Source organism: Drosophila innubila, chromosome X (genome assembly GCF_004354385.1).
Source record: "Drosophila innubila isolate TH190305 chromosome X, UK_Dinn_1.0, whole genome shotgun sequence".
Lineage (NCBI taxonomy): Eukaryota > Metazoa > Arthropoda > Insecta > Diptera > Drosophilidae > Drosophila > Drosophila innubila.
In genome coordinates, this window is record NC_047626.1 from 26201268 (window position 1) to 26444560 (window position 243293).

At 36.7% G+C, this 243293-nt stretch overlaps 18 protein-coding genes and 1 long non-coding RNA gene across 31 annotated transcripts; 6 read left to right on the forward strand and 13 right to left on the reverse strand.

Annotated features, from left to right (window-relative positions):
* Positions 1 to 964: 964 nt before the first annotated feature.
* On the forward strand, positions 965 to 9899 carry LOC117793965. The gene is made up of 8 exons (XM_034634431.1): positions 965 to 1085; positions 1150 to 1709; positions 2089 to 2221; positions 2286 to 2766; positions 3387 to 3764; positions 5024 to 5494; positions 6209 to 6474; positions 6527 to 9899. Exons 1-8 carry the CDS (start codon positions 1014 to 1016, stop codon positions 9683 to 9685), a joined length of 5520 nt encoding a protein of 1839 aa, XP_034490322.1. The 5' UTR covers positions 965 to 1013; the 3' UTR covers positions 9686 to 9899.
* Positions 9900 to 10497: 598 nt separating this feature from the next.
* Positions 10498 to 13459, reverse strand: LOC117793775. The gene is made up of 3 exons (XM_034634168.1): positions 13248 to 13459; positions 11555 to 11756; positions 10498 to 11480 (listed from the first exon to the last, which is right to left on the reverse strand). The coding sequence occupies exons 1-3, from the start codon at positions 13321 to 13323 to the stop codon at positions 10859 to 10861; spliced, it is 900 nt and encodes a 299-aa protein (XP_034490059.1). The 5' UTR covers positions 13324 to 13459; the 3' UTR covers positions 10498 to 10858.
* Positions 13460 to 15036: 1577 nt separating this feature from the next.
* LOC117790684 (trypsin II-P29-like) lies at positions 15037 to 16268 on the reverse strand. Its single transcript, XM_034630209.1, has 2 exons — positions 15914 to 16268; positions 15037 to 15854 (listed from the first exon to the last, which is right to left on the reverse strand). Exons 1-2 carry the CDS (start codon positions 16189 to 16191, stop codon positions 15122 to 15124), a joined length of 1011 nt encoding a protein of 336 aa, XP_034486100.1. The 5' UTR covers positions 16192 to 16268; the 3' UTR covers positions 15037 to 15121.
* Positions 16269 to 16331: 63 nt separating this feature from the next.
* On the reverse strand, positions 16332 to 18209 carry LOC117794347 (trypsin-1-like). Its single transcript, XM_034634983.1, has 3 exons — positions 18051 to 18209; positions 17781 to 17982; positions 16332 to 17168 (listed from the first exon to the last, which is right to left on the reverse strand). The coding sequence occupies exons 1-3, from the start codon at positions 18109 to 18111 to the stop codon at positions 16364 to 16366; spliced, it is 1068 nt and encodes a 355-aa protein (XP_034490874.1). The 5' UTR covers positions 18112 to 18209; the 3' UTR covers positions 16332 to 16363.
* A 1062-nt stretch (positions 18210 to 19271) lies between these two features.
* Positions 19272 to 22428, reverse strand: LOC117794349 (trypsin I-P1). 2 transcript variants are annotated; one of them, XM_034634985.1, is made up of 4 exons: positions 22113 to 22424; positions 21034 to 21214; positions 20180 to 20459; positions 19272 to 19962 (listed from the first exon to the last, which is right to left on the reverse strand). In XM_034634985.1, the coding sequence occupies exons 1-4, from the start codon at positions 22183 to 22185 to the stop codon at positions 19567 to 19569; spliced, it is 930 nt and encodes a 309-aa protein (XP_034490876.1). In that variant the 5' UTR covers positions 22186 to 22424; the 3' UTR covers positions 19272 to 19566. The 2 variants fall into 2 exon arrangements, with proteins under 2 accessions (XP_034490876.1, XP_034490877.1); XM_034634986.1 differs by lacking the exon at positions 19272 to 19962 and adding an exon at positions 19983 to 20023 and having other exon boundaries at positions 20113 to 20459; positions 22113 to 22428.
* A 345-nt stretch (positions 22429 to 22773) lies between these two features.
* On the reverse strand, positions 22774 to 25033 carry LOC117794348. 2 transcript variants are annotated; one of them, XR_004618410.1, is made up of 6 exons: positions 24785 to 25033; positions 24466 to 24714; positions 24262 to 24400; positions 23648 to 23873; positions 23188 to 23586; positions 22774 to 23156 (listed from the first exon to the last, which is right to left on the reverse strand). XR_004618410.1 is itself a non-coding variant. In XM_034634984.1 (5 exons), the coding sequence occupies exons 1-5, from the start codon at positions 24938 to 24940 to the stop codon at positions 23301 to 23303; spliced, it is 1056 nt and encodes a 351-aa protein (XP_034490875.1). In that variant the 5' UTR covers positions 24941 to 25033; the 3' UTR covers positions 22774 to 23300. The 2 variants fall into 2 exon arrangements, 1 of the variants encoding a protein (XP_034490875.1); XM_034634984.1 differs by having other exon boundaries at positions 22774 to 23586.
* Positions 25034 to 26320: 1287 nt separating this feature from the next.
* Positions 26321 to 49204, reverse strand: LOC117794346 (longitudinals lacking protein, isoforms J/P/Q/S/Z). The gene is made up of 7 exons (XM_034634981.1): positions 48895 to 49204; positions 30006 to 30337; positions 29238 to 29644; positions 27278 to 28385; positions 26911 to 27035; positions 26730 to 26848; positions 26321 to 26652 (listed from the first exon to the last, which is right to left on the reverse strand). The coding sequence occupies exons 2-7, from the start codon at positions 30294 to 30296 to the stop codon at positions 26594 to 26596; spliced, it is 2109 nt and encodes a 702-aa protein (XP_034490872.1). The 5' UTR covers positions 30297 to 30337; positions 48895 to 49204; the 3' UTR covers positions 26321 to 26593.
* Positions 49205 to 49823: 619 nt separating this feature from the next.
* LOC117794445 (serine hydroxymethyltransferase, cytosolic) lies at positions 49824 to 54133 on the forward strand. The gene is made up of 3 exons (XM_034635034.1): positions 49824 to 49974; positions 52423 to 52622; positions 52737 to 54133. The coding sequence occupies exons 2-3, from the start codon at positions 52426 to 52428 to the stop codon at positions 53941 to 53943; spliced, it is 1404 nt and encodes a 467-aa protein (XP_034490925.1). The 5' UTR covers positions 49824 to 49974; positions 52423 to 52425; the 3' UTR covers positions 53944 to 54133.
* Positions 54134 to 54915: 782 nt separating this feature from the next.
* LOC117794455 (modifier of mdg4) lies at positions 54916 to 60728 on the reverse strand. Of its 3 annotated transcripts, XM_034635065.1 has the most exons (6): positions 60195 to 60728; positions 59889 to 60134; positions 59429 to 59729; positions 59087 to 59323; positions 58860 to 59006; positions 54916 to 55407 (listed from the first exon to the last, which is right to left on the reverse strand). In XM_034635065.1, exons 1-6 carry the CDS (start codon positions 60462 to 60464, stop codon positions 55115 to 55117), a joined length of 1494 nt encoding a protein of 497 aa, XP_034490956.1. In that variant the 5' UTR covers positions 60465 to 60728; the 3' UTR covers positions 54916 to 55114. The 3 variants fall into 3 exon arrangements, with proteins under 3 accessions (XP_034490956.1, XP_034490937.1, XP_034490946.1); XM_034635046.1 differs by having other exon boundaries at positions 59429 to 60134; XM_034635055.1 differs by lacking the exon at positions 54916 to 55407 and adding an exon at positions 55497 to 57819 and having other exon boundaries at positions 59429 to 60134.
* A 920-nt stretch (positions 60729 to 61648) lies between these two features.
* Positions 61649 to 64825, reverse strand: LOC117794469 (putative fatty acyl-CoA reductase CG5065). The gene is made up of 8 exons (XM_034635078.1): positions 64757 to 64825; positions 64413 to 64698; positions 63973 to 64209; positions 63798 to 63907; positions 62851 to 63221; positions 62241 to 62311; positions 62054 to 62179; positions 61649 to 61984 (listed from the first exon to the last, which is right to left on the reverse strand). The coding sequence occupies exons 1-8, from the start codon at positions 64809 to 64811 to the stop codon at positions 61756 to 61758; spliced, it is 1485 nt and encodes a 494-aa protein (XP_034490969.1). The 5' UTR covers positions 64812 to 64825; the 3' UTR covers positions 61649 to 61755.
* A 2417-nt stretch (positions 64826 to 67242) lies between these two features.
* On the reverse strand, positions 67243 to 70974 carry LOC117794475 (actin-5C). Of its 3 annotated transcripts, none has more exons than XM_034635091.1 (2): positions 70818 to 70974; positions 67243 to 68734 (listed from the first exon to the last, which is right to left on the reverse strand). In XM_034635091.1, exon 2 carries the CDS (start codon positions 68724 to 68726, stop codon positions 67596 to 67598), a length of 1131 nt encoding a protein of 376 aa, XP_034490982.1. In that variant the 5' UTR covers positions 68727 to 68734; positions 70818 to 70974; the 3' UTR covers positions 67243 to 67595. The 3 variants fall into 3 exon arrangements, with proteins under 3 accessions (XP_034490982.1, XP_034490991.1, XP_034490999.1); XM_034635100.1 differs by lacking the exon at positions 70818 to 70974 and adding an exon at positions 69333 to 69506 and having other exon boundaries at positions 67243 to 68736; XM_034635108.1 differs by lacking the exon at positions 70818 to 70974 and adding an exon at positions 69330 to 69506.
* A 23069-nt stretch (positions 70975 to 94043) lies between these two features.
* On the forward strand, positions 94044 to 95303 carry LOC117782990 (transmembrane emp24 domain-containing protein 5). Of its 2 annotated transcripts, none has more exons than XM_034620124.1 (2): positions 94044 to 94165; positions 94242 to 95303. In XM_034620124.1, the coding sequence occupies exons 1-2, from the start codon at positions 94163 to 94165 to the stop codon at positions 94962 to 94964; spliced, it is 726 nt and encodes a 241-aa protein (XP_034476015.1). In that variant the 5' UTR covers positions 94044 to 94162; the 3' UTR covers positions 94965 to 95303. The 2 variants fall into 2 exon arrangements, with proteins under 2 accessions (XP_034476015.1, XP_034476006.1); XM_034620115.1 differs by having other exon boundaries at positions 94096 to 94165; positions 94225 to 95303.
* An 871-nt stretch (positions 95304 to 96174) lies between these two features.
* LOC117793578 (NADH dehydrogenase [ubiquinone] 1 beta subcomplex subunit 7) lies at positions 96175 to 96956 on the reverse strand. Its single transcript, XM_034633932.1, has 2 exons — positions 96821 to 96956; positions 96175 to 96755 (listed from the first exon to the last, which is right to left on the reverse strand). The coding sequence occupies exon 2, from the start codon at positions 96750 to 96752 to the stop codon at positions 96399 to 96401; it is 354 nt and encodes a 117-aa protein (XP_034489823.1). The 5' UTR covers positions 96753 to 96755; positions 96821 to 96956; the 3' UTR covers positions 96175 to 96398.
* A 1087-nt stretch (positions 96957 to 98043) lies between these two features.
* LOC117793437 (E3 ubiquitin-protein ligase highwire) lies at positions 98044 to 159065 on the forward strand. Its single transcript, XM_034633752.1, has 20 exons — positions 98044 to 98141; positions 98730 to 99858; positions 100409 to 100792; positions 101554 to 102658; positions 103852 to 105188; positions 106612 to 107656; positions 108337 to 108555; positions 109614 to 112203; positions 112459 to 112606; positions 112699 to 112801; positions 112866 to 113001; positions 145161 to 145274; positions 146741 to 149475; positions 150595 to 151082; positions 152569 to 153912; positions 155293 to 156735; positions 156810 to 157151; positions 157221 to 157685; positions 157753 to 157946; positions 158032 to 159065. Exons 1-20 carry the CDS (start codon positions 98071 to 98073, stop codon positions 158513 to 158515), a joined length of 15876 nt encoding a protein of 5291 aa, XP_034489643.1. The 5' UTR covers positions 98044 to 98070; the 3' UTR covers positions 158516 to 159065.
* LOC117793436 lies at positions 113883 to 121956 on the reverse strand. 2 transcript variants are annotated; one of them, XM_034633750.1, is made up of 5 exons: positions 121855 to 121956; positions 116511 to 116902; positions 116063 to 116440; positions 114909 to 115068; positions 113883 to 114846 (listed from the first exon to the last, which is right to left on the reverse strand). In XM_034633750.1, exons 2-5 carry the CDS (start codon positions 116685 to 116687, stop codon positions 114146 to 114148), a joined length of 1416 nt encoding a protein of 471 aa, XP_034489641.1. In that variant the 5' UTR covers positions 116688 to 116902; positions 121855 to 121956; the 3' UTR covers positions 113883 to 114145. The 2 variants fall into 2 exon arrangements, with proteins under 2 accessions (XP_034489641.1, XP_034489642.1); XM_034633751.1 differs by having other exon boundaries at positions 116511 to 116899; positions 121855 to 121925.
* LOC117793438 lies at positions 120548 to 121773 on the forward strand. The gene is made up of 2 exons (XR_004618270.1): positions 120548 to 121425; positions 121458 to 121773. It is a non-coding gene; the product is annotated as an uncharacterized LOC117793438 (long non-coding RNA).
* On the reverse strand, positions 123995 to 138983 carry LOC117793435. 2 transcript variants are annotated; one of them, XM_034633748.1, is made up of 6 exons: positions 138156 to 138983; positions 129075 to 129345; positions 128333 to 128499; positions 127984 to 128273; positions 126348 to 127396; positions 123995 to 125261 (listed from the first exon to the last, which is right to left on the reverse strand). In XM_034633748.1, exons 1-6 carry the CDS (start codon positions 138333 to 138335, stop codon positions 124501 to 124503), a joined length of 2718 nt encoding a protein of 905 aa, XP_034489639.1. In that variant the 5' UTR covers positions 138336 to 138983; the 3' UTR covers positions 123995 to 124500. The 2 variants fall into 2 exon arrangements, with proteins under 2 accessions (XP_034489639.1, XP_034489640.1); XM_034633749.1 differs by lacking the exon at positions 123995 to 125261 and adding an exon at positions 126108 to 126169.
* Positions 159066 to 167052: 7987 nt separating the features above from the next.
* Positions 167053 to 221152, reverse strand: LOC117793524 (potassium voltage-gated channel protein eag). 4 transcript variants are annotated; one of them, XM_034633848.1, is made up of 17 exons: positions 221074 to 221152; positions 195660 to 195780; positions 190121 to 190233; positions 189413 to 189463; positions 185730 to 185861; positions 184847 to 184959; positions 184617 to 184760; positions 182053 to 182149; positions 181624 to 181970; positions 180445 to 180600; positions 180290 to 180362; positions 179018 to 179217; positions 175479 to 175731; positions 173891 to 174303; positions 170453 to 170740; positions 167536 to 168427; positions 167053 to 167496 (listed from the first exon to the last, which is right to left on the reverse strand). In XM_034633848.1, the coding sequence occupies exons 1-17, from the start codon at positions 221150 to 221152 to the stop codon at positions 167237 to 167239; spliced, it is 3732 nt and encodes a 1243-aa protein (XP_034489739.1). In that variant the 3' UTR covers positions 167053 to 167236. The 4 variants fall into 4 exon arrangements, with proteins under 4 accessions (XP_034489739.1, XP_034489738.1, XP_034489740.1 ...); XM_034633847.1 differs by having other exon boundaries at positions 195654 to 195780; XM_034633849.1 differs by lacking the exon at positions 189413 to 189463 and having other exon boundaries at positions 170453 to 170743; positions 195654 to 195780.
* On the forward strand, positions 217153 to 218392 carry LOC117793525 (histone acetyltransferase GCN5-like). Its single transcript, XM_034633852.1, has 2 exons — positions 217153 to 217227; positions 217657 to 218392. Exon 2 carries the CDS (start codon positions 217670 to 217672, stop codon positions 218354 to 218356), a length of 687 nt encoding a protein of 228 aa, XP_034489743.1. The 5' UTR covers positions 217153 to 217227; positions 217657 to 217669; the 3' UTR covers positions 218357 to 218392.
* Positions 221153 to 243293: the final 22141 nt, after the last annotated feature.

A 243293-nucleotide genomic window follows, 5' to 3' on the forward strand; every position in this document is an offset into this window, starting at 1 on the left:
CCCAATTAATCAGGAATTCATAAATTTTACATTGCATACTTTTTGTCAAATTTTAAAATTGATTACTTAATTATCTTGGATTTTAATTTTTTAAATGTTGTGTTTACTAAAGTCTGCTTTTAATTTAATTTAATTTTTGTTTTTAATTTACTTAATTGGACTTCTTTATCTGGCTAAGGAATAATATGTCTGTAATAACAACGTAGTTCTAAATTCTTTAAAGTGCATTTCGTGCTGCATAAGCTTAGGCTGTTATTTCAGGAAAACCTTCAAATGTTCAAATAGAGAGGTGTTCTACAAATCTATAACAGCGCCAAAGCAACCCAAAAGCAATTGTTGGGGTTCATGAAAACAAGCAAGCATTGCTTTCAAATGCTTTCAAAATTAAATATTTATTGAGTTAAATTAAATTAATTTTTAAATTGAATAAAAATGCATAAAATACATTTTTTATATTTTTGTAAATTATGTAAAATATTTCTCAACATAAAAATTTTGTTAAAACAGAAAGAAAGCCGATTCTTTTGACTTCAAAAATATGTTCGAAAAAACGAAATCTCTGACATTTGAGAAACACCGACGTTTCGAACGGTTGTTTTCCAAAGCAATTCTCATCAAAAACTCTAGAGATTTCTGGAGCACACCTGATCAAAAAATGTTAATATTTAAAGCAATTTAATTAAGTTTTATTTGTTTTTTAATTAACTTAAAATAATACGCTGTGCACTTTTCTCTTTATTGTTTTTTTTTATACATTTCATACATTTCAAACAATTTGATTTTCATGCATTTGCAATGGCTTACGCACCACTGTGCAACCTTGAAGTTGCCATGCACAAACTTCACTCGCTGTCTCACTCTTACGCTTACTATCTGGCGTACGATCACAGTCACAAAATAGACAAACCGTTATGAGGAAAACGAGAATGAAAGATGAATGCAATTTTTTCAGAAAACTTTTACGCGTGTGCTTAATGTGAATGTTCTAATGCGACGAGATCCATAGAATCTCGATGGATCTCTATGTGATATTGATGGAATTCCGAATTCTGCTAGTTTCTTTGTTGATAAGTTTGCTGCAAAAGGTAAGTGCCAAATTCCACATTGAAAATGAATGTGTTTTTTTCTGATCTTTGCTTGATGACACAGTGTGATGCACAAGGTGCTGTAGCTGCACCTATGCCTGGCGGTGGCAAGGGACAAGGCGGTGGAGCTGAAGGTGGAGGTGCGTCCCTTGTGCCCAGTGTATGCCGCAAGGATGCTAACGGTACAAGTTTAAGTGTTGAAATCCGTTTGCCCTTCATGGACATGGAGTTGAATCATGAGAGTCGTGTGCACGTGCTGCAGGATCAACAGTTGTTATTGGTGTTGCACGGTCACGAGCTGTTCCAGTGGCACATTGGCAGCCAGGACAAGCGGCTCGTGCGTCTGGGGCAACTGGAGGGACGCGTGCGTCAACAGTTATCCGTGGCAGCCGCAGTTGTGCTGTGGCACGAGGATCTCTTACTCGCGGTGGCACTCAAGGATACACTGGAGTTCTATCAGCTGCCTCAGGAGCAACTCTTGAATAGCTCGCAGTGGCACTTGCATCCCATACAAGAGTTCAGTCTGCCAGGCCCGTTGCAACAGCTGCATTTACTCAAGACGAAACTGGACCAGGTGGTGCTCCTCCTCGCACTCAACTCCACGCAGACTCAGAGCAAGGTCATGTAAGTATACCCTTGACACAGCGCCCCAAAAATATATATTCCTGTTCACGAAGATGCGCTGAGTTGATATACTCAAGTCAATCTGTTCCTTTGTGAATTAGTCTCTCAGTTTTAAAGCTATCTTAATGATACTTGGTACAGGCTCGTTTTTTGCTAGGTAAAACGGAACCAGTCGGATCGGTTCATAGGAACAATCGCTCGCAGATCAATCTTCAGTATGAAAAGCATTGTAATTTTTCGATATATTTCAATCAATCTCACAGAATATGCATCATAAAATCGATTAACTATATTATATAGCTATATAATCAACCTATAGTATAATAAACTGTTTGATTCTCGATATAATCAACCAATCTTTGGTTTAATCCACATCTAGCACCTTCGAGTGGCTGGAGACGTACTTTAATCCCGTGGGAGAACTCAACTTGCCCCCAATGGAGGCCTTCCAAGTGGTTGGACGTCAACCACACTACGTTATCACTGGACGCTCGCTGCGCAGTCAAACCGCAGTAAGTGGCAACCAAGGTGTCAATCAATTCCCTGCGCACACCTTGATTTTGTCATCCTTTTTAGCTTGTGCTCAGCGTTTATGAGTTGGAGACACCTTCGCTGCGACTGCGACGCCGACAGAGTTTAACGGTTCATGCGCGGCACGTGTTGGCGGCACGTTTTCGCGGTCGCAACCACCTGATTGCATGTGGCAAGAACGCCACTGCGGCATGCCTCCTCTTTCGCATGGTCGATGGCAACTTCGTGGTCTACAGGAAACACATGTTAAGGCAACTGCATTTTGGCCAACTGAAGGCAACTGAACTTGGTCAACTGCTGATTGGAGCTCGCGTCAATGGCGATGTGTTGGTCTTCAATAGTCACCGCTTGGACTGCTATAGTGGATTCGGTGGCGAACCCAATCCCAGTGGCGTCTTCACCCATCGCAATCCACAGAATGAAACGTTTCTATTGCTCGCCTATCAGCGACAAGTCGGCACAACATTGCTCCGCATGGTGCAACTTGTTGCTGCCAACGATGCAACCAACTTTGATGGCAACGATGGTAATGTCGACGTCCACTTGGTTGGCAAACAATTCTTTAATGTTAAGTCACTTTTTGTCGCTTTGTGCCACTGGCAGATTAAGGCATCTTCGACTCTATAAAGTATATCTATACTTGATCCGCATCAACAACTAAATCGATATAGTTCGTCTATCCGTCTGATTTCATAAACTATAAGAGCTAGAGCTACTTAATTCGCTGACAATTCTTTTCTAGTCTATAATATATAATTTAGAAAATTTAAAAATAAACTTGGGATTTATATAGGAAGCTATTAACCAAAGACTCTGACCAAATGAAAAAGGGTATTATACAGTTTTTCTAGTGTTTTAAAAGTTTTTATTGATTTTCTAATTTTCTTATAGTTGTTTATGTTTCTTAAAACAAGTTATAAAACGAATATATATCCACTGACTTTTTTTTATTTATATTTAAAAAGTACAAAAATAATTTGTGAATGTTTTTTTGTCAATGCATTAACTTGACAAACTGTATTAATGTATATATTACATATTAGGGTATTTAATAACCTCGGCACAGGTGTCTTATAGTCGTGCACTCTTAAGCAAAGCTGTTGTATATCGATCAAACCACGATCTTACTTGTTTCCTCCTATGTAGATCTGAGCAGCGTGCAGCAGCATCGTCATGAATTCGAGGAGACAATCAATGAGCTGCGCAGCTTGTTGTTGCGTCAAAAGCAGCAAGTGGATGCACTGCGTCGTCTCACGCAATCCTCGCAAGAATTTACACAGCCCAAGCAGCTGCACCTGCGACAAGGTGGATATGTTGAGCAGGTGCATCTGCAGAGGAAACACCTGCAAAGCCCCACGCAGCTGAAGCAACGCATGGAGCAACTGCATCAACAATATGCCGTAAACAGGCGGCAAGTGCGCTCATTTGGCGTTGGCAATGACTCGACTTCAGCTGGACAGGAGTTGCTCAAAGTGAGACGCTTGCATGTGCAGAATCTCATCTACAATGGCGAACTTATGCCAGGTAAGTAATTGTATCTATCGATTCCTTAAGAGAATTACGACAAATAGTACAAAAATCAGAAAAACAAAAATTAAAAGCATGTTGTATGAAGATAAAAGTTAGGTTTAATGTTATTGGAAATTTAAATTAGGCAAAAAAATGGAATGAGCTAATATCAAACATATTTTATCAAAATTCGAACTACTTATTTTTCATAAGACATTTTGTCTTATAAAGTATATTGACTTTTGCATAGTTTTTATTCAATTATTCTATTCTGACCAATTTCCTTAGTTAAATATTTTTACACTCAGAAAAATATGCCATCCTAAAAATAAGGTATGACCGTACTTGAATTTATACCGTTTCGTTCTTAAAATATTCAGATTACTGTGTACCAAATATCTTGAATTAAGTATGAATCGATTTTAAATTAAGAATTCTGACTGCCCATTTCTACGTCAGCTGTCCGAAATAGTAGTTCGATTTTAACCAAACTTAGTAATATATAAGACCATGGCAAATGTATAATACGTGACTCGCGTTACGATACCTCCAGAAACAACTGATTTATTTGTACTAAACCAGTTTAAGGTTTTTTTGTTCTTAAAACAGTTTTTTTCAAGATTGAAAGGAAGATAAAAATAAGACCTTTTCGTATTAAATACAAGTAAATTTTGGGATATTCCTTTTTCATTGTTGCACCTTAGAATTATCAACTGGTTCTAGCGACGCAAAGATGACGTTAAGCTTCGAAAGATCGCTTACCATCAAAATACACTATTTTTAAATGGTATTTAATTTTGGTATTTTGCTTAATTTTAGTATTCATATTAGTGTATGTTTTAAGATTAAAATTAATTAAGTATAATAATGTTTTAAACTACAAACAAGTACATTTTGGATTTAGTTCAAAATTTTTGTGTACTTAAAGTACTACGTTTTCAATTTGTACAGACTTGAATTAGAGTCGAAACGTACTTAAGGTATCCAACATAAAATCTCACTTTAAGAAGTTGAAATAAGATTTTTGTTCTTAACTTTGGAAATTCCGAACTTAGACTGCTTTTGAAATCGTTTGTACTTGAATATCGCCTGTTTAAGTACGGAAATCTTGATTTATTTTCTGAGTGTATGTATGTTATTTTTTTCATTCTGATTTACGTTTCTTTAAATGTTTATTTTAGTTTTTTGTCTTTGTGTTTGCAATTCGTATTAGAATATTTGGAATTCGAGTTCATCAACAGATTCTATTATCATCTTTCTCTCTCTTCAACCAGGCTATTATTTGGATACAACGAACTCACCCATACTGACCATCAAGGGACAACTCTCGACGAAAACACTGCACACCCAACAGTTACTTGCACCACAGGGTTACGAGCGTCCCAGTCGCTCAGTGGAGCCTTTGGAGCAGAGTGAACACCTTGTGGTGCAACATCTGACTGTGGCACGCATCAATAATGTCTCCTGGTTCGATTTCTATGACTCACTTTTCCTTCACTCACGCGACAATCTCATAGAGGGTCGTCTAATTGTTCAATCCCGTGCGAGGATTGTGAATTTGGAGACTCCTTTGCTTAACGGTCTTGTAGTGCAGCAACTGTTCAATCTGCGGCAACCACAGATTGTGTCGTCCAACATATTCATGTCGGCATTCTTCGTATCCAAATTGGATGCCCGACTTATAAACGGTCTTGACTTTGCCAACGATATCGTATTTCGTAATGACAAAGAGACTTTAATCAAATGTGAGTTCAAGTTTAATTTTACAAAGAGTCGAAAAGAAGAAACTACACAATACTTTTCCTGATTGCGGGTAACTTTCCTAGTTTTTATATCCTGAGCCCTTTGAGAATAAGCAAAAAAAGGGTATAATGCTTTTGGCAGAATGTATGTAACAGGCAGAAGGGGGCGTGGCAGACCCCCCAAAGTATATATTCTTGATCAGGATCAACAGCACAGTCGATTGAGGCACTTGGCTCTGTCTGTCTGTCCGTCCGTCTGTCTGTTTGAACGCATCGATTTCAGAGACCATAAGAGCTAGAGGCTTCAATCTTAGTATGTAAGCTCCTGGATACCATACGCTTATCAAGTTTGCTTTTATTTTTGGATCGGACCACTATAACATATAGCTGCCATAGGAATGATAGTTCGAAAATGAACGTAAATGGGCTGGTATTTTACATCCTGACCAAATTTGGTTCATTCCAGTCTATATATATATATATCATATAGCTGCCATAGAGACGCTCAGTCGAAAATGTAGTCTTAGTATGGAAAAGTTCTTTGTTTTTTAATATATATTAACTAAACTGCGAGCGAAGCGAGCAGGGGGCGCAGCCCCCTTGTTTAATCTGCATACTATCTTTAAATTTGTTGATAAATGTAGTACAGATGAGTTGGAGAAAAGTTGAAGATTTGTAACTCTGCTAAGTCTATATATATTTTGCATGCACTCGTAGCACCCGTTCATATATATCAGATGAGCGTGTCGGGAGATTTGCTTGTGGCAAATAATACCAAGTGGAAGCGCCAGATGATGGCGGAGGATAACGCCGGAACAGGACATAGACTGCAGCAATATTACACCGGTAGAGTCATACTCAATGGCTCCTTAACAGTGAACAATGTGAAGCGGGACACAAATGCAACAGTCCTGCAACTGGGAGACCAATCTCTGAGAAGGGAGACTCTACACTCGGACTATTTGTTGCTCCAAGGGGAACAGGTAAGGGAGAAGCGTGAGAGTTAACCAAAAATAAAATGCTTTCTTTTCTTAGAATTTGACTGCACTGATATTTGGCAATGCAAAGTTAACGACTCCAGTGTTGAACAGCGCTCAAATCCATGGACATCCGATAGCTGAGCATCTACTTAATGTGCCAGGAGATCAGATTAATCAGAAGATTGAGAATAAGAAACCACTTCACATAATATTCATGGATGCCAAGATTGAGGGAGATGTATACTCAACAAATTACAGCTCTCGCCTCGCCGAACTCTCCAAGGATGCAGTGCGTCAGGGGGAGACGGCAACAATAACGGGCTACAAGCAATTTGAGGCGCCCCTTACTGTAGAGAATATCTCCAGTCGAGCTCTAAATGGCATAGATGTCAGTGATCTTGTGCTGAAGTCACAATCCTCACAGCACTTTACAAATCCCAAGATTTTTGGACGCATTGTGGTCAAGCACAATGTGGAAATTGTGGATAATTTGGTCGTTCAAGGATTGAATAGTTTGGCAATGGAGCAGCTGCTGCAACCGGGATACAGCTTGCAACGTCTGGAGTTGCCGGAGACACCGAAGTTGCAACAACTGAATTTTCAGAGATTTAATGGTCAGCCCTTTGATGAGTTGCTGGGCAAGCTCAGTGTGGGCGAATCTCAATCTCAGTTGCTGCTCCACAAACAGCTCATCATCGAGGGAAACGTAAAGTTCGAGCGGGAGTTGCAGCTGGAAACAATCAACGATATTCAATGGGATGATTATACAATGCGTCTGGTTAATGCCAATGCCAACACCATGATCAGGGGCAAGAAGAGCTTCCAGGAGCAGGTGGTGCTGACAGATGCCCTGCAGACGCCAAGCATTAATGGCCTGGACCTCAGCGCGTTGCTGGACAACACGTTGTTGCGTTCCACGCCACAGTCCATTGGTGGCAGCTACACCTTCGACCGGATGACGGTCGGCAATCTGGATGTGCCGGGGATTAATGGCGTGCCAGCGAACAGTTTCCTGCACACACGGCAAGGGGAATGGCGACTCGAGGGGGATCTCTATGTGAATCAACTGACAATCAATGGCAGTCTCAACTGCAATCTTATCAATGATCCGCTGCCTCATCTTGATGCTCAACTTGCCACACTGCAGCAGCGTGCTTGGCCCAAGATCTATGTACTGGGAGATGCACTCTGGCCGGAGGAGAAGGAGGGGGAGTACACTCGCTTGGACTATCTGCGTCAGCATGCGGTGCGTCGTGGTGGCGTCACACAGGTGATAACTGGACACGTGGTACTGCAACAGCCTCAACTGGGCAGCATTGAGACGCCTCCAAGGTTTCCGGGCAACCTCAACTTGAGTCACATTGCCCAGGATGCGCTGCTGCGTCGTGCCCCATTCACCCAGCTCATCGAATCCCCACAAGAAATGCTGCAAGCGGTGAGAGCTCGCACCATAAGTCTCCACAACGATTGCCACTTTGAGCAACTGAATCACATCGATCCCATTCGTCTGAATGCTTCGCTCTATCGCATTTCCAGTCGTCTGCCAATTGGAGGGCCACTTCGCTTCATGCTGCCACCAAATGTGGCACAGTTGCAAGTGCGGGGACAACTCAATGGCGGCCATATTGATGGCATCTTTGAGCAGTCACCGGATGTGGAATGGCCAGCAATCCAGATGAGGCAGTTACAGGTGCAACAGCAACTGCAACTTAATGAAATCAACGGCATGAGTCTGCAGTATCTGCTGCAACATCGTGTGCCACTGCGAGGCGACACCGCACTGGAGATATTCGGCACTCTGACCTTTGAGGATCTGGTGCTCGGAGAGCGCGCCATGCTGCGAACCATCAATGGTATTCCCCTGCAGAATGTTGTCTACAAGCACAGTGAGCGATTGCAATCGATATCCGGGGCCAAGACCTTTGAGAAGGGCATCGATCTGCTGGGTCCAGTCCACATGATGCATCTCAATGGCAAGGATCTGACTGATAGCTATCAGCAGAGCATCTTCACGGATCGCGACTACAGCATCGATAGCTTGGTCCTGGATGGAGCTGCCTTCGAAGGCGGATTGTTGCGTGGAGAGACGCGATTCCGATCCATAGGAGAATCGCGGCAGGCGCAGTCATCACCTGGTCAGGAGCTGCGACAGCAACTCCAGCAACTGGAGAAGCAATTGAGGATTAGCCAGGAGAAGCACAGCAAGCGTCTGCTCTATTTGGACTATGAGCAGCATCTTTTCGAGACCAGTTGGAATGCTGTTGCTCCAGAGGACGATCAGGTCAGCGACCTGGAGGCTGTCATCATGCCGGAACAGTCGAGTATCTGTCAGCTAAAGAAGAAGCTGCGTGCCCAGCTCTTCAGATCCCAACAGCGTGTGTATCTCAGCAATGTGAGCACTGCCGATCCTCAAATGCGGATCAGTTCCACAAGGGGAACAATTCGTGTAAAGGCGCACAACAATTGCAACAAGTCCGACAAGTTTCGCAGTCGCATCCACATCAATTGTCGTGGACAGGTGCACAATCTGGGCATGCGTCAGCACGTGGAGGATCTTCAGCTGCATGAGCAACTCCGTTATAGTCTCTTGATGATCAGCACCTTGGATGAGGTGCGTGTGCTGCGTGTCAATGACTCCAACTGCAGCCTCAGCGATTGGCAATCCATTCAGCCAGCAGCAGGTCGAATCCTGCGACTCATCCAAGTGAATCCCGATACTCTGATCCTCTTGAGCAGCGCTCTTCATGAGCATCTTCCAGCGGTGGCCGTGCATCGCCTCTCAGTGGAGAATCAACGCTTCGAGCAGCTCCAGCTCATCGAGGGTGACTACGATCTGGTCGAGCTGCAGGATCAGCAACTGATCCTTAGCTGTTATCGCTGTCATCGCATTGACATCCACATCTACAGTTCATTGATGCAACGCTTCCAGCCTCTTCAGCAGCTTCGTCTCGAGGCACGCATCCAACAATTGCTGCCCTTCGTCGTGGGCAACGAACGTCATCTGCTTGTGCTGACCATGGGAGGATCTACCAACTTCTATCTGCTGAGCTACACCCACATTGGGGGTTGGCAACAACGCACCTATGGCCACATGGGTGAGGTGCTTTGGTCCTGGCCCCTCCTCCAATCAGGCTCGATCCTCACAACGACAACTCCTCTCTTGCTGCTCTGCGGAGAACGTCATTGTAGCTTGGTGAAAGCTTTGCTGGATTAGAGTTGACAACTCCCAGCTACTTCTGTATATAGGCAATTAGTTGAGGTACTCCCTCACATCTAAAGACACTAGTAACAAATGAATTTGTTATATGTTTACTCCATTTCGTGTGTCCAGTAAAATCTTCTCTTAATGAAATACCCCAAATGTTTAATATTATGTTATTAATTATTGTTAATGTAAAAAAATATTGTTCATCGAATTTCTAACATTTAATAAATGCATCTGTTATGAATATTCCTCTATTATAATCAAAGAAAAGTACCGGAACCTAAACCAGTACCGGAGCCGTTAACCGAAACTAACCGTTTCATTTTTAGTACCGGAACCGTAACCGACATAAATTCTTTTTCAAGAACCAAAACCCAAAGCGTTTGTACCGGTATGGTTTCTTTTATTTACATAATTTTAGTTTCAATTCAAAAATAACTTAAAGGTTCAGTATAATAAAATTTTTTTATACGTACGTACATATCTGCTTATGTCAAAATCATGCCAAATTGGACAACAATTTTGACTTGTAAAGTTGGTAGGTCAAAGGTTTTATCCACTTGAAACTTTCAAAGCTTTATCAAAACTGTACCGATTTTCCAGCGGAATGTCATTTTGATCATGGCTCGGCTTCTTAATTTATTCCGCATTTAAATTGTGTTTTATGCAAATTTTTCATTTTTAATTTTTTACATTCCTACTAACTATTGGCTTATATTAATTGAGTTCCCTGAAATTCTAGAACTGTACACATTATTTTATATTTCATTTATGTAACTATAAATGCCATTTCTAAATATATTTCTTAAATACCCAGAATATGTGTTCACAAATAAATTGTAATTTATTGGAAAAATGATAAGATTTAAATAAAAATTTAATTCTTAAATATTTTGGATACATTATCTACATAAATAGCCATGTCTGAAACTTCCTTAAAATTTATTATTCTACTTAAATTTGAAAAAAAAAAAGGTCTTAGAAATATTTACATAGAAAGTAAAAGAAATGGGGGAAAAAAACAAAGTATTTAGAATAGTTAAAATTGTCTTAGACATTTCTGGAATACTCCTTATAGAGATTATCACATTTCATGTTGGTTTTTTGTAGCTTAAAACGTATTCCCATTAAATCTATTTAGGAAGAGACATAAAGGGGGATGAGGATCGATCGGGACAGGTCCTAGGAAAGGAGACTCTTGCTACTGCACTTGATGACGTAGGCGGTGAATACGAGCAGTCCCAGAACACCCCAAATGGAGCTATTCTGAGTGGTGCCATCGCCGATCTTCGCATGGATCCAATCCACATGCCTGGCCACGTCCACGAATGTGGACTCTGGGATTGCGGAGGATTCGCTGGACAAGGCAATTAGCTGATTGGATTTGGTAAGTGGAGCACCTGCATCCAGCTCATATGAAGAGTATTTTGCAAGCATCTCAGGGATCTCACACCGCTGTGTTGGCTTAAGGCAATCGACACGTAGTGTGACCATGTCATGCAACTCTTGACCCTCATCTCCAGCCAGACCCCAGCTGCTCACTTGGCATGACGCTGGCGCTGGAATTTGTTCTGTCGCCTGATCCAAAGATATTCCTTCGACAGGCAATGGTATGGACTGTATATATGGCTGATCCTGTGGCACGTCCTGATCGAGCATAAGTATGGCGAGTAATAGATCCTTGGGCGGCTGATAAACATGGGTCACCCCATAGACCTGACTGTGGGCAGTCGGAGCAAAACGTTGGGTACTGCCCAACAAAACGCGCAGCTCGGCGGGATGATAGTAACTTTTACTGGCATTGCTGTGATAGTGGAGAAGAGAGGCAGAGGAAAATAAGTTGATAGTTGAAGGGTTAGAATTGTAGTGGAAACTTACTTATACAGACATTGGCCCACGGTTATCACCACTGAGGGACCCACAAGGGCCCCCGAGCAGATGTGACCCTTGCCAAAGTAATCCAGCTCCTGGTCAATCAAACGGATCGACGCCTGATAAGGGGCTTGACTATGACGCCTCTTTTCAGCGGACGATGATGCTCCGATGCCACGTTGTTTCGTCAGCTCCCGATGCGTGTAGCCTGCAAGATTAAAAATTGTGATTATGATTAATTTTTATAAAAACACTTCTTGTTGGATCTTTTATTTTTTTGTATATTTTTATTTATACTATATATATCCAATTTCAACCATATTAATAAATTATTTTATGATCGAATATTTTATTAATTTTTAATTCCATTATTCTTTAGTTTTACTTTAAAAATTAATAAAAAATAAAAAGCGTGTAGCCGGCAAGCTTTAAAATTGTGATAATGATTGGTTTTTTATAAAAATATTTTTCCCTACCTATATTTTATATTATTAATTTGTGTTATATTAAGCTTTAGAGTAATTAATATATCAAATCATCTAATTTTTTATTAATTCTTAATTTTATTCTAAATATATTAAGTTTAAGTTTTAAGTTTTCTAAATAAAATTAATATAAACTTGATAAACATAACAATCTTGGGATTATCATTATCAATTACGTTCCCAGGTATTCCACTTGGCAACAATCGTCTAACGATCGCAATGCATTTTTCATACACTTATATGGTGTGATCCAATAACCTTATCATTATCAACATTCATTTATTCCGTCCTCAGCTGATCGACTATTTGTTGTTTCGCTTTTTGGCGTATTACCATCCCGGTATTATCGTCAAGAGCCCCCAACCAGACACGGTTACCAACGACGCGTGTTATGGCCAGATTATTATTTTGGGCCCAGATATCGATAGTTTTTGTCGGAACACACGACCGGAAAGTCAGCACTGACTTGTTTTTTGGCCAAAACAAGAAAGGCCTTGACTTCTTATAATCTGTTAAGTTTTCATAATCTTAGAAGTTTAACTGCGCAGACACAGTGGAACATGGCTATAAAATAAATGCTAGTGAAAGTTCTATAGTGCTTGAAAAATGACATTAATGTAATAATGACATTGTAATAAATTACAGAAATTGAATATGAAAAATTATGATATAGCATATTTAATTCAAAATCTCTATGATCAACCATATTATTAAATATCATTAAAATACACAACACTTTATTGTTAGCATTGCAAAAAAAAAATTCTGATAAAATTTTGGGTTTCGAATGTTTCAAGAGTAAGTTTCCATCTAGTCTCATCCCGAACAAGCGGAATTTTCCATAGATGAACAATGACGATATTACTTGCGTCGTTAATTGAAAATACTGTAGATTGTCAATCCGAATTTTGTATTGTATTGTACTTAAGGGCGGTCTAAGTTAAAAGATAAACTTTATCAAATAAATGCTCAACTAATTATTTTATACCAGATATACAATCAGTAAATCAAGTCTTAAGACATGTAGAATAAAAATATGTATTGAGGAGTCTTTAAAAATTTAATATATCTTATCCTCAAACGTTTTCCAAAATCCAGTTATTTTAAAAGCTACCGTAAAGCATACGTGTATACAAAATTGAATCCCAAACTGGATCTCTTAGGTTTTTTCGTGTTGTCATTCTTAACTTTATTTCACTTTGAATTTAACTTACTTGTGCGCATTTCGGTGCAGAGAAATGCAAAGATGAGAATTTTCATGACTTTCTTGAGATGTTCGTTGGGCTGCATTTTTCTTTAGATATTTAAAAACGTTTTCTGTAAGTGAATATAACTATTAAATTTTAACACTCGCGGGGAGATATTTTCATTGAGTATGCACCTTTTTAGAGCTGCAAACAGGGAATGAATGATTCTCATTTTATTTCTAAAACGAATGAACGCAACGCAAATTCGCAACGCTTTCCCAGATAATTCAATTTTGTTTTGATTTCGGCCCATGTTATTGTTGTTACTGTTATTGTTTATGCTCTTGTTGTTGTTCAGCGACAACATTCGACCGACGCCACACACACTCACACATATACACACAATCATAATCGCAAATGATAAGAAAGCTGATTATTTATTTATTATATTTTTTTCTGTTGTATTTTGTTTGTGATTTTTATTTTGTTTATTTTCGTATTCAAATTGCGATCAGTGCATTTAGAATTAAGTCCGAATTCATTGTACATTTTGGATTGAATTAAATGACATTAGGAGTAAGGAAGACTTTAATATCCAATAGGGGTCTCGAATTTATGACATCAAAGTAGAGTATCAAAAGTTCGATGTATTTGAATAATAATAAGAATTACTCATTTATTAACATGACTAGTTGTGGAATATCAGACTTATCAGTACACGAAATTCTATCAGCATTGCAATTTCGCATAACATGCATGAGAATAGCACTTGAGTAGTGAAATAACAGCTGTTTAACATGTTATGGTTAGCGTGACATTTTAACATACAAATGTTAAAGAGATCTCTCGCTCTCTCTCTCTCTCTCTCTCTCTCTCTCTCTCTCTCTCTATCTCTCTCGTGCTTGACGGAAAATATTAAGAAAACATTTCAATGTATTATGTAAATGTTTTAAAATTTTCTGAATTTAAAAATATTATTCTAAGCCATTTTTAGGTCTTATCTATAGAGCCAAAGGCTTGGATTTTTAAATCAGTAAAATTTATAAAATATTTATATTTCCGACAATGTCAATATAGAGACAATTAAGCTCAACTCACATAGCATTTGTTGTATATTTTTATATTAAAATACTTCAGTTTCATTTCCTCTCTACATGACGTTCTTGAGGTCACATGTAGGGCTCATGTCTACAGAAATTGACAGCTGAGACGATTACATTACAAAACTGCAACTATTAAGACTGTTGATTAGGATTAGGATTGTCCACTAGACTTCAATATGTACACATGCTGTCTAAGTACTTGTACAATTAGCTCAACCTTATCACAGGAAAAGCCCAAAAGACCTGCTTCTGTTATCACTGGTGTAGGTATTTTTAGTGAATGAGGAACATGATATTTATAACTACACGTACAAATTTATAACACATAATAATTCAAAGTTATTACCCATAACAATTGCGACTTAAACTATTTTTCTTTCATTGAGACATTCATGAAATTCTTAATGAATATAACACTATCAACCTACATATTTCGTACATTTAGTAAGAGTATCAAAAAATTTGTGCATAAATATTTTCAAGTTAATTTTGCACTGTCTTAAATTAACTTTTCCTTTATGGTCAATAAATATTAAAATACTGTGAAGTATATCATGAGATGGACCTTAAACTAAAATTTAAATAATAGACAATAATAATAAAAAAAAAGTCAGTTTATCAGTCAATCTGCAAATCCATCAGTACTTTAGTCAATTTTTTTGTCAATCAGTTTGTATTTTAATATACTTATAAAAAAAAAAATAATTTTTTTGAATTCCGCCCAAAAGTACTCTACGTTTATTTGCTATGAACTTGGTTGATTCCGTATGTGGTACGGTTATGATAAGGTTGTCAAGTTCAAAATACTTGCAAGGTAATAAGCAAAATTTGCCATAAAGACGAAGGGAACTGCATATTGAAACCTGCGTTTGAATGTTTTATAAGATTACTTCTAGGCTCGTTTTTCCTTTGAGTTTGCTGCGGAATGCCTAAGCATTGAAATCCAGTATCTGGTGGAAAACTGAAAATAACCTGATCTATCCACTGCCTGTAGTAAGCCACATCAGTGTAGACGGCAGTAACGAGAGGTTCACCACATTTGATGCCCCATGAAACAATGCCAGCCAATTGTCCGGAGCATATAATGGGTCCTCCGGTGTCCGTGGTACAAATATCCGGTACCACCTCGTTCAGAAAGCCAGCACACTTCATGTCCGACTGGGATATATTGGTCTGTTGCATGCACTCCTGATTGCTGATGAGTGTCACCGTCAGGATGAGCAGCATGTCGACGTGGTAGATCTTCTCCGGACTCCCCCAACCGGTCAGCTGACAGCTTGTATTTGACGGCATGGAAGCATTTGGTAATAGAATTGGTGTCACCATAATATCAAAATGACAAATGGAACCCTTTAGCACGATCAAGGCCATGTCCTTGCTGTAGCTGCTCAGATTGAACTTGGACATCTGTATGATTAGCTCTTTGACGCCAAAAATCACTGTGTCTTCAGTTTTCTTAAAACGATTCCTAGTACCCAGCACCACAATGAAATCCGATTTGGACAGAAAGGTGCCATCAAATTTACTCTGGCTACGAGAGGAAGTTGGATGACAAAAGTAATATAGACTACACACCCCATCTTGACTTACTCGACGAAACAATGAGCTGCTGTTAGAACCACATTTGGCGATATAAGGCAACCACCGCAAATGTGGCCAACTCCAAAGCGAAACGAATCCTTTCGACGACGTCGCACAGATGCTTGATGCTTGGCTGCCTTCTCTAAAGGAGATTCTTCACTCGATACTCCATGCAGTGACTGATCCTTTGTGTTGTTCTCACTGACAACCAACTGATTGAGCAGCAGAGGGATAAGGGAAATACTTAACAGTAGCTTCATATCTGACTCTTTAAAAATACTTGTCATCTATCTAAATCTGTAAATCTGTAGAATTCGCATTTGAAAGGGGAAGCCAATGAAAACTAGATGAATTTAGGAAAGGTAGCAAGCTGATTGACAAACGTTTCGCAATGACAGCAGAAAAAATAATGTTTTCGAAAATAAAGGTTATTTGACAGATTCCTTTATTGAGTTTTTATTAAGAAGCTAGACGTAAATCTACAGAGTGACTAAGACAGAGGAAGACGGGCACAAGAATGGTCAAAGATGTAATGGAGATGATGGCAGCTCCATCGCCATCCCCGCTTCCATCCCCACTTCCATCTCCACTTCCATTCCCACTTCCATCCCCACTTCCATCCCCACTTCCATCCCCACTTCCATCGCCACTTCCATTCCCACTCCCATCTCCGCTTCCATCGCCACTGCCTTCTCCAATCTGTTCTAGAATCCAGTCGTAGTAATAGGATACCTCTGTGTAGACTCCTGGCAGTCGCGGCCTGGCACAGCCAATGCCCCAGGAGACAATGCCCGCCAGTTGGCTCTGACAGACGAGCGGTCCGCCCGAGTCACCTGAACAGGCATCGCGTTCACCCTCCAAATACCCGGCACAGATCATGCCCGGCAATATGAGGTGCCCTAGATCGGTGTCCTTGATGCACACATCCTCACTGATCATGGGCACATCGACGGACATGAGGAAGTCAGTGCCGTAACCCTCTTCTGTTTCCCCCCAGCCAGTTGTCTGGCATATTCGACCCTCCGGTATGGCCAGAGCACTCATCGCAATGGGTCTTATCGTCGGATGATTGGCGGGCACCGAATCACTCAGCACAAGCAATGCAATGTCCTCATTGTATGTGCTCAGATCAAAGACTTCCAATCGCAGTATCAAATCAAGAATGTCAAAGGTCAGCGTATTTTTCTTTTCGAAGCGGTCCAGATTTCCCATCACAACAATGATAGTATCCTTGTGCACGAATGTGCCATCATATATAACCTGACTGCAAATCAGAGAATTAAGAAGATAGTTACACTTTAATATTACTTCTCAAGCGCGAATTACACTAGACAACAAATTTAAATACAAAAAATTTGAAAAAATTATACAGATTTTAAATGATGAGTTTGCTCGTTAGAAAATACCCATTAAACGTGTCTAGTTACATGTTGACAAAACATTTATATTAATAACACTACAAAACAAAGTTGATCCGAATGACAAGGTCAAAATCAAAATTCTTCCTGTGAGTAAGTCAACATGCCGAATATGCATTTGCACGAACTACACTACACTATACTTATTATAAAGTACATACTGTTTAATTTTTTCTGGAAAATTTTGTTGACTAGTTTTAGGAATTATGACTTATTTGGGATATAACTTACTCGGTCAAAATCAAAATTCTTCAACATATTTATAGTACAAATAAATCAATTCGACTCGGACCTGTAAATCAAGTCTAAATATGAATTTGCACGAACTACACTACACAACAAAGTTAAACAAATTAGTTTATTTTAGTACCTATTATTAAGTACGTCCTGCTTAATTTTTTTTGGAAAATTGTGCTGTCTAGTTTTAGGAATTATTAAATATTTGGGATAAAACTTACTCGACAAAGCAATGGGCAGCGCTAAGTACCACATTTGGTCTGATCAGCGAACCACCGCAGATGTGGCCAGTACCAAAAAAATATCCATCGTTGAGGCGACGTCGCAGACTAACCTGATGCCTGGTTGCCTCCTGATTCGCCAAAGTACCATTGATAATGCGACCCGGATCTCTATTAAATCTGGGACGTATCTGATTGGTAGCTAAACGACAAATGAGATGCAATTGAGAATGTATAACTGAGAAGGTAAATGGTATATAGTAGACGTACAAATTGACACTGTAAATAGGCCGAGAAGTAATACGAAGATCGTAGCCAGTTGGAGAGACATTTTAAGTATATACTCCACGAGCTGAGAACGTCAACTAACAATGGTGTCAGTCAGGGACATCGATAGGCAGTACGGTATCAACACTGTTAAATCTGACAGTACACGTAAATGACATAATCTAATCAGACATCCCACCCACTTTGTAAATTTTCTTTCTCCTCGGCCCACGGACAATCTATAATTATATCAAAATATATTTCAATTCAATCAATGCTCTTGAATATTGGGTGTGTGTTTGTGTGTATGCAAAAGGTGTGATCGACTGTGTGTCTCTAATTTCATTGTATTTAATAAATGGATCGAAGGTTTGTGGTATTAGACAAGTTATTGGATTTCCCCAGTCAAACCTATAACATATGTAGAACCATGACTAATCTATGGGTTTAACACAGTAGCTTTGAAGATTTACAACACAATAAATTGATAATAATAAGTTTGTGTTCCTAGAACATAATAAATAAAAAACCCAAAGATAACATTAACGAGATCTTCAATTTCGGACAGACTTTAAGGGAGACTGCTTAACTTTAGTCTCCATTATTCGGCAGTTGTCAAATTCGCAGGATATGAATATTAAATCAAAAGAAACTTCTGCTATCGCATCATTACCAAACCTAAAAATTTAATATACATATTGATTAATGCAATAACTTATAAGTCTTTTTTGTACTTGTAGCTAAATGTATCAATAAAACACTCGGCTTACCAATTAATTGTGGTTAGGACTCGTACAATTACTAGACTTACCGGAAATAGGTGGGAAAATAAGAAATAAGTTCGAAACTCAGGTTCAACTCCGATTTTAAAACACCAAATACTTTTTTGATCTTACCATAAATACAAAAAAAGTATTAAATATATTTTAAATTTTTTGTGTTCATTTTCATAAAATTCCAAAATGAGTCCTGGTTGTCTGCTAGGACGGACAGCTCGATCGGTATTATATGAGATATTAAGACTGAATCCTCGACATTAACAATTTAAACCTTAATGAGAATTCAAAATTAAAATGTGTGACTTTAAATAACGAAATACATGATTTTTTCGCTCTGTGTATCGATAAGTTCATCAAATCCTATCAATGTTTAAGTGAGTACAGGGTATCCCTACTTATCTATGACGAATGCTAATAGAGATCGGAAATTCTCGGAACACCATTGTATGAGTATAAGAATAAAATGTATAATTAATAAAATATCAGCATTACAAAGAATTCAATTTCGCACCCTGAAGTGGCCTTAATTGATTAGATAAATTCATAGACGAAACAAATAGCTAGTTTACACGAGGCTAAAGCACTTCAGATCCTGATTAAAAAAAAAACAAATAACAAAAAGCAAAAAAACAAAACAATAACAAGAACAATAAATAAATAAGTACTTAAACATATTTATTAATATTAGATCATCAATCAGTTCCATTCAGTTCTGTTCAATATACTATATATTGAAACTTCTACTGCCAAACGGCTAAAATAATGCCAAATAGTGTCAGCAAAATGCCATAGAGACCCGAATCGGGAGACTTCAGAGCCGGACCACCATTCTTATAGACCAAGTAGTTGAGGGAGCGATTCATACTGACGATCCAATCATGGTAAAAGGAGACATTCGTATAGATGCCCGGATAGATCGGTCGTCCACAGTCAACGCCGTAGGAGACAATGCCGGCCAGCGTATTATTGCACATCAATGGACCACCAGAGTCACCCTGGCAGGCATCAGTGACGCCTTGCATGTAGCCGGCGCACACCTGTGACCTGGGCAAAGTGCCGTATCCAACGGCGCAATCCGTGTAGCTGACAATCGGCACTGGGCCCACTTGCAAGGTCTCGCTGCTTACGCTACTACCCTGTAATTCAAATGGAATGCGATCAGTTGACAACCCTACAAAGTAGTTAAAACAGAGGTGGGCATCCAAATTTGACAAGTGAGCTCTACAACAACGCACAGCGTCAAATAATTTGCTCAGAAGCAAATAATTTGCTGTGCATTGCTGGTGTTTCTTTTTTTCTATGTGAGCAAATTAAGAGTCTGGATAACCACCGCTGATTTAAAGTATTACTTACAAATTTAGTGACTCCCCAGCCGGTGACATTGCAGGGGGTTTTCGCTGGAAGTATATGATCGTTTAGGGGCAGAGCCTTGACAGTCGTCGAATTCCAGGGTATGTAACCATTGAAGAACATCAGGGCAATGTCGTTCTCCAGCGTTCCCCTGTTATAGTAGGGATGCACAATAATTTCTTGCACATAATATTGCTGTGTGTTCGAATTGCTTTGATAGAGGTACGTGCTGCCCATGACGAGTACAAATTCACCAGACTTGCGATATGCGTTCGTATCCGTGCTGAAAGTAGAACACAACATATTCTATACAAGACATTGTAAGGGATTTACACCTGTGCCCCGGTTAACGGCCTGCATTGACAGCAAATGTTTATATTCTGACGTATTATAATATGTTTCTGAATGGCTGTTGTCATCTGAAATGTTTATTTCACTTTTTTAAAAAAAAAGTAAAATTTTTTAGAATTGTTTGCCTTATAAATAGTGCTTTTAAGGCACTCATGACTTAAAGCCTATTCAATTTGACAAGGAATCTCAATTATTTCATTGTTTGACTTCAAAATTAATTTTTAAAATTTTGTGCACTTACAATACTTAAAACAATTTTAAAATGTTTTCAAAAACGATTTTGATATTTATGTACCAATTATATTTTGTTGTTTTCCTCACACCAAAAAAAAATTGATCGAATTTGTAAAAATAAACAAAAAAGGTAACCAACAAAAAGATAACGTGGCAGTTTTGATACAATTAAGCCATATTTGACAATTAATTGATACAAATGGGGCTACCTAAATTATCAACGAAAAGTTGGACGCTAACGGGGACATAAATGTACATCAAAATGAACCTACTTAAAGATACAATGGGCCGCTGTAGCCACCAGACGCTGGGAGATGACCACACCACCGCATATATGTCCCGATCCATAATACCGTCGCTCTCGGGCTGTCAGACGTACTGATACCTGATAAGGTGCATTGCTTATGTTAATCGGGTAACCACCCACCACCTTGGGTTCAATTTTATCTGGAGCTGAAACGGAAACATTAGATTAGATATCCATAACAAATGTATTTTCAAGTTCCTCTCTAGACATTAACTATTCCCAAATGCTTATGTGATCTCTCATTTCATAAGTTTTCTTTGCCTATCTATGTACATATGTATCTGTTATATAATGTATGCTTGTATGTGTCCGTGACGTTCTAAACAGTTGACTCATCGTATTACTATATCAGATAGGAGAGCTCGTTATCACTGAAATACGTAGTCACAATGTTCTCAAAATTGCCCGCCTCTAAGCTTGAAATCTAATCACAAATTTGAACAGTTTCAGAATTCACAATATCAGTTCGACACTTAATAAAATTGATGGCTCCCAGTATCTTAGTGAGAGGGTCGCTTTAACCTATTTTTTGGGAATACCAACTTCTGTGTATATTGTTAAAATAAACTCGGGCTCTTCTATTTATGACCGAACAGATTTTATGACTAAATAAGTTAACGGTCAAGGAAATATCGGAAAACTGATAAAGACAACCTTATCGACTTTTATGACTTGCTGAATACTAAGTTGAATTTCAAAAGAATTATTATATATATCATGGTTATATTATTTTTCATGCTTACTACTTAATAATACTCGTATCATAAAGATGTTAAATTTTTTTTTTTAATTTTAACAGTTTATAAATACTTTTTTAAAAATGCGCATTAGTTAGCAAGGGTATACAATTTTCGGCATATCGGAAATTACTTTTCTATCTAGCCAATTTTTTAGTTTTTTTTTTTCTTCACTCTTTTTGTGAAAAAAACTTTGAAGTATACATATAATCAAATCAAAGCAAGTCAAGCAACTTTATATATAAAAAATCATAGATAATTATAGTTAGTTAATATAAACTGACACTAGAATTCTGTTGTGACTCACTCGAAGCTGAAGAAACTAATTGCAGAAACAATGGCAATCCCAACAGGCTTAATATCTTAAACGATACACGCATTTTTGTGACGTTGAAGCACCAAAAAAAAAAACAAAAAAAATAAACAGAAAACCAAAGACACAAAACGAAACAATAAATAAAGATACTAGAAATACGCGTGCAGCTCGATAAATTTTGTTTTGCGCGGCATATGCAAAGTACTTGCAATCGATTAACAACTTTCAACAGACAATCGCGGCGGACTATCGAACGAACGAAGCTTCGACAAACGGACGACTAACAGTAATGAACGCTATGGACAAATACAAATAACAAACAGGGCGTGAGCCCAAAATGGTGACGCTATTAATACATATTTGGGTTTATCTTATCGCTAACTGTGCGCAAATTGAATGTTGCCAAAGTAATTTACACAGGCGCAGTCGTAAACTGAAATGAAATCCGTACAAAATGCACATTTCATATATGTACCATTTATCGATAACAGGCAGGATAATTAGGTACTCAATCCCATAATTTGTACTCAATTTGTAATCATTTTGAAAAAATTCTAATTAGCAATTTAATAAATAATATGACTCTGTATATCTGTTGAACCTATTCCTTATCGCTTAGAACATTCTATGATTCATTATAAACAGCAAAAAATTGTATTGATAAATGTCGAAATTATATCTTGACTTTATTACGTACCATATATTATAGTACCTATATAAAACTTAAATTTACACGTGCCTAGCGCTAGTGCAAGAATATCACTAACCCATGTCGAGTTAGTTAGCCAATTAGTTAAATCTAGCAAGGCTTATTTATAAACATAAATACGTTATATACAATTTAAATAAAATATAAATATAAATAATATTCGACATTTGCGATTTGGCTTAACTTTATATACAATTATATATGGCTATATTAAATAAAATGCATAATACACATAATTATTAACGACTATTGTTGCAATCTTATATAGTTTTATATACACGTATATTTATTTAAGTGTAAAATTGGTCAAAATATTGCATTCATTAGCTGAGAATGTTGTTAGCCTCGAAAGACAATTGACTAAGGCATAGAAAAAGCTAGAGCAACATATGTTTTTATATATCGCTGTCTTTGTCTCATTTACTTTGTATGTTTCCACTGTGAACTATTTAACATTGCTTTCTCAATATTCAGTTCATATTCAATAGTTCGCTTAAATATGTTTCATCTGGTTCTACTTTTAATTCAAGTTTAAGCATATCATCATCTTCGGACTTGTCATTAAGGTCAGAATTGTCGAGATTATTCAGCTCATTATCTTCTTCAGACTTTACAGTCGGCTCTTTTTTTATAAATTCATCGTCCAAATCATCCTCCTGGCTCTCAGTGTTCTTATATTGCAACTGCGGCATAAGACGACGCTGCAAGGCTTTGCGTTCCACATGTTGAATGCCTGATTCCATTGCCTTTCGTTTTCTGAAAAAAAGTCGCTTAAATTAGCAAAGTAAGTAAGTTAATGCTAACTCATTAGGCAAACCTAGTGCGTGGACTAATCAATTTGGATTGGTCTATGGGTGATGAAATGCAAGGAATTGTGGTAGGCACATTTGTTAGCTTTGGCGTTTCAGCTTCGATATCATTTTTGACATTGCTCGAACCGCTAAGTAATTGCTCCACTTGCCCGAAACTCTCCACATCCATCAGCATTTGTTTATGTTGCAACTGGAAAGCAGGCACATCAAATGGCTCCGTGGCCACCGTAGCTATAAACAGGAAAGAAAGTATATTTTTGTTAGAGCCTTACAGATCCCTTTACACTAATAAGGAATATGTCGCGCAAAACTGTCTTACCTCAAAAAATAAAATTAGTTTAGTATAAAATTTGTGTATATACTGTATGCTCTTAGTGTGGGAAACAAATGATTTTTTCTTTTTACTATAAGATGATGGTACTAAATTGAAAACTTCAAACGCATTTTCTGTGAAATTGTTGTGTTTTTGAGATATAACAGTCTTGAACGATGCATTCGTCTTATTTTGCCTGTTACATAATTAATCAGAAAGTTGATATATTCCTAGCAGATATGTATACCTTAATTATCTGCATATAAATAGTTCAATAAGATCATTGATTTCCTATCAAATACTCACTTCTGCGTAATTGCGCGCCTTCAAGGCGATACTGTTTCAGTTCAACATCCTTTTTCTTAACCAGCTCCAGTAATACATTTAGGTTTTCATTTAGATATGAGGCTGCATGGAGTGCATCTTTCAATATGGAACGATAGAACTGCAAGATATATGATGAAATACATTTAATTAGACTTCTAGATACAAATATTAATTCGATATTACCAAAGCACTATCGATGCGGGTTAAATGCCACTCCCACTTAAGGGGAGCCGGTGCGCCCTCAATGCGATATTTCAAGCTAAGCACAGTGTACACTTTTTGTTCATGTTTCTGCTTCTGCTCTTGTTCCTCACCAGTTTCCCCTCTGACATCATCCGTCTCAGTGACACTTAAGGCGCAATCCATGGGATTGGCACTGCTCAAAGCAGCGCGTACCGCCTTTATGGGAAAGTGCACGCGTTTGTTTTGTTGCTGACAAGTGTATCCGGAGTTAGGGTATCAAATATGCAGTTGTTGGACAGCAAAAGTGCAGTAAACTCACCCGAATACGCTGCATAAACTGATCCATTGGCAAACATTCAATATAACTCAGTTCCGTTTTTTTGTCATGGCAATAAAACTGCAAGGCATCAGCATCGCCCGATTTTAAGCTAGTTATTATTTCTAGCTCATTCATTTGGATTATTGTCAAAGTCATTTTGAATGCAATTAACAATTGAAAAATAACACAAATAATAAATTCAACTTGTACGTACCACAGCAAAATCAGCTGTCAGTTGAATGGTGAACGGCTCAACCTTGCAATTTTATCGATAAGCGAACCACTGCACGTGAACTAGCTCCGGCCTATCGATAACAAGCTGACGCGTTAAACTCAAATTTAAATATTGCTTCAAACAACTTTAAAATACTATCCAAAAAAAGGACTGGGCTATAGTAAGAATTATACATATTTTTTTAAATCATCTTTTCAAAATAAGCAATATTTGGTGATTTATATCACAAAAAAATTAAAAGTTACAAATAATTACTTTATTGTATTTTTCATTTTTATTAAGATTTAAAATAAAATATTAATGCAAATATCTTTGAAAAGTGAGGTGGGACTTTAAGGAACAATTTGTAAATTTGGACTTTAAGCTGAAATTAAATTTTTTTTTTTTCAGGTCATTAAGAGACATTCCCTTGGGCATTTTCCCGATGCCTAGTAGAAAAACAATGAAAACATCAATGTTGCTTAGTTTGTAATCATATCTTGTTTAATTGTAATACTTTTGTTTTATTTTTGTTTTTTTTTTCTTCGTTTTAATATTATCAAAAAATTCTCTGTTTACTCTTTTGTTTCCCCATTTTTATTTTATAATTTTTTCGTTTTTCGATTAACTAGTATAATTTGTATTTCAATTTTACTACTGAAAGAAAATAGCTACGTCATTCACATTGAACGCTAGATAATACCACTCAAATACATTACACATATTTATAATTAGGATATTCAAATAAAGTAGCATCGTTGTATTTGTGTAAATACTAGACCTGACAACATCAATTTGTACTGAAAAAATTTACACAGCAATGCCAGACCCAGACCCCTGACTTCGGAAAAGTATTGTAAAGTTACACAAAGTGTAAAATTTAACAGATGTTAATAACATGACATACACGATATCTTATTCGATATATGGCATATTTGGTATTTTTCAGGTCTATGTTATGCTACTTGTTTTTTAGACCCCGTACTTAAAAAAAATGCAGGGGTCTGTTGGGTGGTTTTTTTTTGGCATCAGCAGCTTTTGCTTGAAATGTCTGTCTGTCTGACTTGAAAATATTATTTAATTTTTAAAATCAAAATAAAATAATAAAATCAAAGCTTTACTCCTTAAAAAAGGCTGTTCATTATTTTCTCTAGGAAATTTACACAAACATTACATTACTACAATTTGTGAATACCCTTAATATTTTTATGTATATGGAAATAACTAAATAAGACGCGTAAGTTCAATAATATTCGTATATATAGTAAAACAGATGTAGTTCTACATGTAACATGGAAAAAATTATGAGAAAATTTTTTCCATTTCTTATTTTTTGTTTTGTTTGTTCATGAAAAGGTTTTTGGATCGTCGATCATTGATCATAAACATCTTAAACTAGCCTCGCGCTTAACTTAAGTAGCTAAACTGTCTTTTCTTCGAGTCCTCGCCAATCCAGGGCAAGTGCCATAAATAATCTAATCTATAAATTGTTGTTTTTTTTTTTTTTTTTTTTTGTTTAAAACGTATGCTTAGACGCTCGCCTAGATTCATCATGGGCAAAGTTTGAGATTTTGTAAATATTTTTTTGTTGGTTTTCATATCTGCGGGCGTGTCCAGAGTTCGCTCAGGTCCTTATGTCGCAGCTTACCCAGTTCTGCAGAGAAACGAGAAACAAGAGAGAACAAACATCAATTAATATTTGTCCCAGAATTGGTTAATGGACACACTTACCTAATGCTGTGGGTAGCACGTTGCTACTACGGAATCCCAGATCAAATCGCGGCTGCACGGCCAACTGACTGGCTGCGTTGGAGGCGGAAACGGCAACTGAATTACGAAAGCTGGTGCCACTACAAAGAATGAAACAGTTTGAGAATTAATCAGAAAATGGGTCAGGTTAAAGGCTACTCACCTATAGGGATGCTTTAGGCAACCATAAACCTCACGATAGCGACCATAAAGTGTGCCATATGAGACGCCCAAAATGCGTGCCGCTTTCTTCATTTCGAGTCTTTTATTCTTGATGGCATCGAGCACCTGAAAGCGAAGGATTATTAATTTATAGTAAAAAAACAAATACAAATACAAAAATTTAGATTATTTCTTTAATTGTTAAAACTTAGTTTCCTTAAAGTTTTCGTTTTAAAATCATATAAGCATATATAGTTAAAAAAATCGTTTTTTGAACTTCCAAGTTTTTTTTTTTTTTTAAACTTCAATTGCTTTTGGCTTAAATAAATAATTGAATACATTTTTGGATAATCATTTTGATTACTTACGCGCTTTGTGAATGGCTCCTCCCAGAACTGTGGACGTCGGCCTTTGGCCAAATAATCATCCATTTTGATAACATCCTGCCACTGGGTTAGCTCTTCGTTGGTCAGCCGCAGTTCGGCTGCATCGTAATCCTCAAGCTTCACCTCGGCATAGTCCAGCGTGGCATTGGCATGTTCACTGCCAGAGTTTGTTGTCTGATTGCTGACAGTTCCATTGCCATTGCCATTGCCATTGCCATTGGCTTTGGCATTGGCCACAGCAGCAGCGGCCGCGGCAGCCGCAGCAGCTGCCACAGTGGGCGCAAAGTCATGGGCCATCAGCATGCCATGATCATTGATCAAATAACCAGTGGCTGCAGTGGCTCCAGTGGCTTCCGTGTGCGTATACTTTCCACCAAAGCTGGCCGACAATAATGCTGCAGAGCGTGCTGCTCCGGCCGGTGACTCGCCCCGGTTGGCCACCAGATGCTCATTCTCAATCTCCTCCACGGTCTGCGGCAGCGCACCAGACGCTGTCTCCTCCTGCTCCTCTGACTCTGGCTCCTGTTCCGCCTCCTGACCCTCACTCACTGACGTCGAGGTGCGCGGCGTGCGAGCTGTCTTATCCGCAGACTTTTCACGCTCATTGTACAATCGGCGTGTGGCGTGCCGCAGCTTACCATGACGCTCGCGTCGCTCCGTCGTCTTCTCCGATTTTATGGAGGCATTGCACAGTGGCATGCTTGCCTGGTCCGTTGTGCCATCGTTGCTCATTTCCAGCTCCGGCTTGAGGTCCAGTTCCCCCAACTTGGGTGACATGTTAGCCTGGCCACGTCTCTCCTCTGCCCCATGGTGCCAATCCTGTGTGGACTCTTCGCGCTCAACAGACTCTGATTGTGGTGACGTCGCTTGTTGTTGCTGCTGTTGTTGTTGTTGCTGCTGCTGTTGTTGTTGCTGTTGTTGCTGTTGCTGACGCAGTCGCTGACGCTGCTTGGGTGGACAGGCGGCTGGCGGCGAGGCCAAAGAGGCGGAATGTACAACGGGCTGCGGCTCCTCGACAAAGGAGCGTCCTGACTCCAAGTAAGCACGCTGTGCCGGCTCCAAATTTGCCGCATATTGTGCCAGTTTGCGACTACAAAGAAAACGATAAACGAATAATTTAAGATTTTGCTGATCTTTTCTTTGAAAGCTATATGATATAGTGAACCGATTTTAACATTATTTTATCCGGTCTTATAATACACAATCAGTGAGTTTGGTTATGATTTCTGAAGAAACAAAAAAGTTTGCTATACTAACGATTAATTTTTAAGTGATTGCTCCAACGATTCATATATATGATATAGTATTCCGATTTGAACAAAATTAACAGCATGTAAAACACAACAACAACATATTTCCTGGGCTTGGTTGATAGATTTTAATAAGCTAAGAGGTTTTCAAACAAAAGTTTACTTTCTGGCCGATCTTTCCCATAATAAATTTATGATACAGAAGTCCGATTTCAAAAAAATTTGGTCAGCACGTATAAGAGAACACCATATGCATAATCTGAGAATTTGCTTAAGATAACTTAAGAAACAACAAATTTGTTTATACTAAAGATGATTTTTAACTGATCGTTTCTACGACAACTATTTGTAATAGTTGTCCGATTTTAACCAAAGTCCGATTTTAACCAAACTTTATAAATATAAAATACATTAACTGTCAGGTTGGTTGACATCTCTCAAGAAACAACAAAGTTTATCATGTAAACATTTAATTTTTGACCTTTCATTCCTATGGCAGCTAAATATATGTAACACGTATAGTTATCCAAGCCTTTCGGCATTAGAAAAAAAGGACCTGTGCCGAGTTTCATTACGTTTTTAAACTTGCATAAAAACAGTCAAACTGGCTATATCGACAAGAATATAAAATATAGTTATATGATATGGCAATGATTGTAATACTTGCACTGCTTTTGGTCCACAATACTCACACATTGAACACATCGTAAGTGTCATCCAATGGAGGACGACCACGCTTACGTTTGGGTCCCATATATGGATCGACTGGAGCAGCACACTCCAGATGGGCGCTGGCACTAGGTAGAGGCGTCAATGCGGGCATTCGAGCGGCGGCATTTAGACCAAGAACGTTATCCATTGCCGTTGGCGAATTATGATCACGTTCACGCTCGGATTTATGGTGCGTCTGCAGCTGCGGCGGCGTCTGCTGATGGAGCATGTCCTGGGCATAGCTCTCGGTCAGACTGCGTGGCGGTGAATAAAACTCTGCAGCTGGCATCGGAGGCGGCGGTCCATCATCATCATCACGCCAAGTGACCTCGGCCAAACCCTTGATTTTGAGATCATCGGCGGTCTTCAGCAGCGAGGGTAGACTGGCCTAAGGAACAAAAGTCGCCGATTATGTTTAGAATCATTATGTGAGTAAATATCAAGGCATTCATAATTTTGAAATCTTGCTTTAATTGTATTTAAAAATAAAAATTAATTGTTTTTCCAAATTTTCTTCCAAAAAAATAAGTTATTACAATGATTCTCAACTTTTTAAACAATCTTACTTGAGATGGTAATTTTTTTAATATTTTTGTAATGTTTTTAAATACAGGTAATAAAAAATAGTAAATACCAAAACATTTAGAAGTATAAAATGCATTTCATTAACTGTTTTCGAAACTAGCCTTTATTTTAATTAAGGGATCCGTTTTTGAATAAATTTTTGGTATATAGTATAGTATACTCACGTGCTCCACGTTGATCTCGCCCTTGTACATGAACTCAATGAGGCACTTGACCTCAGCAAAGGTCACATCCTTCATAATAATTATCGGATCCCGTTCGCTGGCATAGTTGGAGAGTACAGAGTCAAAGAATGTGCTGCAGGCGCACAACACAACGCGATGGGCTCGTATCAGTTGACCCTCACAAGCCAGGGTCACATCACAGAAGCATCCCCTGTCCAACAACTGCGAGAACATGGTCTGCAGATTGCTGTGATGATACTTCCAGCGCAGGCAATACTGCTGCGGTAGCATCGTGTCCGATATACCCGTCACCCCAATAAGTTGTCAACGATCTAAACAATATACACAAAAAACAGAAGCAAACGAAATCCATAAGTTTCACATTACAATCCAGAATCTTCTTAAGTTACGTCTTATAACATATTTTACACTTTCTCATAATATTAATTAATGTAAACGAATAACTTCCTGGAATAATCACGCCAACTGTCAATACGCCTGGTGGAATGACAACCCAAATTCTCAGCGACACATTCAAAAACTTACCAAAAACTTTCAATGCGTTTTGAATAAAATTCTAAATATAAATTTTCAGCTTTCAAAGGATGAGAAAATTGACTAGAAAAACTATAACTTTGTTGTAATCATAAACTCGACTGAGTTTTTATTTATTTTTTTTTTACTACTGAATATAAATTCGTCAGATCATAGTTTTTTTTTCATTATATTGTCCTTAGCGTTATAATTTTTTATACACCTACTAATAATGGGGGGTGTCACAGCAAGAGCACTTGCACCTTAGTAAAATATCCCGATACACAGATAAAGTAGGGATTTCATTTTTTCGGAGTCAGTTGTTTGTCAGAAATCAGAACAGTTTAACAGTCAAGGGATACTTGGCAGAAAGGGACTCCTGTGACATCTCCGAAAATGAATTTTCAAATGCTTGAAATTAAGACTAGAATGATAACATCACCAACAGTATAATAAAAAGATATAAAATCAGAAATAATACTAGAACCGGTAACGGATCCGTTAGCCGTAACTAGTTAATTTCTCATTTTTCGTAGTGGAATCGACACCCAGACCAAAATACAATTTTTTTAAAAAATTAAAAACCTAAACGTATAAATATACCGGTAAATTTTATCAAAATTCTTAGGTAAGCCCCCTTTGAAATGTGAAAAATTGTAAATTTTAAATCTCAATCTGATACTTTTACTAGTACTCCACTTAAGTTTATCTTGATTCTAAGACCTTTAATTTTCTTGTAAAAATTCGTGGCAAATTGAAAAAAAAATATGTTGACTTGCAAAGTTGCTAGATCCAAAGTCTGAGCAACTACAAACTGTTATAACTTTATCAAAACTTATCCAATTTCCAAGCGGAATCTCATTTTGATCATGGTTTGACCTCTTAAATAATGTTCAATATCTTCTTAAATTTTATCAAAGAGATGTTTTCCAATTTGACATTAATTTCTATACGTTTTACGCCAAAATATCTCTAATATAGTTATTAAACCTATCTAACTCACACTTTCCATCCCCACTAAGAGGGGAATATTATAAAATCCCGGCTTATATCATAAATGGAAATTACGTATCAGATTCATTGCTCTTACAATTTGGCCAGAGCGTTAATTGCCAATCATTCAGTGAACTTGTCAGCCCACTCAGTTTTACATATAGATAGATAATGCGAATGTATGGAAAAGTGTAAGCACATGCCTGTCTGAGGAAAGTATACATATGTGTCTACCAACATTCAGTTACTTTATAATAAGCGATAAATTAAAAAATATTTTACGACGAATTTTGCTTTTTGTGAGGAATTTATATTTGAAATGCACCTGAATTATTTCTGGCAAATTAAAAGCCACACGAATTATACATACAAGCATATATATACTCGTATATATGCTTTCTAGGTATTTATATCCATACATGTATATAGGACTATGTTCATTTCACATATATAAAGAGTTTTCAATTGAGTCGGTCAAAGAAACATCAGCGGTATTCCGAAACTATATTAATGGGAGTTTATTGCGTCCCCTTATCCCACTCCACTGCAGCCCCGAGTCCGGCTTGGTCCGTCCCCATCCATCCCATCCCGCCCCATTTCACATTTGACTTGCATTTCAATATCGCAAAGAGAAGAAAACGTTAAAATTTTCGTGTTCGCTACAGTTATTGGGGTTGTGCAGGAACAACGGCAATATAAAATGTTGTCCTCATTTTCATATTATTATTATGCATATTCTTCTCTACTTTTTTTCTTTGCGGATTTTTATTTTCTATGTTTTCCTGCAAATTTTTAATATAAATTTAGCTTCTGGAATACCCATGATTAATATTAAACATAAAAATCTACAGAGCTTTGTATATTAAACTATTAAATATAAAAGAAATACATATGTATGTAAAGTTTCAAGAAATCTTATATATTTATACTAACATACAGTAAAATTTTTTTTTATATTACTTATAAATATAAAGGGGACACAAATATAAAAAAAAATATCTTGACTGCATATAAAACTGTCTCAACACAACCACACACTCATTATATATAAAAAGGACACAGAGTCAACCCCAACAGAATACGTAATTAGGAATGTTAGACTAGTTGATACCCTATATAAAATCTGAAATAAGCTTGATACATATATAGAAAATTATAATAAATACAAATTTGAGTATAAATTATAAAAATATTCATCAGAGGTGAGTAATAATTATCACATAAATTATCATATATAATTAAAAAAGGTCTAATAAGTTCATCTTGCTTCGGTTGGAATTTACTTATAGCACTTACTTTGGTTACAGGGTATAAGAAAAATCCATCAACTTGGCTTACAATATATTTTGTTGGGAGAAGGTGGAAAGGAGCCAAGGAGCTTCAACATTTGAAAACGAGCGAAAAATTCGTTTCACTTTTTTCGAAAAGCAAAAACAAATGACGTTGAAAAAAAGAAGAAGATGAAGATGAAGCAGAAGGTGGCAACAAAATCAAGATGATAAAGGAATGCAGGCAAATAAAATGCGCAAATGGAGGAATTTCTGAACCGTATATACAGACAACTACATACACTTGATGTATGTATGTACAAATGTATGTTTATACATAGATATGTTTTATATATGAAAGAAGAAGAAAATAAGAAAAAGACGAAGCAATGTCCAGCGAACTGAGCCACCCACAACAAGAAACCATTTTGCCAACTGTTTGCTCCAAAGGGTTTTTGATCCCAACACACACACACACACACTCACACGGACGCATATATTTTCTATGAGCCGTTACACATTTCAGCTCCTTAAAAAAAGAAGAGAATATAAAAAAAGAAATACAAATTTACAACGAGAGCGCAAAAAAGAATGGCATAAAAAAAACATGTTTTATTGTAGTATATTTTTCCCGCCATCGTTTCGTTCGTAAGAGACGAGACCCAAAACGACAGCACTACCAGGCGGCAATGCTACCCTCTAAGCTCCATAAACGTCGTACACTATACCCTATACTCCAACACAAAACACCCAACACCCTCCAGCAAACACAACCCCAACCACACGCGAACCCAACTTGAACTCAAGGCCCACACATACTCACTCACACACACACACACATTGACACACACACACACAACGCAAGCGACTCACGTTGCCTTCTCCACTTCTTTTGGATTTTCTCATGGAAAATATTTTTCAGTTTTTATCACATTTTTCTTCTTCTTTGGATTTCGCTTTTTCGTATTTTTTTTTTTTTTTTTTTTGTATAAATTTTTTTTTTGTTCCTGTTGTGTTTGAGCTCGCTTTATTTTCTGTTTTCTGTTTTTATACTCTTGCAGTGAGGATATTTTAATTATGTCATGAATGTAGCAACAATTTCCCAAACACATGCCATTAGTTTCTGTTGATACTATAAAGTCAATATCATTTCAGATATTTATATAGAATCTATATACTATAATATAGTAACTATATTATGATTATTTCTTGAGTTTTATTTTTTTTTTAAATCAAACACCTTGAGTTTTATTTTTGATTCAAAAAAATAAGTTTTATTTTTTTGCTCAAACATAATGATTATTCCTGAGTTTTATTTTTTTGATCAAAAGATATTATAAGTAGAATAATAATACTCATAGAATAATGATTATATCTTGCGTTTTATAATAAAACTTCTTACTAAACATCTTGGAATTGCCAGTAGATTATGAATTTGAGTGCATGATAAGAAGAAAATTCTATAAATAAACAAATATTTGTTTATTTAGTCCTTTAGCTTTGAGGTAATTCTAATAACACCTTGGAAATCTTATCATGCATACAGTATCAGCTTACACAATCAATATCTCATGTGAAGGTCTCTGACATATAGGTAAGGAGAATTAATTCCGTGAATATAGCTATGCTTACAATTTTTTAATATAGTGCGTCAGCTTTAAGGTTATGTTGTATATAATCATTTCCTAAGAAAAGTTTTTTTTTAATTTTATTTAAGTAATTTTAATTGATTATCAATAAATATTTATTAAGAGGTACATAAGGTCTAAGAAGTCTGTTAGTTCTAGAGATGGGCACGGGTCTTTTCGACCTTCGTGTATCGCGGGCAACTTCAAAAAATCCACAAAATATAGAAAAATGTAATAAATAATTTTATTGTATTATCTGAATATCTGACCGGGCCGGCACGGGACGGGCCTTAAAAAGAAGGCCCATGCCCATCTCTAGTTAGTGTATTTAAGCAAGTCGCACAAAGCTTTTCACTTTTATTTTGCTTGTATTTTTTTAATGAAAGGCAAGAAACGTCGCTGGCTCCATGAGCGTAACGGGACGGCAGGGCAAAGGAGACAGCGTAGGGAAGTGAGCTAGGGAGGCGGAGCAGAGGGGCTGCTTCGGTAGGACCGTGACGCAAAAAGGTTGCGAGCGGAAAATGAAAAAAGACATTACAGCAGCAGCGACAGCAACGACGACGGAGACGACGACTTCGGCAGCAAAAAAAATAATAATAATAAAAAAAAAACATGAAAAAAAAAGAGAAAAAAAAAACAAAATAAATAAAAACACAAAAAGCGCCAGAGAACATTGCATAGCGGAAAAAAGCATAACGACCGTTTCGTTCTTTTTTATTATTATTTTCATTTTCTGTCTTTCTCCGCTCTTTATATTCTGTTGTTGTTGTCGTCGTCATTGTTGCTGTTGTTGTTGTTGCCTGTTTTTTAAGCTGTAATTTTTTACTTGACGTTTTTTATGGTTTTATCCTTTTTTTTAAATATCGATTTTTATGTCAACTTAAATGAAAGGTACACAGTTTTCCATATAAAAAGTGTACGGAATTCTATATGTAAGAATGTGTGTACGAGTATGTACATGTGTGTGTGTGTGTGTGTATGTGTGTATGCTCCTTCACTATTAATTTTTCCTCCCGTTTGCATTAAAAATGCACATCCGACACAAGAAAGGCAGAAAATTTCAAAAGTTTCGCGATTTTTGCAATTCCCCCAATAACATCCAAGCTCTTGTGCGATAATTAACAAGTGAAATAACGAACTGAAATACCCTTGAAAAACTCTACAAACATGTTAAAGTTTATTTAAAATAAAAGTGTTTATTTTTTTTTATCTATACATCGAAATCAAACACGTATCTATTTCAAATTTCGATTCCATTTATCGAAATTGTAAGAAAAACTAACAAGCATATAGTACTAACGTTAACAGCGCTATTTATAACATTTCCTTAACAATCTTCCTTACAAAATAACAGCTATTTGAAAAGCTTGACTCTGTGTTAATAGGGTTCACTCTTGGTGGATGACCCTTTAAGGCGTTACACTTACATTAACAGCTTCACTTTTAACAGTAACACATTAACAGACTATAGTACTTCATTTTGCTATGGAAAATCATTTGTCCTGACTGATGACCGACAACCAAAGCTTGCAGCTTTTGTGTTTTTAAGGATAGAACATTGAAATTTTCAACTAACGAACACACAAAAATTTTGACGTAAATGTATTGAAGTTAATGTCAAAGTCAAAAACAGCTGTCAATTAAAATTTAACTAGACTATTAAAACGGACCTGAGATCATGCGAATTAGATCAAAAATCATATAATCAATATAATATAGATATAATAAAAACTAGTTAAAGAACATGAAATTCAAAGAATCAACTGAGCACATGTATATAAAACATTGCACAGGATCACACACTGTATGATTTTCAAACACTTACATCATGATCGTATGCTCTACTTTTTATGCAGGTAGAACACAGGATAACGTTTACAAAAGTGCATATAAAAGACAACTGTAGATAGGCTGTAAATTTGTATATAAATACATGTACATATATACATATATATATAGATATGTATATAATACTCGTTATATGATGTAAAAGTACGCATCCATACACACACACACACACACCTACATGGCATGTAAAATCCGTTTCCCTCTGCCATAGCAATTTTCTTTCTTTTTCCAGATGCTTTTGTAATTTGTATAATTTTTTAACGTCGTCGTCGTCGTCGTTATTGTTGTTGTGCTGGTTGCTTTTTTTTATTATTTTTCTTTTTTTTTTTTTTTTTGTAACGTTTTTTGCTTTTGTTTCTTTCTCATACGTAGCAAAAAACTGTAATATAAATTTATGTGCTAACGTAGAGCAAAGGGACGTAAAGCGGGTGCTGCGAAACGGCTTGATGGGTACATCGTGAGAGGGGGAGTGGGACAAAATGTGAGGGTTGGGGGTTGTTGGGTGTTATAACTTGTGCACGGGACAACAAAATGACATAAACAAAAAAAATGTAAAATGGAATAAAAAATAAAACAAAATAAAATAAAATACAAGTATATACAATTTTGTACACAATTTATATTTATAGTCCCTCTCTTCTTCACTCGCTTTTCCTATATACAACGCCTGTACATAAAAACTCCCCCACACAAACACTAACACACACACACATACACACACGTGTACTGACAACAACAAGCACAATGCAAACTTACTTCAATAGAAAATAAAAACAAGTCAGAGGAGCACACTCCAAGGGGAATTCCAAAATTTGTAAGAAACGTGATATATGAGCATCTGTCTACATATTTATATATACATATGTACATATATTTATTTATAAGTTTAAGAAATCACATTGGTTAAATTAAGCTTCGATATCGATACTTTGTCTGTATAAATTCACAGATATAACTTAATTGGTAAGATAGCTAAATTCACTCAGATCTACATAATTTATTGACTGACTGAGTGTGTGTCAACTACGCACTGTTTAAACTGTTAAAGTTGATTAAAAGAAAATTGTAAAATAATTTAAAATTGATATAAAAAGTATCATATTTACTTGACGATAAACAGAAGGGAAAGTCAAGACAAAGATTAAACTGATTGCAATTTGCGGCGCCAGATTTGACAAATATACAGCAAAAGTTGATTGAAAATTCAAATTTTATTGCGTAACTTGAAGACTGTTTATATCTATGAAACGCTTTGATAAATAATTAAAAACTATCTTAGAAAAACATTGATAGAGATACGAGGCAAATACGAAGAATGCGATTGCTCAAGTGTTTTACAAACAAACTTTCAAATTGAAGACGTTTTTATTTAAACTGTAAAATGCAAATGTTACAATAATACAATTGAAATATTTATCAATGCATTTATGATAAGAATACATTAAAAAATCTAAAACTCGATTTTCGCGGAAGCGATTTCAACTACATAAAATCAGTTATTTTTTTGACAATCAATCCAGTTAATTAAATAGATTTTTATAAAAAATCGACAACTTTAATTTAATGCAGCATTAACATTGAAAAAATCTATTTTTTTCCATTACTCCCTTGACAGTGTTTTCACTTTTTTTTAAATCTTGACCGATTTTCTTTGTTATTGTTTGACCTTTTTTTTAATTGTGTATTTAAATTACAGAAAAAAAAATTTTATCTTCCCTGTCCATTTGTTTCATATTATACACGTACTTTCCCCTTGGCGCTTATTGAAAAATTCAAACTGTCATAACTTTGTCAAATTATATCCGATTTTCTGATGAATCAATATTTGATCATTTTTTCCCTCTTATTTGATTCTGCATCAAATAAGGGAAATTCAATTTATTTCCATCACTATTTTAAGAATATTCCTCTCAAGATTTTTATTTGTAAAATAAAACAAAGAAACGAACCCAATAATAAAAATTCAAAATTATTTCGATATTTTTAAGAATTTTGGATTCCAACGAACTTTAAAGAAAGGCCTGACTGAAGTCAGGCCGTAATAAAACAAAAATCTTAATTTAAGGCCTTTCTTTATCAGTGTACTCATATTGTATTTTTCAATTTAAACGACTTTTAAGCTGCGATCGAATATTAAAAAAAGAACAGTAGTTATCTAACCAATTTGTGGTTGGAGCTTTCAAAAATTCCCCGTCATAAAGGGAAACCACTGCAAAAACAAAAGGCAGTTCCTCGGCTCTTAACGGTTTTTCGGGTAGTGCATTGATTACCAATCAATGGGACAAACAGCTTTCCATATAGATAAAGAGGGGGAGAGATGACAAGGGACTGGAAATTGGAAGCAGCAAAAGCAGCTGAAAATATCACTTAAAAGCAACGATCTATAAAAAAAAAGAGGGAAAAAAATCAGTTTAAAATATCTAAAATAACAACCAGTTCTTGCAGCCGTTTTTCTACTTCTTGTATAAATAAACAGAGTCTAAAAAATGAATAAGCAGTTTCTGGTTGTTGTTATTCTTTTTGTCGCGAAATCGTAATAATGAAAAAAAAAACGAATCGAAAAAGAAACGCATTTGAAATGAATTCACGGAAAAATCCCTTTTTTTACGTTTTTTTTTATATACAATTTGCCGCTTAAGTAAATTGAAGTTTATTGTTGTTGTCTTTATTATTATTAATACATAACGAATGAGTAATAAAGAAAAGCAAATCACATGCAAAAAAAAAATGGAAATCAAAGCCAAAGCAGAAACAGAATCTCAAATCCCAATACTCAGCACATTGCAACAGAATTTACGCAGCAAAGTCCCCAAAGCGTTGCACAGCCAGCGTTTGTGGTTGACTCTGGATTTCTCTTGTTGTTGTTGCCGTTTTTTTTTTTTGGACTTTTGGTATGCGAATGGCACAACAACAACAAAAACATGTGTATGTGTGTGTGTGTGTAGGCCAAGGAACTACACACGCAGGCTCAGATAGCCAAAGTGTACGAGCCCAAATTGAAGTCCAAGATCAAGTCTAGCTAGTAAAAGCAACAACAACAAGGAGAACAACGACAACAACAACTGCGAGTGGAGTCCAAGTGCAATAACACTTACTTCCAGCAATAACTATCGAAAAGAATCTAGAGGTGAACGCAATTCGTGCTTTTATTCAAAGCTGCCAAAAGTTCTTTTCTTTTTTTTTAATTGAAAAGTCAACTACAGAAAGTTATTAATGTTAATTCCAAAAGTGGAAAATGATTGGAAAATAATTGTTGATATAACGTCTTTAGCATAAATATATATAAAAATTCAGAAAGCTTCGATTTGTGTCAGACGAAAAGTGTGCAAAAAGAAACTGAGAATATTAGTAAATAAGAGGTGGCGTTGTAGCTATTGATAAAGATATTGGTACATAAATATAAATAAATAGATATAGTGTTAATTAAATCATAGGCAAAGTTATAGATAAAAATATTGGTATAGACTTTGGTATATTTAGATATAGCTATTAATATTATTAAAAATTTAGACATAAGTAAAGACATATGTAGATAGAGCTATAGATATAGATATTAATATAAGTAGATATATGTGCAGATTTAAATATACATATGTAAAATATACATATTATCGTTAATGCTTAGTTTTATTAAATTGGAAATCAAAGCAATTAAAAAACACAATTTATTGGGCGAAACTAGAGTTTCATTAATAGCTCTTTTTATTTCCTATAAAAAAAACTAAGGATATGCCTATTCTTATGTCAGGAAAATAAAAAAAAAACACTTGACCATCGCTACGGGCGATGAGAATGCATCTCTCTCTCTCTGTGTGTATCTCAAAAGCAAAAGCTGTGGCAGATACGCATGCCACCTTTTGCCGCAGCGATGGACTGTGTTGTAAGCAACATCATAAAATGTTTCCAAAACAACAAAAGCAACAACAATAACAGCATGCTGCAACTGCAACTGCAACAAGCTGCAGCAGCAACAGAAAAAAAATAAAAAATAAAACTTGGAGACCAAGCACAACAACTTGCGACTTTACGATGCTCTACAACTATTGCTGTTGCTGTTGTTGTTTTTCTTACTGTTGTTGTTTTGGTTCTCCAAGTCCAAGTGCATTCGCCTTCCGCTTTTGCTGTCGTTTTTATTATTTTTCTTTTTAGCTTTTTTTCATTTATTTTTTTTTAAATTTTTTTTTTTGCCAGTCTTGATGCTGCTGTGTTGACTTATGCAGCTTCCAAAAGTATTGTTATTGTTGCTGTTGTTGTTGTTGTTTTTGTCGTTGTTGTTGCTGCTGACACAAAATCTAATAATTTTCAGACACACCGACAACAAACGACTAACTACAACAACAACAAAAAAGAGCGCGCAGCGTCCAGTTTGCCAAACACACACACACACACACAGCAAAAGATACATTTGTATCTGTATCTGCATCTGTGTCTTTTGCTAGCTGCCGCACATTCATGTAATCTAAGGTGGCTGAACCACAGTCAAACAGCCAAGTGGCAGACAGGCAGGACAGTGGGTGCAGGAGGTGGCACGGGGCACGGGGAACGAGGCACGGGACACGCTAAACAGGACTCACCATAAATAGAGTCCTAGCTAAAGAACCAGATTTGCTTAGAGCCCTTCTTGGCCCTTCTCTGATCCAAGCCAACATTCCGATAACAACAGCAACAATAACAAAGCTTAAAATACGTTCAAGTTAAGATAACATTCGTTCGATACCAAACAATTCTTGGTTCTTATTTTTAATCGCATTTTTAAATATTTACTGATCAGATATCTGTTAAAACTGTTGAAATGTCAATAAGACAAACTGATCGCCTTATTAACGAATTTTGCGTTTCTTTAAAGACAAGATTTTGATAAATAATAATGGTCAAAAATTTCTCAATTTTAAATTTGTTTTAAAAATATTTTCAAGAATTAATCAAATTAATCGTAGGATAATTGTGCATGATTAAATTTCACAAGTTCAACTCCAAATTTGTTTGTGATTATGGAGACCGAATTAGGAACTTTTAAAATTACTAAACAATTGCAAATATATTTAAAAGAAAAGAAAAAAGAATGTATCCTAATTATCAGATTAATGCTATACTTAAGGTCAATTGTATCCAATAGAGCAATAGGATAAAGTTGGGGCAGATATTTCAAATCTATCTATTTTAAATTACACGTACAACAAATTATTATAAAATTTAAACTACATATATTCAAAAGATGCAACATGACAGTGCCTAGGCTAGGACAATAGGACACTGACAGGTGCCAGAAACTAAAGCAGGTTTAATCTCATTTCGTTTTCGGACAAATCTTTTGTATGACTTCCGGTTAAGTCTTTTTTAAAGTTGGACTGCCTACAGATCTGTAAAAGGAGCTACAAAAAGAACAAATAATTTTACGAGAAATTGGAAAAGCTGTTGCAGCTGCGTAGCTGGGAGTTAGTGAGGTGGTTAGATGGTAACGGGGGGCGTGGCAGTTGTAGAGGGAGGTCTTCGTGGGGACGGGGGAGGGGAAGGGGCACCGGGTTTTTGCAGGTGACAGTAGCTCTGCGGCTTTTTGGTTGGCCCATGAAAAGCGAATGAGCTCTCGCAAGATACAAATGCTTTTTGCGAGTAGGAAAAACTCGCTTGCTTCTGCAGCTTCCACTGCTCGTGGTGCTGGAGGTGGTGCGATGGTGGTGCGGTGGTGTTTGCGGTTTAGCAGCAATCTTTATGTGGTCTCCGACTTCGGGAAGCAACGCGCACATTCATCAAGAAAACTGTCATCGTTTTTTGTTCTCCCTCTCTCTCTCTCTCTCGCTTTCTCTCTCTGGCTAAGCGTGTGTGTGTATGTGTGTTTGTATCTTGTATCTGTAAGTACGTTAGCCTCGGCCACAGATTCTAACTCATACGCGAGGCTTCTTTTTTTTTTGTTTAGTACTTCTTTTTTTTTGCATTTGTTTTTGTAACTTTTGCTTTGGCAAGACGCCCCCTAGCATGTGCTAGCCCCTTCCTGCCCCCGCCACTTCCCCTGCCCTTGTCGCGCTTCTGCCTTTGCATGTTTTTCCGTTTGATTTTTTTTTTTTGTCTAGTTCCCATCTATTTTTTTTGCTTTTTTTTTCCTTACTTATCATATTTTTTGCGCCTAATGTACACTTAATATTATTTTTATATCAAAAGTTCCCTCGCAGGCAAAACACAACACAATGCCAACCGAACCATCTATAACCCAAACAAACTATAGGTACATATGTAGGTCTTGCAACAGGGGAGGCAGGGAGGAGTTGCAAGGTGGACAGGCATAGTTACTTCGCCAGTTTTTTGCCTTCGTTCGCCTTGTCATTTCTTTTAGCTTTTTTTGTTATGTTCGATTTTATGTTGATGTTTTTACAATTTTTCTTACCAAGACCTGTTCTTAAATCTCTCTTGCTGTCTCTCTCCCTCCCTTTTATGTGATAACTATAAAACTAGCTTAATTTTTGAATCAGTTTGCAGTTTCAGAAATTTCCGACTAAAACTGTGTAGCGCAGCCAACTTAATGTGATCAAATCGTTTAAGGATCAAAAACTCTGCTGCAAAAATTCTCCTTAAAAAATAACCAACTTAACGCCGTAAATCGGTTTTTTTCAGCGATTTTAAACGGATTTATAAAAATTGTGCTTAAAACTAGACAGTAAATCAAATGCTGTGACAAATACATACACATTAACAACCAAATTAGCGGCGACCAAGAACAAATATATTTCAAATAAACTGACTAAGAAAAAATAAAAAACCCCAACTGATGTTTGATGATAATGATGCTTGATAATGATGATGGCGATGGCCAAACGCAGCGTTCGAACTGAGAATTTTGCAATAACCCATTTGCCATCTCCTTGAGATGGGCACTTTTTTTTAATACCGCCCGTAAACATAAAGTTTGCGAAGCAAAAAAAAATGTGTATAATAAAGTTGTGCAAATGTATGTAAGAATCGTTGGATGGAAGAAGTTTGTGTTTCCATTACTGATCAAAAAAATATAAATAATAAAAATAATTTTTTACAACTATTGATTAAAAAATACTGAGTACATTTTATAAAAGCTACGATTATTTTAAAATTTGTTTAGAAAATTCAGTAGTGTAGCTCTACTCAGTGAGGCTATGACAGCACAAATAAGTTGTTTTTAGAATGTACAGGGTATCAGCGAGTCAAGCCACTCACAACAGGGGCTTTGGTTAAGGTTTTTTTTTCTTTGTTACTGCTTTATTGGTGACGACTTTGTAATTTATTGCATATTTCGTAATTTTTTTGCGTATTGAAAACAAAGAAGGCAAATGAAAAAACTGTTCAATTTTTCCGAGAAAATGTCGCAGTGCCGAAACCAGCTTATCGCCTTGCCACTCCCCCAACAAAGAGGAGTAAAAAATATGTGCCGAAACTATAGCGAATATTGAGATGTGTTCCATGGCAAGTGATTCAAGTGATTTACTCATAGGGTAATATGCAGGTCTGCGTATGCAAGTCTCCTTTCTTGTGTGGGTGTGATATACACACACACACACACACACACACAATCATCACATGCATCTATATAATAAGTTTGTATATATCATATATGTATGTATTATATAAAATATGTGAATAAAAAACTCCACAAAAAACACTCCCTCTACACATAAAAATGAAAGCTAAAGCTAAATGAAAGCTAAAGTAAAAAAAAGACAGCTGAATACTTGTGCAAATGGCGACCATTGCATACCCTTTAAAAGTGCAAAAGGATTTACAAAAATTAAATATAAAGCAAAACAACACAAATATAAATAGTTAGTAGAGATCAAATTAACAACAAATTTGACAACTTTTTTAAATCTATCAAAACTATGAGAAAAGTTATATTCCCAATATATTTAAAATTAGATTAATGTTCATTCTTGATAGTTTCTTGATTTTTTCTTTTTCAATATTTGTTTAGATATTTTAAAATTTAAAAATACAACTCGTTTAGTATTATATAACTTATAGATTTTTCGTGGAATCTACAGTTCTGTAACTATATATATAATTAGTTGATCTAAAATTAAATACATTTTACAATAAAAGTTCTAATGTTTATTATCCCACATTTATTTTCATGTTTTGATTTTTCTTTTTCAATATTTGTTTAGATATTTAAAAATTTAAAAATACAACTCGTTTAGTATTATATAACTTTAAGATTTTTCGTGGAATCTACAGTTCTGTAACTATATCTATAATTAGTTGATCTAAAATAAAATACATTTTACAATAAAAGTCCTAATGCTTATTATCCCACATTTATTTTCATGTTTTGATCAAATTTAAGAGATGAGGCAGGCTTACTTATGTCAGTATTTTTATAAGGTATGTAGATAACAAGCAGCAAGCTCAACTATGGCGCTGGCCACTTGTTATTTTGTTCAGTGCAAAGAATAAATGAAGTTTTTTCTGTTGTTCCTTTTTGCGTCTTCCCTTCTGCATGCCTGATGTAAAGTTCAGTTTCAGTTTGGTTTGTCTTCTTTTTGCCTTTTCTGAAATTTTGTTTGTGATTTTTTTTTTTTTTTTGGTTATTTTTGTGTTTTTATTTTGTGCTCATAGTAGTTTTCTGGCCGCGCCAGAAAGGCAAAAACCGAGCAACAGTAAAACGAGTGTTTTTTTTTGCCTTGATGCGACGACGATGGGACAATGGCATGTTGGTGGGGTATAAAGGGGGAAGGTGGGGACGGAGGGGCAAGCAAAAGGACTAAGGACGTACATCGCTCGGCGGGCTGCTCCGGGTAGAAATGGATCTCACACAGTGGGGCGGGGTAAATAAATTAAATGCTTTTTGCTCGACTTTATTTTGCTGGCGGTGTTTGCCTTGTTTTAATATTTTCTTTTCCTTCTTCATAGTACACATTTACCAATTGCTTTTCTTTTCTCTCGTTTCTTTTATTCTGTATATTTTATTTTTTAGCCAACAACAGTCATCGACTTATTGCCAGTTAGCCCTGATTTCTATAGTTTCCTTTTAGGGTCCCATGCATAACGTTGTTCCAATCAAGCTGTGTCTCCAACAATTTTGCATCTTCCCAATTTATGTATATTTTTGTAAAGCTCTTCTTTCTTCATTTCTCTTAATCTATATTATATATATACATATATACAATATGTATAAAATTGTTTGTCCTTACTGATTGCTAATCAACAACGCCTTCTTTTTTTATGACGCAAGCACAAGGACGAAAATTAAAAGAAAACTGTATCAGGCTCTTCTTAGATCAATCAGGTTTTTTAAGATCTTACGAAATAAATTTTCGTAAAAAAGTTTTATAAGCGCCGAAAAATGGTTCAGTAATCACTGAATTATTTTGAAAACATTTATATAAATAACTTACAAATTTATTTAAATATATGTTACATTATTATATTTTAATTGTGTTTCATTGTTAAAAGTTATCTATTTTAAAGGCGTGGCAAAGTTGCTAGCATAAATAATTGTTATTTTATTTTCTTTCTTTTCATTTGACTACTACTTATTCTATTGTTTGCTTTGTTTTTATGCAACGGAAATAGTTTTTATTATCTATTGCCAACTGAGATAAAAAGTAAGATTTTAAATTTTTCCTCCAATATATTTTCGTTCTTTATTATGTCTGCTTTGCATCTACTTTAATTTTTAGTTGTTGCTCATTTTTGCGCATTTTCATACCCTTTGAATTTAAAAATAAGTCAAAGGGTGTACTACAATCGAACAAAGTTTTTGAGTATACTAAAATGAAATAAAAAAATACCTAAATAAAACAAAACCAACCATTTTATTAAATAATATCTTTATTGTACTTTGGCAACTATTACAAATAAAATGTTTTCCCAATAACGGCAAAGGCTATCGATTATCGAAGCAAACTTTTATTTTGTTTGTACAGGGTATTAGCTAGTCGCTCACATTTGAGTAAAGCACATTTGCATGACTTTTTTGCTTCAAGTTATCAGCACAATTTGCCTAACGTGTTTGTAGTTTTTTATTTACTTTTTTCGTAGAGTACACAGAGACATCACATACTTTAAATATGTATGTACATATATATATATATATATTTATATATAATATATATAAAATTTATAGATATGTATGTATGTAGTTCTTCTATTCATGCATTTGTTTTTCTGCTGTTGATTTTGTTCCTATTTTTTTGCGATTGTGATTTGTTGTCTCTGCTTACATTTTTTTTAAATTATAAATACGCGCTGATATCAGAAAGAACGAGTGGAAGAGGGGGAGGAAAGAATATAAAAAATATCATAAAAAAAAGCCTCTGATACGCACAAAAAATTGCCCCAAAACCCCAAAAAAAAAACGCAATTCCAGGGAATTTACGTTAAAGTTTTGCCGTTTTTTATCGCACATACATACATACATATTTATATTTTGCTGAAACTTTTACAATTTTCCCACTCAAGTTTCAGTAGATCATAAAGTTTATGACTAAAATATAAAACTGAGGAGCATCAAAACATTTTTTTATTTATTTAGAAATTCAGAAATAAGCAAATATTACATACATTGGGGAACATAACGAAAAACTCGTAAAAAATGCGTAGACTCAAAAGATAAAGAATTTTGTTTGCCCAATAATTACACATACAAACAAACAAAAACTTTTGAGATTTACTAAACAATACAAAAAAACAAGGAGATAAATATATAGTATGTCAAGTGATTGTTTTGACAAAGAAAAAAACAATTCACAAAACAAAATTATTTGGTTTGTTTTCTTTTTCATTGCTTTTAGTTCGTAACACCACTAAAAAAATAATAACCAGATTCATATAGTTTAACCATTTTTAAAAATCAAAACAAATACAGTTAGTTACACGAGAAATTCCAAAACTTACACAATTTCTTATCTTATCTCATTTCATTTTTCTTGTCTATAGTTCTCAAAACAAGTTTAAAAATATAAAAAAATAATAGTTTTCATCGAGTTTAATTAAAAAAAAAACAAATAATAAATTTTTGACTTACAGTATGTGCATTTTATTTATTTGTCAAAACAATTACTGTTTGTGCAATACCAACCATCGAAGTTCATTTATGCGTTCTTTCAATAAATGTAAACTTTCAAGGTTAGCAAAAGAAAGACTTTCATCAATATGCTCAATCGGATTAGAGAATATTCAATTATTATTTTACCCAATTACGGTCAAACATTTGTGTGGCCTACTTTTGGCAAAACAAATTTGTTCAAAGTTAGCCAAATTAATCGACAATAATTATTATTATTATAATAATGATAATAACAACAACAATAAGAAATCGAGACCATCTCTTTAACCTGGGTATTGACGCGTGTTGTTGTTATCGTGCCTATATCCAAGACGTTGTACTTTTTTTATTTCTTTTGCACATTGGATGAACTTGAAATTTGGAGAGTCAACTTGTAGTTGAAATTTGTGTGTGAGTGTGAGTGTCGCGCTAAACGATAACACTCACGCATGCAGACAAACTCTCCAACACAAAGCACACACAGCACACACACATACAACTTTCACATACACTTGCAGTTGAAACTGTGAGATGCCGCTGCGTCAAATGCGGACAGTGGGACGCCGCGCATACGAATGTCGTTATGAAAACAAAAAAACTAATAAAGCAACGGATGAAAACAAACGGACCAACTGACAACAGCAGCGTTGGCAGCGCCGCCACGGCAATTTGCAATTTTAATTTTGCGTGTTGCTTTTTTTCTTCTCTTTTTGCCTTTTTGTTGTTTTTGTTCGTATTTGTATAATTAAAGTTAAAGTTGTGAAAAAAAATGAGCAGCAATAACAAACAAAAAAAGTCAATTGCAAATTGCTTGGATCATTTTGCGGGAAAGGCGGAAATTACTGAGCTTATAGACTCTCCGTCTCTCCCTCTCTCTCACTCTCTATCTTTTAATTGACAGCGCCGAACAAAACAAAAAAACAAAATCCAAAAAAAAAGATAACAAAAACAACAACAGCATGCATGAAAAATATCAAAAGTCTGGCAAAAAAAATTAATTACCAACTGAACAGAAAAAAATATGAAAAAAAACGACACAATTTTTAATCTACTTCCTTTTGTTCTGTTTTTTCTTTCACGAATATATTTTAGTTTTTGCTGCTCAGCACATTTTTTATTAAATTTATTTAAAAATGTGGTTTATTCTTATTTTTGTCACTTCCTGTGCACTTGCAAACAAAAACAAACGTTTATAATAAAATATACATTTATAAATATTTTTTTAAATTATTTTGTATGCCCATCTCAATTTTAATTTAAACAAAAACAAAAAACAACTGACAAAGTCAACAAACCCGGAAACCTTCCAGCAAGAACAACGGAATTTTATCGTAATAATTGTTTTGTATTTTTTTTTTTTTTTTGACAAGAAACAACAAAACAAAAAAGTTGAAAAAGGCAAGCCAAACAGCAATAAAAACAAGCAATTATGCATACAAATATTAAAAACAAAAACAAAAACAAAAAAAAGAAACAGAAACAGAAACAGAAACCGCAAACAAAACTTTTTGGCTAAAAATAAACTTCCACTTTCCTGCATTAGTTGTTGTTGTTGTTATTGTTTTAGCTTTGCTTTTTAGCACAACAAATAAATAATTTAAGTTTCTCACCTTTCTTTATGACTTTTCGCGTTATTATTATTGTTTTCTGTTTCGTTACTTCTATTATTTCAATCGCATACGTAGCTCATCTGGAAATTCATTCATTCATTTTGTGGCTTGAACTTTTTTGCTGTTGTTGTGGTTTTTATTTAACAAAGCTGGTTAAACTAAAAAAAAAAAATTAACAATGCTGCAATAAAACAAATTTGCAGCGCGCGCTTTTTTCATTTGAACGTCTTGCTAACGGTTAATGACGTATATGGTTGCTAAACTCTTATTTTATCGCCGACCACCAACCGACCGGCTTAACAGTTCAAAAACGACTGAGCAGTGTTAGCATGTCAACCGACATTCTGTAGCTGTTTGCGCCTCCCAACACTTGCTCAGAGTTGTGTGCTGCATTTATCGAAAACATCAATCGAGTTGCCCATATGATATGATGTTTATAAAATCTATAGTTGACAATGTCGATTTTTTAAATTACACTATTGATTTTATTTTTATATTCTATGATTTTTATTCTTCATTAATCTTCCATGTTAATATAGGTTAATATAAATTGTTGTCCTATCGATAAAATCAAAAACAGCTGACTGGACAGTCAGCGGAAAGGCCGGTACTGTTTGAGAGGCAAGTAAACAACGAATTTATGAGACACAACACACACACTCAGATTGTCGCTTATCAAAGAAAATGCAGGTCAAAGGGTATCAGCGTCAATCGCTGACAGCTTGAGCGGTCCACGATTTCTTGCTAGTATACATCCGTACGCCAGACGCGGCATAAGAATACATATATCTGCGCAGACATTCAGTCACACTTTTCGTGTTCAGCATGCAGCATTTACGATCAGTTACCAGCGCCTCCAACTTGCCGCACAAACTGCAACTGTGTATACGTGCAACAATCCCTGATAAACACAACACGGTTAGCAGAGCTTACAGCTGTTTGTCGAAAAAGCAACCGCGCGCCAACTTCGCCGTAACGATTTCTACAGCGAAGTTTTTGCAATTTTCGCCGTCAATATCAGCGACAACAACATCGCACTCAGCACCGCTCACGATCAGATACAGTTCAGACTCAGGCGTGGTAAGTGTATGGAAAAAAGAACTCTACTATTTTAAATAAATTATTAAGTCAACTAATTGTTATCTAAATAATATCTATATTATTTGTTGCAAGATCGCGCGTGCAACAAGTGTTTGTTTTTTTTTTATGTGTAGAATGTGCAGTTTCTCTCTGCTATTCATCTTTCTCTCTCTCCCTTTGACTGCCGGCAACACGTTGTTTTGCGGTTGTGCTTTGTCTTAATGCTGTTGTTGTTGTCGTCGTCGTTGGCAACGCGTGGCTTTCAAGCTGACCTTGAAAGAACGCTTGAGTCGCCTTGTGTTTATTTGGCTTCGTGTTTTGTTCATTTAATCAGTGCTGCCGTAACTTCCAGAACTTAAATAACTAATTTGATAAAAAAAAAAAAAAATCGCTAGAAATAGCTAAAATACAAAAAATCTATTTCATGTTCTCAATTTATTTACAAAAATGTAAGGGTACCCACAAAAAGCTTAAAATTTTTGCTATTTTTGTAAGCTAAAATGCCAAATAACTCCTTCATTTAAATATTCCAATACTTTACAATCTTGCGTCATTCCAAAGTTCAAAGTTTATTATCTCAGATTTCATCTTTTAATCAACTTTCTATGTCATAATTATGACACTGTAAATCAACTCCTTATGTCATAATAATTAGTATAAAACCATTTTAAAATTTCAAAACTGATTTGTTGTACCGTTTCTGATACCGGAACCGATTGGACAAAACCAACTTAGAACCCTTTACCGATCTTAGTTTCGGTATTATTCCCTTTTTTTTTTTGCATAGTTAGTTTACAAAAATCGAATTGTTTTGTTTAATCTTTTAAAATAGTCAAAAAATTTGCTATTGAATTTTTTATTTTGTCTTCTTTCATTATAATGCAATATGCATTTAAAATTTTTGGCATAAATACGCTGTGAGCGACTCTATGTTTTTAGCAAAAAAAAATATATTAAAGTTATCCGACAATCTTTAACTTGTATTGCTTTTGTAATCAGAAAATAGCCAAGCTTAGCTTCAAAACAGCTTAAACGGCAACACTGCATTTAATGCCTACACAAAAGTTTCATGATCTTTCAATTACCTGTTAATCTCCAATTGCAAATTTTGCACTGGAAACGACTTCGACGCCAACGTCTCGCCCAATTGGATTTGTTTGTTTTTCGTCTGGCAATGATCGTAAAATCAATTTTCATATTGCGTTTGCATTTTCATGCGATTTTTGTAGAAGCAATAAATAATAAACAAATAATTTTGAGATCGCTACGCTTTTTGTGGTGAAATGTGCAAAATGTGACGCCCGTCCTCAAATATGTAGAATACACGTACTATGTATATCGCTTAGTAACTAGAAGTCTGTCATAACTGAACTAAACACAGTAACAACAAAAGAGAAGGTGGAAAGAGATTTCATCAAGTAAAAAGTCCGTCAGTTCCTTAGCTTCAAATCGTATCACAGTACTGATCTATATCTTCAATTTTTATCTTATATCCCACATGTTGTTTCCAAATTATATAAAATGAAATAAACTGAAATGAAGTGATCAGCTGTTCTATGAAAAACAATTATATCACCAATTTCAATAACAATCGTATAGCAGTAAAAGTAACTGTAGGAACAAACTGTAAGACTATCAACTTTTCAAAAGTGAAACATTAAAGTTCAACCAAAGTTAGTAAGTTTTTCTTTAGATATTCCAGTTTTTAGTTGCTTCTTCACCACAGTTGAGGTTATGTTAACTGTTTTCGGAAAGAAAACGGAATTTTTCGAAAATTGTAAAACTTGTGGGTCTTCGAGCTTCGAGCAGCTTCCTCTGATAAGAAATTGACATTTACGACGACCTTACGGCTGTTGTGAGGAGCGGCCCACCAGCACAGCCTTATCTTTTGCAATAACTTGAACTTTCGACACATGAAATTGTGATTAGAGCGTACGCAAATAGATGCAACTCATGGGGGGGTCTCTTTCCTAATATTCTAGCGCTATCTCGATACATATGTATAATAATACAAATATACATGTGTATTGGATAGAGATATATAATCGCACTGCACATGCCAAGATTGTCACAGCAATCTTATCGGACGGTTTCTTTCTATCAATCATGTACACTGGATGAGTTTTGAATAGCCAAGCAGCGATAGGGCCGGATCCTTAGCGTTACAGTTACCGTTCCCGTTCTCGGGCCATTGAAAGCGTCTGTCGTCGTCTTATCGTCTTATCAATGTTTTCCAATGTTTTTGTGAACCTTTTGAACCCATTTGGTTAGTTTCAAAATATGCAAACAACTTGAATCGAATCGAATCAAAGTCATAAACACCTTGCGATCGCCACAAATGCAACTCAGTGCAGTAACGATCGTTGCCCGGTTCGCAACAAAGCAAGAGCTTTAAAGCTTCTTCAATATTGATATTAGTTGATTGATTACGTGTTACAATAATTGTAGAAAATGGCTGACCAAAAAATGCTGCAACAAACATTGCTGGAGAGCGATCCCGAGCTCGCTGATATCATTATGAAGGAGAAGAAGCGTCAGATTGAGGGACTCGAGATGATTGCCAGCGAGAACTTTACCTCATTGGCGGTATTGGAAAGCTTAGGCTCGTGTCTGACCAACAAATACTCCGAGGGTTATCCAGGCAAGCGGTAAGAACGAAAAGAAGAACTTGCATTTGCTTAAAGCTTAAATGTGCTTTTGCAATTAACAAGCTTTAATGCGCTTTGAGCTTTTCTAACTTTTCTTCTCTTTTTTCACTGCAGTTACTATGGTGGCAATGAGTTTATTGACCAGATTGAATGCCTGGCTCAAAGCCGTGGCTTGAATCTGTTCAATCTGGATGCAACCAAGTGGGGCGTCAATGTGCAGCCCTATTCGGGCTCTCCAGCCAATTTGGCTGCCTATACTGGCGTACTGCGTCCCCACGATCGTATTATGGGCTTGGATCTGCCCGATGGTGGCCATTTGACGCATGGTTTCTTCACTGCCACTAAGAAGATCTCAGCCACATCGATATTCTTTGAGAGCATGCCCTACAAGGTGAACCCAGAGACGGGTATCATCGACTACGATAAACTGGCGGAGGCAGCAAAAACTTTCCGTCCTCAGATTATCATTGCGGGCATCTCGTGTTATTCCCGACTGTTGGACTATGCACGATTCCGTCAGATCTGTGATGATGTTGGTGCTTATCTGATGGCTGATATGGCTCATGTGGCTGGTCTGGTTGCCGCCGAGCAGATACCCTCACCGTTTGAGTATGCCGACATTGTGACAACCACAACGCATAAAACGCTCCGTGGTCCACGTGCCGGCGTCATCTTCTTCCGCAAGGGCGTGCGTTCGACCAAAGCCAATGGCGAGAAGATCATGTACGATCTGGAGGATCGCATCAATCAGGCCGTCTTCCCAGCGCTGCAGGGTGGACCGCATAACAATGCCATTGCTGGCATTGCCACTGCCTTCAAGCAGGCCAAATCGCCGGAGTTTAAGACGTATCAGACACAGGTCATCAAGAACGCCAAGACGCTGTGCAAGGGCCTCGTTGACTTGGGCTACAAGGTGGCCACCGGCGGCACCGATGTCCATCTCGTGCTGGTCGATGTACGCAACGCGGGCCTGACTGGCGCCAAGGCTGAGCTCATTCTTGAGGAAGTCGGCATTGCGTGCAACAAGAATACCGTGCCTGGGGACAAGTCGGCTCTGAATCCTTCCGGCATTCGTCTGGGTACACCAGCACTGACCACACGTGGTCTTCTGGAGAAGGACATTGAGCAGGTTGTCCGGTTTATCGATTCGGCGCTCAAGATTGCCGCCGAGGCTGTCAAGGCGGCGGGTAGTCCTAAAATGGTTGACTACGTGAGCACGCTCAAGGAGAATGCGGAGATCAAGAAGAAGGTCGAGGAGCTGCACAGTTCTGTCATCAAATTCAGCTCCACATTCCCTCTGCCTGGTCAAAAGACTCTGTAGATTGGACATCCACTTGCCTTTTATCTCTTTCTTTTCTTTATGTATTTCTAACTCGAAAATTTGTTTCAAAATTCTCAGTAGATCTGTGGATGCCGAGTATGAACCCTTCGGGCATCTCGAACCTAAAAATTCATTTTCCAATATTTTGTAGATATTAAAAGAAAGTAAATAACTTTCCGTAAATTTAAAACATTTGTTTCAATTCTATTCGGTCTTTTGGGTTTTTATCAAAACAGAAACATAGACTGCTTCTTGCTACCCATTAAGTGGTCCGCTTTATTTAGGTACAACTGTAACTACAACTAACATCAACTACGAGCTTGCACATAAGTTATTTTCATAGTGATAATTACGATAGCTTGAATGATTCTTACTACAGAACTTTCAAACATTATCCACTAATTAATTATTAACTAATTGATTTCATATGTAAACTATAAAAAATAGAGTTAACCTTTTCTTTTGAGACTTCCAGACAGCAGTTGAAAAACAGTATTTCTGTTGAATATTTGTATATATACTAAATTGTCCATTTTTTTTTTAACTTCGATTAAAAGAATTTTTTTTATATTTAGAAGCATTTATCAATTGAAATAGAATTTTGAACGGCATAAAAAATGTAAAAACTAGTTGGTTTCTCTTAGCTTATTGTAGAAATTGTTCATTTTTCTTTTGCTGTGTAACTTCTAAAGTGATACAAAAAAAAATCCTGAGAAATCGCCGTGGGAGTTTTGGAACAAAACTATATAGCAATTACATAAGTAGTAAATATTCGAGAAGGTTTGAATCTCTGCAGCAAATTTATAACCATAGGCATACATTCAATACATAAGTTTTTTAGACATTGAAGAAATTAAAATGGAAATGTAAAGTGTTGGGAACACGATTTAAATTAACACAAATGAAATTTACACATAAACATTGACACATTTAAAAAAATTTTAAAAATTTAAATTGAATGTTTAGGGAAATTGGAACACAAAAGTTTAAAATGAATTTGAAATACAAATATGGCGAAATGGGAACATGCCTAATAGCTATTATCCAAAATTGTTAATAACTTAAAATTATGAAATGTAAATTTAGTACTGTATTTACAAAAGACAAAAAAAAAATTTTAAAAAAACACAATATTGATATCCCTGTCTCAATCTCTCTCCGTTGTCGGGGTTTAATTTAACGGATGATCGACAAACTCAATTTTCGTCAGTTCCTTGCTGAGTCGCGCATCACGATGAAAACGCGAATTGTGGGTGGATAATGACCACTTGGTCTTGAAGTTTTTCATACAGATAAAACACTCGTGCTCCTTGCTCTGGATCTCGGAGTGCCTGGAGGCAATGTGACGTCTCAAGGCATTCATCGATTGTAAGCGACGTTTGCAGAAGCTGCAGATCAAGGGAACTGCAATCGTGGGATTGTCCTCCGTAGCAGAACCAGAGGCAGGGCAGGCTTTTGCATCAGCTAAAAAAAAAAAGAAAATTAATAAATTTTGAAATAAAACTGTATATTGACTTAAGTGCTTTGCTTATAAATATAAATGAAAGAACTGGTTTTCATTAAGCTGGAAATACGTATAATTCTTGGCTTTTATTACGTGTATTTGATTTGATTTCATTTCGTTATCCTTTTCTTTGCTTAAAAAAAAGGAGAAGAAAATTCAAACATTTTTCTTACTTTCTTTCTTGATTTTGTTATCATTTCATTTTTTTTTTATAAATATGTACACATAGCATATTTGGTTCTCTTTTTGTTTCATATACTTATTCTGTTGCTGTTTACATTACACAAATATATACGGGAGACACAAAATTTTAATGTTTTCTGAATTTAACTTACAAAAATTTTCTAAATACTCTTGCAGACTATATGAATTTTCCAGTTTTCCAACAGTTTTAAAGTGGAATCTTTTATTAACAGTAATGATAGTTGCGTGAACTATCGCAATACATATCGCATAACTGAATTACAATAGTTTCTAATGCTTTATTTCCACATATTTTAAATAAAATATTTACTTTATAAACATATTTACTTAGAGATAGAGTAGAGTCTGCAAGAGTGTTTCAACTTCGGTTAGACCGAAGACAATCTGCTGTTCATTTTACTGCACTTTAAGTTGTATATGTATGTTTTCTCTTTCATTTTATTGTTTGTTTGTTGACATCAAAATTGTTGTAATCGATACGATATATGTAAATATATATCTATACATTTATATAATACGTATGAGTTGTTCATTATATAATTAGCCTTTTAATTAACTAAGTATTATTTATGTATATTATCTTTAGCGTGTAGGAGTGTATATGTATATGTGTTTGTGTGTGTGTGAAAGGTGAGTTGGAGAGTATGGGATGTACATACATCCAACTTTATGACATTGAAATATATGCGAATAAAAAAAATTTCAAATTTAATATGAAAGTTGTATTTTGCGCTTAAATTGAATGTGTTATACTATCTAAATTTAGAGAAGAGGTAGGGAGGGAAGGTATGGAAATGTGGGAGTGGCAAGTTTTAGAAACTAATAGAAATAGAATAATATACAAATGTTTGCCTTAACTCAGCCTATGTTTAAACAATTGCTGAACGCTTTTCACAATTCGCTGGCAAAACATATTTCATTTTGTACAATTTGTGTGTGTGTTGTTTGTGTGTTGAGCAAAATACATAAATATACGAGTAGTATAAAACATAAGCGACTGTAGATTGGAACTGACGGCCTGCTCTGGCTTTGGCTCTAGCTCAAAAGTGTTTTAAAATTAACTAAACATAATTTATATATACAAGTATATGTATATATTATATTTTATAGTTAATAGTTTAAATTTAAAGATTTAGTTCTACGCAGTATGTACAATTCGTGATGTACGTGACGCACTTTCGCTAGCTAAACAACTAAAATACAATACATTCATAAATTAAACAATATACGTTATTTCTCATTTTGTAAATTGAATGGGACTTTGGTAGACCCAATTAATATATAGGTATATATAGATGACATGGCTTGGTCAACATGGGATACACCAGCTCCACTGACTGATTGACTCTACTGACTGAAAATAGTTTTTCCTTTTTTGCTTACAAATTACAAACTTTTGTTTATAGACACATACGTAACACACATACACACACATATATATATATATGTATATATATTTTTCAGCCAACTGTTCCAACACTCAAAAACGCAAGTTTTTAAATTCCAAATAAGTTACTCATATGCTGCATATTTTTGTTGTGGAAATTGGTCTAAATACAAATTAAAAAAAAAAAATTAATGCTGGATTTGATGTGGCAATGTTTAGGCTAATTAATGACTGTAAAATGTTTTGTGTGTGTATAATATATGTATGTGTGGTGTGTGGTGTGTGTTGTGTATTTGATTTTTCTGTAGTTTTTTCAACATTTTCTTTGCATTTGCTAACATTTTTGAAGTGCATTTTTGTTTTGGACGTAATGTTTTAGCTCGCTCTCCTTCATCACCCTCTCGCTCTCTCTTTCTCTCTCTCTCTCTCTCTCTCTCTGTCTTCCTTGCTTGACTGAGAGTGTGTGTGAGTGTGCTGCCAGTTAGTGCTGTCTCTTTCTCCATTGATACATCTCGATCCACCGGAGACGGATTGGTTCAATTGACACCGTGCTGCACTTGAAAGATCGTCCATCAGTTCTCCGTCTTGATGGCGACCTTCTGCTCGTGGGAGATGCGTATGTGCTCTCGGAGGCTGTATTTGTTTTTAAAATTCTTATTGCAAAGCTCACATTTGCGCGGTGGTTGAGGCGTGTGTTGGGTGCGAATATGTCTCCAAAGATTCACCGTGGTAATAACCATTTTGCAAAACTGACATTCTGTCCATTTATTATTGGGTGAATCTAAAAATATACAGAAAAATTGGACAAATTATACAATTATCTGAGCTTTTTACTTTTCGATTCTTTTCTCAATTCTATACATCTATCTTTGTCCCATTTCTGTTTTTTTTTTCTTTCTTTTTTTGGGCCACCGTTCTAGATTTTATTATATTTAATATATACTATATATTAACAAACACTTTGGAGACATATTCGACGCCAAAAAAAAAAACACAATTAATAATAAGTAAACATACAAAAAATAAAAATACAACCTACACATACACATACAATATCTATACATAAATATAAGCTTAAAATAAATTATTTGAAAAGGAGTTAAATTAATTATAATCAACAAATGAATTGTAGAAATCAAATTCGAGCATAAATCAAACACATTTCCATTAACAATTATATGATTATAATAGAAATACATTTAATTTTAAACAAACTACATCAACAATTACTCAAATTAAGTCATAATCAAGTCTGCATATATCTACAAAATGTTTGGAATAGTTTTGTTTACCTAGACATATGGGTTTGGTATATTTTGCATATTCATTTTATGTACAATTATTTTAAAGAGAATGTAACACGTAATTTTTAAAATTGCAATTGTTTTATTGCTTAGTAATTGTTGTTTTTTTTTTTTCTTTTTTATAAAGAAACTGTTGAAAATTCGTTTTCTGTTTCAAAGGTTTATAAAACAATAATTCGGTGGATTCTCAAAACGATTCGATTCGATATTCGATTATATACAAACATAGATGGAATAGTAGAAGAGTGTACCTAAATTAATTGACAATTTTAGGTCCGGTATTGCAATGTCTAGTTTAGGGGTTTGATAATTATGTCAAAGATATTTGGAAAATATCTCTTTGATAAAATTTAAGGAGACATTGAATAACCGGCCCTTAGAATTCTTAATCAAGCACTAACATAAGTAATATACATAAGGCAGTTTCTAAATGATCCAACAAGTTATGATCCATTAATTATTTAATTATTTTATAGAATGGATAGCAGAGTGTTAGTAGAATATACGGAACACTCACCATTGGTTCCACTGGCTTTATTATCCGTTTTCACTGGCGTCACAGAAACTGTCGTTGTGCCACCCGTCGTCACAGCGCCAGCATCCTCCAGCACCGCCTGAGCGGTGGTTGTGGTTGTTGCACCACTCGCCGTGCCCAGCAAGCGTGCTGCAATTGAAGAATAGTAATAATAAATAATAATTACAACAAATGTAATTCATAACAATTGTTTGAAGTCTACAACTTACTCATTTCGATGGCAATTTCAGCATTATCGGGATCTGCTTGATATTTCTCCTCGATTTCAGACTCAGTTAGGATCTCGTATTCGGATGAGTATTGAGCCACAGTCTGTGCGGCACCTGTGGTGGCATCCTGTGACGTTTGTGGCGTGGCACCGTCCGACAGACGATCATCCACCTCACTGACTATATAATCTGGTATATCCATTTTGACGGCACCTCGCAGAAAAGTCATCTCAGCAGCTGTAAGTACAGAAAGTAACGGACGTTTAGTTTATTAGTTTTTTTTAGAAAGCGGTGCAAAGTGGACTCTCGAACCGGTTCAGATGTGGTACATTATACACTTACTTTTCACAATGGTCTGTTCGTCCTTTACGGCATAATCGACCGTTTCGGTGGTGTAAATGTTGTCATCGTCATCCGAGAATGTGATTTTCCGCTTCTTCACGTTGTTCGCCGTTGGCAGCGATACAGTATTCGTGATCGTCAGGTGTTGCGCCTGCGCTGCCACCTGCTGCTGTTGTTGCTGTTGCTGTGGCTGTTGTTGTTGTTGCTGCTGTTGTTGTTGTTGTGGCGGTGCCGCCTGAACCTGAATGTGTTGTATCTGAGTGCTTTGTACATGATGATGCTGCTGCTGTTGCTGTTGTTGCTGGTGTTGATGTTGGCTCTGCTGCACTTGCAACTGTGCCGCGGCGACAGCAGCGACCTGCGTTTGAACCTGCGTTGCCGTTGCCTGCAACAGCGTTGCCGTTGGTATTTCGATGGTTTGTGTTGCACTCTGCGCCTGCCCGACAGTTGCCACAGCCACCTGCTGCTGCTGCTGCTGCTGTTGATGATGCTGCTGCTGCTGTTGCTGTTGATGATGATGCTGCTGCTGCTCGTTGACGGCACGTATTGTGCTGGGTATTGTCTTGATGAGCTTGTGTTCACTGATCAGTGGCGCCACCGGCAGCTGCGGCTTCTCCTTCTCCTCAGCGGTTAAACCCTGCACGGCAAGTAATTCTGCCGTTTGCAGAAACGATTGCAGCGCCTCTTGTTGCACATTCACCTCGCCCTACAACAAGAAAATAAATGATTAAATAAATAAACCAAAGATTCTCTGTAACTCACTTACCTGGTACATGAACTCGACTATCGAGTTGAGATCTTCGAATTTGATAAACTTAAATATAATGACAGGATGCGGATGTGGATTCTCTTTGAATATCTCTTTGAAGTAGGATGAACATGATGATAGCACCACCTTGTGGGCCTTGATCTTGCGACCATCCACACAGAGGCTAACATCAACGAAGTCATCGTTAAGCCTGTGGTTATCCAATGAGTAGGTCAAATGCCGCAAATAGTTGTTCCAGCGCAATGAATATTGCTGTGTGGTGGCCATCTCTCTCTCTCTCTCTCGCGCGCGCTCTCTTTCTCTATGTGTGTGTCTCACGCTCCCTGCACGCAGTTAATGGGCAACTCTTTCACTAAACAACGACTTTCAAGTCTATCTATCGATATAACGACTTTTTGGGACTAATCCAATTAACAGTGCTGCAGCTTTTGGTGGACACCAAGCGCCACCTGCCCGCTGCTTGCCGCAATATCGTTGCACCACCACCACCAACCACCACCGCACCACCACCAACAAACGAAACAACAACAAATTACAATTGCGCCCTAATTTGTCGCAAAATTATTTAATTGCAATTGCAAAATTGTGTAGCAAATTCTTATTAATTTGCTTATTTCATTTCGAATTTCATATTTCAATCGCTTATATTTGTTTGTTTTTATTTTGCACTTTTGCTTTGTTTATTTGCAGTGTATTTAGCAGTCAATTGCTAAAACGACGCTCAATTCCCATCCCCCTTAATATTATTGTTGTTATGCACATTTATGCCTATTTTGCTTCTGCTCGCACTTGCACATTTCAATTATATTGCACGCATTTTTTATTATTTATTTATTTTCGTTTTGTAGGTATTCATTAGATAGAGTTGTATCGAGTTTAGGGTTGTCGAAATTAGAGTTGTATCGAATCTTTCGGATCTAGCTCTATTGAACTAATCCCTTAAGTGAACGAATGAACTAAATCCCTGATTGAAGGTCATTTAGTTCAGTGACTAGGAAATCTAATATAGTTCCTTCAGTGAATAGATCCCAAACCAGTTTGTTAAGTGAACGAAAAGTGCCGTTGTTTTTCGGCGCAAGGTCCTTAAGCCGAGTGTTGCCGCTCCAGTAAAAATTGTCGATCTGGTTTGATTTTTTTACCTAAAGAAATAAGTACATTTCCAAAAAAAGGTAGAATTTTGATAATTTTTTTTTTAGAATTGAATTTTCTAACTTCTCTTCCCGAAGGCTGACGACGAACTTTAAGCCTTCATTAAAATGTTTACCTTTTGTATAATTTCGAATTTAAAACTTTCACCAAAATATTAATTTATTTTATTAATGCACATTTGAATTTGTGCGCACTGTTAACAAACAGCAATGGCCGATGTAACAGTGTCAGCTGCTGTTATCTCACAGCTGTGGCCCACAGACTGACACCAGATGGCGCTTAAGCGACGTTAAATATTTGAATTGGTTTCAAAACAAATCTTTATTATACCATAGCCAAATTTTAAATTAACATAACAAAAAAAAGTAAAAAAAATAATTGAAATAGCTAAGGTTATAGATTTTACAGCTTAAGAAATGAAAGTGCGCATAACAAATCTATAAATGAGACGCAATAAAAATCCATAGACGACGGCCCGACACAAGTAATCCAGGACATAAAAGATCTTTATGCGAAGAAGGGCACCGCTGCTGCTCTTAGGACTCTCATGCATCAGATACTCCTTGGCGCCACGTATGCCATTCTGAAAGAACTCCACGTAATTGATGTTCGAATTGTGCATGAATCCAAAACAGGGACTAAAACATTATTAAATAATAATAGTATTACAATTCAGGTTTAATATTGGAATCGAATTTTTATCTTACATTTCTTTCGGTGGTACTATATCGTGCAGCGCTCGGAATCGATCATTCTGGAAGTGCCACTCGGTGACGGCAAAGACTTGCAACGCTTGGAATGCCGCAAAAATGCGACGTTGCAACTTCAACAGGCTGAAAAGTTTAGATTTGTGATTAGCTTGCATCAAAACGTTCGCAGGGGATTCACACTTACAAGGGTTTTTCATTGCCCAAGCGCAGCAAGGAATCCACCACAATGGCCATCATAATGTGCATCGTTATAAACTGCAAAAGAAATTCAATTTAAGTATATAATCATAATCAAAATCATCATAATCATTACTAAGCAACAATAATGATGTTTTTTTTTAGCTTTACTAAAACTATTTTTGAAACTTTTTTGGAAAAAGTAGAAAGCAAAACAAAAAAAATGTTCCTTTAAAAAAAAATTTGTATCTCTAAGACTATTGACTTAAATTATTTTTTATATTATTATTATTTTTTTTAATTTTTAGAAATGTAAAGTCAAAAAATCTTAAAAATACTTACAAAAAACAAAGCCAAAAGAATGTACCTATTAAAAAATTACAAAACTCTAAAACTGTTTACTTAAATGTAATGAGTATATTAATTAACATTATATCACTTATAATATTCTCAATTAATTGTCATGAATAAAAGTTCATCAGTGGAAAAAATGCTTTTAAGAATACCAAAATTTTAGAAACTAAAAGAAAGGTTCTACCACAGAAAAGTTTGTAAAATGTTGTCTTTTTTTCATAAATAAAATTAATTAGAACACATAAATTCACTCCAATACTCACCCTGACAAAGTGTAGAACCGGACAAAGTGTTATGCTACCGCCTGGCAACCAGAGGGTCTTCTCAAATGGATTCTCCCTAATACATCTTTTGCCAATTTCAATAACCTGCCCCATCGTGACGGGTGAAATGTTTGCCGTGGCACAATTGATCACATCGATGTCTTTGCCTTTAACGGGGGCCTTGATCAGATACTTGTACGCGGAGATGATGAGACCACGTACAACCACATCAACAGGCACAAAGTCGGCAATGATGTAGGGATCACAGTTCTGGGAACGCAAGATACCGACACCACAGGCGACCAACATGCCAGTCGGACCATTGAAATTGTCTGCCCAGCCTGGTACAGGATCCTCCAGCGACGAGATCACTGCATTAAAAAAAGTGAAAGTAAGTCTTACGTATAGTTCTTTTACTGGTACTTTTACTATATTTCAAGACATAGACAGCTACTTTGTAGCCCTGTATATTAAAAGTACTAGTGGGTCCATCAAGTTTTTCAGAAAATTATCGAGTTGATCTAAATTTTAGATTCTAAAATCAAAAGTCTACCCATCTGTATGAAAACCCCGATCTCAGAAACTATGAGAGCTAGAAAAACTTTGATCGAGTTTATATTAAAATTTACCACGCAATTTTAAGGAGATAGTCTTGCCATCATAAGGATCGTAGATCTGGTGTGATTTAAAAATTTCATTACGATCGGATAATAAACTCGAAAGTTATACCACAAAAAAAAAACAATATAACACAGGGTCTCTAACATTCGGATTCGCTCGACTGTGACCTTTTCTACTAGTTACCAAAAGCTATAGTCAGTTTCTAACCGTGAAAGTAACGCGGTACTGTAAATATTAATGTAATCGATAAACGATAAAGAAGATTGAAATCCGGCTTTCTACCATATTCTTTTGACAGTATCGGGGTCTTGGGTAGCTCTACTAACCGATTGAGGGTCTGAATATGTAAATTGGCAGCTGATCCTTGTAATCGTTTGCCACGTGCTCGGCCAGACTCTTGGTAAAGGTGTACGTATTGGGCTGGAAATTGCCATACCTAAAACGATAAAATCACATTTCAAAATTGTTGAATCGAGGAATTTACTATCGAAAGTTACCCACTTGAGATTGTATATGTCAAGGGTTTCCGCATCGTAGTTCTCGGCCAATTTGATGGTGGTGCGCCAATCCGCATAGGGTGGGTAAATGCGCTCCTCAACCTCGAGCTCCGTTGGGTTCGAGTACGTGGTGGACACATGGACAAAGGCCTTTAGTTTCTTCCAGTGTAAGGCCAATTTAATGAGCTCGTGAGTACCACGTGTATTCATTAAAATCGCCTCACGCAGTGGATCATCAAAGCTGTCAAGATTAATCATGAATTTTAATGGGGATTAAAAGAGAAATTGCTCGCAGCTAAAGTGGATAAAAAAATAAATTTCAAAATTGATCGTACTCCCGTACTTTAATAATGAGTTCATACTCAATTTAAAAAAAATTCTAGATTAGTGAAAATTTGATTGTTTTTTCCGTATATATACAATATATATTTTTTTTACACCTACCGTACGGAGGCTGCCGAGTGATAAACAACAGTGACATTACGTAGACGCTGTAGATCCTTCTCACTAATGCCTAGACCAAGTTCCATGACATCGCCAGCAATGGCCACCACCTTTGAAAGCGTTTGGGGCTGCTCGGATCGCAGGCGATTGTAGAGCTTTGAGTTGAGTAACTCTTCCAGGCGGGCTTCGACCGGTACACCCTTCTTGGGACGCACCAATACATAGATCTTTCCCAGTGTTGGACATGAGCGCAATAGCTTCTCAATAAGCGCCTTACCAACGAAACCTAAACCGTAAAACATAACAGATCATTCGTATTCCACATATGGGAGGGATTAGCTTACCGGTGCCGCCAGTCACAAAGATCTCCTGATCCTTAAATGCCTCGGAAATCAACATAATGATGCGTCCAAATCACTGTCCAAATGCTCTCTAAAAAACTTAAACACATTTTCATAGAAGAAGTGTGCAAGCTTCAGTCCCGATTATGGAAATTCGATCGACGAAATCGGTTGATGTCATTGAATAAAGCTCAAGTAAGGGTTATTTCACTGAATATTTAATAAAAATCGCTCACAAAGTTCCAAAGTAACAAACTACGTACATGGTACCACAATATTGAAATTCTTTCAGAATTTATTATACCCTGCAAAGTAGCGTGTGTAGAGTGTGTATTTAGTTCAATTTCAATATGGAACACATTTACCCTGTACTTAAGCAAAGCAAATTAAATATGAACATTTATATAACACTTAACAAAAATACTTGGCGCCTTAAATTCAAACACATGTGTGTTCTAAATTCAATTCCTATTCCCGGCTTTTTGAGTTGAAACATATATACATATATATATTGTGAAATATTTAGCACGTTATTATTAGCATATCTTCAGTGTTTTTTGTCCGATCCTCACAAGATTGGTTTAATGCTCTTTTTGGGACCAAGACTTTCAGAATTTCAGAAAATCAAAGGACCAATTGTTCTTAAAACTTTACTGTAACAAAAACTAAAAACAAAAAAATTTCAACTCAAAAAGCTGAGACTAGAAATTTATTTTAAACCTATAGTATGGTTTCTTGGTGAAAACATCTTAGAATTGACCGTTTATGGAGTATGGGTTACCATTTTTACATACAAATCGATGCACCCAAATTTATATGCATATGTAATCGTTAAACAGGGTATATTCTAGTCGCGTAATCGCCATTCGCAATTTTCAATTATATCAGCGATTTATGCTGTATATATTATAAAACCTTACAGTTCAAAACAATACACTAGGTCATCAGTAAATTTAGCAGAGCTATAAAGAAATTTTATATAAACCGTTCAAAAATCGAACTGGTTCAGATTAGAGCCGCCAAACTCAAAGCAGTACACAGGTGTTTTATAAGACTATTTTTTTTAAGTGTTTTAAATTAAAGATAAACACTAACTGTCTTGTGTGTATTTAAGCGTAGCTTTTGTTTAACATAATTTAATTTCTTATTTATTTTCGGCCTTACATTACATTTTTTCAAAAATATTATGTTTTAACGGTCAAATTCTTCTTAGTTTATTGGTGCTGCAAACGAGTTCGAAATGAGTTCAAAAATTATTCAACGGCAAGCTTTTACAACCGTTACGAAATGCAGCAGCCGCAAAAAGAGATGCACAGAGATTGGGAAAGCAACAATGTGAAACCCAGAAAGTGTAAAACGAATCTGGCACAATAGTAATTTATAATCCATTTTCAAAAGCAAGGCTTCATCCAAAAAAGAAAAAAAAAAACTATGTTAACAATTTGTGGTAACGTTAGAACGGCACTTTAATCGCAGCGATGGGTCGCTTGGTCATTTGCTTTTATGAATGGAATGGTCCGGTCCACATTCTAAGTTTAAGGTCATTAGCATATAAATGTATGTGTGCGTGTGTATGAAATACACACGGCCATCAGCTGCATTCAAAAAGTGATATAAAGAGAGTAAGATATTCATATGTATGTATGTATATAAAAATAATTTAGAGCGAGCTTAAACCAGCTGCATGCGTGTTGTTGTTTCTGCCAGAGCGACAAAAGCTCCAAAAGTTCGCTGACCTGACGCGGCGGCAACCATTCGATAGCGGTTAATTTTTTTAAATTTGTTGTTTTTTTTTGCCGTCCAGTAATGGGGAATACATAAGGCTCGAGGGGTTTTTGTTTTCTGCATTTCACATTTTAATTAACATTTGAAGGCGTAATTATACGCATGCAATTAGAAGTGTGTACAAATACAAAATGAAAAATTAAATACGAGTACAAATTTCAACTTATATCGTAAATTCCAACGAGTTGCAGTCGCTGCAGGCGATGACGAAAGAGCGCACATTAATGCTATTGGCTGCTGTTGCTCTCTCCAACTCCCTCGCTCTCTTCCACGCGCATGTGTGTGTCCATGTGTGTGAGTGTTTGTGCGTTTATGTTATTGCACTTACCGGCCGGCAAATGCAGCAAATAAAAAAAATATAGAATAGTTAGAGCGAGCGAAACGTTAGGCAAAGTCGGAGAGCAAAGCTGTGGTGTGAGTGACGCAGGGGGTGGTGTTAGGTAGGTAGCGTTATCAGACAAGCTAAAGAGAGAGACAGAGAGAGAGCGAAACAGAGCGGGTTGGGCGGTCAGTCAGATAGAGAAGGAATAGAAAACAGAGTTTGCTTAAGTTTTTTTTTCATCATATTTTTGTTTCACTTTGTTGTTTATAATTACATCATAATTAAAAAATAATACATAAGGTTGCGTTTGAAATTTTACAAAACGTGTTGATGTTCTTGTTGTGTTTTGCATATGGTGTTGTTGTTGTTGCTGTCTTTTTCATTTTTGGGGAAAATAATTATCTTGTCTTTTCTGCTTTTTGGGAGTGCTCGCATGTGTGTGTGTGTGTTTTTATGTGTCTTAAGTGGAATGGCAGAGAATATGTTTTACTAATTGTTGTTGTTGTTGTTTTCAATTTAGTTGTTATATTAAAAGGTATATAAAAAAAACAAAAAAAAATATTATGCATTTATATCATATATCTCATGTGAAATAAATTAAATTAATGCTAGAACACAACATGACGACCGATAATGATGATGTGATAACATTGCGCAGCTCTTGTTTGTTGTTGATGTTGTTGTTGTTGCCACTCCACTTGCTCCCACTGCTTGTTGTTGTTGTTGATGGAGAGCTTAGAAGCACTTGCGATGGACAATGGATGGGCCAGACTCATCGTATTCCTGCTTGGAGATCCACATCTGCTGGAAGGTGGAGAGGGAGGCCAGAATGGAGCCACCGATCCATACAGAGTATTTACGCTCTGGTGGGGCAATGATCTTGATCTTCATGGTGGATGGTGCCAGGGCGGTGATCTCCTTCTGCATGCGATCAGCGATGCCTGGATACATGGTGGTGCCGCCGGACAGCACTGTGTTGGCATACAGATCCTTACGGATGTCCACATCGCACTTCATGATCGAATTGTAGGTGGTCTCATGAATGCCGCACGCCTCCATGCCCAGGAACGAGGGCTGGAACAGTGCCTCGGGGCAACGGAAACGCTCATTGCCAATGGTAATGACCTGTCCGTCGGGAAGCTCATAGGACTTCTCCAACGAGGAGCTGGATGCAGCCGTGGCCATCTCCTGCTCGAAATCGAGAGCAACATAGCACAGCTTCTCCTTGATGTCACGGACAATCTCACGCTCCGCCGTGGTGGTGAACGAGTAGCCACGCTCCGTGAGGATCTTCATCAGGTAATCGGTCAAATCGCGACCGGCCAAATCCAGACGCAGAATGGCATGGGGCAGAGCATAACCCTCATAGATGGGCACAGTATGGGAGACACCATCGCCGGAGTCCAACACAATACCGGTGGTACGGCCGGAGGCGTACAGTGAGAGCACCGCCTGGATGGCCACATACATGGCGGGTGTGTTGAATGTCTCGAACATGATCTGTGTCATCTTCTCGCGATTGGCCTTCGGGTTGAGTGGTGCCTCGGTCAACAGCACCGGGTGCTCCTCGGGCGCCACACGCAGCTCATTGTAGAAGGTGTGATGCCAGATCTTCTCCATATCATCCCAGTTGGTCACAATGCCGTGCTCAATGGGATACTTCAGGGTGAGGATACCACGTTTGCTCTGTGCCTCATCACCCACATACGAGTCCTTCTGGCCCATGCCGACCATCACGCCCTGATGACGTGGACGGCCCACAATCGAGGGGAAGACGGCGCGGGGCGCATCGTCACCAGCGAAGCCGGCCTTGCACATGCCGGAGCCATTGTCGACAACCAATGCAGCAACTTCTTCGTCACACATTTTGTAAGCTGCAAATAGAATAAGCAAAAAAGAACACGAACAAATTAACAAAATGGCCACCAAGCCTAAGAGAGCATTCACACTCTCTTTCTATCTCTTATTCTACATGTATGTATATACATTCTCTTCCTCTCTTTTGCAGGCAGCGGCAACACCCTGCACATAAATCTACAACTTCGCACAAAAAAAAAAATCGAGAGAGCTGATGCAAATCTAGCTTATTAAAACAGTTTATAGGAGGCTTATAAGTTTTTTAAATTCAAGCTAAATTCTCAAATCATACGTTTGTCTTGTGATTTGGCTGCATTGCTGCTAAGCCTTTTTTTTTATTTTATTTTTGCCACTTTTTTTTTTATATGTATAAGTTTTTTCCAATCTATCTTTTTTTAACGGTCAATTTGTGGCAACAGTGCTCAAGAGCTTCACTAAGAATACCGGCGCAAAGCAAGTGGCCAAAGGAGAGCCACTCTCTCCTGTGTGTGTGTATGTATACGTGGTCGCAGCACAAAAATGGCGGCCACTTGCACGAAAAAAAAATTCAACACTTAAGCCGGCAACTAAAAAGTCTGTTGATTCTTTATGCAATTTATGATTTAGCTTTACCTTTTTTTTGTTTTATTTAACAAACGACGAAAATTTAATTAAAAATTGAATTGAATCTTGTACAATTCAAGTTGAAAACTGAAACCACACTTGGTTTTTGTTGTTGGGAGGCGACGAGGCGAAAGAGTCACTAAAAATGCAACCGCACCGTTTGACTGCCGAAAGAGGAATGAACAAACTAACGAGCAAGCGAACGAATGCCAGTTAACAGCTATTTCAAGCGCTGCTCGCAGCCAACGTCGACGTCGCCGTCACCGACGCCAATGTCGTTGTCTTCGTTGCGAGCGCAGCTGCTGCTCTGTCGGCTCACTCGCACCTAAACGTACTGTGGCGCATGCGTGTGACAGAGAGCGCATGATACAGCACGCTTGGGTAGCCAACTTTTGTGACCATATATGGTCATGTTTCGAAGCGAATTGTTGACAGAGAGGAGGTAGAAATGTTGCCGCTTTCGCTCTTTCTCACGTCGCAACGGCAGCAGCGACTGAGGCGGCGGCGACGGCGGCAGCGGCTGGTGACTATGCCGAAGGTTTTCTCCATTTTAGCGCGGCTCATTAAAAAACCGGCATTTTTGCATTCAAGAAAGACCAAATAACTTCAATGACGTGATTCTTTGACTATTTCTGGCCAAGTTTGCCTACGTCACTTGCACCGTGGGCAGATGCCATAAATACAAACAGGCATATATAGATATATATGTGCATAGATACAGATACAGATACAGATACGTATGTATGTAAGTTGAGATGCTACAAATTTGGCAGTTACTTTTCAAATTGCTCGCTATGAAAGTTAATGGAAGCGTGGGAAAAATAGAAAGTGTTTGCAAATTAAATTGCAAAAAAAACTGTCGACAGTTTCTTTCTTCTTCTTCTTTTTCATTTGCTACATTTTGGAAATCCATATTGGGAACGCCCCAGCACGATATCTCCACATACATACGTACAAAGTATGTCCAGTAATTGCTTTGACAAACAACAAAAAAATGCACATATTTTTATTTTTCCGAAACAAAGAAATAATAAAAGATCAGTTGGTTTTAACTATTTTTAAAAACAAAAACAAACATCAATAACATTCCTTTTTGTCAAAACAATTACTTGACATACTGTATGTATATCTTGAATTCTTTAGCTAGCTTCCAAGTCTTACGAAAGGAGCTTTATATCTTATCGATCCACAAACTTAGTGATAAGATAAATGTTGAAGGGAATTTTTCACTGGCGTCAGCATGTGACTTAAGTTTTTGAATTGATTACAAATCAATTCTTGTTGTTTATCATTCATTTCATTATCACAATATTCCACAAGCACTTGTATAAAAAAATTGGTAAAAAAAAAAAATGATGGTATTCACTATTTTGTTAGCTTCTTAACCGTTTTGCTAAAGTGTTTCTTGATAAACATTTTTATTTTTTATAGTTTTTCTTTCGATTTGTTGAATTTTTGAATTCTGTTGCTTTGGTTGGACAGTTGATGAATACTTACATTTGGTCTGTTTTGTTTAAAATTAATTAAATAAATATAAATTAAGTCTTTCGGTTTTGTGTCTTTTGTTTAGACGACTCAGCTAGTTGCTTTTAGCGGTTTTGTGTCGGGAGGAATATCCACACAGCACAAGAACTCAAACTGTAATGACATGAAAACTGGTCGCTGTTTGCCGTTTTATAAAGCCACTGTCCGTCCTCAGTCCCCAACCGGCACCGTAACTTAGCGCCTTATCAGCGCCACTTACACACTTCTCCAGCCTGGCAGCGTTTTACCATATATGGTATGAATTCAATATTACCCCGTTGTCGTTCACTGTATGTGTGCTTTTCGAGTATGTATGTGAATACATTGTTCGGATGTGTGTGTGTGTCTGTGTGTGAATGCTGCTCGCATAGAGTATTTTTCAGCATAATCCCCTGATACGGGCGTCGCGTCGGGTGTGACTGTTTTTCAGGTTGCGTCACTTTCTCAGTATCGTTTGCCACAGCGTGTAAACAAAATACTACAAATTAGAACCTTAACTTAAATTCATTGCAGTGACTAAACATTCATTTCTTTCTTCTATATGAATCATTTGAGTTTTATAGTTTTATAGTGGAAATTATTACGAAATATTCATATTAATACTCATTATGCTCGTTAAATATTCAGAGTAAACATAAAGTTGATAATAATTATCCGGCATGTTCCGGTTTTCACTTCCTATTTCATAAGATTTCATAAAATGTAGTTTTTCATTTTGCAAAACCGTGAATAATAACTATTTTTGTCTATAAGAATCATTTGACACTTTCGTTAATAAATATTAAGAAAATCGGGGGTGTCATAGAAATCCCTTCCAACCAAGTTATCCTTGAAAACCAAATTGTTTTTAGTTCTCACATCCAAATTGAGGTAGTCATCGAATTAAGTAAAAAAAAAAAAAAAAAAAAAAAAAACAGACTCTTTTGCTTATTTCCGAGTCTATTTACTAAAAAATTAAATCCGTACTTTATCTAGGGCTTTGAAAGTGATTTTGCTGTGACACCCCTGAATATTGTTAAGTAATGCATAGTAAATAAAAATTCATAAATTCTTTATGAACAAACAAAAAACTTTGTTGACAATTACTCTTGACATTAACCATGCCAAATGTAGGTGTTCCTAGAAAATTACATTTTCAGAGTCTAAAGAATCTATTCACCTATTCACAAGTAGGAAATGTAGAGTATTCAGCAATCGTCATATTTTTCAACTTTAAAGCTCGGTTTGTAGCAATAACGGCGCCAGGCCAAACAGCTGCCAGTCGATGCGTCAACTACGCGTTTGCGCAAAAGAGATAGCGGCATCAACACTCGACACACACACATACAATTAATATGTATGTATGTATGTATTTACACACACACACACACACACTCACAATTGCGCTCATTCACTTGCTGCGCTCTGCAAAATGCTGACTCAACTCAGTTGCGCAGGGGTTTGTTTGGCTCTCAAAACGTAATTTAAAACTTGTGATATAGAATAAAATGTTTAAATATTATAATATATTTTAGTATTGCAATTTTCTTAGTCATATGCGGCATACATAATTAGCATTAAAGTGCAAAACAGGCCTTGGCCAATGCATATCTAAAGCCGCTTTCTGTCGCTCTCACAGGCGCTTTAAAAGTGAAAGAGTACGGAGAGGGGAAAGTCGCACACAAGCGTGTGCAATATATGAGTCTGAATGTGTGTGTACATGTGGCTATGTTTTTGTAACGGCAATTGCTCATACATGGCAAACGAACGCATTCCATTGGCAATCGTGATTTTTAGTATTGCCGGTTGACTAATCTTTGTTTAAATAATTGCCTATTTTGACGCACAAATAGCTAGCAAATAAACAAATATCATACATATGTATGTATAAATACATACATACATATGTATGTGCATGCAGCAAAATACACATGCAACGATAGCGGCGAGCTTGCATACAAAAAGGCAGAGCGCAAAGCAAGCGCAAGTGAGAGCGAGAGAGGCTTACGCAGGCGTGCGCTTTCGCAGCAGCATGAAAAGAAAACAACAAAAACAGACAGACAAAGCACAGACACAGACAACGAAAAACGTATGCATGTATGTATGTATGTTTGTTTGGCCACTGTCTAAAGGAGTGGCAGAGTGACGATGCTCTCTCTTCTCTAGTGCCAGCCCCAACTTTATTGGATCGTATTGCATTTGTATGCGTCTTTGTTTCTATATGTGTATATTTTGTATCTTTGTATATTTGCAGTTACTCGACTTTGTTTGTACATACACAAGAAGAAATCGAATTGGGTTTGATTGTTAGCAACAAATTCATAGAATTGTTTAATGCAGACGCTCAATTTGTTGCCTTGAGGTCCACATGTATTTTTCCAACACAACTGAAATAACTCTCATGGTGTTAACTGCTATTCGCAAACGTCAGCATTTCGCATTTCATTCTGTCTGTTCTTCTTAGTTCTCCCTTGCTCTTCATTCACTGTGGTAACATAGACATTATGTGCAGTACATATGCATGTATGCTTATACATAAATATGTATGTACATATTCATACATATGTACATAAATATATGTATGAATACATATATTATTAGCCGGTTTCTGACGCTTTTTCTGCCTTGTTAGAATTTCTTAAAATGTGTAACGCATTTGTGGAACACATGTCTGATCTCTTTTGTGTATCTTAAAGCGAGCTTCTCTCACTCTTTAGCAGCCTTGGTGAGAGTATTATAATTTTGTCGCGAAATGTGCAACATATTAAAGGATACATATGTATGTATGTATGTACACAGGCACAGTAAGCTGTTTCCAGTTTACCACTGCATCTTGATCCCTTATTAGGTCATTTTTAATAATCAAATATGTTTCTCAGATAAATAAAGAAGTTTTTAAGCAAATGCAAAATATTTCATTTAAATATATGTATGTTATAAATTTACCTATATTAATAGATAATATTTGAAATTTTGAAAACAAAAAAAGTGCTATAATAAAATATATGTATAAGCCATAATAAGCCACTTTGAGGTTTCGGTTCATATGTACATATGTACAGTGGCTCTCAGCTTATTTAACCCAATACTCTTACATATTAAAAATTTTGAGTGAATTCAAAACAGTTACTTGACTTAACTGCATGTCGGAGCCCGCTGTCTCTGACAGCTATATCATATAGCTGATATAGCAACTATCTCTCAAAAATTGCAAGGGTATCAAATTGTCAGCTTGGCAAAAATAAATTTATAGCGTCTTTCTTTGCAGAACTTGATTAATTTGTTGACTATTTTTACTGTTTTAACGATGTCAATTAAGATCGCAGCCATTTTCAGCTAATAGAGATAAAAGCTTTAATTTTTTTTTTTAATTTTCAATCATCACGAAATGTTGCGTATGTAGATCGATTGAACTAAACTTTAAGCTTTATTATGATACCCACTGTTTAAAGGCAAAGAGAGAGAGAGAGAGAGAGAGAAGGAGAGAGAGAGAGACATACAGATGCGTTATGACCTTGTCAGCTGTTAGCCAAGGGAGGTGGGGCAGGAGGCGGGAGGTAAGAGACGCTTAAATGTACACACAACTGCTTTTATTGAAACTAGAAATAATTAAATAGCCAAAAACGGCGCATTGACGTTGCTGATGACTTTGAAACCGCTATGTGTTGATAAACAACAACAGCAGCAAAAAAAAAAAAAAAAACAAAAATAAATACAAATAAAACACAAAAAAAAAGACAGTCAAAGCAACTACAACAAACAGCAAGAGCCATGATCAACGACCTTTCTCCAAAAGTTCGTAGCTCGTCACGTTTTCTACACACTCACACTCGCACACGCAAATGCTAAGTGGGGACCGAGACGGAGATAGCGACAGAGACGTAGACGTAGACAGTTACAAGCTCAGCCACTTGCTCTACTCGCCAGCAGCAACAACTAACACTGCTTGCATATGTATGTATGTATGTCTGTGTGTACGCGCATACACGCAGAGAACATTGTAACCATAAAGAGCGCACGCTGTGGCCAGAGCTTAGACTCAAGCCTCGAGTCGAGTCGAGTTGAGAGTCGTAGCCAAAGCCAAAGCCAAAGCCATTGTCAAGGTCATTGAATGAGAAAATTTTTACAATTTTCACAATTAATTGGGCATTTAACGCGCATATTTGTATTTGGCATTAACATATTTACACACATTCATACACGCTGCAAATTCCCCTCTCTTGTTGTCTCACTCTCTTAAATCCACCACCGTATGTACGTTAAATTGCATTTGTAGTAGCTTTGCCGCATTTAGTTAAAACGAAAAAGTTGCACATTTTCACTCCAACTTTTTTAACGAATCGAACCAGTTTGACCATGGATAATAAAACACCAAAAACTCATTAAATATTTACCTAATTAGATTGTCATCATCTTTGGAATTGGCTCAGTTATTTATGAGGACAGTTCAATTGAGTTGCTTTTTTGAAGAGATAAACCATAGCTAAGATCAATATTTGAGCTTGTGGATCATAAGCTAACTTTCATACTGTATGTGGGCTCTATTGACATGTCTTTGCTGACAGTGCAGGGTATCTTAAAGTGATTAGTCTGACTATGATATGAAATGCCAGAAATACCAACACGAAAATGTTAATACAGAGCACTCAAATTTCATATTGTTGTTAATTGTGATCGCCTAATTACCGCTGCTTACTTGAAATAATTTAAAAGCAGGCTTATTTAAAATGTAAGCGTGCAGTTATTAGAGATGAGCAAAGCTTTGACCTATCGCTAAGCAACTTATCGGTACTTAAAAGCACTTGTCGATAACAGTTCTTATAGGAAGTGTTTAGTATCAGGAATCTGGGTATTAAGCCGAAACAAACATCGGTTTCAGTTATGTTCGCATTTTGGTTATCGGTAATCGGTTACGCAAAATCTTTGTATATCGGTAATAATTTCACTTAATACTTGATTGAACCAAAATTAACTGCTACATATAAATCGGATACTTCGGTTATTTCAGTTAGTATAATTTTGGTTTCAATAGAATAAAAAAGTTTTGTTTCGGTTACGGTTTCCAATTTCAACCGGTTAATACCGGTTAACAGCTACGGTTTCAGCTCTGGTTTCAGCTCCGGTTTTCATCCCTGTTAAGAATTCTAATTACTTAAATCGGTCTTAGTTCGGTCTTTCAATGAATTGTTACTTTTGATCTCATCTCTAATTGATCAGCTCAATCGTTGCGTGAGCCGACGACGAAGATGATGATGACGACGAAGAAGAAGAACAGGAGGAGGAGAATTTAAAGCAGCTTTGGAAAAGTGAAAAATGTATTATATTGTTGCGGGGCGCCATTTTTCACAATTTCACTTTAATGCCAATGTACGACTTTATTTGTGCGTGCCTCATGCATTTGTCTCTCTAAAAACCCAACCTCCCCTCCTCCTCCTTCACCACCACCACCCACCCCTTTCTGACTGCCTCAACTAACTGCGTGTCCATCCATTTCGTTTTCTGTGGGTGCGCATTTCACATGATGAAAAATGGTTTGCCACAGCCAAAATAATTAGCCAACCAAACTTTTAGTGGCCAACAGCAGTAGCAGCAACGACGCATCAAAGCATCAAATTTACTTGGAAGTGAAAGACGCCGAGGGGGAGGAGGATAAAGAGAAAGAGATAGACATAGATTGATTACCCAGCAAACAAATTGTTGATCTGTTTATCGATTGAAAGTACATTTATTAAAAATCTCGATAAATAAATGCATGTATTATTTATTTTAATTTTGACAAAATTCAACATACAGTTCTTGCAGAGAAGTTGCTTTTTTTTCAATTATATTATAAATATTAATTAACTACTACTACATTATAATTATACTATAAATTTCAATATTAAAACAATTATCACGCTTATACGTATTTAGATGATGTTGCATTTGTTCGCTGGGCCAAATCAAAATTTTATTGAGTCACTCAGTCGTTGTGGAATTGTGGCTGTTGTGGATGTGGATATTGTGGATGGTGTGGGGGGTATTACAGTCGCTTGCCATTTCTTTTGCCAACTGGTAGCTGCAGCAACCGCAGCTGAAGGTGTTACAACAATTGTACGTGCTATTCATGTGTATACTGTAGACAGTAGACAGTCTGAGGCGATTATTTCTCTTTCTTTTTTTATTGTATTTATTTTAAAGTTGTTTTTGTATTTGGTTTATTGCGGCGTCGGCGAGACTCTGACAGCGTCTGGATGGTTGGATGGTTATCTTCTTCTTCTCTCGTATTATTTGTTGCTGGGCAACGTATTTGATTTAAACTTTGTGGTTGACAGTAAAAAGTTTAATGGACAATATACATATAAATAGAATTACTGTTGCCTGACTTGAAATAAACATTAAAGTAAATAATTTAAGATGTAAATTCAAAATCAATTTATGGCTTGCAATAGACTGTTAGTCAAGTTATAAACAGTCTTAATAAAAAAGAAAAAAAAATTATAAAACACAAAGATAATGTTTTTTTTTTGTCAAAATAAAATATGTGAATTATTTTTTTCATAACAATTACTGTACATAAATATAGGATTTATCAAAATCTTACATTACATTACATTTAAAGTCGATTTTCTTAGCTGATATCATAATAACTTGATAACTTTCCTATATAGTATAGACAAGTTTTTTAGCATATTGTAGAATTGAAAATAGAACACCCCACACACACACACACACACAAATATATGTAAACATATTCATTTATTATATGTAGTTAACTACGACGCTAGTATTGCATTTATATGGCCAAAGCAACATATTTGCATGGTGAAGTAACTGTGACACAACGACTAAAACTATAAACTGAAGCACAGTAAACACACGCTAAATGCTCCATTGTAACATATTTATTTGATGAACATTTTTTAAAAGCGATCTACAACAATGTTAACATCATCATTGTCGTTAATTGCTCTGTTAACAGCGCACAGATGGCGTCACTGTGCCATTGGTGGATTGTGGAGTGCATTTGCAGCTTTCGTTGCCTTCCACATGCAGCGAGTGTCCACTTTAGCAGCGTATCTAAAGAAGGCCGCAGCCGCAAGAATGTGGGTTGCAAAAACAAAACCTTAAGTGGTTTTTAATGAAAATAAGTGACGCTTTGCGTGTGTGTATTTGTGTGTGTGTGTGTGTGTGTCTGCCTGTATGTGTTTGTGTGCTATATTTATGTACACGTATGTATGTTTGTAGCGTGTACTGATATTTTCGTAAGTGTACTGCGTCTGCCGCCCACACTAACACACACACACACACATGCAGACAAACGTTCTCATTCCCATTCCCAGTCGTACGGCTCTGTTCCCATTCCAGGTGCTTTTGGGTCGACGGCTTTGGGTGAAGCTTTTCGCAGGGTTGGCCCGTTACGGTTCACTGCCATCAGCTGGGTGTGTGTGTGTGTGTGTGTGTGTGTGTGTGAGGTTGTGTGCGTGTGAACAACATCAATTAAACAAGCAAAAGACAACAACAACAGCAACAATTCAAACAAAGTTAGCATTTCTTGTGCCATTTTTTTTGTTTGTTGCCTTTCTATGCAGCCAGCAATTACACAAATTGGAAAACGCACGTGAGTGAGTATATGTATGTGTATATATAAAGTTTGTACATATGTACATAAATGTGTACATATGCGTGTGTGGGTGTGCATTTAAATGCGCGTGACAACAACAAAGTTAGAGGTGCGTGCAACAGGAGCAGCGAAACAGCGAAGCAGCGGACACACCCAACAACAACAAAACGAAGCGCATTGCGTGAAGGCGTCGCCCTTATCACAATTCGTCACCAACTCCACAGGCTCGTTCCACAGTTCCATGATTCCGCTCACTCGCGATTGTGAGAGCGAGATGAGTACACTGAAAATAAATATTTTGTTCTTAAAATAATACCATTTTAAGACCAAATTACTAATACTAAGAATATTCATCTAAAAAATCGCAGTTCTTAATTTAAGAATGAAATTCTTAAATTGTTAGGAAAGTAGAAATATGTCATATTTGAATTTTAAACCAATAGTGGTCCTGTGGCGCTCTGGTTAAAGTCGCCGCTTCAGTTGAAAGCCAGCGAGGGTTCAAATCCCACTCTTTAAAAAAAAAATAAAAATAAAAAAGCTTAGTAAAGAAATACATATGTATTTGTAAAATAACCAAGCCAAAAAAATGTATATGTATCAAAATAAAACAGCAATAAAAAAATTAGAAGTTTAAAAATCTTGCTTTTTTTTTTTATTTGTTGACTTAAAAGTTTTGAGTAAAAGCTAAAGAACATTTATTCTTATAACAAGAACTTGGTCTTATTGGAAATGTTCTTAAAACCAAGATGTGTTTTCCTACTTTAAGTGTTATGTGCTCGACGCATTGTTTAGACCAAAGTTCTTAATATTGTGACCAAAATCTCGATTTAAGAATATTTTTTTTTTTTTCTATCAGTGTATATACACGTACTTTACATGTTTGAGTAGATCATAAATTTATGTAAAGCTCTCTGACTTAAACTCTTCAGTCAACGGAAATTGCGCTGATCTGCAACGGAAATGGAGTGTTATTATCTTGTGTCCACGAAAAAAAATATAAAACGCTCATATCAATTTTAGTATCACTTACATTCTTTAGATATGGCAGCACTTGAAATATTATTGGAAACTGTTATCATCATGACTATAAATATGTGAGTGAGTGTTCACATTACAATTGCCAAACAGCCTATAAATAATAATAATAAAAAAATAGGAAATATTCTAGCGATTAACAAAGTGACTGATAAACAGTTTTTCTTTATTTTTACAGTAAATAAATGAATGCATAAACAAAATTAATGTGCATTTTATTCATTGGATCAGTGATAAAACTGAGAAATGACTCAACTGTAAAACTGCCTGCCTGCCTTGTGGGTGTTGTGGATGTTGTGGATGTTGTTGGTGAGAGAGGTAAGCAGCGGTTGGACTGCACTGGAATACCTTAAGGCTACTTCGATGAGAGCGAATCGTGCTTATCATTGAAATTAGATATTGGCCCTGGGAGCAGCGCGCTCAATGAGTCATTTTTCGTCCCACACGGACGTGGACAACAAGCTCGCCTTACACACACACTTGCACACACATGCATATATCACTGGGGCGGACCGAGGGTCGCTGTGGGAACATGACGCGGCAGCTTAATTCCATGTTATTGCCAATGATTCACCACACTGAAATGAAAAGTACAAAATTCATTTAAGTTATTTGCATATGAAACATCGAAAACACCGCAAAACGACATCATCACTAACAATAACAATAACAACAACAATAATAATAAAATCTTAATCAAAAAACAAAAACAAATATAATCGCAGCGACGTCAACTAATGAAGATGAAGAGGAGAAAAAGCTTTGCTTTTTTTTACAATAGCAACGCAAACTAGGTGAACGGTAAACCAAATAAATGCGCTCAACGTAAAAACAAATACATATGTACATACATATGCATACCATACATTCACACATACATACATATACATATATTGTTGTTTGTTAATAATTGTGCATATTTAACATACAAACACATTAAAGCTGACTTAGGCTAAGCGAGTGTGAGTGTGAGTGAAATAGCAATCAGCGCTTAAAGCGTTCCCGTTGCCCGACAGCTGCTGCGCAGTCGCAGCCGCAGCCGCCACCTGTAGCCGTAATAACAACAAGAACAACAACAGCAACGCTGACAACGGCGGCGTCTTCGTCTCCCATTGTTGACAGTTACGTTTGAAATGTTAAGAAAAACAGAAGTCGAAGCGGCATCAAATCCGATAAACTTGTTTTCAAACAACGGAAGAAACTGGCTACAAAAAATAGACGAAGAATTCTACAGCACAGAACAACAGCATAGAAACATTCTTAGAAAGTACACTACTTTTGATATGAGTTAGCCAAGTAATTGTTTTCATAAAATAAATACTTAAGATTTATTTAAAAAAAAAAACGTAAATTTTTAAATAAAAAAAAAAACAGAAACTTTGATTCCCTTTGGTAAATCAATTACTTGACTAACTTATTTATAGATATACAATTTTGCATGCATATGTATATATACACTACTGGTCAAAATAATAAGTACTCCCTTATGAGTTTTCTTCTACGTATCGTAAAACTTTTTTAATAAACATAAAGAAAAAAAATGCAATTTGCTTGTATCTTTCCCACCTAAAAATATTTGACATATGTACGAATTTTTAAATTCATTTGTGATTAATTTAATCTTAATAAAAAACATAAGCAAGAGATGCTTAAAATAAAAAGTGCAAATGTGTCAATATTTCCATACCTAGCACTGTGCACAGTTATTTGAAATGGTCTCAACAACGGTTCTTAGGCAGTTGGAAATGGAAGGCACACATTTATATGTACATACCTAATTCTAGTCTACGATACATTCTAGCGTCTTCCAGTCGCAGCCCTCTATCGGGTGTAAAATAAATTAGCTTTTGGCAAGATTCCGTGATCTTAATTATGCTCCTTGCTCAATTTGGCAGTGGAACGTGATTTTGTCCTAGCATACATACTTACATATGTACACACACTTGCATATTAGTGTGAAGAGCGCAGTTTTGGAGTCTAATAATAGCTACCATTGACATTGAATTCCCTTTGAACTGTTGCGCCGGCGCCTGCGACACTTCCACACGTTCCACATATTCCAAACCTTACGATCCACATGCTCATGCAATCTTAAGTCCAGGCAGCCTTCCAATACAGTTTATGGCATGCTTTCTATATTTTCACTTTCTAGCCAAGCAGCTTTGGGAATAAAAAAAAACAGGTGGCAATAAAATTGACAATGACAATAAATTGATCTATTTAGGTACATAAACATACGAGTGATCATTTGTATGTATGTATATATTTAGACATACATACATATGCAAATACGTATGTATGTATGTATTTTTGTGAATGTTATCTCAGGGTTGCAGCTGAGCATTTGGAAGAGCGCTGAAAATCTCTAGCTAAGTACATAAATGTGTACATATGTATGTATAGTATTTACATGTGTGTATAAATGTAAGTAAATTAACAATAAACACAAAAACAAGTCAACGTTTTTGGCGTTTTTATTTTATTTTATTTTTTTCGTATTTTTACATTTAATTTTTACTTTGCATAATTTATTTCGCTTTTTGGCGCTTTCAACCAAACACACTCTCAATTACACAGACACGCACACACACACACATACACAGAGAGAGACGATCAGATGCGAAACCGCGCCAAAGTCGAAGCCATTGACATTGAGCTGTCTCTGCTGGCGTTGCTGTCGACGTCGCTGCCGCATTTGGCCGTTGCCATTTTAAATAAAACAACGCAAAACATTTTTTTCTCTTCTGATTTATATCGAATTTCATCCCAAAATGTACATGTTGCAAAGTGTGCACACTATTTTGCCCCGATCAGTGCTACATATGTCTGTGTGTGTGTGTTTCTGTTATATTTGGTTTTATTTTTGGACTTTAAAATATAACGATCTTCGGATTTCGAAGAGCGGAAATTGACAACGTTGCCATATTTTGAGGCAACCTTCAGTTCTAGAGATGACACTGCCTGAAAGCTATGTAAACTATGTGCTTGAGGGACTCACTCTCTCTATCTATCTCCCTCTCTCTCTGTCACTCTCTCTCTCTCACATATTCTTTAAAAGGCGTTGCATCCGCCGTTTTACTATCGAAGCTATTGTGCCCAGGAAGCCATAGCAATTCGTAAAGCCCGATTTGGGCTCTACAAATTTTCGTAGCCTTTTTGGTTAGAAAATATATATACATACGTACATATATGTATGTTTGTATGATTGTGCGTATTGCAATTTAGACATCCGTTTGCCTCTAACTGTCGGTACAAATTCTCTAGAAATGGAAATCTTGACAACAGGTGAATCAACTTCAACAATCGATCGAAATTTATTTAACAATTAAATAACATATTTACTTTCCTTTGAATTTAATCAGTTAGAAACCAGTGTGTATCGTATATAGACTTTTGTAGAGAACTGTGAATATCTTGGCAGAAATTTGGAGCACACTATGAGAAATACTTACAGTCTTTTATTTGCTAAGTTATTTTTTATTCGTTTAAGCTGATAATACGCTCGTTTACTACTTTTCTAAAGTTTGCTTGGTTTATTGCAGGAAAAATGATAAAAGTTAAAGTACATTAAAAATCCCACCAAAAAAACCTCTACACGAGGTAAAAGTCTAGTGACGAAAGCAATTCCTAACCCCAAAATTTCTGATATCCAAAATTCAGTTTAATCTAAAATTTTTATATAAAAATATAAATTAATAAAAAAAAAACCGAAATTGGCATTGTGCACTGTGAGCAAAAAGGGTAAGCTTCTTTGTACATAAAAATTACTTTTTGCGCAGTGCCGAATGACTCTTGCAATTGTTGTTTGTAATTTGCTCATTGAACGCTGTTTACACTCAATTTTGTTCGAGTTGGAGAAAATTCGAGTTAGGGAAGTTCGACTGTACATATAAATTGTCCCGTCAAAGTCAATACGTTTATATAAATATTATTTTTCAGTGTAGGATTTTTTGTTGTTTGTATTTACTTTTCCCGTTGATGGTTAATCTTGATCTTTTCATCTTGATTTGTGCAAAAAATTAACTCTCAAATGGCCAACAATGGAATATAACGTTTAACGGTATTGCATTTCAGTTAAGAAAACGAAAGACTTTCACTTGCTAATCAGAATTTCAGTGAGCGTGCGACAAACATCACGACACAACAGAAATCATTTAATTTTTTCAATTATTAGGCAAATTTTTGCGAAAGTAAAGTTTTGTTTGGGATACCGTTTGATGCGACAAACGTAACGTGTGTCGATTCGAACTCGAGTTCGAATCTCAATCCGAACTCGAGGCCGAACTTGAATTCAAATTTAAACTTTTTATTGAAATTTAGATGTATGGGTAAAAGGTGTTTCAACTCTACATCAGAGAGAAAAGTGAGAAGAATTTAAAAAATTAAATATATGTATATTTAATTAGTGGAATTTTATCAATTTTAAATGCATTTAAGAATATCTGATCTGTGTTGGATAGTCTATTTAAAATATATATATTAAATGTAAATTACACTAAAAAAAAAGAAAAGTAAAAGGAGCAGTCTTTAACTCAATTCTGACCACTGGTCACCTTAAGAGTGTTAAGTAGTAATTCTTCATAATTGTAAAGTGTCATAAATAAGCGATAAGATTTATAGAAATTATTGAAGGTTGAATCACGTGTACTAGTTATAGAACGATTAATAACATGTTGAAAGCTCGACAATTGATAACAAGTTAACTAGTCACTGATTAGGCCAGATATTCATATATGCCAAGGCATACATGGATAGCGTCTGAGGGAAAACAGAGCGTGACGCATTGCATTTTCATTTGAGAGCGGTTTGAAAAGCGAAAAGTGGCTAATGCAGATACCAAATACCAACGATACGTGTGAGTAAACCTCAAAATCGACTGGCAAATCGGATGCATTATTTATAAGATAAATATCAGCTGAGGAAACGTGTTTTTCTTTTCTTTTTTTTTATCAATGTGTGTGTGTGTGTATGACTCATTTTCGTCTGGATTCGGTTTAAAGTCGGGGTCGCAGACGTCGGCTTTTCCAATTTCCAAAAAAATACACAATTGTGAAAGTGACACGTGCCGTTTCATGGAGTGCAGAAGAGGGGAGGGTTGCATGTTGCTAATTCCTCTTTTCGCTCACTTTTATTTTCTCTTTATTTTCATTTCTTTCATTTTTGCGAATTTTTGCGAATTTTTCGACGAAAATATACAATACAATTTATATAGGGGTAGAACTACCCCCAAAAAAAAAAAAACAAGTAACGTGACGATTTAAGTTGAGGTGCTCGACTATAAGATGCCCAGCACCAGTTTCTTGCCGTCCGATGTCAACACCATAAATGAAGTTAGTATTAAAAAATATAAAAGTAAAATAAAATAAATATTTTAATAAGATAGCAATTGTTTAATGTTGAACTCTTTATAAATACATAGTACCGATCGAAGATTGCTCATGCTAATACTTTTTTCTATTTATGGGTTTGGATGGGACGTTTTTTAACACAAAAGTTGGTTGCTCCAACTCTTATAGTCTCTGGGATTTAGGTGATCGTGTTCATACGGACGGACAGATGTGGTGACAATTTTATAAGCCTATGTACCCTTCGAGTACTGGGCTATAAGGCCTAGGGTAAGGGTGAGGCACGAAAAATGTAAGGGTCGCCTTCGGCAGCGACGCAACCTTGAGCCTGGGAGTTAACCACATAGGGATGAGGCACGTTGTCGTTCCGTGCGTGCGCCGGAAATGACAGAGAGCCTGGGCTAACAACATGCTAGTCGAATCATTCGTGGGCGAGGCGACAACCACCACAAGCACCAGCACCACCACCAGCACCACCGCCATCACCACCACCACTTTGCACCACCACAACCACAAATGCTATGAGGGGTTGCTTAACCAGCTTGAATCAGCTGTTATTCGCTTAAAATGGATCGAATGAATAATGCCGGCCGATAAATGCAATTGATTAGTCCAATCCGGAATTCAAATATGGGCACAATCTGTCCTGCCCTTTCCGCCGAGTTATATTTAAATTTAGACCGCCGATAAAATGCTAAGGAACTGACACCATATGCATGCACATATCGTTATGTTATACGCTCTCGCATAAAATAATAAACTCAAGAGGAGTATGAAAGAAATATTATAAAAACAAAAAAGAATGCTAGGTGCTCGACTGTCAGATGCCCAGTATTGAGTTTAAAGATCTCTAAATACATTTTTTAGACCCCGTACTTAAAAAAAGTACAGGGGTCTATTGGGTTTGTTTTACCGAATATGTGCGTAACAGGTAGAAGGAGGCGTGGCGGACCCTATAAAGTATATATATTCTTGATCAGCATCAATAGTCGAGTCGATATAGCAATGTCCGTCTGTCTGTCTGTCTGTCTGTCCGTCTGTCTGTCTGTCTGTCTGTCTGTCTGTATGAACACCTAGATCTCGGAGACTATAAGAGCTAGAGACACCAAACTTGGTATGTAGGTTCCTCTATACTGCAGGCAGATCAAGTTTGTTTCAAAAATCAGCCGCGCCCCCTTAACCGCCTGCAAATCGACATTGAAAATTTCATATTCAAATTATAAGAGCATTTTGAAAGCCAGAAATTCCAGATTTTGCTAAGATGAAGATATAATTGTCCTTAATTTTTGCTGAAAATTTCATTCTGATCGCACAGTAAATAGCGAAGATATTCAAATAATAAATTTTGCTGTTAAATTCGTTGATGGCGCGTTGGCAGTAATTAAAACTTGAATATCTTGATAAAACAAAAAATTTATATTAACATATTATATAACAAATTGGCGTCCATTCAGACGTGAGCTTCGGTGGCGCAGTGTACTGAGTCGCGGAGTCGGACAGTGCTCGTGGGTTCGAGTCCTGCCGTGGGCGAAAGATTTTTAATTTATTTATGTTCGAATTCAATTTCATTTTATATTAAAACAAACTCAGTGCTTATTTAAAATGTAATATTAACATTAAATGTTAAAATATAAATTATTTCTTTTACTTTTTAATTGAGCACTAAAACAAGCAATATGGCCATTTAGGAGGATAAAGACATAAGTGCGAGAGTGGCTCAACACTTTGAGCCTTTGTCTTTTGAAAATTTTTGCAATTTTGTCGCGGGTTCGATTCCCGGCGGGAACAACTTTTTTTCCAGCTGAATTTAAGCTTTTTTTTTTAATTTTTACAATTTATTGAAATTGTTATTTATGAATGTTATACTGACATTTAATATTGAATACATGTTTAAAAATTTCATTTAAATAATTTGACATTGGTTTATTGGTTTATGGTAATCTTAAATATTATTTAGTTTTTAGAAGTGACTGATTTTGGATAGTAAGTACGGGGTCTCCGACAGTCGAGTATGCTCGACTGTAGCACCGGCCGACTAGTTTTAAATAATATTATTACATAAATGTAGAAACCTTATAATTACCATAAATTAAATACAAATTAAAAAATGGAAAAAATAAAAACACAAAAAACTATTAAAAGAATTACTGAAAAAAGCTAGTACGAAATACGAACATTGTGAAATGAATAACTTTCGAGTTTAGTTTTTCGATCATAATAAAATTTTCAGGACAGATTTGGAATACAGTATTCTATTGTATGTAGCAAAACTCTCTGAGATGTAGGGGTTCACATGGTAAGACAGACATTATCAGAAATTCAACAGTCTCTGTACCCTTTGGGTGCTGGGCTGAAAGAACATAAGAGATCTCTGCATCAATCCATTCTCCCTATTCTCACTTTTCGTCTTTTTCTTCTTCTTTTTGCGTTGCGCTGATAAAGTCAAGTATCGCATGCAGGCGCATCTATCGCCTGCGATTGCACTCAAGACTCTCAAGACCCTCAAGAGTCGTTGTCATGCGGGTTCGGGGTTGGGTCCGGGGCCTTGGCCCCGGGGTGTTAATTTATGGCAGTTCAAAAGGGCGTGGCGCCGGCTCCAGTGCATTTCCGTTGCTGCCAAAAAAATAAAAACAAGAAAACAAATTCAAGAAAGAAAATTTTGTATTCGGCACGCCAAAGACTCGATACACTTTCAGATACTTAGAAAAGTTGTAATATAAAGTAACTTTATAACTTAGAAAACAAAAAAAAATTTGATCGGTCGTTTCCATGATTCCTATATGATATAGTTATCATATCTGGCCAGTTCCGAAATATTGTTACACGAAATTGAAAGCTAAGAGACCAGTTTAATTACAGCCCTTTTTATGTACATTAGGGTGCATCGACTTTTTTTTTATTTTTTTAAATGGTATTTTACGGTGAATTCAAGATGTGTTCTTCAAGAAACACATCTTCAAGTTCTTAAATCAATTACTGATCCCCGCATTTTGAGTTGAAAAATGTATGTTTTGAAAATTTTAGCATGTTATTATTAGCATATCTTTAGTGTTTTTAGTCCGATCCTGACAAGATTGGTATTAAAACTTTTGTCAGGACCAAATTTAATGGAATCAAAGGACCTATTATTCTTAAAACATAATTTTCGTCCACGCAAGGACCTAAAACACAAAATTTTCCAACTCAACAAGCTGAATTGATGTTAGAGCTCCGTAAATTAAGAATTTGGGTAACCATTTTCACTTACTACGTTACATATTTCATGATAAAAATATAATAGGCTCTGTAAAGGGTATACAAATATTAAAGAAGAAAGAAAATAAAAGAGTAAAGCCTGAGCAACAATTGCAGCCATGTGCGGGCGTTTACACACACACACGCACACACAGACACACACACACACACACACACACACACACCCATGAATCATGCTGGGAATCTTAAAGTTCTTCCAGTCAATTTTAACTGGAAATGGCAAATCTAAGCCTTATCTGCACGCATCGATTTCGTTTTATAATAATACAATTTGTACGTCAGCTGATACCTGGCAGGTGTTTGCTTATCACAAGAAAAGAAGGTAAAAGAAACCGTTTGTCGAATAAGTGGTTCGATTTGAGAGAATGCTTAGTCTTGGTTAAAGTGCGAAAGAGCAAAACCAAGAGACAACAGCGATTGAGTGAGTGAGTGACTGAGCGAGGTTAGATAAAGCTTTGACATGGGCTCTTAAGCAAAATCAACGCAACGCAACTGTTGTGTGGGCTGCAGATTTGGGATCCACAGGAAGCTCACATACATTCATATGCATGCGTGCATGTGTGTGTGTTATGTGTGGTAGTTGATCAAAGAGTCACTCACTGCGGAAACGAAGGCGCATTAAACAAACCAATCACGTTTACAACAAGAAAATAAAAGGGAAAAGCACACACACTTACATATGTATGTACATATACATATACTAAACATAAAGTGAATTTTGAAGACCGGCAAAAATGACATTCACAACGTAAATATTCGTTAATATTCAAATGGCATAGCAGACGATGGAACCTGTGCAATAAGTGAAAGAGCGTTTTTCAGCTGGAGGTGGAGGAGGATATGAGTACACTTAGAAAAAAATTGCAAATCAAAAATAAACCAAATTTATATCGTTTTGTTTTTTAATTTTTAAGATTTCAGTATACTAAAATTTTTAAATTAAATTTGAATCAATCTTCCGACTGACCATTTATATTTATGACTGCTAATTGATATAATAGTCCGATATTATGCAAACTTTTTAAAAAAAAAATAAGACCATGTCAATTCTTAAAACTGTGAGTTTGCTTAAGATAGCTCCAGAAAAAACAAAGTTTTTTTGTACTTAAATAATTAAAAAAAATAGTTTAAAATAGTTGTTTCAAGATTAAAGAGCAGTCAAGTTTAGAAGAGTAAGCCTAAGACCATTTTTCCGAGTGTATGTGTGTATTTTAGGACGCCGGCAACGTTCCAACCGAAATGTACATAGATACATACATACATATGTATAATCGATTCGCATAAAATTGTATACAATTTACAAACATACGTGTATGTGTGTATGTATGCATTTTATACAATAATGAACAACTTAAAATGGACAAGACAGAAGGCAAAGATTTAGATGACGATGACGATGTCGACGCACTCATGTGCATGATTTAATATACATACATAAGTATGTATGTATGTACAGAAATACATTGTAAGCACTGTCTGTGTGTACATAAATGGGTGTGTATTTTCCGGCGTTCTGAAAACCTGGGCAAACACACACACATGCACCCACGCAACAGTCAAAAGCCGAAACCGAAGCCAAAGCGCAAGCACACAGACAAGAGGCGTGCAGGGAGAGTCATACAGAGCGACAGACAGAGAGAGAGAAAGAGGGAGAGAAGGGCGCGGTAAGTTCAAGTTCAAATTTTTTTGTATTCTTTTTTCTTTTTGCCTTTTGAGCGTTTTCCGGTCTGGCCCCTTCTCAGAGAGATGCTAACTATGCTAACGTATGCACATGTGTTTGTCTGCATGTGTGTGTGTGTAGCGTTGCGTCTGCGCATGCACCCACACTCTCTCTCTCTCTTTCTCTCGCGCGCACTGTGACGCTCTCTCACAAAGAGCGGCTCGCTGCCTGCAGCAACGTCGACTGCAGCTTACCAAATGCAATGCCAAATATGGTTATACTACGTATGCATTAGTCGCTCGAGCGGTCAATTACTCTTTCGCTCTCCCCTAACCACTCGACGCTCAAATGTGCTGAATGAGTTTTGGAGTTTGAGCTTTGGTGTGGAACATAAAATTGTGATAAGGCTGTGATAACATTAAAGTGATGCGATCAAGGCGAATCTAAAAACGAGTGGACGGTGGGGGGGGATAGATTGCTGAGCAGCATTTTTCTTAAACATTAATACAACAAGTCAAGAACGTATTTTGACAAAATAAAATATAGTTATACATTCAATGAAAATTATTTTTCTTTATTTTTAACTCGTTTTAAGAACCATAGAGAAGAATTATAAAATAGGAAATAAAATAAAAATTCATAAAATATAATTAAAGATGTATTTAGTTTTTGCAAGATAAATTGTTTAAATTTTTGGTTTTGGCAAAACACTTTCTTAACAAACTGTATGTAAGCATTACTTATATACATACATACATACATAGATCACACCCGTTCCACAACAACGACAACGCTCGATATGGTCTGCTCGGTCCATCTCGCTCTAACTCTTATCCCATCTTGCCCATGCCTATTTTGTGCTGCAGTGGATTTCATCTAGCGCAACATAAAAAGTGAAAACCATTTAGTTTTGTGTCTAAAAAAGGGCATGAAACATTTTTAAGCGAAACGCCACCAAAAAACAGCAAAAAAAAAAAAAATAATGCCGCTAATTATAACGGTATTGCAAGTCAGTTAATACTTATGTCTGTATATCTGTACATATGTATGTGTGTTTGAAAATGTATGCATATTTCTCTCTTTAACGAATGCAGCTGTTCGTTTTGTAAATGCTCTCTCACTCTCTTTCTGTCTTCTAACACTCTCTTGCTCTCTCTCGAATGCAAGTTGGGGGTGGGCCATCAAACAATTCGCCGCAAAATTTGCCCAAATAGGGGCAGCTTTTGCCAACAGGGGAAATCCACCGAAACGAAATAAACGAAATAAAATAAAATAGAAAAGAAAAGGGAAAAAAGTTGAGTGTTGACAACGCCTGCGTCGCTCTCAGCATTTATTGTCTGCGCTGCACGTGCAATTTTTCACATGTGCTTTATTTGCTCTTTGCCATTTGCCGGCTGCTGCATTACACTTACATGTGTATGCATTTATGTCGGTATATGTATTCGCATAGATACATATGTAAGTATTCATGTGTGTGCCATTGTCATTGGTTCTAGGAACAACAAGCAAACGAAATGTGAAGGTTATCAAATAAAGAGGAAAACAAGTAGAGCCTGCTTTTTTTTTTTTGCTCTATTGAGTTGTCCTGCGGCGTATCCTTGCAAAAGGTTATTAAGCTTCTGCGAGCCAAGAAATCATAATGTAAGGATGTACAGTTAGTCAAGAAAGTTTTTTGACAAAATCGAAAATTTACACTATTTCTCTAACAGAAAAATTCTAATTTTTTAAATTCCCATTTTATTACTATTGTTTACGGTTCTTCAAACAATTAAAAATAAAATTTATTTACAACGAAATTAACTATTAAAAAAAAAACAAATAGACGTTTTTACTTATTAGATATGAGGAACGTAACTGTAGAAATCAAAAGTCTTCATAGTTTTGAGTGGATCGACCTTCGATAAGCAGAATTTTCGTGATGAAAATATCGATTGTTAACTTATAAATACAATATTTCATCATATCGAAGGTAAACTGTACAGCATGAAACAAATATTCATTTCATTTTCGATTTTACCCAAATATGTGGTATGTAATTTTGTATTCTTGTAACGATAACAAGTGCAACCAATCGATTGCTGCTGATAGCGATAACAAGTTAATTAGTGTGTAGAGGGGCAACAAATAAGGGGAAATATTACGATTTGATGATGTAACAACCTGATATTAACCCTGAACAAAGAAAATACATGAAAAATACTAGAAAAACAACAGAAAATTGCATTGGCTTTGTCTCATTTTCAATCTTTCTATTTCTTTGTATATTTCCTTAGCAATAAAATAAAAGATTGGTTCGTTTATGTTGAATGATAAGAGAGAAAAGGTAACAAGAAAAGAAACAACAAAAAATGGCAATATTGACGCAAAAGTTTTTACTAATCGGCCTATGTACGTAATTGCCAGAATAAACGTGTATCTAACCATGACCATAATTTGATAACAGATAATGGGAATGAGAATGGGAATAAGATAAGCGAAATAAGTTATTAGAATTGTTTTGGGTATATGACATTTTATCTAAGAACATAATTCAATTTACCATCAAATAACTGAGTTTGGATACATAAAATTGACGCATGAGATCATAAAATATTTAATTCTCAAGTTTTGCGTAAAAAAAAAACACTGAAAAACACCAAAAAGTTTGGAATTTATAATAAAAAATGTGCTTGGAATAGTTTCGTTTTATTCTCTAGCGTTAAGATACAAAAGAAAAAAACATAGATAACGCCTGGAAGCAAACAAGCTTGGATATATTCATATATACAGTCAAGGCCAAAAATCTTGGATCTTTACAGATCGCTAAAGTTCTGTCACATTTCCTATCATTAACACATATTTTCATATTTAAAAAAAATTGCAATAAAAATGTAAAAGCTTTATAATTTTTAAATTATATTTATGAAACTGTGACTCTAGACAAAAAAAATATAAATTTTAATTTAAGAAACAAAATTTCTTTAAAGGTATAAACATGTATATTAATTAAGTAGAGCAATAAAAAGAAACAAAGTACAATGGGCATTACAATGGGCGTTAGGTTGCCCTTGATACAGTCGCATAGTTTTTACGACTGTTCCAGGTATTGTGGGGTCCGGTCATTATTGGCATTGGACATCTAATCATATGCCGGGTTTGATAAGATTTCATTTTACAGTTGCGTAATCACAAGAGACTTATAGCAGTAAAGCCCCTTGCTCGGTAAAAAAAAAGGGAAATGAAACCAATAAAAACAAAATTAATAATAAGCTGATAAAAATAATAATATTGATAAGGCACGATTTGTGGGGCTTGTGATGATACCAGGTCAAATGATTTCGCGGGTATTTTGGGCGAGCTTAGCCCTGAAATTTGAAATTTGATGTCTGCATTGCATGTGACCTATTAAGTTCCGATCGAGGCGTATTTTATACTATATGTACATATACACATTTAATTACTTACCTAATTGGCATTAATATCGTTTACATTATTTCAAATTAATGTCAAAACCAATACTACATACGCACGTATGCATGTATTTATACATATGTGTGGAAGAAGCTAAAGCGAAATGCAAATAAACAAGTACAAGGCTAAAGATACTACAGTTCACGGACACAGACACACATACCCACACACACACACACACACACACACACTTGCATTTCGTATTTTTTTCGATTTTCTTTATACATCTGTAAAAAAGACAGTTAATCATTATTTAAAAAAACGAACTAAGAGCGGATATTATATTTCATTACATTACATTTAAATTAAATTTCCGTTACTTTAAATATGCTACTAAGAAGCGACTGCTGGCGCCATCTAGCGGATTTGCATAAACTTAACGAAGCTTGAACGAATGTTGCATTCATCGCAAATAAAAATAGCTGCATATATCGATATACTGTATAAACACCACGCACTGTTGCCAACTTAGCTATTTTATGGCTAGCTCTGGCTATTTTCAGGGCTCGATTAATAGAACAATATAAAAATTTCGAATATTAAAATATGGCCATTTTCAATATATATTCAGATGCGTTTTGTTATTAGTATTCTTCCAGCCAGAAACAGCAAAATTTTTCAGCTAAAAAGTTGGCACTACTGAGACCACGATAGTTTGATTACTGTTGTATCTTGATTAATCCAAAATACTCACTGAAATATAATCACATTATATCGATAGCTTGCGATATTTTGTATATGTAGCACATATTTGTATATTTACAATATTAATATGTGATAAAATTAATAAACGTTATGACTGACGGTTTTTTTCTGTGATTTCTTTAGCCCTAAAATGCTTATCGATAAATTCGATGCGTCATATTTTCTGTATCGATGAGCGATATTTTTAAAAATAGTATCAACAATCACAGTAAGTATATCGCCATTTTAAGGCACGCCGAAGAGAGAGATTCGCATTTTTGATTTATATTAATTGAATGAAATCGAAATGGTAAGCAAATGTGATGAAACAAAATGCTGCAAGTTATTATGTACGCTGTGTTCATGAAGAATTCGTTATGCTACAGCTGAAATCGATGAATTTGCTGCAATTGCTGGGCATATCGGCTCTGTTAATTCTTGGGCCAACAATTCCGCCTGTCAACGGCTATGACAAAGAGATGACGGTTTATGTGGATGCCGGCAAGAAGGAGTGTCTATATCACAATGTCAAGGTTGGAGAGATAATAGACTTTGAGTATCAGGTGATCGATGGCGGACACGGTGATCTGGACATTAGTTTCTCGCTGCTGGATCCCATTGGTCTGATCATTGTTAGCGACTACAAGAAACCGGAGAATATGCACCAGCATGAGGTGTTAAAGGAGGGCGATTATCGTTTCTGCTTTGACAATAGCTTCAGCATGTTTAATCGCAAGACGGTCTTCTTTGAGCTGATTGTGGAGCGTGAGGGGGATCCCAATCATGGTGATCAGCAGTGGAAGGAGGTCGATGAGTTGACGGGCCTAACTCCCGAGGAATTTTACGATATGAAGGTGCAGGATATTATGGACTTTATTGGGCGCATACGAATGCAATTGACCAAGGTCAGACAGCTGCAGGATCTGTTGCGTTCCCATGAGGCAAGGGATCGCAATCTGGCCGAGGCCAACTTCCAGAAGGTCAACAATTGGTCAATGCTTCAAGTCAGTGCCATGATCGGAGTTGGCCTCATCCAAGTCTTTATGCTGCGCAGCATCTTCGAAACTCGCGGACGCATGCATCACTTTTGGAGCAAATTGGGCATTTGATGAGGCATTGATCGATTCATCATCATCATCATCATCATTGTCATTATCATTGTCATTGTAGCATTTACCAAAGATGTTGTTTGCATTCTCATTCGACTGCAAATTGTTAAATATTGTCACAAGCTCCTTATCAGTGTCAACAATATAGTTACTAGCTCTAATTAGTTGCGTGTATGTTCTCACCCAACTCCTCCCCCCGTCTGTGTGTGTGTGTGTGTCTGTATGTGTGTCTGCATTTATGTATTATACAAAAATGAAATAAAAGCAATTGTAATTTAAGCATTATATTCAGGTTGCTCCAATGATATTTATCAAATAAAGTGTTGATTTAAAGTAATATTGCTACTATTATTAATTTACTTATTTTCAGCAATTAATTGAACTCCAATTGGAATTGGTTTTCACTTTTGCAGCACTTTTTAAAGAAAATTGTGGTAATAAGATTCAATTTTCATACCCATTATTTCCCAGCGTACAAGGGTATATTCGTATTCCTTGCAATTATTCGCATATTTCATTTTGCAAATAAAGTAAAAATAACTTGTTTTTTGCCCCTAATTTTATTACTATTTTTCGATTTAAATAAACAAATTATGGCATAATTTGTATCTGCAATTTTTTTTTAAATGTCACGGAATAACTTTTATTTTCAATTTTTGTAATGTTAATTTATATTATCAAAATTGAAAATAAAATACAAATTTAATAAAAAAAAAAAATAAAAATTGAATGCTAATATCTTTTGAGCCAAGTGGTGTATTTCCAAAATCTATAAATATAGACCATACATCACATGTCCTTATAGGCCACATATACCCATATCTTAAAAATTATTAACATGAAAGTTGAAATTTAATAGGCATTTTATAACTTTATGCTAAGATTGAAGCATAAAAGTTGAAATTAATTTTTTGATATAAATTGAAAATAAAAATGTATCCTGTTTCCTGGATACTCCATCTAAAAATAGTATATTTCAGATTTTTGCCATCCTTCAAATAATGGTTTTCGAATTCAATTGATTTAAACTGATCTCTTTTATGCGATAGCTGGTATATTGAAATTGAGTAACGGGTACTTTGAAGTCGGTGACATGATTACTTCTTCCTGCAGTTGGGCCTCCTTACTGATTCACAGAATATTTTGGTGTTGCTGTTCTTTAAATTTCATAAATTATTCACTGATGGGCACATCAAATTACACATTTCCATTTGAGGAGTTTTCTTTCATTTAATTTACTAAAAAAAAAAACAGATGCATATTATTACTAGGCATGGTATTTATTGAAATTCCCGCTTCCGATGAGGGGCAGTTATTTATTATTGTTTTGTGGAGATGTTGTTGACTGCTCCACACGTAGTTGTTGTTGTTGTTGTTGTTGCCACTTCCCGCCACCTCGTCTACGTCTTAAACTGAACCGAACCGAGCTTAGGCTTAGGCAGCCTGGTTTAGACGCTTCTGACGCTCTAGAAGACGACGCTCACGTTCGAATTCCTTCATGCGCAGCACGTAATCCTCATATTCGCAGGTGAGATATTCGTGCTTCTGGTGCGCACACTGATAGACAAACGGGAACTTGTCGGAGCGGCAGGAGTGATAGGCGAGGAGCTTGTGGGCGCAGTAGTCGCGATCCTCGAGTGGCAGCTTGGCCGATTCCATCTCCTCCAGGGTGGCAATCATGACGCGTTCCTTGCGCGTCTCAAAGCCCAGCATGGGATCAAAGCTGGGCACTACGTCCGGCCCTGGCATTACATCTGGCTTCATATAATGTGTCAGAGCGTTACCCATTCTCTGCGTGTGGTAATATATTTATTAAATACCCATTTAAAGCAATCAAAATAACAAATGTAAATTACGTAAAATGTTTTTCGTTGGTTGTTGCTGCTGCGCCGCTGCTGTCAGTTCAGCTGTTGTTGTTGTAGGCTGCCTTGACAGCTGCTCCAGGGCAGGGCTGCAGTAACAGAAATTAATATCGATTACACTTATTTGAAATTCTGTGTTCGATTTCACTAATTCGGTGCCACAATTATTGAAGCATTTAAGCCGTTGTAATCAAAAACAAATAACGCAACTTTAGGCCGGTTTTTTCAAAATCAGATTTTTACGTAAAGTATATATAAATTAATGTAAAATTTGAAAACACATCTTTGATTATATGTAAGGATACATTGAAAAAACGAACCAATATTACAGGGCCTATAACTATTTAAAGTATATTGCAGGGCTGCATGAATATCGATGCTTTAACCATGTGTGATATATCGATTCTACGACAATCGATAAGGGTTTGGTGACTAAATTTTAAATCTCAAGTTCTTACTTTTCATCAACTTTTAATATCATAATTAGTATAAAACAACACTTTACCATTTAACAATTTTTTTTTAAATGTATTTGTTATACCGGTATATACTGATACGTTCTGGTAGGTCTAAACTCCATATAAAAATTTCGGTGCCGTGAAGAGAGGACGAAGAATTTTATTTGATTTTTTGTTATAAGTAGAAAATTAAAAGTAATAAAAATTTTTCGATTTCCATTATATATTTATTTTTATAATTTTCAAATTGGATGCTTTAAGCCAAATAAAGTTCATTACGAATTCATCGATGATAATACTGTCATTGTTTTTGCAGCCCTTTCGATGTCGGCAATGTGGATTATACTATCGATATCATCGATTACTGCATGCAATGCTATCGAAATGAACGGCAGGTCCTGTTGCAGTTCATCGATAAGTTTATGGCTCGCAAAGACAGTGGTGCAATCATACAACAAGAAATATGCATTAAGTTCGCCAGTAGAATAGTTAATTCTTAGTTATTTTGTAAATTTTTGTGCAATAAACATTAGTCAAAACGAAAACTGGCAAGCATTAAGTTATTAATTGATAATTGCTCTGTCGCACGCGCGCGCCAACGACAAAGCAAAAGAAAAAGTGTCTGTCGTCGATACTAACGGTATCACTACAACGGCCCCCGCATTTTTTACATATATATAGGATATATCTATATATATATATACATATAGAGAAAGCTATATGTATATGTAAGCGCATACAATAAAAAATCGATTTGGAGGCAAAGCCAAGGCATTTGGAAAAGCTATGGTTGGATTATTGAATCCAATGAAATATGGCGATCATTTTTATGAATTGTACACGAGCAATACACGCAGGTAATGTAAATAAGCACGGTGGCGGTGGCAGCGGCGCCGACAGCGGCATCAGCGACAACGCATTGGGGTTGAAAAATCGATCGATTGTCGTTAAAATGTATGTAGGTCTTCAACCCCTCGTTGCCGTTGTTTGCTGTTTGCGGCCGGGGTTGAAATTGGCGCTCGCATTTCGCACGACAAGTGGGCAGCACCCTGACAACAGCTGATCGATAACAGCTGTCTAACAACTGACACAGAGAGATAGCAATAGAGAGAGAGAGAGAGAGAGCGCTGCCAATCGGACTGCCGCCGCGACCTGCATTAATTTGTTTGTTGTTAAATCGATATTTGAATATTATGCGTATTTAATACAGTTGATCAATATAAATCAATTTCCTAAACTTGGTTTTTTGTAATTAACTCTTTTATAATTTTATAATTTATAATTGTGAAAATATAAAATTAAGTATAGTTGTTTTCCATTTGTTTTTGTTGACACAACATTTACTTGACCAACTGTAAGTGCATAAAAAAATTGAAATAGCATTTACATGGCGCGTTTAATCGATAATTGTAACTTATTCATCCTCTTTCTCTCTCTCTGAACAGAAAGTTGCAAAATGAGCGTAAGGCGCTCACGAAACGCAAGAGCCGCAAGGAGAAATCGGCAGCAGCGATGGCAGCCGCCGCAGCGGTCGCAGTGCTGGAGGGGAATGCTGGCGGTGCAGCGGGTGGCATTGTAAATCCCATGGATCCGCCGCTGGTCAAGGATCAATTGCTGTTTATGCCCGCATTTCCGGTGGCGCACATTGAACTTGATCCGAATGCATCCAAATTTGCGGTATTCTCGGCCATACGCTCCACAGTGCTGGAGGCGGAGACACGCTTTGCCCTGTTCCACGAGGGCAACGGACATGGCGCATTGGCTGCGTCGGCGCTTAAGAAATGGAGTGGGAATATGGGCTCATCCTGTTGCCTGGTCTGTGCTGGCAGCTGCATGGTCAGCAATCTGGTTGATTGCTCCTGTCACGCACCACTTGCTGTTGTCGGCGCTGCCGGTGGTGGTGGTGGTGGTGTCGGCGGTGGTGCTGCTGGAGCAGCTGGTGCCGCTGGTGGTGTTGCTGCTGGTGGTGGTGCTGCTGGTGGAGCTGCTGCCGGCGCTGCAGCAGCTGCTGATAAACGTGCAACAAATAGCGCCAATAGCGATGCCGATTCCGATACGGATGAGCCCGAGGAGCGTGAACCCGTGTATGCCACAGTGCCACTCATTGTTGGCGCCGGTCTGCGCAGTCTCTTTGAGCTGATTGCCGACGCCCGTCACATTCAGCCGCTGCTCTGCACGAAAGCATTGAAGGCACTGCTCGATGTTATACAGGGACAACAGCCGGAATCGTTTAAACTAGAACCGGAAGATCTTATCAATCCACTGTACGATCTATTGCTTGATCTGGCCACAATGCCGGCTGCCATCACTTCCAGCACCGGCGCCGAGGCCAACTGGTCAGCCATGGCCTGTGCCGCACTCCTCGGACTCTGCATTGCACGCGGCGACACCGGCAAAATGCTAAAGGCCATTGCAGCCATGTTAATGTCACCCCGACAACTCTCGGCCCAGATTGTACAACTGCCGGCGGTGTTGGCGGCACTGCAACACACCGTGGTCAGTGCGGCACTGAATAAACCAACTCGTCCAGATTTTTATAGTCACGGCGTTCCACACAACTCACTGATTGATGAGGTGAGTAGCGGAGAATTCAAGAATTCCAGAATTCCTGACTAAATTGTATCACAATGTCGCCTTCTTAACCGTCGAGACCAAGGTGACGTATTCCGATTTAGTGAGTTTCATAAATCTGTTCTCAGTTCAGTTCTTAGATCTGTTCTCACTGCCCTGATTGTTCAATGTCCAAAGACTGTATTTTTATGAATTTTGAGATGCTTATGGAAAATCCACCTCCTTTAAATGCTTTCCACAAATTCCTCTATTGTAATCGTGTTTTCTTCCTTTAGCTGACTTTTGATTTCGTCTGTTGCTTTAAGTTTTTATCCGTCACAAAAGAAAAGTATTGCATGGGAATTAAAAAAAATTTTTGGTGCTGAATTAATATAAAACTCTATGACAAGGTGTATTTATCTAAATAATTTATGTAAATACACTTTTGTTATGTCAAAATATGAAATCAGCCTGAGAACAGTTTCTGGGAATACGTCACCTTATGTCGAGCCTACTTAAGAATTTGTATGACCATACCTGCTGGAAACTATTAAATTATTCTATTGCTTTGCAGTTCGCTTTGAAGCTACCCATGTTGACGGCTCCACTGCATCACACAGCACCAGCCATGGCCTGCGATGGGGTCTTTGTTTATTTGCTTTACGGCGGAGCCCTGTTAAAGATTGGCACCGGCTTTGGCGGCTCCTACAAGGGTCACATTTACGCACAGAACGATGAATTCAGCAGGGAACGCAGCGCCTGGTTGGGCTACAGTGCTGGACAATTGTATTTCCGGCGTAATTGCAAGCGTAGCGCCGATCAATTGCAACTCGTTGGCATGGACACATTGGCGGTCAAGTCAATGAATCCACTCAATATGCTTTCCATGCGCGAAGGACTCAACTATGTACTCTTCACGGACGATGATTCATTGCATGCCATTTGCAGCAATCGAGATGTACGTAACAATTTGGCTATATTGAGTGCATCTATTTGTTTAAACAACTTGGAATTCAAAGGAGCTCCCAGTTTTCTAAAATGAAGTTATACTTAAAGAAAGCAGAAGTTGGCAAATCGTAGATGAAAGATGAAGATAGTCTTTTTAAAAATAGCTATGGAAGTATAAAGTTGTCTAAATATTTCTTACTTTAATTCTCACAAATTCTGTTGACTACATTTTTAACAATAACAGCATATTTAAGTATGACATTCTATTAACATAACTTTGAAATTATTTAACATTCATTATTTCAAGTTCCTTGAGCTTCTTGAAAGTCAACAAAAGAATGCAAATGATAGACACTTTATAAGCCTAACCAATTAAGTAATAATTCTTTAAACGATTAACAGTATATTTACGTATTCCCTTCCTTTAACGTAACGTAAACTTCATGAATTGAAAATTGTTATTATTAACAGCAAAGTTAACGATAACATATTAATATTATCTACAATTTTATAAGTTTTATGTAATTTTCTTAAGTTTCACTGAAGTCAGCAAGTTGTCAAGAGACTTACAGGAAATTACAGACATTCTATTACACTAACATATTCTTTTAGTTCGCTGTTAACTGTTAACAAAAGGACGCTGTTAATGTCACATTACATTTCACATTAGCATTTCAATAATTTAACTGCCGATTTTCCTACTTCCAAGTTGTTTTTCCATTTTTTTTTTAAGCTGCTGAGATTGTGACTTATTTTGTTTGCTCTTTGCAGGACACACTGGTGGTAAAGAAGCTGAATCTATATCACAACAGTTACAGCAGCGAACCACCGCCATTTGAGTTGCCGTTGCAATTGGCACGAAAAAAGTTTCGCACGTTGGGATATGCGGCATTCGAGGATGAGCTGCTCAATCAACATCAGATTCAAAGGATTCAATCGGCGCACAACAGTTTTGAGCCGAAATTACCGCCACCGTGTCGAGATGCCGATGTCCTGGGCATGGCATGTGGCAAGGAGTTCGGTTTGGTGCGTGCCAGCAATGGCCGTGTCTATTATTATGGCAAATCCGCAGCATTGGGCCTAAAGTGTGTGGGAAGAACTCCCACATTGAAGCTGACTGAATTGATTGTCTCAAAGGCGGCGCACATTGTTCATGTGGCTGTTGGACATGATGGCATTCATGCGCTGCTCGTTAATGACGATGGAACCGTTTATTTTGCGGGCACTGCACGGCGTGGTGAGGATGGCGATAGCTCCAAGAATCGACGTCAACCGAAGGCGGTTAAACCCAAGAAGATGAGCAAAATTGATGGACACGTTGTGGTGCATGCTGCTTGCAACAATGGCACCTCAGCATTTGTCACAAAAACCGGAAAACTAATCATGTACGGCAAGGATACGGCACACTGTGATTCCATGGGATTTGTCAGTGAACTGTTGGACCAACATGTGACCAAAGTGGCACTGGGCAAGGCACATTGTGTTGCACTCAGTGCCAAGGGGCAACTGTTTACCTTCGGCCTTAATAATAAGGGCCAATGCGGACGTGTCTTTAACAAAATGATGCCTGTCAAGGATGTGCCGAGTTCATCCACCACATATGCTTTGCTTGGACAGCATGCGGACAAGTTTCGTCATAAAATTGACTTCTCCACGTTGTGCGACTACGATGATCATAATATGGTGCAGGGACAGTGTCGTGTCTGTGTCATGTGCCGCGAATGCACCGGCTACAATGTCAGCTGTGTCTCCTCGTTGAATGTGCCGCTCGAGCAGCGACTCGCCGGAAGCATTTGTCCATGTGGACACGGCGATGCGGGTTGCGCCAAGTGTGGATTGTGCTCCGCCTGCGTTGGCCTCCAGGAAAGCGAGCTTGGTAAGCAGCCATTGGTTAATCTCAATTAACAAAAGAGTTTAGGATAACATACTGTTAACGATTGATTGAAAAACTCATTGCAATATCGAAAACTTGTTTTTCGCGGAATCAAATATTGAACAACTTAAATAATTTGTAGACGATGAATTAAGTTGATTAAATCGATTTTCATGACAACTCAACTATAATTTGATTTATAACTTTGACAACTCTTAGCCGATTTCCGTGCGGAATATTAATTTTATCATTATTTGGCCTGCAATTTGATTCTGCATCAATTTTTATCACTGTCCAATTTTTTCCATAATTTCAAACGTTCCCGCATCTTTCCTTGCGATATATATTAGCAACATTTAATAATTTATATAATTTAACTGTCTTCATCAATTACTTTTTAAACCAGCTTGTAAACCTGTCGAAAACTAATCGAGAAACACAAATTTATTGAGTCAAAATTTTTGTGTTAAAAAAAAAAAAAATCAAAAATAATCATTATTATTGATGAAAAAAAAATAAAAATCAAAAATGATTTTTTTTTTTTGCTAAAAAAAAACTCAACAGTAATTTACGCATTCAGTGTTCGACTTTTCACCAATATTATTGCATATCCTTATAGAGGAATCATAAAGCTAACCCCCAGAACTATTTTTGAGTTTTATTTTGAGCGAAAAAAATAATTTTTGATCATCATTTTTGATTTTTATTTTTTGTGATCAATAATAATGGTTATTTTTGATTTTTATTCTTTTTGATCAAACATAATGATTATTTTTTATTTTTATTTTTTTTTTTTATCAAATGCAATGATTATTCTTGATAAAAAAAATTTAAATATAATCATTACCAAGTAATTTTTATAATATAACTTATAATGATTACGGTCCCTGGTTATAATCGAGCTAACTATTAATAGAGTTGAGGCTAAGTTAATGTTAACGTCAAAACAACATTACTATAAAAAATAATGTCATTATCTTTAAGTTTTCAAAACTCTTTGTAAAATCAAATATAATTAATTAATTCAACATTATTTTAAGGAAAAATGTGTTAGTATTTTAACATATGTTATTATTTATGTTGCTATAATTATTATGTTGGTTTGTGATAATTTAAATATGCTATTCTACTGTTAACTGTTAAGAATACCAATTAAAGTTCATTTAACTAATGAATTTTCCTTTCCATTTCTGTAGCGGATGCCAAGGTGGATCTGAAGCCGCTGCCCGGAGAGTTACAGCGTCAGCAACGCTCCAAGACGCTAATTATGCGACGGAAAGAGAAGAAACCCTCGGAGTTGGATACGGGCGCCGCTGGTGGCGGTTGTGGAACACCCACCGATCTCGAAAAGGATCCACCACGTGTGGCACCATTGGCGCCACAATTGCTTCAGCTTCCGACGGCCTCACCTATTGTACAAGTTGCCTGCGGCCTCCATCACACGGTGCTCCTAACGCTCTCCGGTGAAGTCTTCACATTTGGTAGCAATCAGTATGGACAACTGGGTTCGGGGGATCTGCAACCGGTTAGCGGTCCCATTCGTGTCCAGGTGCAGGGTGCCATTAGTCAGGTGGCTGCCGGCAGCAATCATACGGTTCTGTTGACCCACAAAGGTGTCGTCTATACGTTTGGCAACTATCAGAAGGGTCAATTGGGTCGCCTGCCCAGCGATTATGGCCAGAAACCGGGTCTCGTTGGCGCTGCACCGCCGCCACAATCGCAACCACCGCCACCAGCACCACCCTCACAAGAGGATGAGACAGTCAACTCGGATGTGGCCTGTATTTTACCAGGTGGCTCCAAGGAGTCCATATTAATTCCTCCCAACACGGCGGCGCTTATCGCTCAGCGGCAAAAATTTCTGTGGAACTGTGCTCCCGGTGCCGTCTTCGGATTGGGACCCAGCTATGGCAAAAAGGTCACCTGGATTGGCGCCAATGGCGATCAGACCTTTATCAAAATTGACGAGTCGCTGATCACAGCTCAAATGCTGCCCAAGATGCATGTGGTGGCCAACAAAAAGACAATACTACTCATTCCCAGCATACCACTGTCATTCCAAACGCTCTCGATCAATCGCAGCGACGGCAGTTGCACTCCACATTATCGTGGCCAAACGAATTTCGCCCAATTGCTGCAAACACAGCAGCCACTTGGCCAACCGGAGATCAATCGCAATGTGGATGTGGGAACACCATTGGCCGAACTGCCAATGGTCAGCAGCAGTTCAGCGGGTGTGCCGATCAATGAGCAGATGTCCCGAAGCATGCACGAGGCACGTAATCATATCTTTGAGGAGCAACAACATTTGGAGGCGGCAATGCCATCATCGGGAGCATCAACGCCAAGACAACGGCGAGGAGTCGTGCGGCCACGTCAAGATTCCGCTGGTCCAGCATCGCCGGAGCAGCAGACGCCACAGATCGCCTTCGCCATGGATCCCAGCTACCATGTCCTCTGGGTTTTTGATGGCGCCACGCGAAAGCTGCGTTGCCACAATGTTGTCGCCAGTGAAATATCCGAATTCGATGTGGTAAGATAAATACCCGCTATTCAAATGGGTGAAAATTATTATAACTTAGTGGCAGTGCATGTAATAATAATACTAAGTTGAGGAAAGAATAGTAAAAAAAAAAACAAATGGACGGTTACAGTCGAGCACACTCGACAGTAAAATACCCTGTGCCCAGGTACTCTGTACTGAGGTTGATTTTCGACCAATTGTTTCTATGGCAGCTATATGATACCTATATGGAACCGAATTAAACCAAATTTGGTCAGAATGTACAAGACCAACTTAAATTAATATTCTAACAGCTTGGTTAAAATATCTCAAAAAACACAAAACTTTTTCATATTAAAAGTCTATTTCTGACTGATCGGTCGTATGACAGCTATATGATATAGTCGACCGATTTGAACGAACTTTGGTCAGAATGGACAAAACTAAGTAAAATGCATATTGGATCAGTTTAAATAAGATATCTCAAAAAACAAAAACTTTTTTATACTAAGATTTAATTATCGATTGAACGTCTCTATTGCAGCTATATGATAAAGTGGATCGATTCGAACCAAATTAAGTCAGAATGTATAATACCAGCCCAGATGCATACTCTATCAGTTTGGTTAAGATATCTAAACAAACAAAAAACTTTTTCATATTAAAATTTCGTTTTCGACGACAATCGACTCGGCTGTTGATCCTGATCAAGAATATATATATTTTGGGGGGTTTGCCACGCCCCTTCTGCCTGTTACATACATTGTGCCAAACACATTTTACCCTTTTTTGCCCTTATTTTAAAAGATTTTTATTCGATTTGCAAATGAAAAGTTTTAAAATAGGTCGTATAAATGCTAAAGAATTTACAACTTTCTACTTTACGCTCTTTGAGCGCTTTTATTAATATTATTCTTGATCAGTTAATTAAAGTTCAGTTTTATAAGAGTACAACATTTTAAATAAAGCCCAAAAATTAGGTAGTTTTTAATAATAGAGTGATAATTTAAGTATAAAACTAGACTCTGATTTAGAAATTAGTACGATTACTTCCATATTTAACTTTTCGAGTGAGAATATGACTTTGTTCTTGCAACTAAGTGCGGTGTTTCAGAGTTAAGCGTACACATTTTAATATTTTTAATGAAATCCGAAATTTTAATATATTTATTTAAATTTATTGAGTGTATAAATAACTTTTCTATTATTCTAAGGAACTGAGTTTAACGAGCTTCGTAGTCGGACATGTTTTATAAAGCTTATTTCTAACATTTAACTAACGAGAAGTTAGTAGACGACGAAAGTCTGTATCTTAAGACTGGTCACAGGAAATCGCTTAGTCGAGCACACTTATTTTTTCTGAATTAATTTTTTTAACTTGATTTTATTTTGTGTCTAGGAAACCGACTACTAATTATAAAATTGATTCATTTATCATTTTTCTTACTTGCAGAATGCGGGCAACTATCGGGCGCTGTTATCGCCAGAGTTGTCACTGCCGTGCAAAGCAGAGGCGCGAGTGTCGCGTTCGCAGGCATCCCTCAATTTGCTGGCCTGCCTGGATATATTGACATCGGCACAGGATAATATACCTGGATGCTTTGAGCAGGCGCTGCCCAAGCAGCCGCATCAGACGGCGGAGGCACAGAGTGGCGAGTATCAGGTGGTGAATCGATTTGATAACTTTGGCGGCGGTTGGGGATATTCGGGACATAGTGTGGAGGCGATACGTTTCTCCTCGGACACGGATATTGTAATATGTGGCTTTGGCATGTTTGGCGGACGTGGCGAATACAGTTGCAAGCTGAAGCTATACGATCTGGGCACCGATGGTGGTGGATACGAGAAGGAAGGTGTCCTGCTTAGCGAGACCAAGGAGGTGCCATATGAATGCGCTGCAAGGAGTAAACATCACATTCTTTTAACAAAGCCAGTGAGTGCAGCAGCTGGACGCTGGTATTTGATTTGGGCCAGAATTGCCGGACCATCCTCCGATTGTGGTTCGTGTGGACAGGCATCGGTGACCACAGAGGATCAAGTGGTGTTCACATTCAAGTCAAGCAAGAAGGCCAACAACGGCACCGATGTCAACTCTGGCCAAATACCCGCGATACTCTATCGTCTGGTCACCCAGGATTGCAAACAGCCCCCGCTGCCCCTCGATGCGGATCCCGTGCAACGCATTTCACGCGCCTTCGCCAACAGCGTGAGTCGCGAGTGCTTCGAGAGTCTCGTTGTGCTGCTCAGCTGGTCATGGGATTGCTTCAAGACTCAACTACGCGAGCAACGGGATCGTGCTCGTCCCTTGCAATTGCAACAGACTCTACAGTATCTTGGCTATGTCAACAAATCATGTCTCCGCCTGCTACGCAAATACACCAATGAGATTTATCCACAAAGAACCACGTCGGTAGCTGCTGCTGTTGCGGCCAATTCATCGGCTGGCGGTGCTGTCGCCGCTGCCATTTCCAAGCTCCAACAAAAATCAAATCAGAAAGGTAATTATCCTCATGCATTTGGCCCAATTGAATCACTTTTTCATATATCACATAGGAACGATCAGAAAAGAAATTTTTGTATACAAAACTTTATAATTTTCAAGATATTTTACCTTAATTAAACAAAAGGTTTGTTCTACAAATCTCTAATTTCAAGTGTCTAAAAAATTGTGGAAAGATTTGACAAAATATAATATTTTTTTAATTTAATTAGCATATTTTTTAAATTTAATAAAAATGCATTTGATAAATTCTTAATGAATTATTTATTATGTAAAATATTCATAAACATAATAATTTTGTTATGAATATTTTAATTTAAGACAGCCAATTCTTTTGACTTCAAAAATGGGTTTGAAAAAACTAAATCTTTGACACCGAAATTGTTTTCAAAAGCAATAATGAAAAACTATCCAAAAAATTAATTTCTTAGCTGTAAAATGACTGGAAACAGTTATTAAACAAGAAGGCCAAGCAACAAACAATTTGTTATGTTAATCTCTAAGTTCTTTGCACATATGTATATATATTTTAACTATTTTCGTAAGGTGTGCCATTAATTTAATTTAATACTTTTTAATTTATTGAAGAAAAATCATTATTTTTCACAGTCGGGTATGCACGTCTGTAGCCTTTCTTACCAGTTTTTATTTCATATATACATGTATCGCATTTTGCAGAGAAACCGACGAGTCGTGTGGTCAACAGTGCCGGCAAATATCTGGGCGATGCTACATCTTTGCCCTCATCCACGATGTCTGCCTTAAGCTCTGGCACGTCAGTTGGCCGGAAAACTAATCTGGAAAACATACAACTAGCCGAATGCATTGGCAATGTGCGTGCTCTGCTCATTGCCATCTTTTGTGACGACATCTTCAAGGACATTGCCACAGATGAGGGTGAGTTTTCTTTCCCCAACAATTAGTGGATTTAAATCCAAACGGAGCATTGAACTTAAAATGGTAACAAATATATAACTGTCGTGTCGTCGAAAAAATGAAACAGATTCATCGATTTTTTACAAAAATTTTCTTATATTGAAAAATGGATAGTTATGTATATTTTTTATATGAGTGTTTGGAATTGTTAAGAGTCTTTGCTTTGTTTCTGTTGCTGGTTGGAATTAAATTGATAGAAAGCAAAACAAGAACTCAAGTGAAGTTATGAAAATATCGTAAAGTAAAGTTGTTAAAAATTTCTAGACAATCATCGATTCAGCTGTGTTTCGATTTATTTTTAAATCGTTGCTATTTACAGTCGAACTTCTCTAACTCGAACAAAATTGAGTGGCAATAGCGTTTACTGAGCAAATTACAAACAATTCTGCTTCCATAACTCGAACTTCCATAAGTCGAATTTCTCCATTACTCGAACAAAAATATTTATTTTCGTTTCTTTTTTATGCTTCTGTTTCAGGCTCGTTTGGATATGGTCTTTAAGAAACTAAAAGCCCTTTTTTTTTTAGAAAATAATAAAAAAAAAAACAAATTTATCAGACCCTAATTTTCGATTTTTTAAATGGTGAATAAGAGAAAATTTAAAAGTTAAAGTATAGTAAATTAAGAGTAAAAGCAATTTAAAGTGTACGAATTTAAGTAACTAATATCTGATTTTTTAAGTTTTGTTTAACTTTAACGAATTTTGTTATTTGTATATATGAATTATATGAGTTTGTATTATATGTATGAGTTCGTAATCACTAGTTTCTGGTTTGTTTTTTTTAAAATGAGTTTGAAAGCACCACAAGATAAAAAAGACTAAAAAGATCACAATTTAACATGAATGAATTTGCAGCTTCTTTTAATAAACTTAAAAAAAAAGTCTCCATAAGTCGAGCTTTTTCTTTGGGTAATGGTGATTTGAGTTAGGGAAGTTCGACGGTAGTTAAATAATCAGCTTGTTTTTTTTTACAATTTAATAATTTTGTAAAATTAACTAAATTTTTTTGATTTTTCAGGTTACGCTTTGGTACTGGAAATTCTGGATGAATGTCATTTAAGTTTTGTGGCATGTTTCGATGCCTTCTATCCGACATCATCATTGAAATGGAACTGTCTATGCGATCTGTTGGCCCAAATGGATCGCGGTGCACTCCATTCCCGTCTTTTGAGTGCCATTCTAGCTGGTCTGTGCTCCCCGACGGTCAAGTTGCGTGCCACATTCTCATTACTGAATGCATCGGGCAATGAGCGACAATCGATCATCAGTCCAAGTGACAATTCGGGACTGCCAATGCTGTCATCGACGGAGGCGCATCAATATCCGATATTGGTGGAGCAAATGATTTATAGGACGCAGCAGGAGAAGAGCGATTTTTTGAGTAACTCGTGGACATTCAAGGATGTGCTGGTGCGTCTACTTGATATTATTGCGAGTCCGATTCGTTCGCGCATTGAATCCATCTACAGTCGCTGCTTGGGCGGCAGCTATGCGGGGAAGGAGTGCATCAATCAGGGATTAATCGACAACTGTTGCCATCTGTTGGCCCGCGTGCTTGCCGAGATTGTCTACCAGACGGCACTGGGCGAATATGATAAATTATTTTTGCCACCACGAACATTGCACTCGACATGCTCGAGATTTGCTCGCTGCGATTTGAGTCGCACATGGAATACGGGCAATTTTGGACCAGATGCAATTGCCTTTTCGGTGGATCGACCTGGTATTGCCATTGCCGGTGCCATGATCTATTCCGGATCTGGCAGCTATGATTATCAATTGGAATTGCTATATGATAATACAGTTGATTTGCAGCCACAACACAAATGGGAGACACTCGAATCCATTTCTGGCACTTACGATCAGGAGTCTGTGCACAACGATCTGGCCGAGATTAAGTTTGAGCATCCGGTGCACATCAAGGAGCATTCACGCTATGCACTCCGACTATGTTCACAGGGAGCACGCACCTGTTCGGGAGATGCGGGAATGCCCACTGTACGTGGTCCTTGCGGTGTCAGCTTTCATTTCTATGCCTGCGATTTGAGTTTCAATGGCACGACGCCGGCACGCGGACAATTGCCGAGCATACTCTACTACAGCACGCCAGTCAAGCAGCAGTTGCAGCAGCAGCAGCAGCAACAACAACAACAACAACAACACCAGCAGCAGCTGGAGGCTGTTGCAGCCACTTGCCCGCTGGATGCGGCAGGCACCTCGTCAGCCGCTGCCTCCTCCAACCTGGCGTTGGCCAACGGCAGCAACGAGATTTCCACACGGGACACGGCATTGCAAATCGCCGCGGATATAACAAAGAAGTGCACAGAATTGTTAATCCTGGCACGCAATGCGATGGCTGCATCATGTTCACCCACAGACAACTCATCGTCGAATCACACACAGACCATTGATTCGGAGCACAATATAACGCCAATTGAGGAGCACATGGACATCAATTGGGCGAACAATTCACGCACAGCTGCGTTACCCGTGGATCCACAATTATCGACGACAGCCAGAGATTTGGGCAAGCGCATTGAATCCTTCTCCAAGGGCATTATGGAAACACTCAAGTTCGATAAACGTTCGACGAATCCATTTGAAATGGAAATCGAAATTGGAGCAACCGAAATTGGTGTTGAGGAGACGGCGGAATTGAATTTTTGTAATGTTCAACTGGCGGCCAAATTAAATGGCAACGAGCGTGTGGAGTACGAATCGGAGCAACCGTTGCAAGTGGCCCAACAGCAGCAGCAGCAGCAGTTGCCGCTGCAACAGTTGACACCGCAGCAACAGTTGCCGCCACAATTGCCTCAGCAGCAACAACAACAGCAGCAGCAGCAACAGCAACAACAACAATTGCCGCCACATCAACAATTGTTGCACTCGGACTCGGAGGAGGCGCATGTGGTGGGCGGTGGAGCTGCAGCATTGCAACTGCTGGAGGTCTTCAATTTGGCCGCCTCGAATATGTTCCACACGCTGTTGCCGCTTGTCTATGCGCACATTGCCAACTTGGCCTGCAGTGATCCCAAGAGTTCGGTGCAAATACTTGGCTTAATCAAAGAGATCTTGCCACACATTGCGGCACTCAATCAGTTGCATGTGTCCAAGGAACAACGAAGCTCGGAACAACTGCGTCCCGATCCCATCAACATGCCATCGCCAGCGAGTAGCACCACCAGCAACCACTATTGTGTGGTTGAAAGCGAACATCCATATCGCAGTGCAAGCATCAGTTGCTATCGCGTCGAATTTCCACCCTGTGTCCAATGGTTAACCATTGAATTTGATGCACAATGCGGCACCGCACAGCTCGAGGATTATTTGCTACTATCGATACCGATTCGAGCTGCCGCAGCACCCCAACCGTGTCAATCAGCCACCACGTCATCGGACGATTATTATGATATACTCGATAATAATGTGAGTGGCAAACGTGGAGGAAATCCGGCCTGTCACAATGCTCAGCTGCAGATGACGAGCTGTTGTCGCAGTCCAGGGACTGGCACTGGAACAGGAACAGGCACAGGCACATCAAATGGTTCCATCTTGCGTTCACAGGATGTACTGGATCATGATTGGATTGTGGTTAAGAAATTTAATACGTAAGTTGGCTCATGAAACACAAATCAAACGCGAACTAAATTATCGGAATGAATAAGAAAATTCCATATACATATATTTGCTTCTGAAAGGATGTATCTTGACAGGCAACGAATTTATTTTTTGAATTTTTATTTTAAAAATGAAGTTTAACCAGAGATTGCAAAATACATCCTTCCAAAAATATGTACATATGCAATTTTAATAAATGACAAATAATTTGTACTCTAAATATTATAATCCTATTCTTGCTGCAGCGCCTCCAATTGGCTTCAGAATGTGCTCATTCTGCCGGGCAACTGCGTTGAGTTCTCCTTGGAAACTGCATCCTTATATGCTCAGGATCCTCACAATAATCGATATGGCTTCAAGTGTCTTGTGGTTGGCTACGATAATCCCACAGCGGTAATGTTACTCCATCCATCAAGCAATAGCTTTACATATTAAATTCACTTTCTCTCTCGCTCTCTCTTTCTTTTTCATGTTGACTCGCTCAGATCAATGCCAGCAACTCGTGTCTCATACGTCTGGAACAGGAGCTGTCCTATCTGGGCGGCATGTGCAGCGCTAATCTTATGAAAAAAGATCTCAATTTGCCAGGTAAGTCAAGTTGAAAACTCTAAGATCATGAATACCTTTAAATTCTGTCATTTCCCTTTGCCAGATGATAAAGACATGGATGATTTGAGTGGCATCGAGGAGACAATTAGTGCTCATCATACTCTGCTCTCTAAGGGATTTGCTTTATCCGAACCACAGCTGACAGTGCATCAGGCACTTGAATCATATTTGCCCATTGGGTGAGTCAACCATGTTAATAATATTCCACTTGAAATACTGATAAAAGCTGTGCTGTTGTATGTAACAGCACAGTGCTAACACTAACATTTCGACCACAGTTCATAGAATTGTCTTAAATCTTGGAATGTTAGTTATAGTATCATTAGTATATATCATGATTTCGAATTCTTATTATATTAACAGACTGCTCACTTAATTAAAAAACGATCCTTGGAATTAAGAGTCTTTGTTATCTTGGTGTCTTTTGTTATCTGTCAACTGTCACCGTTTTATTAGTAACTATCACATGCGGTAAAAAAAACTTGGGCTATTATTGTGGATCTTATGTTTAATGTTCTTGAATGCCTGATGAGTTACCTTCTACTTTACCTGCTATTCATCATTAATCTAATAACTGTAGAATGTTAACATTAAATTAAAATTCTGTTCTGTTATCTAATATAAGTCAAAGTAAAAGAAATCTGAGTTTTTAGGATATTTTGACTGTTTTATCAGTCCAAAGACTGTTTCTTTGAATCTTGTTATTCCTGTCTCGTTTTCTGTTAAATATATGATTACATTTTATTAACAATATGTCTAGTTATCTGACTACAGTTAACTGTAATGCTAACATTCTGTGACAAATGTGCTGACATCACAGTTTGCTATCATTCATAACAATTACACTTACTTTCAATTAAGTACACAAAGCTACATATGTAAATATCTGTTATGTTGCACTTACTAACTACGCTGTTTGCTATTTAAACAACTGGTAACAAGATGACATGATAACATGGACTATGAAAATAACATACAACTTCCTTAAATGTTATGAGAATCATTTTTTTTCAGCCTCCTCCATTTTTACCAATCACCAGTTAGGATAGAGTTTTTTGGGGTTTATATTTTGTATTATTTACAGCTTATATACTTTACATAGTTACAGATTAGATTACATATTATATAATATATAGTAGCGACTAAATTAAACGTATGCTATGAATTTGGTACAACGAAAGGTCACTCTTGGTGGTTCTTGGTGGTGGTGGTGCTGCTTGTAGTTTCTAATGGTCCCGCTCTGATTTTTCCTTGTTTTTATTTTTTCTAGCGTCTTTCAGCTGTATCATGTTTTGGTTGTGTGTGTGTGTTGTGTGTGTAGAACTACAGATCAGTCTTGAGCAGGCCAGCGTTCTCGATTTGGTATACAATCTGTGTCTCCTTGTAGGTGCGTGGTTCCGGCTGCACCACATCCAATTTACGACGACGTCGTCGTTGAGCCAAGCGACACCACAGAAGCAACAGCAGGAACAGAAGAAGGAGAGCGAGAATAACGCTCCCAACCACAATGTAGGCAACGTAGCTGGTTCTCTGACATTGTTCTGTAATCAGTAGACGCAATGGCACATATTGTGGTGCAACCACAACATCACGACGATCCACTGTAGATTGACTAAAGAGCAATTGATCCGCATGGAGGCGAAAGAACTCGGCACGTGGCAAAGGTGGCTGTTGATTCATGTCCAATTGATCACAGTTCCAGACATTCTCATAGTGCAGTTGGCGTATGCTCAACGCGAAGCGTTCATCGAATCGCAACGGTTGTGGTGGCGCCTCATTTTGTGGCACACTGGCAATATTGTTGGCATTGGGCAACAGACTCTGCACCGTATTGTTGTGAAAACGCAACTCCAGGCGTTCACTCAACTGATAATCCCGATGGACTTTCAAGCTGCGAAATGCAATATCACTTGTGGCACCAAATTTATTGCCACGCAACGTGATTGCATCTCGAATTTGTGCCTCTAACCATTCGCCATCAACGGCAACAAAGTGATTGTCACTCAGGCTCAGTTTGGAGATTACTAAAAAAAATTGGAATAAAATTAATTAAATAGTAAATGGATTGGATTTGTGGTATACATACGCTTAAAGGAGAAGGCATGTGAGTGCACCTCCTGAAACTGATTGTTGCGCATGCTCAGCTCATTGAGCACCTCCAGCTCGTAAAAGGCGCGTGACGGCACATCTCCAGTAAATTTACAATTGGCAATGATCATTTGATCGACAGCAAACTTTTTAAAGGCCTGTCGAAAACATGTGAAATTGCAGTTATTTAAACATTCTTGACATTTCAATTTGATGCTGTTAGCGTCACTCTGTTAACACTAACATGCCATGTTAGTAAAATTATCTATAAGTTTTATTCAGTATGAGTTATGTAGACATGAGCGCAAAATTAATTTTTTTTTTTATATTTTCTATATGTGATTATAGCATTCATTCCCAACATTTTTCTAGCTAAATTTTTTTTATTATGAAATTAGGTTTACAAATTTACTGTTGTGTCAATTCATATCATGAAAATGGAGATTCGAGCTTAACAAAACTTTTTCGGTACGGTTATCATTAAATTTGTTAAAACCAATGCTGCAAACCACCAAAATTTTTGTTAAGGTTCGGTTCGATAGTTGGAGCCCTAGAGCAAGACTTAGTTTCGGTTCGCAAACCGGTTTATATAACTCCTAAACGCAAGATTTGGGTTCGAACCTTGGTTCAATTTGTGCAAAACGAAAATTAATTTGTTTTGTAAAATTTTTCTTGATTTTTAAATCGAAGTACATTTAATAAAAAATAAAATATAATAGTCTGAATTAGTCTTAAGAAGACCTATCATTACAAATTCCGAATGATCATTTTGGCTCATTCATAATGAATGTTAAGATTTCGGTTGATCCAGTTCGGGTTGCTTAAAAATCCGAACCGGTTGAGCGAGGTTCGGTTCAAAACCGGTTTGCAGCCTTGGTTAAAACATATGTAGAAAACAAGAGTGCTTATATATTTTAGTTCTTGAGTTGGACTACATTATACTAGCATAACAGATATTTTTTCTAAGGTTGGTGTCACACTGTAAACGTCACATTAACATGGCCTAACTCTGTTAGAGGTTGAGAAAGCAACTCTTAACCGATTCGTGAGCCAAAACTAAGGAGATATATAAACTACGCTTTTTTTCTGCGCTTTTTTTTAGAGCTTTCAGTTGGGAAATGTGTGTAAATTTGTAGAAAAGCTTAAACTTGCCTGATTCTCGATACGCTGTATAGTTACACCATCCAGTTTGAGCAATATGGCACTGTCTTTGGTGGTGGTAAAACCAAATGGTTGCATCTGTTCGATGCGTCCACCCAAAAATGAGATCTCCTCAATGTTGCCACTGATGGCATGCGAATCGATCAACTGAAAGTTGACATTCTCGAATTCCACAATCAATGCCTTGTTGCTGGCATAACGGGACACGCTCAATGCATTTTTGTTGAGCACCAAACGATTCAAATTGTGAAAACTTATCGTACGCAGACCTTCTGTATTATCCAAGGCATTTGATTCAACGGTGAGATCACGACAATTACGTATCTCGATTTGATAAACGGCTCCTCGTAGTTGTGGCAAGACCAGGGCCTAAAATAAAAAATTTTTTTTTTCGAATATTATTTCTATATATTGTATTTGTCATATAAGTTGAACTCACCTGATCATCGTTGTTGCAATCACAGGTGATCTTTGTGTCGTGATCTGTGCAGCTGACCTTTGGCAAAGTTGTTGTTGCTGATACAAGCGACGATGACAAGCACCAAGAGCAGAGCAACCACCAGAACATTATCACCACACAAAAGGTGGGATCTTTAAGATTTTTTATATTTCGCATTTTGTCAGCTTCGTTTTTTTTTTTTACACGATTATTTGTATTGCAAATTATTCATACTTTTAGTATAAAAAAAAACACTTGGTTTTTGCCTCTGGGTCTGTCTAGGTCTGTGCTGTTTCTATTCTATTTCATTTCAATTTTCTCTTCTGTCTTCTCTCTGTGTGTATTTGTTTGTGTTCCAGTTTCAGCTTTCCGTTTCGTTTCGCTGCGACCTGCTGAATGTTTCATAAGTGCTGATAAGCAATGTTCATTTTATCGCTTAAAGGTGTTTCCACCTTATCAAATGCGTTGTATTCAATATGTGTGTGTATGTAAGTGTGTATGTGAGTTTGTGATTGAGTACTCATTTATGTACTCATATTAAGCACTGACTCACTGCCCTATGATACAGAAAACCTCCTATCTATACCCTATTTAAACGAAAGTATAACTCTCATATTATACCACTCTGATTCAGTGATTGACTTAGTGGATTTATTAATATATTCTTATAACTGTGAATATCAGCTAAATGAAATAAAATACCTAATTGCCTTATCTTTTTAACATGAAATCGTAATTCCCACATATCTCTACGATTGACTGTCAAAGTGATTGACAATCAAAGCAGAACCCAAACTTTAAGATTTATAAATTGTCAATTTGATGATTTCTAATTGAAATAATATGTAAGTAAATGTATATGTAAGAGTATATAAATGGATGATACATTTCATTCCACAGCAATGTAGCCTTATATGGGCGGTTAGGGTAGGCGTGGTCGAATGAACTCACAATTTTGTTTAAATATTTTGCTTGCTATATTTATCAAATATGCCAAATTTCAAGTCTATAACTGAAATTTTTGACTTTATGCAAGTATTTCGCAAGCACAGACAAGAAAAATATAAAATTTTAGTAGTTTTCTGTGTAAGTATAACAAGAATTATTACAATCTCTAGTCAAATTCGTTTAGAAAGTGAATTCATACTTCTTTCAGATGTTTTCATTTTAATAAGTGTTATTACGCTACTCGAAAGGTTCTTAGTCATTATATATTCTATAGTCATCTATCATAATCATCAACTTATCAAAAATAATATGATAGAATGGCAAGGTCGTCAAAAATAGCACAGCGTCGAAGCTATCGTTTTTTTAAGTGTAACTATTTTTTAATCAACACAAGATTTTTGTTTTGTGATAAAAATCGAAATCTAAAGTCAAGAACTTTTAAAATAATTATAAAAGGTAATTAATTAATAATTTAATTTATTAAATCATGAAAAAGTGAATATACGCTATTGAACAACATAGAAAAGAAAATATTATTAGAAGTTGGAAAAAAATCAGATTTTCTATCATCGAAGTATTCATCAACAATTTCAATTTGTTACTTATTAAGAACGAATGCAAATACATATCTCAATTTGATCAATGATGATCGATTACCGATTACAGCATACTATCGCAAACTTGTGTTTGTTTAAGCAATTTCAAAAGTGTCGATCATCATTATCAACCATCAACTATCTAAGGCTCTAATTGAACAATGATCAGTCGATTTACAGAGAGAGAGAGAAAGAGACAGAGAGTAGACTAAACTAATTGAATCAAAAGAGAGCAGTTGATAAGAGAGTACATAGATCATATACAATCTGTGTGATCAAGAGACTAGTACTCATAGTTGGTGGTCGCGACGTGGCTTCAATCAGCGTCCAAATGCTGTTAATTGAATCTGGAGGTCGCCCCGAGCAAACATTCCGAATAGATTCATTTGATTCATGTGAGCATTCCATAGCCCAAGCATGAGCAATTATGCTTTGTTATTTGTTTATGGCCATTTCATTTGTTTATAGAACTTAATTTATACGAGAAGGAAATGTAGTCACCAGTCAAGCGATGCCTCGCAGCTGTCTCCACATGCCGCACGCCACACACTCTGCCTCTTCTCTACACCCTTCTTCCACCACTTTCCCATCTCCTTCATCTTTGTTGTGAAAGAGCTGTTCAAATATTTGCTAGCAAGCCGAGAGATTCTTCGTTTTGCTTGGACTTGGTTTATCTTGTAACGGTCATTCACAATATTAGTGATGTAACTAGTGTCGATAAATCGATATTTTAAAAGTTGATCAGAAGAAAGCAAGAATTGTTATGCTTTCGTAATTGAGAGCAAGAGAGGTAGAAAAGATAAGGTTAGAATGTGTAACGGTTATTAACAATAGCGTCTAATAATCGTGATGAACTTTTGTCCATAAATCGATAAGTATAGTGTTGTTCAAAAGGGAGCAAGAATTTTTATAAAGTCTTATATGAGAAAGAGAGGGAGGAAAAATGGTGAGGATAATGCGATGAGTGAATGATCCACAGAAAGTGCAGGCTTGACTTGTCCCCCTCTCTCTCTCTCTCTCTCTCTCTCTTAAGAGCAATAATGAAAATGAGAGACAGAGACGGTGGGGAGTGGGGAAGCAAAGGGATAGACCTGTTATAATGCTTACTTTCTACTTAGGCAAACAGTGAAGCTGCACAGCTTTTAACTTAACAGCGGATGTACCACAGACACACACACATCACACACATACTACACACACACACACACTACACACAAACATTCTCAAGTGAAAAATGTTATTTGAAGAACCCTTTAGCTGCTCTTGTTGTTGCTTGGGCTTTATTGAATCGTGCCACAAGTGGTGGGCATAGGAAATTAAATAAAAGAAAAATTGCATTTCCTGCCTGACACTCTATTCTTTCCGATTTCACTCCTCTCTTTTCTTTACTCCAATTAGACGCCAATTATGTGGCATATAAATGAGTAAATTTCATGGATTTATGAAAATCACAAACGAGCTTCGTCTCATTGCAATTGCAATCATTTGGCATCCATTAAGATTATAATAATTGTTAGCAAATCTTTTTGTTATTATTTTTTGTTTTTGCAACTCACCAAATGATAAAGTGGTTACGCCCCTGTTTGATACCCTTTCATGAAGCTATCAAATGCAAAAGACCCTTATTTCTTTCAAAATTAGCGCAATCTTTGAAGATAAGAAATCTTATTTGTGCTCTTTCCATACATACATATATCAAAATATACTCAAAAAAGAGGTAGAGTATCTTCCTTGTTTTTGTATTATTATCGCACGTTATCTTATCTATATCTGTATTCGATGTATAGTACGGTACTGTGTTATAAATACTACCATAATATTTAGATATACACTGAGTCAGTTAAATTGAAACAGTTTTTCAACATTTCCTGGCCTTCGTGGAAGATGCGTCTTTTAGCAAACATTGCACATTTAATAGCCAGAAAATATTTGAATCATCACTCCATATGAAAATTGGAACATGCGTGTTATATAATTCTAGTCATTTGTATGCACTAACATTTTTTCAGCTTAAAATAATATAATAAGTAATGCACAAAATAGTAGTATCAGGAAAACGTCTATTGTATAATGTCATGTTTGTTTAGAAAAAAACACTTTTCCATACCAGTTGATTAAACCCTATGATTTTCACTATTCCTTGTCCCAAATGATATATATATATTATTTGATATAAGCTGAAATTTAAAACTGTTGAATATGAAATTGTGGTAATAGAGCAGATTGTTGTACTCGAAAGCTTTTACTTAGGCTTATTACCACTTAATTTATTATCTCAAATATCTGTCAATAATATTTGAAACAGTGGAATATGAAACTGTTAGAATTAAGCTTTTGCTTATATTCATTTCACTATTTTTCTTATCTCCAAATATCTACAGACAGCAGTTAAATATGGAACTGTGAAAATAAAATATTATAACATTATTACTAATGTATTACCACTTTATTTTAAAGTGCCTAGGACTACATATATGTAGAAACCTTCAAAATCACAAAATCCACAAACCAACAACAACAAGAACGTGCTGAGGCAGGCGGCACTTGACGGGTTAAATGTGTTGTCGTTGTTTTTCTTTATTTTTTGCTCTGTCGTTTTTCTATACTTTGTTGTGGTTTTTTTTTATTTATTGTATGCCGCTTTTTTTTGCATGTCGGGTAAATTGGGCTTTGCTAAACTTTTCATAAGTTTGAGTTTTAATAGCGAATTTTCGTATTTTTTCCCTCATACGTTTTCGTTTTTGTGTAAGCGAATTTAAAGCTTTTTAGCATTTTTATATCCCGCCCCAAGCAGCAAACTAAAAACAGATTTTGTTCGTCATACTTATAACCTTGAAATATCGAAACAATTTGCTTTGGATATGGCGATATGGCAATATGACAATATGGAAAGGTGGCGTTGTTATTGTTTGTTAACTTCCAATTACTGTCAGACTGTCTATATCTCTGTCTCTCTCATACACTGCCAATGTGCGTGTGTGGGGGAGTGGGCCGCAAGTATATATGTATGTATATGTTCATATATGTACGGATTAGCGTAGAAATGTCATTTGTTTTCTTGTTAGCCCCTTTCTTTGAGCTTCTCAAAATTTGCCGCTACACTTTTGCTCTTACACTCGTTCTCTCTCTCCCCGCATACTTTGTTCATTTATTCACATGCAAATTCCATAAGAGTTTTTGTTTATTTTGTTTTGTTTCACATTCGTGCGTGGGTGGCTGATCTAAGTTCTCAGTTGTTGTTGTTACTGCGACTGCCTTACGCAACTCACACACACACTGAGAGGTGCACAGGCACAAGCCGTAGCTCCAAAGAGAGAGTAAACAAGAGAGGGAGGCAGTGAACACGATCCTGCCAAAAACGAAATGCGCTTGTAAAACATTTTTGCAGCTACGTCGCTGTCAGCGTCGCTGCTCAGCGCTCTCTTCACTCTCGTTTTGCTGCCTCTCTCTGAAACCATCGGCATGCAAAAACAAAAAGACAAAAAAATAAAATTATTCTGCTGCTGCTGCTGCTGCTGCAGTCTTTATTGCTTTGAACTTTTTGTGGCCAATGGCGATTTTGGGCGACAAAACTACAGCCACCCGCACACACAGACACGCGTACACTTGCGGATAGGAAATATAAACAAGAAAAATATTAAAGAGAATATGACAGCAAACAGTAAAATGTAAATACGAATATCCAGTATTTGCATTTCGAGTGAAATCAGCACACAAAATAAAAACAACAACGCGACTCAAGAACCTAACAACAGTAAGTAGCGATAATATCGAAAACAACAAGAACAACAACAACTAACCAGCAGCCAGGTCTGAGCTTTCGGTTTGCGCGACCGGCGTAAGCGCGTGCAAATGTCAAACTGAGCGCCAAACGGACAACGAAACATTTACGGTTCGCGGCATCAGCAGCAGAAAAAGTCGACGGCGACTGCGACAGCGACAGCAGAGCGCGCGCGCGCTTTCAAATAGTGTGTGAGCTGTATCTCGCTCTCACAAGCTAAAAGATATCATACAGCGCCAGTGAGGCTCACTCGAACACAAACAGCGCTGCAAACTGCGCAGTTGCGCAGCTTCGTGAGCTTTAAGAATTTTTGCATTTTGTTTGCTTTCGCCTTTTGCTTTGTTTGTTTGGTTTTGTTATGTTTGCTGTCGTTGTTGTTGTTTTTAAGCAGTTGTTGTTGCCTTTGGTATCCAATAAATACCGCACGGTGGTCTTCAGCTGCTGATGCTTTGATTACTCGCGCCGCGTTTAATTGAATGTGCGGCCAGCGTGACACGCATCGCTTGACACTTGTTGTTGCCCCCGCAACTACAAGTACATTTGTACTTACAAGCCTCGGGGCCAAGCGGCCACTTAGAGTGCTTGTTAAGATCCCATCAATTGCTGACGGACTCCCACTTACAATTTAACATAACCACAAGAATGTTAACATTCAAATTAACATAACCAAATGCTGCTAACAACGTGTTTTTGAAGTTACCTCAAGTATGAGCTTAACATAACTGGCCAATGCAAACTAAAAATTAACATAAGTTACTAACAGTGATTTCAACGCATGTTTACGTATCACAGCCCACTGTGCTGACTGCACAGCCATTAACAGAACTTGCAGTTTCAGCAAATATGCAAGAAGAGGAGTCTACAATTCCACAATTCTACAATTCTGTTGAAACATGAAACTTATTTATAGGAACTCTTAAAAGTCGCAATGAAATTTGAGGCCATGGAAAAGAACCGAGCACAGAACTACTGACCATATGAATGACACGTAATTTTCAAATATAAACAAACATTTCTTGAGATTACTCGACTAGAAAATACCCTTCACATAATGAAACAATATCTAGAACTTTTAACTTTATTAAACAATCGTAAAGATATTTTAAGGATTCATAATACGACTCTTGATATTCGAATATTAACAGACACATGTTAAGTATGCCCGACTAGTAAATTCCCTTTAGTTAGGAATAAAAATGTCTTAAAAAACTTGTATGTTCATCCATCGCTTGAAATATAACTATGAGTAATATAATATTGAAAAATATGATTTCAATATATCTTAATAATCTGTTTATATTCTCAGACGTGTTCTACAAATCTCTAATAGCCCATAAACAATTTGAAAACAACTATGGTTGTCTTCAATTGTCAAAATAACTGTTGGAAGATTTGAAATAATTTAAATTTTCTTTATTAACATTTCTAAGGGCCGGTTTTTCAATTACATTTTATAGATAAATTCAAATTTGACATTGATTTCTATACATTTTACGTCAAAATATCTGTTGTAAAGTTATCAAACCCCTTAAATAGACATTGAATAGACGGCCCTAAGTTTAGTAAAAAGTAGTATTTATAAAACACAGTGATGTTAATGCACCAATGAATCGAATTTAGATTTTATAGATGTTTTTTACATCACTAATAAAAATGCATTAAATGCTCTTTTGAAACATAAATCAATTAATATTAAATAATTTTGACGGCTGATTTCTGGGACTCCAAAAATATAAGCGAAAAATAAATTTCTTGATATTTCAGGATCCCCAACTTTGCGATCGGTTGTTTTCAAAAGCAATTTTTATCAGAACCTCTAGAGATTAGTTTTATAGGCTGAGAAAGACTTACCTTTTTAATTCATCAAAAATACAGGGTATCAACGAAATAGCAAATGCCTTGGCACTTGCAAATCAAGTTATACAACATTTTCATTTGCAATATGCATTTAGTAATGGTTTGATTATATCCAGATATTAACGAGCTGTCTAACTGAATACGGACTTCAACACAGTATGAACAAATAAATGTTATTAATATGCCACACGCGATGCGACTTTTGTTTATGCAACTGAGGCAGGCAACTGTGCAAGTGGCATGATGAGTCAGAAGGTGTAACGATCGCTAAAAACAAATCGGTAGAATATAAAACAGCTTTGATTTGTCTTGTCTATTCATTTTTTTATTCGTTTTTTTCATTTGTTCTTTTTTGTTCACTTTTTTCTCGTTTGTTTTTATTATTTATACTCAAGAGTATTATAGCTTGGTGGCAAAGTATGTAATAATCAAAAAGTTTATTTTTAAACTATTTTTGTCTATTACATACAGACTTCCCAAAGTGATATAATATCTTCTTTTGACCATTTGCAATGGTTATAGGGTATAAAAAAAAGTCTATTTACATTGATTAAAAAAAATAGTAGGGTTTATGATTACAATTAGAGATATCTTAGGAACTAGTGCATAGTTGTGGTTATATCTCATGGATTATGCGTATTTTAAATATAGTAAATATATAAATATGTGTGTTTAAAGAATGTCAAGTCACTGTTTCGACATTAAATACGAATATTTTAAGTTGTCAAAACAGTTACTTGATAAACTGTATATGTGTATGTTTGTGTATGTGTGTGTGTGTGTGTGTGTTTATTTTTATCTATGTGTATCACATGTTTTTCTTGTCGATGTTTGCCGTCGTCTTGCCACAAAGCATTGCACACTTTTCAGCATCGGCATATTCAATGACGTCATCGATTTTAACAGTCTCATCGCTGCCGCCGGAATGATCCGAACCCGAATCGGGCGGTAATGCAGTTGCCCCTCGCATGTCCATAAGTTCCATGGCCGCCAAACTTGCAGCACCATCCAGACACTCGAAGCTTCTCTTCAAGGTGTTGCCACTGCTGCTGGTGCCACCATTGTTGCTGTTGTTACTGCTGTTGTTGTTGTTGCGTGGATTGGTGGCAAAGCGTGATTGAAGCTGACTTTGATTGCGGGCCGAAGTTAATTGATTGGGATGGAATTGTGGCATCGCCTCCAGATCTTGCCGCAAATCTCGCACATGTCGTTGTTGTGTATTCAACTGAGGTGGCAAAGTTGGCGGTTGAACGGGAATTGCCCCTGATGTTGTTGGTGCTGATGCAACGCTAATGGGCGCCGATGTGGGCGTTGGCCGCCAAACGGGCGTGGCATAATTTGCATTGCTGGCATTATTCGCAGTTTTTGGATGACGCACATAGAGCACATCGGGCAACTCCTGTCCCCGCCGGACGGAGCTTGTGGACGGCAGTTGAAGGTGATGGTGATGATGATTATGATTGGGATTGTGATGGTGTTGTTGTTGCAGCATCGATGGCGGTGGCGGTTGTGGCTGCAATGTGGCATATTGTGGCATTGCCTCATAAGCCGGCGGCATATCATTCGCATCTGCAATGAAACGCATACGTAAAACATAAATACAACAATCTGGTAACTCTAACACAAAATACCCAAAGAAATAGTGTGCAAGAACGAAGATAACTGACACCGTAAAAGAGAGAGAGAGAGCAGAACAACAAAAACTACATACATACATACAAATCGAAATATGAAGGAGTCTGTAAGAAATTGTAAGAGCGGAGAGAGAGTAAGAGAGCTGTCACCGTAAGGGAGAGAGAGAGAGAGAGAGAGAGAAAGAGAGGGCAGAACTACAGCAACTACATACAAGTTGTAATTTATAACCGTTATTTATACCTTTACTGTTTAATGCGCTCCATTTAACTGTGTGTGTGTGTGTTGCTTTAGTACCTGTGTATAGTTTTGTGAGTGAGTGTGTGTGTGTGTGTGTGTGTGCTGTGTTGTGTGTATCATATTGTGGATTGCATTTCACAAGTTCGTGCAGGCTGCGTGTGAAACTCTACTAACAAAATAGGATGTGCTGTGGATCGTGGTGAATATGCAGTAGTGCGTTCATCGATACATTCCACAAACTCCATGAAACGTCTTCCACTGTGGATTCGTTATGCTTTTTCTTGTGTGGATCATAATAAAATTGCAATACTTATGCTCCGATATATTACACAAATACTATGGAATGTTTTACACCGTGGATTCCTTTTAATTTTGTGCATATATATGGAATGATTTCCACAGTGACTTGTTTTTAGTTTTTCCTTGTGTCTGTTTTGGTGGATTGCTTTGTGGATCGTGGTTAAATTGTTGTACATTTTGTGCCGACATATTCCACAATCATTGAGTTGATTTTGTTTTTGTTGTTGTTGTTTTTTTAATATATTTTTTTCGTGTGCATGTGTCTGTTTTTCGTGCAGCATTTCAGTAATGCATTAAATAATCATCTTTAAGTACATGTAGAATAAATTATGTTAATATTAGTTACAATCGACACTCGAATTACAATACAATTAGTCCCGTTTTTCATACTACTTGGGGGGGTGGGTAAGGAGTTTGTCAAAAGAAAAAAAATCTGGGGAACCCACAAAAAACGTGAACCAAAAAATATAAATGTCTACTTACCATCGACCAAGTTTTTGGGCTCCGAGTAGACATTGTCCAAAGATGGATCTACGGAATCGTTGGGCGACGAATACTCATTGTCGAGCAGCAGCTCCGAGTACATGTTCTCATCGCCACTGAATTCGCTAGGTGCACTGGGACGTGTTAATTGGGCGATGGCCTGTGATGTGACACCGTATTCCTCACCTACCACTGATTTGGCATGAGCGTGTTGCAAATGATTGGCGAGCACTTGGTTGGACGGTTGTGGAATCCGATCGACGTATTGTTTCATTACCAGACTAATGGTATTGGCGCATTGATCGCTTGTTAGCTTATTGCTGGTCAATTTTTGAAAACATCTTGCCACCTCACGGGGCACTTTCTCACGCTGCAGTATAAGGCAATCCTCTGGGGACAAATGGCAGTACTCCTTAACGGGACGTGTTCTATGGCATCTGATAACGGACCAAACGATCACGATAACAAAGAATGAGATGCATACGAATATAAAGCTAATTGCAATGATCATTGTAATTGTTATGCCACGTTGTTGCTCCTCGCGCTCCTGTTTGGAGTAGAAATCACCGTTGTACCACTCCAATGTGCTGCGATCGACACAGTGCAACGTCGTTCGATTAATGCCACATGCCTCGCTCGCATATCGCCGTAAATGCACCGTGGACGCATTGAAGCAACTGTGCAACCTCTCCGATAATTGACAATACATTTCCGAGCTGATATCGTGATCCGTTAACATTGGCAGCCAATTTTTATTATCTTCACAGCTGCAAACGCGATCAACGGTTATCGCACGCATCTCACAGTTGCTGAAGTTCAGGCTACTCGGCTGGGGATTCCCCAGCCAATTGTTGGCAAAACTGCAGTTAATGCGATTCGATTGCTCCAGCTGAATAGCTGCAAAGTTGGCAAATCGATTGTTCTCGATAACAACCATTTCTCCCTTCTGCACATGCAACCAGTTTTTACCCTGATGCGCAATCTTATTCCGTTCGATATACACATAGACACTATTCACCTGTATCGCAGCCTCCTTGATCGTATCAATGCTGTAGAAGAGACAGAAAGAGGGGCGATTAATCAGTTATCGATGCATTTATCATTTATATTTAAGCATATATTAATGCATTCAATAATTATTATTATTTACAGTTCATACAGTTCATCTATCAATGCATCTCACTTTAACATCTATCGATCAATTTATCTATCCTCATATTTATATATTGCTTAATCCTTTTATGAACTACTTTTTTAAATCTACTGTTACAACTATTGAGCTTTTTTAAAAACCCTCAGACTTTATAACTTTTAAATTTTTTTAAATTTAAACTTCGTTTTCGTTTTCTGTTGAAATTATTTCTTTTGTCGACTGTCCGAAACTGTACTAATTTATCTTTCTATTGGCATTTACTTATTCTCAACACCTGTTATTTATCGATGTATTAATCGATCGAACTACCTATCAATTAATAAATCTATTTCTCCCTCTAGCCAACTATTTCTTGATCTATATATATATATTTTTTTTCAGTTAATAATTATCAAACTATTTATCAATCGATCTACATATCTATTCATTTATCTAGCAATTTTTTCTTCTTTGTTACTTCATCAGTTTATAGTGATCACTTACACATTCTGTCTAAATGTTAATATCGAAATGCCGCTACCCATTATGGCCTCTCCCTCAATGGTTCCAATTTGTGTGCCCGTTATCGATATATGTTCGCTGTGCAGTTTATCGGTGAAGGCATATGCCTCGATCCTTTTAATGCGACAATTTTCAAATGAAAGCTCCTTGATATTGGTGACATTAAATGCACTTCTCTGAATAACTCCAATCGTGCAATCGATAAATCCGATTTTATCCATCGACACATCGAAACTATCGATTTGATCAATATTCGATTTTTGAATATGTAGCTAAAATGACAATAAATTTCAATTAATATTTATCATGATAAATTGAATTGGATACTCACATTTACATGTGCCTGAGTGCTGCGATTTGTACTGGGATTGAAGGCTTTCTCCTTGATCTCCAGGCTCTTTATGTTCGTAAAATTGCACGACATGTTCATATTGATGAAGGCGCTCGAAAACAAGACCAGAAGACCGCTGTTCACCACACTCAGCTTGATCTCGCCCCCTGTGAAAGTAACAAAGTCGAAGGCTTAGTAAGTGTGAGACTAAAAAGTAATGATACAAGCTTAAAGATTAATATCGAGCTGAAAGCTTAAGTTTCGCTGTCTCTTCCAGTTGAAGTTCTAATGTGCTTTCAAAGATTTGTATTTAATGTACTTAAAGGCAGCTTACAGATGCTAGTGAGCTTTTTTCTTGCACTTGGAGCTTTTTATGTGATTTTTAAATTTTCTTCAACTTATATAAGTATAAGCTTTGCTTTAAGCTTCAATTGCGTATACTTTCCGAATTGAAGCTTTAATGAACTTTTAAAGATTTGTATTTAAATTAATGTAAAGCAACTAAAATGTCTATGTTTTGTGCTTTCTCATGGTAATTAAAAAACTTTTTACATTTATTTTTATTTTTTTATATAGCTTTTATATGTTTTCAAAGCTTTCCAGTAACACTAGCAGCTTTTTAGTGCTTTTAAGCCTTCTGGTTCTAGTATGAACATAAACTTATTCTGTAAGCTGTGCATTATGTGCTTTAAAAGCTTTTAGATTTTTCACTTTAATCTTTAGTCATTGCATTTAAACTAACCTGAGAATGCGTGATCGCGCACAAATACACTGTTAACGCCGAGTATCTGAATATCCGGATATCCACCGAGATTGCCGCCAAAGGCATTGTGGGTCAATTCCACCTGATCATTGCCATTGGCACCATTAGCGCCCTTTACCACAAACCGATTGACGCGATTCTCACGAAAGAGTCCGCCATGCAACTGCAATTGTGTGCGATCCGTCAGCTGTATCTCCATTCCCGTGATGATCGGTGGAACCATATACGTGCTGTTCCATATGGACGACAGCTGCGGGGAAAGAATAAAATTAAATACATGAGTTTAGCACTGGCTTTTGGGGCGTGGCACCCAGACAACAATAACAACAAGAACAACTTCTTCATCATTGTGAGTTTTTGCATTGTTTTCACTTATTTTTATACCCTGACGAAGGGTATTCTAATTGAGTCACAATATATATGCACACAGTTAGTTTTAGCCAGATTGGTTTGATTATTAAATGAAAATCTTGGTTGGTTCTTAAAATATAAAAAAAAATTTTTTACTAAGTTTGACTACATTTTATTAAATTTGGCTTTCTTTTCCATAGCAATAATTGGTCAAGAATAAAATATACTATTTCATAAAGCGGTCGTACTTTAAATTGGTCATAACTAAAGATTTTGTAATATTTTTTTGATTTTAAGAATTAATTTAAAATTACTTTTTATTAAAGCAACTTTGAAATGAACAAGTCTAGGGTATTAACAATGAGATGTGCTAAAGTTAATTTTTTTGCCTTTTCTTATTCTCTCTTTTTCTGTTGTTGCTGTGACGCTTGACTTACATTTCTTGCTGGTCTCTTGGTATTATTTTTAAGTGTCTGTCGTCGCGACACCAGCAACAGCAACAATGACAGCAATAACAAGAGCAACAGCAACAATTGTTGCTGCTGCAACGCAGACAACGGCAAGTTGACCGCAACGTTCATTGCTCCAGCCCCCCAGTTGCTGTTGTGTGAGCAATTTTCTCATTAAATTAAAAGAAATAGTTTGACTTCCAAGTGCTTAGGGTGACAACAACAATATGTTAGTTGTTGTTGTCGATTATGATCTTCGTTTAGTCAAGTCGCAGTTACTAGTGATGTAAATGTATATACTATGTAATACACATGATGTATAAAAATATATGTATACACATTCTAGATCGACACTACAGTGGCAATTCTGCAATATTAACAGCCAAGAAATTTGTTTTTTTTAGTCACAAAAAACTAATTATTTGGTTGTGAAATCATTGTATTTAGTATTCGAGAGAGTCGTGAACAGAGATAAAAATATGATTTATTTTTCCCTTTTTTGTTTTACAAACTCTGTTAGTCTCAGTAATTGCAGAGACTTATGAGCCGTTAACAGTAAACAAATTATCGGATATTTGCAACTTTTGGCTTACTCCGTTAAAGAGACGTTTTAAATGGCAGTCATTGAACAGTGTTGAGAGTGGTTAAAATAAATAAATATGTATATTACTTATTTGTCTCTTTGTTAGACTCTGTAAAAGTGACGCAGTTTATAGTTGTAGTTAAAAGTACTGAATAAGTGAGTCTTATTTCTTCATTTAGCAAATGTAAATATAATGCTTATTTGTCACATTTGCTGTTAATTTTGCAATAATCTTATAAGCATAGATTATTTAAGAGACTCGCTTAAAGTTGTTTAGTTACTCAACCGCAAATAACGACAATTATTAATAAATATACATAATTTAGACACAGCTGTTAGGCAAAATCATATCCAATATTAATTCTTAAGTCGAATAAAACCGAAAGCTGTTAAACCAAAAGAATAGAAAAAAATTATAATTTCTATAATTTCACTTGTTAAAGAAAATTCTGTTTAAGTGACGCTGTTATTCTTAGTCAGCTGTTAAACGTAAAAAACATGCATCAATAACATTTATTTGTTTCTCTTAAATTTGATGAATTGGAAGCTGTTTCTGTTTCTGCTTTTTAATTGCACTTAGCATAGTTCTCTCGATCAGTTGCGATCAACGACAGTTGGGTTCAAGTGCAATTGTAATTGTAGCTGTAATTGTTTGTTGCAAGTGCAATTGCAGCATGTATTTATATAATCTTCTGCTATATAGTATATGCATGTACATACATACGTGTATGTACATAAAATGCTTAAAGTGAAATCGCTGGGGATTGAGGAGGGGATCTACGTGTGTCTGCTTGGTTTCCGCATAATTGTCGTGAATTAAATGACAATAACAGCAACAACAAGCTGCCACCATATTTGGCCCACAAAGGGGGAAAAGTCAACGGACAATTGTGGCGTCAGCGACGCGTCGGGTGGCCACCTGGCCAATTGTCGCCAGTTTAAAGACTAGAGATGAACTCATGTCGAAAGTATTACAAATAATACAAATAACTATTAACTATTAAGCAATGATAAGATTTTTTTTTTTTTTTGTAAAGTTGAATTCACTTTATCGTTCGTCAGGGAGTTTATCGGTAAAATGTATGCATATATAGATTATAATTACTATATACATAGATGCTTTCTTCGATAATCACTCAGCGATAAGTTGTGTCTTTAGCAGCTACTTTATCGTACTTTACAGGGTATATAAGCAGGCTTATTATTATGTATGCATAGCGATTAGTTGTATAATCTATAGAATACCATTATAAATGATTTTTCTGATATTAACTCTGACTTTACTAGCTATTTGCAGGGTATTTAAGCTGTCGTACACGTTAACAGAGTATTTTAGGATTAATGGTAATCTATCTAACATTCGCCCAATCAAAAATTGCATTTGTTTATGCTGAATGCTACTTTATTCTTATTTATAGGTTGTATTATTAGTATTATCGATATTAATTACTCTGTAAGGATACAGTTTTTAATTAATAATCTCTAATGTCGTTATTGATATCGATTTTTCTTAAAAGGGATGTTTTCTAATCAAAAGTCTACTAGTCAATTAGCACTACTTAATACCGTTATCGATAACGATTACCCTGTATAAGTAATACAACTACGTGTCATCGTGCGTGTCACGTGCTCATCTCAAAGCTGGAGTTCAATGCTTGCTTGTTGCTTGGACGCAGCTGTGACAATTTCGAATCGTAGTCCGGAGGCGCACTTGTTGAGAGCCCCGATCCCCGATCCCCGATCCCCTCTTCTCCCTTATGCGCCCCACCCCATGTTCTCAGTTTTCTGCAGAGATTTCAGACATTTGCTGTTTATTATTATTGTGCTGTCTGCCCCACCCCTAACGCCAACTCTCCTTCCTTTTCACACACACACACACACACTCTCTCTCCCTCTATTTCTCGATCTTTCCTTCTGCTGTCACTTGCAACGTTGTGCATTCATCCATCAGTTTGCAATTGCCTTTTTAACACACACGACGGGGACAGCGACGGCGACGGCGATGCCGACTGCGACTGCGACGTCGACTGCAACTGCTTCGTATTGGGCGCAATTTCTTTCAATTGCTCCAGTTTTTTGTGCTCTTTTTCTCTCTCGCTCTTACAGTTTGACTAAAGAGGAAATCTCAATTACGTTTCTTTTTTTTTATATGTTTTGTTTAATTCGCTTGTTTGTCTGTCTTCTCACAGTCTTCCCCTCCCACCACCCTCTTTCCGCTCACTCCACCCCACCTCCCAATCGACGTAACGTGACGCATAAATTTGTCGAATGCCAAAAATACAACAAAAACAAATGGAAAATTAAAAATGCTTGACCCAAGAAATACTATGTAATTTGAATAATATTTATAGCAGTTCAGTCTATAATACTTACGAATAGGTTAAAAAAAAAGTACCAATTAAGTGCTGACAAAAAATGAGATATGATTGTTTTAAGAGATATCTGTAGGTTCACTTAGATTTCTACAATTTGAATTACGCTTTTGCACATGAATATATATGTAAACGAAATTGTTATTAACTAGATATAAGAATATGCTATAAATTCATGTTCGACACCTTTACAAGGGTATATAAAAAAATTAAAAAAAAAACACAAATGAATACCCCACTTCAAACACTCTCTAAGCAGGGTATTCTAAGTAAAAATGAGCTACGTATTAAAAACCAGTTACTTGATGAGCTTAGACAAATAAATTATATCATTCATATAAAAGTATACTGTATATTATGTACATCAACCCCACTTCAAACATATTTTAAGTACAGGGTATGCAAGCAACAACTTGATGAACTCAAGCAAAATGAAAGTACAAAGCATAAAAAAGCATCAACTAGAAAATATGTATATTTATTTTAGCCACATCACTTGTATAGGGTATGCAAAGTTGAAAAAAAATCAAATGTGTCTAAAAGCAAAAACTTGTTGAACAGTTTGAGTTTGGAATATAAAGACATATACTTTCTGTACAAGATATATCCCACCTGAATGCCCTGAATAATTACAGGGTATACAAAGAACGATTTCTGCAAACAAACAACAACTTGATGACTATTAACTATATAGAAGTATCTATCACACATCTGGAGAGATAGTCTATGCTTCTATGAATATATATACATACATACAGATACAGTTATGTATATGTATTTGTGTTATACATGCCCACTTGTAATACACATAATGGCTGGACTCTATATTTAGACCCTGGGCATATTCCATGCGTGCTTTTCTCTCTCGCCGAAATGCACTTTTCCCCACCTCCATCTCCTTTTCTTTCAGATTTCAATGATGCCCATTTTCCGGCGCATTTTTGTCGGCGACAAAAACAGAGTTATTCCAAGTTTATTTTTAGTTAAGATTGGACTTCTATTCTAGGTGTTGTTAGGAGGCGAAAAGCGGAAATAGCGCTGGTAAAAGTGACAAACAACAACACGTAAAATATACTCACAGATAGATAATAAATAAGAATACGAAAAACAAAACCCAATTAAAAATAAATTATGATGTGCATTTGCTTTTGGCCTCAAAAATAAAGTTGAAGAAAAAAAAAAAAAAACAAGAATGACGAACAGAAGAAGAAAAAAAGATTTTGCGGCACATGGTGAGAATATCTTTATCTATTTTCATTTACCATTTACGGATAGATCTCGAGACACACGAGATACTCGTACTTTCACATATGGAAACAGCATGGTTGACCAGGATTTTCCGCAAAAACAGAAGAATAGAGAGGAAGAGAGAAAAAAACAGCAAGCGGCCCACTCGAATCTTTCTCACGTGCACGTATCTTTAAGATACAATTCTCAGCGTACGTGACACTTCGTTGCATATGTGCCCACACACACAGATACTATAGATGTCTCTGTGAGTGCAATGTCCAACAACATTGACGTGTTCATATTCTTTTATACTGCGCAAAATAATCCATTCCCATTTGTGATAAGATATCAGATGAGCATAGAAAAACAACCCTTAAAATATGTCCGAGTATTTATTCTGAGAAACTTTTATCTGACTTTTATTTCTGTCTGCAGCTTTAACTAACTAACTAATAAAATATTAATGAAATTTCAAAGTTCTAAGCTTTTGTTAAAATTCCCTAATCGTAAGGTAAAATATTACAAAATATAAAATATTTCTTTCTTCTATTTCTTGTCATAGCTCTTAGGGCTGTTTTTTCATATAAATGTTATTAAACTGATATTTGACATTAATTTTCTTAAATTTTCCGTCAAAATATCTCTTAAATTATGTGCCTTCTTGTTCTATTTTATTTGAAACTCCAAGGTATATAATGAGCCTAAGCCTACTTTCCACAGTCCCTACTCCCTATATTTTATTTAAAGTTTATTTTTATATTAAAAAACCTCAAGTTCTATTATAAGTTGCTACTTGCTTTCCAGATACATTTTGTATAAGCATGTAAGACAAAATATTGTTAGCAATTTTTTATCTGACATGTCACTTGAGCGTTTCTGTCTTTTTTTCTTTCTATATATATATGTATATATATATATATCTCCCTTCATATCTTTATATATTCTTTTTGCATTCCATTACTTTTTATTTGTTTCTAAAAGATAATTATAAGTAGTACATTTTTATGCAGAAAACTTCTGGAAATGCATGACGAATTTATTGAGCTATTTTTATTTTGTATTCAAAAGCGCTTGCTTTAACATAACCTCAAATGCATATACAATTGCAAATTGATAAGACAAGAAATTTTGGTGAGCTTTCATATTTTTTTTCGCCACTTACATAACAGACCTTGAATTAACCTTGATACGTGATATTATAGAATCCACACGCTGGGGTCGTAAATTGGTAAAGGAAACATCTATAGCTATGATAACAAACAGATCATATATATTCTTTCTGCATCGATAAATTATCGATTGATCAAAACTTGCTGTATTCGAGGTTATATTGAATTTAGGTCATGTTTTATTTTTTTACTTTTTAACATTCAATGATAATTGCCACAAGACTTAACTTGACTGCTTTGACTGGCCATAAAACGTATAACTTTATCTTATAATAGGCCCATTAAGAGACTGCTTAAGGGATATACGAATCAAGTATTTTATGTGCTTCTTCTTGTTTATTTGTTTCTCAGTTTCCGAATGCTGTTGAATACATTGTAGAGGCTAATGTAAATGCAAATATGTGTCTCAAATGTGGCAGCATCTGGGGGCCCACTTAAAAATTGTGCCTCTTACAATTTGTTGCACCTCCTGCCGTGTGTTGCATGCTTGTGTGTGTGTGTGTAAGAGAGAGAGAGAGAGAGAGAGAGAGAGAGAGAGAGAGAGAGAGAGACTCGTTTGCCACTTGATGGATTTTTAGTACCACTCAATGCCCATTTTTCCATTTTCCATTTGCTTTAAGTAGTTTTAGTAGCCATTTGAATGGCATTTAAGCAGTCGTTTCTCAAAACAAACACACACACATTATCCATCTCCCTCTCTCTCTAGCTATTTTCCCCTCTCTCCACTCGTTTCTCTCTTTGTCTGCACTTGAATGTTTATATCTTGCTAACAAATTTGAGAATCGAGCACACAAGGCACATGCATATTGGAAAATGTGTGGAAAATTGTTTAAAGAATTTTCCAAAGATTTTCGTCAACTTTGCACATTGAATGACTGGGTGGTGTATTAGAGTGGAAGGGGAATTATATATATCTGGGGCGTGGGTGATCTACAGTTCATAAATTTCCTGTATCTACAAGATGCGGACACACATAAAAAGATACAGATACTCAGCAACACACACACAGATACAGATTCAGACAAACTTGCACTTGTCACGTCATTACAGCGACAACAATGACAACAACAATTGTCTGGCCCACAAATGCCACGCCCCACATCCGGTGTTACGCCTTAGTTTAGCTTGAACTTCAGTTTAGCTTTTTAGCTTATGCAGCCGGAAATACCAGAGAGCCAGATGGAGTGCAAGAGTGAAAGAGAGAATGAGAGAGAAATAGATTTTCAAATCTCTTATATTTTAAGAATTATAAAGCGCCACCTCCCATTGCAGATAAGCATTTAACTTAACCACTTCACCTGCATAAAAATACACATACATACTCACCCTTGCTTACACTCACTTACTCACACACACCCATACACTCACTCACACATCATTCACACCTGATTCATTAGCATAACCAGTTGAACTGGTTGAAAACGCTCATAAGTTGGCTTGATTCTTTGTCATTTTGCAGCAATTGTAGCTGTTAATTGCAGGTTTGTTTACATTTTGAATCACTCACAAACGAGTGTGTGTGTGAGTGTGAGTGTGTGTGTGCACTCGTAATACGATTCATAACATAAACGAATTGACTTTGATCCCACGAATCTATTCATTCGCAAACAGTTGCCAAAAATGTTCAAGCGTTTCAATTGTTGCGATAAACTTGGTTAAACATATTGCCACATACAGTCAACACTCGCTAAAAAGTACTCGAATAAAGTATTTGCTAAAGATATAGCTTTACGTACTGTATACTTTATTTAGAAGAAAACTATTAAAGTAACTGTGTGTACTTGTTGATGTTTTTCCTAGATCTTGACTTTTTGCTTTAGTGTCACTGCGTGTTCACTTTAGCCAGTGACTGCTGTATGTACCATTCGTATTCATTCATTGTGCTCGACTGTAGCATGTTTGCCGCCAGCTTCTTGCCGCAACACTAATTAACAACATTTCAGTTTGTTCATGTGTCGATTGCTCTAACGCTATCTCTGTCTCTCACTTTGTCGCTCCCTCCCTCTCATTTGCTTTCTGTGCTTGTAGTGGGATCGAGGGGAAGATCCACTTTCTAACCATCAATTAATTTCGCTAGTTTATCGCTTTGTGGCATATGAAACGAATCTTAACTAAATAAACGTGTCGAGTTTTTTATTTTCTGACAAATAAATATTTTGAAAATTACTTTTTATAGATCTATTAATGAATTATTATCTATATTTCAAATTTCATATTATGACTAATACTTTGTAATGTACATATACTGCTTATCTTACCTAAACAACTTTTTTTTTTTTAAGAGGCATTTCTAAATATTTATTACAGCAATATGTGTATTATTTTTGACACTTGTCTATGCCTATCTAGCTTCAATAGTTTTTTCTGAAAGTCTAAATCTTTCTTAAGTTTTAGAACCAATCGCGATTAATTTCAATCAAACATTTTATAGACTTGTAAAAGACTACTCCAAAAGTGTTAAAATTAACCGAAGAAGTTTATTTGCTTGCCTCATAATCAAAAGTTCAGATACTTATATGTTATAAAGAGAGGATATTATGAAGAATAAAAAATATCCAATCTTTTCACCAAATTTTTAAATAGTTTTATTATTTCTGCTCATTAAGAGCATATCTTTAAACAAAGTTTAAATTATTTTATAGACTTGTATATTATTAAAAGTACGGCTCAAAAGTTTTCAAAAGTTTAGGAAACAAACAAAGTGTTTGCTTTCTCCTGATAAAGGGCATTGTCTTGAATTAGAAGTTAATATTAATTTATAGACTCGAAAGTTACTGTGAATAATACTCCGAATTTAAAAAGGTTCACACCACAGAACGAAAATAAAAAGTTCTTTACAATATATAATATGAAACACCCTGAAGTATGGATTGTTATAAATAGAAGATGCTTATACAAGAACTTACCGTGTGGTTGCGGGCAAAGTCACAGATCACCGTATAGCGATAACAGTAACAATGCTGGCAAATGCTCTCGGACTGTGCATCTGTTGATCTCAGTAGACTGGCGCTTTGGGGCCGGCTGAGGATGGGGGAGGCTGCAGTTGCAACAAGCAACAGGGGCAGACAGTATAACAAATGCCACATGATCTCGGATGAGCTGATGTTGTTGAGTTTGTCGAGGGGGGTGACTACTTCTTCTTCTTCCTCTCCTTCTCCTCGTCGTTGTCGTTGATTGTCGTCGGTTTATCTTTTGTTTCTTTTTTTTGCTTTCTTCTTATTTTATAATTCTTTTTTTTTTTGATGCTTTTTTTTATTTGTTTTGGGGTGTTGTGGAGGCGGGGGATTGGGGGGTGTTTTATTCGTTGATTTGCACTTCCGCTGGGCGATTGATTCAATTACAAATTGATAAATCTCTGGCGACGCACACTATCGGGCTCAGTTGTTGTCCCGATCCGAAGCTACACACAGTGAGGAGTCTACAATATCGACATACATATGCATATGAGTAGGTTTTGTATGTGGAGAGATCTTGAAAAAGAATTTCGTCAGAATCGAATTCTTCTTTTGCGCATCGTTTCGTTTCGCCCGAACACTCTACAAAATCGCACTAATATACATATTAATGTTGTTAGGCGTCATCAACAGAAATATACATATATTCGCGGCAACAAAAACAAAAACAAAAGAAATAGACAAAACTCGACAATTTCACATACACCAAAAATAACAAATTTATCGTTAAGAAGTCATCGACCAACTTCATCCGCATAAAACAACTACACTCGAGCGTATCTCAACTCATACTAAAGTGTTTGCAGCGCGCTGCTACAAAATTTAACGATCGACGTTGCATAGAGAGCGCTCTCTCAACATGCTACGATATCTTTTACTCTCTCGTGCCAGTCTCGCACTGCGGCTGCGCAGGCGACAAGCAGAGCAGCTTTATTAATACTCTTTATTAATGTTTTACAAATGTCTGCATCTGAACAAATAAAATTACATTTTAAATTTAAGGTTTATAAATTTAATTTCGTTATTTCATATGTTTATCTAACATGTATATTAATTATTTTTACAGTGGATTTTGCTTATAAATGTACATAGGGTATCGGCTCGTCGATTTATATATCCGAGCTCAGTACTCGGTGTTGCTCTCGCTCTCTTTCGCCTTCTTAATTATTCGGTCTCAACAACTTGTCTTGTCCCATTGTATTCCGGTTGCAATTTTGAATAATTTAAGAAAGGATAAAGGGCGAAAGAAAATCATAAAATATTAACTACATAATAAATATGTATAATATTAGTGGATGAGTTCTCGATGAGAACCTCGCAACCTAGAACCAAGATGCTTGCCTCAAGTTCTAATTTTAGAGTTTTCTGTAATGTACATACAAGCAAATAACCCATCAAATTTGCGCTAATCTTAACAAAAAACAAAAGTTATGTAAATTATTCAATTACAATTTGTCTAAAAATGATGTAGTTATCCACATTTTCATATACATATTTTCTTTAACCGGATAAAGTGCGAGTATGAGTGATTACGCACTCTTCGGACTGCTTTTCGTCGTTATAAAAGCTTTTTGCCCAGTGTGCATTGACTGTGCATGCAATGCACACAATTACAGCTGATCCAGCTCTCGCTCTTTGTCTCTCTGTGTTTTCCATTGCGGCCGCTCTCGCTCTGCCGCTCTCGCTCTGCCGCTCTCTCAAATCAGCTGCTGGCTTCTTTCATCATTTGTGCAGAGCAACAAACACAACAACAAGAGCATATACACGTACATATGCTCCAAATAAGGAAAAGTGTGTGTATGTGTGCATGCTTCTTGTGTATATATATTTTTTAAATGTATGTAGGTGTGTGTGCATAAATATGTTTATTCTTATTCTCCTGCAATTGTAGCAAGTACAAGTAGAATTAGCAATCGATTTTAATTTTATTGATACAAATGAATCATATTCAGTTTTACACTTTTTTGCGGGGAAGAAATTAAACATATATTTTGAATTAAAAAGTATGTATCTATTTGGCCTTTTTGCAAGATAGTTTTCTTTGTGTACATACATATGTAAATGTCTTTAATCCGTTTTAAAAGTTGTTGCTTTAAATGAGTCAATCTAACAAATTTTATGCTAGTAACGTGACTTAGTGACTCTCGAACTCTACAAAAGCTCAATTAAGCCCATGAAAACATATTGTGTGTAAGTAAAGGCAATTAGTCGTTTCCCCTGTGAATCCTATTCACTTTGCATGTAGAAAATACATAAAAAGTATTTGAATATACATCATGGAATATTTATTAATGAATTTCATTCGCCTTAGTAAATTGTTATTATTATGATTACAATTGAGTTGGAAAAATTTAATTATTTCTTATGATATATATAAATTTAAAAAAAAGTATTGTTTAATTATAGCTTAGTTAAATATTTATAGCTTAGATTAAGATTGTATAGTCACCAAAAAAAACGATATTGAAGTAAAAATAAGAATTCTTTCGATTCTTACAAGATATGAATATAAATTGTTTACACAATATAGAACAGGACATAAAAAATATTTCTGCATTACCTAACAAGAAAAACGTACATTAATACCAGGGTATATTAATACCAGGCTATTGTTTTTTTTTTTTTTAATTTTATTTCCGACATTGATTTTTAGAGAAATTTTCATGCGATAACAAAATAATCTTATCAGATTTCTCTTTGTTTCCTTATGTGTCATATCTTTAAATATTCCGCGTATATATCGATTATGCCTGTATTTGATTTCCACTTCTCTAGACTCTTAACTGCTTCTCTTCTTCTTATTTTTATTTTCAATAAATTGAAAATTATTTATAATTTCGTGTGCATGGCGCATGCCAACTGAAAGTGGAATGAGTTTTGAAGGTTGTTTTTCAGGGATGATGAGCATTTCGAGGGTGGGAACACTGATCTTCAATTGGGTGACAGACCCGTCTTTTACTTAATTACCGCTATTAGACACAGTGACAGAGGGGGGAGGGGGTGGAAAGGGAGTGCAGTTCTATTGCCCATATCGTAAGTGGAGAGCGCGACTTGCAATCAATTTGCGTTGCATTTGACGATGCCAAGCGGAAGTTGCGCCCCCCCTCTTCCCCCACTCACCCTTTTTCCTCTCTTACAGCCGGCAACCAACTGCTGTGTTAAATGCGGGCGATCCCCCCTCGCTCTTTTCCTGGTCTCCCTCTTTCTTTCTCTCTCTCCCTGTCTCTGTCTCTCTACTCAATTATCGTTGAATCGGTGATTTTTGGTTTTCCATGCTTTTCAATTGTTTATTGTGGATATTGCTTCATTTTCAGTTATAAAATTGATTGTGAGATAAATGCATTGATATCTGACACACACATAGACCCACACACGCAAACACACACACGCACACACACATACTCAGACACACGCACTTGACTTTGGCCCATTCCATATAAGTTTACCCAACTGGAACTGAGCTTTACTTTCTGCACAGCTGACAGTTTACAAGGAAATGTTCAGGTACATGCTTATTCAGCTTGAAAATATGTAGAATTTCAGCACATGCGGTTTTGCGGTTAAACGCCAATATAAATATAGAAGACTTAACGCCTAGAAATGCGATATTACGAGTCAATTGCAGGTCATTGACATTAGTTGATAAGAAATGAAAGATAACATCAGATGGGGAAAGTGCCGAGAGTATTTCAGAATACTAGTACAAATAACCTTATCAATATTGTTCATTGACTATTGCCGTTTTGTTATTTGTCACATTAAGCTATTTTGGTTTTTTTTTAAAGGTATAAATTACGATATGTTCAGACTATGCAGTGTATGCGATATTTTCATTGATTCTGCCTTTGCGTTCCTCAAACAGCATTTGGTTAGACTATTATAAATGTATGTTGTTTTTATTTATTATCTTATTTTTAACTTTATTTTATCCCCCCATCTTCTATGATGTTTATCTTCATTTATGTATTTATTTGACCATGGCTATCATTATCTTTACATATTACTAGACTTTATTTTTTATATTTTCTTCATTTTTTTTTATATCTATAAACTTATATTACTTTAATGTATCTGTTTTTATTTATATTTTTGTATTATTTCAAACTGATCTTATTAAAAAGTCCAACTGGGTGTTCCAACCCTTTTTATGCTGTTTTCTACACATTTTGTAAAATGAATGAATGAATTTAATGGAGCCCTTTGCAACTTGCAACTGCAATTCTGCGGCTGCGCGTTCTACATAGAGCTCCAGTTGGGTTTTGGGTATTGGGTTCACACTACACTGACTCTTAACTGGGCTTAGGTCGGGGACGAAGTCGGGAACTCGTAGCTCCCCCATCGACGCATTGTATTCAATGGAAAATAAAAACGTGTTTCCCACAGGTAGCACACGCACACACATGTATATACTGCACACACACACACACACTCACACGCACACACACATACATACTGGCATGCCACAGTTGGTTGCTGGCCTTTGTTATTATTATTGTTGTAACTAGTTGAAGTGCAGGGTCGCATTGTGTTTACGTGTTGTCCGCTTCTCTTCCTCTCTGTGCCTTTTGGTGGGAGGGGGGGCAACGAAGGGTGGGGGGGTCACTTTCGTATCGCACACACGCACACATACACACACTCACACACATGTGTACCTTTTCTGCTGTGCATTTCGTTGGAAAAGTTGATTCTTTCATTCTCATTTTCATTTTCATTTCATTTTTGGTATTGTTTTATTTGCTTTTTATGTAAATGTGTGCAGTTTGTTTGCTTTTTTCGGTTTGCCCCACTGATTGTGGTTGTTAAACAGTCCCCCTTTTCTATAAACATGCATACACACACACTCATACACAGACATATACACATATACATACTTATATACCAAGAGCCATCATTAAGTGCCCCACAAAGTTGCCTCTTAACATTCCCCATTGACTCGACGCATATTTTCCACCGTTTTCAGCTGCAAAGTACAAATTACATGAGAACGTATTAAATACAAACTTGAAAACATATTTTATATATCATTATAGTTTTTGAATGATGTAAAACTCTGCCTTAATTCTTTTTCACTTAACTTTGTCAGACAATTAATGTTGAACTATAATTTTTAATCTTCATTATCAAGACTTTAAAGCTGATTTAAATTCGGTTTCAAAAACCTTTTCCTTGTTTAAAACAAACCATTACAATTTTTGAATATTAATCCAATTTAAGAACTTGATTAATTATTTTGAGATTTTCTAATTGAAACTGTTTGCGAAAAATGCAATAGTAAAAAAAAAATTAATAAATATTTTGTGCTTGTTGCATTAGAAATATTTAAATTATATAATACTGATAAGTAGAAAATCATAAAATTTTAGAAACGGTTTTTTGCCTTTTGCATTATCTATTCAAGTTTTTGATTGTTTAAATTGTGCTTTCCTCGTAATGATAAAGAACTGCATTTTATTACTCTGCTGTAATACTGTTGTTAAAACTATATTGAAGACCACGCCTACACACGCCCACACGTGATAGTTTTGCCAACAAACAATGATTTAAAAATGTTTCGTTATTTTTGTTGCTTTTAATATATAAATAACCTACCCAACCACCAACTTTCCACTCAGGGGTGTGCATTTTGCTAAAATCGCTGAAAACATGTGACTCATCATTGGTATAGCACAAAGTAAATTGCACATGTGATAAAGGTTGGTCGAAAGATAATGAATAACAAACCAATAACAGATAACAAAATCGCTGCAAACTGACCCTACTTTTTTTTCTTCCTTCTTTCTTATCCAATCATAATGAGATTTGTAGTGTATAGTAGATTGAGAGCATGTTAAACTATATATAAATTGAATATGAAAACTATATATTTTATTTATTTGATTAGTATACCAGGAGGTACTCTTATATTAAAAACACTTTTCACAATTAATTTATTGAATTTAGTGAATAACTTCGGTGTTTATTATTCAATAGGGATAAAATACATGAACAACTTAATATGAATATTAAGGAAACAAATAAAATAAAATAAATGATAAATTTATAAAATGAATGTAAATGAATAAGAGAAAGAAAAAATAAAATGGGTAACAAAATTAATATATGTACATAGTACAAACTGTTATTCAAATCATTTATTTATCAATTTATTTTATTTAACGATAATATTTTAAGTATATATAGTTCAAGTAGAATTTGTTATCATTAGTAAATTAAAAAGAAACAATATATAATTGTTACTTAAATTAAAAATAATTCAAAATGTAAAATGGTAGAAGTACAACTGAAAATTTGAAATGTAAATAGAAGTGTCATATCTTATCTCTTTCTTGTTGTAACGGGTATAAAGTTTTGGACTACCCGTTGTTTGCCCAACTCTCAGTCAGTCAATATGCCCCATGTGTTGTGCTCTAAGATAAGCGAGGGTCGCTTAACATATTTGCATTTGATTTGAAGCTGAAACAAATGAAAATTGAACAGAACAATTTCGATATTTGTAGCTGAAAATTGTTATGGGTTTATTCCTTTAAGCATGTGCGTGCTTGTCTGTGGCTGTGACTTCATCATGTGAACACACACACACAGGCACACCACCTGCTGGGAGAGTGCGACGGTACGTGCCTTTTCCGCCTGCCCCTTTAACCATCGACTGGCCTACAAATGTAACGTACGAACGTACGTGACCTTTGACCATTGACCAGACAGGTCAAAGCAGGAGAGAGAGACAAACACACACAGAGAGAGAGAGAGAGAGAGAGAGCAAGAACATTTGTCGGTCAGCTCTTTGATGCTGTTGTGTGTTCTGATTGGAATGTGCTCAAAAGTCTGATTTGTCCATTTGTAATATATCCATGGGGTTTCCCTCCAGCGTATTTCCTGTCCCTCGAGATTAAATTGATCTTATCTGAAACTGTGTATTACATTTTGTTTATTTGATATTTTCTTTTCTTCTTATTGCAGTTCGCAGTCGAATGAACGGCAATTCCTGAAGGATTTCATTAGCGGCGCTCCAGGATCATCGGGTGCTCGCTTGGCCGCCTGGTTGCAGCCGGAATCGCGCCTCGATCCCAATAAGTAAGTCTAGAGATTTCACCTGTATATTGAATAGGATTGTGACGATGTCTATTTGAACATAGAACAGCTTAAATTCGAATACTAAAAAAGTTTAAGCAACCCAGCGGAATAACAGAAGTCTCTCAAAATTCAAGGCATTAACGTGATATCTAAAAAGTCAATCCTTGGAACACAAAAAACAAAACAAGTATTATATTTGCCTGTAAAACGATTTACATTCATTTGACTTGAAAAAAAACTTGAATAATGAATCTCTCATCCAGGGACCATAACTGTTATGAGGAATATCCAAAAAAGTCACTTTTAATGGTTATTTTAAGACTTTTAATTTTATAAATACAATTTAATAGTTATTTTTATTTAAAAAAAATAAAAATTAAAATTAATCATTATTTCTGATTTTTATTTTATTAGTCTTTAGTAAGTCTTTCAAGTCTTTTTTGATGAATAATTTAAAAGTCTGTAATGACTTTTATTTCTGATTTTGAAATTTTAAAAGTCCCAAAATACTTTTATTTTTGAGGAATAAAATAAAAGTCTTTAAAGACTTTTGTCATATGAAAACTTTTGAATAAAAGTCTTTGTAAATATCTCCCCTTATAATCAAGAAAAAATTTCAAAATTACACACTTGGTTCTCTATTATCTATACCAACCATGGAAATATTTTCTCCTATTACATTGTAAAATAAAGTACTGAAGTAGTTGGAAAAACAGAAAAATATTTTTTTAATCCAAAAAATTATAATAGTATTTGAACTCACGTTTACAAATTCACTAGATTGATGGAAGATAACTAACTCCCGCCTTCTACCGCCAATTTCCCACTATTTTAAATTGAAATATCTTTATTGGATTAAGAGATATGATTATTGCAACAAAAAATTGTGAATTGATCCCGCTGTGCGAAAAAGAGCGTGATTAGTAGAGGATAAAGGTTCATAGAATGTCGTAGGTTTTACTGGTGTTGTAATTTTGAAAGTTTTATCTTGAGTATAAGCGAAGATATTGACAAAGACTTTTATTCAAAAGCTTTCAAATCGTAAAAGTCTTTAAGAACTGTTATTTTATTTATCAAAATAAAAGTCTTCAAAGTCTTTAAAGACTTTTATTCAAAAAATAAAATCAAAGACTCTTATGAAAGATTAATAAAATAAAAATCAATAATAATTATTATTCTTAATTTTTTTGATCACAAATAATTCTTAAATGTGATTTAAAAAATCAAGCCTTTAAATAACCAATAATTTTGATTTTTTTCTTTTATAACTCAAATAAAAGTTTATTAGCTGTTTGCAGAGATATACAAATAACAAAAATTTTGGTACATTCAAAACAAAAATTGAACTTCTCCTTATGGTTGATTTTTTATGTAGCTATTTTGAACAATAATCATTATTTTCAGTCCCTGCTCTCATCAAATGCAACCGATTTCAATTTCCCTTGTTTCCTTTCTACCTCCCTTAGATGCGAGCTCAACACAATTACGGAACCGTTGCGTTACGGTTGGCCCACGCAGGTGACTGTGACCATACGGGATCAGTATGGGGATGCGGTGCTGGTGCCGGAGCTAAAGGTGGAGATAAAGGCCATACCAACTGGACCGGATCGTAGCGGCGCTTTGGGTGGTAATCTAAAGATGCGACGCACCTCCTATGCGGAGGACAGTCAGCATGGTGGAATTTTAGGGCTGGCTGGACAATTGGGAGGGATGACACCGCCGCCACGTCTGAACTATGAGGCAACCACCAAGGAGAAGATGTGCTTCAAGGCGATTACGTTTATGAAACCCTACACAAATTACTCATTTGAGGAGCTGCGCTTTAGCAGTCCCGTTCAGACCAGGACAACGGAGGCGCTGTGCGCCCGGGACATGGAGGATGGCACCTTCAGTGTGCACTGGACGCCCAATTCGGTGGGAGGCTATTGTCTGGCCGTAACCATCGATGGCATACCCCTGGAGGAGGTCTATCGCGTCGAGGTCAAGGAGGGTGTCCTTCCACCTCCCGCACAGCGCTCGAATGCCGCTCGACGACCGCAGGCGCCGAGCAAGCTGCGCCGCTTTCAGGCTCGTCACAGTACGGGACTTCGGATACGTTCGCATCCCACGCTGCAGTCGGAGCAGGTGGGCGTGGTACGGCTGGGTGGGATCATATCGTTTATTGATGAGATCGAGAATGATGATGGCATTTGGTTGCGACTCTCGACGGAGTCCATACGGCAGCACTGCACGATGGGCTGGTATCCCACAGAGGCGTGGTGTCTGCAGTTCAATCAGCACCTAGCTAGGACACTACTCCAACCCGTTACAGATAATCCGACTGCGGTGGCTGGCCAAGCACGCGGAAAGCCAGGAACAGCCGGAGCCGAGGGAGGAGCGGAAGGAGGAGCTGCAACTGGAGTGGATCTGTCCGAGCTACCGGCCTCCAGTCCATGTGGCAGCAATGCCGAGAGTCCTACAAGTCCCTCTAGTCCCAGCAAGGACAACGATCGCAAGATCTTTGAGCTACCCAGCGTTGCCAGCACCACCAACAACAGCAGCAGTTCCGTCACAACATCAACAAATCCATTCCTGCTGCCAGCCAAGACCACGGAGGATCAGCTGACGGATGTGGAGCAGGCAACGGCGACAGCAGCGGCGCCCACAGAGCTGCTTCCTGGAAATCTGGGATCAGCGATTGCGGGAGTTGTGGGTGGCGGTGCCATCAAATTGCAAGCACTTCAAAAGTGGTTCAAGGGGGATCAGGCCATGGATCAGTCCCAGGTGCAGTCCCAGCCTGCAACGGCAACGGCAACGGCTGCCGTCTCAGTGCGCGACATGGTGCGTGCCATGGGCGGACAGGAGCAGTCACAGTCACAGTCGCAGTGCCAAACCCCATCCCTGTCACGTGGCAATGGCAATACTCGCGTGGATCAGGAAACGGGCAATGCGGAGACGGACTTTGACATTGCCAGTGTGCGACGGATGAACTACACGCCAAGTCAAACGGCAGCATTGCTCTCAACGCCAAAGCACACGCCACGACGTGGTGCTGCCGTCCAGGAGCCAGGTCCTGCCCAGCTGGCACAGCTCGAGGATGACCACAGTGTGTTACAGATAACGACAACCACGACAACCTCCACAACGGGTGCGGGCACAGAGACGCAAAGTGAACTGCAATTGGGCGATAGTCCAACGGCAGCAACCAGTTCCACCTCCGCCAATGCATCCGGCACAGCGTCGGCCTCGGGTTGCTCCAAGCGTAGCACCATCATGGGTCCCATCAAGCGGGCGATGCCGCCTTCGTTTGCGGAGAGTATACGCGCCGTATTTGCGGCTCTGTTGTGGCACGAGGGTGTTGTTCATGATGCCATGGCCTGTGCGAGTTTCCTCAAGTTTCATCCTGGCCTGCCCAAAGAGGGTGCCACGGTGGTGACACGACGTGGTGACTCGGGTGATCCACGGCTGCAACTCTCCCGGGAGCAGAAGGCCCAGCAACGTCACTCTGTGGAGGTGGCAAATGCGGGACATTATCTAAACATACGTCCGTCCACGTTGGAAACTCTGGCCAAGAGCGGCAATTGTTCGCTACACAATCGCAGCAAGCATCGCAAGAATGCTGCTGCCAATGCTGGCGAGGATCAGTCCCAAGATCCATCACAGTCACCGTCACAGTCCTCGCAACAGCAGAAACTCCAGGCCTTGCCGGAACTGGTAAGCGTCCTTCCGCCGGCTCTGCGTTGTCTTGTCTATCTCTGGGAACAGATCTGTGCCGGCTGCGTTCACATTGTCCAGTCGAATGCGTTGGAGCAACGTGAACAGCGTCTCCTTTCGCCAGGGGCACGTGAGGCCAACGGCGAGCTCGACTCCAAGGAGTGCAAGGGTAATGGGAGCGACCTCGGCGCCGACAAGGATCCCAGCAAGAAGGGGAAGCGAAAGAAAAAGGACGACGGCAGCTGGTGTGAAATTTGTGAACTCTTCCTTCCCATGCCAGTCACATATCACATGCGCATCGCCCATCCCGGCTGTGGCAAATCCGCCAAGGGCAAGGGCTACAATTCCGTGGGCATCTTCTGCGAGGGCTGGGCTGGCAACTGCGGCGAGGGTGGAAAAGGCGCCTCCTCATGGTTCCTCATGTGCGATGTCTGTCGGGACAAGTATCTGGCCAGTAGTCGCAGTGCCAACAATATCAACATCACCGCTCCACATATATCCAATGCAGGTGAGTTCAAGTCCATCGAGATTCATAAATTATGACGAATATATCCAAATAAAATATCAATAAGACATCAAGGGGTAAATAAAGGAATAATTTTTGTTGGTTTTTTTTGTATATTCACGAAATTGTGCCAAGCTACCATTTTACTCGATTTATCCATATCAGGGAACCGAAACAAATATCCGTTTCGGTTCCGGTACGCCCCAAAACAACTACTTTGTTAAAAGGTTCTATTTTGGTTTTGTCCGTTCGATTTCGGTATCATTACCGGTCCAACAAAGCAATTTTGAAAATTTTTAAAACGGTCCAGTGTTTTATAGTAATAACGATATAATGAGTTGATTAAAAGTGAAAATTTGGGATTTACAATCTTCTATTTTCAAACTTTTTATACCCGTTTCTTAAAAAGTAAGTAAAAGGGTATATTGTGTTCGTTGTAATGTGTGTAACAGGGAGAAGAAGGCATCTCCGACCCTATAAAGTACATATATTCTTGATCAGAAGCAACAGCCGAGTCGATATAGTCTTGAGTGTCTGTCCGTCCGTCTGTCCGTCCGTCTGTCCGTGCGTCCGTCCGTCCGTCCGTCTGTCCGTCCGTCCGTCTGTCCATCACACCCACAGTTTTTAAGACAATACGTTTTTTTTTGTGGTAATTAACGTTATCTATTAGTATTATTTATTGTCCCACTGAATCGCATCAAGATCAGACACACATATCGGCAGTTATAGAGACTTAATATTTTTAAAGTAAATTTATTAAAGTTATTTCTTTAAAGAACATTTATATATGTATATTGATCTCGACTATAAATTTGAATTGTTGTCCAATATTGTTTTTCTAAGAACTCCGGGGTTTCTTTATCATTTTGAAGTTGAGCACATCGTGTCACGACACGATTCCACCTCTCTCTCTTTCCCTCCCTATGTTTTCTTACTTTCTTTGTTTGTCAATGTGTCTCAGATATCCTAAGAAGGTTGCTTTATCACTGTCGGTATAAACACATGTTGAAATAAACTTGTGACTGTGCGTGTCACGACACGTTTACACCATTTTATCAGTCATTTCTTTCTCAAGAGAGTGTTTAGCAAATCATTAATGGACTTGAAATTTTGTAATTGCAGCTACTGAAATGAACCTGTTCGGCGTGAAGACAACCACATTGATAGCCAACTCGGAGGTGTACACCACAATGCGAGAGAATGCCACATTCCTTTTGGAGTTGTGCTCCTCGAGCAGTACATGTGGCAACCTGCAGACGGCCGGGAACAGTGCCAGCCAAAAGAGATCGCCACAACAGCAACTATCGATGCCGATGCCTGTGGTCATTGAGCATCAACATCTTGGTATGCCAGATCTGAATCTCAGCAATAAGCCGAGCACAAGTCGAGCTGACTCCGCCCGTAGCAGTCGCATTGGGGCACGACTCAGTGGCAAGTTTACGCCATTTCGCAAGAGCTTTGTGGGCGTGCCGCCGGCATCACCCGAAAACGTTTGGCTGGCACCCGACAGCTTCGCCTGCCTGGAATGCCTTGGTACCGCCGCCCACGAGGATCTACCCTACGAGATGTTTGGCCTGGCCAATGCGACCAATGAGAACGGCTTCGATCGGGTGAGTTCTTTTTCTATACCGGAAGTGCACCGATCTTTTAGAGTGTAGAGTGTAAAAAGTGAACGTTTTTTCTTCTTTTTATTCAATTACTATATTGATAACAATGTTTACATTAAAACTTCTAGAAAATCGAACCCCTGAGTGAGAAAAATGTTGGCCGTCGCAACGTCACTTTTGAATCATTGGTATATCGCATTTTTCGATAAGATTATAAGTTATAAATAAAGGTTTAGGTGAACGGTATTGCTTTGTAAAGCTGAATCATAATGCAGTTAAATGAAGGCATTTTAAGATTGCAATTATTGTTATATTTATTGCTAATTGCCGAAATTTTACTGAATTACTACTGAACTTCTGAATTTTCTCTTTGGCTCCTTCAATATTGAAATATTTATATAGTTGAAATATTAGTATAGTATTTTGTTTTTAAATTTTGATCATTTAGTGACGGATAAAAATATGTGTAGATATATATATATAGGAATATGGTTAGAGTTTAAAACAAAAATTATTAAGTTGTTATTTATAATTGATGAGAAAAGAGGAAAAAACTTAAGAAAAGAAAATCTAATAAGAATGAAGATAAGAATTAACAAGAGGGCGGTTACTGTCGAGCACGCTCGACAGTAGGATACCCTGTGCCCAGGCACTCTGTACTGAAATTTTATTTTTAACCGCTTGTTCCTTTGGCAGCTATATGATATATGGAACCGAATTAAACCAAATTTGGTCAGAATGTAAAAAACAAACTTAAATGCATATTCTAACAGTTTGGTTAAGATATCTCAAAAAACACAAAACTTTTTCATACTAAAAGTTTATTTATGACCGATCGATCGGACGTATGACAGCTGTATGATATGGTCGACCGATTTGAACAAACTTCGGACAGTATGGACAAAACTAAGTAAAATGTATATTCTATCAGTTTGGTTAAGATATCTCAAAAAACAAAAAACTTTTTCCTACTAAGACTTAATTTTCGATTGAGCGTCTCTATTGCAACTATATGATATAATGGACCGATTTGAACCATATTAAGTCAGAATGTATAATATCAGCTCAGATGCATATTCTACCGGATTGGTTAAGATATCTCAACAAACAAAAAACTTTTCATACTAAAACTTAATTTTCGACGTATCGTTTCTATGGCAGCTATATGATATAGTGATCCGATTCAAAAATAAAAACAAACTTGATCTGCGTATGGTATCCAGGAACATACATACCAGGTTTGAAGTGTCTAGCTCTCATGGTTTATGAGATTGGCGCGTTTAAACAGACGGATAGACAAACGGACAAACGGACAGACAGACGAACATGGCTCAATCGACTCGGCTGTTGATCCTGATCAAGAATATATACTCTTTGGGGTCTGCCACGCCCCCTTCTGCCTATTACATACATTCTGCCAAACACATAATACCCATTTTTGCCCATTTTCAATCCAAAATAATCTGTAAATATTCTTAAATTTTTGCAGCCTCTCTCGGAGATCTCGTACGAGTCTTGCGAGCCGAACAACTATGAATTGATGTCCGGATCGTTGGCGAATCCACCAGCTGGGGGTGGTGCTGTCGGTGGCGGAGGCGGGACATTATCAAAGTTTCATCGCAGCTACTCGATGGGACAAGGTTGGGCGGCGGTGGCACAACAGCAGCAGCAGCAACAGCAGCAGCAACAGCAGCAACATCAGCTGCAGCAGCAGCAGCAGCAACCGACGATATCGACAGCGATGCCATTGGATGCACAACCCAAGGTTGTCTATCGTCGTCGAAACAATTCGTCAAGCGAAGGCGATGGATCGCTATTGATTTGTTATCCCTCAGAGCATCTGCGTCGCCTAGTGCCACAGAAGCTATTGGCCAGCGTTGCCGTGCTGCATGCCGCCAATGCGAATGATGGACAGTCGATGGCAGACAGGACACTCGATGCCAAAGAGCAACAACAACTGCCTCCGGTGAGTCCACTTCCTCTGCCGGAGCAGAGTAGTGCTTTGTTGGCCCGTCCGGCGATGGCGTTCATGACACAAAAGCACGAACTGGACAGATTACGTGGTGCAATGCGCCGGAGTCTGCGGATTGCCGCTTGTCGGATCTACGCACTGCAGGCTCTCAACTGGCTACTCCGCAGTGTCACCCAAGGCGTTTGTCTGCATGATCTCATGTGGTGGTTCGTCAGCTCCCTTGCGGTGGGCAGTGCTGATCTTGTCGATGGCAAATATGAGGAGGCTGAACCGGCACTAGAGCATCCGGTGGCGTACACTCAAATCAGTGGACGTTTTGCGCATCTGATAACCCATTCTCTGCATGTGCTCCTACAATCTGTGGCCGATCTAACGCTCCATTTGCCATTGGGCTCGCCATTGCAGCGTGTGGCCATCCAATGCTTTGGCATTCGCTTCCGCCAAGCGGATCATCAGTTTCTCCACAGCTCGCATGTCTTTGGCAATATCTCAAAGATACTATCCAAGTCGGATGAACAGAATGACGCTGCCATGGCCGTTTCCACATTGTTGGCAGCTACCAGCAATGAGATTCATTGCGATGCGGAGCATAACATAGCCACAGCTAGCAATCAATTGGCAACGGGCAGTGTTCCCGGTGCAAAGGTCATTTGCTATACCGATCTTTCCGGCATGTTCGAGGTGACCGTCTCCTCGCGCCCGGCTATGGCCGAATCCCTAACGGACAACTCGACCGAAACATTTTGGGAGAGCGACGAGGAGGATCGCAACAAATGCAAAATCATTGAGCTCTCCATGAGCAAACTGAGCTTCGCCTGCAAATTCGTTCTCGTTCACATCGACAACAGTCGCGACATTCAGGTAAGTTCATCGTCTATCTGACAACTGAAAAAAATAGCTAGAATTTCTTATTTTTGTGACGCTTTGTTATCGATAAAAACCGAACCAGACTATAGAGGCTGGCTCTTCTTAATGATGTAGATCGCAACTGCACTTAAAATATAATCAGTTCCTACGTTTAAATAATGCAGTAACCATAACAGTTATCATTCGAAAATTCATTAAAATACGCAATACAATTGGTACTGTTCTAGGTCGGTACTGCTCTAGGACGGTACTGTTAACATAGGTACTGCACTTAAAATCACTGCGGAAGACAGTTCGCGCTAGTGACGAAAGCAGCACAAAGGGTGCGATAGGCGACTAGCAATATATACAGCTAATATGGAAAATTTGCTATTACTGTCCGATCAGATCAAGTTATATACCGATCGATAGATTTAGTCCTAGCTATACTAAAACTTTTTCTAACTCACCTGGTTCATGAGATATGGGGGTGTAAGTGGGACGGTCCGTTGGGGCCTTTTCTTAAAATTTTATATGTTTTAAAAATTCTTATCAAAAAATTTGAAATTTTTAGTGGACTTCTCAAAATGAGATGAAAAGTCAGCTTGTCTGTTTGTTTTTCCGTATCAAAGCGCTAAAAAAGCTTAGATTTTATGATGGGGATTTATTTCTCTTCAAAAATCTAGAAAACCCGCTAGTTTAGCGGAAAAACGCTAAATCCCGCTAAAATTTAAACCCCAATAGTTTCCAAATTATATTTAGAAGCTACAGATATGTTCTATATATCATTGAAAAGGTGAATTTGAGGGCTTTTAGGCGCACATTTAAGCTTGTCTAAAGTACTCAGGTAACATTTTACAGGTGAAATAAGTTTTTAAGCTTACCTTTTATCGATTTTCCAAAAATTTACATGCCATCTTTATTAAATTTCAATAGGTTATAGTCAATACAATTTCCCGTAAAATAAAAAAAAACACAAAAGTTTACATTCGGCACTGCGAAAAGTAATTATTATGCTCGTGGTAGCTCGCCCTTTTTGCGCATAGTGCAGAATGCCAATTTTCGTGTTTTCTATTTTATTAGTTAATATTATTATTTACAATTTTTATATTGAACTTTATTTTTTTCATCACAAAATTGGATATAAGAAATTTTGGGGCAGGAATATGCTTTCGTCACTAGACTTTTACCTCGTGTATAGGTGTTTTTTTGTGTAAAATAAGCTCCTTAGTTTAATTAAGCATCAAGTTTATAGACATAGACACAATACAGTTAGAACTGTTTTAGGTCGGTACTGCATTTACAATATGTATAATAGGGTCCAAAACTCACTAAATAACGCAACAACCACATTGAAGCTCATCTATAACATAATTTCTATTTTTGAATCCACAGAACAAGGTGCTGAATGTGGTGTTCTATGCCGGTCAATCGCTGGGCGATACGAACCTCATCAAGTCGGTGGATGTGGACCAAAAAGCGTGCGTTTGGATCACGGCTAAGATCAGCGACGACAGCGCTACGCATTTTCGGCTCGAACTACACGGACCGGAGAATACGTTGCGTGTGCGTCAAATCAAGCTGCTCGGTTTACCGAACGGTGTTCAACCGGCTGGTGCTGCTGGCGGTGCTAACGAGGAACCGCTGGCGGTTGAGCATCGCTCCAATTTGCGCATGTCACACGCAGCAAGGATTCAACAACAGATCTGCGAGGCGGAGACACTGAGAGTGTTTCGTCTTATTACCGGACAGGTATTTGGCAAGCTCATCAGTAATGTGAGTGAGGCTGTGACGGCAACAGGTGCCGCCGGCTCCACATTGGATGCAGGCAACTCGATGCTAGCTGATTCTCTGGATCTGCGGGAGCATATGGTGGGCATATTGTTTTCTCGCAGCAAACTGTCGCATCTGCAGAAACAGGTAATCGTCCATATTGTGCATGCTATCAAGAAGGAGGCACAGCGCGCCAAAGAGGATTGGGAGCTGGCCAATCTAGCCCATGTCCTTAAACAGCAACCGCCTCAGGCGGCAATTCAAGCGACAAGATCAACTGCACCAACTGGGGCAACAGGAGCAACCAGTGAGAGCAGCTCGGAACGAAGTCGTGCTCCGGATACCTATTGCTTTGAGATGCTTAGCATGGTGCTGGCCTTGTCCGGCAGTGTTGTGGGCCGTTCCTATCTATCGCAGCAGCATGGATTGCTCAGGGATCTGTTAGGACTACTCCACACGGGCAGCGATCGTGTGCAGCGTCAGGTGACGGCGTTGTTGCGTCGCATCCTCCCAGAAATAACGCCAGAGAGCTTTGCCGAGCTGCTGGGTGTGCAGCGTCTGCCGCCGGCGGACTATAGCATCGCCCATCAGAGTGCCAGCGATTTTGATATGAGTCGTCTGGGCTTACTTGACATTTTCCTGGCCGTCATTGCAAAATCCTTGCAGCTGCAGGTCAAGGTGAAGACAACGACGGCCAATGCAACCACATGCGGTGGTGGTGGTGGTGGCGGTGTCGGTGTACCTTCCGCAACCTCGTCCACATCTACGTCGGTAGCTACCAAGCCCGGGCAGCTGGAGAAGACGCCGGCCTTTGTGCGCCTCTGCAGCTCCTTGGATCTCTCCGTGCAGTTGTTGCGCGCACGTCCAACGACAGCGGAACAGGTGTCCATGGGAGCTCCATCGTCGATGACAGTACCAGGTTCGAGCGATCCTTTTCGCTTTGATGCCGCGCCCGTGATGAAGAAGGAGTCCAAGCGAAATTTGAATCAACGCTGGTTCCTCAACGGCATCATCTCCACCAAGCAGGCGGAGAGCATCATAGGACTTATACGTGATCTCGCCAGCGTAAGTAGTTCATACCCATCCAAACAGCTAATCCATTAACTAACTCTACCCTTGTTCATTTCAATAACTTGCAGGGTAAGCTGAGCGAGAAATGGTCACAGATCACGAAGGCAGCCATTGCCGAGTCAGTGTTAAATCTGACACGACTGGAGGAGATCTATCGTACGCCGGAGCATTGCACAAAAACGGCAACCCTCTGGCTGGCGCTGGCCAGTCTCTGTGTCCTGGAGCGTGATCACGTCGAGAAACTGTCCTCGGGTCAGTGGTCCAAGCTCTGCGACACGCGTCCCATGTGCAGCAATCACGATGATGGCGAAACGGCGGCCATCATACAGTGTGAGACCTGTGGATCCCTTTGCGGTGACTGCGATCGGTTTCTGCACCTGAATAGAAAGACGCGCACACACAAGCGCACGGTAAGTCTTATACTTATACCCTACAGCTTATGCCTTATACCTTATACTTAATACCTTATACTCCTTCAGGTTTGCAAGGAGGAGGAGGAGGCCATACGCGTGGAGCTGCATGAATCCTGTGGACGCACAAAACTCTTTTGGCTCTTGGCTTTAGCCGACTCAAAGACGTTAAAGGCCATGGTTGAATTTCGAGATGGCAGCCATACAATCATCTCGGGTCCACAGGAGGCAGTGGGTCGCTGTCGTTTCTGCGGACTCACTGGCAACTCTGGCCTGCTGGAAATTGGCAACGTTTGTGCCGATGCCCAGTGTCAGGAGTATGCCTCCAATTCCTGCCTAAAAACTAAACCCTGTGGACATGCCTGCGGCGGAGTGGCCGGCGAACGTAAATGTCTGCCCTGTCTGCAGCACGTCTGTCATGTGCGGGAGAACGAGCTGGCCGAGGAGCTGCGTGATCCGAAGCTAACCCAAGATGCTGATGACATGTGCATGATCTGCTTTGTGGAAGCGCTCTCCTGTGCGCCCTCAATACATGTGAGTATACTCAGCAACTTTTCTTGGGAATCAACTGGACCAGTTAATCCCTCTCTATTTCTCTCAGCTGGAGTGCGGTCATGTGTTTCATTTCCATTGCTGCAAAGCGGTGCTGGAGAAACGTTGGAGCGGACCGCGAATTACCTTCGGCTTCTCACTGTGTCCCATCTGCAAGGCGGACATACAGCATCCATTGCTGGCCGACATCCTGGAGCCCATTAATGGACTCAAGCAGGATGTGAAACGCAAGGCGATCATGCGGTAAGCTTAAATGGAATTTCACGCAGTAAAAATTGGCAACATCACACACATACTAATTAAAATGAATCAATGCTTTTATGTGCAGCATCAAATATGAGGGCGTCGTCAAGGATACGGATAGCAAGGATGTCACCCAACTGGCCATGGATCGTTATGCATATTACGTGTGCTTCAAATGCCAGAAGGCCTATTACGGCGGCGAGGCACGCTGCGATGCGGAAATTGGTGAAAAGTTCGATCCCGAGGAGCTCGTTTGTGGCGGCTGCTCGGATGTGGCACGAGCTCAAATGTGCCCCAAACATGGTACCGATTTCTTAGAGTACAAATGTCGCTACTGTTGCTCCGTTGCGGTATTCTTCTGTTTTGGGACGACGCACTTTTGTGATACGTGCCACGATGACTTTCAACGTTTGACAAACATACCGAAGAACAAGTTGCCCCAATGCCCCGCCGGGCCAAAGGCCAAACAGTTGCTGGGCGATGAATGCCCGCTGCATGTGATGCATCCACCCACCGGTGAGGAGTTCGCCTTGGGCTGTGGCGTCTGTCGCAATGCCCAAACGTTCTAGCAACTCCGTCTCCAATTGCATCTGCCACTTCAGTTGCCATCGGAGCCAATAGAGGAGCTGCAGCCCCAAGAGGATGATGTACAGCCCAATTTATATGATGTAGAGGCGCAGCGCAGCGTCGGTGACGGTGCCGAGGGGCAACGCAACGACAACTAGAAACATTTCCCCCAAGCTCCCAAAAATCCCCATATATCCCCATAAATGACCCATATATAAATTAAAAGAAATAGGCATAAAGAATACATATATATGCATACAATATGTAAATTAATGTCCTTTGTTGTTTTTTTTTTTTTTACTTGTCATTCAAAAGTTGCAATTTTTAGCTATATGTGTATTTAATATTCTATTTGTTTATTGAATTATTTACTTAATTCTAATTGTAATGGTAATTCTAATTGTAATTGTAATCAATTACCTGCATTTTTTTGCGAGAGAACAAAACTCAATTGTACACACATGCATTGTCAGCACACACACACACACACACACTCTCACATACACAATTTATTCTTAAGTAGGTTTGATAAAAGGATTTGGAAATGGAAGCGGAAATGATATTAGGAAATGTTAGGATCTCATCATCATGATTAATTATAGATGTGAATTGATTGACAAATACTTTAAATGTATGAGATAGTTATTGAAAAATTTGCAATATTATTTGTAATACTCGGAAACAACAACCACAATCAGACTCACTTTATTATTTAACAACTATAAGGGAAATAATAGAAATTATACAACAAAAAAATGTAATACATAACTAAATTATATATTTATTATAAATGTGACAACAAAATAAAGAAAAACATAAAGAATCAAATGTAATTTAAATAAACTATAAACAAAAAATTAAATTTCACTTACCAATCTTTTGTCTTTTAGGGCTAGTGGATTCAACATTTTGTATAGAGAATAGATATGTTTGCGGTCAATATCTAGCTTGTGGATCTTGTTGAACATCAATTATTTTCAGAGCTTTTTGAGAATTTTCGAAAAACTTTGTAGAAACAACCCCCTATGGATGATTATCAAAACGTTCTGAAAAGGATATATTTAATAAACAACAGTGAGAGTTTTCAGGACTTTTACAGCGATAGCGTTCACGAAGCTTAGAGCTGAGAATGTTATCTGTAATATATTGTATTTATTTATAATATTTGTGATACAAAGAAGTCTTGTATTAACAAGAAAAACGTAGAGTTCAATCGCCTTTATATTCTCTATGCTATTGTTTTTATTTGCACATAACTCTGTTTGCTGTGATAGTTTGTTATTGAAGGGGGCTTTGCATCCAAAATTTCAAATTAAATTTATCTGCCTGCACATATATGCCGTCCAAATTTTAAATTGGGTTTTCCTAGCTCTTACCATCTCTGAGATCCTTAGAATTTTACCAATCTCACCCAAAATTCTGAGTAGAAAGAAAACGAGCTTAAGAACTTGTATTTATTTTGTTTTTGTATTTATTTTTTCTTTTTTTAATAATTTCGCTTGCTTCATTTGCGATTTGTTTTTCTTTATATTCATTGCTCTGATAGATAAAGAATCTATTAATTATTCTTCACTTTCTTTTTTTATAATAATTCTCATAATGAATGCATACGAGTAGTATTTAACTATTTTTCTTCATCTTATGCTTTCATATTCTTTAACATAGTCAAAGATTTATTAACATGAGTGTGTATGTGTTGTAATATCAATGCTAATGTCATAATAATTAATTTACTATTCACATTAATTACAGCATTATTTAATTGATTTTTGAAATAAATTTTACAGCTATGTTCTTTTTGTAAAGTTAATTTAATTGTTTTTATCTTAATTTGTTTTTTTGGTTGTTGCTTTTTTTTTTGTATTTTACTGGTATTTTAATCAGTTGTTCATAGGTTCAGCGTCTGGGCAAATGCCCATTATTCTGTCCAAGCATTTGTGGTATATTCGTACTACCTAAATATTGTATGTAGTTTTATAAATATGCATGGCTAAGTATTTTTTTTTTTGGCGCAATTTAACGTGAAACACAATTAAGATAATAAACGAACTATTTTTGGAATGTATTTTTTGATGGTATTGTTTTCCCCATTTTTTTAACATTATAATTGGTTAAGTTTTGTAAATATTTACTAAATAGGCAGCTTTTTCATGTTCAAAATCAAAGGGCGTGTTTACGAAATCATACTAATTATCGTTATCATTATGGTTTTCATTACAATTCTAAAATTCATTTTCATTAATCATTATTCAAATTGAATTGTTGTATACATATCAACTATGCTCCTCAAATTGGTGGAAAATGTTTAACATTGCTTTCTTGTTTTCATTTTGGTTTTTGTTTTTGGTATTTTGTAAAATTTTGGTTCTTTTTCGTCTAGAGACTAGAATCTAGAGTCTAGAGCATAACGCTTAGTATTTTCTTTGGTAGTTTTGTTTTTTTTTTTTTAGTATTTTGTTTGCATAAATGTACGAGTATCTTTCTGTTGTTGCCAAAAGTGTTTGGTATCATTATTTGTTTGCAGTGGGTATACAAAAAATGAGGCGAGTGTTTGGTATTTCGAGTGTTTGTAAGGCTTTTGTATCTGTGTCTTGTATATATTTTTTCGTTTATCTACAATTTATACCATTTTAATAATTAAGTGGCGTCTTTTTGGTATTTTTTGTGTGTTAGTTTATTATATTATTGGTATTAATATGTATCTTATTATTTTGCTTAGAAAAAAATTCTGGCATATAAAAGCTTCTAAAGTTTGATTTTTGTTTGGTTTTTTTTTTTTAATTTTAGGGGATTTTTTTTAAATTTTTTCTGTTGTCGGCTTAAAGTGTTTTTTATTCAGTTTAATGCTTCTAAGCGAATGAAGCTATTAAGTCTATATATGTATATATATAGTATTTATAGTATATATATATATATACATTCGATCTCTGGCATAAATTCATCAAAGGTGATCGCATTTTTGTAAGTATTTAATGAATATTTATAGTTTCTTCGAGTGAGCCTATGAGTTTCGTGTGAGTTTTGAGTGTGAAATTCGCAATTCCTCGTATCTGGTGTATATATATATATAAATGTCTGTTTTCTTTTTTTGGATTTTAGTTGAATTTTCTCTTAATTTTTTCAATATAAATTTTGACTTATTTGTCGCACTGACTTAAAAATCGTAATTGCACCTTTCATAATTTGGTATATTTTGCTTTTCTTTACGTTGCAGTTTATAATTTGTATGTATTATAATTTAAATAATTGTGTGTTTATTTTATAATTTTCTTTTGCTTAGTTTTGTTCATTCATAAATGTATAAGGCTCTGTGTATTTTAACACTAAAATCTACAAAAAGTTTTTAACAAAAAACCAAATTTTATATATGTATATATATACCGTATATAGTTATATATTCCGCAGCGATTTATGAGCTTGGAAGCGGAGGAGCGTGTTGGCTAAACAATTCACAATATTATCATTAAAAATGTATTGGTATTTGTTTATTTCTTTAAGCCTATTCATAAATTTAGTTGAACAAATTGTTGAAAACTATTTTACAGATAACTCTAGTACCGCTAGTCCTATTGATAATACTATATATCGCATATGCATGGTATATGCTAAATATATAGTATATAAATTAATTTCCTTTTATACTTAGTTAGTTGAGTCATTCGATTTGCTATTTGACTAGTGTGACTTACGCCATAACGATTAGATATAAAGTGTGGTCCATTAAAAAATTGGAATTTAATTTTGCTATAAAAAAAAAACGGCTCGATATTTTTCAAAGGTTGAACATTTATTGGAAAGGTTGGCTTATGTTATTTATTCATGAAAAACAATTTCGGTCAAAATTTTACCACGGCTAACTTGGCAGTAGCCCATTCGATCCACCCAGTTGTTGAGAACATTTTCAATTGTTTCGGCACGTATGTCAGCAATAGCAACTTGAATCTCGTTCTTCAACACATTAATTGGATCAGGATTGTTTGCATAACATTTGTCCTTGACCGCTCCCCAAAGATAATAGTCTAACGGTGTCAGATCACAGCTTCTTGGCGGCCAATTCACATCTCCATATTTGCAGATTATTCGATATTCGAAGATAGGGCGCAGCAGATCGATTGTGGCGTGCGCTGTGTGGCACGTAGCGCCGTCTTGCTGAAACCAAATATCGCCCAAGTCTTCCGCTTCAATTTCCTAGAAAAGACAATCACTTAACATTGCGCCGTAGCCCTCACCATTCACGGTCACTGTGGCTCCTTCTTTATTTTCAAGTCAGCCGTGGTGATCATTTGACCGAAATTGTTTTTCATAAATAAATGACATGAACCAACATTTCCAATAAATGTTCAACCTTTGAAAAATATCGAGCCGTTTTTTTGTAGCAAAATTAAATTCCAATTTTTAAATGAACCACCCTATACATATACAAAAACAAAAAAAATGTTTTCAATATTTACTATGTATATACAAATAAATCACTAGAATTTTTTTTTGTGTATTTTTCCATTAATAAATAATTTAAATTGTCCTAACATATGCAACAAACTTGTCAATATTATCGAAATTTCTGAACTAACTATAAATTTTTATTTATTCTTATTATTAAAGATGCATGTGTTTGTGTGTATATTTGTATCTATGTGTGTATGTATATTTTATGTAATGTTTTAATACCACTTGAATTGCTTATCGATTGAGTTTGAGTTGATGGTGCAGCGCTGTCAACAGAAATCGGAGCTCTAACAATATGAAGTTAACAAAGATTTTGATAAGCCTGACTAAGTACAACTAAAACTAACTAAGTAACAGCTCTACAGTCCCCGAAACTTATCGAGTCCCAACACAATAGGCTAAGTTTTGATTAGGGAAGACGATATATGTATGTATGTAAATAGTATGTATTGCTTTCATTTGTATAGTGTATGTGTGTGTGTGAGTGTGTGAGTGTGTGAGAGACTCCTATATAAACAGTGATCATAACAGATCTATAATAAGAGAAACAAAAACTAATTGCTATTGATCTAGGTATATATGTTCACTCACATACGAGAGTGAATATGTACATATATGTATCTGAATATTATTCAAGTGGAGAAAATCAGCTGCAAGCGACGACTTAAGTGTAATGAAACCTTTGCGATATTATTCTCATAGGTGGCGTATGGTTGTATATGTGTAGTTGGTTGTATGTGTGTATTAGTGTGTGTGTGTGTGTGTTATTTACTATCTGATATACAATCAGTTTTTTCAAACAATAACCAACATGCAAGTGCAAGCCTTTTTATAATATAATGCGAGCCTAAATAATATTTTCAATATTTTTATGAAATTAATTTCATTTCTTACATGTTTTTATCACAAAGCATGTCTGTGTGTTAAGCAATTTAAATTTAATTAGTATTGTAAATATCATTGCACATTTTATACTCGTATTTAGTTCATTCATTTGTCTAACTTTTTTTTTCATTAAAATACTTTTTATATTTACATATTCATTTCCCATTTCCTTTTATTTTTGTTGTTGTATGTGTAATATATCAGTATGTATACATATATACAAATTAGTATTAAACATTTGCATTTTTTTTTTTTATTTAAACTGCATTTTATATCAATTGTTTTTGTCGATTGTCGTTTCATTTTGCGGCAACATGTTTTTGTGTCTTTTGCCTCGTGTTTTGTTTTGCTTATTTTGTTGTGGCTGGGATTTTCGTAAAGTTATTTCTATTTTGTTGATCTTCTCTTTGTCTTGTTTTCTTTGTTTGTAGAGTGCTCAAGCCATAAATATGAATATATGCATATACATACATATGTTATGTATCTACGTGTATGTATCTGTGTGTCAGGACGGGTAGTATGTATATATGTATACACCAACAATTTAGGCCCCATTCCATTTGATTTGCACTAAAAGCTAGCACATCTGCAAGTATTTGAACTGAACATGTTATAAGTATGAATAATACACAAGTGTATTTTAGGGGAATTCGCAAATATTCCAGCAGAACAGCAGAAGTAAATTAAACTGTTTATAATTATTATCAGCAAACTAAATTTACAAACTAAGTCCTTCAGCTTACAATTAGTTTGATCAAGCGTCAGGTTCCAACAAACTAAACTGTTGATCGCATTGCCAACTACATATTAAATATTGCGCATACGTCCTGTGTGTCAACGTATAGTGATATTACTTACAAGGTGACGTATTCACTAACTACAGCAGAAAAACATATATTTATCTTTCTCAATTTGTGTCACTGTAGTGAAATAATTAAGTAAGCGAACTAGAGTTAATCACTCAGAATTGCCAGTGTAGCAATTAAGCAGCTATACTGGTCAATTTTGTAATTACAAAAGATACAAAACTTAAAGAAAGGCTATTAGCTAGATAGCCGGGTATTTAAAAAATGTATATAACATTTTTTCTAGATTGCCAGACATTTTCAATCAACATATTCCTTGTAAAAAAATAAATTAAGTGCAAACAAAAAGAATTTACGTAAAGTATTGGACTATTTCAATGGAGAAAATATTTATTGAACATATAAGATTGTGTTATGTGTAAATCCGATTTGCCAATTAGGAAAATATATCTTACGCAGTAGAATTTCGGACAGAGGTCATCGAGTACAAAATGAATTTCCTATATTTCATAGATTTAAAAGAACCAGGGGCGGTAAATCCTGATTATTTTGTTTTTCATAATTGAAATAATCATTCACGTCTAGAAACTTTAAAAGAGCTAAAAATAATGATTATATTTGAGTTTTAGTTTTTTTCTCAAAAGTAATCATGAGCAAAATAATAAAAAATAATTATTATTTCTTGAGTTTAATAATAAAAAGTATAATTATTTCTGACTCTGGATAAAAATTTACTACATCCACACTATGCCCCAAATTTGATTTTTAAGTTTATACTGAATTCAAAAAGTTTTGTCGATGATTTTGTTTACCTCGCCGAAATAGCGCTTTTGTTCAAAAACTTGAAGTATATTTTATACTTAAATTACTAAATTATAAACTGAATTTTCTATTCATATGCTATATACATAAAAAATTTAACAATTTTTTAGCTATCTCTAGCTACGTTTTTTGATCAAACTATCTATTTTTGATCTTGAAATTCTGTCAGCACTGCTCAATATCTAGTAATTCCACTTTGGTCCTGTTTGCCACTTATACAAAAGCTCTAAATAGTTACACTGCTTCATAGATAAATTCTGCTGGAATGGAATATTTCAAAGCATGGACAATTGCTATGTATTGGATTTACTATTTTTAGGTTATCCATCTGGTAATTGAGGGAAGTTCAAGCTTGTGTGCATGTGTGTATGTCTGGTGTAATTTTAGAGCTTGCGACATTAATTCCTGCTATGTACAACTCACTGGGCCTGGTTTTTGCCTCCCTTAGCATTTATCACAAAAATATTAATGTACATATATGTACATATAGTATTAGTATAGTATAATAGTTTAGTATATAACTAACTAGTTAGTTGTTGTCATCAACTACAACACTCGTATTTGTAATTGTTTCGTATATAAAGGTAAATAATTGCAGTAAATGTAGCAAATTCGTAAGCAATATGCTTTTGCCTTAATATATCATTATTATGCATCATACATTTATTCATGATGAGTTCCTACATACAGTATGTCAAAAGAATAAAATTCACATATTTTAAATTGCAGAAAAAATCCTTTTCTTAGCTTTAGGTTTTTAAATTAAATATTTCTATGGTTCTAAAGCAATTTTTTAAAATTGACAAAATTTTTAAAAACAACTAAAAAACATGAGCATTTGTTATTTTTGTCAAAACAATTATTTGATGTATTAACGGAGAAAAAAATCACATATCATTTGTTATGGAAAAAGGCCATATGCATTATAATAACCGAGGAACCGAGTCATTCAGTATCGGGAACTTAATAATTATATTTTAGTGTTGGTAAAAACAGTTTCTTGACACCATTAAAAAGTTGTATTTTAAGTTTAAGAGCATTTAAGTCCAGTGTATCTTAATAATTTTGTTCTTATCTACTTTTAAAAATTACAAGGAACGATGATAAAATAAAAAAAAACCATGAAAAGGTAATTTTGCACAATCAAATTAAATATGTGAATTTTTGTTTTTGTAAATAGAATAACTTGACATATTGTATGAAAATATCTTAAGTGTGCTTAAAATTTGTACCGAGCTAGCAAAAATACTGCTTGTGGGGTGGTACGGGGAGAAAGAGCATAAGTGCACGCGTTACATCTTACAGCATAGAGAGAGAGAGAGAGAGAGAGAGAGAAAGGAATAGATGGAGATAGAGAGAGATTAAGCCTTAATGGAACGAACTAGCAAGGTAGATAGAGAGAACGAGAGAGAGAAAGAGGATTCTAAGCGTGTAAGGTAAGTATAAATGAGAAAGAGAGACAGAGCAAGAGCGAAGGCGAGACATCTAGGAACGTGTATCTAAAATTAGTTGCAGTTGCACAAACATACATATATATTAGTTATGCAAGTATATGTATATCTATATCTATGCCGTTAAAGTTATAGTTTAGTTTGTATTACAAGTTATAGTTAAAGTCTAGACTAGCTAAGCGTATGCGTAGGCAAACTCTGAATGGCCCAGAGCGGCAATACTGGGTACAACTAGATACATATAAAAGTTTGACCAGGATTATTGCTCAAAGCTGCTGCTATCCGCCGACTGATGGCGCACCAGTATCTTGGGCTAGAGGAATTCCCGCTTCACGCCTCGCCCGCTGCCCGTTGGCGTTGTTGCAGCGCTTGTTGTTGCTGCTGTTGTTGTTGTTGGCGTCACCGCTGGGGGCGGCGTTGTCGCTGTGGGCGTGACAACGCTTGTTGGTAGCTGCTGTGCGGCCGTGAAATCCTCCTCGAGCAGGCGTAAATGTAACAACTCAATAGCAGCAGTTGTTGTTGGACTCGTTGCGGAGGCAGCGACGGAAACGGAGGCGGAGGCAGGGGCTGAGCCTGAGGCAGAGGCAGAGGCAGAAGCTGACGCTGTCACGCTTGTCGTACCAGATCCAGATCCAGATCCACTTACAGATCCGGTTAACGTTGTGGCCGCTGTGCCGTGTGTCTGCTTAGGAGGCGCCGGTGCTTTCCTGCTCTTCGAGCGTCGCTTTTTGAGCATCAGTGGCCCCAGGCCGTTGCCTCCTGCGCTCGACACAACCTGGACACTTGGATTTAGTAGACCGCTGCCAGCGCCAGCGCCGGCGCTCGCTGTTGTTGCTCCTGTTGATGTTGTTGCTCCTGTTGATAGTGTTGCAACTGCTGTCGGTGTTGAGATGGTTATCACAGTGTCCACGGGCGTTGTTGTGGGCGTAATCGATGACGCACCACCGCCTCCCGCACCGCAACCCGCACAGATGTCGTCGCCGGGCGTTGTCTGCCCGCTGCCGCTGTCGACTGCGACTGCAACTGGAACGGAGACTGCGACCTGCGGCGCCAGACGCTTCACCAGCTCACCGAGCAGATCCTCGATGCGTCCAATGCGCTGCTGCATACGTTGCAGCTCCAATCGCACATCCACCTTCATGTCCAGCACGGTGGCTATGAGATCGCGCTGCGCCAGCGTCGGTGGCGTCTCCCGCAGCCCCGTATCATAGGTATCCGATGTGGTTGCCCTCGAGCTGGCCATCTCGATCTGACGCTCCCGCTCCAATGCCAAGTTCCTCTCTTTCGGTCCACTCGCTGTCGCAGCGACTGCTCCGGTTGACCCGCCACCTGTTGATGGCAGGGCTGGAGCGGTTGTTGTTGTTGCAATCGATGCGCCGCCATCGATGACCACACGACTGTCGCGACTGGGAGGCGAAGAGTCCACCTCGCCCCCCTCATCGATGGTGTCCTGGCGGGCAAGGGTCGCCTGGCTTGCCTGCAGCTTGGGCGCCTTGGGAAATACCTAATATTTTGACGTTTAATGCGAGGGATGCATTGCAAGGGATGCATGGCATAGGCACAGGCAGAGGCAGATGCAGAGAGTTGACAGTTGGACAGGTTGAAGTAGGTGACAGATCGATAACGATGACATTTAATGGCAGGTACAGGTACAGATTCAGATTCAGGGTTCATTCGGTTAGGAGAAAAGTGAGAAAAGTGTTTTTGAGATTGTTGATTTTTGATTTATAGATATGTTTGGTTGAGTTGAATTGTGGTTGTTGATATTGTTTTTTTTTATTGTTGCGCATTCAGTCATTAATTGATTGTTGTTGAGGTAGTGATTATTGTTTGTTGATTGTAAAGGTGACAAGAATTGTGCAGTATTCATTTCCAATTGGTTTTTTTTTTTTGCAAGTGCCGCGCCATTTTGAGCGTTTTTTTTATTCAGCATCCAATTCAAAATTATCGAATTCAAGTTGTTCATTGTTTGTTGTTTGTAGTAGCAAGGCAAGCAATGTTTTTGTTGTTTGTTGTTGTAGTTGCAGTTGTAGTTGTTGTTGATTTTGTACAAGAGAAAAGTGGTGAACAATAAACAAAAATATATAGAAACATATCAATCGATTTGAAGTCATTGCAAAAATTTCTAAAACGAACTCGCAGTTAAACTATCGTGTTCAGTGCAAAACATGTGCATGTGCACACATACATATTTACATATGCATTTGAGTATGTGCACATGCACATATGATTTATAATTAGCAGTAGCAGCAACAGTTTTATTTAGTTTTTAATTCAACTTGGCATATTGGCAGAACGGCGATGCATTTTGATAAGAACTGGAATGAAATGAGCACGAATGAACGAATCAAGGCCTTGATCAGCGTTCATTGGGCTCGCTCATTCGTCGCTCGCTCGCTGCAAGAAAATTTTGATCGTTCATGAACTACTGAATGCACTTATGTTGCATATCATAGTATCGCAATTTATACTATACATCGCAGTTCACGCCATTTTGAATTTTCTTTGTGTGTTTGCTACCAATAGCAATAAAAGTAGTTGTTGTGATTTGTGATCGTGTGTTGAGCAACTAAATAAATTATTAGCAGTTAAACAAATGATCTAGAATAACTTACTTTGCTTAATTGTAAATGCTTTTTGATTATCGCATTGGTATTATGAACGTAAAAGTCGACAACAAATTCGAAACAACGAAATGAAAGCAAAATGGCGAAGAGAGTTGGCATCGAGAAGAAGAAAACATAACGAAAAACGTTAAAGTCGTTGATCATTAACGGTTTGTCTGCTTTGTTATTATTGTTTGTTACTCATATTCAAAACAAGAGAGAGAAAGAGAAAAAAAAACAAATAAATCATGTAACGAAAATCTTAACAAGAATTCAATTCGAACATAATTGTTAATATTCTGTTTATTACCAAGTTTATAAGGCATCTTAACCTGATTTAACAAAAGCATACGTACAGCACTTGTACCAATTGCAGAATTCAAGGGAGAAGGAGAATAGACGGACCTAGATTTCAGAAACTGTAAGAGCTAGAGCACACACCGCATGCCGATCAACTTTAATTTTAATTTTTGTCACACCCTTTCACCGGTATATCAGCGACTTTAAGAGTTGGACACAACAAATGTGATGCACAGAAGCATTTTATCCATAAAGACATTAAGAAGTTTTTTAAATTTTGCAGGTTCACTTTTGTCTAAACCGGAAAAACTCCACCTCTGGATAAATATAGGAAAATTGTGATGGTTATTTTATCGCGTGCGCCTAAGTGTATGCAGTACTTTTAAAACCGCTGAACTCTATTTGAATTTACTAACGAGTGTCTTATAGCTGGAGACTCAACGTGTAGGACAGCTTGATATCATTTCAACCGACTCAAGTTGTGGTACAAACTTGGTAAGCAAGAATACGAGTATTAAAGTTTCTTGTTTAGATTTTTGTTGTTATTGTTAATGCATGTACGAGTAGTTTAGTATATTTGTTGTATTTTGCGTTTGATTTGATTTACGGTAGTTGGTAATTACTTTATTGCCTTGTCCACCATTGCTACTCGAAGTACTACTCTGCCTCGCTTGGGCAGTGCTCTCACGCAGACTTTCGCGGGCGCTCAAACTTCTCGAGACGGCTACCTTGGCGCTAGTATCGCTAGCTGAATCGACACTTGAACTGCCCAGAAGGCGTCCCCATTTGCTAGCACGGGTACTACGTGCAGATGGTGGACCCGATGAGGGCGAGGGTGATGGCGATGGTGAGGGTACGGCGGCGGTTGTTAGGATGCGTGAGTCCTCGGTTAATGTTAGTTTAGCAGGTAGCTTCTTGGATAGGTTGGTTTTTTATGTTTTGTTTTTGTTTTAGGTTTAGTTTAAGTTTAACGAGCAATTTGAGGTTAAACCAATTTGTTTTTTTTTTTTTTTTTATGAGCATGTACGAATAGAAAGAGAAAGAGAGAGGGAGAGAAAAAAATAGGAGAGTTGCGTGTGTGTTGATGGAGAACAGACATAGAAATTTGGAGTCGGAGTCGGAATCGGATACGGTTACGGAATTGGTATAGGGAATATTTGAGCAAAGAATTGTGTGGGAGGCAGTTTTGTTGATGTATTATTGGTGTTGGTTCAGTGTTGCACAACGCATGTTGTGTGAATGGGGAAAGGTAAAAGATAAATTACAAATTTTTCGTTAGTAATTTTGTTTATTAAGAATTTCAATTCAGCCAAATTCGATAAGCATTCGCAATATAACGAAACGGTACAGTTACACAACAAGTAGAAGATGAGAGGTGAGTTAAAAGAGAGAGAGAGAGAGAGATTGCGTGAATTTGATGGTGAATTTTAAAGAGAGCAGCGCAACGGAAGAGCGGTGACAACATCGACAGCGAGCGTGAATGTGAGAGAGTGTATGTGTGTGTGAGAGAGAGGGAGTCATTTTGATGTTGACAATTACAGCGTAAGCATGTTAAAGGAAGACAAAGAAAGACATACAACGAGCATAAGTCACTTGTATGCATATTATAAATACATATATCAATAATACTGTATGTTATTGTTAACAACTAATGGTTAACAGTTATTGGTAGCGGTAACAGTAACAGTAACGGTAAACTCTTAACGGTGCCAGCTTGGCCACATGGCCCAACAAACCTGAGCTATGGCTGTGGCTGAGCTGTGTGTGGATTAGTAACGATATTTATGCTTCATTGAAAAAATAACATCGTTAGTTTAATTACTTTGTTAACATTAAATGCGGCTGGTATATACACATCAAGTAAATACATACACTTACACTATGATAACTCAAACGAAACACAATACAAATGAAACTGAAAGCGTCGCTAAAAATAAAAGCTCGATCGAATTTCGAGCATATTGTCAGTGCCATAAACTATCAAAAGTTTTACAACACTTAAATATGTCAATTCGTAACGAGATTCAAGTGAAGGCGTCACACAAAGTTTACAGTACACTTCTTAAATAAAAGGAAAGAAAGACATACAGTTTGTCAATTAATTGTTTGCAAAATGAAAAATGGAACACAAATTCAACTTTAACTACAGAATTTATTCAGATAGGCACAGTTTTCCAGTATTTTTCTTTTACAGTTGTATGTATTAAACTATTACTTATATATATATAAAAAAAAAATAACAAAAATTAATTCAATAACAAAAATAAAACAAAACAAACAATAAATGGCATATTTCAGCGTGTCAAGTAATTGTTTGCAAAATGCTAACAAAATTCGAACAGTGCCTTGAAACAAACCAACGGTACTTCTAACGGGGCTTTTTCCGGGAATTTGAATGTGCTATGCGTCTTTGCAATGCATTGTGTATTGCTTACATTTGATTTTGACTTCGACAGCGTGCATAATTAGCTTTAAATAACGTTTTTGACAATGCCTGGAAAGCGAACAAGTGATAATTTTATACAATTAATTTATTACAATTATCATCAAGGCAAAACAGCTAAGGACTTGGCCAATGAATTTAATATCAAGCTGCGGACAGTCTACAATATAATAAAGCGTGCAGAGAAGGAAAATAGACTGGAGTTGAGGCACTCAGGAGGCAGGCCATCGAAGCTGAATCGGCGCGAGCAGTCAATAATATTGAAGGAAGTCACCAATAACCCCCAAATAAGCTTGAGAGTGTTGGCCGATACTTTGAAAAATGACTGCAATAAGAACGTGAGCCACGAAACTGTTCGTAAGGTCCTCAACCTTCACAAGTACTCCTCCCGTGTGGCAAGAAAGAAGCCATTGCTTTCTGCAACAAATATTGAGAGACGTTTGACATTTGCTTATGGTCACCAAAATAAGCCAGCGGACTACTGGGACGATGTTATTTTTTGTGATGAGACAAAAATAATGTTATATTGTCACGATGGACCGAACAAAGTTTGGCGCAAACCCAAAACAGCGCTGCTACAGAAGAACATAGTCCCAACGGTGAAGTTTGGCAAGCTCTCCGTTATGGTGTGGGGTTGTTTTTCATCAAAAGGTGTGGGAGTGCTGCACATTTTTAATGATGTAATGACCAAGGAGTACTATTTGGATATCCCTAAAAAGAAGCTTACGACAAGTGCCCCAAATTTTGGCTTTTTTGACCCCCAAAACCCAAATAAGCTAAAATACAAACTGTATCAGGACAACGATCCGAAACATAAATCTCTACTGTGCCGGACCTGGGCACTGTACAATTGCAGCAAGGTTATAGATACCCCTGCCCAGAGTCCAGACTTGAACCCCATCGAAAATTTGTGGGCGTTTTTGAAAAATAGGGTAGCTAAACGGAGCCCAACCAGCAAAAGTGCTCTAATTAAAGCGATTCAAGAGGAATGGTCACATCTTCCTGATTTATACGACATGGAGGCACTTGTTCAGTCCATGTCGCGGCGGATTCAAGCCTTAATAGACTCTAATAGCCTGCACACAAAAAATTAGCCGATTTTTTTTCTAAATTTTTTAGTTTTAGCCATTTTTGCAAACAGCGCTAAGATTTTGCAAACAATTACTTGACACGCTGAAATATGCCATTTATTGTTTGTTTTGTTTTATTTTTGTTATTGAATTAATTTTTGTTATTTTTTTTTTATATATATATAAGTAATAGTTTAATACATACAACTGTAAAAGAAAAATACTGGAAAACTGTGCCTATCTGAATAAATTCTGTAGTTAAAGTTGAATTTGTGTTCCATTTTTCATTTTGCAAACAATTAATTGACAAACTGTATGTACATACATAGGCTTTTGTGTGCGCTTTCAGTAATAATATGAAAAATGAACCACGAAAACAACAAACAAAATATGCGTTAACGGTTACGTATCACAACACATTAAAACACAGACGAAAGCATTATATAATCGGTTAACGATTTACGAAAATATAGAACACGAGAACAGAACAACAAATGGAAATGGAGCAAGCGGAATGAGGGAATAATACGGAACTTTATGGAACTCACCTTGGTGCGTTCGACCTCGCCATCGCCTTTCTCAACATCACTTTGGCCGGATCCGACGAGCTCCTTGCTGCCGGCTTGTACCTGCGGTGTACGCCGGAATTTGGAGAAGATTTTACGGACGAGATGATCCTGATTCTGGGGCAATTGCGGCTCGTTCTTACGCCGTTCGGCCAATTCTTTTTCGCGCTTCACATCGGCCACCTTGCGAAAAATCAGTCGATGTCTGAGATTGTAGGTGAGCACCAGATTGCGTGCAAAGCTATTCGCAAATGCCGAATAGAAATCGAGGACTTCGAGCAATTTATCACGTTTGATGGCATGCAAATCACAATAGGTCAGGGCACGCACATTGGCGGCACTCTGGCCAACGGCCGAGTCCTTCCAGAATTGATCGCCGAAGACGTCGCCTTTGCCTTAATGAATTTAAAAATAAGACCATGTCTAAAGTGTTGAGTAATGGTTTTTTTTGCAATCGAGATTTATAGCGAGATTCCACAAAATTTTTTTTTTCGTCACTAACAGCATCAGCATTTTCGTTTAAATGCCACAAAACTATTAGATTTTCGCCTGATTTTGTATTTTATTTTGATAATCAAGATATCAACCCCTTTTTGCAAAAGTATCGTATCTTACAAAAAGTAAATTATTCAGGAGACGTTATTTTCAGTTTTCTCCGGCTTTGGTGAAGCCATCGCTTCCAAATTTAAACTGTAGCTTAATGTTGAGCTTCTTCAATTGTTACAAAAAAAAAAAAGTACAAAAAATGTATAGTTTTGATATAATAAATTATTTTCTACACATACGATACATCTGTGCTTATAATAAAAATAGAACTAATGAAGAAAATGTATATAACTTTTAAGCTTTACAAAATTAAACTTTTTTTTCAAGTTATTTATTTAAGTATATTTCCTTTAATTACAATATTCAACTGAATTCAATTATATTCAACCGATTCGCCCAAGTCAGTTTTGATATTGTTTGAATGCTTAAGACTTAGGTATTCCCCTTGATATTTTGGGAGAATAATATTTAAAAAAATAAAATTTGTAAACAGCATACTCCAAATTTTCTCAGTCTATTTTGTGAGGCTTAATTGGAAAATATTTTTCGCATTTTAATAACAGTATAATTTAATTTAATGCATTCGATGAAAAAAGGAATAGAATTGGAAAAAAGGAATATAATTGGCTGCTTATTAAAGAAAGATGTAAGAAAAATGAGCCAAAAATATTCACATTCATCTTTGGTCTTCAAAATAAATTTTCTGTAAATTTCGTATTGAACAAACGATAATTTTCAGCTCATTCAAAAAAACAATTTCACATACGTTAAAATTTGCAATGAGATTTTGGCATAATTATAGCCATTTCTGCTATAATATTTTACCAGGCGGTGCGTTTGGAGGTTTAGAACAAAATTGCATTAGAAAAGTGGATTATGGAAACATACGATAACGGTAACTTTCGCAAAAAGGGGTCGATATATTATATTATATTTTTTTTCTGAATAGGCTTTCAAATTCTGGAAATTTCGAAATTAAGAAATACTAAATAGTGGAAACTCGCTATAGCAATCGTTTACTTACCCAATATTGCCACAACCTCATCATCCTGTATAACCTCCAAGCTGCCAGTCACAATGAAACAAAGGCTATCGATACTCTCGCCAGTGTGATAAAGGAGATCCCCCGGCGCCGAATGGGACATCATGAAATGCATCGCTAATGCGCGAAGACAACCATCCGAGGCCAGACGAAATGCTGGATGCTCGTTAAATACTTTGCGATTTAGATGAACACATATGTCAGCCTTCATATCTTTCGGACAATAGTTTAGTACCTGCGAATTGTGAATGAGTTGGCGAGTTGCGAGTTGCCCAGTTTGTTACTCTTCTTCATTTTCTATTCATTTTGGTTGTTTTTTGTTCAAGTAACCCGCAAATCCCGCAAACCACGCTACACCCGTAATAACGCCCACTCGATAACCCGCCCCTGAAAAGTGGCGGGAGGGGCGGGCGGTGGAAAAGTGCTTTAGTTCTTCAATGGGCGAATGTTTTGAAACTTGCCCACACTAACTTAAAAAATATATGAGGTGCTAGCTTATGGACAAGTACGTACATTGACATACAGCTAAGACTTTGACTTGCCTTCATTCTATATAGATTATAGATAATGGACATACATACATACACACACACACACACACACACACACAAACATACAGACAGAGACATCAACACACGCACACTCACTATACACTATAATACACATACAACATTAAACAGTTTACAAAAGACCTCGCGTTTCTGGGCTTCTGTTTTGACTTGTGTATACTGTATGAAGGTGTTTGTGTGTGTATGGAAGTGTGTGGGTGTGCATGTGTGTATATGTGGGTGGTTGGGTTGACTCAAGACGCACAACTCTACGGTCTGACTTTTAATGTCAACTATTATTTTAGTTCGCCTGGAACTGAAGCTGAAACTGAAACTGGAGCTGGGACACTTCTGGCTATCTATCTTTTATTCTTGCTTTCTTTGTGTCCTTTTTCTTTCATTTGTTTATACCCTTGCATAGTATACGTGTATTTTGACAGACATGACAATCCCCATTCTGAATATGAATTGAGTCCAACTCTTCGTCTTTCTCAAAGTCTGTTAATTTTAAAGCTATGTGGTTGAAACTTGGAACAACTGCATTTGTTTTTGAGGCACACAGCTTATAGTTTAACGTTACTAAAAGCTTAAAGCACAATTAGTTAATTGCATATGAGACTAACTTTTTAAGACTAACATTTCATATGCAAAAAAAATTGGTGATCTTAGCTTGTTTTTTTAAATATAAGTATTTAAAACCGTCAGTAACGTTACGATAACAGTGGCCATGACCAAATATGGAAATACATCAGATCGGATCACTAAAAAACTATAGCTTCCATAGGAAAGATTTATTGGAGCTTAAGTTATTGTACGAAAACATTGATTGTTTTTTTTTTATGCCAACAAAATACTAAAAATGACTACGTCTCAACATTCACAAAAATCATACGGCTATAAAATATAATTACCTCAAAAGCAATCGGACGAAAAATGCATTTTGCTATGCAATATTGTTGAATTTATTTGTATATAGAAATTGAAAGAATGCAAGCAGTCTGAAAGGGTATTTAAGCTTCGGCAATTCCAAAGTTTAGCTAACATTACCTTCCTGTGGCTCATTGTTTATTGTTCTTTTGTACTTTTGTTATTGTTTCGAATTGCGGCACAAACTACAGTCAACGAAATAGGTATAAAGGTCAGTTATATATTTGCGCTGGCAATTTTGAAATTGTATTCATTGTTAGCTCGGTGCTTTAACTTGATTTGTTATTTGTTTTAAACCAAACATTTTCAATTGCTTTTGATTGGCAAACACGACATCCCCGCTTCCCTAAGGAGTTTAAGGGAGGTCAGCATTTTAGGCCAATTATTAGTATTTTTTTTTTTGGTTTAAAGTTCATCTAAAGGCATGAATTTGACGGACGCTTTTCGTTTTGGCACGGATTTAGCTCGCGCGCATCGTTTTAAAATAAGAATGGAACATCAGAGAACAGTTTTGTAATTGTTGTTAATTAGGAAATGATTTAAATTTTGTTATTAATAATTATGTGGCAACAAATGCCAGAGATACGTATGTATATGTAAATGACACACAGCTTACCTCGACCTCGACCTCGACCTGGAATTGGACTTTTTGACACTTGTAAATTTCTGAATTTGTTAAGTTCTCCGTTCTTTAACTTGTTTAAATTTATATGGATAAAATTCTTAACTACTTTTAAAGATTATTGCAACAAAATGGAAATCCTGTCAGCTCAAATGTTTTGCTTAAAGAAGCGAACATAACAATAAAACGAAAGCATATAGCAAAAAACATCTAAAATTAACAGCAAAATACAGCGAGAATAGCAGGGAGCGAGCGACAAATGGCAATGGCAAAAACGCTTTTGTCATTTTAAATATTGGGTGGAAAAAATACTTGAGAAATGTGAAGAATCTTGTTTTAATGTTGTCTGTATAAGTGTCTGTGTGTTTGTTTGTCTGTCTATGTGTGTATTGGTGCGTGTGTGCTTCTGTGAAAGCCTTGGTCTTTAAGTACAAGAACTATGTGTGCCAGAGACTAGCTTCATTTGCACTTGAAAGTGAAGTGAGTGAAAGAGAGAGAGAGAGAGATATAGAGAAAGCGAGTGAGATAAAGAGCGAGGGTAAGAGACAGTTGATAAGTAGTTTAACATGATAACAGATGAAAGCAGTTTGATAGTGGAAATGTTCTTAAAAACACCGAATTTGAACGAAATGCAACAAGCAACGAGAGGCGAGTGGGCCTAATAACGAGTAACTTACTTGATGATCTCGCCAATATATATCGAATCATAATTTATACACTGAATGCTTTGTAGCCTTATTCAATCATTCATTCAATGACGAGTACAAGTATAACTTTTAATGAATAACTTACTTGATGATGCAGTCAATAACGAACTTAAAATCATTTAATTCAATCATTTATTTATTGACAAGGAACGAATTTCGAACGAATAATAAAAAAAATACAACTTGATTCGATGTAATTCATTCATTCAAATACAAGTGGGTAACTCTAGTAACGATTAAATATTTTTTGGCTGGTTTCAATGAACTTTATAAGCGAGTAGCAATTCAGCAAATTATCGAGTTGACTCATTCGTTCAAGAAATATTTGTATAGATGATGACGAAACTTGATACATAAATATCTTTGTACCAAAGATTATTATTTAATTTTATAATTATTCTCATCTCAAGACAATTTTGTTATGATTGCTTTCCTTAAATAAATAACTGAAGTATGAATGAATCGATTGTTCGAGTGCTGAAGCTTAGTCAAATGTCTACAAGCTCGCTGGCAAAGTATAAGCCAAGCGCAAACAAAAGTACACTACAATACAAATTTGAGAACTATAACTGGTTCATTAAGTTTACACGTTGACGATTTGTCGACTTAATCGATTCTGCGGCAAAGTTCCCACTGGGAAAGTATCTCGAAATGCGCCATGGATATGGGAATATTGATAACGAAAGTTTTGGTATTATATTGAACAGCTGCACTTACCTTCTCGGTATCGAGTCCTTTGGTCATGGCCCACGTGGAGACGACATAATCCATAACGCGTTCGCTTAATGCCTTGGGAACCTCGTGTAGTTTCATGAACTCCCTCACATTGTTCAGCATATCATGATACTTGGCGGTCGCCGAGGTCATTTGTTGTATGATGGTCGTCACATGACCGAAGATCGTTGCGTACAGCAGAGCTATAGATGTAATTGGATTGTTGTTTTTGTTGTCGTGTAGAAAGGGAAGAAAATGTTCATTCAAAATCAAATGAAAGGAAAAGTGTTTGCCAAAGTGATGGCAAAAGATTCGTTACACTTAAGACATTTAGATGTAGCGAGACAACTATTGTGTTTTGTTTATGTATGTAGTGTGCGTGAGATAGTGTGTGTGAGAGTAGTAACGCTTACAATATGTATCAACATTTTTGCTACAATGTAGAAAGATTTGATCTATTCGTTGATGACACGCCCAGGCGCGCAGCTAGAACAGTAATAAATGCGACGAATTGGACGAGCGACATACAAAAAGAGGCAGAGATATGTATATATAAAGAGAGAGAGAGAGCGAGATAGTGAGTGAGAGAGATAGAGAGAGCGAAGTAAGACAAGCGACTTTTATAGACATTACGCAGGCGCGCCAAGAGCGAGACTTTGAAAGTGAACGCTTTATTAAATTGGATGATGGTGCGTATGCGCAATATGCTTATGTACTTGTCCGTTGTCTCCAAATGAATAGGCATGGGAAATTTATTATTATATATAGGTAGGTATGTGACTGACTGAACTTGTCTGAAGCTGTCATGGTTGGTTTTCTATTTTGGGAGATTCGATAACACCGATAACATCAATAACAAAACAATAACAAAAACGAGAAGGAGAGAAACGCAATGCAACTCACACATGGCGACGAATTGTGCAACTATAACCAGTTAATTAGATTGGCTTACGAAAAGAACACATGTGTTAACTTTATAAACTTGTCTTTTTTTTTTTTTTTTTTTTTTTTGCTGTTTATGGTGTTACGTTTGAGTGAGTTGGCAGGAGTCTTGTCGGGAGAGGGAAAAAGGTCAAATGAGGCGTATGGCATTTGCTTGTTTTGCTACACCAATTCCAGCAGTTATTAGTTCTAGCGGCGCTAATTGTGTCTAGCTTTTAAATGTTACTCCGAGCTGAGCTTTGAGATTTATTCAAAAGCATTGCGCATGTATTATTTTTTATGTTTTTGGGGGGAAACTTGGACGCGGCAACGGAACGTGTTTGGACACAGCACCTGCAATGATCATCATGCAGATGGTGAACACCTTCTCGTTGTCTGTCTCCGCTGCAACATTGCCAAAGCCCACCTACAAAAAGAGAAAGAATTAGAGTGACCATTCGTCCTGGTTATTATCGGCCTAATATCACCTTCGTCAAACAACAACTTACCGAAGTCATGCAAGTCATTGTGAAGTACAAAGCTGTCACATACATGCTCTTCCTGGATGGACCATTGACGAGCTCTGGGCCCGTATCATTGCTCCATATATAAGAATATGGTGACTGTGTCACATTCGCCAGCTTCCACAGCCAGCTATATTGAATCTACAAATGGAGGAGTTGAGCAAAGCGGGTAAAAATCTTGGAAATGCGCATCGGATAAAAAATATCGATATTGTTATCAGCAAATCACAGCTTTTCAGTTTAAATCATCTCCTTATATTGTAATTAGTATAAAATTATACTTAAACTTTGTTCTGAGAAGTTTAAATTTTTTTAAAAAATACATGCCAAATAGGACAAAAATGTTGACTTGTACAGTTGCTAGGTAAAAAGTCGGAATTTGAAGCATTCATAGCTTTGTCGAAACTGATAAACGGTATGTTATCTTGGTCTTGGTTTGACCTTTAAATTCATTTTGCATTCAAATTTATGTTATACCCGTTAATTACAAAATAAGTAAAAGGCTATATTGTGTTCGTTGAAATTTATGTAACAGGGAGAAGGAGGCATTTCCGACCCTATAAAGTATGTCCGTCTGTCCATCCGTGTGAGCGCCTAGATCTCAGAGACTATAAGAGATAGAGATACCAAATTTGGCACCCACAGTTTTTAAGATAACACAGTTTTTATGGTAATTAACTTATCTATTAATATTATCTATAATATCACTTAACCGCAGCAAGATCGGACAAGTAGAACGGGAGTAATAGCTAACCAAAGTTATTAATACAGTTATTATTTCAATACAATCACCTAAAAGTATGCAGTAGTTTTTATTAGGTAGTAATTTCTTTAATGTACTTTTATATATATTGAAATAAGTATTGGGTATCCCATGATCGGGAACTCGACGATAGCCTTTTCTACTTGTTTTTTTTTCTTTTTCGAAAATCCAAAATTTGTAATCTTAAGTCTTAACTATTCATTAACTCTTAATGTCACAATTAGTATAAAACAACTCTTGACCAATTTACAATTTTTCGAAATTGATTTGTTGTACTGATATTTATACCGTTACCAGATATTTAAGACATGGATTTAAATTAAAACAGTGATTAAGTAATAAACATCAATACAATATCTATATCGATACGCATCCTTAAATGGGGTCACTTCTTCACTTACGCCATTGTCCGCATCGCTGCGACCAATGGAGTACCAGATGCAGGCCAGCCAATGCGCTACCAACATGTAGAAGCACAGTAACAGTATCAACATGGCGGCCCCATACTCCAAATACCGATCCAGTTTTCGCACCACACGACCCAGTCGCAATAGACGAACCACCTTCAAAGCGCTGAACAGGGAACCAATGCCATCCTCATCACGATCGAAGGCATTGAAGACATCGTAGGGCAGGCAACTTAACAGATCTATGATGAACCACGATTTCAGGTAGTTCATCCGTATGACTTTTGGATCGCTAACCACCTCACCGCCTGGGCCCACAAAAGTGGTGTGAAAGTTTAACACTGAAAGCACACAAAAAATGCAAGAATGATTAGCATTAGTAATAACGTATAACAATCTGAAAGAGATTTGGTGGAGACTTACCAATATCTATAAAGAAGATAACATCAACTATTGAATCCACAACGAGCAGAGAAACATCCTCCGAGGTTTTATTTTTAAACGCTACATTGTATGGCACCTGTAAAAGCAAATAAACAATTGGTATTAGTCTCTTACTCGCACAAGATAGCCAAGAACTGGAAAAACTGGGGGAAGACGAAGGGAGTCTTGAGGTCCTAAGTCAATCAGTGGGCAAAGTAAGCGGCTTAGTTATTGTTTACGTGCAACAGTTGGTCGAGCACTTTGTTGCTATCTCTCTTATCCCTAATCCTTAACATTGTTGCGCCCTACCTCATCCCTTGCCCCTCGTTCAAGTGGCAGTTACAAGCCTCTTACCAGTGCCTCGAATGTCTTGTCTTTTTGCTATCTCAGAGAATATTAATTTAAGCACATAAAACATATACCCGACACATCGCAGACAGATACAAGAGTAGACACAGATGAAGACACAAACAGAGACATAGACGAAAACGAAGACGAAGACGAAGAGAACCCCACGGACCTGAGACATCGTACCTTATACCCGACCCATAGAAAATACCCAGGCACTTGGCCATGTAAATGTGTGCACTTGTGACCGTGTAAAGTGTCAGAGGAACGAGCCTATTATCTGATTTCTTGACTTGTACTTGCTTTTATCTGGTGAATGGTTGAAGTGCTCTTAATGCATCACCTCTGCCCTTACAACACACACACACACTCCATACCCTTTGCCTTTTCTGTCTTAAGGGCTTTTTAGCAACAGGCATTTAACGAGACGAATTCGGTAGATTGCCCGAGGAAAAGAAACCCCCTCGCCAATGTATTGGAAAAGCTGAAGTAAAACGATCATTTTCTACATTCGATGGCATCTTTTCCTTATCGGAGGTATCGAGCAAGAGAAGTGTTTTGGTAAACTGTAGTCTATAAAACTTAAGTGTTTTCCGGACAAAAAAACCTTTGACTATCATTTGAAAACACTAATGAAAAATAGATCATAAGGGTTTCAAATAAGATAATTTACGGTCATTTTGGATGGTTATTACTCCGGAATATCTGAGACTTTCAGGGTTAATTGTAATATTAACCTTTAAGAATTACCAATTTCATTTATTTCTAGCTTATTTTCCAAAAGGAAAACCCGTGACTAGCATTAGAAACCAAAAAAAAGAAAATTGATCATAACGAATTTTGAAAGGCTTTCTTTTGAAGAGATCTAAGAAAGATTTCTACATTTCTCAATATTGACAGTACTTCCAAAGCTTAACTGTATTAATCTCATACTTTGATAAATCCACGAAAAAATCTCATCATACGCGAGACATCATCATAAATCTTAGACTGAATATATATTCATTGATGATTGGCTGATACCAGAGAAATAAAGTGAGAATGAGAATATGAAGGAGAACTGTCCAATGCAGCAAGCCCATAGTGTCAATGTATCTCGTATACTATAGTTTGTCCGTGAGTTTGTTCTTTACCGCAGCTTAGAATAAAGTTGATTCAACTGCAACAAACTGTGACCCACAAAATTGCATTAAATAATAATAAGACAATGTAGCGACAAATCTAAACAACAAAGTGTTAAACTTGAGCAGCAGCAACAAATTCTCGCTCTCTCTTTACCTCTCTCCTTCTCTACCTCTCGCTCTGGCATACAAAAACCCCAACTGAAATCCTAACCCAAAACCTAACTAAGTGTGTGAGCAAATTTAAACGAAAATGTTAACATCTTGTTGACGGAAGCAGGCACAATTTGAGTAGACAAGCGACAAAACAACAGATGCAGCACAAAAGGCGCCGGATTGTGGCATGTGGTATGTGGCATGAGGCATGAGGCATGTCGGTGTGTGAGTGCGGTTACGTCTTAGTTGCTCTAGACCTATACGTAACGTTTCAGGAAAAACAAATGAGGCTGTCAGCAGTTGACGGCAGGTGACAAAAGTTGCCAAAGGGCAAACCCTTTTTTTTTTGACACACCCTGTATTCACTGTAAGAGAAAAGTGTGAGTGTGTCATTTGTGAATTAGAATAAAAAATTGCAAAAATTAAAGGTAATCAATAAGCATTTAAAATAAAAATCCGTTGGAGTTTTGCATTTATTAAGCAAGCAAGAACATATACAAATAATTTTATTGGAAGAGTAAAGAGATGTAAAATCGACAAAAAAGTTGGTCTAGATAAAATTGTTTCAGGAGGTTTCTTTACAGATTCTCGATTACAATTACTTATAAGATCATCTATAGTATATTATCTCAGAAACTAGCTAAGCAAGTGTTATCATTCCTATCCACGCCAAATAAAGAAATCATCTAAATTCATTTTATTTTATAAAATCCAAGAGAGAATTGGTTATGCAAATGTAAGAGTCTTTTCTTAAGCATATATAATATTTATCGTTATAATATCATATAAATATACATTATCCGAGACTTTTCACCCGTAAAGGAATATCATATCATATTATATCTCTCATTCTCAGACTAAAAATTATTGTTTCCATTTCAATTAATTTAGCTCTGATTTGAATTTGTGGCAATAAGGATAAAGGAGACGTGAACTTACCATTATGGCGGTATAAAATGTTAAACACAATATCACCCAGTCCCAAATTGCTTTAAATGCACAATAATGCAAGAGTATGTGTGGTGGCGTCTTTGGCGCTTCCTGTCTGTACTGTGGCATAATATCGGCACTCAGTGACATCATCTGAAAAATTATAAAAAGTTAATAATTATTAAGTCGAAGCAGAAGCAGGAGAGATTCAAAGAAGGTTCTTATGTTATGGATCTTACATGCGCCAGATTTGACTGCTTCGTTGGATCCTTCAGCGTTGGCAAATGTGCGCTGAATTGTCGACTGCGGGTAACCGATCGCGCCAACTTGGCGAATTTCGATAGACCTAAAACTGGAAGGAATAGATTAACTGCTACGATATGGACAGAGGCACAAGAGACAGCGACACAAGAAATAAGCATTAAAAAGAAGAAAAGAAGAATAAGAGAAAATGAGAAGAAACAATAAAAGAGAACGAGAGCAAATAAACGAGAACAAATTTAAAGACAAAAGACAAGCGATAAGTCGATATGTTATCAACAAATATCGATGAATCAGCAGTTCGATAAAAATATATAAAAAACAACATTGTAAATGAATACAGACATTAGTAAGTTTATATGCATATATATATACAAGTATTGAAGAGATCGGTTCAGTTTTGAGTATTATACAATGCGTAAGCGTGTGTGTGTGTGTGTGTGCGTGTGTGTGTATGCGGGGAGTATGTGGGAGAAACAGAGATAGAGATATAAAGAGAAAAAGAGAGAGATAGTAAAACAGTAGAATGGTGTACAGCTGAGACGGAGGGAGAGAGAGAGAGAGGGGGCAATATTTAACAAAGACTGCATGCGCAAAATAGAGCGAGGAAGGGAGATAGCATCTGTGGGTGAGTGTATATGTTGTGCGGTGTTGTACTGTGGCCAATTCTCGCCTCGTATGACTTCGTTATCAATTTTAAGCTGAGTGTTCGAGTTCTGGCTGATTGCTGAGTGCAATGATCTCGTTGCTCTACACATCTTATTATGTACACACAGAGAAAGAGACATAAAGATAGAGAAAGAGAGATAGGGGCAGAGGGAGGGGAGGGAGGGGTCGGACAATTGCGGGAAAATTACTTACCACCTTTGGTATCCTCGCTGTCGATGGGCTGTTTGAGTGCCGTTATATCCCGAAACGTTAACAGAAATAACACAACCAAATCCCTTTCGTTGCGTATGGGAGCCACCTGCAGGAGCAGCCATAGCGGTGTTTCTAAACGTCACAAAATACAGAGATAAAAAGAGAGAGATAGGAAGAGAGAGAGAGAGAGAGAGGGAGAGAGAGAGAAAGAGAGAGCTTGATATCATAATAGTCAAAGTATACCTCGAACGTTTTCTTGACAAATTAAAATATATTTTTAACTATGTAGATGTGTTTTAAATAATTTTAAAAACAGCTTTATATTTTTTTCGAAGTTACACATTCTGTTTAAAATTAATTTCAGGCCTTAACATAACTCTTATGTCTTGATTTATAGGATAGATTGTCGAGGACTGTTGAGAATGTGCTACTATATTTTTTGAGGTATAAAAAAATGAAATGTTAAATATTTAATAATCTAGACTAATCTTTGAGACTTAAAGAATGATATTGATTACATTTAATTCAGTTTACGTACCCAGAAATCAAATAACAATCAACAGGAATATCTCCTCGATTTTAATAAGAATAAAATATTTTTCCATTTTCTTTTTATACTTAAAATCACAAAATTATCAACAGTTGTTTCAGCAAAGGACAGCAAAAAATAATAAAATTTTCAGACTGCAGGAGCTAAGTACATAGTATTCCCAAGTTGCGTTTTAATTGAAATATTTTCAATTAATTAAATTGTTTCGATATCATTTTCAAATATCGTGTGTTATTTATAATACGAAGAGATTATCACCTTGACCATGTTGACTTATGGGAATTTTAACATTCAGCGTTTTTAGGCTAAATGTTGGCTCTGCAATTTACAACACGATTATCGAATTGTAATGCATGCTTCGTATAGTATATTGAATTGGGGTCAAAGCACACACATTCACATTAATACAAATGCACCCGCAACTAAAGTTAAAATTGCAAATGTATTCGAGTGCAATTACAGTTATTACAGGCGCGAGGCTCAAAGCACCGTTAAAACGATGCCCGCTGCAAAATGCGCTACAAAAATTAAACTCACAGACGCCTGCTGTGTGTGTATGTGCTTGTGTATGCGTGTCTATTTGTGTTTGTCTATGTGTGTGTATGTGTGTCCAATCAGCAATAATTGCAATTCAATTTGCATTTATATCGCTGTTCACGAGTCGTATGCGCAATTTGGTGCGTTGCATGGCTTGTATAAGAAGGCAGCGAGAAGGAGGGGCAAGAGTCTGGGATATATGTAGTTATGTTAAAGTGGGAGAGAAGGCTTGCGCTAAAAGCATAATTATTGGCTAATTTTATGCGCAGTTTGTTGTTAACATTTCCGCTTCCACTTCCGTTTCCGGCACAGCACCAAAAAAAAAAAATAAAATAAAAAATCAAATAATCAGGATAGCTTAAAGTGATTTCGCCAAACATAGATTTGACTTACAGATACCCTATAACACAATTGTATTATAATTATGCAGACGTTCTGCATCTTCTTTCTTGGTAATTTGGTACAAAATTTTGTATGGATACTGAGTATCTTACTGTCGAGTACACTCGGCTGTTTTATTTTTATTTATTTGGAATGCGCTTCAAGTTGAAGGGTATTTTTGAAAAGGGTATTTCCAAAGAAAATTCATCTTAAAAATTTGGGATATTTTGAATTTCGAAGTGTGTCAATCTGTCAAGAAAACCTTAAAAAAAGTATTGTTAATTTTTGAAACTGCGTCTTTGCTGATGATTTACCTTCAACTAATTTGATAAACATTTGAAAATATTGATAATACACCGATAGTTTTATTAAGAGGGAGAGATCACATGAGATTGATATCAATAACGCTGTAATTGAAGTTTAGCTTCAAAAACAACGACAACACCCGGTTAATGCATTAAGTATTAATTTTAAATTCCTTCAAAGGTCGAAAATGGTGAGAAAAAGTTATTGAGGCCACAACAGTCATAAGAACATGTGTATTTACTTGAATAAATACATATATATGTATTTAGGTGTGTATTTACGAAACGTCTATGCTTGTGTTTTCATCTATGAAGAAATAAGGAAAAAAATAACTTGGCATCTGACTGACAAACAACAATAAACTTATCCACGGCGCCCCAGAGACACCTGTCAGCCAATTCAATTTGCTGAATATCGAGTTGCTGCCGCCACATGGCGTCCTGCCATAGGAAACTGAAGTCGCCATGCTTTGTGGCAACTTTCGATGGAGCTACGTGCCACACTGCTGTTGCAGCAATAGCCAATAGGTCAAAGTAATGAAATCTATCAAAATGGAAATGAATATTCCTAGGTATTCGAAATGGAAATTCCAGCAGACCCCATGCAGGGAATAAGGCGAACCAAGAAAAACATTATAAGATATCACTCCGTTCATTTGATATGTTAGAAATAAGACAGCTAACAGAGCAGTAACGTTTGAGATTCTAATAAATTTTAAATTCATCAATTTATCACATGTCAATCAACATGTTACTTCTGGGAACATTTTAACTAGTTTAAAATACCTTAGGCAAAATGAATCATGAGTTAACTCAGTTAACTGAAACCCTCGTTAACTAGCATTTTGTAAAAGCAAGTCAACTTTCTTAAATAAATAAATAATCATGAGTTAGTCAAAAAAAATGTCTCTTATCTTCTAGGGAATAATACCGGAACTGGTACAGGACCCGTTAAACGAAACAAACCGTTTCAGTTTTAGTACAGAAACCAGAACCGTATCTTTTTCAAAAACTGAAAACCAAAAAATACCAGTACGGTACCGGTACATTTTGCCTAACATAATATTTTTTATTTTCTTTAATTAATCAAATTTAATTAAATCTGGAACTTGGTTTCGATATTTTAAATCTCGAGTTTTCCCTTATATCGTTATTAGTATAAAACAATACTTTAAATTTGACTCTGCGACGTTTAATTAAAAAATATCAACAGTAATTTTCACTAGGTCAAGGATTTGAAACATTCACAACTTTGTCAAAACTGGACCGATTTTTAAGAGGATTGTCATTTTGAACATTCAAGAAGCTATGCAAATAATTTATACTTGTAAATTAATAAGGGCGATCTGAGCAAATGCTTAAGGTTTTCTCATATGTCCAAATTTATTTCTCAATGGCACAGGCTTCAAAATGCTCTAAGATGTATGCTGTTTATTGGTTTCTTTATTTTATATTCCGACGTTTTCTTGTACGGCAATGACTTTTACAAATTTCCAGCTGCTTAATGCCAAAGGAAATGATTTCTGTGAGAGTCCCCAGTTGCAGTCTGAAACAGATTCATTATTCGAAACGAAATGTGGGGACTCTTTTGATTTGATCATGAATTATGCATGAACATCGATTGCTGTGCTGACAACTGCCATGATTGAGTACTCACATCCACACTAACTCGTACTCACAGTCACTCACAGCCATGTGAATATAGTGCAGTTAATTTATACATATTTCCAAACAGTTTCTGGCTTCAAAGCAACAAACAGAGAAGTCCGTAAAGTTTGCTGGCAGGTAAATCATTCGATTATACGTTCCAGAGTTCAGAACTCAAAGTTGCGAGTAAACAGTACTCGTTATGAAGTATTCATTCAGTATTGAATAATTACAAATTAACTTGAATGTGAATGTGAATGTACCTTGGTTTTGTGCCTTGCCAAACTGCGAGAGGGCGCAGCCACATTGTATATCTGTAAATTGATACTTGAAGGTGTTAATCCATTAATTGGCGATTTATATATATTTTAATTTCGAGCGTATATACAATCTACCTAATTTGCTGATGAAAACACAGCTTCAACGTCCTGGTGATGGCATCAGGTGTGATGGGGGAGACGGAGGGGGGTTACTTGATTGATGGGCACCACTCAAAATTGTTGCGCCAACTCAATTTGTTTGCATTAAAACAGCAGCCGGCACAGTCTAGGCAACTGGATTAAAATGAAAGCAGGTTGATAGCAAGTAGCGAGTAACGAGTAGCGAGTAGCGTGTGAAGAGTGTAGAGTGTAGAGTAGCTGCAGGAGTGTGAGCAGGATTATATGGGACATGAGTTATGAAGGGTCATTGGGCTAGCAAACACACAAAGTGCAACAATTTATTACGAGTAGGGGACGAGCATTAATCCTAATCCACTCCTCAACCTAAGTGGAAACCTACCCCAAAATTGGGCTGACGTGTATTTGATTTGGGTCTGACTACTAAGATATATAGCGAAGTTATGGCAAAAGCAATTTAACAAGCGAAATTCGAACACTTTACATTTGACTTCTCCAACAATTAAGATACATCTAAGGAGTTCTATCTTATGGGTTTCATAATTAATATTGGGTATATAAAAGTATACTTACTGTTTTTCTTGTAGAGCAATATTTCGAATTGATCCTGCTGCTGATTCTCCAGCGTATACTCCAACCGTCCCACCGTCTCCTTGTCTGTCAGCTCGCCATACATGAAGCCGCATCTGCGTTGTGGGAATACATAAAACAGAATATCGCACATATACGAGGTATTATTCTTGATTTGTTCAAGGTTATTTCATACACATCAGCAGCAGCGGCACATTAAGCAGATAGATGAACACATTACACCAAAGAGAATTTCAATTAAAACATGCCAAAAATGACAAAAAAAATTTGAAAAGAATGAACATTAAAGCAGAGAGAATCAAGAACAAAGAGCACCGTCATTTAGACATCGAGTAAAAAAGAACAAGAAAAAAATAATTATCTTCGATACGCCGAAGATTTGATACCCTTGCAGAGTCCTCTAAATAAAAAATATATGTTTTTAAATAAAGTAATGTTACCCAAGATCATTTTTAAGAAAAATGAAAAGATTATGTATGTATATTTTATGTCTGTCACTGTCACGGTCTGGGCAATGTTTAAATAACCTCTGCAAGTGTATAAAAATACATGTTGTTTCCCCTTTATTAACTCATTTTTGCATATCATGCTATTAGTTTGTGGAATGAACTATTTAAACTGTTACACATACCAATTTCAAATCAAAATCATGCATAATTTGATTTAAAATATTATTATTTTTACGAAAATCGAGTTTAAAAAAGGATTCATGACTGAACCAACATTTCTGGACTACAGGCACGAGTTGAACTTCAAAAGCGGTTCCCATTTAGGAATGGAATATGATATAAATAAGTTCATACACACTCAGAAAAAAATATTACCCTCGTTTAAGAAATTCACCATTGTTTTAAAATCGCCATAAAGTTAGAAAAATGTCTATTTTAAAGGAAATATTTTTCTTAACTATGGGAAAAAGTTCCCTAAAAAGTGTTTAAGAAATTACATTTCTAAAATATAGTTAAAAATTTTTATTTCTAAAAAAATAGGGTGATATTCATTTGAAATCTTTTCTAAATATTAAGGCGAAATTTATATGAATATCCAGAAAACGCTCTCGGATTAATTAGGTTTGCAGTAAAGGAAAGCACTCTGTGTGATGTACTGTTCACCAAATTCGTCATGTACTGTCTTAGCCGCAGCAGCGGGCCATTAATATGGCCACGTTGACACTGGAATGGCTTGCAAGCACGAGTGATGATGAAAATTACCATATCGTATGCCATATACTTGATACTAGCTGCTGGCTGGTTGTCTACTTTTGCACTGCAGATGCTATCAAGTTCAAGCAAAAGTGCTAAAAAATAACTTGAAAAAATAAAAGGATGAATAGCGAAGCAAAAACCAACAAAATAAAAAATGAAAAATATTTAAAATGAAAAAAAAAGAAGGAAAACGTTGCCAAGGCAGCGTACGTGCTGAACTAATACAAGTAAGAAAGCTAATTCAAGAGTGACCGACCACGAAATACCCTATTTCCAAGCGTTCAGATACCCTAAGACATAAATAACGTAACCGACGTTTTTCCACCATTTTTTTTTTTATAATTTGTATTTCAAAAACCTATATTCGAAAAAATAAATTTTTTTTTAAATATATTTCGACTTAGTTGTGCGATTATACTAAATACTAAAAGTGCATACACAAAATCGTTCTTTCACTGGCACTTTTTGTTAAAAAACCTCGGTGACGTGTGAACACACGACTCTGTGAGAACAAAAGCCGATGGGATTTTTGTTTGACAACCAATGCGAGTAATGTGAGCGACAAAATTCACCGTTGGCGTAAAAGTGTCGGTGAAAAAACTCCCGTCTGACTGGGCTTTAAATAAATATAATCTATGTCATATACAAAATATGGTGAGTGCAGTTGAAGAATATATATAAATATATAGTACTTGATGGGGTCTGTCGTGTCTCTTTTTGTCTACATAAATTAAATATACCCTCGGCACAGGGTATAAAAAGTGTTGCATGCTTTTAGGGCGCGCGCGAAAATATGCAAAAGTGGCCAAGCGCTAGTTGAAGCGGGTAAACGGGTGAAGCGGGTGAGCGACTGGGTGCAGTTGAGTGTGAGGAGAGGCGAGGAAAAGAGAGGAGAGGCGAGGAAAAGAGAGGAAAGCGCGCAGCTGCAATGACGTCAGCAGTCAGCAATGGCGGATGGCAAATGGGAATAGGAATGGGGATTGGAAGGTGAATGGGAATGAGAATGCAGAGACAGAAACAGAGACACAATAAAAACTGTTAATTTGTGTTTGGGCTGGCGTTGTTGTTGCTGTTGTTGTTCCTGCTGCAGTCGTACTTATGTATGCATGTATTTATTTATGCCAGCACAAAGGTTCAACAAACTGCGACAGCGACGTCGACTGCAAGGGTGAGGCGCTTTGGCGACGTCACGGGCAAAAACGCAAAGCGACTCATTTCCGTTCCGCCGGCCATTTTGTGCAATGAACTGTTTCTGTGTGCTATACATATGTGTTTGTGTATGTGTGTGTGTGTGTGTGTAATGGCCGCGCTTAGACATAGACAAGCACAAATTTGGGTTACAAGGCAAACACAAAAGCCTGGTCACGTTACGGCCAGAGAATGAGAGTAAGAGAGAAAAAGAGAGGCAGCTTAGGCTCCACTTAATACACTCAAAACTAACAGTAAGCCAGCCGGGTAGTATGGAGCAGGAGGGTGGGGAGGGGGTAGTTAAAAGGCGCCACAAACTGCTGTAATGGCAAATTGAAAGAAAGTGCGCGCAGTTAAGCAAACAACAACAACAGCAAACACATTAGCAAACAAACAACCAAAATAAGAATAATAAACTAAAAAAAAAAGATTTTTTTATTTTTTTTTTTCGGTCAACCTTTTGCTTGGGTTTCTTTTTACACGCGGTCACAGCAACAAAGTAGGTCAAAGCGCAACAACAAAAAATTCACTCACACACACACACACATACGTGCATAGAAAAAAAGCGAACGAGCGAGACAGATAGAGGGCAGAAGAAAGACAGAATGAGGCAGTCAGCTAAGCGCTAGATTGGCATTACAAAAGTTTGGCCCCGACTGCTGACCAGAAACGCGGCGGGACAAGAGAAAGAGGCAGCGGGCAGGGGGCAAGGGGTAAGAGGCAGAGTTTGCTAGCGTTGCATACGGTTTTTGTTTGGCCAGCCGTTGTGGCAATTTTTGCTTGCAAATTACAAACAATTCGCTGGAGATTTCCAACAAACAGTTTCCCATGTTGCCTCCCTTTACAGTTTGACAGGTACTTGAGCTACGGCTACGGCCGCGAGCTGTTGCTGATTTATGTTTCAACAACGTTGCATGTAAGTACATATATACGTATATCAATTTGCCTCATTCGTAGGAATATACATTGTATATGCACATCAAATTAGCAAATCCCTTTCGCCACAATTTCGACTTTAAGGTCGAAAAACGATTAATTTCCATGACCCAACAGTTTCTAAGTGGTTATACCCGTTACTCGTAGTGTAAAGGGTATATTAGGTAGAAATTGGGAACTAAAACAAAATGCTCCTTTTGGTGGTTAACATTACGTTTTACTTTTATCAGTCATCCCTTTAAATTGTATCATGGCTGGTTAAATATAACGTTAGTTATGGCTGCTTTAAGTTTGTAAATAACTTGTGCACCTAAATATATGCTTTAAATTTTGTATCGGTTGAGTTGAAAATTCATAGATTTATATGCATATACATATTTAAACTGAGTAACGGGTATCTTATAGTCGAGGTCTCGACTAAAGCGCTCTTTTCTGTACATGTTTTATTCTCATTTTTTTGTTTTGGCTTTTTAAGGCACAAAAGCGCATTAAGGCTGGCAGTATGTTTTTAATAAGGGGGAATCCCTCATTTCATATGTGACAACAATGAGTTATGCTTTGCTCGCCCAGCGGAACAGTGGACCGGAAGTGCAGATGTTTTTCTTAATTCCGACTTAATGCGTTGATAAATGGACAGGAGACTCCTGCTGGAGATTCTGCAATGCTGCCTGCATTCGGCCTTCACAGTGCTTGGCCCACAGGCCAATCTCAGACAATCCGCTTACTTGTGAGCCATAAACGAGCACAAGACATTTTTGATCCAAATATTAGGTACGAGTCAGTGTAGAGCATGTCCCTGAGGACATTTCATACTTAATTGTTATTTATTATCCTCGCTGTCGATGCTAAAATTGTCGGGAGATTTGATGGTAATTTTATTTACAAGAATTAGAATTAGATTAGTTGTTTATCTGGAATCTACAAGTTTTTATTACAATTAAAAACTTATCCAAAATATGACAAATTTTTGGATTTTTCAGTTTATAAGAACTGTAGCATGTTAGCAGTTCAATTTGGCGACTTTTCCAGATTTAATACGACATATTTTCCATATATCACTGCTAGTGACAAAAGCATCACGAAATGGAAAATTTTCTACTACTGTCCGATCAAATCGAGTTATATACCGACATAACTCACTTGGATCATGAGATAAGTGGCAGGGGCAAAATTAAAAAAATTGTAGATAATGAATTTTTAAAGCCCGGTCCGGCCCGAAATTATTATATAAAGCAGACAAATTTTTAATTATTTTTTCTATATTCTTAATTTTTTTCGAAAAGCGAAAAAAATTTGAATTTTACTTGTTGCTATGTAAAAACCTATTTTCTTTGCTAATTTTACCGATTCATGTTTTTTTCCTTTTATTTACGCACTTGATAGGTAGTAAAATTAAACTTGATAAACATATCGATGCGCAACGATAAAAAAAAGATGCATGAATGATATTAACAGTGAATTATTACAGAAAAAATTTGATCAATCCATATAAAAAGTAAGTGTAAAATAATGACTTTTCGAGCCTACCGGGCTTCGGGCTTTTAGCTAAGGCCCGGGCGCGAACGAAAAAAAAGCCCGTTTACGATTTTCAGGCCCGAAGGCCGTGGATTTTTTGAAGAGGCACGCGGGACACGAAGCCCGAAAAGACCCGTGCCCATCTCTAGCCTGTACAATGTTAGTCAGTGAATAAATGAATTAGGTCAAGCAACTTAATATATGTAGATGACTAAATAAATATATAAGATTTGGGACTTTTAATATTTTATTTTGTTCAGTGTATACATATTAATATGCTTATGGTGTTATAATTTATGACAGCAAAAGTTTTCTTTGTTGTACATGTTTTTGTAGAATTTAATTGCCCAACCCTGATTCACATAGTCAATCTACATTACAGGGACAAAATCTACGTAAAGCTACAATAACAAAAAAAATGGCATGCGAATAATAAAGCGAATTTTTGCACTGCATTTGTAATGATTGGTATGTTTTAGATAGTTTTAAGTATATGATATTCTGATATAAAGACAGACAGAGAGCGCGCGCGCTGAGCAGCAGCTGTTGATTGCAGGAACAATACTTAAACACTTAAACAAATACAGATATTTGTAGAGAAAGTAGAGAGAGAGAGAGAGAGAGAGAAACAGAACAGAGAGCGAGAGTGAGTAAAAATCGGCAATACGTACACATACCTGCACGACTTCTGCATGACCTCGGCACGGTTGTAGCCGCTGATCTTGCAGAAGGACTCATTGCAGTAGACGATCGGAAAATCGACGATTTGTGCGTTGGCCAACAAAAACGAGCTGTCCGCTGTAAGAGAGAAAATTAGAGAAAGAGAGAGTTAGCTCAAGTTGATAAACGGTTATCGTTATTAACAGCTCAGCTTATTTATTATCCTTAATTTACATAAGACTATCAGATGTTCTATACAGTAAGATCATTTTAAGAACTCCGATGAGCGATATTCTACACGTTATAAGTTAATATAGATGCATAAATATTCAATATGCCAATGGCTTGATTGATTTCGGATTGACATTTATATGCATGTTTATGTATCATAATGCACATAAAATTTAGGGTTGTTCAAATATCTTGATATCAACTTGACTGTCAATACTGTCAAAAACACTAGTTTCATCTATTTAACTAAAACCGTTGCTAATACAGATCATGGATACATACTCGTATAATAAGTACATATTTTTATTTAAGCCTAAATATTTCTCTTATTGCCAAAAACAAACTTTTACTTAAGTACTCATGTTATCAACTTCAAATATGATTATCGACAACTGTCGCATGCAACACTGCGCTTTGTGGACAAATTACTAACATGTTTTAAGCCGCCTGTCAATCTGTCAGACTGTCAATTCGAAGTGTGCACTTGTAGTCTTCGTACAGCAACTCGCATCTATCAAAATATTTACGCGTAATTGGAACATTTCAAATGTTGTCATTCATAATAAAATGCCATTTGAATTGTGCTCGTTTCGGTTTAGTTTAGTTCAGTTTAGATTGATTCAGTTCAGTTCAGCTGAATTGAGTTGAGTTCAGTTCAGTCAGCCAACTAATGTCGGTTGCAAATTCCTCGTGCTAGACAAGTTAGTTGCAGGTGGAATGTTTAGAGCGAGTAAATCACGTGCTGGCATCAATTGCCTTCTAAAATGCCATTGCCTGACTTCTTGTTTGTCTTTTTTTTTTGCCCATGGTTGTTGTTTCCATTATTGCAAGTAATTGTCGTTATTATTGTGGCACACACGCACGCACGCACACACACACACACACACACACACTATTAAGCAAATGCAGTGAAGTCAATTGTTGTTGACTGGAACTAGTTAGTAGTTCCATGGCCTTAGGCTCCTGAATTGTTACATTTTGCCAATATTGTAGTACAACTTTTGTGAGGCAAACAAAAAAACGATTTAAATATTATATAAAGCTAGAAATTAGAATTGAAATTTCAGTTTAAAACTATGCAGTTCTAATAAACTACAATAATTAGTTTTTATTTATAGCAAGCTACATATATTCCCATTATAGTAAATACTAAAAATGTTTTGATAAAAAAATAGTTTAATATTTATAAACATGGCTGCAAACTGGTTCTAAGCCGAACCGATTCTGCGAGGGTTCCTTAACGAACTGAACTTTTGAAACTATTTGTCCTGCGAATCCGAACCAAACCACTTTCATAAAAAGGGTTTAGAATACTTACAAAATAAAATAATAGTTTGTAATCAATTTTAATTGTTTTAAAATAAAAAGTAAGAAAAAAATAATAACATTTACAGTTGAACCAAGGTTCGTACCCTAACCTGGTTCGTGAATCAAATCTAAGTCATGTTCTATGGCTCGAAAACCGAACCGAACATAATTTTGGGAATTAGGACTTATGTATAGTGAACTAGTTTTAAATTGAGAATTTTTTGGTCAGAATTAAGAACTTTCTGCCATATTATTATGAGCTTATACTAGCAATTCTTCGCAACTAGTAATTGATGAATTAGTTCATTGAAATCAGTTCCGTTGCAAATAAAAAGAGCTACAAATGCGACAGCAGCAAATTGCAATATTTCGACATGCAAGAATTCCACAGTTCCATATATTTAAACTCCATGTGGTGTGTGGTATGTAAAGACATTTATTGACATATGGTGTGATGGGGGAGGAATGTGGACTCTGGACTGTAAAGAGGGGTGTGGCGGATTGAGGTGAGATGGGGTTGAGGTTGGGTTGGACTGAGCTTGCCGTGTGCAGTGACATGCATGCCAAAGGCTTGTGCAACACAGTAACCCACATCCCCATTTACATCCCCATTTACATTCACATTCAAAATCACATTCGTATTCATATAATTACATTCACATGCACGTGGCAGGCCAATGAATATGTACGAGTGTATGAGCGTCGGCGTGAGTGAGAATGAGTATTAAAAAATATATGGGTATATAAATTAGAGTGGGTCAATTTGTATGGATTTCAATAAAAATCACCAAGTGGTTGTCCAATTCGTAATCGTCGTCACATTCTAAGAAGGTTTTCCCAAGAAACCAGATTCTACAATTTAGGTTTATTGGCGAACTCTTTTAGAATTCGTCCAAGATAACGATTTTGACATCCGCTTGGTCAAGCAAAAATTGACCCACTCTAATATATAGACTATATATATGTGCGCATGCAATCGCTCGACGGCGGAAAATGGGAAAATGCATATTTATGCGATACGCTGCTGTTGTTGCTGTTACTACGCTTTTCACCAATACACATAAGTACACACTCACACACGTTTACACACATGTGTATGTGTGTGTGTGTGTGTGTGGTTGACAGACGCTTGCGTTTTTACGACATCAACAAGGACATCAGCAACAAGAACAACAACAGTTGCTACTTTGTAGTGTCAACAGTTGCCGTGCTGCCGGCATTATTCTCCCTTTGCTTCTGCCCTCTTACTCTCTCTCTCTCTGTCTTTTTTCTCCCTCTGCTCTTTCTCCTCCATCTTTAACGTGTGTTTATTGTGGGTCGTAGAGCGTGCCCTGGATCTTTTTGAATATCTCGTTACGTGGAGTTGATTTCGTGTTTTGTTTGTTCACGAGCAACGCGAGGGGATTAAACTCTAGTTTTTCGACTATTTAATTTTTTTTTTAACTTATCGTTTATCGATAAACAGCAATAAATATACAACTATCGCTATGGCTTGTTAGAATTATTCTAAATAATCAACTCATGGTGTACTTATTTAAGGTGAAGTCTTCGTGAACAGCTGAGGTAGTTAAATAGTCAAAAGTGCTCTTTCCGCTCTCAGATACCTCAAAGAAGTAAACTGTATCGAAGACGTCACCTTAAATAAAAACGCCTTGGATCAGCTCTTTCTCATTAACTTGCACTTCTCTAATTCATGACTATCGATATTTATCGATAAGACAACAGTTTATTCAATCGATCGATTGGCTTTATCGATTACAAGAAATTCTTGTACAAAAATAACAAATAGTTTCATGTATAAGCTCAGATACATGAATCTATTCGTTATTCTTTCAGATCGATAACCGACTGGATTGCAGTTTCAATTACAATCGGTAACTATTAAAAGCTTCGCGTAACGATAATATTTAGTCGACACGCTTCCATCTCTAAATGTTACGCTATGCACTCGAGTATGTTTGTTATTATGGTGGCACTCACTCACTTAAGCCCGCTAGGTGTGTGTGTGTGTGTGTGTGTGTGTGCGTGAGTATCTGTGTAAATGTATTTATATCTGTGTGCGTGTTTGATTTTGCCATTATGTCAACGTCACTACATTTTACTATATCAACTGCCACTCGCCAAGTGGACGCTTTCACAGTGTTAACTTAGATAAGTGGACGAGGGGAGGTATATATGTAGGTGGGAGGAGGTAGATAGAAAATGGCAAGAAGGCGTGGCAACTCTATACAACACCTAATGGCATTCAAAGCTGTTGGCCGGCAAAGTTTTGTAATTTGTTTGGGTCATTTGACAGACGCGATTTCTTTTTAAGCTCAAGGAGCGTTAGCTAAACACCAGGTTGATCCATGCTATGGCTGGGAAAATACGAATTGAGGATAAAGTAGAGCTGCAGAAAGATGGCAAAAATTTATAGAGTGTTCGATTTCAACAATACGGTTAAACTTTTATATGGGCTTGGTCTTAAAGTATTTTCAGTTGCGCCCAGCGAACTCTGAAACCAGAAGATCTAGGGCTGTCAATTTTGGTATGTGGATTCTTTGATGTGCACATTTCTTATATCACTTATATCTAAAAGTTATTGTTACTTCTTCACTACCAATTTCTCTGACATTCCCATCGAACTCAGAGATAATGGAGTTAGAGTTTGGAAATTTGGTATGTGAATTATCACTTGAAGGCACTGAATGCTTTCTATCTATATATACCTCAGAATCTGTATCTCACATATCTCATTAATTACTAATTCCTATAAACTTTGAAACTATATATTGAAAATTGTGTATGTAGTTTCTTAGATTGGTGCTGTTTTGTCTATGCCTTCAGGCTAATATTATACCCATTATATTATGTCTTGTACTCATTGAATTCAGAAGGTATATCGGCTGGAGCTTTAAATTCTGTTATACGATTTCCTTTGTAAACTCTATGAATTTTTTTCTCAAGTTAACTTCCCTCTTGTGCCCATTGAACTTGGAAACTATCAACGCAACTATTAGCAAATTTTGTATGAAATATATCAGATGAACAACATTAATATTGAACTGCACTTGGAGCCCCATTTAGTGTCATCTGGTCACAAATGATGTTTTATAAATGTCGAAAATGAATGAGCAGGCTCATAAAGGTCAACTCTGTGCCGAATTCGTGTAATTAATGTGAATTTGATTTAAGAACAAAAAAATGGAAGGACAGCAACAGTTACAATAACAATAATAATAAGAAGAAAACTGAAAGCAATTTAATTATCATAATTTCATCATTAATTTAAAGCAGAGCTTCAGAGTTTCGTCATCATTTTTAGTTGGCTGAATTCAGGAGGATTCAGCAGGACACCATGTGACAGCACAGTTGAAATGTCAGCAAAAGGCAGAGCTCGTGCTTCCTGCCTGGGGCATGATTGATGAGCTGCTGCCACACACTGAGAGAAGCAAGAAATAGAGGGAGAGAGAGAGAGGGCGAGAGAGAGTGAGAGGGAGAGAAAGGTACCTCTCACACTTTTGCTGTTCAATTACCCGTGTGCCACACTAACATTGAAGAGATTGTTGTGGCAAAGTCGTTGATTGATTTGAATGTGAATTTCGATTTTCGGTTTTCGGTTTTACATTTGCAAATGTGGTCGCCACATTCGTTAAGTGGTGATCATGTGGTTTACGGTGGTTTCTTTGGCTACAAAGCAAGTCCATTAACTAAATGCCACACACACACACACATGCGTGTGTTAGTTTCCAAAACTTTCATTTCCGCATCGCCTCCTGTTGAAGCCATTTGTGTCATTATATTCTGTGGTTTTCTCTGCATTTTCCAACTTGTTGTTATTGTTGTTGTTGCTTGGCTTTTGTTAAGAGCTTGCCACATGCAACAACAACACACACACACACACACACTCTCACACACCCATAGACGCACACTCGCACACAGACAAAAGCTGGTTTTAATGACATTAGCGAGGGCGGAGGGAACACAGAGCGTGCCTTGCAATTATCCTTTGCACAAATACACACACTCACACACACACACTTACACATACCTTCACACACAAGTGGGCAGTGACAATAGCCAGCTACCCTCCCCCTTCCCCTGCACCTCCTCATTCGCATTCTCTCCCTCCTCCTCCTCCTTCTCCTCCTGCTCTTGAGGACTCTTTCACCTGGTTGGCGATTAGGTCCCACACTTGGCCAACTGGGCATGTCATTTAGCTACCCGCCCCTCTCTCTTTTTTTCCCACTTCAGCTGCAGCAGTTTATTCTCTTGCCTTAGTTGAGTGCATAAATTTTATTGTCCGAAATGTATAAAAATGAATGGAGAACTAAACCCCTTTTAGCAATGCGATTTAATTACATTACAGTAAGGCAGCTGAAACGGTGCGACAGAGATATCAACAAAGATAGAGAGAGTGAGAGAGACAGAAAGAGAGAGAGAGAGAGACGAAGACAATTCCCTGGGGCATGCTTCAAGCGAATTGCAACAGCCTTGCAAAGCCGAACTTTGTCATCGCATCTCCTCATACCCCTGCGTCTTCCCCTGCCTCTCTGCTCTATCTGCTACCCTTTGTCCCCAAGCTCAATTCATGTGAAGCACAATCTAGGTTCGCTTCATTCACTCCAAGCCCAACGCTCAGTTTTTCTCCCTCCCCACTGCAACTTTTTTTACTTTATCATCTAATGGCATTATGTACATATGTATGTGTGTGTGTGTGTGTGTGTGTGTGTGTGTGTGTGTGTGTGTGTGTGTGTGTGTGTGTGTGTGCACTTGGCTTTGTTATTAAATTTGCATAATTAAGTGGGAATCTACACAGAGATGCGTCGTGTTGCCACTGAGTGTTGAATTATTTTCTCTTTTTTATAATTAGAAATTTGACATAGTCCAAGGGTAGCAGGGGATGCTGGGGTAGCAGCAACAGAAAATGAAAGCGGCAACTTAGTGTTGCATATTTTATGGTGGCTTCTTTGCAAACACAAATAATAATAATAACAAACCTAAACAACAGTTAATTAATGCTTATAGACCAAAAGATTTATTATTTATTTTATTTGGAGATTTGACTTAAAGTCATGGCTACAAAGGCCTTTGGCTAGGCCAAAAGATACCCTGTTTTTTATGGCTAAATTTATCAAAAATGCAGTACATTTATTCTTTGTAATTCTAGATCTTATAAAATTGGCAAAAGAACGCAATATTGAGAAAGCTTTTTGTTGCGACCAAATTAACCTCTTCACAAGGTAAATGTCTAGTGACGAAAGCATATTCTAGCCCCAAAATTTCTGATATTAAATTTTGTGACGAACAAAATTAAGTCTAATATAAAAATTTTAAATAAATATATAAATTAATAAAAAAAAACCACGAAATTTGGCATTCTGTACTGTGCTCAAAAGCGGTAAGCTTCTTTGTACATTAAAATTACTGTTTGCGCAGTGTCGAGTGCCAGTTTTCGTTTTATTTTTCATTTTAGCGAGATATAGCGCTGAATTTTTTTCAAAAAATCATCATCAAATCTAAGGTTTTTTAGCGCTTTGATGCAAACAAACAAGCAGACAAACAAAACTATTTCTTATTTCATTTGAAGTCTTCCAATAATTTCAAACTATTTATCTTTTAAAACAGCTGTCGAATTTTGGTTATCAAGGTATCAATCGACGCGTATTTTTGATAAGAATATAAAAAATTTTAAAAATAATTTTACCAAAAGGCTTTAACGGCCCCATTAGATGCAATCTTTTAAATTTTGCCCCTCTTACCTACAGCCCCTTATCGCATTTTGTTTACCTTTCGATCGGTATATTAGATCGGGCATTCGTAGCAAATTTTTCATATTAGCTGTATATAGTGCTTGTCGCCTTTCGCACCCTTCGTGCTACTTTCGTCACTAGCGCGAACTGCCGTCCGTAGTGATATATAGTCTGGTCGGAAATGCCCCATTTGTTCTGTATATTTCGTAGCCATTTAATGACCATTAAATATGCAGTATCTACCATATTGCTCAAGTTGTGCCATAGCGCGTATTTGTCATTGCAAATGTCCCGGATTAAATTATTATACGTGTGTGTACATAAAAGTAATTAAGAGTCTTGGGAGAGCATTCACATTCCCAGTAAATTAAAATTACGTGCTTGAATATTTATATGATCGTTACTTACATAAAGGACAACAAAGAGGAATTAAAAGCTATGAACTTAGTATTTAAAAATATATTAAAAGGAGCACTTTTAAATAAGACTTTTATAGAACTTAAAAAGTTTATTTCAAATGAATTGCACGAGAACATGTATATAACTGGCTTTCTTAGTTTTCTTCCGATTTTCAATTAATGGAAATGTATTTGGTAAAACTCTTGGCACAAGCATTAACAAATTTCTACATTTTTCACTTAAAAAAATTTATTTGAATTTGATTGTACAGAAATTAAATTGCCACCGAAGGAGGTTAAACATTTCATTTCAACCCTTGGTGATTACTCTTCAACGGTTTTCTATTTAAAGCTGCTCGAATGAAGAACAAATGAAGACTCTGAAATCCTGATTCTTCTCCTATTTTGGTTGTTTTCAAATTTAATTGAATTTGGTGTTAAATTTGATTAAATCTAAGCTTTTATATTAATATTATTACTTGAAGTCAAATAGTTTAACAGGACTTAGTTAATATTTATATTGAATGAGAAGTGCAAACATAATTTAAAATAATTTATTAATTGTGTTAAATAATTGAATAATTTTGAATTTAGTGAAAAATGTACATATATTAATGGTGGTGATTAAGCAGCCTTCAAGTTAAAAAAAATAATTAATTTTTTACACATTATTTAAACTGCAATTTCGTTTGCTTGCTTTCAAAATTTTTTTTTATTAAATAAATAATTTTAAAAACACGCTAATCAACAAATAAATTCATTTCTAATTCAACGTTGTTTGTTGACACTGAAAAACTGTTGTGACACACCTCGCAAACAATTCCCACAGCTGCTGCACAAGCAGAACAATATATTTTCTGGCTGTCAAAAAAAAATCAAATTTTACATATTCAGTTTTGAACGTTTTAGCCGCAAATTTGATTATGTTGGCCAAAATTGTAAAATTGTGTTGCCTACTTTACGGACAATTTGAGTTGTTGTTGTGGTTGCCATTTGCCAATTCAGGGTCAATTGTGTTTTCGTGCAGCTACTGCCACGCCCACGTCATCATCATGCAGAAGGCGTAGACTGGGTGGAGGGCGAGGGGTAGGAAGGGGGTGTCACAGGTCACATCAGGGAATCATCATTTACATTTGGTAACCAAAAACTCAAATTATTGCTATTTTCAAGGGAGTGTGAGTACGTGTGTGAGCAATTACACACACACACACGCACACACACACACACAGGCGGCGCCCATGGTTATCAAGCTTCGCAGTTTTTTGTTGAAATTTTGTCCTCGTTCTTGTGTGTGTGTGTGTGTGTGTTGCCTTGTGGCAGTGGCAACATATTTGCTGCCACCCCAAAAATAGTTGATTGCGTAAACTTTTGGCTAAAAGCAACGGCAACAACAACAACAACTACACTCGAGCGGCAACTGTAGCCAAAAATCCCGCAAAACTTTTCTTGTTCGAGAAAATGCAAGCGTCAGTTCTGCGTGTGCGTGTGTGTGTGTGTGTGTGTGTGTGTGTGTGTGTGTGTGTGTGTGCCATGTGTATGCGTGTTTGTATAAATTGTTGTTGTTTTGCATTTTTGGCAACTTTTTCGCGTTGCGTGCAGCAAGGGAAACTAAAAGTCTGCAATACTTTAACCAAATTAGCCAACACTCTCACTCTCTCTCTCTCTCTCTCTCTCTCTGTCGCTCTCTCCCTCTTTCTCCCATTCAGTCGTATTCTTTATATACATATCACAACATATGCGTGTACGTATTTTTCGACCCTGTACGTTAAATAAACAAACGGTCTATTAAGTTGGTCAAAGAAGATCTCCGAGATTTAAAGAGCTAGAGGCACCAAAGTTGGTATTTACGTTCCTGTACATTCTCAATTTTATTTTAAAATCTTAGCAAAACCAGGGTCTCTTACAGTCGTGCTTGCTGGACTGTATCTTTTCGACTAGTTTCTTGGGGTTGGGGTGTTTTTTTTTTTTTTTTTTGGAAACGACAAGAAAAAGAAAACTTGTCGTTGTTTGACACGCGATTTGTGACGTCACAAAGTAAAAATAATCACAAGTGCACTGAATGAATGAGTCGAGTAAATGTAATGTAAACACTCATTAGACAAGTGTGCAAACTGTGTCAAAATCAGGAACAGTGAACAGTTCGAGATGAAATTTAACGCTTAGTAAGGAAAGTTTTTTCGCCAAGCTTGGTAAACTTTTAAACGCTTTGCTTTGAAAATGCCTTTAAAAGTTTTCATTTATAGTCCAATAAAGAGTTAGCCACTGAAGGAAAATACATCTCAGAATTTGTTTTGATTTTCGGAATAAATTTAAATTTACCGTACGAATTCTCGATAAAATAGCCTACCAGGTGGAAAATTGACAAATTAAGGCTTTAGGAATATTACATTAATTTATATTTACTGCATGTCAAGCTCAATTTCAATGCTTTGGTTATTTGCTAACTGCATTGGTAAAAAAGACCGGATTAAAAAATCAGAGCTGTCATAAATATTTTATTTTTTTCGGGCGGGTTTTCTTATTTGATTTTATAAATATTTGGTCTCTCGTTCGTGATTGGCATTTAACTTGTTGCACTTATCAGCATAATTTTTCTACGAATTTATTTTTTTCCCCGATTTATAGAAATTTTGTATAAAGCAAACAATTTTGTTATGAAAAATTAGAAGTAAAGATGGTGATTATGGCACTTAAATTTCTATTGATAAGCTGTAGTGGGACCTTAATTTTTCTAGTCCGACCCAATGTTAAATGAAACTAAAAGAATATATATATTTACACACATTGTTACATTCTGATTCGCTTTGTGTTAAACGTGAAATCGGGGTTTGGAACTATTTATAACTTTAAAACGCTGTGTCGGTTCCAAATGATTCGAGTATTTTTGAAACAGGCTTTGCCTGTATATCGTGTGCAATTTATATTGACGATGCTTATATGTTACGCAATCAAATTGTAAGCTTAGCAGAGACGGGTTCAATTAACAACTTTTTAATAAATTAATTAATTCATTGGCACTGGAAAAAAGTAAAACTAATTAAATAATTTTAAATTGTTATTAAAATTTAAAAGTAATTAACTTTATTTTGTGGTATAAGATAATTAATATCTTTGCTACATCCACTCATATTTGATCAAGAATATATATAGTATACTTAATGATACAAATTATTTCTGTCATTTAACCAGATCTTCAGTTTGAAAAATAACGGTGTTCGAAATTCGAATCTGTCAATGCCAAGTTATAAGAAAGCCAAGTTACAGGAAGAGCAAAAAATAGCCTATCTGGAGTTTTCTCATTCACTCAGAAGAATCTCATAACCGTATGATAATCTGTATAATGGCTTTTTTGTATGGGATCATATTAGAAAAATTTTCTGTGAAAAAGAGGAAAAAGTGGCAAAAATATAGAAAAACTGAATTTAGTCAAAGATGCTGGAAGAAAATTTCGCAAGATGTGAGTTTTTAACAAGTTTTTTGATTTTGGCGCTGGTTGTCATTTCTGTGGAAAAGCCCATATCTAAAAAAAAATAAAATGTTTGTAGTACAATAACATAAGAAGTTGAAGTTTCTATCTTTTATAGTCATAAGACTTGAATAATAGTAGTGCATAAAATGCAGCGAGTTAGGTTAATAAATAAATAAATAGAATGAGTATTGTTTGTCGCTCAAAAGTTGAAAAATTCACTTCACGTTGATTAGCGTTAATCTGCTTTGGGGATCATTTTGGGATGACTTTAAGTGAACGGATGAATATGAGTTTATTCATGAATTGTTTGTGCACCGCTAAACATTGGGCTTAGTCTGGTCTTTGGCTTTTATGTGGCCTCATCATGGAACCACAGGCCCAGCACTTACGCATGACAAGCTGACAGAACAGACCTCCGACCGGCTTTGCCCTCCATCCAGCCCTTGCCCGAGCACTTGCAACACCTGACACCTGGCAGAGAGAGAGAGAGAGTGACAGAGCCAGAGACAGAGACAGACAGACATGTGCCCCGCCCAAACAGTTATAGCCCACAAAACTCAAACACAAACCAAACAAAACGAAAGCGGCAGCAACAACTTAATCCAATTTGATTGGCCTGACGTGCAGGTGGGAGAAGGTAGAGCCCAATTTACCTACCCCTCCTTACCCACCTCTTGTTGCCACCAGCAGCGTTTGCTGTTTATATTTGAAGAGTATAGGGGGTCCCCTGACCTAACCTCATAATCATGTTGACCAACAGGCTCGGACTAGTTCTTAAATGGCCTTTTATTTAATACTAAGTGTCGCTTGCTATCAATTTGCTCCCCCTCCCCTCCCCACTCCCCCTTTACCCCCCATACACACATCCGAAGTATTACCACCTTAAAGACAATGGCAGGTCTAATTAAAACGACAGCGCAAGTCGAAATTCCAAAGAAATTTTAAAGTCATGCATTGAAATATGACGAGCGTCGAACCTGATTTTAAATGTCATGGTCTAATTAAATGCTGTTAATGCTTAAGGGGTAGCAGGGTAGTGGGGAAGGGTGATAGCAACCTACACACCTTGGTATTGTCCACATATCATAACTGCATACCTTGCATGAAACTAAACCCAGACAAATGCATATTTCCATATTTGGCACGCCCGGACTAAGCAAGTTATTGGAATGCTTCTTCAATATCGAAAGGTCAACACTATTAAATAATTGTCAGAGTGAGAAAGTGTTTATCCACAGAACTTCAACATAACTCGTGTTGCTAAATATAATCTCGTCTCGAGCTACTTGAGTCCACATGGCGTATGATTAACGGGCAGGCAGCTCATTAGCCCCAATGAGCCAGTTTCCAATTTTTTGGCCTTGCTGAGGGTAGTATAATTCTGTCAAGCATTGTGTATCGAATAAGTACTAAAGTGTATAAATATTTATTCAACGCCAACTAAGAGCACTTAACCAAAAGCTTTATTTAAATGTTAAACAAAATTAAAAAAGTTGATTTATTTTCACAATTAAAATAAAGTATATATAAATTAAAATCTGTAGCGATAAAAAAAGAAATTAAAAATTAAGACTCAAATCTGGGAATATTTTACAATATAGCTGCTATAGAAACGATTGGTTGAAGATTGAATTTATTTTTTAAGCAAATTTTTGTTGTTCCTTAATATCTCTCCACCAAACTGGCAGATGAATTCTTACATTAGCTGTCATAAGAACGGTTAGTCGAAAATTGTTTACAGAACCCTGCAAGGGCATAAGTTCTTCGTGGTACCGAAAATAAGATTTCCTTCTTGTTAATTTTTATTTGGGTTAACTTAACAATCATTAAAAAATTGTGCTTGTATTCAGGGCGCACTTTGACCTTCTTGGCCAATAGGGGGAAGGGGCTAGCGCATTGCTCGCGCATTTCCGGAAAAAGAAAGAGGGGAAAATTATAAGAAAACGGGTCAAAGACGCAACCACGTCAAAAGTTAAGTGTCACAAAGCAAAGCAAGGCAACGCAAAGGCTACAAAATGGCACAACAACAATATGCAAATGGCAATGCCAAATGGAAGGGGCGAAATGGGAAAGGGGGAAACTGTCGGTTGACCCACAAAATCAATAAATGTAATGGCAAAACTTGAAGGCAGCCGCTGCCCCGAGCCCGAACCCGAACCCGAGCCAGAAACCGAAACCGAGCCCAGACCCGGACCTGGAGTACGACCCCGGCCTCGTGTAGTCAACATTAATTTACACGGCGACAGCAACAGCAACAGCAACAGCAACAGCAACAGCAACAGCAACAATAACAACAACGAGAACAACAAAGAAAATCAATAACTCGCTGGCTAAGAGCAGCCGAAGGGTTCCACTACTGAAGAGGGGAGAAGGTAAGTAGGGTTTTCAGGGTGTCAGGGGGTCAGTGGGTCGTGGTTGGTGGTTGTATCGTGTCGTAATTGCAATTGTTAACTGCTGCTGCGTTACATTCCCATTCCCGACCTCTTGTGGCTACCTTGTTCCTACCTTGTCTCTTCTCTTTTCAATATTCCCAGAGACATTCAGATTCTTGGGGCTTGTTGCATTTGGTTGGGTGCTGATTGTTTGATTGCTTGACCGTGCCCGGATACAGGCCTGGGCACCGCAACGACAACAGCTACGGCTAGAAGTGGGTATCGTGTGATATCGATAGTGTATCGATATAGAGTGTCTAATTAAAAATAAAAAAAAAACATTTCTTATCGAAATTAAAAATCCGTAAATTAGACTGATTTTTTCCATTTTGTTATTCATTTATTTATTTATTTAAAATTTAATTGATTTATAAGAATTTTATCGATAATATGATACATCTTTTTGATATAACATTCGATTAAATATTTCCCCCTGATGTCAATATCGATACTTTTTTCCATCCCTTTGGTATGAAGAGTAAGGGCTTCAGAAGCTTAAACATTTAATTATTTATGCACAATCGACGCGAGTCTGTTTAAATATTTGGACTATCGACATAAGCAAAGCAATGCATGTTGCATGCAACGTAATCGGGGGCAGATTGACAGGTGTACGGTGCATGGTGCAAACGATGTTTGAGCAAATCAGAATCAAGTGTCAGGTGATGTGCAGTGAATGCATTCACTAATCAAATAGAGGTCAGACAGCACTCAGTATCCAATATAATCAATTATTCAATAAAAAATAATTGAGGAATTATGCGTTTAAAAATGATTGTCCATTTAATCAATCAGTCCATTTGGGATTAATCAGTCATCGATCAGTGATCATTTAGCAATCAATAAATCAATGAATAATAAAGGGTGGTCCATTTAAAAATTGGAATTTAATTTTGCTATACAAAAAAACGGTTGAACATTTATTGAAAAGGTTAGTTCATGTTATTTATTTATGAAAAATAATTTCGGTCAAATGATCACCACGGCTAACTTGACAGTATTCGATCCACCCAGTTTTTGAGAACATTTTCAATTGTTTCGGCACGTATGTCAGCAATAGCAACTCGAATCTCGTTCTTCAACACATCAATTGGATCAGGATTGTTTGCATAGCATTTGTCCTTGACCGCTCCCCAAAGATAATAGTCTAACGGTGTCAGATCACAGCTTCTTGGCGGCCAATTCACATCTCCATATTTGCAGATTATTCAATTTTCGAAGATAGGGCGCAGCAGATCGATTGTGGCGTGCGCTGTGTGGCACGTAGCGCCGTCTTCTTGAAACCAAATATCGTCCAAGTCTTCCGCTTCAATTTCCTAGAAAAACCTAGAAAAACACTTAACATTGCGCCGTAGCCCTCACCATTCACGGTCACTGTGGCTCCTTCTTCATTTTCAAGTCAGCCGTGGTGGTCATTTGACCGAATTTGTTTTTCATAAATAATTGACTTGAACCAACCTTTTCAATAAATGTTCAACCTCTTAAAAATATCGAGCCCTTTTTTTTATAGCAAAATTAAGTTCCAATTTTTAAATGGACCACCCTATAATTAATAAATCATGCAGAACAAAATATTAAGAGTAATAGTGATTTATAATTTATTAACAATTCAACGATAAATCAGTCATAATTCACTAATTATTAAATAATTATTTAGAGAAAATTCATTGATTCCTTTGTGGTTATTCTAGTCAATCATTCAATCAGCGATTGTTCTGTCAACATTCAGTGATAACTAAATGATCTTTTACTTAACATTCAAGCATTTTGTTTAGTAATCAACTACGGATATTTTAAAGTTAATTCAACCAATCATTCAATCCAAATATTTGACGGCCTTTTGTTGATCATTTAATGACATCTTTCTACTCAATATATTTACATTTATTAATTGTTTCGTCGGAAGATTATTTTGGCAATTTATTCAAATCATTCCATTATTTTTTAAGCAGCCCATCACTGTATAATTTTTGTTATTTTAAATAAATATATTAGCCAAGGCTGCAAACCACCAAAATGTTGGTAAGGGTTCGGTTCGGCGGCTCGGACTATCGAGCATGACTTAGGTTCGGTTCACAAACCGGTATAGACACCTCAAAAACCCATTGTTCGGCTTCCAACCTTTGTTCAATTTAATTAATGTTTTAGTGTTAAATTTTTAATGTTGTCACTTTTTCTTGACTGTAAAAAACTATTATTTATTATAAAAAAAAAATCTAATCTAACAATAATTAAAACTTATTTGAAGATTTAATTATTATGATCCGGTTCTGGCTGCTTAAACACCCGAACCGCTCCGGTTCTGCGAGGCTCGGTTCCGAACCGATTTGCATCCTTGATATTAACAGATGTAACAACTTTAATTTACTCGAAAGTTCCATCAAAACGTTCACCAGAAGACTCTCACAATTTTGTGGAATCGTGATAGATGATTGACGATTGTTGTGATTTGGTGAACGCAGCCATTATTTCTGGAGACATAATATGAATTTATTTCGAACCATTATTGCATTTATTCGGCAACTTCGCTGATTCATTTTATACTTTACTTGTTCATAGACTGTGAAACACTTTTACATCAATTGTGAGCTGCTCTCTAGCGTAAAACAAATATATAAGCTGCCTTTAGTTGGACCTTTTTTAATTGCCCATTTTTATAATCACTGAGCTTGCCCAAGCACAAGTTATCGATAAAAACAATATTTTGCCAACATTTTGCATCACAGCAAAATTCTCAAAAGGGCAAGATTAGCAAAAAATCAAAACCTAAAAAAAATTACAACATGAAAAATGTGGGGAAAATGTGGATAAGAGAGGCAACTTCAAAGCTAGCAAAGTCAAACGAGCGGCTGACACTTTTGGCCAAATATTGTTGTTGTCTTGCGGGTAGCTGTTGTTGTTGTTGTTGTTGTCGTTGTCGTTGTCGTTGCTGTTGTCGTTGTTGTTCTCGTTGCTGCTGACGAAGATCAAACAGCGCGTGGTCGGTGCGAGATAAACGTGCGAGGCACACCGCAAAGGCGACAACACAAATTCCAAACATGGCAGTGTCAGTGTGTATGTGTGTGTGCGTGTGTGTGTGCGTGTGTGTGTGCGTGTGTATGTGCGTGTGTGTGTGTGCGTGTGATTTGCGGTAGCCAGTTGGCCGTCTGTTCTGTGTGTTGCAGATAAACCACTGAGAAATGCTTAAGGGTCGGGCAATTGTTTTGAGTTCGTGTTTCAATTTTCGAGTTGAAGTTTCAGTTTCTGACAAAAATTTCTACACAGTTGTTAAGTTAAACGAGTTGACATTTAAACAAATAGCAGCAATTTGAATGTTTTGTGATTGGCAACTAGCAATTGGTAAGACTTAATTTAATTCAAGAAAAATAAAATAATTTAATTATTATTCAAAACAATCTCATTAAAACAAAATATAAATTAATTTTTAATAAATTATTTGCCATACGATGTATGTAAATTATGAATATTTTACATTTCAATTCAATAAAATATTTGTTAAATCAATTTAATTTAATTAGTACAATTTTTATTTTTAGTACAGGGTAGGCTTTTTTTCTTAATTTGTTTATTTAATCTTCTAAATAACTTACAAAATCTTTAAATAATGGTCTTCTGACCTTATTGGCACTGAATTCTTTAAAGATCTCCTCTTAGCTAAATGTGCTGGCTATCTAGTGCTCTATGAAGATAGTCATTAAATGATTTAGCCTGTCTTCGCTCATCATTTGCTAAGCGCCTTTCTCCAGAAGCCACAGTTGGAGTCAGAACAAGAAAAAGTCTTAAGGAGAAAAAAAATTATAAAAAAAATTATAAATTTTTCCAAAATCGAACAATTTTTTAATTTACTACTTTTTCTGTACAAAAAAATTGTTTCTTTGCTAATTTTAGCAATTAACATATATTTTCCTCGTAAGAGGTATTTCACATTAAGCTTCATAAACATATCGATGCGTGAAGATGAAAAAGATGCTTAAACGATATTAATAGTGAATTATTACAGAAATATTTTTTTCAATCCATGAAAAAAGTAAGCGTGAAATCGTGCCTCTTGCGCCTTTTCGGGCGTACCGGGCATCGGGCTTTTTGCCCGAACTAAATCGTCTGGGTTGTTTTTAAGGCACAGGCCGCAGCTTTAATAATATTTTTTGGCATGTGGTCCAACTCTAATTCAATTGAATTTCAATATTGGAATTTGAGCGAATTATTATTTAGTTATTTTCAAGCTAAAGAAAGTAAATAACATAAATAAAACATTTTTTCTCCACTTTTCCCGCTCATTTGAAAATACATCGGATGTACTCGAACGCGGGGCGGGTTAACCTATCAGAGCTAAGGATGTTCATTTACGCGATATCCATCTTAAATATTAGCTGCAGAAAAAAAAGTTTTATTTTAACTATGTTTTTTTTCAAAATCATATGGGTATGCTTTAAATGGCCTACCCTATATATTATATACATTGTTTCGTACAAAATATGTGTATTTGTTTCTCTCCAAAATATTAAAGTAATCATCGAAATAAAATATTTGCTTACGTTTAAATTAAAACAACCCACAAATTTTTAAAATAAATTTTGCTCAGTTGTAATACAATTATATAAATTACTTTCGTTGTTTATTTGCATAAGTTTAAATATTTACAGATAACTTTTCAAATAAAATATGTTCATACAAAAAAAAAATGAATTAAATATGAATGGGTGGTACACAAAATCCACACAATATGTAAATATTATGTAAATATTTTTGGTATTTGTTGTTATTGAACGAGGCATTTTTGATCCTTTTCCAAATGCTTGAATACATTAATTTTAAATGAATTTGGCGAGAAACTGCCCATTTTTCAGTAAGTGAACACTAATTCATTTTTGACCAGCAAAATCCATTGAAAAATGGATAGTATAACAAATAAATTTAAAGCTTTCACTTGAGATTAATTTATCTCATTCTAAAATTATGATAAAATGATAACTCATCGAACTTATGATTAAATTCAAGTAACTATTTAGTTGAAATAATCCTCATGAAAGACACAAGCAAGTCACTTTAATGTTGATGCCCAATCATTTAAGACTAAGCGAAACAAGATAAATATCTACTCCGATTAAAATGACAATACTCGTCCTTAAACAAACTGTGGAAAGGGAGAAATATGTGGTAGGGGAAGGGATAAATCTATGTAGTTTTCATTGTCAATACCTGGTGCTGAGCTCGGAGCTGAGATAAGGCTAGTCAGATGGCTCGTTAATAAGTTTGTTATTACACAAGTATCGTACATAAGTATATTTTGTGAAAATTTCGCTGGCAGCTCACTTTGTTGGGTCGTGTTGTGCGTGGGTTTGGCAGTTAATCATGAGGCTTCTGCTTGGCTTTTGTTTATGGCCCCAACAATTTGTTAACGTTGCCAAAATATGCCACCCAAAAACCAATCGACCCAAATAAACAGGAGGCAGGCGAGTTAGCATCGACCAAAGAATCATGATTGAAAATGCCAACGACCAGCGTGGCGTATGCGTAATGTGCCTACTCGAGTCAGTGGCAGAGGCAGAGCTCAGAGGCCGACTGTTTTGAACATGCGATTGAATATGCAAATGTTTGGCCAAAGCACGTAAACACAATGTATGCAGGCTAACTGGAGAGCGAGTTTCACTTTCCACATGCCACATGCTACATGCCCCATCTCCAAAGTTCACGAAACTTGCTTCATGTTCAGCCAGTTTTTGTTTTTTTTTTCTTACATATATTTTTTTTTTCCCGTTTCTCCTTCATTGAATTACAGTCTGTGGATAGCGGAAAGCGGAAAACTGTAGTAACTGTGAAGTAGCCCCAAGCAGAACCTATAATACAAGAGCTTCGAATTGTGGCATGCTGTGTGTGTGTGTATATGTGTGAGTGCGGGGCCAATCGAAATGTTTTTGGCCTTGTTTATACTTCGTTCTTAAACCAACAAATATATGTATAATCGAAAAGACTTCGCATTTATTTCTCTCTTACGTAAATTGACGAGTTTTTCTTTCTGTATTTTTTTTTTTTTTTTTTTTTTTGGTGTCCGTCGCGACTTTTTGTCTTGTTTTATTTCCCATTCTCTTCAGCTTCTACTTTTGTCTGTGACATGAAATCCTCATTAGAATCTAAGGCTCTAAAAAGTGGATACCAAACGCAATTTGCTCGACTTAATATGCTACACTTCCACATCCTTTAGCTCATCCTTTCTCAACTATGCTCAACTATATATACTCGTATCCTTATCCTTATCCTTAGCCACTTCTATTTCCTTTGTCCTCCATTATCCTGCGCCTCTCTGTGCATTTCCTTTATAGCATTTTCACTTTACGCTTTTCTACGTAAAAAAAAGCAAAGTAAAAGTGAAGAAAAATCACAAATATTCCATGCAGCTCTCTTAACTAACCGTCCTAGCGTCCCTACCTCTTCGCTTTCATGTTGCTAGTTGGCTAAGAGCTAGGCTCCTCTTGTATTCTCTCTTTCGAATTTGCTTTTGCTTTTATTTTGTCGGCATTCACTTTGCTTTTGGCTCCCAAATCCTTTTGGAAAAGGCTTAATGTCTGATTTGGCTGCTCGGGTAATCCGCTTTTGACTCAACAGACGAGAGCGGGTGTGTGAGTGAGTGAGTGAGTGAGCCAGCTTGGGAAACACTTTTCCATATGAATATAAAATCTATGCTTATTATACAACTACTTCTCACTTCGTTCGTCCCTTAGTTACCAATCAGCTCAGACGCCAAACTGATTGACGCACATCGGACTTGTGGAAACCTTGAATGACATTAGAGAAAACTTAAGTTGACATCTTTATAATATGTGCTTGTAATGCTTCCACGTCAAATATGTTTTAATTATATGCCCATCTCAATTAACTAACATTTTCGATTATTTCGACTGACTTTTCTGCACGTTAAGTTGATTTCCTTATATTTAATTACAATTCGCTTTTTGGGTACAATTAGTCCCGCTAAAATTAATACAAATGCGTACTCGAAAATATTAATTGATAAACAATTGTTGCGAAAATTGTGGGGAAATCCAAAGACTTCAATTTCCTCCATTTCTCTCCATCAATTGAGTCATCTCTACTGAATCATAGGATTATTCTCGCACAATTTGACTTGCAAGCCTTCAAATCCAATTATAGATGAAGCAGAGACAGCTCTAATATGAAGATACACACTCAAGAGAACGTAAGGTTTGCCAATGTTGCATCCACAGCATGTTGCAAGTTGCAACATAGCATTATTTACAAATTTGAACTGATTTTCGATTTGCATACCCACAAAATGGGATCGCATTGAAAGCAACGCACTGAGTATATTTCGGTTGTGGGGGCAAGAGCAACCACAGTTGATGCAACAACTTAACCAACTAAACACACATACAAACACGCACACATTGAAACAAAGACAGAGACAGAAACAGACAGAGACAGAGACAGGCATGTTGCAAGAACAGTAAATGCAGATGCAACAACAACATAAATGTCAAGTGGTCGTTGTGTGGTTCGGTTTAATTGCCTCTCGCTTGGCAGACAGACAGACAGACAGACAGACAGACAGACAGACAAAGACAGAGAGAGAGAGAAAGATAGAGATAGAGAAAGCCTTAGTTTGTTAATTATCTGCTCGTTTTCTGTCTCGTTGTTGTGTGTGTGTTACGTTATATGTTACGTTATGTTATTGTACAGTGTACACGTCATGTTGCTGTCACCTGTAATTACATGACAGTACAGTTCATGACTTTAACAGAAAATCTTCTGGAATTTATTTTTTATTAAACATTTTTAATCGCAGCAGGCCCTGAAATAGTTACCTTTGAGTTGAGTCTGAAAATTAATTTCATTCGCAGTCAACTTTCAATAGAGAACGGACCTGCAGTTATCAAAAATATAAAAAAAATCGTAAATTTTTTTTCTCAAAGAAATATTCAGAAAACAAATTTGGTAAATTTTCCCAATTTCCTGATATTTGACCAAGAAACTTGATTTTTTGTCCAGTTTCCTAAAAGGTAAGTAAAATGAATACCTGGGAGCCTAATGTATTGCAGATTAATTAAAGGCGAGAGCAGTTTGTGCGGATTTATAAAGTACATATAGTTTTAAGGATCTTCTTAATTTATGAGAAGTCGGACAAAGTTTGCACCAAGATATATTCAATAAGGTGACATGTTCGTTGAAAGCTAGTAATCTAAAAAAATTTGACATGACTTTTCGACTCTCCGAGAACAAGGCGCTAGAACAAGATAGCAAAGATGAAGTTTACTTTTTAACTGTCAAAATAGATTACTCAAAAGCGGGCAGGTCATCTAATTGTAAATACAGCTTGGTTTGCACCAACCCGTAATAAAATTGTACACACTTCTTAGATTCGTCCTCTCTTAAATTAACATTTTTTTAAGATTTATTTTTGTTCCTCTTTTTAAATGGTAATCTCTTAGGCAATAAAATACAATGGCAGATGTCGCTGAAATGGAAACTGGAAGTCCTCTAAGTGAGTTGTCCTCCGACAAGGAAGAGGCCTCCAACAAGGTAGAGGCCTCCGACAAGGTAGAGGCTTCCGACAAGGTAGAGGCCTTCGACAAGGAAGATAGCTCCGACAAGGAAGAGAGCTCCGACAAGGAAGAGAGCTCCGACAAGGAAGAGAGCTCCGACAAGGAAGAGACCTCCGACAAGGAAGAAACCTCCGACAGCGAAGAAGCCTCCGACAGCGAAGATTCCTCCGACAAGAAAGAGGCCTCCCACAACGAAGAGGCCTCCAACAAGAAATGGGACTCTGAACTGGATGACGACTCTACAGAAATGGATGACGACTCAGAGATAGGAGAAGCAGATACATATGTGGAAGAGGAGATCGTCAAAAAGAAAGAGATGGAGAAGGATGAAGAGGAAGCCGTAGAGAAGGATGAAGAGGAATCCGTGAAAAAGGATGAAGAGGAAGCCGCGAAGGATGAAAATAAGCCCGAAGAAAACGAAAGTAAAGTAAAGCATGTAAGGAAGCGAAAGATCTCCAATTCTCCCGGCAACGACGACTTCGATGAAGGAAGTGCCCCACCCGAGAAGACTGAAAAGGACGACTTAAAAGCGGAAACACAAAACGCCAGCAAATCTCTCTGTACAAAGCACAATAAAGTCGACTAAGAAAAAGGCACAGATTTATTACATAAAAAGAAAAGATAAAATACACAATTCATGTTTCTAGTCGTCGTTCTACTTCTAGTTCTTGCCCTCGCAATAAATTTTTTTTTATAATATCACCACAAACCTAGAGGCTTATAAAAGAATTAATTTTGAAACAACTGTTTGAAAGTTTCAAAGTTATATAAATGTTATTTTAGCTGTATTTTATATAATTATAAATTTTTTTTGCGACAAAACGACGAATTCCAAGAAGGTTTGCCTAATAAACCATCGGTCTAAAATCATAATAGAGATTTTTAAATAAAATTAATTTTTTACTGCATACAAATTGACCGACTCTATTATACAGGACTGTTTTTTTCAAATTTTTTGCAACCCAAAACAACAAAAGAGCAGTTGTCGAGGCCCTAGGAATGAAAAATGGTTGCTGTTAAATGCAAAAATTATAAAATTAAGTTAAATTGTTTTTAATTTTAACAAAAAGGCATTAAATATATTTTAAATTAATTTTTTTGTACTAAATATATCAATTATGAAAATAACTCATGTTTGTGTACCCGCAAATAGGTGTGAAAAATTAGAGCTCGACACTTCTGTATCTTTTATATAATTTCATGAATAGTACCACTGTTGGAATTCATACTTGACTACTAATATTATCTATTATCCCACTGAATCGCATCAGGTAGAACGGCAGTTATGGTGATTTTATGTTTTCGAAGTAATACAAGTAATTTCTTTAAAGTACTTTTATATATATAGAAATAAGTAACTGGTATCCTTTGGTCGGGTTCTCGACTATAGCCTTTCCCACTTGCTTATTTTCTTTTCATAAATTCAACTTTTTTTAATTCTATTTAAATTTTTATTTATTTCGTTTTTGTTTTTCAATTTACTATACTAATTATTTTTATATTTAATTTAAGTAGATCAACCACTTAAGGGAACCTTAAGAAAGTCTCATTTATTACAGTATATATATGCATCTCGTCTCATTTCGCGATTTATTCCTTCTTTAATTCCAATTCCCATTACTATTCCTATTCGTAGTTCTATTACTATTAACTATTCCCTTTTGCTTTCCCAGCTGGTCAACAGGTTGCTGTCGCCATTGCCGTTTTAATTGGCGCAGGGCGACATCCTCCCAACTACCCCCAATTCTCTAATTTCCCGCCCTTCGTTTCACTGTGTGTGTAAGTATGTGTGTGTATGTGTGTGTGTGTGTGTGTGTGAGTGTGTTTGTGGTGAGGTGTATAAGGGTAGACATAGAGAGGAGGACATTGCTATTTATAGAACTAAACGACTAGCATTGCTGTGCGTGTGTGTGTGTGTGTGTGCAATCACCCCTTCCCGCTTCCCGTACACTGAAAAAAAAGACCAACTTCTAAAATCAAGAACATTCATCTTAAATATTTTGTTCTTAAAATAAGATTATTTTAAGACCAAATTACTAAAACTAAGATTATTAATCTAAAAAATATTAAAATCGTAATATAAGAACAAAAATCTTAAATTGTTAGGAAAGTATAAAAAATAAAGTATAAATCAAACAAATCAATAAATCAATTCAGTTGTGAAGCAGTAGGCGGCGGTTCGAATCCCACTCGTAACAAATTAAAATAACATTCAAAAAATTACTAACACAATATAAAATGTAAATAAAACAATATTTAAAAATAAATATAAAAAATAATTTGTATTTATTTTATTTTTTTATTTCAATTTTAAGAACATTTATTTATAAAATACGAGCTTGGTCTTATTTAAAATGTTCGTAAAATCAAGATGTGCTCTCTTAATTTAAGAATTTTTTGTTCTCGACACATTTTTTAGACCAAAAATCGTAGTTCTGAGACCAAAATCTTGATTTTAGAACAATTTTTTTTATCAGTGTATCCACTATCTAATATCCCGCTATTTCCACACACACCACCCTTCCCCCTTAATCTGTTTGTCATGTGCAAGGTGTCAGCCAGAGGCTGAGAGTGCTGACATCCAAACGGAAAATCATTTCACATGCTGTTGGCAATGGTTTTGGTATCTGCATTGGCTACAGAATTGGTTACCATCACATCATCCCAGTTGGAGCTCAGCTTACAACTGGAAACCACAGAACTTTCACCACAAAACGCAAGTTTGATCACTTCAATGTGTACAACTAACCGGAGCTGTTTGATAATTGTGAATGCAAAGCGTCATTTCCATGGTATTGTATCAACACATGTATGGAAATTAGCTTCATTAGACCCATGTGAATAGGCTGCAAATTGAACCCGAATCCCATTTACCCCATTCATAAGTGAGCGATTACCAATTGACGCAATATGAGGATAACTCTTGAATATTTTGGAAAATGGTTTGAATCGATAAGAGCAAGATTTAAAGAACCCTTTTATATTTTTTTTGCCATTGAAAATTTGAATTGACATATGTCAATTAACAATGTTACATTTTGCAATGAGAAATAAAAGAGGGGTGTTTCAAAATTGTAAGCCAATTGAAAACAAACTAAAAACCCAAACAAAACTGGATAAACATACTCTTAAATTTTTCTCACCCGATATGAAGAAGAACGTACAAGAGATTTTCAATGCATATTTAAATACGAACATTTTATATACGAACATATTTACGTCAGTGGATATATCGATACGTATTAATTGTAATGCGTAGTTATCGATAACATGTTGAGTTATCGATAGGTTTCGGATACTCACGCTGGGAATTGGAGCGCCTTATTATGTTCTCGAGGAATGTGTTCTGCGGCGCAACCAGTCCACGTCGTCCGCCAGGCATTTTGGCTGCCTACTTGCAACGCTGCGTCGCCGTCTTGCGATGACAGTTGGCTGGAACCAAATGGAACTGAAACTGGAACTGTAGCCGGAGCTGGAACTGGAACTGGAACTAGCTAATGCTTTAACTGCTCCTTTAATTGAACAGTTGAGAGGCAATGACGTATGGATGGAGATGACAGTTGAATTTTCTTTAATTTCAGTCCCTCTTTCGTTTCCCTTATCTCTTGCTGTGCCACTCCCACTCTCTGTGACTCCCTTTCTATGTGCTATTGAGCGTTCCTCGGCTCGATCTCTAGGCATTCGTTTAGAGTTGCATCGCTGCGACTTTGACGATGGAGACGACGCTGAACCGCGCTGCATTTTCACTGCGCTGCCCGGCCGCCATTTTGTTAAGAGCTTTAAAATACACACACTCACACACACGCAAACGCAGAAACACACACACACACAGACACACACGGACGCGACGCGACCAAACGACAATTTTAATTCAGGATTTCTTGCCACGGCTTCAGTTGTTCTTGTTGTTTGTTATAGTTGTTGTCGTTGTTGTTGTTGACCACTTGACCACTTCACACAGTCTTATCGGTTGCATATGGCACTGCAAAGACAAAGAGAAAGAGAGATAGAGAGAGTGTAAATAGTTCAAATATATGTTTATATAATACGGAAGCTAGAAGTGCTTAACTATTAGAATTAAGAAAGCTTTTAATTTAATTTTATATACTTTTAGTTTTAGTGGAAATGTGTCTAAAGCTTGTTTTAAAAATGGTTTGATAGATATTTTGTATAATATAAATTTTTGTAAATTGATATATTTTGAGTGCTTAGTTCCAACTCTTGGAACTTTTGCTCATGGCTCTCAATAAAGTAATTACTTCTCCCAGCAGCCTGTAATTATTTCTATACCTTTCCCTCCTCTATTATTTCCCCCATTTTCAGACTGTAAAATGCATTTTGCACTTCAATCGTTGTCAATTTGTCGCTTCATCTGCATAAATTATGAATGCAATTTATGTAATCAAATCCCCTGTCATTGCCCTTCCTCCCCCGCAGTTCCGCTTTGTCTATTTCCAATGAATTGTGTGTGCATTTATGCAGAAATTGTGCAAAATATGCGCAAGTTTTGCAATTAATTATGAAAACATCAGAGCGAACATGGCGTATACGCAATGTATTTCCAATGAATTTGCAATATACGAGTATTCATGTGAATATGTGATTTCGTTGTGGCTTTAAACCACAACAACAGCGCCAAATTGTGGAGAAATTCGGGCTTAATGTGACCAATTGACGCTATCGACAGGCAACAGGATTTGTTTGTTATATAGCACGCAATAATCGCCTATTGCCTATGACACATCCTCCACACTCTGTGATATTGCATGCAATGTGCCTTAAAATATAACTATATTCAAAAATATTATAAATGTCATTTTTAAATTTATCGTACCGAAATATATATGTTTTATGACCTGCTAAGCCTATTACAATAGTTAATCCAATTGTTTAATATCGTGATATAAATTTGACAGGTTTTAAAACTCTATATGTCATTTTATGGCGTTTCTGCCCAAGGTCGAGACTAGAAACTGCTAAGTAATCTTATTTCAATAATATATGTAATATAATGGAAATTCCAATAAGGAAAACATTCACAGTATAAAAAAATAACGTAACTCTTTTTAAATTTATTTACAATTATACAAAAATAAATATTTCAATTTCATTGCTCAAATTAATTTAAATGTACATAAATGGTGATTATTTCTGTTTAGCTAAATTGGAGATGATTTTAAAATTAAATTATTTTTAAGACTTACGTAAAATATGAAAAAGTGAAAAAGTAGTAAAATGTATTTTCTTAATAACATTTTTTTTCAATTATGATTTTTAAAATTATTTTTAATCACAAGTTTTTTAGTTTTGTATGTCTTGTCATGAATTTCATAACTTTAAACTCTTTAACTCAAATACCTCAAAAAGTCTCTTAAAAAGAGTGCTATGTGACTTAAAATATCAGAAAATAATATTCTTAAAGTTATATTATAAATAATATTGTTGCATTTAAACTTAAGTCATCCTCAATTGCACTTGACTTTTGAGGGAACTTTCCTAGAAACAAATTTGAATGAGGTACCTTTAAGCTGGAAAAGCAGAATCAACTTCAAGCAGATGCAGCTAAATCTCTTTTAAGTATGTTAATTGCATAGAGACAAGAGAAGACTTCTCAAGTCTCATGCCACAATTTCAACCTCAGCCCCAGCCTCAGCCTCAACTTCAACATCATCCAGGTAGAAATATAAACCTAACGCTCTTACCATCTGTTTTCCACCTACGCTTGTTGTTTTAACTTATGATAATGATGCAGATGCTGTTGTTGTTCAGCTCAGTAATCTTTAATTTCATTAAAATTCAAGCTACAGCCAGCGACAGGTCCTTTTGTGCCTGGATTGTGGGATATTTGTTGCTGTTGCTGTTGTTGTTGTAGCTCGTAGTTAGTGCCTTATTAGCAGGATACGCGCACTTCAGCCAAAAACGCTCTTAGGCATTCATGAATTTTCCGACGTTAGTGCGTTGGCAACGCGAATTGCCAGCGCCAGAGAAATGGGGAGATTTTATGAAAATGCGGAAAATATATATGTATATGTACAATGTACATTGGGGTTCATCGATTTTTTTTATGACAAAAAATGGTAAAACAAATTCGTATTCTACGGTCAATCCTAAGATGTTTTCACCAAGAAACCATAGTACAAAAATCAATTCCTAGACCCCGCTTTTTGAGTTGAAAAATTTTGTGTGTTTAGTCCTTTTATGAAAGAAAATTATGTTTGAGGAACAAGTGAACATTTGATTTTATGAAATTTGGGAAGTCTTGGTCCTAACAAGAGTTTTGATACCAGTATTATAAACAACAGATATGCTAATAAAAACATGCTCAAGATTAAATCAATAAATAAAAACTTAAAAAAGCGAGGATTCGAAATTGATTTTTGTACTATGGTTTCTTAGTGAAAACATCTAAGAATTGACCGTAGACTAAGAATTTGGGTTACCATTTTTTTAATTTTTTTGGGCTCATACAGAACGATGCACCCCAATGTACATATAGCATATATAAAGAGCGTGAGAGCGAGTTGAAAGTGGATGTTACGTTGGCTGAAACTAAACTAAACTAAAACTGACCGAGGCAACTAGCTGACCCAGTTTATAAAAGTTTGCAATAGTGCAACTTAATCGGCAGACATCACGCCAAGATTTGGCTTATTATGATTATGAGTCTTAATTAAGGATAAACAGGACTGCGGGCCATACACGTATAACAAAAACTTCAACAGCTCAACTCTGACGTCAGAGCTAAAAGCAAAGCATATTAATTTTTTTAATTTTTTTTTTTGCCTTCCAACTTGTGCTTCTCTTCCCCTCTTGTCGTCTTTTGGTCGTCAATATTTCAAGAAGGAAAGGATAACTGAAAAGGATCTACATTCTGGTATGTCACCTGCACATGCATTTTAAATGGAACACCACAAAACTGTCCCCATTACCCCAAGCCCAACTCCCAGTGGACATAAAACTGTCACAGAGTAAAAGAGAGAGTGCGAGAGAGAGAGAGTGAGAGGGAGAGCTTGATGCTGTGAAGTGTAGAGAAGAGAAGAGAAGAGTTAAGCCAAAAGGGGTTAAGGGGTTGTATCAACCACAGCTACTACTTTGGCTCTCTCCTGCTGGCGTTGACGTCGTTTGGCGACCGACGAATGACCGACCGCATCCCCCCTCCCCTTTCCACCCCACTCTTTGTACCCTCTCCACCACTTTTGATGTTGATGATGTCCGCTTGTCGAAGGCGACAGTCACCACGCGTCAACGTTTGGCTTTCAGTCTCACCTTGCCCCACTTGCCACTTGCCACAGCCAAGCCTACCTCCCTCCCAACCTCCACAGCGAACAGCTTTTGTCAGCCTGAATGGGTTGGTCATACATTTTAATTTGTTACTGCGATAAGCCACTGCCTCAGTCGCTGTCGTTCTCCCTGCCCCATGTTGCATGCTCCATGCTCGACTGCCTCCTTCTTTTTTTTGCGAGCTGCCTCGTTTCTTTTCTGTTTCTTTTTTTTCGTATTTTATGGCTCACTTAAAGTACGTCATAAAAATTAACACGAGTGGCAAGGCCAAGTGGCCAAATGGACTACAAATTGCTCTTGCACAGCGTCGCCATCCAATTTTCAGGTGAGAATGTCAATGATTTTGCGTTTATTACAGAAAAATTCTTTACGCTTCATCGTTTATTACGGCTCTTCTCGATCAATTGCATTTTGAACGCTAAGTTTAATGCAGCGACTGCTTGAAAATTGACTCTTAATCAGTATGGGAAAGGTACGTATCCCATTTTTCTTAAGAGCACGGTCTTATGCACTGAAAAACTAGTCTCTTTTAATATTGGTGAAGCTGTCTTAAATCTACACAATATATTTTAATAATTATTTCAATAGTACTCAGTCAGTTACTTCAATCCTTTTTTATATTTTAAAATTAAAGTATGATTATGTCCAGTTTTAATCAATATCTTCTATTAAGAAAGGATTTTTTTCAAAAGAAAGTCTTTTTGACTCTCATCTCAGTATGTTTGCTTCTCTTAAAAAAAACTGCCTTACACCCTTTTCAATGCCTTCCCTTGAGGAAATTTCCCAAACTACTCAATTTTTCCAATTTCCAAGCTGCCTGAATTTCTTCACTGATAATTTCCCACACTTTTTAATAAAACTTTCAAAGGTCAGTTAAGTTGTTAAGTATTTTTTGTTGCTTTTAACTGACAGGGTCAACTAGGTAACCTGGTTATTTGTAGCTTGAGTCAATGTTAGCGATCAGTTGCCACATTTCCCCAATGTAACCAACTGAAGCGACATCTAAAAAGTTCATCGTGTTGCTGTAAATGCTTTTGGCCTGCTTTTCATATCGTGCAAACATTTAATTTCCGTTGGATTTCAAATATTAATAGAGCTCTGGCATTATTTATGAGACGGTGTCATCAAGTAAATGAAGCAGGCAACAGGCAGCTCCCTCTGACTCTCTCTCTCTCTCCCTCTCTCTCTCCCTTCCACCCTCTCCTGCTAAGAGTATCTTGGCAACTTGGTTCTATCTGCAACTTTGACTGTCTCAGTTCACATTTTTGGCTATTTTAACGTTGCGAGCTAGTTAAAAATTTATAAACCTTTCCCGGTTGCCTTTTTGCTAGTTTTTCTTGCTTCTTCTTTAAAGTCGTATCATATATTTAAGTGATTCTGGGAAAGTTGAATTGGTTTTTCCTTTTTAGCTAGAAATTTTTGCCAAATGCTGGCAAATCTCATTAAACGAGTATCATTATTTCTCGATATGAGCTCAACATTGAATTGGAATTGTGTTAACCTTTTCCCTCTTCTTGCCTCTACTCTGTTCTTCTCGTATCTGAAATTTCAGCTGATGTACTTTCTGAGAAATGCAGCTTGGTCTTTGCTTCTGTCTACTCTCAGCTAATGAACACTGCACTTGCACTGTGGTAAAATATTTGCCTTTTTTTGCCTAAACTCTAAAAACAAAGCTAGAGATTCGTTAATAAAACATGTTTTTTAATTTAATTTTTTTTATTATTACCTCCCCATCCGACTCTGAAAAAAGTTCAATTGTTCATAATTTTGTTAATTAACTCTGAATATAACTGAGTCTATATCTTGTTGTACATAAAAGAGATATTTTACAGGACATGAATGCATTTGTTACACATTGGACAATTCCACAATAAGACACACAAATACCAAATATTTCTATTAAAAATTAAATATCTTGGTTAACTTTTCCATATTTAAACATTGCTTACAATGTTTACACAATTTTAAGAAATTTCGTTTTTTTTTTGTAATTCTCCGAGTAATTCTCAATTAGCTGACTTAAATCGAGCTTTTAATATTAAGGTTTATAAATATATTTTTTATATTATGTTAAGAATTAAGATTTACTGAAGCATTTATTCCAAAATAACGGACTTTTTTCCCATAGTGCTTTAATCACATCCCCTGCTGATGTCCATCCCTGTTGTAGTTTAGTAATTGACCTGATTGCTTTGATGATTATCTTTGACTATCAAACTGACCAACCTAGAGCTCTTTCATTAGCCGAATAGAAAGCCAACTGTCCGGGTTGCCTTAGTCCCATCAATGTTTGTTTTTTATGGCATTTAATTAAATGTGTTGTGTAAAAATTGTTGCAACGCGTTGCAAATCTCTACAGTTGCATGTGCAACAAGCCGCAACAATAACATATATAAATGTGTACACACATATATAGATATTAATTTCAGTTTATCTACCTTCTGTTCATACTCTTGATTTAAAGAGAGTCTCTGTGTTTATTTTCCTTTTTTAAAGAATTTTTGCGCTAACTAAAGCTGCACAATCAACAATTGTTGTTGTTGTTGCTATTGTTGTTGCTGTTGTTGTTGTTGTTGTTGTTGTTGTGACATAGCTAATAGCATGGGTTAAACAAATACAAATGGAAATACAAATACAAACACACGTACTACATAATATGTTTTGCTTATTTGCTTTGGCTTTGCCCCCCTTTGCCCCCCTTTGACCCCCTTTACCCACATTGTGCTCTCTATCTCATGCCACATGCCACATACACAATTGTTGCAACAATTACACAAACACAAACACGAGCTCACCAAAACAAAGACCTCACCATGACAATGCTTGGGTGGGCGTGGCAAAACGCCTAGTAGTATGTACGGTTAAAAGATGAAGGAGGTGGGGCATATATGTAGGAGGCTGGACGAAGAACGTATGTAGAAGAGACCAGCATCCGAGTAGGAGAATCATTGCATTCCTCTACTTGGCATTCATATCAATATCAGTCTGTCTGTTCAACTGATTTTGTCTGCTTCAATCGAATTCGAATATCTTTGTAGAGAAATCAAATTTAGGATGCCAAAAAAGGAAACAAATACTTAAAGTAAGCAACAATTTTGTTCAGAAATATTAGAAGAAAATTGTTTTGATTTTGCCAGCACTGTTTAAAATTTCATTTCAAATAGTACCTAATGTAACATACATATTTAGTTTTGATTAACTTTTTTAAAAGTACCGATAGGAATTTATGTTATCCTAAAATTGAAAAATATTTAAGGTTTACAAAAGGACATACAAAACTTAGATACAATTGTTTGTAAATGATTCTAAGGCAAACTTTTATTTTTTTGTTGATTTCTTTTTTAAAGTATTTTGATTTAGTAATTAAATTTGTAATTATTTTAATTATTTTTTACATGTTCCTAGCTTTGCTTTTCTATTCTTTCCACATATTGCAAATTTTTAAAAATTTCGTAAAATTGCTTTGTTTCGAGTCGTAGTCCTAGATCAACATAAAACATCGTTTTAAAGATATTAATTTCAAAAAAATGGACTGTATCTCGTTTTTCTGCCCGAATCAAAGTACGGTCATCCTGGGCCCAGAAATGGGTTCTAATTTATTGACATTTTCCTGGCGTTGCCAAGAAAAAATAAATAAATATATAGTACATACATATAGAGCTTTTAGTCTATGTATGCTCATAACTATCTACTTGCATATGCTTAACCTTGATTATGCCAAGTCAATAGACGTTGGCAGTTGCTAGTTGGCAGGGACTGTGCCTTGGGCCTTTTGCTGGAGCTGCCGGTAGCAACAGAGGTATATGTGGGGGCCTCTGCGTGCCGGGCGCGCCTTGGGCTTTCATCAAAGTAGGCCAGACATTTGATTAATCAGAAACAAAGAGTGCAAACGAATTTGCGTCACAGCGAAGCTAATACACCCTAAAATAGTTGACCCTACACTCGGAAAAAATATGTTATCCTAAAATTAGGTACTACCGTTCTTGAATTTATTCTGACTGCCTATTCCAATGGCAACTGTCTGAAATAGTAGTTCGATTTTAATCAAACTTAGTAAGAATATATAAGACCGTGGCAAATATATAATACGTGAGTCTCGTACATTTTGGGATATTTGTTTTTCGCTGTCGCACCTTAGAATTCTGAACTGGTTCTATTTAAGCTATCGCTGGTAAACCTGGTAGCACCTATTCCGTAATGTCGCTTGCCTACAAAATACACCATTTTTGAATGGTATTTAATTTTGGTATTTTGCTTAATTTTAGTATACGTACTAGTGTATGTTTTAAGATTACAATTAATTAATTATGACAATGTTTTATACTAGATTTGGATTTAGTTAAAGATTTTTATGTATTCAATTTTTACAGACTTGAATTAAACCCAAAACGTACTTATAGTAAAGTACTCTCAAAATACTATTCGATGATCCCACTCAATTACCATATTTATATCCAGAGTTGGAAGGGAACTATTAATCATGAAAGTATAATCTTGAAGTAAGTAGAAATTTGTAGAACACCTCTGTATAATGACATAGAAATCTCAAGATAATCATCTTCCACTTTATCGTAGAATGGAAGCTATTTAAGAGGAAGATAATATAGAATACCTGAATGATATGAAGATGGATATTCTTTCGGGAAGAATGACATTTCTTTTTTTTCGGAAAACATACTAAACTCTTTAGGAGGACACCGGAAAATATTTTGTACTAAAGAAGAGCACTTAAAAACACTTAATTCGAAAAGCCATTTTATTAATGAAAGCTCCTTGGAAACTGTTTGGAAAACGATTTTTAGACTCACCTAAAATGTCAACATCTTTATCAACTCACTGTTTCTTTACTTTTATTGATATTTATTAATTTGTAGTAATGAAGAACCCAAATACTGCAAATGGATTTATTGAATTCGAGCCATCAAGGCACTTAAGGATGTGCGTTTAAGCCACATTCCTTGTGTGTGGAGCTTTGATCACGCACCGTGGAATCAATCACATGGTCATTCAGTTCATGCCGCAACGATTTCTATGAACGACTCATAAATCAATCAATCTATTTCGATAAAGAAACGAATGCATTCAATGGCAACGCGAACTGAGGCTGACCATTTCAGCATTCACAAATTCGCACATTGCCACATTATTCGTTAGCGGAGAGAGCGGCGAGAGGAGAGTGGCAGAAGGGGAAGGAGGTTTGGGCTGGGCACGTGATTTGACTTGATTTGATTTGATTTTATTGTTGCGGCGGCTTATCAGCTTTTGGGGGCCAGTTCGCTTCGTTGCACGCGTTGCCAATTCGATTCAAATGGGATGCGACTTGGCGTTTTCTTATCGATTCGGTTTTTGGCCTAGTACCTCTACCCCTACCCCTACCCCTATACCAACCCCTCTCTCTACCCTGCACCCCCTTCCATCGGTTTCTTCCTATCCTATTAGAACTGTAGGCCAAAACGTGCAGAGCAATAAAATAAACACATGGTGGGACAGCAGACACATACACTTGTGCACACTCACACACACACAGATATGCACCTGGGCAAGTCTACTCCTCCCCCGCACTCACTCCATCCCCTTGCTTTCGGTCGTTCAACACGCAAGGTCAGTGCGGCACACGTAAGTATGCAACACATAATTTTCTCTTGAGTTTCTTTCGTTTCGTTTCGTTTCTTTCGCGGAATTGCAAAACGTCGTTTCGTTTCACTGTCTAAGCCAAGAGCCGCTACCTCTTCCTCTCCACCTCTCCCCCTCTCCTTCCCCTTCCCCTCATTTTCCGCTGTGTGTTGCCATTGACATGGCATTCTTTTTTTTTTGTTTTTCTGTTGCATGCAACTTCTTTGCATTGGACCAACGACATATTCCGTATCCTTGAGCCGTTTGCTTGCCATGCCACGCCCACACTTGACGCCCCAGTTTAAGTCTAAAAATAGCAGCACAGCAGCCCAAAAAGACACCTTCCACTCTCCCTCCCCCTCCTCCTCCACCTCCCCGTCCTCCCTCTCCATGTGCCCTTTTTATTACAGCCAAGCGTATCTGAGTCAAGTCGACGTCCATTTCGATTTCCCGGCGTTTGAAGTTCTAACGGCATTTTTGTGACTCAACTCAGTCAACACGATAGCCCACAAATGCCACGCCCCCCTCGACGCCTGGACGCCTCAACCAAATCCCAAATCGAAAATCGAAAGTGTGCCAAGAGAAGACAAGAGGAAAAGGCAAAAGGCAAATGGCAACAAAAGGAAATTGTGTCATAAAAACTTTTTCGATTGCGCGACGCGACGCAAAAAGCAAAAAAAAAAACAACAAATAAAAATCTATCGCATATCAAAAAAAAAAAAAAAAGAAGAAAAATAGGGAAAACTGAGAAAACAGAGAAAAAAGTTGGACAGAACTTTAGCACATTGTCTTCAAACTAAAGCAGAAGCTGACAGAAAGGAGAATAGAAAGAAAGGGAAGAGACTCTTCCCATTTCCATTTTCACATCGACTTCGTCTTCGACTGGGCAATTTGTTCTTTGTTTTATTTGAGCTGCCTGCTGTTGGCTGCCATATTTACTTGTCATGTGGCTAAAAGCAAAAGCTCACGCCAAAAAATATTGACATAGTAAGAAAACGCACACACACAGACACACACACACACACATACACATATGCAACAAAACAAACAATAGGCCAAAACACAGCCAAGAAACACGACAAATCGGGCCAAAAAACAACAAAAAACAGAAGTAGGAAAGGCTACAGTGGAACGAACCTGACTGTTAGAGACCCTGTACCTATTTTGTGTAAAAAAAATTTTGGATTCACAAAACTCGGCTGCAAAATTACAACAAAACTTAAAATTGTTTGTATATATTTTATAGTACTTAGACAGTAAATAAAATATGTGATATTGTTAACAGAACTTTATTTACTTATTTATTTAACAACATATAATTGCAGTCAACTATATAAAATTAATAATTTAACCCGAATAGCCCTGGCGTTACCATTGGTAACAAGCAATAGGCATTTACTAAAAAAATTTTTTTAGACAACATATTAATATTAGATTAACTTTTATATGATATTCAAAGAGTAAAGTACTGTCTCTAATTGATAAAAAAAATGACTGAAACAATCTCTTGAAACTAGCTAATCGAAAAATGCGCATTAAGTTGCTCACTATATTCAGCAGTAAACAAATTCGGAATAAAAAAACACTTTTCTCGGTAAATTTACGCTTTTCTTATTCTTGTTACCAAATGGTAACGCTAGTACCGACAGGGTACTGGTTTTTTCCATGCATTTTATTAGCATTTCGGTTTTGTTTTGTTCATAAAATATGATTGTTCCTATAGCAGCTATATGATAAAGTAAACCGATTCGAACCAAATTTGGTCACGATGTACAGAACCAACTTACATGCATAATCTGTGAGTTTGGTTGAGATATCTTAGAAAACAAAAACGTTTTTCATACTAAAGGTGTATTTGACCCCGATTGCTCCTATGACAGCTATATGATATAGTGCGACGATTTTGATCAGATATACCAAGGAGGATACTCCCTGTTGGATAAAGCTTTGTTCATTAGACATTTTCTCAAATATTTGTATTTTTTAGTATTAAAAACACCAGTACCCTGTTGGTACTAGCGTTACCATATGATAACAGCCGAAAATGTGGCAATTATTATTATCTATTATCCTGACAAGGACGAACAAAAATAATGTTTTTTTTCGGATTTAGCGACCTCAAATTTATCAGTCCTGAAAGTTTCATAAAGAAACTCGAAAAAAAGTTTCTCAGGCCTATTCGGGTTAAGGAACATATTTGTTTTTTGTATTTTTAGAAATCGTTCAACCTAATTTAGATCATAATTTCCTTTTTTTAACTTGTTTTAAGAACCATCATTACATATGATAAAATAATAATAAATGGAAACAAAAAAAAAATTACGTTTTTATTTTTCATCTTCGACAAATCTCATAAGCTCTTTGCACATTTTAGATACAGAGTCTTAAAAATAGCAACGCCAAAAAGGACCCCGCCCCCCCGACCACCCATCACCTCCCACTTAACGTGCCAACACACACACACATGCTGAGAGAGCTGAAGAACAACAACAACAAAGAATGTAATAGTTTTACAACGACAGCCGAAAAGTATGCTCCGATTTTTTTCTCTTTTATTTTTTGTCAGACGACAGCGTGGCGTCTACAGTTTTACAGTCACTGAGCGAGCAAGCATTGCTTAAATTTTATTTATTTTTTAATTATACTCAAAGCAAAAATGCGTTTACTGCTTGCTGAGTCTGTTAAAAGCTTCCCTTCACTCCTCCTTTCCAACCACTCTGTCCCTTTCTCTCGCTCGCTCGCTCGCTCACTTCCCCGTCTGTGCGACAACAACAAGAACAACAACAACATAAAAGTCATAAATTAATGCGTAGCGTGTTGTTGGCTATTAAAAGCAATGAGCAAGCGAGCGCATGTGAGCGTACAAGCTGCTTAGGAAAACACACACACACACACATATATATACACACACACCATGCGCATTTACATAAAAACAACATCAAGCAAAAAAGAGCAAGAGGCAAAGAGCACTGAAAAAGCAGAAAGAAAGAAAGCAGTCGAACAAAATTTACATATTGCGCACGTGCTTGACCGAGCGCCGAAAAGTATGCTACGAAAAGTAGGCGACAAGAAGGCGCAGCGCTTCTCAAACTGTGTGACGCTACAGTTTAATGGCTTCGATCTTTACATACATATTCGTACATATTCCACTAAAACACTATGGACAATTTTCACATCCTTCTGGCCTTAAAAAAACAAATTCTAAACTAAGCTATATTTTCTTGCTCATTCTTTCTTAACATTCTGAAAAAAAATTCTAAAATTTACCTCCAGTATCATAACAATCAGGATTGCCACAAAAAGCAAAACCAACCGAAAATCTCCCAAAACTCCATACAATTTTTGGGATTTTTTCGGTTGGTTACGCTTTCTGTGGCATTCTTGAATATGTCAATATTAAAGCTGTTGTATGAAATACTTTTTTGTTTTTTAATGTATTCAAACACAACTCAATATGTTAGAATAATTTTCGCTCCTGAATTAACATATTTTACCCCTATTATTTTATGACAACACATATTCGTACATAGAAAAAAAATCCGGCATTGCGGAATAAAATCACTTCAAAAGTACGCTTATTCCGAAAAATAAAAATAAATATTTTGATTTTCAGGATTACGTAGGATTTTCTTTTAGTTCGATTCAGGGACTAGAATCATTATCGAATGTTAACTTCTTTTCTATACCAAATTCGTTAAACCGAAATTATTTAAACTAATATAACCGATTCGTAACCGACTAAATTATAAAATGATTAAATATTATCAGAGCTTCACAAATTAGTTTAGAGCAAGGCTGCAAACCGGTTTTTTACCGAACCTCGCTGAACCGGTTCGCTTCAGGTTTTTAAGCAATCCGAACCGGATCATGAACCGAATCTTTGATATTATATACTTCATGAACCCCAAAATGAACCGAACCAAATTCTTAAATAAAAGGTTTGGTTTGAAAAAAAAAAAAAATTACATACTTTTTATTACACCGTAATATCGACAGCTTAATATTAGCGAAAGTACTTCAACTCGCAATCTACCGAGTTTATTATATCGATATTCATGAAAAAATCGACAGAACACTGAAGTTCGTGCTCATCGTAGTTCATTTGCAAATCTAAATGATCTACATTCGAAACTTTTCTTGAAATTTAGTGTTTATCGAGAAGTGAAATGAACTTAAACGCGGAAAAAAACAAGTTCACTTACATAAATCACTTAAACATAATAATAATAAAATAATAAGTTTATAAAATTAGATTTTTTTTTAAATTTACTTTCTTATAAAAATTACGAAAAATTTTATACAATAAAAATGTTTTTTTTTGCATAAAATTGAACCAAGGTTCGAACCTACCCTTGAGATTATGAGGTATATAAACCGGTTTGTGAACCGAACCTAAATCTTGCACTATGGTTCGAACCATCGAACCCAATCTTTTCAAAAATTTTGATCGTTTGCAGCCTTGGCCTTGAGTTCGACAATTTTTCAAAATCACATTATTTTATACTAATTTCCAACAGTTATATTAACATTTTTGGTAGGCATTAAACAAATTTTGAAAAAGTGAAAATTAAAAAAATTTAAATTTGGTTATCTACATACTTGTGGAATATGTATTAATGCCAGAATGTGAGAAATTTGACCATAGTGCCAAGGGAGCAATAAAATAAACTCTGCTTTGGCAATAGAAAAAGAAAGAGAGAGAGAGCGAGAGAGAGAGGGAAATAAAGTGCGAACGAGACAGACTGTGTTAATAAACTTGTTTTGATACAACAGCCTCAATGGATATCTTTAGCTCAAGCACTTGACACAAGGTCAACGAGGACAAGGACAGGACATGCCGCAACGTAAACGGAGGTCAGCAGGTGGTAATATGTATTTCCCCCTCGGCCCTCGCCACCCCGCGCTCTTTAAGCCACATCATAAGCTCATTGACAAATGTTATTGTAGTTGCAGCGAATTGCATGCCATAAAAGGGGGCAGCAACAAAAGAAGCAGAAGGAGAAGGAGCAGCAGGGAAAAGAGGAGCGGGCAGGATTTAGGGAGTAAGTATCAACGCTGCTTGTGGCGAAAGCAATAAAACCGTTAAAGTATATTCTGGAAGCAGGAAACGCAGTCGTCGCAGTCGGTTAACGTTGACGGAAACGGAAGGCACATGGCCTTCCTTACCAATCTGACCAGCGGATATACGGATAGACGAACAATGCAGGCCGGCAGAAAAGGAAAAGTACCTTTTGGTGGAAATTGATTATTTTGTGTTTGACACAACGCCACGTGACAATTTTGTGGCCTAAAAACTGTTTGCTTTCGCCCACAAAACGTCAATTAACATGAAGTTACTATTTTTTTTTATTTTTTCAAATATAATTGCATTTTAACTTTAAGGGCAATTTACACTGAAAGCGAAACGACCATGGAATGAAAAACTCTATTTACAAAAAACATCGAAACATTTTTAAGCTGTTTTTTTATATGGAGTTTTTCATTCCGCGGTCGATTTGCTTCAAGTGTAACTTGCCCTTTAACCAGCTTAAAGAATTCAATTCGCTTTGAATTGACGAAAGTTTTAAGCCATTTGTTGTTTTACAAATTTTTCAGGCTACACTTGAAATTACAATTCTCCAAAGGAAATAAAGACACTTACAAAATTTTTGCTTCCTTTTAGGTTACTCCTTTTAAGGACCATATACTAACTTGACTTTGAATTGGGTGAATTGCTTTTGTTCCGCATTCCGAGTTCAAATGATCTATTTGAATTTATTTTTAGAAAGCCGAAGGAAGAAAGACTGATAGAAAATTCTCTGTTGCAAATAAAAAATCATTAAAAAAAAAATCGTAGCTTTGATTTTGAAATATGTAGAAAAAGTAACAAGTGTAGAGACAGTTGTTGTTTAGAATTCGCAACTGGTACACAACACATTGCTGTGGCAGTGTGGTAAATGTGACAGCTGCCTTGTTTCACATTTGTTATTTCAAATTCGTTTTTCTCGTGACTTACACCTGTGTTAAGCCCGGAACTCGATTTCGGGCCAACATTCGCCCAGTCATCCTAAATGAGTGCACAAAATCAGCCAGTGCCTCTCAAACTCTTTTCCTGAAGTCTTGAAAATAAAATAAACTAATAGTAACTGATTGGGTTTGGCTTTTGATAGTCAGCTTCTCTAGATTCGCATTGGCTTTTGATTATGCAACAAATAAACAGGGAGACAGAGAGAGAGATAGATTCAATGGGAGATACTTTACGAGAGAGGAAGAGAGATAAAGAGTGAGGCTTATTCAGTCAAGCAATAAGCGTGGCCTACACTTCATTAGGCACAACGACTGTCGCTCACTCACACACACACACACATGCACTCAAATCGCATTTACGATTTGTCATATTAAATATGCAAAAAGCAGCCAAAAAAAAAAACAGATTTTCGTGCTGCAAATTGTCGCCTGAAAGCAGGCAACGAAATATAAATAAAAATACACAAAAATTTAATTTTACAAAAATTTGTATCAAACAAATTTTTTTGCAAGCGTGAAAAAACAACAATAACAAAAATAACAACATGCTGTTGCTGTCACAAATGTTCATTTTATTTATTTAAAATGCTAACAGCAAAGAGCGTCATGCTCACTCCCTCCCTCTTTTCCCTCCCTTTCCTTCCAATTTCCTCACTTTCCAGCCACACTTTCCTCCCATTAAACTGCCTGGCTTTTTGTCTGCTTAGTTATTATTGTTTGTTGTTGTTGTTGTTGTTCTTGTTGTTTTACACCAATAGATTTGCCTGTCATTTTTTTTTACCCATTGTGTTTGTCACACACACACACACATACAAGCGCCCTTTTTGCAATTGCTTTAAATATTTAAGTAGTTCAGTTTGAGTTCCTGTTTTATTATTCTCTCATTTCGCTAACCGCACACACACACATACAGAGAGAGTGTCATGCTTGTTTGTATGTGTCACATTTGCCTTTCACTTTGTCGTTTCAATGGCTGCGACGCCGGCGTCGCTGTCGCTGTCGACGTCTCTGTCAAACTTCTCCCGTTTTTTGCCTGCTGTGCTTTGTTGTTGCTTTTTGTAAGCCTTTTTGACAACTTTAAGCTGTAACTTCAGTTGAAGTCACCGCACAGTCAACTGTGACTCCAAAACTGTAAGTGCTTGACACTTATGCAACCGCAGCAGCGACAGCAGAGACTGCGACTGAGGCAGCGCAGATTTTAGACACTTTTTGTTGCATACTTTTAGGCTGCACTTGAAAAAGACAACGACCAATTGTTGTGGCACTTTTATTTTCTGTTTGCTTTTTTCTACTTTTTGCTGACATAATTACGCTAAAGGAAAGCCTGCAACAAACAAACAAACATCAGTAAACTGACACACATTTTGAGTTGCCAACAACAACAACGAAATAAAAGCACCACAAAGATAAAAAAGTACGATGAGAAGTTGCATTGTGCGAACAACTCTTCAATTACAACAATAACAACGAGAACAACAACAATTACAAGTGTGTTTATGCCGCTCACTCTCGCCCTCGCTCTTTCTCTCGCTTTCTCCCTCGAAAGCCACTACGTTACTCGCACTGCGTAACGTAGACGGCGTTGGCGGCAATCGTCTCTCACCGAAGGAAGTGGCAAAAGAAGCAGCAGCAAAAGACAAACTTCATTACACAATAGCAAGAAGCAAAGGAAGAGTAGGAGTGCGAGGAGTAGTCGAGGAGGGAATCGTGGGGGAATCGTGGGGAAATCGTGCGGGGAGTTAGAGTCAAAATTAAAGTCGAGTGAATTTACCTTTTGTTGCTGTTGCTTTTTTGATTGCTCTTATGTGAATTATAATAATGTATTCCTGTTTTCTTTTCTTTTGCTTTCCTTTATTTATTTGCTTTCTTGCTTTATATTTTTATATGTATTTGTATTTTTGTTTATGTTTTTGTTTTTGTTTTTTCTGCTCTTCTTCGTCCTCTGCTGCTTCAGCTGCTTATTTTGTCACTATTTTGCTTATTTTTTTCAAATTTCTTTTATTTGTTACGCGTTTTTCCGCCTTTCACTGTTTGCACTGCAGTTTTTTTAGAAAAAGAACGAACAAAAAAATCTTACTTAAATATATTATATATATATATATGTATACACTGTAAAAAAAAACGTGCAGTTGTTGTCGAGGGAAATATGCAACAATTGCCGACTTTTGACTTGGAACTTGCAACTTGATTGTCCTTTTTTGGTTCGAACACGCCGCTCTCTATGCCACACTCATTTCCCCATTTTCAGCCATTTCTTCCATTTTTTTTTCTATGCCAACAATACGAAAAAAAAAATACAAAAAAAAAAACGAGCGTAGATGAACCAAGAACTAATGACACAGCACACAGAGAACAATTTTTTTTCTTATTTTTTGGGCAACGCTTTCAGTATGGGAATTTGGAATTTGTAATTTGTAATTCGTTTTGTGAGATTCTTCAGTTGTCGTGTGTTGCGCGCGGTTACGCACCTAAAAGTAGACTACGAACTCGTTACGAACTCTGTCGGCGTCGAGCTCTCTTCTTCTTCTTCCTCTCTCGTCTTCACCCTTCTCGCTAGCACACAGTCGATTGTAACAGCTGTCAGAAAGCTTAAAGCTTAAAGCTTAAAGCTCAAAGCTCAAAGCTCCAAGCTCAAACACAAGTCGTGCTTTATTAGCTGAGCTTTGTTTTTGTCGCATCTCAGAACCGAACAAAAGTCGAGCTTAAACTTTGTGTTGCAAGAAACTCTAAGTCCTTGCAGCGCCATCTGCTGCTTTTTTTCAGGCAGGCAGGGTAACTGTAAAACCACCCTTGCCCACGCAGCACTTAAATTACTAGAACAAACCGATTACCGATAACCGATAACCGATTCACGCATGTGCGTTTGTTTGTGTAACAAAAAACCTGTAGCCATTATTTACATATGTATGTACATGTACAGAATATAAATACAACGCAATTCAATGTCAAGTGATTAAAGTTCAAATTAAATTTCAGTACAAAATAATATTATAATTAATTGAAAATTAATTACTAATTAAGTAAATCATATATTGCTAGTGACAACTGTAAGGCAACAAGTTAAAAGTAAAAGCGTCAATATAAACAATGTTTTGTTAAACATCATTTGACAACAACAGATTCAACATTCCCATAGCCAACAACAACAACAACAACAACAGCAACTGTAAAATATAATCAAAATCAAAACAAACAAGAACAACAACAACAGAAAAGCGAGTTAAACTGGTTTGTTCATATTACTAGTATTTAGTTTTGTGCTGCGACAGCGACTGCGACTTACGACTGCAGCAGCGACAGCGACTGCGACGAATTGAAAACAGAGACACTAACAATTTTAGCGACGCACACTGGGGCAGGCGGCCGATATGCGTGGCAAAAATCATTTTTTTGACGAAAGCGTTTGTAAAAAGTAATAAAAGCATTCGATAGAGAAATATCCAGAGATTACAAATCCAAAAGATTTTTGAAATCAGTTAAAAATTGTGGGCGTGACAGCCTCTCAAAGTTGACCCTTATTTCAGTGCGCGCACAAATGTGGATTTTTTCCTAAAATGCAAACTTTAAAACTGATTTGATGACAAGTTATATGACCGATCTTTATGTTTTGGTTTCATCTGAAAAGTACATTCATTTTAATTAAATGCCGTAGAATTTTGTTTCTTCACTTGTTGACCTTTCATTCCAGCGATGTTTAAAAAAAGCACTAAAATTAGGCTATTTTTTGACTTTGATGGAATAGAAAAAAATTGGACTCCGAAGGACTCGATCCCACTACCACAGGAGTCTTCGTTAATCAATTCTCTAACGAAGTAACCCCGGTCTTTCATGCGTCCAGCTGCGTCTGGGAGAGTTATAGGACGAAAACTGATGCAACCTCACAATAAAATGGTGTTAGAAGAGGAAGAGCGCAGTACAATTTCATACGTTTTCGTTATGAGGCATCATACAAGATTTATCAAAAAAACAAAATTTTTTTTTTTTAAATAAACGTAATTAAACTTTTTTTATATTAAACGATGCTGTTTAAAGAATAAAAAGATTGAAATTTATATTTCGAACAAAAATAAATAATTTTTTTTAATTTTACATGTAAAATATGCACTGAAAATATTTTTCAACTTTGACCGAAAGCCCTGAATCAACCATTAGGCCTATTACGCAGTGAAAACACTCATTTTAAAGCTTATAAAGTTTTCTATCAAATGCTTTTTAAATTTTGAAAATATCTTCACCGGTTCAAAAGATATGATTTTTGCAACGCAAAATGAGGATCTGCCCCACTGTGCGACGCTCAGTCCAAAGTTCACAGACAGTGGGAAGGCGCAACAAGAAAGTAAATAAGTGAGTTTTGCTAACTGCAGATGCACGAACGGTGAATGCTCTCCCAACACCAGACGGAGAGCGTGGCACAAAGAGCGTAAGTCTAAATGCAAGAGAGTGGGAGAGCAAAATGAAATGGCAAGCTCAAATTTACAGCTAAATATCGAATTACGAATACAAGAAAGAGCGTCAAAAACTGATATTATTGTTTATGTATGAACTATTACACCAAACAAATTTATTTTTATTTACTTAATTTTATTTGAAAAATCGAAGTCCTAAAATAATTTATAAAATAAAATGGAACGGAAGAATAATTTATGTTTATTTTTATTTTAACTTTATATTAATAATTGGATAAACATTAAAAATAAAATAGTTTGTTTGGCTTAAATTTAAATTTAAATTGGGAACCGGAGCTTATGAAACTAATCCACCAAGCGAACCAAAATCAACCTCTATGGTCCAACCGATCGAACAGATCTTTTATAAAATTTTTGTCACTTACGATAACCATGCATATAGACTTATAACCAATTTCGCATACGTAAGTATGGTATAGCAAATTCTTTGTATATTGTATCTAAAGTGCCAAAGTGCAAAGTACAATAATTTGTTCATTTTATTAGTCACATCAATTTAAAAAAAATGCTATTAATACCAAAACGAACACTCACATTTGAGTCAGTCGGTCAGTCAGGCAGACATACTTATAAATAGCGTATGTCTTATCAAAAATTGCACTGCAATAATTGTTTGCATCAAAGTTGATGATAAAGTCGAACAACCTGACGCATTTCATGTAGGGTTAAATCAGAGAGTAAGAAATTAAAATCTCTCTCTCTCTCTCTTACACTCTCTCACACTCTCTGTCACTAAACTGGCCTTGAGCTACAAATACCCTAAGTCTGTCTGTGTATGTGTGTGTGTGTGTGAGGGTGCTTCTTCTGACATTCAAAACTTTTTGAACAAAGTACTATATAAATGTATTTCCCATTCATTTTTGTACGTTGCCTACGCCTCAAAGTTGAATGCCCTGCGCTTGCCACAGGCTCTAAAGTGAGGTTTGATACCCTTTCCATTCCCACAATCATTTCCATACCCACATCCAATTCCACTTCCATTTCCAGTTCCATTTCTAGTCCGGTTTCGTATTGCTTATTCCAAGGCCTTGAGCCTGTAATCCAAGTTTGACTCGCTGATTAGAGTGATCTACTTATTAGTTCAGATTTAGTTACTTTTTACGCTAATCAACAGTACCCAGTACTTTACCCCCGACTAATAATACTAATTATTATAATAGTACTCACAACAATATCATGATAAGAGCACTCACAATACAAGCCTAGTCATGCTCACAAGGACGGAATATTGTGACGGAATTCACGTCTAGAAGACAATGGAAGGCGATAGCGATAACTGTAGCCTATCAGGGGTTCTTTACACAAATACATATACACATCCAAAGATATACATGCATGTAATTAGTTGTATGTACACTTATCTTGTAAATTTAGAAACATCTTAAATGCAACGAATTTCATTTATGTACGTCTTTTGCAAAAGGGAAAAATAAATATCTACATGCATATGTAGAATAGACAAATAATCTAGACAGCAAGATAGGTAGATAGATATAGTACAACCACTTGTATTCATGTAATACAGGGGGCTGAGATAGATTGTAACTGATCTTTAAAATTAAAAAAAAAATAAATAAATGCTTTTAACTTTTTAATAAACTGCCTTATTTCATTGAAATAAATTTTGTTGTGTAGGTTAATTAATTATAATTGACATTTAATAATACATATGTTATCAACTATCATTGTAAAAAAAATACATTTTCTTAGTTTTTAAAATTTTTTTTTTGTCAGCTGCTCATAGTTTTTAAAACAAGCTAAAAAGATAAATAGCGAAATTCATAGGGCTAAAAATAATTTTAAAAATAATATAAAAAACATGTGAATTTTTTTGTCAAAACAATTTCTTCATTAACTGTAAGTATTTATAATTTTCTCTTACAGAATTTTGAGCGCTGTAACTTAAAGCGAAGATGCTGAGCTTTGCATATGGAAATGCATTTACATATGTATACTAGTATGTATGTATGTATGTTTGTACATATGCATACAAATTAAATTGCATAATTGTTGATTATTTACTTTTACTGTTACAGAGAGGCATAGCGGCGTGGGCAGCAGCAGCGCGCTGCAGCGTCTGCAGCGAAACATACATACATATGTAAGCAGCATGCAGAGAGCGCCACACGGCGAGAGCAAGTGTGAGAGAGCGCACGT

Coding starts and splice junctions, on each gene's coding strand:
- LOC117794455 (XM_034635046.1), bottom strand. CDS start 60,464: ATGGCCACCACACAGCAATATTCATTGCGCTGGAACAACTATTTGCGG. Junction 60,135..60,194: donor TAGTCGAGTTCATGTACCAG/GTAAGTGAGTTA, acceptor TTCTTGTTGTAG/GGCGAGGTGAATGTGCAACA. Junction 59,324..59,428: donor CGAACAGACCATTGTGAAAA/GTAAGTGTATAA, acceptor CTGTACTTACAG/CTGCTGAGATGACTTTTCTG.
- LOC117794346 (XM_034634981.1), bottom strand. CDS start 30,296: ATGCTACCGCAGCAGTATTGCCTGCGCTGGAAGTATCATCACAGCAAT. Junction 28,386..29,237: donor ACTTACGATGTGTTCAATGT/GTGAGTATTGTG, acceptor TTTTCTTTGTAG/TCGCAAACTGGCACAATATG. Junction 26,849..26,910: donor TGCCTAAAGCATCCCTATAG/GTGAGTAGCCTT, acceptor CATTCTTTGTAG/TGGCACCAGCTTTCGTAATT.
- LOC117793437 (XM_034633752.1), top strand. CDS start 98,071: ATGGTTGGATTATTGAATCCAATGAAATATGGCGATCATTTTTATGAA. Junction 108,556..109,613: donor GGACATTGCCACAGATGAGG/GTGAGTTTTCTT, acceptor TTGATTTTTCAG/GTTACGCTTTGGTACTGGAA. Junction 112,204..112,458: donor GTGGTTAAGAAATTTAATAC/GTAAGTTGGCTC, acceptor TTCTTGCTGCAG/CGCCTCCAATTGGCTTCAGA.
- LOC117793775 (XM_034634168.1), bottom strand. CDS start 13,323: ATGCAGCCCAACGAACATCTCAAGAAAGTCATGAAAATTCTCATCTTT. Junction 11,757..13,247: donor CTGCACCGAAATGCGCACAA/GTAAGTTAAATT, acceptor TTAATCTTGCAG/GCTACACGCATCGGGAGCTG. Junction 11,481..11,554: donor GTGGGCCAATGTCTGTATAA/GTAAGTTTCCAC, acceptor CCACTATCACAG/CAATGCCAGTAAAAGTTACT.
- LOC117794475 (XM_034635091.1), bottom strand. CDS start 68,726: ATGTGTGACGAAGAAGTTGCTGCATTGGTTGTCGACAATGGCTCCGGC.
- LOC117794349 (XM_034634985.1), bottom strand. CDS start 22,185: ATGCGTGTATCGTTTAAGATATTAAGCCTGTTGGGATTGCCATTGTTT. Junction 20,460..21,033: donor GCGGCCCATTGTATCTTTAA/GTAGGTTCATTT, acceptor TTCTACTTTCAG/CACGGATACGAACGCATATC. Junction 19,963..20,179: donor GCTGGGGAGTCACTAAATTT/GTAAGTAATACT, acceptor TTTGAATTACAG/GGTAGTAGCGTAAGCAGCGA.
- LOC117793436 (XM_034633750.1), bottom strand. CDS start 116,687: ATGCGAAATATAAAAAATCTTAAAGATCCCACCTTTTGTGTGGTGATA. Junction 115,069..116,062: donor TACAGCGTATCGAGAATCAG/GCAAGTTTAAGC, acceptor TGTTTTCGACAG/GCCTTTAAAAAGTTTGCTGT. Junction 114,847..114,908: donor ACATGCCTTCTCCTTTAAGC/GTATGTATACCA, acceptor AATTTTTTTTAG/TAATCTCCAAACTGAGCCTG.
- LOC117794469 (XM_034635078.1), bottom strand. CDS start 64,811: ATGTTGATTTCCGAGGCATTTAAGGATCAGGAGATCTTTGTGACTGGC. Junction 64,699..64,756: donor CTTTGTGACTGGCGGCACCG/GTAAGCTAATCC, acceptor TTTACGGTTTAG/GTTTCGTTGGTAAGGCGCTT. Junction 62,312..62,850: donor CGGTTCTACACTTTGTCAGG/GTGAGTATTGGA, acceptor TTTCTTTTGCAG/TTTATAACGATGCACATTAT.
- LOC117794347 (XM_034634983.1), bottom strand. CDS start 18,111: ATGTCTCTCCAACTGGCTACGATCTTCGTATTACTTCTCGGCCTATTT. Junction 17,983..18,050: donor CCTATTTACAGTGTCAATTT/GTACGTCTACTA, acceptor TTTGTCGTTTAG/CTACCAATCAGATACGTCCC. Junction 17,169..17,780: donor GCTGCCCATTGCTTTGTCGA/GTAAGTTTTATC, acceptor TCTGATTTGCAG/TCAGGTTATATATGATGGCA.
- LOC117793578 (XM_034633932.1), bottom strand. CDS start 96,752: ATGGGTAACGCTCTGACACATTATATGAAGCCAGATGTAATGCCAGGG.
- LOC117794445 (XM_034635034.1), top strand. CDS start 52,426: ATGGCTGACCAAAAAATGCTGCAACAAACATTGCTGGAGAGCGATCCC. Junction 52,623..52,736: donor GAGGGTTATCCAGGCAAGCG/GTAAGAACGAAA, acceptor TTTTCACTGCAG/TTACTATGGTGGCAATGAGT.
- LOC117793965 (XM_034634431.1), top strand. CDS start 1,014: ATGGATCTCTATGTGATATTGATGGAATTCCGAATTCTGCTAGTTTCT. Junction 1,710..2,088: donor CAGACTCAGAGCAAGGTCAT/GTAAGTATACCC, acceptor ATCCACATCTAG/CACCTTCGAGTGGCTGGAGA. Junction 2,767..3,386: donor CAACTTTGATGGCAACGATG/GTAATGTCGACG, acceptor CCTCCTATGTAG/ATCTGAGCAGCGTGCAGCAG.
- LOC117793435 (XM_034633748.1), bottom strand. CDS start 138,335: ATGTGGCATTTGTTATACTGTCTGCCCCTGTTGCTTGTTGCAACTGCA. Junction 129,346..138,155: donor ACTTTGCCCGCAACCACACG/GTAAGTTCTTGT, acceptor CTTTCCCCGCAG/CTGTCGTCCATATGGAACAG. Junction 125,262..126,347: donor GCCCAAAAACTTGGTCGATG/GTAAGTAGACAT, acceptor GTTTCATTGCAG/ATGCGAATGATATGCCGCCG.
- LOC117790684 (XM_034630209.1), bottom strand. CDS start 16,191: ATGACAAGTATTTTTAAAGAGTCAGATATGAAGCTACTGTTAAGTATT. Junction 15,855..15,913: donor GCAGCTCATTGTTTCGTCGA/GTAAGTCAAGAT, acceptor TTCCTCTCGTAG/CCAGAGTAAATTTGATGGCA.
- LOC117782990 (XM_034620115.1), top strand. CDS start 94,233: ATGCTACAGCTGAAATCGATGAATTTGCTGCAATTGCTGGGCATATCG.
- LOC117793525 (XM_034633852.1), top strand. CDS start 217,670: ATGGCAGATGTCGCTGAAATGGAAACTGGAAGTCCTCTAAGTGAGTTG.
- LOC117793524 (XM_034633847.1), bottom strand. CDS start 221,152: ATGCCTGGCGGACGACGTGGACTGGTTGCGCCGCAGAACACATTCCTC. Junction 185,862..189,412: donor TGGCAAGGCACAAAACCAAG/GTACATTCACAT, acceptor TGTGACGTTTAG/AAACACCGCTATGGCTGCTC. Junction 167,497..167,535: donor ATCTGGATCTGGTACGACAA/GCGTGACAGCGT, acceptor CCTCTGCCTCAG/GCTCAGCCCCTGCCTCCGCC.
- LOC117794348 (XM_034634984.1), bottom strand. CDS start 24,940: ATGACTTTGACAATAATCCAAATGAATGAGCTAGAAATAATAACTAGC. Junction 24,715..24,784: donor AGTTTATGCAGCGTATTCGG/GTGAGTTTACTG, acceptor TACACTTGTCAG/CAACAAAACAAACGCGTGCA. Junction 23,874..24,261: donor AGGCGCGCAATTACGCAGAA/GTGAGTATTTGA, acceptor TCCTGTTTATAG/CTACGGTGGCCACGGAGCCA.